The sequence below is a fragment of the Astyanax mexicanus genome, chromosome 20, assembly GCF_023375975.1.
Source record: "Astyanax mexicanus isolate ESR-SI-001 chromosome 20, AstMex3_surface, whole genome shotgun sequence".
In the NCBI taxonomy this organism is placed as follows: domain Eukaryota; kingdom Metazoa; phylum Chordata; class Actinopteri; order Characiformes; family Acestrorhamphidae; genus Astyanax; species Astyanax mexicanus.
This window is the reverse complement of record NC_064427.1, coordinates 17792905-18081262: the sequence shown is the minus strand read 5'-3', so window position 1 is coordinate 18081262 and position 288358 is coordinate 17792905. Positions and strand designations below refer to the sequence as shown.

Genomic DNA, 288358 nt, shown 5'->3' with positions numbered 1-288358 from the left:
GCATCAGAACAGATTTAGAAACATGGGGGGGGGGGGTAATCTTGGACTGGAAGTCTAGAAATAAACCTCTCAGGACAAAATAAGATTTGTACATATATTTTTATATTAAAAACACAGTTATTTTCAGACATTCTCTGATAGCATGTACAAGATATGACTATTATTTAGTTCCAGATCAACCCTTGCAACAAAAAAATAAAGGGTATTAAGTATATTTTTTAAAAGGATACTTAACCTGGAAACCTTAAAATAGGTTTATATCCTTATAAAGGGTTTACATGTGGTTGATTAATAATTAAGTTTATTATTTGGGTTATACATGCTTTATAAATCACTAATAACCAGTTGAAACATTCCTATTATATCAATACCTAATTTCCTAAATTTCTTTTGGGATAAACAAAGTATCTATCTATCTATCTATCTATCTATCTATCTATCTATCTATCTATCTATCTATCTATCTATCTATCTATCTATCTATCTATCTATACCTGATACAATCTTGAATGTCAAGGCAAATAATATATAAAGAATATTGGTTAATTTTGTTATTTAATATGTGAATATATATTACATTATCACCATTGAATAAATTATTAATTAATTAAACAATTAAAACTTATAACAAACATGTTAACATGCATGTTGCAATGCTAACTGATGGAAAAGAGAAAGTGAGGAAAGTATCTATAAAGATATGAGGTTGGATATGAGGTATAAATAAAACAATATATAATAATAATAATAAATGTGAAATCATTATTTGTCAAATGGAAGATTACTGTTGAACTTTCTGTTTTAATGTTTAACTGATTATTAATTGTTTTTAAAGTAGTCATAACCTGTTAATAACAATAAATAAGACTATACACTACTTTTTAAACCTTTTATAATATAATATATCTAGTTTATAAGGATATTCTAGTCATTTTAATTTGAGGGGGGGGCTAAAGAGCATTTAGGGGGGCAGTACCCCCCCTCAAACAGGTCTCAAGACCTCTATGTTCTCTACACTCCCGCCTCCAGAGACGAGGATCCCAATCATGCTGTTCTCTTTCTTTTTCTCCTTTTCTCTTTTCTGCTTTATGTGAGGTTTTTCGTTCTGTACCTCGGAGAAGGTTCTCTCCTGGCAGTCGGTTCTCTTGGCTTGACTCTGTTCCAGACATAATGAAGGAGCCTGCAGCCGACAGCCCGATCATGCCTGTTAGTTTACAGCGTCTACGCCTGCTTTCCCGTCCATAAACCAGCGTCAAAGACTGGAAAATTGAGTTTTCTCATCGTTATTACGGCTCATCGCTAATAGACTCATTTTTTAGCGGTGGAATCGGCCGGAAAGAGAGAAATCAGAGCGGCTTTTTTAGTCCAAAGTCATAAGTTTCGCTGTGGCAAATGAAACTTTAGAGGGAATCCACAAAGGAATAAAGCAGCTCATCTTGAAATATATATTCAGGTAGGAGCTATAGATCAAAGAGTCTCCTAAGTGGCCTGGATCGTTAATCAAGAGACAGAAATAGATGGAAAGCGTGAGTGTATTTCGCACCCTGAGGAGTAAGGAGTGTTTTCCTCAAAACATTGCCCGTTGGAGTCTCCTTATTTTTCCTTGAATCGCTGGAAAAAGACACGCAAGCCTCACAAATGTTGAATGAAGTACCAGGTGAAATGTGCCGGAGGATAGATTCCACACAAATGAAAGAGGAATCTGTTCAGGGATGAGAAAAGGTTGGAACAGTGTGGAAAATAAAAAATATATATGTATTTTTTTACCTTTTTTTGATTGTAGACAATATGAGCCCAAGATATGTCATATGTCGTCTGTTCAGGTTTCATTTCAATTTCACTTGTTGGATGCAGTATGTATCATACTGGAACAAAGACAATTTTGGCTAGTAATGAAGTAAAAACCGACTGAAATGTTGATGTGATATTAAAATAAAATGATGATTTATATCATGATTGGTACAAATATAATATTCACAAAAGACATGCAAAGAGTTATTAAGTTAAGTTAAGCAAATATGAGCAGAGCATCTCCTGTTTGTAACAAATTTGTAAGGTGTGTATTAAAATGTTTCAAAAACAATCTTCCTTCCTCGGTGGAGATCACCGGTTCAAATCCTGGTCATGCAGCTTGCCAACAGCTGCCAGAACCCAGAGAGAGCACAATCGGTCTTGCTCTCTCTGGGTGGGAACAGTAGATGGTGCTAATCTCTTTCCCCTCATCACTCCTAGGGTGATGTGGATGAGCACAAGGCTGCATCTGTGAGCTGATGTATCAGAACCGAGTCGCTGCGCTTTCCTCTGAGCGTTAGCGCTGTGATGCTACCCGGCAATGCTGCATCTGTATTGTACACTTCTCTACAATACAGATTTACTATATTCACTAATACCACAAACAACTTTACTGTACACAACACAAGCCTTATGTTCACCATATCCAGAAGCTCCACCCACTTCTGGATGCATGGATCTTTTTTTAAAAGAAATTGATGCCATAAACCAAAGACCAGCCAGGGACCATTCAGATTGTTATCAGCAACATGGGGATGTAGCAATCCTCTTTCTTAATGCAGCATTAATGCAGAAAAGTCATTACCAATACATGGTTGTGGAAAAAGAAGGAATGAGTACTGGACTGGTCCTCTTTACACTAAATGCTAAGATCCCAACCTTTTTTTTTTGCAATGTTTTGCATGTCTGAAATGCAAGAAAGGATGTATATTAACAAATAAAATGAAGTTTCTTCTCTTCAGACTGTCAGAACTTTTTTTTTGTTATTTTCCAGATTTGTTGGGTTGTAGAAAATGAAAATATCTGTCTCGTCAGCAGTATTGTCCTCTATCTGAGCCTCAAGCAAACCTTTTAAAAGCACGTCTCCTGCTTGGACTTGTTTAGGACTTGTTTGTGGAGAACAAGCTTGGAAATGATTCACAATAGAACCAAACCCTACCATCTAAATACAGTGACAATGTCTTACTTGAGATAAATCATTTAATAATCAATGATAATGCTTAAAGTAAAAAAAAAAACATTCATGTGTGCTGTCCGTCTCATTATTCCACAGTTTCTTATGACTGCCTAACATACTGTTAATGTCTAATCTGATACCTCACATGTCAATATTTTAAAAGATTAAAAACACAAATATTTGGGGAAAATTGCCTCCCAGCAGTAAGTTTGTATCGCAGTTATTACAGATACTATCTGACAATGTTTTGCAGGTCTGAAATGCAAGAATGGAAGTTTCTTCTTCTCAGACTGTCAGAACTTTTTTTATTATTATTTTCCAGACTTGGAGAGGTGTAGAAATTGAAAATATATTGAAAACAAGTTTGGAAATGCAACTTAACTTGTTAAGTTGGATGTAAATAATTCACAAATTCACTAAATACAGTGATAACGACTTATTTGTTTATTTATAGGTTAAAGTTAAAGCTTAATCATAAATGCAAGCTTATTTTCAATGGACATTCATGTGAGCTGTCCGTCTCATTATTCCACAATTCCTAATGATGTATATTAACAAACAAAATGAAATTTCCTTTATTCAGACTGTCAGAACTTTTTTTTATTATTTTCCAGATTTGGATAGGTGTAGAAAATGAAAATATATGTCTAGTCAGCAGGACTGTCCTCTGTCTGAGCCTCGAGGGAACCTTTTGAAAGCACGTCTCACGCTTGGACTTGTTTAGGCCGTTTGTGGAAAACAAGCTTGGAAATGAAACTTAACTTGTTAAGTTGAATGTAAACGATTCACAATAGAACAGACCCTACCATCTAAATACAGTGATAACATCTTATTTGTTCATTTATAGGTTAAAGATAAAACTTAATCATAAATGCAAGCTTGTTTCCTTATGATGTATATTAACAAACAAAATGAAGTTTCTTCTTCTCAGACTGTCAGAACTTTTTTTTATTATTATTTTCCAGATATGGAGAGGTGAGGAAAATAAAAAAAATATATGTCCAGTCAGCAGGACTGTCCTCTATCTGAGCCTCAAGGGAACCTTTTGAAAGCACGTCTCCTGCTCGGACTTGTTTAGGACTTGTTTGTGGAAAACAAGCTTGGAAACGAACATGGCAAGCCTGAGTAGCTTTAACAGGAGATAAATCAATCCCCCGATAGACCATTACAAGATGAGAATCCCAGGCCTGATTGAGCAATTGCAGTGAATAAAAACTTGTTTGGCTGTCACCTGTCAGGCCTGGCACTTCTAATTCGGAATGTGATTAAGTTCAGGAAATTATCTAATCAAGGAAGAGCCAGTGTCGCCCTCCATTCCTCAGAGCCTGTCACTTAGAGCCTCAGAGCTCCAGTGAGTTATTGAAGTGTTCTCAAACATCTTCCAGACAGAGAGAGAGAGGGAGCCAGGAGAGGAGAAAAAGGCAGAGAACAGAGTCAAAGTCTTCATTTGATCCTGTCTTATTATCCCAGTCTCCAGTGGAAGAGCCGAGATGATGAATGATGTTATGCCAAAAACCCGTTCGGCGCGTCATGCTCTCCGACAAACCCGGGCGAGTTCTCCAACAAGCTGGATGTATCAAAGCCTGCGACGCTCCTCAAAGCTCGCATCCCTCTATGTTCCTGTGTTTCCAGCAGTTGATCTCTGAGCCTGAAAACAGACGGACGATTATCTCCCTAAACTTTCCGTGTTCACCGGGTCGGGTCCTGAAGTCTCGTGGGCCTTCAGAAGAGCAGGAGGTTGTTGGTTGGTGTGTCTAGAGGGCGCGATGAAGGTTGCTCTGGTAGTGGTCTTGTTAATTCTGACATTAGGGGGCCTTTTGAAGTAGAGTATAAAAATAGAAGGCACATACTGTGGTATAAAAACGTTTGGGCACCCCTCATAATTTTCAGGATTTTCCTTTATAAATCATTGGTTGCTGGGATCAGAAATTTCAGTTAAATATATCATATATCAGATGAACACAGAGATATCTGAGAAGTGAAATAGTTTTTGGAAAGTTTAGAAAGTTAAAGTACCACTTTAAAATAAGACTCCTTTATAAATGGTTAATGCATAGGTTATAAAGGATAAATAAATGAATGAATGAATGAACTTACATACTTTTAAACATACCTTTCTAGAAACCCAAGGCTACGTTACAATTTAGACATTTTACACGCAACCATTCATACTCATCCCTCATCCACACCCCGGTGAGAAATGGCAGACAATAGCGCACAGCGTACTCTCAACAGGAAACAACCGTCTGCATTGGGCTGCATCAGTCACTGGGAGAAATTTCCTGGGAGGAGTCCCATCAAAACTACCACCCAGATAGGGACTTGAACCCAAGACCCCCGTGGTGGGAGGCGAATGTGCCAACCACTAAGCTCAAAAGGAGATAATTAATGTTATTAATTAGGTTATAAACAATTAATAAGCAGTTACAACACATAAATAAGAAAAACAACAGTGTACCAGGCCTGTCGTGTACCAAATAGTGATTCCACATTAAGGTGGTATCTCAGTAGTCAGTAGTTAAGTTTGCTGTTGAGGTGGTATCTCAATAGTCAGTAGTACTGATGAGGTATTATCTCAATATTCAGTAGTTTGGTTTGCGTTTAAGGTGGTCAGTAGTACTGATAAGGTGGTATCTCAATAATTAGTAGTTGTGTTTGCTGTTAAGGTGGTATATCAATAGTCAGTAGTTAAGTTTGCTGTTAAGGTGGTATCACAATAGTCAGTAGTTAAGTGTACTGTTAAGGTGGTATCACAATGGTCAGTAGTTAAGTTTGCTGTTAAGGTGGTATCACAATAGTCAGTAGTTAAGTTTGCTGTTAAGGTGGTATTACAATAGTCAGTAGTTAAGTTTGCTGTTAATGTGGTGTCAGTCAGTAGTTAAGTTTGCTGTTAAGGTGGCATCTGAATAGTCAGTAGTACTGATGAGGTAGCATCTCAATAGTCAGTAGTTGGGTTTGCTGTTAAGGTGGTCAGTAGTACTGATAAGGTGGTATCTCAAAAATTAGTAGCTGGGTTAGCTGTTAAGGTGGAATCTCAATAGTCAGTAGCTGGGTTTGCTGTTAAGGTGGTATCTGAAATTGTCAGTACTTGGGTTTGCTGTTAAGGTGTATTCTCAATAGTCAGTCGTTGGGTTTGCTGTTAAGGTGTTATGTCAATAGTCAGTAGTCTCAATTGTTGTTAAAGTGGTATCTCAATAGTCAGTAGTTTCAATTGATGTTAGGTAGCATATCAATAATCAGTAGTTAGGTTTTCTGGTGGAATCTTAATAATCAGTAATTAGGAGTCTAGTGAGGTGGTATCTGAATAATTACAAGTTTGGTTTGATGGTACAGTAAAATATCAACATGTAGGTTTGCACTTCTTTGGTTGGGTGGGTAGTTAGAATTGCTATTAAGGTGTTATCTCAATAGTCAATTGTACTGTTAAGGTGTTATCTCAGTAGCAGTTCATAAAGGTGAATCTGAGTGGTAAGCAGGCATCTTGGTAAAAGTGGTGTCTCAATGATTAAATTGTAAAACCCCAGTTAATGGCAGCTTTCACCAGAAAGTCTGACACAGAAAAGCGAGAGCTCGAGTGAAAAACGTCTGAAAGAAAACTTTAAAAAAGTAATTTCCAATTACGACGCCACTCTGCAATTTGGCATCGTGGTTCACAGTGATGGTTATACATCAAGAAAATGTTTGTGGTGTAAAACCGCTGGAGTGGAACACGGCATCCATTCAAACGCCATTAGCGCTGATGTGTAACGGCCCGTCTTGATCGAAGCTGATGGGTGTCTCACGGCTTTCCTCTCCGTTTGAAAAGCAGCCGAGCTTCTGTCTCCCTTTGTCACGAGGAGAAAATGTCACAGGCGGTCTGGTAGTGGCAGGCGGCTAGTAAGAATTTAAATTGAAAGTAGGGAAGTGTTGGGGGCAGCGGAGGAGGGGAGGTTGAGTAAAAGATGAAAGATAGCCTGTGTCCCCTTTCAACGTAGCATCAAAAGACGGCTTTGAGACGGCGTGTCAGAAGACATGCTCCGCTGTTGTTTTTTGAGGTTTTTTAGGTTTCGTGAGTCACAGAAAAGCACTCATTTGCTTTCACAGCATTTGCTCCGGCTCCCCGGGTGCTTTTGCGGGAACTTTGCGGCCTGGGATGTTGCGGCGCTGCGTTCTTTAGCCCTTATTGTTCCATTAATGCGTCCTTTCATTCGAGGGATTGCAGCCCAGTAGGAGCTATCAGATTATCACTGTCTTTTTCCATTAAGTGCCTCTTCTGAACACAGAGCATACATTCGCATACATCTCCATTCATTATGGTCATAGTGCGAGCGAGCTACTCTAAAAGGACAATCTCATTAACGTTCTCTCTCCTTTGATTGAAACATCATTTATTTTCTCAATCCAATCTCGCTCCCCGTAGTCTCGTCTGCCTCGCCACATGAAAGAGCGGTGCGTATAAGGGGCTGCGCTGGAAGACTCGCCAATGCAATCAATCATTCCTACAGGCGAAAGCCAACATGCTATATACATATCAGATCAGAAAGACTGGCTTTTATCTTTCCTTATAAAACTTTATGGAATAAAGCAACTCCACAATCTATAAGAGCGTGGAGATACTGGATTGTAAAGGAGCAGGGCTGAACACATGTGTAACGATGAAATCTAAAAAGTTTTACAGGCCTGAGGGATCCGAGAGACCTCTGAATTGCACAGTTTAGAGGGAAGGGGGGATGAGAAGAAGATGTATGGATGATTGTGCAGACTCAAATCGTCGCTGTCCAATGAAAAACATTTCTCGATTTTTAGTTTACTACATAATTTAAAGACACAAACTGTCCCCTACACTGTGTCAAAATTTCTTTAATGGAATGAAGAGTTCTCTAAAATGACCTGAATTAAACAATTTTACATTGACTTCCACTGAAAGTTAAGAAGGTTTTATCTCTCTCCTGTAAAGTAGCTGCTTTGGAGATACTTGTTTTTCACGGCACAGCAAAAAACTATATTTGGTCTTTCTGAAAGTCATGGTCACTGACCTCTAAAAGTCTAGGTTAAGGTTTTTGCCATGGTCCTTCTGTACTGTTGGAGTTCACAACTAATCAAAAAGGTGAGACGTTTTGAATTAAACCTGTTGATATCAAAAGTTCTATTAGATAGAATAGTAGATATTAGGTAGGTACTGTTCAGGCATTGTGTAATTACACTGATGTTGCACAACAACAGTATAAAGCATTGGAAATACTGTTTATTATATTAAGAATCACCATTTTAGCTTGGCTGTGGAAAAAAATAGCAGTAGAGCTGATTAGTATATTGACATCAGCTTGGCATCAGATTGATTTTCCCTTTAGCAGAAACTGAGATTTGGGGATATTTAACTAAAGGTAAAACCAATGAAAAGTTTCCCTTCAGCTTATGTGTGCTTAACTGAGCAGCAGAACCAATTAAGAATTGGTCAAAGAACCAATCAAAGTCTTAATTTTAACTGAGGGATGTTTAACCATAATATCAGGAACAATTGAAATCTACTGATTGGATTGGGGCTGCTCAAAATCCCAATTTCAACTGGGTGTGGTGGACCTCAAAGACAGGACCAATCAAAATTCCAATTACAACTGTGTGTGGTTAATCTTAAAGACAGGACCATTCAAAATCCCAATTTCATCTGGGTGTGGTGAATTCCAAAGTCAGGACCAATCAAAATCCCAATTTCAACTGGGTGTGGTGAACCTCAAAGACAGGACCAATCAAAATCTCGATTTCAACTCAGTGTGGTGAACCTTGAAGTCAAGAAAAATTAAAATCCCAAATTCAACTGGATTTGGTGAACCCCAAAGAAAGGACCAATCAAAATTCCATTTCAACTGGGTGTGGTAAATCTTAAAGGCAGGACCAATGAAAATCCCAAATTTTACTGGATAAAGGTAGGACCAATGAAAATCCCAATTTAAGCTTTTCAACTGGGTGTGGTCAACCAAAACCTTGGGTTTGATTAACCTCTACAGCACAAGTAATCAAAAGGTTAACGTTAAGCTAGGCATGGTCAACCCCAGCAGTATGACCAAGATATCAGTTTAAAATGGGAGATGTTCATTATTTGACAGGCCCTCAACACTTAATTTAGAACACAAACTTATTAGAAGAACCAGTTAAAATTCCAGTTTTAACTGGGTGTGGTGAACTTCAAAGACAGGACCAATCCGGATCCCGATTTTAACTGGGTGTGGTAAACCTCAAAATCAAAACCAAACAAAATACCAATTTTAACTGGGTGTGGTGAACCTCAAAGAAAGGACCAATCAAAATTCCAATTTCAACTGGGTGTGGTGAACCTCAAAGACAGGACCAATCAAAATCACAATTTCAACTTAGTGTGGTAAACCTTAAAGACAGGACCAATCAAAATCACAATTTCAACTGGGTGTGGTCAACCTCAAAGACAGGACCAATCAAAATCACGATTTCAACTCAGTGTGGTGAACCTTAAAGTCAAGACAAACTAAAATCCCAAATTCAACTGGATTTGGTGAACCCCAAAGAAAGGACCAATCAAAATCCCAATTTCAACTCAGTGTGGTAAACCTTAAAGACAGCACCAATCAAAATCACAATTTCAACTCAGTGTGGTAAACCTTAAAGACAGGACCAATCAAAATTCCAATTTCAACTGGATGTGGTCAACCTCAAAGACAGGACCAATCAAAATCACAATTTCAACTCAGTGTGCTAAACCTTAAAGACAGGACCAATCAAAATCCCAATTTCAACTGGATGTTGTGAACCTCAAAGAAAGGACCAATCAAAATCTCAATTTTAACTGGGTGAGCTGAACCTCAAAGGCAGGACCAATCAAAATCCCAATTTCAACTTGGTGTGGAGAACATAAAAGTCTGGATCAATCAAAACCCCAATTTCAATGGAGTGTGGTGAATCTTAAAAAAAAGGACCAATAAAAATGTAAATTTTAACTGGGTGTGGTGAACCTCAAAGTCAGTACCAATCAAAATCCCAATTTTAACTGGATGTGGTGGAATTCTGATTGGTTCTTAATTGAGGTTGACTGCTGAAATTGATTTTTCCTGATTTATCTCATTGGCTATTTGTCAGGAATTCGAGATGTATTATGTGATTGTTGTTGCTGGGAAGGTGTTGATGTTTGTGCTGTTCAGAATCTCACTGCGTCCAGCCGGATCAGAGCTCGTGCGATTACAGATGAATTACGGCTGATGATGTTGTGATGTGCGCGAGCGGCGCTAACCGTTAGCCGGGCACGGCACTGGTTAAATATATAGGCACACCTGCGTAATTGTTACTGAGGGAACAGATGGTGCGGAGGTCTTCCGCATGGCTGTGCGTTAAACACTGTCCTTAACCAGATGTTTCCTCCATTGTTCCTGCAGTCGGACTCGACCTGCCACCTCAGATTAGTGCCGGGTGGAGGGGCAGGGCTCCTCCTCGTCTTCCTCCCGTCACTGAGCAGATAGAGGGAGAGGGTTTAGCCCATAGTGAGCGCATGAACATCACATCCAGTCTGCCTCAACCACCCACAAACCCCCCCCCCACACACACACACACATATATATATATATATATATATGTGTGTGTGTTATGTGTGTATATATATGTGGATGTGTGTACGTATATATACACATACTTTCCTCCCTTATCCGAGTCGTCCTAGTTTCTCTGTATCCTAGCATTCTCTCTCTTTCTCTTTCTCTCTCTCTCTCTCTCTCTCTCTCTCTCTCTCTCACTATATATATCTAGCATATTATCGCAATCTAGTTCCCCCTGTAGCTTTATTTCTCTCTTTCTATTATCTATCTATCTATCTATCTATCTATCTATCTATCTATCTATCTATTGTGCTTTCGTCTACCATTTTCTTTTTAGCCCCCTCTCTTCTTCTAGGACTCTGCTTTTTAATTAGATCTATCTACCTCTCTCTCTCTCTCTCTCTCTCTTTTACCATTCTTTCTTTATTTCTTCTATCTATCTATCTATCTATCTATCTATCTATCTATCTATCTATCTATCTTGCTCTCTCTCCCTCTCTCTCTCTCTCTCTCTCTCTCTCTCACTCCCGACCCTCCCCACCATATATATTCAACAATTCATTCTAAAAGTCAGATCATTTATCTGCTTTTGTGATGACTCAGACCTGGAGGCATGATGCAAATGCATGGATGTTTCAATAGAAGCCATATACAACTATAAAACTGATTAAGTAACAAACATTATTAAGACTAGAAAACAAACAACAAGATAATAAAAACTAGACAAGATAATAATGACTCAAACAGAAGTAAAGGAAACAGCATGACACATAATACAAAGAAACAAGGAACACTTGGAGAAGATAACAAGGGGGTGGGGTAACAAACTAGACACAGGTGTAAACAGTAATGAGAGGGCGGGACTAGGGTGGAGACAGGATCTTTACAAAACAGAGCCATGTGCTGAAGACCACATGGGAGGGACAACAAACAGGCAAGAACACACGACAGTAACAGAAAAAATTAAAAAAAAAAGAGGAAACATGACTAAAATGAGCTAAGCTGTGACTCTCTGAGTGAACAGTAAGTGAATAATAGTTCATATACAATTACAACTTAAATTTATTGGTTATAAAATGTAATATAAACTGTGTGTAAATATCACGATGCTTCATGCTGTGCAGGTAATTGGATTTTTTAATTGTATTTATTTTCCCAGTAGAATTCTCATTAGCACTTAATAATCACAGTGCAGACTCATATAGTGTCAGTGTGGTGAATCTGTTGCTGCTTCACAGTTTATCAGCCTCTTTTTATATTAAAATCATCACTGAATCATCGATTTCTGGCAATGCGATCTCTCCTAAACAGATACTATCCTTTTTTGTGCTTTTTTGTAGTTTTGATTTTGTAAATAATTTGTCTGATTTTTATATTTCCTATGAATTTCATGATGAACTCAATCCCCTTCTCTTCTAAAGTTTCCATTTTGGAGATACAAGGCTTTTGTCTGACAGTGGCGATATGAGGTTTAGTGGTGTTGCTGGCACTTCTACACACATTAATATCACTGCTGGGTTTAGATGTATTTACACCAGCCAATAAAATCCAGCTGAGAGTGAATCTGTGATCAAACACTGACCTGACCACACCAACAGATGGACCGTGGTCACTTTATTGCTTTATTAGAGAGGAAGGAGGTTTCCAATAAAGTGGTCGGTGGGTCTGTAAGGTCTGTCCAGCTCTGTTTATACTCTTTAAAGCAAAGCATATCATATGTTATACATATTTGAGTTTCTGCAATCTCAGTGTGATAATAATACTACTACTACTACTACTACTACTACTACTACTACTAATAATAATAATAATATTTTAAATAATGATTACATTAAATGTGTATTAAATAATATATTTACAACATTTAGCTTTAGATTTACCTTAGGTTACACAAGGTTATTTCTATTACAGATTTGGGTCAATATAGTGTTAGGAGTCTTACCCAAGGACTTGTATTGGTGTAGAACAGCATTCAGTCACCCAGAGGAAGTGAACCCCAGTCTCCCACATGGTAGCTCACTGGCAGGCGGTTATCCACTGCCCCACACCAACCACCAGTGTGGTAAACGACATCGATATTATATAAGTAAAAAGTATATAAATTAAAAGTAATATACAATTAATTATTTAATTATTTAATTTCTTTTGAGTTTTCTGACAATTTCTTGGTGGTTTGGTCTTAGGTTTTAGGAGTTGAATCTGTTTTCACATAATAATCATAATACCCATGCAGTGCACAAACCCATAGTGTGTGCCTGTTGGCAGCTATATACACTTCACCATCAACGATAAACAGACCAGTTTCCTCTGCTAAGAAGCGCTTGTTGGACACGTCCAGGTAGCTGCACCATTAAAATAGCAATACACCAAAGTCAGAGCTCACCCGGCTCTTAAAGGGAATGAAAAGTGACACACGCACACGCCAAAACACACACATGAGTAATTAAGATAATTATTTCCTGCCTTTTATGTGTACTTTTCCTGTCATTACGATAGCAAAGACACACTGACACACCCTAAAGTAAGCTGCACGGTGTGCGGTTGTGTCAGGAAGGCCCAGGCAGGGTGACGTGGAAAGCGGACACAAGTGCAGGTAGGGTGAAATCAATAAATAATAATTTAATAAATAAATAACAAGTAACAAAGAAACAAGAAACAAGTAAACACTTAAATACGGAACAGGGAGATATATACAAGGAACAAGGGAGTGAACCAAATAAATGAAACTAGATAAACAAATAACCAATAACCAAAACAAACCAGTAAGACTAGAGAACATAAACTAAGCAAAACAAGAAGTACTAATGATAAACAAACAGGGAGTAAATAAACAAAGAAACAAACGAGGTAAGAACACAAAGAAACTAGAAACTACCAAGAATAACCAAGAAGATAAACAAAACTAAACAGGGCAGGGATATATATTTACAAGGGAAAACAAACAAGAAGCTAATACTAGACAGGGAAAAACTAGGCTGGACAATAATAAATAAACTAAGCAGAAAGGAACTAAACACTAAGCAGGGAACTGGGGAAACGAGGAAGAAACAAGAAACTAGAAAACTAAACAAGAAATAAACACGGAGCAAGAACTAGGGCTATGAAACGCAGAGAAACACAGAGAGACAAAACAACAGGGGAAGGTGCAAAGACCGATGGAGACAAAGTGGCAAAGAAAAGAAACAGGAAACGCACTATAATTGGAAACACCTGGGGAAGGGGCGGAGCTACAAATGAGACAAGTGGTGGAAAGGTACTGAGACGGGAGACACAGGGGAGCATAGGTCACGTGGGGAAGACACACAGAGACACGAGACGAGACCAGGATGTGACAGGTTGACTGATCACCTATAAATTGCTAAAATAGGGCTTCTAGGTTTCTTAGTTTGAAATGGATAGAAAGTACAGTTTTAAACATAAGGTCAAATTAACCATCCAGATTAAACCTATTAGAATTTCTTGGTAACACTTTACTTGGATGACTTGTTGATGCTAAACTGAGTGTCTGAATGTCTTAATTGTCTATTAAATGCAACTTAAACCCTAACAATCCAACCCTGCACCTAATGCCAGGATCAGACTACAAGACGGAAAGACTCTAGCATGTTAGAATTTTTTTGTATTTTATTTGATCTAGTTTCACATGCTGCTCCGCGACCTGCTCCCTGACACTGACCAACAGGAAGACAGAGCGTTCTGTGGCACACAGATGTAAACATGGAAAAAGAAAGTGGCACAGTGCTCCTGCAGTTCTCTGGACCAGCGAAACAGAAGAATAATCTAATAATCATCTAATGATCTACTTCATCCATGAGATATTCTGTTTACAGGCACTGAAACCTAAGTAGCTACATCTTTACAATACCTCAAGTTCTCTCTGGAGTACAAAAAGTATGTAATGTCCATTTGGGTCACCCAGGAAACCAGGAACCCACAGTCGCTTTCCCTCTTTTTTTCAGTTTTTTTTTTTTCTGAGCACAAAAGTGCTATAATCACGCAAAGCTCTTCTGTAGCCATGATTGACAGATTCTATGCTCCTCCCCCGCGATGACCTACGAACTCACGCAAGGACGCGGACGATGATTGGTCGGTGACTAACGTATAGTGTTGCCAGTCCCCCAAGTACGACACAAAACGAAGATAACTGCTTAATCTGACATATTGAACATTGTGAGGGACAAAAATGTCGTGTTGTCTGAGCTTGGCATAACTTTAACCTTAACCTAAACTTTAAATCTAACTCTAAACCAAGTCCCAAAATAATTGGGTGTAAACTAAATCGTGAGATCACAATTTCATTCAACCTCATGTAAAACATGTGATGCGAATGACAATAAAATCTCCTTGAATCCTTGTTAAGATTAGGGTTTGGGTTAGAGTTGGATGTTGGGTTACATGTTGGTACATTCAGTAGAGAATCATTTACTCTCCCCAGTTTAGTTCAACTGCTTTTAATAGACATGCAATTAAATGTTAGTTGAATGTCAGTTGAGTGTCAATGAGGCCATCAAATGGACCATCCAAGTAAAGTGATAACAAAAATTTTATAATTATGTATATCCATCTAAAGTGGGCAGATGGGCTGCAGATGGATCACTTTATTGCTTTATTATTAGAGAAAGCGGGGGTTTCTTATAAAGTGGCCAGTGGGTCTCTAGGCTTTGGCCAGCACCTTTTTAATCTCTCGTCACACAAAATCAACAGTCTCCTGTTACCCCCTCTCACCTCTCTCTCTCTATTTCACTCTCTCTCTTGCACCTCTCGCGCTCTCTGCATGTGCGGCGCTTTAATTATGACACTGTGACGTCCCTGCGAGACGTTTGATTAAGTGACAAACTCTAATCACTTCCTGATTACCCTCATCTTTCCCCTTCTTGTTTTTAACGCTGTTTTGCAGTTTCTGTCACAGCTCATTAAAAGCAGTGGCGTATTAACACGCTGACACACAATGGCCACCATTGTTAATAATTACAATTTAATCTATCGCCTTTCATAACTCACTGTCATTTGTTTCCACTCGTCTGCTAATGACTGTGAGTGCACGTCGTACAGTGAACCGGATACGCCAGCAGAGACAGCGGTTAAAATCACAGGAGCGCCGTGATCCCAAACGGATACTTATCTGATCGAATAGTCCAATTTGAGAGATGTTCTAAAATCCGTATTGCGGCAAGAATTACTCAACTAAGTAAAGAAAACAAGGTAACATTTTATAATATATCATTAACTAATGGTTAATAACTGTTATTTGTCACATTTTTTGAAACTAAAACGTTGCTATCACATTTGTAAATACCAATGAACGCATTGGCAACATGAACTGCAATTGATAAACATTTGCCCCAGTTTAAAATTCATATTTACTATAGCGATCTATTAATGTTCAAATTCTGATGAGCTGATGATTTGCTAACATATTTAATATGAATATCCATGCTGATTAATAAGTGTCATGTGTGTGCATTTGTTAATATTCAAATTGTGATGAACCACTGCTTTGTTCACATTTTAAGTTTCATCTATTTTTATGATTAAGTTATGATGAAACCGGCACTCATCAGGACTGACCCCGATATTACAGTGATCATTAAATAAAATAAAAAAAAAAGAATCAGAAATAATTCAAATACATTTTAAAGAATATGAACAAGCTTCATGTGTTAAATTAAAGTACGGAGACATGGTGTATATATTTTTTTTTTTTCATAAAAAGTGGTGAGCACCACATACTAAGTGGTGAGCACCACATACTACTTAAATAAAGTAGTTAACATTAGCTATCCTAGCTAACATTAGCTAAAACGTTCCCCACTGAAATAAAGTAGTTAACATTAGCTAACATAGCTAACTAGCTAGCTCAAAAAGTTATTTCACTGTGGAACATATGTCAGTTTAAACTATAGTTTGCTAGCTACCATTATCTGCTGCTCACCACTTAGTATGTGCTGCTCGCCACTTACTATCCGGTGCTCACCACTTAGTAGGTGGTGCTCACCACTTAGTAAGTGGTGCTCACCACTTTTAAGTTACTACATGATTCCTTATGTGTTCCTTCATAGTCTGGATGACTTCACTATTCATTTAATATGTAGGAAAACAATAAAATATCAAAATAATAAGAATCGATTACCTAGCAACACCTTAGTAACAGACAGACATGCTGTAGCAACACCTTAGCAACCACCTTAAAACACCTGAGAAAAACCTGCATAATATTCAAACAGTGCACAGTGCCAGCAGGGACCGCGGTTAAAAACACAAGCGCGCCGTGATCCAAACCGTACGCTTATCTGATCCACGTGGCTGTTCGGAATAGCAGGAGCCCTGAAGCTGAAGTGTGCGCCGCTCCGTGTTCCTTTTATCACGACAAGAAAGAAAGCAACATTTAGCTTTATATCCTCTGAAACACCATCAAACGTGACACCACTATCACTGCCAGGCGTAAACACGGGGAACAAGTTCAGCGGAGTGAAAAACTGAAGAGATGATACAGATTATTCACAAAGAATTACAAAAAGAAGTAATAAAGAAAACAAGTCAAAAAGAAGTTTTGTAACATACTGAACTACTACTACATCCCATGACTGCAGAATGCGGATGTGATTTCTTCAAGAGCAGTGATGGTGTGATTGAAAGATTACCCCTTTAAAAAGTAATTTAGTTACTTTATTACTTGATTACTTGATACTAAAAGTAACTAAGTAAGTTTTAAGCAGGGCTGGACTGGGACAAAAAATCGGCCCTGGCATTTTTGCTTTAGACTGGCCCCTAGCACAACCAACTTGTAATTTATGTATGTGGGGTTACAGATAAGCATAATGTATTATCAGCATATTAAATATAAGAAGTTTATTGTCTATTATTAACTCCGCAATTTTTGTCTGCTCTGTGTAGTTCAATTGTTTTTTTTTATCTTTTTTTTATTTTATTTCTCTGATACAACAGATTTTTCAGGTTAAAGGTGCTTCCTCCTTTAAACAGCTATAACATGTATTTGTATCAGGCTACAAACAGGGCATTCTGTATAGCCTCACCGTTATCAACTTCATAATAAAAATTAAACTTTATTTTAAGGCCCTGTCCCACTGCGATTGCATCTAAATATCCACTAAAGTACGTCCAAATTTCAGTGGACGCAGTTTAGTGGATATTTAGTGGATATTTAGACGCAATCTGGACGTAGTTTAGTGGATATTTGGACGGCACCGTCCAAGTGGACGTATTTAGATGTTGCCGTCCACTTTAGACGCAAAAGTGGTTTTGGTACCTCCCAAAATTTTCGGAATAGACGGCGACTAATACGGACGTAATTTAGTGGATATTTAGACGCAGTACGGACGTATTTTAGTGGATATTTGGACGGCACGTACAGGTGGACGTCGACGTCCATAAAAATATTTTTCTGGCGTCCATCGCTTTACCATCAGCCGGTCATACAGCTCAAACTCCACCCGGCGTACAATCCAAGGCCTGACCCATACAGTCTTCTCCTGCTGCCGCCTCCTCCTCCTCCCGGTCTGGTCCAGCACATGGAGGAGTATGTTCTGCTGCTGCACCATCACTGCAAGGAATCTGTGGTCCATGGTTGTGTAGAAGAGAATAGATGTGCTCTCTCTTGTAGCTCAAGAAGAAATGATGATTCACTAGAAAAAACAACCATATACAGTTGTGCTCAAAATAATAGCAGTGTCTTTTAAAAAATGAGTAAATGTCAAAATTCTTCTAACAAATTGTACTTTAATGAACATAAATGCATTGGGGACATAGCACATTCTATTCCAAAGCAGGACAATTGGGAAAAGTAATTAAAACTCAAATAATAATAATGATATTTCACAGAAAGTCAGAAATGTAATGTTCAAAAAAATAGCAGCGTTGACATATTTTCTTGGAAACTCAAAAATGTACAGCACAAACTAATAAATTCTTGATAAGTCAACTTGGCTGAGTTTCCTAAACTAATATTTTGTTGCAAAACCACGGTTTCTGATAACTGCTTCACATCTGTGGTGCATGGAGTCAACCAATTTCTGGCAACGGTCAACAGGTATTGCAGCCCAGGCCAATTACTATATTCCACAATTCCCCTGCATTTCTTGGTTTTGCCTCATGCACTGCATTTTTTATGTCAGCCCACAAGTTTTCTATGGGATTAAGGTCCGGGGATTGTGCTGGCCACTCCATCAGTTGAATCATGTTCATCTGGAACCATGCTTTTGCTCGCTTGCTGGTATGTTTTGGGTCATTATCTTGTTGAAAGGTCCACCTCAAAGGCATTTCCTCTTCAGCATATGGCAGCATGACTTCTTCCAATATCCTGATGTACTCAAATTGATCCATGATCCCTGGTATGCGATAAATAGGACCAACACCGTAGTAGGAGAAACATCCCCATATCATGATGCTTCCACCACCATGCTTAACCGTCTTCACTGAGTACTGTGGCTTGTATTCTGTGTTTGCAGGACGTCTGACGTACTGTCTGTGACCCTTGGACCCAAAAAGAAGAACCTTGCTTTCATCAGTCCACAAAATGTTACGCCATTTCTTCTCAGGCCACTCAATGTGTTCTTTAGCAAATTCCAACCGCTTCTGCACATGTCTTTTATTTAACAGTGGGACTTTGCGGGGGCTTCTTGCTGGTAGGTTGATTTCACCAAGACGTCTTCTGATTGTACCAGTACTCACAGTCAACTGCAGGTCTTCCTTGATCCTCTTGGAGCTGATCATTGGCTGAGCCTTTACCAGTTTGGCTATTCTCCTATCCATTCGAGGAGTTGTTTTTCTTTTTCTTCCACGGTTTTTCTGTTTTTTCTTCCCATTTCAAAGCATTGGAGATCATTTTAGCTGAACAGCCAATCACTTTCTGTACTTCTTTATAGGTTTTCCCCTCTTTTATTAGTTTCTTGATTAAAAAACGCTCGTCTTTAGAACAGTGTCTTGAATGACCCATTTTTCTTGTTTTTTCAGTACAAATGCACAGCCAGCATGTTAGTTGCGTTGCTCCTTAAATAAGGATCACCTGTTAACACCCTTTTTTCCCAGAATGCCCTCCCTAATTGACAGCCTCCCTAATTGAACTCACCACTGCTATTTATTTGAACACACCCCTTTCAGTTAATCATTCAATTTCACAGAATCTGCAGTATGCATGGGTGGCCTGTTGGGTTTGTTAGTTTTCTATGCCCTTATTATACCCTCCAAAAAATTACTTGTGTTGTAGAGGTTGAAATTTTAACAAAAACAGTGATTTATCTCGCTGCTCTTGAGGCACTGAAATTATTTTGAGCACTACTGTATAGTTGGAAGTCGACGTCCAAAGAGTGGAAGTCGACGTACAAATTTGGAAGTCGGCGTCCAACTTCAATTTAGACGGAATATGGACGTAATTTGGATATATTTTGGACGCATCGCGTTCACTCAGTGGACGCAGTGTTTTCTGATAAATTTGGACATACTTTAGTGGATATTTAGACGCAGTGGGACAGGGCCTTTAATCATGTTTAGTTTTTTGGGATGGAATGTTGTAACGGGGCTCGAGCTCTTTTATTAAATGCTTGAAACCAGGGTTCTCTCCTACTCTCATCATGAGAGGATATTTTGATCTAGGTAGAACAAACAAACAATGAGCCTGATTGTGGCGCTCTATTAAAAACAAAAACAACAGCATTACTTTATTACTACAAATATTTTTTACTTTTTACTGGATGCATTTTAGTGTTCTTTTTAAGAAATATCAGCTTTAAATTGATAAAATTAAATTATATTAGTGGTGGAGAGAGAGAGAGAGCAAGAGAGAAAGCGAGAAAAAGAGAGAAAGTCAGAGAGAGCGAGCGAGAGACAGAGAAAAAAAGGGAGAGAGAGAAAAAGAGAAAGAGAGCGAGCGAAAAAAACAGAGAGACATTCAGAGAGAGAGAGCGAGCGAGAGACAGAGAAAAAAGGGAGAGAGCGAGAAAAAGAGAAAGAGTGAGCGAAAAAAAGAGAGACAGTCAGAGAGAGAGAGAGCGAGAAAAAGAGAGAGACAGTCAGAGAGAGAGAGCGAGAGACAGAGAAAAAAAGGGAGAGAGCGAGAAAAAGAGAAAGAGATCGAGCGAAAAAAGAGAGACAGTCAGAGAGAGAGAGAGCAAGCGAGAGACTGAGAAAAAATGTAGAGAGCAAGAAAAAGAGAGATAGAGCAAGCAAAAAAAAGAGAGAGACAGTCAGAGAGAGAGAGCGAGCGAGAGACAGAGAAAAAAAGGGAGAGAGCGAAAAAAAGAGAGAGAGAGCAAGCGAAAAAAAGAGAGAGTCAGAGAGAGAGAGCGAGAAAAAGAGAGAGACAGTCAGAGAGAGAGAGAGAGAGAGCAAGAGACAGAGAAAAAAGGGAAAGAGTGAGAAAACGAGAGAGAGAGAGAGAGCGTGCACGATTAGGCGAGTGAGGGAGCGAGAGAGACCCCCTCTAACTTGTGGGCCGGTCTTTAAAAAAAAAAAGAAAGAAAAAAAAAAATCAGCATCGGCCCCTGAGGACTGCTGGCCCACCTGGCATTTGCCCGGTACACCAGATTACCAGCCCAGTCCTGGTTTTAAGTTACTTTGTAGTTTCTGCTGCCTCAACATAAGAGTTTTACCAAAACTCACTTTATTGAAAGCTTCACTCCACCTTTATCTTATTTTATCTTATCTTGTCTTCAAATGCTTCTTCAAATTTCACGTTGGGTTTTTGAAGCTAGTTAGCAGGTTGTTGCAGCACAGACTGAACAATCAGTCTTGATAGTGTGTGTGTGTGTGTGTGTTTGTGTGAGTGTGTGTGTTCAGCCTGAGCACTAGATTTAGCCTGTTAGCTTGTTAGCCCGCTAGTCTGTTATTTTAGCATGGTTGCGTCTGACAGTTCCAGCAATAAAGTGACGTCTGTAAATGCCTTTCTCGTCCATCCTTTCAACGTGTCCAGTTGGACCCTACAATATCTTTTTAATAAGGAAAATGAAAAAAAAAAAAAAAAACTAACACAAAGTGACTTGGATGAATAATTTTATTCCGATTATTGAATTGGAAATAGTAGCATGTTAGATTACTTATTACTGAAAAAAATGCAACTAAGTAACACGTTAGCATGTTGGCATGGACTATTCTAGCCAGATGCTACCAGTCACAATCATTGCGTAACAGTCCCCTGTGGGTGGTAATGCTGCCTTTCTTCTATCACACTCACTCACTCCAACTACCAATCGATAATACATGTCACCTTGCCATGAGCAGTGTGGCCAGTGTTCAGCCTCACTCACAAGATGACACCTCAAAAATTATACAAGAAATAAAGGTCAGTCAATTCGGAAAAAAATCAAGAACTCTGAAAGTATCCTTAAATGCAGTCACTGCAAAGATCATCAAAAAATGTTATAATGATGAAATTGGCACTAATCAGGACCATCCTAGGAAAGGAAGAGCAAGAGTTTCCTCTGTTGTACAGAATAAGTTTATCAGAGTTACCAGCTCCCCAGATAAGAGCACCTAAAAGCTTCTTCACAGAGTATTTTTTTTTTTTTAACTTTTAAGTTACTAAATGATTCCCTATGCGCAACCCCCTTAGTAACTGACAGATTTGCTATGGCAACACCTTAGCAACCACCTTGAAACATCCTCATCACAGCAACACCGCTGAGCTTTACTCAACCATGCATTTTCTGCAGAAACTGATATTTTCTACTCATAACTCAGAGCCAATAAATGATACAGGTTATTATACAGCAATATTTAGCACTGACCTTTACTTACCGTTTGTTTGACAACCAGAGCTGTATGTTTGCATTTGTTGAATTCTTACAGTTTAACATTCAACATTACACAGTGCACACGATTATTTCACTACTATCTACAGTGGCTTGCAAAAGTATTCATACCCCTTTGAAATGTTTCGCATTTGGTCACCTTACGACGCAAACTTAAACTTATTTTATTGAGATTTCATGTGATCGACCAACACAAAATACCACATATATGTGAAGTGGAACGAAAATGCACAGATTTAAAAAAAAATAAAAAAGTTAAACTAATAAAAATATTCAGTAGAATTTTAGAATACATTTTCCATTTTTGGATGATGGATTTTGGAACAGTGCTCATTGTTATGCTCAAAGTTTCATGTCACAATTATGTGCTACTTTGTGTTGATCTGTCACTTAAGCTATCTGTAAAATACATGTAAGTTTTTGGTTGTAAAGTGACATATACAGGGGTTGGGCAATGAAACTGAAACACTTGGTTTTAGAGTACAATAATTTATTCTGGTGACGGAAAGTTCTGGTGGAAACAGGAGAGTTGAGGTGCACATTGGAGCCGTGGTTTTATGTTTTTTGGATACAATCCGGGTTAGCACACGAACATCCCTTTCAGACAGCTTCCTCTTACAGCATCCACAGTTAATCCTTTTGGATGTGGTTCGTCCTTTTTGGTGGTATGCTGACATTACCCTGGATACCGTGGCTCTTGATACATCACAAAGACTTGCTGTCTTGGTCACAGATGCTCCAGCAAGACGTGCACCAACAATTTGTCCTCTTTTGAACTCTGGTATGTCACCCATAATGTTGTGTGCATTGCAATATTTTGAGCAGAACTGTGCTCTTACCCTGCTAATTGAACCGTCACACTCTGCTCTTACTGGTGCAATGTGCAATTAATGAAGATTGGCCACCAGGCTGCTCCAGTTTAGCCATGAAACTTCCTACACTAAAATGACAGGTGTTTCAGTTTCATTGTTCAACCCCTGTACATATAGTGACATGTACATATAGTGTCTCCCATTCTTATATTATATATCTTATTTTTTCTGTACTTTCTGTAATTTTTGGTAAGGAAGGAACGTAATTTCAATGATCTGTATGTCCTGCACATATACCGTACACTGAAAAAAAAAAATAATGCGTAAGATTTACTTTAAAAAATCTGCAACTTTCTGCATTTGCTTTTTTTAAGCAAATTTAATTTCTGATTAATTTAGGTAACTTCAACTCAGTTTCAAGACTTAAATAAATAAAGTAAACTTTACTTAATTTCTACATACAATATTACCTAATTACAATTACTTCATTTATACAATATTACTCATATAATTTATGATACATAATATATTATTATAATTCCTGAAATATTTTTAGTCAAAACACACATATTACACTGTCTCAACACATTGATGGCATGTAATACATTCTATATACTAGTATACATTACTGAAAAAGAATGTATTACATGCCATCCGTGTGTGGAGACAAATAAACCTTTGAGATTATGTAAATATTTAAATGTGTGTTTTAACTAAGAATATTTACATTTCCGGAATTATAATCAAATGCAAAAAGCTGCGACATTTTTTTTAAAGTAAATTTTACTCATCTTGACCTGACAAAATGTGAAAAGTTCAAGGGGTATGAATACTTTTGCAAGCCGCTGTATTTAATTCCAGTGTTTCTGAAAGTGTGCAGCACTGTGCGGCAGGTTTTGCAGCAGGTAAGCCTGATTCTGCAAACAGAAGCTGACTCTGCTGCAGATGCTTCAGAAACATGTGCCTGTGTTCCTCAGCAGGGCCGGGAATCCTTTATTATTTTTCGGTAATAAGGCACAGAATGAACCACCACCGTGAAAACTAGTGTATTTTCAGCCCACAGAAACACACTCATACACACTCGCGCACACTCGCCATGTGTGTGTTTGGTGGAGAAGCTCCAGAGAAGGCCTTACGCAAGAAGATCCGAGATTGCAGAAGCAATTATCCACAGCTGTACACACACACTTCATACCCTGATCCGGCTCAGACAGCTCCAGTGCCCTCTCCTGCTCTCCTGCTCTCCGCACAATCGTTTGTGCAGTAAAGCCAGAAACAGGTTTCTCCTCCGTTCACCTGACTGTGTGCTGCTAAAAAGGCCCGCTGGGGTTGGAGCTCCGCACCCGGCCGGTCTCAGCGCGACAGCTGCTTCCTCACAGGCCCACGGGGGAAAATCAATGGCTCTGGCTGGTGGAGGTAAACTCGGAGAATGAGACAAACACAGGAGACAAACTGCCATTCAATATCAGTGCTCCGGCAGACGCTCGCTAGTTAGGGCAAATCTGTGCTCTGTCAGTAAGTCCTACAGGAGAACACACTCTCAGCCGAACGAGACAAGCGGTGTTTACCCAGTTAAATGACTCAGTGGTTTGGAATCAGACTTTTCTGTAATGCAAAACCAATTCTGATGTCCGTGCAACAGCCCCACCTGTTGCCTCAATGGTTGCGCTCTCTATACATACAGTAGCTTAAAAAAATTACTCATACCCCTTGAACTTTTTCACATTTTCTCACCTTACAAACACAAACTTAAATGTATTTTGTTGAGATTTTAAGTGATGAACCACCAACACAAAGTAGCACATAATTGTAAAAATGAAAACGATACATTTTTCAAATGTTTTATATAAAATAAAATCTGAAAAATGTGCCAATGTGCCAAAGTATTCAGCCCCCTTTACTCTAATCCCCATAAATAAAATCCAGTGCAGTCGATCAGCTGCCTTCAGAAGTCTCAACTTAATAGCTGTGTGTAATTTAGTCTCCGTATAAATACACAGCTGTTCTGTGAAGGCCTCAGTGGTTTGTGAAGGAGAACGAACACTAGTGTACAAACAGCCTCATGAAGACCAAGGAACTCACTAGACAGGTCAGAGATAAAGTTGTGTTAGATTTAAAGCAGGGTTAGGTTATTATAAAGACATATCCCGAGCTTTAAGCATCCCGAAGAGCAGTGTTTAATCGATCTAAAATCTAAAAATGGAAAACGTGTTCTACAACTGCAAACCTACCAAGACAGGGCCATGATCCACCCAAACTGACAGATCGAGCAAAGAGACTGCACTGGTTAGAGAAGCAGCCAAGAGGCCCATGGTCACTCTGGAGGAGCTGAAGAAATCTACAACTCAGCTCCAGTTTCTTTGATTTTACCAAATTAAAAACCTGCTTTAGTTTCCACCATTGGCGGCATCACTGGCCGTGGTAGTGGCTGCCAATTGGCAGTCGTAGCTCTTAAAAGCTCTGCTGGTATGTCTTGGTGCCAGATACAACAGATACCACCTTCAGATATCTACTGGAGTCCACGCCTCAGTTTTGGAGAGATTCAGAGTTCAATTTCTGTAGCATGTGGAGAACCAACAGCATAATGTTTTGGTTATTTTTACTGCATCAGTGTACTGAATGTACTGTATATACTCTCATTCTCAAAGAAATAGATGCAAAAATACCAATCACGCTCAGAAGGAAGATTTTTTTATTTTAACAGCACAAGAAGCCCTTTTGCTGTTAAAATAGCATCAAAGGTTATGAATAAAGCTTCACTGATGGGCGTGGTGGTCTGGAAATGAGGTGTGTTCGGGTACATTTCTGATGTGTTTCTATATATTTTGGTGGTGAAACATACAGGAGCTCCACTGACTGATTAAAACCCTGACAACAGCCAGTCATTAAAGTCCATTCCTATAGGTGCTCCCAGCACTCGTATACCACCGCTCATTAAACCCAACTTTTAACTTACCAATAAACAGAATAAAGAATAAAATATCATTGCTGTTCTCTTAAATGAGCTGCTGGTGCGTCTTTACAGTGGGAACGAGCAGCTCAGTTTCCTCTGCTGAGACGCACAAAACCTCCGCACTGTTAAGATACAAACGTGCCAAAGTCAGAGCTCACCTGCCTTTTAAAGAGAATGGCAACTGGCACTTTGATTGGTTTATTTCATGTTAGGCCCAAAATTAACCACACCCATAATTAATTAAGAGAAATGAAGTCAGACTCCTCCTCTTTTTTTTTTTTACATTGCCGAGTAGCATCACAGTGCTAACGCTCGGAGGAAAGCGCAGTGATACATCAGCTCACAGACGCAGCCTTGTGCTGATCCACATCACCCTAGGAGTGATGAGGGGAAAGAGTGCCATCTACTGTACCCACCCAGAGAGAGCAAGGCCAATTGTGCTCTCTCAGGGCTCCGGCAGCTGATGGCAAGCTGCATGACTGGGATCCGAACCAGTGATATCTTTCCGATCCTAGGGGGAGCACCTTAAGTCTGCTAGCTGTAATATTTTTAAGACAAGCTCTTGGAACAGCAACAACAGTATGTGAACAAACATTGGACTACCCACTAGGCTTCATTCCTATTGGTTGATCGGTAAGCATACACTGGTACCCCATTTTACACAAAACCCACGCTAAATGACTCAACGATGAAATTACACAGAATTCTTTATATAAAAATCAATGGAATTTCCCTTTTTTATAAAGCTTATCCTGAATTCACCTCTCCATAAATAAAAAGCATCTATTGAAAGATGATTAAGGAAAGCGAAAATGTTTTTTTTTTTTTATTTGGCGTCGCTCTAAAGAGCCCCTTTCGGCTGCTTCATTTTTTTAAGACTGTACGATATAAATAATCTATACAAGGTTATAAAATTCCAGAGTCGATTCCAGTACACACGAGTACATGTGAGGTGATCGGTGAGGCTGCAGTTGATCCTGACACTGCTCTGAAAACTGTACACAACTGGCAATAAAAAAAAGACGCTATAATAATGCTAATATCCAGAATGCCTCGTTTGCAAAGCACTGATCAACTCTCCAGGCGGGCGCTTTGATAATAAATTACTATGAATAGATAATAACAGCGTGTTATTTATTATTTAAAAATAATTATGCTGCAAAAAAATACTGAATAAAACATCTGAAATGCATATTTGTGGTGTCTGTTTTATGCTGGATGAGATATTATTGAATAAAATAACAAAAGCTATTAATATAAAGTGATGCTGGGAGTTTTATTTTTTACAGTTGGCTCTGTTTTATGGAATAAAATAAACAGGTGATGAAACTGTTATAAATGTGGATTAAATTAATGAGTTTAGGCTCATTTTGTAATAATAGGTAAATTACAGTGTAGAACTGAAAACTCTGGGGCAGTTTATTGGACATGGTTTAACTTGTACACTGTAACCCGATGCGTTGTTTGAACTCAAATGATTCAAGTCTGTTTTACATAATACTGGATATTTCTAAACAATACTCAACTATTCTGAGTTAGTTGAACATTTGTGGGCACAAATACATTCAACCTGAGATCTTTGAGTTGAACCAACTTATAATAACTGAGTTTAGAGTTTAATTTATGCGAACTCAGGTTTTTGTTCCCCATTACTTAAAAAATTGAGCAAACCGGCTGCCTTAAAAAAGTTAAGTAAACATAATTTTGTCACATCTGGTACTGTTAGCTCCTCTGTCCCTTCCACACCAAGCTCTAACGGAGGTTCTCAGGTCAACAACTACACTACCCAGAATGCACCACCCGCTGACATCACGCACTCACCTGATCACGTGACACCTCACCTGCTTCCTCCAGGAAGTCCCGAATACTGATTACTGGCACTATAAAGGTGCACGCCAGTCAAACACCCACGCCGCGTATTGTAGGTTCTCCTCATTACAAAGCGTTCTATATCTCTTGTCTCAGTTTATCTTGTGTATGACCTTGCCTTTGTTTTCTCAACGCCGATTATTGCCTTTGCCTCTGATACTGGATTGCTTGTGTATTACCTGGACTGTGTTTTCACTACTGCCTCTTGGATTACCTCTGATATTGGATCTCTCGTGTATGAACTCTGGACTGTTTCTCGTTTATGGTATGGTTTCGTCTTCATTGCTCTGTTTACTGGTGATCACCCATTTTTCTGTATCGACTTCTGTTACATCTGTTTATTGTTATAACAAACTTTATATATTTTTATCAGTATCTGCACGTGTCTGCAATTCTGTACAAACCATGACAGAATACGCAGCCGTTCAAGATCAGATAGCAGATACTGAGGCTATTAAATCTGGTTTAGCCAACCAGGGGAGGCTACTCGGTCAGCACCAGCAAACGCTCGCTGGTGTGACCCAAGCTGTTTCGGAGCTAGCCCGCCAGCAAACCACGCAGCAGCAACAACTTACGGAGCTGCTAGCTCACCTCAGAGGCTTAACTCAGCCTAGCCCTAGCCCTTTAGCTAACACCAGTATGCCCAACGCTAAATCCTCTGCCTGTTTTTTCTGTGTGTAAACCGGAGATTTTTGATGGGAATCCAGAAAAATGCAGCGGTTTTCTTTTACAATGCTCCGTGTTTTTCAGTAATTCACCACCTACAACCGATAATGCTAAGATCGGTTTTATTATCTGCCGGCTTTCTGGTAAGGCACTAGAGTGGGCAACAGCTATTTGGGAGGAAGTTTCTGGGGCTAGTTACACTGACTTTTTGGCCACTTTTCGCTCAGTGTTTGATCATTCGCGTTATGGACAATCTAATGGAGAACTTTTGCTGGCTCTCAAGCAAGGTCAGAAGCCGGTGGCTTCCTACGCTTTGGAGTTCCGCACTCTCACAGCTGGTAGTGGTTGGAATAATGCTGCTTTGCTAAGCGTATTCAGATGCGGACTCAACCCAGATATACAGAGGGAGTTAGCCTGCAGAGATGATTTGCTAACTTTGGACCAGCTCATCTCACTATCTATCCGGTTGGATCAACTTCTCTCGCGCCGTCCCAAGACCAGCCCTCGCGCTCAACACACCTCTGTGACTCTGCCCCGCGCCCCCACACCAGAGAAAGCTGTGCTGTCTGCCCCAGAGCCCATGGACATCCAGAAAACCCGGCTAACTCCAGAGGAGCGACAGCGCCGGATCCGGCTTCGTCTATGCCTTTATTGTGGGGAAGCCGGTCATTTCAAGGCTGAGTGTGGTCTCCTGACCCGACCTGTGAAAGCTCCAGCCCTGGGACAGCGCGTGGAGTGATACGTGGTACGTAAGCAAAACACAATTCTTCGTTCTAAATGTTTCTCTTTACCAGTAAATATTGTATTGCCTGATGGTATGCTCTCTGTCTCAGCGCTTGTAGATTCCGGGTCGGAAGGGAACTTCATCAGTCTGGATCTGGTTAAGGAGCATAACATACCCACCCGAGAACTTCTGCATCCCTTATCCATCCATGCTGTGGACGGGAAGACGGTTCGCTCCAAACCAGTTACGCTACAGACACTACCCATCACCCTGCAAGCCAGCGCTCTTCATTTCGAGGAACTGCCACTTTTCGTGCTTCCCTGCACCGAGCATCCTGTTATCCTGGGCATGCCATGGCTGAAAACCCATGATCCCACTGTCTCCTGGCGCGATGGGGATATCACGGTTTGGTCTTCTCACTGTCATGAACATTGTTTAGCCTTGGATAGTCTTATCATTCAGTCCACTTCTGTAGAAAGTCCTGAGGTTTCTGATCCCATTGTTATACCCGCTGAATATTCAGATTTTTTAGAGGTGTTTAGCAAGGATAACGCTACTAAATTACCTCCGCATCGCTCTTATGATTGTGCTATCGACCTAGTGGAGGGTGCCACCCTACCCAAAACTAGAGTCTACCCCCTCACTCTCGATGAGGAAAAGGCTATGAACGATTATGTTACCGAAGTGTTAGCTCAGGGTTTCATTCGGCCATCAAAGTCCCCTGTCGGTTCAGGGTTTTTCTTTGTAAAGAAAAAGGAGGGGGGACTGAGACCCTGTATTGATTATAGAGGTTTGAATGACATGACGAAGAAGTTTGCTTACCCTTTGCCCCTCATTCCTTGTGCTCTCGAGCAACTACGTCAGGCTTCTTACTTTACCAAGCTCGATCTGCGTAGTGCGTATAATTTGATCCGCATTAGAGAGGGGGACGAGTGGAAAACAGCGTTCACTACCACAAATGCCCACTACGAGTATCTGGTTATGAGCTATGGTCTCGCTAACGCCCCCGCAGTATTTCAGTCATTTATAAATGACATATTTAGGGACATGATTGGTAAACACGTCACTCTTTTTATAGATGACATTTTGATTTATTCCCCCGATCTTGAATCACATGTTCAACACGTTCGTTCGGTTCTTCAAAGGCTATTGGAGAACAATCTTTATGCTAAAGCCGAGAAATGCGAGTTCCACCTTCAGAGAGTCGCATTTCTCGGCTATGTCATCAGCTCCCAGGGAGTTCTCATGGATGACTCGAAGGTGGACGCCGTAACTAGTTGGCCAGTTCCCCAATCCATCAAAGACCTCCAACGTTTCTTAGGGTTCACGAATTTTTACATGTGTTATACAAAACTTTAGTAGCATAGCTGCCCCCCTTACAGTGCTCACTAAGAATGCCACCAAAATTCTTAAGTGGTCCCCTGAAGCTGACCAAGCTTTCCAAAAGTTAAAAGCCGCCTTCGTCTCTGCCCCCATTCTCAAACATCCTAATCCTGACCTACCCTTTGTAGTTGAAGTCGATGCTTCTAATACTGGTATAGGAGCAGTTCTCTCCCAACGCAGCGGTTCACCGCTTAAACTACATCCCATAGCCTTTTTCTCAAAGAAAATGTCACCAGCGGAGCGTAATTATGGGATAGGGGATAGAGAGCTGCTGGCTGTTAAACTGGCTCTAGAGGAGTGGCGTCACTGGCTGGAAGGTGCTGCACATCCATTCACCGTTCTAACTGATCACAAGAACCTAGAATATCTCCGCACAGCTAAACGCCTAAACCCCCGTCAAGCCCGTTGGTCATTGTTTTTCTCTCGCTTCAATTTTTCTATCTCGTTTCGTCCAGGCAACCGTAATACTAAGGCTGATGCCTTATCCCGTGTTTTCAGTTCCCCAGACGACACATGCCGCGCTTCCGAGCCTGAACACATTCTGCCACCCACTGTTAGAGTAGCAGCTATTGGATGGGAACTAGATGACCTCATTCAGCAGAGTCTAGCTAACACACAACCTCCGGAGGGTTGTCCTCCTCACAAGATTTATGTACCCGAACAATTTCGTGATCAACTCATTGGCTGGGCACATGCTGCCCTTACTTCTGGTCACCCTGGTGTTACACGTACACTACAACTAATCTCAGCTCGGTATTGGTGGGAAACCATGCGAGCTGACATTCAAGCTTTTGTAGTTTCATGTTCAGTCTGCGCACAATGCAAAACACCCAAAACCCTTCCAGCCGGTAAACTATGTCCTCTGCCTGTTCCTGAATGACCATGGTCACATATTGCTGTAGATTTTGTTACAGATTTACCCGAATCTGAAGGTTACACTACTATCCTTACAGTTGTAGACAGATTTTCTTTTTTTGGTTAAATTTATCCCTTTTCCTGCACTTCCTACTGCTCTTCAGACAGCCCAAGCTATATACACACACATTTTCAGACATTTTGGGGTCCCGGAGGACATTTTGTCAGATAGAGGTCCTCAATTTACTTCCCGGGTATGGAAATCGTTCTTTGAACACTTAGGTGTACACGTGAGTTTCACTTCTGGGTTTCACCCCACTAGCAATGGTCAATGTGAGAGAGTAAACCAGGAGTAAACCGGTACTCACTGCCCGTCGGGTGGACGTCGTCGTGGACGTCCCCGTTCCGGCTCCGTTCCGACTCCCTTGGGGGGAGGTACTGACACATCTGGTACTGTTAGCTCCTCTGTCCCTTCCACACCAAGCTCTAACGGAGGTTCTCAGGTCAACAACTACACTACCCAGAATGCACCACCCGCTGACATCACGCACTCACCTGATCACGTGACTCCTCACCTGCTTCCTCCAGGAAGTCCCGAATACTGATTACTGGCACTATAAAGGTGCACGCCAGTCAAACAACCACGCCGCGTATTGTAGGTTCTCCTCATTACAAAGCGTTCTATATCTCTTGTCTCAGTTTATCTTGTGTATGACCTTGTTTTGTTTTCTCGACGCCGATTATTGCTTTTGCCTCTGATATTGGATTGCTTGTGTATTACCTGGACTGTGTTTTCACTACTGCCTCTTGGATTACCTCTGATACTGGATCTCTCGTGTATGAACTCTGGACTGTTTCTCGTTTATGGTATGGTTTCGTCTTCATTGCTCTGTTTACTGGTGATCACCCATTTTTCTGTATCGACTTCTGTTACATCTGTTTATTGTTATAATAAACTTTATATATTTTTATCAGTATCTGCACGTGTCTGCAATTCTGTACAAACCATGACAAATTTATCCCGTCTTACAGTATAACAAAAATAAAAGTGCTAACTCAAATTTTCATTCCCCATTACTTAACTTTTTTAAGGCAACCGTTTTTTTTTTTCAATTTTGTTAAGTAAATTCAACTTATCAGAGCTTACAGTGATAGTATTTAAGTTTAATTGGAATTCAGCACTAAAAGCCCTCTAGGCATACGGTCAATAGGTCCATGCTTATTATATGTTCCAGATCATTTTATTTTTTTGGAAATACTTAGATTAGCTGGGTGTTTCTATTGAAATCAAGGTCATTAAAATGCATTATACTGCTTTTGTTGTGTTAACTGTCCCTACAGTCCAGGCAAGGCTTTTTTTTACTAGCTTTTGAAGCACAGCTGTGAAAAAGCAGCATGTACCACCAGTGTTGGGAAGGTTACTTTTAAAATGTAATCCCTTACAGATTACTGATTACATCACTCAAAATGTAATTTGTAACGTAATCAGTTACATTACTTCAAGTGAGTAACGTAATCTGATTACTTTGGATTACTTACAATATTGTCATTTTTTTAAGACTGAATGAATGTAGCAACCACATATTGCATATTATTCTTTTATTTTTCTTTCCAGTTAACAAATAGATAAACAAATAAAACAGCCTTTTCAATCACTCTATAAAAATACTTATGAAACCATTTCATCAAACAATTTTATGAAACACTTCTATAAATTGATGATAAAACAATTTAAAACCAAACAATGTAACAACAACTGTAAGCTATCTACTTGCAGGTTTGCCACCAGTGTTAATTTTGACAACAAATTTTGATTTAGTCTTAGTCATAGTCTTGTGACGAAAATAGCATTTAGTTTTAGTCACAATTTAGTAATTTAGTCGACTTAGTTTTAGTCGACTTAATGTCATAAGAATTTAGTCTACTAAAATTACAGTAAATTTAGTCGACTAAAATGTAAAGGGTGTAAATGTAAATGATTTTTCATTAGTTTCCTTGAATTATTAACTATACACTTATACGAAATGAAACGTTTAATAACCACTTGAGTAATATTGTTAATGTTTGAATGTGAAATATATTTATATATGATTTAATGTATATTATTATTATTATTATTATTATAGGTGTGTGATTATATATATTTTACATTAAAAATTTTGCTCTAGAAATCAGGTCATAAAACATCTGAATAGTTAATAATAGTTTGAACAGAGCTGTAGACGCAAAAACAGCTTTTAAATGATCTAGTTTTATCTCCAGCAGTAACCCAGCACACCTACTGGAGCTACAGTCTATAAATGAGATCAAAAACACACCTTCACACACTGTCCTGTAGAGATGCTCTCAGGATGTACTGAGAGACTTCATGAGTTAAAGTGAGAAACTTATGAGAAAGTGCTGTAAGGAACTTTACACAGACTTTTGGGTTCATAGATTCACTTATTTTATTGTTTTATTTTGGATATATTATTGAGTTCCTTTCTGACCTGCTGCTTTAACACTAGCTATATCTTTCCCACTGTGAGACTAAACAGATGATCTGATCTTAATGAGTTAGGGTTCTGTATCAGTTCTGTGTTTTAGTGCACTGCTGAGTTAAACACATCAGCTCATGAAATAACATCAGTATTAAAACGCGGATCTCTGCATGGAGATCTGTGTGACTCTGGTCTGCAGAAGCTGAAAGATTAGTGGTGTTTTTACCGGTAATGGAGTCGCTCCACGCGGTTTACACGTTATCTTGTTTTTCGCGACGTCAAAGGAGAAATATATCGCCTCTCCCCTCTCTCTCTCTCTCTCTCTCTCTCTCTGCTGAACACTGTCGAGTTAACTTCCAGTCGAGCTCCCTATCGACAGGTTAATTCCCGGGTTTGTAACTGAGCGCGCAGCGCTACTGCAGGAAAAACAGGTACTGATTGGATGAGTACCCCGCTTATCCCGCCTCTCCACCTTCGCTAAAGTAGCAGTGATTGGATCTCTTCCTAACTGGTCCCTACCTTTCACAGAACTAAATCAGTTCTGATTGGATTTGGTCCCTGCCAAACATTTTCGTCTCGTTTTTATTCGTTGACCAAAATGTCAGTTAATTTCGTCTCGTTGTGTGTGCGCAGCCGCTGTCTGCCCCTCCTCCCTGTGTGTGTGTGTGTGTGTGTGTGTGTGTGTGTGTGTGTGTGCAGCGAGACGGGAGGAGGGGCAGACAGTTCCCTTTCATATCAGAGCGATTTCACACCAAAATGTTATTTGCGTTTTGTCAGTGTTGGAAGAGCAAAAATAGGAAAGTACCGCAATGTAATCCTTTAATTTTAGCAGAGTAACTGTAATCTGATTACCACTTACTGAAGCAGTAACTGTAACGGATTACAGTTACTCATAATTTGTAATCTGATTACGTAACGCCGTTACATGTAATCCGTTACTTCCCAACACTGTGTACCACCAACCACTACACTGTAAGCCTGGATAAGTTGAATTTACTTTAAAAAATTGAGGAAACCGGTTGCCTTAAAAAGGTTAAATAATGGGTAAAGAAAACTTAAGTTAGCATAACTTAGAACATCAAGTTATTACAACTAAAGGGGAAGTTGATTTGTTTGTAAGGTAGCCCAGGGAGAAACACTACACACTGATGGTGTAGGTTTTTATTTTTATTATATTGTAAGACCGGATAAGTTGAGTTTTTTATTTAACTTTTTTAAAGCAGCCAGTTTGCTCAGTTTTTTTTAACTAGTGGGGAATAGAAACTTGAGTTAGCATAAATTAAAACATCAAGTTATTAAGGGGAAGTTGATTTGTTTGTAAGGTAGTCTGGGGGGATCACTACACACTGATGGTGAGTGTCAGAAACTGTTGGACACACCCAGTATGCAAATAGCTTGTGCCAAAAGCCAATGGAAAAGAAGCTGCCAATGGCAACAGACTAAACTCATTTATTATAAGTTGGTTCAACTCAAAGATCTCTGTTTAAATGTATATGTGTTGGAAAATGTTAAACTAACTCAAAAGAGTTGAGTATTGTTTAGAAATATCCAATTTTATGTAAAACAGACTTAAATCATTTGAGTTCAAACTACTTCTGGGTTTACAGTGTAGTGAAGGGTCTGGAAACTGCAGTGGAAGAGCTGGTGGATCTGGGCCAAAAAACTCCAAGTCCCAGAATCCTCAGCGGTAATCAGTGCAGACCACGCTCAGATGTAAAACACAGCAAAGAAAAACCCCGTCAAACCCCAGTTCTCTGTCGCACCTTTGTAGAGGGGTGACCGGTAACAGTGGGTAAAAGAGAAATAAGAAGAAAAGAGAAAAGAACAAGAGCTTAAAAGAAAGCCACACACAAGAGAAAATAAATATTTCAGTATTTCCTAAGTTTCTTTAAGTTTGTTTGGTTTGATTTCTTTGTTGGAGCCATGCCATGTGGTGCGGTAGTAGTAGCACACTGGTCTGCAATCCCCAAGATTGGGCAGGACTTGAAAGTTCAATCACTCAATTTTCTATGCAATTAACTATCAATAACTACATACACACAGATAAAACAAATAATAACAAATATAATAATAAATAAAGATAACATCAATAAATACAACTTTGCATTTGAGTTCAGCACTGCTGTGAGGATTTGATTGCAATGCAGAAGATATAGTTCCACAGCTTCAAAGCTGAGTGCTAAAAATAATAATAATAATAATAATAATAATAATAATAATAATAATAATAATAATAATAATAAAATGTTATTTATATATGCTTTACATAGGGAGAAAGAGAGTAAGAAATAACAAACAAGCACAACAAACAAGCAAGACATTTAAAAAATAAAATAAAATGAACAATAATAAAATATCATACTCAAAAACAGATGAATGAAAATTACGAAATAATAAAAATACAGTCAAAACAAGACAGATAAAAATAAGGACTAATTAAAAGCTACAAAATAAATATAAAATAATAATAAATAATAAGAAGGGTCTAAATCAATGCAAGAAAATTAAGAATAATGTCTAATTAAAAGCTGGTGTAAAAATATTTTTTTATCTTTTTCTTAAAAATATTAAAAAAGGTAGCTTGACGAATATTTATTGGTAATGTGTTCTAGATGTTTGGCACATAAAACTCTTTTTGATGTATCCCACAAGCCCACACCTGGCACACATTTGGCATGGTGGCAATAGGTTATATATGTATTTTTATCTGCTTCAGAGAGTCCTATACAGTTGGCAATACTTCGCTTCTCTAGGGAGTAGACAAGCTCATCTCTGTGCGCAACGGGTGCAACTTAAAGTAACCTAAAGTGCATTAGTTTCAATGGTGTCCACAAATATTTGTGCACAGAAAGTCAGCAGTTGTGGACGTTGGCGTACTCGTGTTTTTATGAGGTATTTGTAGAAATCTATGCTGCTTGTCGATGCTGAATTCTCTCACTTATTTCTACTAGCTTCTGAAGTACAGCATAGCTGTTAGGATTTGATTGCATTCAGCTGGAAAAAAAGCATGTGTGAGGTCAGGATATCGAATGAGAATTATCAATGCTGGGCGGATTTATATTTGTATATATATATATATATATATACGTATTCCACTAGCCCACGCCTAGCTCCCATTTGGCATGGTGCCAATAGGTTAAATATGTATGTTTATCTGCTCCAGAGATTTCTATTCAGTTGGCAATACTTCGCTTCTCTAGGGACTCTATGTTTTTGTTCTTTTATCTGCTCCAGACACCTCTGCTCTGATTCAGTTGGCAATACTTCGCTTCTCCAGGGACTAAACAAACTAATTTCTCTCAGCAATGGGTGAAACTTACTGTAACTTTAAAATGCATTAGTTTTAAGGGCGGTGTCCACAAATATTAGTGCACAGAAAGTCAGCAGTTGTGGAAGTTGGCGTACTCGTGTTTTTATGAGGTATTTGTAGAAATCTCTGCTGCTTGTTGATGCCGTGTTCTCTCACTTATTTCTAGTTAGCTTTCAGAGATTTGATTGCATTCAGCAGAAAAAATGCATTAATGAGTGAGGTCAAGATATCAAATGATCAATGCTGGGGGGCTTTTTTATTTTATACGTATCCCACATGGTGCCAATATGTCCAATATGTTTGTTTATCTGCCTCAGAGACCTCTGCTCTGATTCAGTTGGCAATACTTCGCATCTCCAGAGACTAGACAAGCTAATTTCTGCTAACAACGGGTGCAACTTACTGTAACGTTAAAATGCATTAGTTTCAAGGGTGTCCACAAATATTTGGGCACTCACCAGACTCGCATTTGGCATGGTGCCAATAGGTTAAATATGTATGTTTATCTGCGCCAGAGATTCCTATTTAGTTTAGGCAATACTTCGCTTCTCTAGGTACTTAAAAATCTAATTTCTGTTAGCAGGGTGTGCAACTTACAGTAACTTAAAATGCATTAATTTTAAGGGTGTCCACAAATATTTGTGCACAGAAAGTCAGCAGTTGTGGAAGTTGGAGTACTTGTGTCTTTATGAGGTATTTGTAGAAATCTCTGCTGCTTGTCGATGCCGTGTTCACTTTTTAAAAGAGGAACAAAATTCCCTTTCAACTGCCTCCCCCACGCCCGCCGACTTGTGGCGTGTGATGGAGGAGTGATGTTTTATTGAGGCTGTTTGCGCCTCTGATTCGCTGGCCTCTCCTCCGTTTCCCATCGAGTTTGTTTTTGACCTCGTTTTCTCCCCCCTCTGATACCTCGCATCCATCTGTCTATCTCAGCGAGAGACGGACCAACATTAAACTCGGTGCGCTGGCACGGTGCCGCCGCCTCCGAGCCGACAAACCACGCTCTCCCTGTGAATATAAGCCTGCCGGACAGCAGAAAATTGGGCTTGAATTGAAGCATTTCAAATGCCTTTGCCCACAAAACACTGATGATACAACACGGGGTCTTGTCCAAACACATCTATTTTCTCCATTTTTTGATGACTAAAGTGCTCTCCAGGACTGTATAAATTGTAGGAAGCATTTTTTTTGGCATCTATTGTCCTGTGATTGGTCAATTACTGAGTTAGGTGTTTTTTACCATCTGTATTCAGAGTTCAGGATGTTCTGCGTCTACAGATAACAAGTACAAGCACATAGCAGTGCTAACTATGATGCCAACAACTAAATGGGCTAATGTTATAGTTAGGGCTGTCAACTTTAACATGTTAATGCACACAATTTACCTGGAAACCAGGAAATTTAATACAAATTAATCATTTTGTTGCCAGTGTGGGCCAAAAATCCTACCATAGTCCCTGTTTTTACAGTGCCTGATGATATACAGCTCTGAACAGTTTCTCTGATTTGGCTATTTATAGGTATATATTTGAGTAAAATGAACATTGTTGTTTTATAAACTACGGACAACGTTTCTCCCAAATTCCAAATAAAAATATTGTCATTTAGAGCATTTATTTGCAGAAAATGAGAAATGTCTGAAATAACAAAAAAGATGCAGAGCGTTCAGACCTCAAATAATGCAAAGAAAACAACAAGCTCATATTCATAAAGTTTTAAGTTCCGAAATCAATATTTGGTAAAATATTAAAAAAAAATATTGCAGCTAAATTCTTTTGTTTTTCTAAGTGGTTGCTATGGTGGTTCTAGGTGAATGCTATGGTGTTGCAAGATTGTTGCTATGGTATCACAAATGGCTGTTGTGGGGTTGTTGTTTTATATTGCTAGAAAGTTTTGACAGGTTTGGCAGTTGGAAAGATATTACAACCGATTGCTTTGGCATTGCTAAGTGGTTGCTATGGTGTCACATATGGTTGTTGTAGAGTTGTTTTATGATTGCTAGAAAGTTTTGCTAGGTGGTTGTTCGCCACTTGGAAAGATATTAAAGCTGATTGCTTTGGAGTTGTGGTTGCTATAGTGCCCCCTATAGTTACTATGGTGTTGCTAGGTGAATGCTATGCTGTTGCAAGACTGTTGCTGTGGTGTTACAAATGGTTGTTGTGGAGTTGATGAGCAAGTGTTAGACTGTTGTAAGGTCATTTCTTGGCATATAAATAAAGTTATTATAAAAGATTAACACATAAAACGTAAAGAAATTAATAAAATTTTAAATGAGGAAAAAATAATAATAGAAAAAGTAAAGAGTGATAAGCAATGGTAAAATGAATAATAATGAAATAAGATCTTAAGAATAAAATAAATAAATAAATACATTAATAAAAAACTCCATATCACTTTTTTTAAGCAACTCAAAATAAGCATAAAAATGTATATTTTTTTAAGATTTTTTTTTTAAATTATACATACTAAAATATACATATTTTCTCTAGTTTCTGCTAATATATTTTTTGCAGTGTATTTTATGATATTGTGATTTTTTTAAATCTGTTTCTTTGCTCAGGTGACTGTGCTGATTTTTTTACAGCAACTAATCAAAGAAATTCAGATTTTTATGAAGGAAATTATGCACAAATGCTAATGCGGATGTAAAACGGGCTGTAGAAAGGTCTGTCCACTAAAGCACTTGGTGAAATGGTTGAAAGGCAGCTCGGGGAGAGGGATAATGCTGCCTGATCAATGCTCTCTTTTTCTCAGAACACTGTTCCCTTCATTTTCCTGCTGATATGCGCTCCCCCGCCGACACTCGGGGGCAGTTCACAAGTTCAGTGTAATATAAGCGCAGGAGTGGAAATCCAGTTAGTGTAATAGAGCTGCATCATACAAATGCCATTCTACACTGTGGCAGGTTGTGGAGTGTGAAAGGTGGTATTGAGTGTAGGAACGCATATGTCATGTAATGCCACAAGGCCCATTTCTCATTAACACCCACTCAGAACTCACAAAGCAATCTAGTACCGCTAACGTTATTCCACTGGGTAAAAACCAGCAGCCAATCAGAGCTCAACTTTAGCCACGTCCATCCCCTGCCTCAACATTAGTACACAATTTAACCATAAAATGCATTTTTTCACTATTATAAAGGAGCTAAATCTGACATTTTACACATTAATGGGAAAATATTAACCCTCCTATTATGTTCATTTGTCAAGAACAGTAATGGTGTTTCAGGGTCATTTTGAACCGGTTCATGTTTAATCATCCAAAAGATGTCTGAAACCAAAAAAAAAGCAGCGTAAATATTTAATTACTAACTCCATTACTAATTATTCTATCAATATTTAGTGCAATGGTGTTCCTCACCTCTAACAGGTAATGCTTCAATTAGGATAATTCACTTGTTTTTTATAAAAAAAATACATGTTTAAACTTTTTTTAATGTTTCACCACTGTATTACTTTTTAAAAGACCAACATATAAAACAATATTTTTACATGATATTGAAACATATCATTGCAATTTAGTTTTAATTTTTGCAGGGATTGTTTGCAAATATGTAAGATGAACCATTTTTATATTATATGTTGATTACAATAATTAAGGCAAGCAGAAGAAGTTTCATACTGAAAAAATAATTTTAACTATTTTTCTTAGATCTTCAAACTTTAAAATGGGTCAAATTGACCCAGATTATAACAGGAGGGTTAAGCAAAACTATTTTTTTGCATGCTTTTGTATTTCGACTTGGGGAAAAAGAAATCAATCAATCCATTTTCTATGAATCTGCTGAAAGAGTCTGTTATTTGTAATCACATGCTTCTATAAGCTACTTGGATGCTCCCTTATGGTAGTGCATTGTCCCCCTACAAAGCCCCAATCACTATAATAGTTGGTACACAGGAAGATTACCCAGCAGATTTCGTCTGAGGGATCTATACATACTTTCCGTGGCAAGTCAGCAGATAAGGGAGATGTAAATACTTTTAAATACTTGTGTAGAGTTTTGTGTTTCTACCACAGTTAAGAATGAACTAGCTCAGTGTAAATGCTCAGTTTAAACATGGGGCATGGCCAGCAACCACTTATTTGCATAAAAGTGACATAAAAGTTAAATGGCTAATTCTGCCATTGAAACTGTTAAGAATAGAGCTGTGAGATCTCTAGGTATTTTTACCATGTGTAGTCAGAGTGAAGGATGTTCTGCATCTACAGATAACAAGTCTCCTGCAGTGCTAACTATGATGCCAACAGCTAAACGGGATAATGTTATCGTTAGAGCTGTCAAAGTTTAGATGTTAATGCGCAAAAAATTAACATTCACATGTAAAAATTCAATTTAATACAAATTAATCATTTTGCCAGTTTGGGCCAAACATCCTACGATAGTCTTTGTTTATACAGAGCCTGTTGATATGTTTGTGATTGCTAGATTGCTAGAGTGTTGCTAGGTGGTTGTTTGGTATCAGTGTAGTATTTCAGCTGGTTGTTATGGGGTTGCTAGGTGGTTGCTATGATGTTCCTATATGGTTCCTGTGGTATCACAAATTATTGTTGTGAAGTTGATTTGTGATTGTTAGAGTTTTGCTAGGTGGTTGTTTGGCAGTCAGAAAGATATTACAACTGATTGCTTTGTGGTTGCTATGGTCTGCCACAGGGTTACTAGCAGGATTAGCCAGCAGACTTCGTCTGAGGAAGGGATCTGTACCTACTTTTCATGATGAATCAGCAGATGAGGGAGATGTAAGTACTTTCAAACACTGAGCTTTTGTTTCAGTGTTTCTATCACAGTTAAGCATCAACTAGCTCAGTGTAAACTCTCAGGTGTAAACATGGGGCGTGGCCAGCAGCAGCTTATTTGCATAACAGTGACAGGGCTCTTAAACGGCTCATTCTGAAAGGGACTGAAACTGTCCAAGATGGTTACCACACTCTAAAAAACAGAGGTACGATATGAGTACGTTTTTGTACTCGAAGGTACACTCTTTATAATTGTACCCTCAAAGGTACAATATTGGTCTTTACGGGGTCAGATTTGTTCCCTCTGAAGTACAAAGTAATTTCTAACAGCAATAAGTACAAATTTGTACCATTTAACCAGCCAAAGGGTACATTCAGTATTCTGCATCACTGTACTAATGAACAATATATATTTACATTGCACATTTTTTATTTGAAAGCCAGACAATTTTGTATCATCAAGTTTTTGAGCCATATTTAGTTGATGATAATGTTTATAATCTTTATGATCTTTACTGCCACAAAAACCATGGGTACAAAAAAGGACTTTCACTGAAAGGTACTTTTTTGTGCCTCAATATAAGGTACAGCCCCAGCGACAAGCTTTGTACTCTTTTAAGTACAAATCTGTACTTATATTTCTTAGAGTGCACGGTGCATGGTATGCTGTTGCAAGACTCTTGGTATGGTATCATAAATGTTGTTGTGGAGTTGTTTTGTGATTTCTAGAAAGTTTTCCTTGGTGGTTGTTTGGCAACTGATTGCTTTGGCATTGATAAGTGGTTACTATGGTATTTATCACGTGGCACGTTTTGTCTGGTAATCACCAGACATTGCTAATCAATAAGATCAGTATCAGTAACTGGTTGCAATTGGGTAGCTTTGTAGCTGTACCACTGGTGATTTATATGATGTCACAAAGTGGTTGCTATGGTGTTTGCTAGGTGGGTTGTAGACTTTTGTCATGTGGTTGCTGTGGTGCTACTGGTGGCTGGCCTGGAAGGCATCCAAACAATATTTGTGCATACAAGTTAGATCATTTCATATTTACCGATGCACTGCCTAGGACAAAATCTTAGCAAGTGAAATTATTACATTTTAAGGCAATTGAAGGCATTTTGTTCTGATCAGAACTGATGCTTGTTTTAAGAACAATGGCCTTAATACAATCAATCAATCAAAAAACATAAAAAAACAAGTCTTTCATGCATTGAGCATGTATACAATACAACCTTCAAAAGGTTATAAACTTTTAAGCAAGATTGTTGTGATTCTACCAGTTTTAAAAAGCGATGAACTTTTAATTCTTAAGAAAATTCAGGTATTTTAATTGGAATGTATACTGTAAGCAAACAAATTTGACACACTAATTCATTCACATTTATGCCTATAATGTATATGCCCATATATTATACAAGAAGTCGTGCAAATTACAATAGCATAGGCCGATACTTGAGCCTCTTCATTGCAAATGTAAAATAACTAGAAATATCTACAGTATGCACTCACATACTTACAATTTTTTCATTCAAGGCAAAATGAAATTAACATCATCTAATGCCTTTAAAATGAGGGAGCACTTAAATGCAATCAACACAAAACAAAAACATATATATAAGCTTATACATAATACAGCTCTCTTTAGAATCGAGGACATCCTTCAAACTATGAAACAAATACAGTGAATTAATCATCTAACCTTTAGATTTCTTTACTTAGGTTTGTTGAGAAAAGTTTATAAAAGTTTTATTAAAAAGCTTTGTCCTTACCTCACAGAAAGGTTACATAAACATATCTCATATTTTCAGTGATATTTTCAGACAAACAATCAAAAATGAAGGCAGCAATAATGCTGGGGTACATTATAAAACAGGAGCCCAGTGTATTAAAACCTTATTCACCAGGTTTTAGTATGGAAATTGTCTATCTGTTCTGTCTGCAATGCCATAAGTATCCATAAATATAGAACATATCAAAGTGTGGCTTCTCTTACATGCATAGTGTCACTATTGGGCAAATCCTTGTATCTCCAAAAAAGTGTGAAAAAGTGTAAAAATTTTGTTAATTTGAGTCATTTTAGAATACTTATATTGTTCCATATATCAATAATCTGGCAACTTAATAGGAGCAGGTGCAAAAAAAACTACTTAACTCTCAGAAGAAAGTCAATGTAAAAAGATTACATTTTCCATTTTAGTTATTTTGGAGCATTTCTATTGTTAACGTCCAATAAAAAATAATGTTAACCCATGTAAACCCTGTATCTAACTGGGGATTTCATTTGTCTATAATGAGCCTCTCTTCGATAGTAAGCAGATTTTTCGGGTCTGTCTAAATTTTGTGTGAAACTGACCAATGAACACTCAGAAAATCACTAAGAAACTCCAGGGTTGGAGCCACCATACTACTAAGGACAGTTGCCAGGATTTGCAAGTTTAGCACTGGTTAGCCACAATGCTAACAGCTAGGTTCAATAGCGGTTGAGCAGGTTAGCTGCAATGCTAACTGGTGCATGATCGGAATCTCAACACTGATTTATAGTCTAGTAACTCAGGAAGGAAGTGAGTTATTTTTTTTAAATATTGCAATAAGATATGCATCAAAGGGCAGATTCTATAGTATAATATATATACATGCTTAAAATGTATGTCTGAGCTAAATATTGCAAAAATATGAATAGAAACATCAAGCTGGCTGGAGAGTTCCTAGATTTCGGAGGTTTAACGAATCCAGATGGCTTCAGATGGGCATGGGTTTGTTCTGAATGGGTTTGTACCTGTGTAGTTACTAGAACCCAATTGGGATTTCCAAACACTCCCACCATTAGACCCCACCTTAATCTTACCTCGGTTCTATCTAGACCCTTCAACCCCTCCTAGTCCCATCACTGATCATGATAAGCACCTATATGTGGGTCCAACATGGAATGGAACCCATGGACAAATCTTTCTGGTTCCCAGTTGTGCTTTGGGGCATTGCGCAAGAGCACCTCAACCTTGGTCGCTGATCATGGGGATGAAACTAGCAACCATCTGGTCTCATGCTTCTCCAAACCTTATTAGGTCTTAGGTGCTTAAAAATTTGACCCTGATGCTTCAATTCAGAATACAGAAGTCCAAAAACCATGTGCCACCATCTAGTACCCACTAGTGTCGCCTTGACCCCACAACCTGTACAGGTTTGGGTAGCCCCAAGCTTTCTCCTGAGGGATACACTTCATAATCAATTTACAAACCGATGCAAACGCAAACCCAAACCCAATTCTTTTGGAAGGCCAGTGCAATCTAATATTATGGGAAGTCATGGGTTATAACGTGTAGTCATTGGTTATAAATGGGTGTATAAAGTCTAACCTTTTATTGTAGAGAGTTATAGGGTAAAACTTTTTGTGGAGTTCATGCTGGCTAAGCAGACATGAGCACAGTTGTGCTGCATCACCCTGTTGGAAACAACTTGTACCAACATCAAAGCCGACATCCGGAACAGGACAGCAAATGTAGGGCAGCATGGAAGTGGATAGCGAGGTCAGGACACTACTGAAAAGACCTGCAGGGGATGGACATCGCAGAGGCAGCAGGAAAGAGACACAGCAGGACAAGATACTACAGATTCCATGGCAGTAGGAATAATATTTAATGGAGGGTCAGGCAGAAACTGGGCAAATATACTGCAAAGCTGATTAAATATTCCACTTCATTTACTACTTCATTTACTTGCATCCAGGCACATTTTGATCAGCACCTGCACTCAGATATTCTGTACATCTGGCCCTGAGTTTCCAGTTTACCGCAGGCATTTAGCTTCCACCTGCACTTATTAGCAAATTTTATCCAAAATACCAGTCATTCGGAGTAGGCGCCCTTTGTAGGTTCAAGGTTACAAGCCGTCAATTTTGTTAGCAATTCAGGTAATCTTCTACATGTTATCCATCAAATATCAAATTCTTCAATAAAGGATCAAGTTTCGATCAATAATTACATCCAAGATACTTGAGACGTCCCTGGAATTAAAATATTTTAGCCCTAAGAATCAAAATTTGACTAATTTGCACCAAAGAGTCTCCAAGCATGATTTGAGACAGGACTCAGAGTTGGTCACTCAAGACTCAAGGCTTGACTCAGACTCTTATATCAAAGATTTAAGACTTGACTGAGACTTGTACCTCAGAAGCTTGAGATCCCAGAGATTTAAGATTAAACTCAGACTGGTCACAAAGACTCAAGGATAGACTTTTCTACTCGAGTCTGAAGACTTGACTAAGACTTACACCACGAGAAGCTTGAGACTCGAATACAAATTGCATTTGACTCGCATTTATAGATTTGACATTTGATTCAGACTTTACTCAAACATGTACCCTAGAGACTGGACTCTCATTTTACCTGAAGCAATTGACAATGAAACTGAAACACCTGTCATTTTAGTGTGGGAGGTTTCATGGCTAAATTGGAGCAGCCTGGTGGCCAATCTTCATTAATTGCACATTGCACCAGTAAGAACAGAGTGTGAAGGTTCAATTAGCAGGGTAGGAGCACAGTTTTGCTCAAAATATTGCAATGCACACACCATTATGGGTGACATACCAGAGTTCAAAAGAGGACAAATTGTTGGTGCACGTCTTGCTGGAGCATCTGTGACGAAGACAGCAAGTCTTTGTGATGCATCAAGAGCCACGGTATCCAGGGTAATGTCAGCATACCACCAAGAAGGACCAACCACATCCAATAGGATTAACTGTGGATGCTGTAAGAGGAAGCTGTCTGAAAGGGATGTTTGGGTGCTAACCCGGATTGTATCCAAAAAACATAAAAACATTTGGCTGACCAAATCATGGCAGAATTCAATGTGCACCTCAACTCTCCTGTTTCCACCAGAACTGTCCGTCACCACAATAAATTATTGTGGTCTAAAACCAGGTGTTTCAGTTTCATTGTCCAACCCCTGTATATTTGACTGCCATCTTAAAGCTCTCATTACATTGCTTTTAAAATCATTTTAAAATGTCTAGTTGTGTCTGTTGTATAAATGTCGTTTTTTTGTGAGAAAAAAACAACAACATTTATACTAGAGTTTCTGTACAACCCTGCTTTAGATCACTGGATTAGTGGTCTCTGAAGAAAGACAGGGTTTGGCTCTTGCTCATGAATATTCATACATGCAAACATATCACCTCTGATTGGCTAACAGCACTGCAGCAGAGAATGTGACCTTCTGCCTCCCCCACAGACAAAATGGTCTCAGAGATACAGCCTTAGTTATAAATATACAGCACTGAGTGCTAGGTAAAGTTAACCCTTCACTTAACACCGCTATCCGTGAAACAGAGGAAATAACACCTCCCCACATCGCATAAACTGACAAATGACAAACACCCTACTAAACTCTTACCTCAGACTTGGTGATTCGGTGCTTGAGAAGTTTCTCTGTTTCCCTGGTGTATATTTAAAGTCTCTGTAAAATGCAGAATCAACCGGAGATCCGATTTAAACCTACAGTTAGTTACACTAGATAGCTAACGTTAACTAGCTCTGTTAACAGAGCTGTAAACAGAGCTGTTAGATCCTCTTTAGCTACAGATCCTAATGCTGTAGCTCTGGTTCAGAACTGCTTGTGGGCAGTCCTGAGCCAAGGTGGGTGAGGCTTTGAAGTCACTGGTTGACGTTGACACCCTAAAGTCTCTCTGATCAACTTGTATTTCTGAGGATTTTCTTTTACTACCTACTGCAGACATAGAAGTCTGAAGATTAATGTTTCAAGTTTCACATGCAGCATCATATACAACTCAGAGAGACCTATGGTATTTCACAAAGAACAAAAAAAAGTGGATTTTGGTGGAATGAGACCTTTAAGTTATATACTCATTAATTTTGTTCATTCAGAGCATCCTATTTGTCTCTAATATGCAATTTCTTGTGGCGGCAGCAGCCAGTTTCCTTCTGAATCAGGGCATAATTGAACAGTGAGGGGAAAGCTAGCCGTGGTAAAAAAAAAAGTGCTGAGTTATTATGCTGAATTAAATCACTCTTTAATCTCTGTTTGCGGGTGACTGGGCGGTTCTCACACTTGGACCTCTTTAAATGAGCTTTTTAATCCTGACAACATCTGTCTTGTTAATCTGGGCTTTCTACAACAGAAGTGTAAAGTGAATTTAAATAGTTAGCGCATCTTTTATGAAGCGCCGCCAAGAGAAAATATCTAAAAAATGAGCAGATGTGGAGCTGCTGCCAGAGGGATCTACAAAAGGACGGAGAGGCGCACACAAATAAAAATCAAAAGAGGAGTACGGGGGGAAATATATATACTAGAACGACTCGAAGGAAACAAAGCCTTTAGGTCACAATAGAGTAAACAGAGCAGAGATATGAGGCGGGCGTGTACTGTGTGTGTGTGTGTGTGTGTGTGTGTGTGTGTGTGTGATGATTTTCCATTCTGTGGCAGGCTAGAAGAAAACAAATCCAATGGGAAATGGTCCTACTGGAACTGACTCATGAACAGTAAGATCACTATAACAGCAACTGCTGCATTTCATCTACTAGCACAATAATAAAACACGGAAAACCATGTCGAACATTTCAGTGTGAAAATAATATTCACTGTAAAAAGAGCAGCACTGCCCTGATAGCAAAGAACATTGAAAACATATTAAGTTTATCTGGCGGCATTACATTTTTTAATGGTGATGATGGAAAAATAAACTTTATTCAGCATTGTCTAATATAGCGACAGTGTGCATAATGAACATTGCTCACATAATGTTTCCAGCTAGAGGAACACTAACATTATGGAAATGTTAAAAAAGTAACATTCTCCCAAAACTAAAAAACTAAAACACTGACATAAGTGAGGTTGCATTAACGTGAACAGAACATTTAAAAATGTTAGGTGCCCATCACCTTTTCACATTCATAACTCAGTAATTGTTTCTATATTAGCCATATAGATAGATAGATAGATAGATAGATAGATAGATAGATAGATAGATAGATAGATAGATAGGCTGCTCAAAAATGTAATCCTTTAAAATGTGAAAGGAAGCAGAATTGTTATATTTTCCTGGAACTGATCATGTTTTGGTCAAATATTTACCAAGCACCTATTTTTTTTTTTTTTTTAATGTATAGACTTTAAATATATTCACAACTAAGATATCTTTGTAAAAATGGTAAGACTAGAGTGTTTATACCTTTCAGCATTTTAATCAGGACACACAAAGAAAACTATATATATATATATATATATATATATATATATATATATATATATATATATATATATATATATATACAAACATTTAAACTTTTTAGTCTAAATAAATAAAAATGTTTAGTGCAAAATAACTACTTAGTAAAAATGTGCAAGTAAAATTATTAAAAACTATATAAAGTAGTGCGCACACCATACCTAGCTTTAGTTTGAGTAAAGCAGTTTCACACTTTTTCATGTACTGATATTATTTGGTTTGAAACATCATATAAATATGTTTGAAGCACTAAAGGTAAATAATATTAGTCGGGGAAGGAGATTTTCTTACATTTTTAGGTGTTTTTCTCAATGGGTTTCTTGTAGATGCTTTACTGCACATGGTTTTTAGAAAGAGTAAGTTCCTCCCTTTCTAATCATATATGGATTATGTTTATGTGTGAAGGGATTCCTGAGTAATTAAGCTGAGAACACAAGATGCAATTTTGGAGGGAAAATCCCTCCGTAGGGTTCTAAGGGTAGGGTTAAAGATGTGAAAATGTAAAATAATGCATCCAAAAAGTAAAGTTTAATCAGTGTTTTGTGTATCATCAGGCTACAGAAATGTGTTACAGTGTGGTTAATTAAATCAGGGTGTTTTATTTCTCTCTCTTTTTGTTGTGCATGTACATGTGTGGGCTATGTGCCTCCCATCCCCCACTGAAACAATCTGACATCCTATTTGTGTGCATCGTTACGGAACCTCCAACTTCCACGCCGCCATAATTGGTGCGATTAAATTCATTAACGTGGATAACTAGACGCCGAATGTCCCTCTAATGAAGAAGCGGCTCCGGCAGCACGTACCGAGCCGTCGAGGCGGCGTGCAATTAAAGGCAAAACTCGCCGGACAAACGTGGCCCAGATTTGTGCAAACAACGCATCTGCTTCCTGCTGTTCCCCGCTCTGCTTCCCTGTTCCGAGGCCCGGAAGCAGGGAGGAAGACATCAAACGGACGATAACCATTTTAGCTCCATGCCTGTGAGGCGATGCACACTGCCAGGTCTATCTGTCAGAGCAGCGCTGCTGAGAGGAAAAGCAAAAGCAAAGCAGTTCCAGAAAAAGCTCCGCAGACGAGAGCGCTGAGAGAACGTTAGCCCGGAAAAACCAAAACCAACACTGCTGTGGGAGCTCGGAGCCGAGAGGCCAAACATCTTACGGCAGGAACTCTGATACTCACACTCTGATATTTTGCCGTGATAATGCTGTCGCAAACAAAAAACTGCATATCCACCAAGAGTGTGTTGCTTGTGGGTTAAAATTAGAAGTATTAGAATCTCGAGTTCGAGTTCTATTTGGATGAGTTTAGTTTACCGAGAGAATGTTTGGATGGGGGGGGGGGGGGGGGGGGGGTTGGATGAGTTGGGGATTGCAGTTGTAGTACCCAAGTTCGAGTTCAAGTCTCGAACTCATTTGTTACAGGCTACACTATAAATCCACAATTTATTTGAACTCAAAATAAGCTTATTTCCATACTGAGTGTTTTTTTCTGACCCTCGCCATCAGTGTGTAGTCACTCCCCCTGGTATACCGAGGTAAACTTGTAGATCATATTCTATATTATTTACAGTGTATCGGCTATCTGGCCTCGATGTTGTAGGCTGTAAGAGCAAGCTCAGCTGTGAAATTCCTTTTGCATTTCATTTTCTATAAGGATTTCACAAAGATATGAAATGAAAAGCAAGAACAAACACAAATCTCACAAATTTCTATTCACCTGACCGCAAAGCGTAGAGTCTGAAAAGTATACTATATACAACAAAAAAAATTAGATTTATCTGATTTTGTTATTTATAGGTTTATGTTTGAGTAAAATTAGCATTACTGTTTAATTCTATAAACTAAAGACAACATTTCTCCCAAATTCCACATAAAAATATTGTCATTTAGAGCATTTATTTGCAGACAATGAGAAAAAGTTTTAAGAGTTCAGAAATCAATATTTGGTGGAATAACCCTGGTTTTTAATCATAGTTTTCATGCATCATGTTCTCCTCCACCAGTCTTGCACAATGCTTTTGAATAACCTTATGCCTTTACTCCTGGTGCAAGAATTCAAGCAGTTCAGCTTGTTGGTTGTTTTATGGCTTGTGATCATCCATCTTCCTCTTAATTTTATTCCAGAGGTTTTTAATTTGGTAAAATCAAATAAACTCATCATTTTTAAGTGCTCTCTTATTTTTTCAAGAGCTGTATATTACCTACCTCGCCTTGACGTTCTAGGCTGTAAGAGTAATCTGAGCTGTTAAGTCAGAATTTGATTTCATTTTCTATGAGTATTTTATGATGATGTGAAATGAAAAAGAAGAACAAACACAAATCTGTTTTATTCACTTGACCATAAAGAAGAGTCTCACCAACACCAGCAGATGACATGTCTCTCCGAACCATCACTGATCACTGATGCGGATTTCATTTTCCAGCAGGATTTGGCACACTGCCCACACTGCCAAAAGCACCAATTTTCTAAGACACTGATTTTTAGTTTTTTTTCATTGGCTGTAAGCCATAATCATCAACAAGAAAAGAAATAAACGCTTAAAGTAGATCACTCTTTGTGTAACACATCTACATAATATTTCTAGTTTCACATTTCTAACTGAATAATATTGAAATAAAGTAACTTTTCAATGATATTCTAATATTTTGAGATGCACTATAACATCTTTCTGAGTAAAGCAGACAGAAGACCACCAAAAGACCGGAGCCGACCCTGTACTCTTCTCCTCCGTGTACTTATCTGTCACTATAGTGTTTTATAGACTGGGTGGGTGGGAGGGGTCCTTCATGATCGCTGACATCTTCGCCAGCATCCTCTTCTTCTTCTCCAACACCAGCATCTCCACTGCGTCCAATTTATAAGCTTACCTTAATATCTATGAGACCGGGGAGAGTAGACGTAAAACACAAGAGCCTGAGAGGAGCTATTAATCAAACTTTGCTACATATTGCTGTCAGGAGGAACCTTGATATCTCCAGAACAACAACCAGCACAGATGAAAAACTAGCTGGCCTTCACACATTTTGGGTCAAGTAATCACAAACACTGCATTTCTTTAGTGTGGAGCTTCATCTCCGAGGGCTACAGAGCGGCCAGACGGTGTAAAAGGGTCAGCCAGTTACCAATAAGCTCTGCTTCTGGACCTGGAGGCCACAGTAATGCACATTTTAGTGTTTTACTGGGAGAGATAGGAGAGATCAACGCTAACAGTTTCATCTTCATGCATGGCAGCGAGTAAGGGTTAAATTTAGCCTGGAATGATCTAAAAAAGAAAGATACAGTATAAATTCTAAACTCCCTAAGACTATTTTCATTACTCCACATGGTGGCGCTATAATCAATTAACAGGGTGAACCATAAAGAGTAGCATAAAGAATATTAGTTAAACTATGAGTTTCTTTGATTTTACCAAAATAAAAACCTCTGGAACCTCTATGAATTTTCAACATTTTTTGCACCAGGAGTAAAGGCATAAAGTTATCCAAAAGTAGTGTGTAAGACTGGTGGAGGAGAACATGATGCCAAGATGCATGAAAAAAACTGTGATTAAAAAAACAGGGTTATTCCACCAAACATTGATTTTTGAACTCTTAAAACTTTATGAATATGAACTTGTTGTTTTCTTTGCATTATTCGATGTCTGAGAGCTCTGCATCTTTTTTGATATTTCAGACATTTCTCATTTTCTACAAAATAAATGCTCTAAATGACAATATTTTTTATGTTGAATTTAGGAGAAATGTTGTCTGTAGTTTATAGAATAAAACAACAATCTTCATTTTACTCAAACGTAAACCTATAAATAGCAAAATCAGAGAAACTGATTCAGAAACTGAAGTGCTCTCTTCATTATATTTATATATATACAGTACTGTGCAAAAGTTGTATGCACCTGTGGGAATTTCAGTAAAGAAAAAGCTTCTTATCTGAGCAGTAAGTGTTTATTAGCTCAGTAAAACACATTACAGCATTACAATAAATACAAACAGCAATTTTACAAAAAGCAGAGCAGCTTTTACAGCCCTGTTAAAACATATCCTAATCTCTCCTCCTAATCTGAGATTAATAGAGATTTTTTTCTAGTTCTCATCATATTAATCAACACCTGGTTTGGTAAATTACTGGTAAATGTGGTAAATCAGGTGAGCTGCTGACGAAACTGAACATAATATACACATGCTGGCTGAGGAGCATCCAGAAGAAATCTGGAAAGAAGTTACACTTCGTTCTTCAGCGTTGATCACAGGATATAACAAATTTTTAACTTCGTTAAAAATGAGAATTCCTTGTGTGTTTGTTTGCATCTGTTCAAATCATATATGTTGCTTTTTTTAGGTAAAAACACTCATATTGCTGAGTTAAATTAATTAGTGTGTATATATATATACATATGTATATGTACAGGGGTTTGGACAATGGAACTGAAATACCTGTCTTTTTAGTGTTGGATTTTAGGTTTCATGGCTAAATTGGAGCAGCCTGGTGGCCAATCTTCATTAATTGCACATTGCACCAGTAAGAGCAGAGTGTGAAGGTTCAATTAGCAGGGTAAGAGCACAGTTTTGCTCTAAATATTGCAATGCACACAACATTATGGGAGACATACCAGAGTTCAAAAGAGGACAAATTGTTGGTGCATGTCTTGCTTGTGCATCTGTGACCAAGACAGCAAGTCTTTGTGATGCATCAAGAGCCACGGTATCCAGGGTAATGTCAGCTTACCACCAAGAAGAACCAACCACATCCAACAGGATTAACTGTGGACGCTGTAAGAGGAAGCTGTCTGAAATGGATGTTCGGGTGCTAACCTGGATTGTATCCAAAAAACATAAAACCACGGCTGCCCAAATCACGCAGAATTCAATGTGCACCTCAACTCTCCTGTTTCCACCAGAACTGTCCGTCACCACAATAAATTATTGTGGTTTAAAACCAGGTTTTTCAGTTTTATTGTAAACCGTATATATTAAATCACCTAACACTTAAGGTAAAGAATGTTAGTTAACAATATATGTAATTGATGGTATTTGCTTATTAAGGCACATTATTTATTGTGACATTATAATCGTTTTCCCTCCTTATCACTTTGAATAAATGTGTCGGAAAGCCAGGAAAGCTCCGGCACATGCAGTTCGGATTCATGTTAAAAATAAAAAGTCGAACCTGTCAAATAAATGGCGGTTTCTCATGACAGTAGCGCTACAAGCTGAGCTCCAGCGCTCCACAGAAAGACCAGAGCGAGCGGAGGGAACAGCTCCAGCACCGTGTGAGGCATCTTATACCATCTTATACATGTGCAAGGAGCCGTTAATCAACCCACGGCAGCCATGAGCTGGAGACGCTTGGGGAAACGCAGCTAAAAATAAGGCTGGAGATCTTCTCGGCGCCCAAGCCCAGGTGTACGGAGGAGATCAACGCTAAAAGTTTCATCTTCATGCATGGCAGCGGGTAAGGGTTAAATTTAGCCTGGAATGATCTGGAAAAGCAAGTGGGAGTGGGTAGCCTGAGGAGAAAACGTAAAAAAAAAACCCTCTATCTGTCTTTTTCCATCTGCCTCCTTTCACTCTTTTCCTCCTTTCCATCTTTTCCAGAGTTTTCTAGCTGATAGTTTGTGAACTGAACCCTCAACCATCACATTCACTACAAAACAGAATGAAAAAATGACAACCAAGTTTCAAAATTTACACAAAGGTCACCAAAAGTACTCAAAATTACCAATTCTCACATCTAATTACCAGAGGTGTAAAGTAACTAGTTACATTTACTCACGTTAATGTAATTGAGTAGATTTTATAAGTAATTTGTCATTTTAAAGTAGTTTTTAAATTAGTAATTTTACTTTTACTGTTCATTTTGACACAAGTAATTCACTTCGCTACATTGAAAACTCCCTGATACTGAAAAAACTAATTGTCTTAATACATTTTTTTTGTTGTTTTGTTCTCCATGGCAGCGCAGCTGAACTGCTCCATACAGATTATTACACTAGCGGGAGAGAGCTTGCGCATGCACCGACCAACATTCTTTTTTGTATGTTTATTTGTTTTTCATGATAATTCCTTACATTTTTATTGGGAACAATAAACAATCTGTTTGGATGTAAAAAAAATGAAAAATAATGAACTATAAAACTATAAAAATACGGTTTATAGACCCCTATATGACCAAAACGTTTTAACTTTTTAAAAGTAAAGAAAAAAAATGGATCATAGAAACCTATGCCACTTGTTCTTGACAATGTTTTATGGGCTGGTCTGAACACATACTGCCTGAAAGGACCAAATTATTTAATTTAATAATTATTTAATTTACGATTTGTACTTTTTTACATCAAATAATTAAAAGTAAATATGTAACTCAAAATATATATTTTTTTACTTTTACTCAAGTAGATTTTTAGATGGGTACTTTTACTTAAGTAGAATTTTAGCAAAGTAAAGGTACTTTTTCAGTATTTTTTCCACCTCTGCTAATTACAATGATTTGTAGCAAACAAAGGATTCAAGGAGACTTTTATTTTCATTCACATCACATGTGGTACATGAGGTGAAACGAAATTGTCTTCTCACGGTCCAGTTTACACCCAAAGAGCATTTTAAAATAGATAAATATAAAGACAAAATAAAAAAAACACAATAATAAAACAGATAAGATAAATACACTGAATAATATATATATATATATATATATATATATATATATATATATATATATATATATATATATATGAGTTACATACTGTAACAGTATTTTTTTTTTTACAATGTAAATGTAATATTAAAGATTAAATTTAATATTAATGTCACGAATGACCCAGGCAGGGAGACGAGGAAAGCGGACACAAGTGCAGGTAAGGACTAAATAAATAATAATTTAATAAATAAATAACAAATAAGCAAAGAAACAAGGAACGAGTAACACTAAACAAAGATACACAAATAACCAATAACCAAAACTGTCACGCCTGGCCCTGTTTCCTGTCTGTCCTGGTGCCTGTGTTGTCCCACGTGACCCATGCCCCTGTGTTCTGCCTGTGATTTTCCATTACCTCATGTCTCATTTGTAGCTCCACCCCTTCCCCAGGTGTTTCCACTCCCAGTGTGTTTCCTGTTTAGTTAAATAGACTTCCTCTGTTACTTGTCCTCTGTCGGTCTTTGCACTGTCTCCTGTCGTTTGTCTTCCCGTATTCTCAGTGTTTCTCTCAGTGTTTCTCTCAGTGTTTCTCTCAGTGTTTCTCTCAGTGTTTCTCTCAGTGTTTCTCTCCGTGTCTATCTTAGTTAAATCCTTGTAATTATCCTTACCCTGTCTAGCTTTAGTTATTAGTTTATTTCTTTGTTTATCTACTCCCGCTTTGTTTGTTAGTTATTATCTATCTAGTTTAGTTCCTTATTGTTTTCCTCGTTTGTTTTTGTCAGCCTCCCTATTTGTTTGTAGTATATATTTATCTTCCTGTTTATTCTGTTATTTTCTAGTTCCCTGTGTTTTCCCTAGTTTATTCCCTTGCCCTGTTTTAGTTTATCCTGCCTAGTTTTATAGTCTCCCCGTTTGTTTATCTTTAGTATCTCTTGTTTGTTTGTTAGTTTTAGCTCGCCTCTGTTTCTTGTTTTTCTTTGTTTCTTGTTTACTTGTTTATTTGTTTATTTATCATTAGTCTCTCTCTCTTGTTTATTCCTAGTTTATTTTCCAGCATTTGTTTAGTTTTATGTTCTCTAGCCTCCCTCGTTTGTTTAGTTATTTAGTTGTTACGTGTTTACTTGTCTCTTTGTTTAATAAATTCTCACCTTACCTTTGATTACGTCCGCCTCCTCGTCTCTCTGCCTGGGGTCAATCCTGACAAAAAGACCGACCGCAATGGATGTAGCAGACTGGCACGCTGCAAGGAAGGCGGACCTGGAGTTTCTCCGTCTCCTGGCCGAGCAAATCCGGGGAGATGACCCGCTCCCAGCGCCTTTCCGCGGGTTGGAGCCCGTCAGCCCAGCTTCAGTGGCGCCCACCGAGACTCACAAGGGGAGCCCGTGCACTGGCTCCAGAATGGCGATCCGCCATGCTCCATTCGGGACCCCGGCGTTGGAATCCCCGAGGCCCCAAGGACGCCGCAGGCCTCGGGGTAGACGTTTTAAGGGGTCCCGCCAGCCGGAGGAGAAGCCCGTTTCCGGGGAGGATTTTCTTGGGGGGGCGCTAGGGCTGTGTGCGGTCAGCCTCGATCCTCGCCCCGACGAGGACGGGGGTGGCATGGATGCAGGCTGTGAGGAGTCCTATTCCTGGGACTACTCCGATCTCCTCACACCTGCATCCAGTGAGGAGGAGCTTGAGGACTGCCCTCCTGCACCAGCCCGCCAGCCGCTACCTCTTTCCGCGGTGGCTGCCGATCCGCGCCCTGTGTTTTTCGCGGTGGCAGCCGAGCCGCGGCCCGGGATTCCCGCGGTGGCGGTGGAGTCGCGCTCCGAGACCCCCTGCGCGGCGAGCCAGCCGCGGTCAAAGACTTTCCCCGCGCTCCTCACGCCGGACTCTGCACGAGAGAGTAGGAATCCAGTCCGGGTTTTTACTTCACCCGCAGCTTCGGGTTCAAGTGCTGCAGCGGATCTCTTCATGCCACGCCCCGTGAAGCACGCGTCTGAGGCGCTGCACCCCATGATACGAGCGGCGGCCGCGCCGCTCTCCGAGATTTCAGCGGCGGCCGCGCCGCTCTTCGAGACTTTAGCGGCGGCCACGCCGCTCTCCCAGACTGCAGCGGCGGCAGCGCCGCCCTCCGAGATTTCAGCGGCGGCCGCGCCGCCCTCCGAGATTTCAGCGGCGGCCGCGCCGCTCTCCGAGACTTTAGCGGCGGCCACGCCGCTCTCCCAGACTGCAGCGGCGGCAGCGCCGCCCTCCGAGATTTCAGCGGCGGCCGCGCCGCTCTCCGAGACTTCAGCGGCGGCCGCGCCGCGCTCACAGACTGCAGCGGCGGCCGCGCCGCTCTCCGAGATTTCAGCGGCGGCCGCGCCGCTCTCTCAAGCACCGGCAGTCCCAGCTGCTCCAACTCAAGCACCAGCAGTCCCAGCTGCTCCAGCTCCGGCCCCAGCAGTCCCAGCTGCTCCAGCTCCGGCCCCAGCAGTCCCAGCTGCTCCAGCTCCGGCCCCAGCAGTCCCAGCTGCTCCAGCTCCGGCCCCAGCAGTCCCAGCTGCTCCAGCTCCGGCCCCAGCAGTCCCAGCTGCTCCAGCTCCGGCCCCAGCAGTCCCAGCTGCTCCAGCTCCGGCCCCAGCAGTCCCAGCTGCTCCAGCTCCGGCCCCAGCAGTCCCAGCTGCTCCAGCTCCGGCACCAGCAGTCCCAGCTGCTCCAGCTCCGGCACCAGCAGCTCCCAGAACTATGTTTGGGCCCAGGCCCCGTATTTCCAGGCCTGCTCCAAGGCCTCCTGACTTTGGCCCCAGTTATGTGCCCAGGCTGTCCCCACAGACTTTTGCCAGTCCTGGGCACCCACCTGTGTTTTTGGTTCCCCTGTCTCTCCCTGTCCTGGTCCCTGTATCTGTGAGTGTTCCAGTTCCTGTCCCCGGTGGTTTCTCTGTTCCTGTCCCTGTTACTGTGTTTGTTTCCGTCCCCGTCAATGTTCTTGTCCCTGTTCCCATGTCCGGTCCCGTCCAGTCTCTGTCTCATGTCCAGTCTCCGTCACCCGTCCAGTTCCCCGTCCAGTCTCCGTCACCCGTCCAGTTCCCCGTCCAGTCTCCGTCACCCGTCCAGTTCCCCGTCCAGTCTCCGTCACCCGTCCAGTTCCCCGTCCAGTCTCCGTCACCCGTCCAGTTCCCCGTCCAGTCTCCGTCACCTGTCCAGTTCCCCGTCCGGTCTCCGTCACCTGTCCAGTCTCCGTTCCCTGTCCGGTCTCTGTCCCCTGTCCTGTCTCCATCTCCTGTCCAGTTCCCTGTCCAGTCTCCCGTTCGGTCTCCTGTTTTCCCCGGCCTCTCCCTGCCGCCAGCCCCCGGGGTTTGTTTTTACGCGCCTCGGGAGCTGCGCGTTTAGGGGGAGGTTTCTGTCACGCCTGGCCCTGTTTCCTGTCTGTCCTCGTGCCTGTGTTGTCCCACGTGACCCATGCCCCTGTGTTCTGCCTGTGATTTTCCATTACCTCATGTCTCATTTGTAGCTCCACCCCTTCCCCAGGTGTTTCCACTCCCAGTGTGTTTCCTGTTTAGTTAAATAGACTTCCTCTGTTACTTGTCCTCTGTCGGTCTTTGCACTGTCTCCTGTCGTTTGTCTTCCCGTATTCTCAGTGTTTCTCTCAGTGTTTCTCTCAGTGTTTCTCTCAGTGTTTCTCTCAGTGTTTCTCTCAGTGTTTCTCTCCGTGTCTATCTTAGTTAAATCCTTGTAATTATCCTTACCCTGTCTAGCTTTAGTTATTAGTTTATTTCTTTGTTTATCTACTCCCGCTTTGTTTGTTAGTTATTATCTATCTAGTTTAGTTCCTTATTGTTTTCCTCGTTTGTTTTTGTCAGCCTCCCTATTTGTTTGTAGTATATATTTATCTTCCTGTTTATTCTGTTATTTTCTAGTTCCCTGTGTTTTCCCTAGTTTATTCCCTTGCCCTGTTTTAGTTTATCCTGCCTAGTTTTATAGTCTCCCCGTTTGTTTATCTTTAGTATCTCTTGTTTGTTTGTTAGTTTTAGCTCGCCTCTGTTTCTTGTTTTTCTTTGTTTCTTGTTTACTTGTTTATTTGTTTATTTATCATTAGTCTCTCTCTCTTGTTTATTCCTAGTTTATTTTCCAGCATTTGTTTAGTTTTATGTTCTCTAGCCTCCCTCGTTTGTTTAGTTATTTAGTTGTTACGTGTTTACTTGTCTCTTTGTTTAATAAATTCTCACCTTACCTTTGATTACGTCCGCCTCCTCGTCTCTCTGCCTGGGGTCAATCCTGACAAAAACAAACGAGCGATAATAATAAACAAACCAAACAGGGCAGGGAAATATAAACAAGGGAATAAACTAATAAACACAAAGCAGGGGTATACACAAGGAACTAGGGAACACGGAAATAAACAAGAAACTAGAAACATTAAACAAGAGATAAACAAAGGACAAGGGCTAAAGCTAAGAAAACGAGGGCTAGGCTAGAAAACACGAGAATGACAAAACAACAGAGGAAGGTGCAAAGACCGACGGAGGACAAGGTGGCAGAGGAGGGCTATTTATAGTAACATAAAACACACTAGAATTGGAAACACCTGGGGAAGGGGCGGAGCTACAAATGAGAAACACATGGTGGAAATCTACTGACAGGAGACACAGAGAGGCACAGGTCACGTGGGGAAGACACACAGAGACATGAGACAGGGCTAAGAGGTGACAATTAAAGCTCTACAGGAACACATTTTGCATTATGCTTTGAACAAAAAAAAAAAGTGTTAAACAAACCACACAACAAAAAAAACTAAAAATTAACAAGTCAAATTACCTTATTTTTCCCTGATAAGAATTTTTGTATTGTAAGATGTTTACTTGTTTTACTTATTCTAGATCTTATTTTAACCTTATTTTAAGCAATTTGACTTAAAATAAGCACAAAAAAGAAAAAGAACACATCTGGCTCTTAAAGGGAATGGCAAGTGACACGCTTATTGGTTTATTCTACGTTATGCCCAAAATTAATCACATCCATGATTACAGTAATTAAGAGAATTAGTACTCACTATAATTGAGAGTTTGCTGGTTCAAATCCCAGTCATGCAGCTTGCCATCAGCTACCAGAGCCCTGAGAGAGCACAGTTGGTCCTTGCTCTCTCTGGGTGGGTACAGTAGATGGTGCTCTTTCTTTCCCCTCATCACTCCTAGGGTGATGTGGATCAGCACAAGGCTGCGTCTGTGAGCTGATGTATCAGAACCGAGTTGCTGCGCTTTCCTCCGAGAGCATCAGCTGCATCAGCAGCAGCTCAAAAAGAGGAGGAGTCTGACTTCACATGTCGGAAGAGGTGAGTTCTAGTCTTCCCCTTCCTGGTGTGGTGGGTGAGACATTTGGCCTAGCTAAATTGGGAAGAAAATAGGAGAAAATTTGTTAATGTGTGCCTTTTGTGAGTTTGAACATCGCAAGGTGTACTTTTCCCACCGTTACGATAGCAAAGACACACTGACACAAACAAACAGATGTAGATCCAGACCTCTGCACTTCATTATATCAGAATACAGTGAAAGAGAGAGCGCGAGTGTGAGGCACGTCCGATATAACCTCAGCCGTATAGTAAAGCAGCATCCTCATCCTGACGTTTATAAATTTGGAGGTGGCTGAAAAAGAGAGGGTAAGAGAGGTTGACACTGGCAGTTAAAATCACTAATTAAAATCCTTTTTAAGGAGAATAAGGTTATTCATGAATAACACGGGTTGACGTAAGCGAGAGCCGGCACAGGAGGAAAGCAGATGAGCTAGAGAGTGCGTGAGAGAGAGAGAGAGAGAGAGAGAGAGAGAGAGAGAGAGAGAGAGAAATACGTGAACACAAGGGTAATTAAGCTTTATGGCTTGGAGATTAAGTTCAATCCAGCATTGAATTTTCTCTTGAGTGGAGAATCTCCATTTAGATACAAGACTTGATCCGTTTTTTTTACAGGAAACCTAAGAATTCCATTTAAAATATGGCATTTTACACAAAATATATGAGTACAATTTCTATTTATTTGTGTGTATTTAACATATTTAAACAAAGAATTTCATATTACACTTGTTTTAAAAGGTTTTAGACTACATCCCATTAGGTGGGACAATATATCCATATATGGAAAACAAAAAAACTCTTAAAAATTATGTTTTTTTTTTATTTATTTTACCAAGTTGAAAATTTCTGGAATTTAATCAAGAGGAAGATGGATGATCACAAACCATCAAACCAAACTGAACTGCTTGAATTTTTGTACCAGGAGTAAAGCAGCATAAAGTTATCCAAAAGCAGTGTGTAAGAATGGTGGAGGAGAACATGATGCCAAGATGCATGAAAAAAAAAAACTGTGATTAAAAACCACCAGAGTTATTCCACCAAATATTTTTATATTTCTAAACTCTGAACTTCTGAACTTTGTGAATATGAACTTGTTTTCTTTGCATTATTTGAGGTCTGAAGGTATCTTTTTTTTTGTTATTTCAGCCATTTCTCATTTATTTTCTGCAAATAAATGCTCTAAATGACAATATTTTTATTTGGAATTTGGGAGAAATGTGGTCTGTAGTTTATAGAATAAAACTCAAAAATAAACCTATAAATAGCAAAATTAGAGAAACTGATTCAGAAACTGAAGTGGTCTCTTATACTTTTCCAGAGCTGTAAATCCATAATTCCTGATATTTGCTTTTTTAAGGCACATTATTTAGTGTGACATAATAATGGTTTGCATCGCAACGTTTGTAACAATGTTTGCTAATCGTAACATTCAAAAAACATTCAATTAACCAAAATTACAGAGAATCTCATAAGATATTTTAAGAAGGTCAGCCTATAACATATGAAATTATGCATAGAACGTGATAATGGTCTGGATCACAACTTTAGAACGTTAGAACGTTTCTCACATTACGTTCCCAGCTTGACAAACACAAACATTGTGCAAACGTTAAAAGTAACATTCGCAGAGATACAAATTATAACATTAATACAACTGACTTTGCAGCAACATTACCAGAATGTTTAAAAACAACATATAAAAACATCCTGAGAACATCCAGAAATGTTCACCGATTGATCGTTCAAAGAACATTTACGTAACGTTGTGAAAATGTTCTACTATCGAACAATTACCTGGTAAGGTATCTTCTGATCTTTTCTCAGGGTAAATTGAGGTCTCAGATCTCCTCTCAGTTCCGGCTGAAGGTTTATAACATGTTATTAAAGTCAATCAGAATATCATTCCTTCCATAAACCTCAGTGAACCACTGCTCTCAACGTACGGCTCCCATTTACATCAGTCCTCACAGCTTTAGAAACGTGACACACACACACACACACACACACATACACACACACACACACACTCCCTGAGCCCCATTGAATCATGCAGGTGAAAGCGGCGGTGGCGTGGGGGGCTGACAGTTCTTTTATCCAGTTAAATCTACTTCAAATTGCTCTGAAAACTGACACAAAGCATTATCTCTCTCTCTCTCTCTCTCTTATTCTCTATTTCTTATTCTCTCTTTCTCTCACTATGTCTCTATCCCTCTTATTCACACTACCTCCCTCTGTCACACTATTTTCTCTCTCGTTTTCTCTCTATCCCTCTAAATCTCTCCATCTGTCTTTCTTTCTCACTTTACATGCTTTCCTTTCTGTTTCATTCTCTCATTCTCTCATTATTTAATTAGCTCATTATTTAATTCTCTCATTCTTCCTTTCTTTTATTATATCATTCCCTCATTATTTCATTCTTTCATTCTCCCTTTCTTTCATTATATCATTCCCTCATTCTTTCATTCTCCCTTTCTTTCATTATATCATTCCCTCATTATTTCATTCTTTCATTCTCCCTTTCTTTCATTATATCATTCCCTCATTATTTCATTCTCTCATTATTTAATTATCTTATTCTCTCATTTTGTCAATATTTAATTATCTTATTCTTTCATTGTTTCACTCTCACATTATCTCATTCTCTCGTTATCTCATTCTTTCATTTTTTATTCTCTCATTCTTTAATTATCTCATTCTCTCTTTTTCATTATCTCATTTCCTAATTATTTTATAATCTCATTATCTTATTCCCTCATTCTCTCATCCTCGTTTTCTTTAATTCTCTATTATCTCATTTTTTCATTTTTTGATTCTCTCATTCGTTCATTATCTCATTCTCTCATTCTTTTATTATCTCATTCTCTCATTATTTCAGTATTTCGTTCTCTCTTTCCTTCATTCTCTCATTCTTGCATTCTTTCATTCTATCTATCTTTTTCTGTCCTTTTTTTTTACTAACAATTTGCTCTGTTTCCATTTGTTTTTTCTTTCTTTTTTGCATTTATGTCTCTCTCACTATTTCTATTTCTTTTTTTTACTTATTTGTCCTTTTAATTGTCACATATTTTTACTTTTCTTCCTCTAATTCTCTATTCTCTGTTCTTCCTCTCCTTATTTTTTTAACCTGTTGATCCCTCCCTTCATCTTTCTCTTCTCTTATCCTCTCTCCCCGCTCTACTGCTCTCCCTGTCTGCTCTTTCTTTCTCGTATCCATATTCTCTTTCTTCTGTTCTCTACCTCTCCCTTTCTCTGTCCATCTCTCTCTTTTTTCCTCATTCTGTCTTATTCTTTTACAATCTATTACTCTCTTACTTTCTTTCTCATTTTCTGTTCTCTGCTTATTTATCCCTCCATCAATTCTTCTTTCTTTCTCTCATTCTCTTACTGTTTCCTTCTTTTCATCTCTCTGTTCCTCCGTTTATGATGGGAGGAGTGTATTAGAGGAGTTTAATTAGATAGTTATACTGGTGTTTTTAAAGTGTGTTCTGGGACAGTAAAGGTGATTTAAAATCTATCTCTCTTTTCTAACTCTATATCTCTCGCTATCTCTCTCTCTTCCACTCTCACTATCTCTCTAACTCTATCTCTCTCTCTCTAACTCTATCTCTCTTGCTATCTCTCTCTCTAACTCTATATCTCTTGCTATCTCTCTATTCTGTTATTTTTATTTCTCTCTCACTTTTTCCAACTCTCTCTCACTCTCTGTCTTTATTTAAATCTGTCTGCCTCTCTCTCTCTCTCTTCTACTCTCTGTATCTCTCTCTCTAACTCTATCTCTCTCTCTATTCTACTCTCTCTATCTCTCTCTTTCTTTAACTCTAGCTCCCTCTCATCCACTCGCTCTGTTTTTCTCTAAATATATCTCTTTCTCACTCTCTTCCACACTCTCTCTTTCTTTCTTTAATGCTATCTCTCTCTCTCTGTCTTTCTTTAACTCTGTCTCCTTCTCTCTCTTTCTCTTTTTCACTCTTTCTATTTTCTCTACCTCTATCTCTGTTTTTTTTCCTCTAAATCTCTCTTTCTCTCTCTCTCTTTCTTTCTCACATACCTCCCTCTTTCTCTAGCTCGGATCCCTATAATAAAATATACTAAAATAATTCAGAATCTATAGTTAGTCAGTCTGTCTTTAATCTGGTTTAATACAGTTTTGGAAAAGCCAGAACAATACAACCACCAAAACACACACACACACACTCCCCAAACACACACACACTGCAATCCTCCCAGATTCATAAAGCAGGGAGGAAGTTTTTGAGGATTGTCAGAGTGTGCAGGTTGCTGGGAGACCGATGATCAGCTATGTGGGTAGTTGCCATGCCAACGTCAGAGAGAGCCGTGATTGGAGGAGAGAATTCCTGTCACCTATGAACATAATTCAAAAATTAAACTCATAGAAGATATAAAATATCTTAAATATCATCAGTTCTGTGTGAGATCTAACTATTTGTTATTCACAAATAATTATTTAGTATTTAGAGTCGTTATTAAGAAATATTAAATACCCACTGTGAATAATTTTGTGTCTGCTGCCATGTATTCAGTAACTAGTATTAACAATATTAATTCAGAGTATCTGTGCTTATATAATATTCAGTAAATCCTAAAAATCTACTGTATTAGTGTAAATAGTCTTATTTACTATAAAATATTCAGTAAATAATATTAATGATGTATTATTTACTACAAAACCAATTCACAAAGTACTGGTCCCTTCCAAATGGACCTGCACTACTGATATACTTGCACTGTCAGTACTCACTTAAATTCCTCAAAAACTGTGAACTTTTAAGAACTTTAGCACTAATTCACTTTACCAGCCTTAAGCTATATAACATATTTGCACTACTGATATATACTATTTATACTGTCATTCCATCTCAATCACCATCAATATTGCACTATTGTCTTACGTCTTACGTATGTATTGAACTATATTGAACATATAGTGTCTCCCACTCTTTTATATTATATATCTATTTTTTTTACTATATTTATATATCTATTTCTCCCCCAAACTACTGCACCTTGTTTTTGTCTCATGTATGTCTATTTGTGTCCCTGCTGTATTGTACCCATAGTGTCTCCCATTCTCTTTTATTATATCTATTATCTGTACTTGCTGTAAAATTGGGAAGGAGAGTAATGTCATTTCAATTCTCTGTATGTCCTGTACATATGCAGTATTGACAATAAAACTACTTGACTTGACTTGACTAAAATGATTTTGTAATTTCCATGCATTATTCAGGAACTACTGTGAAATATTTAGTAACTACTATTCATTTCCATTATCAATGAATTTTCCACTTTCTTTAATAATTATTTAGTACCCACTATGAATTATCAGTAACTACAATTAACTGTTCATCATCTGCTGTAAACTGTTTAATAACTAAATAAATCATTCTTTAATCAATTAATTCTTTATTTTTATTTTTATTAATTATTTGGTATTCACTATGAATTACAAAGTAACTACTATGATTTTAGTTCACTGTCCAGTATTTGTCTTTTTACAAGTTCCTATACATTTATTAAATCTACTATAAATTATTTATCATCCACTATATTTTTTTATAATACCACTATGAGTTATTCTATACTTATTTTAAGACTAATAGCTGTAAATCTGCACTTATAGACTTATATAAATTGTTATTAAATACACTCAGAGAGTTGTTATTTTTTGTATAAAGTAATAATTTGTATAAAGTAAATATTAAAATAAATATTGTGCTCTCTGCTGATAATTTAATTAATACAATAAGATCAGACCTAAACACAAGTTTTCAAAGCAACTATCTGATGATTTGATTAATTTAATTTTTGTTTTTGTTTTTTTTATACATTTTTTTAAACCAAATGTAAACCAAGTGAAATTATAATTTTTTATTCATTTTTTTAAATATATATATATATATTTTTTTTAGTTAATAATCTTTTCAATGGCTAATTTTTGAATTTCTCTCTCTCTCTCTTTCTCTCTCTGTGTTTCCATTTTGGAGAAGCTCTTTAGTTTCAGCAGGTCTTTTGGAGTTTCCATGTCTGTTCTGAGTATCTATGTTTAATTCTTAGGTATTAATCCTAAGGCTTTCTATTTTTATAAATATATCTTTTCATTCAATGCTTTTCTCTTTATCTCTTTATTAAATGTATTTTCTACAATGTAGATTAATATTAAAGACATGAAAACGATTAAGGGACATATATAGAAATAAAATCAAGTGTTTTAGAACTGATTCATTTTTAGAGTTAATATTCTTTTTAATGGCTATTTTTTTATTCTCTCTCTTTTGTCTCTCTCTCTCTCTCTCTCTCTCTCTCTTGATTTCCTCTTACCTCGGATGAACCAGCTTCATTCTTCGCTTTTATAAAATGTTGTTGGCTGTATTTTTTTTTAAAACCGAGTTCTTTTTTAACTCGATTAAAAAGCCTGGCATTCATTTCACGGCGTACAATCTCTGTTTACCCTCACGGGGCTGAAACATCTGCTATTCTGCGCGTGCAGCTCGCAGTGCAATCATCAGGACCCTCTCTAGGATAATATAGTCTTTGGCCGCCTGCATTTCGCAAATCAATAGCCAGTCCTTGAGTGCTAATACTCATTGGTTCAGTGGCCACTACAGCGGTGCTGCTGGGAGCTCACGCCGAGTTGAAGAGTTCACCTCAGGGATAACACTCCATCTCTGACCGGCGTTATTGTGTGAGCACAACCTTGCGCTCTACTTTTAATTTATTTAGATATAAATATCAGCTGCCCTGCAGAAATCTCAGTAACGTACAGCAACAAAAACACAATTAGAAAAGTTCTTTGTTGTTTGTCAGATCTTCTTCTTCTTCTTCTTCTTCTTCTTCTTCTTTATCAAGTTCTTCTTTCGCAGAATAGAAACATCATTAAGAGGGTTTACTGTATGGTCAAGCAGTCTAAAGCTTTGTCACTATGATCGGGAGGAGATCGCTGCTTCGAATCCCGGTCATGCAGCTTGCCATCAGCTGCCCGAGCCTGGAGAAAGCACAATTGTCCTTGCTGTTTCTCTCTGGGTGGGTACAGTAGATGGCACCCTTTCCCCTTCTCATCACTCTTAGGGTGATGTGGATCAGCACAAGGCTGCGTCTGTGAGCCGATGTGTCAAAACCGAGTCACTGCGCTTTCCTATGAGCATTAGCGCTGTGAGGCTAATCTGCAAAGCTGCATGAGTTTCTTTGAAACCTCTGGAATATAATCAAGAGGAAGATGGATGATCACAAGCCATCAAACCAAACTGAACTGCCTGAATTTTTGCACCAGGAGTAAAGCAGCATAAAGTTATCCAAAAGCAGTGTGTAAGACTGGTGGAGGAGAACATGATGCCACGATGCATGAAAACTGTAATTGCAAACAAATGTTCAGAGCTGTATATGTATGTATATCTTCCCAAACTATTTCTAATCAGTAAAAAAACTAATCTGCTGTTTAATTGACTAATAAATGTCTATTCTAATGAATAGAATAGGTCTCAATCTGTGTGAAGTGAAAGTATACACAAGAAAGAAGAAAACACACCATGTCCTTCGCAGTGGATGCAGGGTCTGAGAGGGTTAAAGCAGTAGCAGTTAGCTATGGATGTGATACGGAGGTGATTATACACTCCTTCTGTACCAAATAGATCACAGAGTTCAAGAAGTACAGGAGATCCTCATCAGAATTCAGCTTTGGACCCGAGGGAAGTCCAGAACGGCTCTACATTTGCATCAACCACTCTGTCCTCGAGCTGTGAAATGTGTCGCACTGCTGTAAAGAATTAAGTTTCTAATTCTAATTCGTCCTAACCCGTTCTAATTGTGCCTGAATCTGGCCCAGAAGACTCAACATCTGGCCATGAATCTTTCGCACTGCTGGACAAAGTGGAAAAACGCATATAAAAGGAACAGATTAATCTGCGGGATGAATTGCGTCACACATTTTACGTCTTTTTATTTTTTTATATTCTCAGATATGTTAATAACTCTGCAGAACAACGTGCGCCTGCGTAACGCACACGGCCGCTAATCCCGCACGCTTCTTTGAAAAGATTAATTTGGCTTTTCTGTGGACGAAGGGCGTTCTGTATTCTCTGTAGACCCACTTAAGGCGTCTCGCAGGTAGAAAGTTTGGGTGTGCTGTCAGGGGATATTTATACTGGAATTCCCGACGGAGCTCTGCTTTTTATACGCAATACAAATTCCCTTAACCAAAGAGGTTGACATAGTCTCCTTCAAAGATACGTACATTTATAATGCACTACGCCACATTCAGCAGCAGCAGCACTGTCAGCGAATCAGAGCCGCGGAGGAAAGGACGGTGCATCGCTCAGACGTGCTCTGGTTTGGAGGAGCTTTGTACTACAGAACTACAGAATAAAATCTAGAGAAGTAGAATCAGGATTAGAGACTGGTTGGTTGCTGTGGAACAGCAGATAACAGCACTCACTACACTGAAAATATGATGAGTAAAATTTACTTAAAAAAACTTTTGCAACTAAACAAAAATAAGTAAACTAAACTTCAGTCAATCCTTTTTTAGTAAACTTTACTTAATTTATTTTTGCTGAATCAATCCTTTCTTTTAGTAAACTTTACTTCATTTCTGCATACAATATTACCTAATTACAATTACTTAATTTATACAATATTACTCAAATAATTTATGATACACAATATATTATAATTCCTGAAATTTAAATATTTTTAGTTAAAACACACATATTACACTGTCTCACTGTCTTAACTAAAATTATATATAATAATATTGTATAAATGAAGTCATTGTAATTAGGTAATATTGTATGCAGACATTAAGTAAAGTTTACTAAAAAAAAGGACTGACTGAAGTTCAGTTCACTTATTTACTCTATGTAACATTTAAGTCTTGAAACCTTGAGTTGAAGTTACTTAAATTTATCTGATTAAATAATTAAATTTACTTAAAAAAAGCAAATACAGAAAGTTGCAAATGTTTTTTAATGTAAATTTTACACATCATTTTTTCAGTGTACTTGCCAGAGAGCTACCAGACCATGTGGCCACCGAATACCGCAGTTCAATACCCAACCTGGGTCACTATGCTCTTTTATAATAACAGAACGCTGCAGCCAGGGTTTTAAGGGCAACCCTGCATAAATAACCTATTACACCAGTTCTGACATCATTACATTGACTTCCTGTTTTTTTTATAAATTTTAAAGTACTGCTATTAGTTTTTAAGGCAGTAAATGGATTTGCACCATCATATATTACAGATTACAGATTATTTATCTCCTTATGTTCCTAGTCGTTTCTTAAGATCCGGCACTTCCAGTCTGCCTAAAGTACCTAAAGTTAATAAGAAGAGAAGAGAAGAAGAAGCAGCATTTTGCTTTTTTTTTAATGCTCCAAAGAAATGGAACAGAATACCAGTAGAGATCAGACAAACATCATCAGTAAACAGCTTCATGAAGCAGCTGAAGACTTATTTTTATAAACTTTTATTTACAACTGAATCATTTGTTTTACTATACATGGATATATGTATCGATTTACATTTTTACGTTACTTTTTTCCTTTAATTGATTTATTTCAATATAGCAGTAATCCTTTTGTAATCCTTGCACAATGCTTGTAAAACTATACTGGCCATATATATATATATAAAACAATTATCCTTTATTAACTAAACGCTGTGAATTTACAGTATCATTCAAATGTTTGGACTCACACTCGTTAATATGTGTTCTTTATTTGTATTATTTACTAAATTGTACATTAATATTAAACTGTCCTATTTTAGCAACCTATACCTGAGTGCCTGAGATCATAATGATGAGAAAAGTCTCAACTAATTATTAATTGACAGTATTTAAGACATTGTTAAATCATTTAAACATTTTGTAACTAATACTTTAATTGATTATTATAATTTACAATATTTTTTGGTATTAAAATATAGTAGATCATTGCTGTCCAATAAAAAACACATCAGAAACTTTACAGGAGAGAAAAACTTTGTAAACTTTGTAAACGTTTAATGGAAGAAATTTTGGCACAGTGTAAGGGACAGTTTGTATATTCAAATTATGTAGTAAACTAAAAATCTAAATGTCTTTCTGTCTTTCTATCTATCGATCTGTTTACCTATCTATCTATTTATCTGTCTGTCTGTCTTTCTATCGATCTATTAACCTACACACCTATCTGTCTGTCTGTCTATCTATCTCGCCTCGTTTTCGTCTTGAAAAAAAAGCTTCGTTGACGAAAACTATGACGAAAAATCTGTCTGTCTGACTGTCTGTCTGTCTATCTATTTTGGGTGTAACATGAAAAAAACAATCAAAGTGTCACTTGCTCATCATTCCCTTTAAGAGTCAGGTGAGCTCTGACTTTGGCAGAATGCTATTTTAACAGCGCAGCTACCAACACTTCTCAGAGGAGGAAATCTATTTATCTGTCTGTCTGGATGTCTGTCTTTCTATCGATCTATTAACCTACTCACCTATCTATCTATCTATCTATCTATCTATCTATCTATCTATCTATCTATCTATCTATCTATCTATCTATCTATCTATCTATCTGTCTATCTGTCTGTCTTTCTGTCTATCGATCTATTAACCTACCCACCTATCTGTCTGTCTGTCTATCTATCTATCTATCTATCTGTATGTCTGTCTGTCCATCTATCTATCGATCTGTTGATCTCTTAACCTATCTGTCTGTCTGTCTGTCTATCTATCTATCTGTCTTTCTATCTATCGATCTGTTTACCTATCTATCTATTTATCTGTCTGTCTGTCTTTCTATCGATTAACCTACTCACCTATCTGTCTGTCTGTCTATCTATCTCGCATCGTTTTCGTCTTAAAAAAAAAAGCTTTGTTGACGAAAACTATGACGAAAAGTATTCATCAACGAAATTAACACTGTTGCCAGGCTGCCATTGTAAATAAGAAGTTGTTCTTAATGATTCGTCTGGTAAAATAAAGGTTACAAAAAAAAAAATGTCTCGTGACCTAAAATTGACAAAAAGTTATATTTTAAACAAAAACAATAATATTAATAATACACATATAACATTTACTGTGCAGGGACTACTAGTGCAATCACTACCTGACAGAGAGCTCTTCCACACCATGGTTTAATTCCCAACCTTTGTGACTATGCTGGTATACACCCTCATCAACCATTAAATCAACCTTTCACCCAGTGAGGGCCGTGCATGTGGGCCATTAGTGAATTCCAGCTGTGGTCCAGGTTCAGTCTGAGAGAGAAGAGCTGAGTTAAGATGTTCTGATTCAGTACATCAAACATATTATATTTATCTTTTGTTACAGTGTCATATTGCTGTCTGTGGACATGGTGTACACAGTGTCCTCTTTGATAAAGGGCAGAAGGAGGTTAAAGAACGAGAGAGAGACACAAAGAAAGAGAGAGAGAGAGACAGAGAGAGAAAGAGAGGCTTAACTTCATCCACTTCGAGAGAGGATTCTGACAACAGATAAGGAATCTCAGTCAATACAGCTCTAAGGAAACGAGCCTCAGTGTCCGAACAAAGGAATAGTAAACACTGACATCTCTTAGGAATCCCTATACATTTATTTTTTTATGCATCTTTTTATTAATTTATGCATTTGTCATCAAAATCTTAAGGGCCCTTTTTAGTGATCTATAGATGAGCCGTCAACCGTGCTATTTTATTTTATATTATGTGTCAGTGTGTCTTTGCTATTACCAATTACTAATTAAAAGTACTGATTCTCGAAATTAATTATAGGTGTGTTTTGGGTGTAACATGAAAAAAAAAACAATCAAAGTGTCACTTGCTCATCTTTCCCTTTAAGAGTCAGGTGACTTTGGCGGAATGCTATTTTAACAGCGCAGCTACCTGGAGGTGTCCAATACTTCTAATTGGATAAATCTATTTATCTGTCTTTCTGTATATGTCATTCTTTCTATTGATCTATTCACCTACTCACCTATCTATCTATCTGTTTGTCTTTCTATCGATCTATTAACCTACCCACCTATCTCTCTGTCTGTCTATCTATCTATCTGTCTGTTTGTCTGTCTATCTATCTATCTGTTTGTCTTTCTATCGATCTATTAACCTACCCACCTATCTCTCTGTCTGTCTATCTATCTATCTGTCTGTTTGTCTGTCTATCTATCTATCTGTTTGTCTTTCTATCGATCTATTAACCTACCCACCTATCTCTCTGTCTGTCTATCTATCTATCTGTCTGTTTGTCTTTCTATCGATCTATTAACCTACCCACCTATCTCTCTGTCTGTCTATCTATCTATCTATCTATCTGTCTGTCTGTCTGTCTGTCTGTCTGTCTGTCTGTCTTTCTATCGATCTATTAACCTACCCACCTATCTATCTGTCTGTCCGTCCGTCCGTCCGTCCGTCCGTTTGTCTATTAACCTACCCAATACCTACCTAATACTTTTGTGCCAATATAGTCTACTTTTACACCATATACAATAGATTCTTCACCATATAGAAGCTTTCCAAGTTTGGTTTTGGATATGACAGATAACTCTATTCACAGAGTGAGTGTACTTCAGAGTATTTCCACTGCACACATATTTAATGAATCCTAACCGGACAGACCCATAAAATCAAAGTCCATTAAGGAAATTGACTGCTTATTTACTCATAAAAATCCGTTTTATCGTAATTAGTAAGTTGCCTGGCTGCGCCACCGCACGTGACTCGAATATCAACCAACCGAATTTGCCACCCCTAAAATGCATTTATTCTTTTTTCTTTTTTCTTTTTTTTAGAATCGTGCTACTATTTTAATCCTGCGTGACATGACGGCTTTTTTCATGTTTTGTTTTTCTCCTTTTTTATCTTTTGCCGGGATTGTTGAATGGAACAAGCAAGCCATGGTGAAGTGAAGTAGACAGCGTGGGCAGGCAGCCAAAGCACCCAAAACGTTTCAGATGGATGGTGGGGAGGATGTAGTCACACAAGTGTTGTCTTTCATCAAAAAAAAAGAAAAACCGGAAAGAAAAAAGCTTTACAAATCCTTTTAGAGAGAGAGAACTGCTTTCTGCTATGTGGAAAGGTGCAAAAAGCCTTTTTATGACTGAACTCAATAGAAAATAGATCTGACTTTTGAAGCCGCAGAGCATACAGTACGTGTGTTGCTGAACTGGGCTGAACTATATAACCTGACATATATTGTAAAAGGAAAAAATTATAATAATTTATCCAATTAGAAGACATATTTTTTAACTGTAAATAACAACACACAGGGCTCTATCGTACACCCTGTGCAAGGCGAGTTGTGATGCTCGTTGCTATCTTACACCCCGTCAACAGTCTATCTTCATGCCTTGTTTCACGCCTGTGCTGTTAAAATAGCATCTGAGTTTAGGAATATATCTACACTGATGGGTCTGGTGGTCTGGAAGTGAGGTGTGTTCAGGTAGATTTGTGGTGTGTTTCTATATATTTGGATGGTGGAAAACACAGGAGCTCAACTGACTGATTTAAACCCTGACAACAGTCAACAGTCAATCATCAGAGTCCATTCCTAGGTGCTCTTAACGCTCGTACACCCCCACTCATTAAACACACACACACAGATGCATTGCAGAGCACAAACCTGACTTTTGACTCAACATTGCTGTTCCTCTATCTATCCAAAATACCATCTATCTATCTATCTATCTATCTATCTATCTATCTATCTATCTATCTATCTATCCGATCTTTTCTAAAACCAAAGAAAATGTACAACCAACACGGTACACAATCCTCTCCACTCAGCACTCAACCAACACACACCACAGCAGCCAATCACATTCAGCATACTCTTAACCGAAAACAACCACGGTGACCCATATTGGTCAATTATACTAACTACCAAGCCACTGTTCCACTTTTAATTTACATATCTCCATCTCTCTATGTACCATCTTTATCTCTCCTGTCTTTCCATCTACTGTATCTCACTCTCTTCTCTTTCTTCTCCTCACGCTCTCTCTTTCTCTGCTCTACACCACACACGCTATACTGGTATACCGGTATGTAAATGTGTGTGTGTGTGTGTGTGTGTGTGTTTGAGGTTGTTTGAAATGTTGTGATAAGGATGGTTGGTGTAGCTGTTCAGGAGGATCTGGGGGGGTTTGGGTTTGAGGCTGGTGTTTGTTGTGTGTGTGTGTGACAGCAGTGTATGTGTGTGTGTGTGTGTGTGTGTGTGACAGCAGTGTGTTTGTTGTGTGTGTGTCTCCTGTTAGAGATGGTAGATTACCTCGCTCGTGTTATTCTGTGAGCTGCTTGGCGGGTCTTATCCTGCTGCTTCTGTGGCCTTAATGAGCTGATGGCCGACGCCTGCCAAATTTCTAAATGTGTGTGTGTGTGTTTGTGTGTGTGTGTGATTCAGCGGTAAATACCGTCACTCCGCATCTGATTGGAGGAATATCTCATTCTGCATTCAGCATGAATATTTAGACGTCAGGAAGTGAAGGCTGGGGGAGGCTTTAGATCAGGACTGTGAAGAAAAGGCCGGCGGCGAGGTTTATCAGACCTCCTCTGAGCTCCAACGCTGTATAAAGAGTGTGAGTGAGTAAGTGTGTGTGTGTGTGTGTGTGTTTTTGTCTTTTTACATCCTAATGAATGCAATTATGTCGACAAGGACAGCGTGATCTTACAGCCTGCAGAACTTTCACTGCAGTTTTTAGTTCAAATATTCCTCTTAAAACGGGAAACGGGGAGGGTGCAAATATTGCAAACAATTAATCAACCTAATCTTTACATCTAACTCTAAACCTAATCCTAACTTAAACCTTAAATCTAACCCTAATCCTAAACCTAACCTCAACCATGAATCAACTCCAAAACCTAACCCTAACCTAAACCTTAGATCTAACCTTAAACCTAATCCTAAAATTAACCTAAACCATAAATCAACCCTAAAACCTGACCCTAACCTAACACTAACTTAAACCTTAACCTTACATATAACCCTATACCTAACCTTACTCCTAAGCCTAACCTCAACCATAAATATAAAATTTAACCCTACTCTAACCTTTAAATGTAACCCTAAACCTAACCTTATGCCTAAGGCTAACCTCAACTATGAATCAACCCAAAAACCTAACTCTAACCTAAACCTTAACCTTAAATCCAACCCTAAACCTTACCCTAACCTAAACCTAAAATCTAACCCTAAACCTAATCCTAAACCTAACCTAAACCATGAACCAATCCTAATTTTAAAACTTAAATGTAACCCTAATCCTAAACCTAACCGCATTCATGAATCAACCTTAAAATCTACCCTAAAACCCAACCCTAACTTAAACCTTAACCTTAAATCTAAACCTAATCCTAAGCATGTTCATACACCTGAAAACCTAACCTAAACCTTAAATCTAACCATAAACCATCCATACTCCTAAGCCTAAACTAAACCATGAATCAATCCTAATTTTAAAACTTAAATGCAACCCTAATCCTAAACTTAACCGCATTCATGAATCAACCTTAAAATCTACCCTAAAACCCAACCCTAACTTAAACCTTAACCTTAAATCTAAACCTAAACCTAATCCTAAGCATATTCATACACCTGAAAACCTAACCTAAACCTTAAATCTAACCATAAACCTAACCATACTCCTAAGCCTAACCTTGACCATGAATCAACCCTAAAAATCAACCCCAAACCTAACCCTACTAGGTTAACATTAAATATTTTTTTTTTACTTTTAGTTCAGTTTCATGTAATAGACATTTAATAGAAAGTCAGTTAAATGCTAGATAAGGATCTATGAAAGATCTATAATGGACCAAGCCAATAGTATAACTCTGCGTTAGTTTTTGGGTTTCTGGGTCTGTAGCCAGCTAGTTACACTAATGCTAGCTTAGCCATCCAGCCAAACGAGCCAAGCAGCCCAGTATAGACCTGAATTCAGCTAAATGTTGGGAGGATTAAGTCCGTGAGAGTGCAGTAAATGGAGTGAAGTGGAGTGAATGGTGTTGGAGTGACAGATGAACGTGTTCTCTGATGTGTGTAGCTTTTAGCTTGTTAGCCATCTCACAACCACATTTCTCTTGTATTTCCTGCTCCTGATTCAGTAGTAGAGTTAATGTAAATGGAAAAAGGAAGTGTAATTGGTTTCACGAGACCGCGCCGGAACGGCATGATGCGATTCAGCAATGAGAACCATTAAACTCTACAAAGGGAAAGAGCTTTAAGTGGGCTGAGACGTGCTGGGACAGCTGCAGATGTTCCATTAAGAAGTACCACAATTCAATGGACTTTTTTCACATTGTAGAAAAAGTGCGTAGGGTCATTTGATTTTGACGTGAAAGCAGAGGTTCCATTCAAACCTTTTACAAATGTTTTACACAGTATTAGGGAATTTCAGTAGGAAAAGAATGTGACGCATGGTCTTGCTGGTGTTGCTGGATTTATTGGTCAATAAGCTTGCTAATGCTGGACACACTGGTCAATCAGCTTCGCCAACAAGCTCATCTAATTGGTGGACCAGCTTGGTCTTGGTGGCTTTGCTCGTCATTTAGATTGGTCTTGTTGGTCTTGCAAATCAATGAGTTTGGTCTTGCTGGTTTTGTTGGTTTTACTGGATGATCAGCTTGTTTTTTTTTTATTTACTGGTCATGCTGGTCAAATAGCATGGATGGCATGATGTTGGTGGTCTTGCTGTATGCCCAGCTTGGCCTTCTTGGCCTTGTTGGTTGACTAGCTTGTAATACTCGTCTTTTTGGTCAATCAGTTTGACCTTGCTGTTCATGCTGGCCAACCAGTGTGGCTTGCTGGTCTTGACGGTCAATAAGCTTGGTCTTGCTTAATTTACTGGTCATGCTGGTGAAGGTCTTGCAGTTTGATCTCGCAGGTCAGACAGCTTGATGTTGCTTGTTGAATAGCTTGGTCTTGGTGGTCACATTGGTCAAATTAGCTAGTCTTGCTGGTTTTACTCGTTAAACATCTTGGTCTTGATGATTTTGCTGCTCAACCAGATTGGTCTTGTTGGTCTTGCTAATCAATGAGTTTGTTCCTGCTGCTCTGGCTGGCTTTGTTGACTTAACTGGTTGATCAGCTTGGTCATGCTGGTCTTGACAGTCAACACGCATGATATTACTGGTGGACAAGCTTGGTCTTGCTTGATTTACTGGTCATCTTGTTTAAATAGCATGGTCTTGGTGATTTTGCTGATTGACCAGCTTGGTCTTCTTGGCCTTACTGGTACACCAGCTTGTTATACTCACCTTTTTGGTCAACTAGTTTGATCTTGATGTTCAATAAGCTTGGTCTTGCTTGATTTACTGGTCATGCTGGTGAAGGTCTTGCAGTTTGTTTTTGGAGGTCAAGCAGCTGGACCTTGCTTGTTGAATAGCTTGGTCACATTGGTCAACCTAGTAGGTGGTAATTGCTGGCTTTACCCATTAATCAACTTGGTCTTGATGATCTTGTTGATCTGGCTGGTCATGATGGTCAACCAGCAGCCAAGCTTGGTCACTGGTTTTCTGGCATGGTCGCAGACGTACCTGGTGGTTATCTTACTGGTCAAACAACTTGGTCTTGTTTGTTCTACTGGTCAATCGGTTGGTCAAGCTTGGTAAATCATTAAACTCCAAGATTAAAAAAAAATCTGGTGGTAACTTTGCTAGACCAGCTTGGTCATGCATGGTCTGGTTGATCAACCAAGTTGGTCTTGCTTGTCACCTTCCTGCAACCTTTTCATTGGTTAATTGATAAATGCCCTTATACAGTTCTCTGCTAGCTGGGATTTTGTTTGTAGACCAGCTAAATCGTCAAACTCAAACTAAGACACACCTGGTGGTCAGCCTAATTGGTAAAGCTGTTCAACCAGCATGGTCAAGAGTGCTTATAATGTCAGACCTAAACAAAAAAACGTGCTCTATACTGCATATAATACTATAATGCAAAATGGTCAACCAACTAGCTTGATCCACTTCAGTTGGCCATGCTTGGTAATTCTCTTACCCCTTAAACTAAAGCTGAATTTGTACACTTCACTTTGTCTTTGTGTAAAGAGGTGAAATGACTGAAAAAATGTCCAAATACTTACGTGTAAATACAGTTCGTAAATGCAGGGTACATTCAGCAGTGCTGCCACTGAATTAGGACAACATTTACTGATATAGGAAACAATCAGGGTGAACAACTCTTCAGCCAGACTGTGGAAATGACCATGGGCAAGAAAGCGCCAGGGGGCTGCAGGAGAGTGGTACTTTGCATTAATGACACTGCGTGTCCTTATTTCTCTTTTCCAAACTCTCTCACTCTCTCTCTCTCTTTATCTCTCTCTTATTTTATTTCTCCCCCTCGTTCTCGCTTGCTCTCTTTCTCGTTCTCGCTCTAAAAAAAAAAAAACACTTATGTAAGTCATATGTTTCGGCTGTCGCTCTGCGCAGTGCAATCGCAGCAGGGGGTAAATGTGCTCGCTTATGAAATGCGTATCAGGCGCGGGCGTCGGCGTAGGCCGTCTACCTCCAGGCCATTCGATATAAGCATCGATTCTCCAATCTGCGATCAGACCTGAGCTCTGCTCGCGACCCCCTCGGATCAAAGGGCGAGCGAGGAGTCCGTATGATTGCCCTGCTATCTCTCTCCACCCTCCAGAGGGCTTCCAGAAACACATCGGCTCCACGTTTGCGCTCGCTCTCTCTCCCGGCGGACCTGACCTTTTCATATCGGCGCCTTTGAGGTTTTTCTATTAGCGTGGAGATTACGCTCGACCCACTCTCTCTCTCTCTTTCTCTCTCATCGATATTCCTAACAATGTCTTTGTGTGTGACAGAGAGAAATGGGTGCCATCCTCTCGACCCATTTACTTCGCCAAGCTCTGAGTTCATTTGATATATGGAGGAGAATGTTAATTTAATGCATGAGGAGCACGGGTCATTGTTATATTCTCCTTTACACACCGACTTACAAGTAGTGTCAGTGCAATCGTGCTACTGTCAACACCGCCGCGCTGCCGTGTTCTATTACTGATAACAAAAGCCTTTTAACCCTTTAATCCACTGGATAAGAAAATAGTTTCAATATTTTTTAAAAGGGACATACTGTACTATATTATATTTTTACATTTTAAGATCAAGTTAAAATGTAGATCTAAAGGGTTATAGTGTACAAATCATGCTCATAAAATTCTTTGCACATAATCGCTCTCACATAAAGATAAAGAAATCACACCAAATCTATTATTTCGGTCAGTATCACGCCCTTCTAGAATGAGCCATTTAAGGGCTCTGTCACTTTTTCGCATGTTTTCCCCATTTTAGTGTTAGTTTGTGCTAAATGGCAAAGCACAAACAAGCTAGTTCATGCATAACTGCGATTTTAGCACAAAATTCATTATTTGAAAGTACTTACAAGTACTTAGCCTCCCTTATCTGCTGACATGTCACAGACAGTAGGTACAGATTCCTCCCTCAAATGAAGTCTCGGCCAGCAGACCGAAATGGCATTTCTTTAACTGATCTAGTGGGTGTGGCTCTGGTGGGGTGTTGATGAGTGAGGGGTGGAGCCAAGATGGTTCTATGAAGGTTTTTTTTATTGTGATGTCACAATTGGGGAGGAGCCATACAAACAGCTCATCGAAACAGATTTCGTTCAGCAGATTTACAGAAAACAATGGATTTCTTTTTGTGATTGGAGTTTTTATAGTGTTTATAGGGGCAGTCGAGACCCAAGTGGATCTTTAAAAAGCATACAATGCTAGATCACCTTTGATCTTCATTATAGTCTCAAGAGCTCTAAAATGCTTCAATCACAAATGAGAAACAGTACATTTCTAAATCTTTGAGGTGCAAAATTGGGCAGAGAATCTTCTGTTTGTAACAAATGCATAATAAAATGATTAAATATAATATTATAGAAAGACAGAACAGAGGAAGGGTTTACAAATTTCTCTCTTTACAGCAAAACATCATTTAACCATTCAGGAATTGGGTGAATTTCAGTATGTAAAGAGGAAGAGCACAAGCCTAAGCTTAATACCCGTATCTCCAATCCCTCGGACGAGCTGCATCAAGAACCGTCATTCAACAATAGCTTATTGAAGAACCTCATACTTTTGCAGACTTTAAGACATGTTTACAGAAAAAAATAAGCAAAATAACACTTAAAACACATCACTGCTTGGTATCCTCAAAGCCAGAACATCACTGCATGGCAATAGGCTCACAAACACATAGCAGCCAGCTCAATGCACCTTAGTAACAACTTAACAAGCACAAAGCAACCACCTGAGAAGTGCAAAACCACCTAAAAAAAAGGGCAAAATAATCTTTTAGAATTAATACGGTAATTTTTTTGTAGATTTGTTAGATCAGGGAGTTTGGGTTGTCTTTTCCAAGAGTTGATTTGAACAAAACTGGAATGCATGTGCGCAAAACAGCAGATACTCAACTCATTTTCTGTTTATTACTTTATTACTAAGATGAAACACTTTTTCAGGGTCCTGAAGTTCCTTCAGCCAACTGGAAATACAGCGGTCAGCGCCTGTTTCTCTTCAGCAGCTCTTCACACCTTTACGCTTCACCCACTCAGGCCTCCCTCATCTGTTGGCTTGCCACAGACAGTAGATACAGATCCCTCCTTCAGACAAAGTCTGCTGGCTTATCCTGCTGTGCACTGCCTGAGATTCACAACCAGCAGACCGAATTGAAAATGTTTCTGCAACTGATCTAGTGGGCAGGGCTCTATTGGGGTGTTGGGGTGTTGATGGGTGAGGGGTGGAGCCAAGGTGGTTCTATAAAGGTTTCCTTTTTATTGTGATGTCACAATAAGGAAGGAGCATCAAAGCGGCTCATTGAAACAGAACATAATTCCTGACACCAAACTATTTCAACTGAGAGTTTATAGTGTTTATAGGGGCAGTCGAGACCCAAGTGGAAGTACAAATGCATACAAAAAGTACCTTAAATAGTACAAAAATCATCTTTAATCAACCCATCTGAAAAAAACATGCAATGCCAGATCACCTTTGGTCTTTATTATGGCTTGAAGAGCTTTAAAACGCTTCCCAAAGCTTGCAGTGGTTCTTCATTCTAAATGTTTTAATACTTTTATAAGAAAGGATGCTAACAAAATTTAAATGCATGTGTGCAAAACAGCAGACACTCAATTAATTTAATATTTATTACTTATATCTATTACAAAGATGAAGCCCTTTCAGGGTCCTGAAGTTCCTTCAGCCAACTGGAAATACTGAAGCTCAACAGCGGTCAGCGCCTGTTTCTCTCCAGCAGCTCTTCACACCTTTATGCTTCACCCACTCAGGGTGGTCCTCATTAGCGGCTGAGGGGTTTCGGGTGCCGTTTCCCTTTAACAGGGTTTCGCTTTGTTTATGCTGCAAAGGCTCGGCCCTTCTGTGCGGCAGCGGCGCTTTCGCCAATATGCAAATCTCCAGCATTGACTAAATGTTTATCTTTCCACTTGCCTCAATGGATGCCGAGATTCATCCATATTCATGGCCCCTCGGTGTATTCTGAGTGAGTCACTTTGTTTGCAGTATTGCGGGACATCAGTAATAATGCAATAGACCAGCAGTTTGATTTATGACAATAAGCCCCGCCATACAAATGCACCTGCAACAAGTGGCGGTACGGAAATAACGGCGCGGCACTATTTTTAAACCCTTTATAGCAGTGCTGAGAGAGCCTGTCCTGGGCTCTTAGAAGAGGAGCTGGTGAGGTTTTTGTGATTTACAAAGTGGAGTTATGAAACTGATGGATTTCAGAAGGAGGAAAACAAGGAACACGAGAAAAACAAAGAAAGCAGTGAATACAAGCCCTAAAATCTAGATTTAACCTTAAAAAAAAAGATTGTCTTTCAAGCCATCAAACCAAGCTGAACTGCTTGAATTTCTGCACCAGGAGTAAAGACATAAAGTTATCCAAAAGCAGTGTGTAAGACTGGTGGAGGAAGGAAAACATGATGCCGAGATGCATGAAAACTGAAATATTGATTTTTGAACTCCTAAAACTTTATGCATTATTTGAGGTCTGAAAGCTCTGCATCTTTTTTGGTTACTTCAGACATTTCTCATTTTCTGCAAAAAAAATAAAAATGCTCTAAATGACAATATTTGCATTTGGAATTTGGGAGAAATATTGTCTTCAGTTTAAAGAATAAAACAACAATGTTCATTTTACTCAAACATAAACCTATAAATAGCAAAATCAGAGAAACTGATTTACAAACTGAAGTGTTCTCTTAATTTTATCAAGAGCTGTTAGTTCACATCTTAGCTTCAATATTAATGAAATCGTCACAATAGGGCTTTGAGTGGTCACTGCCACTATGATGTGAGGTTCACCAGTTCGATGCACCAGAATCCTGGTTGCATCAGCAGCCAGAGTCAGAGTGTCATGGTCTTGTCCTGTTTTGTGTCCCGCTGGTCTGTCTCTGTATCTTACCTGCCCTCCTCTGCATGTACCCTGTCTTTATCCCGTGTCTCCGCCCTTGTCTTGAGTGTGCTCAGCTGTTTATGTGTAGCTCCGCCCCCTTGTTACCCGGTCGCAGGTGTTTCCTGTTTCCTGTCCCCTTCTGTATGTATAAATAGTCCTATTGTTCCTGTGTTCCTCGTCCGTGGTTGTACGTCCTACCGTCAGTCAGGTTACGTGTTTTTTTTTTATGTTTTCTGTGTTACCCGTGTTTATTATTGTTGCAGTATTTCAATTAAAAATGTATTTTGTTTGCTGTTTTTCAATTCCTCATCCTTGAGTAGCATCAACTTAAAAACATTAAGTTCAAAAGCTGCATTCGAATTTTAAATTAAAACAAATTGGATTTATTATGTACTTTGACTCTTTGGCAACTTTATTTCTGACTTGGCTTTGAACTCCTCTCTGCAAGATGATTTTATTACATGATACATGCAGTTTCAACTTGGCAATTTCAGTTTAAAATACAGATGCAGACCACCAACTGTAGTTACAGATCCCTCCCTCAGAAAAAGTCTGCAGGCTAATCCTGCTGTAAACTGTCTAAGGTTCCCAACCAGTGTAAAAAAATGAAGTTTCTTCCTTTCTTGATGCTGTGGGTGGGGCTCTGGTGGGGGTTTACAGGTAATGGGCGGAGTCAGGGTGGTTTTGCATAATATAGCACCTTTAAGGAAATTCTTAGTATAAAACAAACAAACAAAACTGTGTTGTAAAGTAATGTTTATACGTCATAAGGCATTGTAACAACTAAGAAACAAGTGAAATAAACCTGAATAAACATTTATAAAGGCTTATTACAGCACGTGTCAGTTGCATGACTCTTTTAAGGTAACTGTAAAACAGCACAGTGTGCAGCACTCTGTAATAATAGCAGGAGGTAATGATAGAAACCTGTATGTCATCAGTTCCCCAGGTACCTCCATCTGCCCTTAAATCAACAGGCTCTGTCAACACTCGGCGTTCTGTAGACATCATGGCTATAGTTATGATTATGGTTATGACTATGGCTATTGTTATGGTTATGATTATGGCCATCTTTTATTGAGCCCTTAAAAAGAAATCAAAAAGGGGGGAAAACGGGATTTTGAAAAGTACAAAAAGGCAAGCTGACATGAAATACAAACTCAGGCACTGTATTTATGTATTTTCATCTGTAATCAAGGGTATTAAAAGAGTTTATCCAGCTTTTGTTGGAGTGTCTCTACTGTCTCTACTGTCCTGGAAAGATAGATTTATACAAAATTTTGACAGGTTCTACATACATCTCCATAATCGATCCTGGAAAAGGGTCTTAACCAAGGTGTGTGGTGTGTTTGTTTATTGTATTCTGTACGTATATAATCCGGATTGTTTCGGTTTCACACTGCATGTTAATGATTGAGCACACTAAAGATCTTTATTGGTGCTATGGTTTGTAATGTTTTATCAGTTTAACAAGTCCTCTTTCCAGATGTTGTGCCGAATTCTACCTCTCTGACAGAATCCGACTTACAGTAGATACAGAATTAACAGCATCGTTATATCTTGTACCCATACTGCAGCTGGATGCTCCTGCACATCGCCAATGGGAGTCAGATTTTAACACAACACCTCTTCTTTTTCTTCTTCTGTTGTGTAATGGGTGATGATAGCCTTTGTTATGACCCCCTTTTTATTTTACAGAAAAAACTCCCAATTAATCAAAATGTCTAGGGTTTATTGAGGCAACAACATTAAAGAAAGACCACACAGACCAGCCATTAAGAGATTTTTCAGTAAATATGTATTAAGATATTGAGGTGGCAGTAACTTAAAAGTAACTTTTAAGTACTTTTAAAATCAAGTATAATCCATAAATTAAGTATTTTAATTTTTTAAAGTGATAATCAGTAATCAGACTTCTTTTTCAAAGTAACTATACCATCACTGCTCTTTTGGTAGGACCAAATTTTGGTCCTTTGCTCTGGACCGTGGTCTGCAGCACTTTAAAGGTCACCTTCCGCGAAAATCCGATTTTTCTTGTTTTTTGTGGAATACAGTAGGTCTCTCCGAGTTGAATGTGAACACCTGCACATTAAACTGTTTTGCAGCCCCCATTGTCTGCAGGAGCTAAGCAAAGAAATCCCCCCTCCCCCCCTCCGAAAAACGGGTGAATTTTGAATTATCTTTCTGCCTACTTTGGCAGAAACTCACAGACCAGCCCACCTTGGCTCGAAAAACTCCCAGAGGCGGAGCTGAAGCGACGCAACATCACTGCTCATCAGTTAGGAGGTGGGAGGCAGTGAGCGGCAGAGCGGTGGAGGGGCGTCGCAGTGCTCCTAGCCAATCAGAGGAGAGATATTTGCATGCCTTTTGCATGTATGAATATTCATGAGCAAAGCTGGAATCCGGTCATTTTGGACACACCCCTAAAACAGTCCATTAAAAAAGAGCTATACAGAGACACCTGAGCACTTTTTTTTTTACAAAAACGGCTCACATGTCATTCATTCATACTAGAGACCACAACTAGACATTTTAAAATGAAAGAAAAAACGACGGAAGGTGAGCTTTAACACTTGCTGTTTTGGTAAAAAGTCCAAATAAGTCCAAAGTCTAATAAAAACAGGTTGAACATCAGATGATAAAGTTTATAAAATCTTGTTTTATTGCTCGGTCTCCAATGCCACAGCTTTACATTAACTGTGCATTCCCTTAAAAAATCACTGATTGTTCGTTGCTCTGATGCCCGCTAGTGTGAACGCAGGGTAAGAATATGCTAGGAGTGTTTGTACTGTATGTCTATGTGTGTGTGTGTGTGTGTTTGTATCCTTATCACAGCACTCTACAGCTGTATAATTGTGTCTTTGGTGAATTCTGAGTGGCAATAGATGCCACTCAACAGAGCTAAAGGAGTGAAAACATTCAGAAATAGAGAATTAAAACAGCTGTTACGCTACAAATAGCGCACTCGCTAACATAACTCACTTATTTATTTATTTACTGCTGTCACAATGAACAAAATAACACTGCAAATGGTTAAGATGTGAAGCCGCTGATTTATTTCATTGTCAGCATTAAAATGCGGCGACAGATTCAACACATTCTGTTGATCACCAGGGTGTGAAGGGATGCTGGGAAGGAGCTGATATTTTGAAGTAGACCTTTTTTTTTAAGTGTGATTTGGAGGAACCAATCAAGTCGCTTTATTTAAGTCGAAGTCGTCAGCTGATTTGAATAAACCAACAAGAACTGCTAAACACACAGAAAGGGAAAAGGCATAGCTAAATAAAACTGGCATGGCATGCAACTTACAGCCTTTTACTCTATAGGAGAATTAAATCAAGTATTGATCAGGACCCTTCAGTACAGGACCCTTCAGGGTCCAGCTAACGCACTGGAAGCTCAGCTCTGTCCTGCCTGGAGAGAAATGAGAACAGCACTTTATCTGAGGAGCTCCTGCTGCTGTTCCTCGTCGTATTGAGTTTTTTTTTTTTTTTTTTTGTTCAAGCAAACTAGAAAAACAGCAGCAAACGGCTGTTTTATTATTCACTCAAAAAAAGAGAAAAAATATAATTGACCAATCGATCCACAGCTCAGAGAAAACTTCCTCTCGTCCCCGAGATGAGCTAACTAAGTTTAGTAAAGACCCTGTGAAACAACATAATTCCTAAAACTTGATGAATTGGGACTAATGGCCTTTAACAGTGTTCAAGGGACGCCACATACACAGTAATTCACATCTGATACTCCTGTTATTTCCCCTCAGCAGGCACACTGCACTGACCTTAAGCAATAAACAATAATTTGTAGATTCCAAAAGAGGGCTAGATTAATAGTATAACAGAAAGCTGACTTTATTTTCTGGTGTTTCTCAGACTCTTAAACTCGTTATTCATATCAGGTGAGAGAATCAGTGTTCCCCCACTCAGAATCTGCCCTAAGAGTAATCATCACTGAACACCAGACTCTTATCCTCTAAAAAGATCAGGTTCAGAGTGACTGAGCACAGAAAAGTCTGTGCAATGCTGTGAAACCCCAATGTAAATATCCGTACCTCTGAAGTTGATGGGAGTGGTGCAGGTTCTGCTCTGAGCCGCCGTGGCCTGGACCGGTTCTGTGGTGTGGTATTCGGTGCGAGAAGCTCTGGAAATAGCGCCCCATTTAGAGATAATGGGTCCCTCTCCAAACGGGATTATGGGGTCCTCCTCCTTCACCCGCCGGTACGGCTCAAAAATGTGCAGCCAGTGCTTTCCTGCTCCCTCCACTTCCTGCAGAACAGGAAGAAGATCAGTGATCTCCCTTTACTCCCTAAAAAGCTAGCTAGCATTAGCCAGTTAACAGAACCAGCTTACACACTGGAAGCTCAGCTCTGTCCTGCCTGGAGATAAATGAGAACAGCACTTTATCTGAGGAGCTCCTGCTGCTGTTTCTCACCGTATTGAGTGTTTTTTTTTTTTTCTCGAGCAAACTAAAAAAACAGCAGCAAACAGCTGTTTTATTATTTCACTCAGAAAAAAAGGAGAAAAACATATAATTGACCAATCGATCCACAGCTCAAAGAAAAAGTTCCTCTCGTCTCCGAGATGAGTTAACTAAGTTTAGTCACAGTTTATACAGACTTTAGGTAAGGTATGGAGTCAAAAAAGGGTCATAAAGATTTTGAGTTTGTAAAACAGAAGTCACAAATGTACTGAAACTTGTAACTGCGTTTAAACAACTGCATGCACAAAAATCCAAATCCACAAATTAACTGGAATGTGCAAACTTGAAACAGAAAGTAATATTAATAATAATTCAAATGTACGAATGCGAAAAAATATTTTAATTATATATAAATATATATTTTTTAATTTGTAAATCCAATCTCTTGAATGTGTGAATCAGTACTGCTCAAATGGCTTAAGCTGGGTCAGACCAAAAATCACATTGAATTTGTGAGGTTGTAAATGTGACAGTGGGTGTTTTTCACTGTGGAGCTAAAAATCCTCTCATTCACCTTCTCTGCTGCGGGTGCGAAGCTCTAGCTGCAGTTGCGAATTTTGACCCTGTTTTGACGCCTGATTGATGAACCAATAGGAAAGCTTTATCCGGACCAATCAGATTACGGGGTTTGTTTAACCAATCAGAACAATGGGTGGGTCTCTGCAGCTCAGAGTACTGGGCGTGTCGAAAGGTGTGGGCGTGTCGAAAGTGTGGCCGCCATTTTGGAGTCAGCCACCATGCGCCCCCGGTGGATTAATTTACACAGAGGAAGGAGTTTAATAAAACAATAATATTCATAACTCTACCAATTTTTTACCTGATTTACACATTACAAATACGTGCTTTCATGCTGAAATACTTTATATTATGTTCTAATTATATGAATTAATTTTATATTTATGTACATAGATGCACACACACACACACACACACACACACACACATATATATATATATATATATTAATAAATTAATTAATTTATGTACTAATTAATATGCTATACCATATGTCTGTCTTTGATAAAGAGCATAATGTAAAGTATTTCAGCATGAAAGCACATATTTGTAATGTGTGACAGCGTCCTGTATCATTACTACATCTCTGCTGTTTGTAACAAACCAAACCGTGTGTAAATTGGTAGAGTTGTGAATATTATCGGTTTATTAAACTCCTTCCTCAGTGTAAATTGATCCACTGGGGGGCGCATGGTGGCGGACTCCAAAATGGCGGCCACGTGGAACGTCAGCTCCAATAGACCAATAGACGACCACCTTTCGACATGCCCAGTACTCTGAGCTGCAGAGACCCACCCATTGTTCTGATTGGTTAAACAAACCCCGTAATCTGATTGGTCCAGATAAAGCTTTCCTATTGGTTCATCAATCAGGCGTCAAAACAGGGTCAAAATTCGCAACTGCAGCTAGAGCTTCGCACCCGCAGCAGAGAAGGTGAATGAGAGGATTTTTAGCTCCACAGTGAAAAACACCCACTGTCACATTTACAACCTCACAAATTCAATGTGATTTTTGGTCTGACCCAGCTTAAGCCATTTGAGCAGTACTGATTCACACATTCAAGAGATTGGATTTACAAATTAAAAAATATATATTTATATATAATTAAAATATTTTTTCGCATTTGTACATTTGAATTATTATTAATATTACTTTCTGTTTCAAGTTTGCACATTCCAGTTAATTTGTGGATTTGGATTTTCGTGCATGCAGTTGTTTAAACGCAGTTACAAGTTTCAGTACATTTGTGACTTCTGTTTTACAAACTCAAAATCTTTATGACCCTTTTTTGACTCCATAGTAAGGAGCAGTAAAGTCACTCTGCTGAAGTACAGAGTTATACAGGAGTTTCAGTGAAGTTTCTCCAGCACCGAGACTGGAGCAGTACTAGCATTAGCCGCTAACCGCACTAAGTGCTAGCTCTTTCACCGTTCAGAGGCGAGTTTTATCTGTCTGAAGCCTTCTGTTAACCTAGGCTAGCACTGCTGGAGCAGCATTAGCATTAGCCACTAACAGCATTAAGCGCATGCTCTTTCAGCGTTCAGAGGTGAGTATATCGGACTGTAGTTTTAAAACAAGCTGCGTGGGACAACTGCTAGCTAATATCGCCCTGGCTTACCGAAATACTCAGGGTTTCTCACTGTAGCACTGTCTGGCCAGCCTTAGTAAAAAAAAACCTGGAAATCAAAGCATACCATGAATAAACGGAAGCGCTTTACTCACCCAAATTAAAACAGTTTTCAGCAGAGAAATCTGTGTAGATTAACATCCAGTGCTCAAGCTCAATTGACTTTAAAATAATTCATTTTTTAAGGAATACAGTTTTGTTTGCTAATTTCAGCTTTATTTAACTTACTTAACTTAACCCACTGCGCTGTTAAAAGGGAATGTTTAAAGGGAATGATGAGCAATTGACACACTGATTGGTTTAGATAGATAGATAGATAGATAGATAGATAGATAGATAGATAGATAGATAGATAGATAGATAGATAGATAGATAGATAGATAGATAGATAGATAGATAGATAGATAGATAGATAGATAGATACTTTATTGATCCCCGAGGGGAAATTCTAGAATTCTATTTCACGTTATACCAAAAATGAACCACAACTATGATTAATTAAGAGAATTAGTACATGTCTTTTGCACTAGCCTATGTTTCGAGCTGCACAAGGTGTACTTTTCCCATCGTTACGATAGCGAAGACTCACTGACATGTCCCCTAAATCAAGCTGATTGATTCACGGTTGACAGCTCGCCTATAGATATGACTAAAATAGGGCTCTTAGTCTTTGTAGGACCCTAAAGGAATTTTGTAGTTTGTGGCACCAGCACTAACATTAAAAGAACATTCTTTAGTAGCTTTTTACAAGAATTGGCATTTCTTGCTCCTTGGCTTCCTGTTTAGACAGGAAATAGAATTGACATTTTTTTATATAGAAGTCACCCTTTTACAAAGAACATGCTATGGCTGATTCTTTTAAATGTGTGCTTCAAAAAGTTTGTATTTGTAATCATTTTATCTGATTAGTTGATTAGTTTAAGCCTTTGATTAAATACATTTTCCCACCTCAGACATGATCAAAATCTGACTAAAATAGTGTAAAATAGTTTTATCTAATAATATTTGATCTAAAATTATACACTAACATTAAGATTTATGCTTTTATATTAATCACCTATTGGTACTATTTTCAGTTTTAGCTTTATTATTATTGTATATTTTATCTAAAATGATGCATTAACATTAAGATTTAGGCTTTTATATTAATCACCTTGTACTATCAAAGACCAGCTTAGATCTCCTGACACCAGATGAATTGTTCACACTTAAGACACTTAAAAAACATTTTAAAAGTTACTTTTATGATATGAAAACTATTAAAAAAAAGTCTTTGGGGTGAATCTGAGTGAATATTTGTACAAATGCAGCCAAAATGATCACTGATGACTGTGCTATGCTGCTCTGGGAATCCTGGGAAAGAGGACAGCCTGAAGCATTTTGTGCATTTTGTACCTAAAAACGTTTAACTACCTAGAAAAGTTCATGTTATATTTAACCCTGATGTTAGTTTTTAGGATGCTTTTCCTTAATATCCACTTTGGAGCCCATTTTTTTATGTTTAGTATTTTATAATCTGTATTTTTTTTTTTTATGTGGTTTGGTCAGTCAGATATGCTTTACCGACCAATTTTTTGTATTTTTTTATTAATTTATTTGTTTTTACAACAGGTGTTTTTGTGTTTTGAGTGGTGGGATTCAAACCTCTGAACCTTCAGGGCAAAAAACCAAGAGCCTGAGGCCAAAGCCACAGTCTGCATCACCACCGAGCCGCCACAGTCAGCGGGCTCATCGCTCACGGGCATGACGGCAGATGCTAACTGTGAGCAATGCTAAAGAGAGCGTGTGCGTGTGTGTGTGTGTGTGTGTGAGTGAATACACTCGTCGTCAAAGAAATAGTTGGAAAATATATATATATATATATATTTTTTAAGTTGCACCCAAAAAAAGGTATTTGCAAGGCAAGGCAAGTTTATTTATATAGCACCTTTCATACACAACAGTCATTTAAAGTGCTTTACAAATTAGAAAATACAAAGAGAAGTCAAATATATATAACAAAAACATCTAAAAATAAAAATGGAAATAAAAGAACAAAAGAAGAATAAAGCATCTATAAAACATGATTCAAACATGATTAAAACAAAGATAAGTCAAATTAAAAACATGTAAAAGAATAATTGTAGTTAAACAGAACAATGTTAAAAGAAAATAAAAAAAGAAAAGTAAATACAAGACACACTAATTAAAATAATGTTCAGGTAATGAAAAATTAAGAACAAAATATTGGATTGCAATGCTATCCTAAAGGAAGATAAAAAAATATATAAAAGTTACCAGGAACAGTAAATTATTATAAATTTAGACTGATATGAGAAACTCCTACAAAAATAGCGTGGAATGCACCCAAAACATCTAGCCAACCTCATTAAAATGTCTTCTAGAACATTAAAAAACACAACAATGGCAATATACTAATAAATGTCTCTTCTTTCTAACTAAATACAAATCCAAATATACAAATATATATACATTTTCTGGTGGCAGGGATGACAGATTTTTTTTTTTTTTGCATTTTTTTTTTGCACATTTTGGGCAGAAAATGTTATATACTGGCATAACAGCAATAATTTAACAGAATTTCCATTCCTTTTTTTTTACTCTGTATGTATTTTCTCACAAAAGTCTTTTCTTAATAAATTTGATGACTGTATTTGTGAATTTCAGAATGGCGTTTAGTCTCTGATTAATGGCTGATTTTGAGACTTTCAGTACTTGAAGCACACATTAGATCTCGCTCCCATGCCTTAATAAGATGTAGCCACGCATTTTTTTTTTAAATGATGTCAACTTAGTAGCTCTTCAATGAAGTGCTGAAATGCTTTGGTTATTTTTTGTATTTCTAATAAATTGGAAATTTCTTTTTAACCCTTTTAACTTTAATAGACAGTTCTGTAATTTTAATTTTAAAACTTTACAAAGTATTTTAGCTACTCAAGTTTTATAGTTCTGTTTTAGTCTGTTGGATTTTCTCTTGAAGTATATATATCAGTGTTAGATATAGAAACAACAACACATACATTCTGTGCCCAGAAATTGAAAAAGTAACAGCGAGAAAATTCACGTTTCATGAGACGGCAATGTGTCCCCAGACTTTTGGCAGGCCGGGTCTGGCTGTTTCCTCTGCTGAGAAGCATTGGACACGTCCAGGTAGCTGCACCGTTAACATAGCAATCCGCCAAAGTCAGAGCACACCTGGCTCTTAAAGGGAATGATGAGGAAGACACACACTGATTGGTTTATTTTACGTTCCGCCCAAACTTAACCACACCTATGATTAATAAAGATAATTAGTACACACCTTTTGTGTGTTTCGAGGCATGCAAGGTGTACTTTTCCCGTCGTTGCGATAGCAAAGACACACTGACACTCCCTAAATCAAGCTGCAAGATGCAAGAAGGCTATGTTTATTCCTCTGTGTGTGTTCTTGAACAAAAGTCTTTCCTTAATAAAATTGATGGCTAATTGTATTTGTGAATTTCAGAGGGACTTTCAGCCTCTGATTATTGGCTGATTATTTGAAGTTCAGTACTTCAGAAGTGTTTTCATTGGTTGTTTTGTGATCATGTACGTTTTTTTTTAAGCTGGGATGTTATTAACTTTTGTATTTTAACCCTGATGAAGTTCTAAAATGCTTTGGGTATTTTTTTGTATTTCTAATAAATTGGAAATTCTTCAGTCAACAGTTTTCTATTTTTAACCTTTCTAACATTTTTGTAGTTCAAATTTAAAAACTTTGCAAAGTATTTTAGCTACTGTCAAGTTTTAAAGTCTGTTTTAGTTCGATTTCGAACAAAAAAAACAAAAAAACAGCCATTCTGGGTCAAGAAATTGAAAAGTAACGGCAAGAAAATTCCCGTTTCACGAGACGGCAATGTGTCCCCGGACTTTTGGAAGGCGGATTCTGAACCCACAACCTGACCATTTGTTAATAGTTGGCGCTGAGAGCGCAGGAGTAATTCAGAAGGATTTAGTGAGCCAGTCACAGTGTGTATGATCCCTCACTCTATATTTCTTTATGTATTCAGCCTGCAGTTCATATTCTGTCAGAATAGCAGTGAGTCCTGAGGAATGGACGCTCGGTAAAGAGTGGCGGTATTTATCACGCCGCAGCAGCCGTACCTCAATGCCGGCAGAACCCAGAGGCTTCGGCTGTAAAAGCAAAGCAAAATGTGTGCGTCCCTTTACAGCGTCCGTGCCCTTGTGAGCGCGACACTCAGTTCCAAATGGCTCCGCCGGGACCGGCGCTGTAATTGCAATCTTTCACTTTAGGCAAAAAGTGTCCGGAAAATTGTACAGTAATAATAATAATTAAAGCTCCCAGTAGTAATGCATTATCCATACATTGGTTATTATGATAAAGTGGCGTACGTAATAAAAAAACTGCGAGACAAAAAAAAAACACTAAAGGAGAAAGACAAAGTCTTCTGTTTGACCCGAAACGACACCCATTCATCACATGGCCTCGTCCTGAACACACACACACACACACACCCAGGGAGAGAGAGATGGGAGGGAAAATCCATGCACTGTATTTAAAAGTTGAATTTTACCAATATATATTAGCCTACACTTTTCTGTAGAGTGCACAATGACTTTACCCAGGGTTAGTTCAACACCTTTAGTGCTATATTAACTAATCACACAGTGTGTGTTAAATAATGTAATACTAATGGTGTGGATTTAACACTTGCAGATTGTGTAACAGTATGGTGATATACAGTAGGAGAAAATCTGATTTTTTTAAAGAAAACCCAAGAAAAACTGATGACTGTTCAGTGCTAAATTATTTAATGAGTGACGAAAGATACACGAATACATAAAACATGGGTGAGTACACACATCATGTATTGACGTTCATTCTGATATACCATATTAATTAACAGTAGTATCACAGGTGGTCTGGTTTGTTTGCAATATAAAAACACAGTGTTTTATACTTAAAACCACCACAAGCGGTTCTGGCCAATTCCCATAGTATACTCAGCAAACAGAGTGTTGTCACAAGTGGTTTGGGCTTATTCCTATATTATACTTGTTAACTGGGGTGTTGGAATAAGTGGCTCAGGCTGATTCCCATAATATACTCAGCAAGCCAAGCGGGGTGTTGGAACAAATGGCTCAGGCCTATTCCCGTATTTTCTTGGCAACCGGGATGTTGATGATTTTTTAGATATTATGCTCTGCAACCAGGGTATTGTTACAAGTGGGCCAATTCTTTTATTATATCTGGCAACCGGGATTTTGTCACAAGTAGCTCAGGCAGATTCCCATATTATACTCAGCAACCGGGGAGTTAATACAAGTGGCTCAGGCCGATTCAATTGTTATACTCAGCAACCGGGGCGTTGGAACAAGCGACTCGAGCCGATTCCTTTATTTTACCTGGCAACCGGGATATAGATACATGTGGCTCAGACTGATTTCTATATTATACTTGGTAACCGGACTGTTGGAACAAACAGCTCAGGACGATTTCCATATTACAGTATAATCGGCAACTGAGGGGTTGGAACAGCGACTCTGGCCAATTCCCATATTATACTCAGCAACCAGGGTGTTGGAACAAGTGGCTCAGGCTGATTCCCATATTACACTCAGCAACCGGGGTGTTGTCACAAGCAGTCAGGCTGAATCCCATATTATGCTCAGTAACCAGTGTTACGTCCCTTTAGTTTTGGAGATCTGTTTCTCTTTCTGTTCTCAGGTCGGCTGCTTTGGTGATTGGCTGCTCTGTTGGCAATTAGCTGTTTGTTGCCCCGCCCATGCTCGCATTCTATTGGCTGGATCTACTGGCGGGAGATTTGAAAAACCTCTTTGTCTGAGAGTCCAGGGAGCTGCACCTTTTTCCTTGTCTGAGCCGACATGTGCTGCTCCAGTGAAGGCCCACCAGCACAGACCAAACCTGTTTGTATTGTTTTGTTTGTTTGCTTATTGTTATGTTAAGTTTTTAGGATTCGTAGGGGTGACCTGCCTTTTTTGTTAATACCTTTTGTCTCTGTTTTTTGAAGAGAGTAGGCAGGGTAGTTTGTTTGTATTTTATTTTCTTTTTTACAGGGTAAGTTAAATGTTTTCATTCTGTTTAGATGATTTTGTTTGTTGTTTTGGCCTGGGGTCACCCTGAAGTTATTGAATCCTGTCTTTTTGTGTCCCTTAAGTTTTGAAGCTGCAAAATGGTCAAATGTGTAATTTAAGAGCAAAATAAAATGTAACTTAATTATTTTGAGTTGTTTTTGCTTGGTCTGATGCTGAGTGGGCACTCACTTGAAACCTTTATTGCGTCCTACCCCTAGGGGACGTAATAAATGGGGGCTCGTCCGTCGCTTTTTCTGGTGTAATGTGGGTCCCTTGCTGGTAAGTGAATTTTGATTCTTTCTGATTGGCGGTTTTTTCTTCTGGTGGGAGGATTTTAAGTATGTTAGTGGTTAGATGTTATGGATTTCGTCAGAATCCTTTTTGGAGGCTTTATGTAGTTGCCGTAGGTCTGATTTATTGTTGATTGCAGATTTTTATGATATTCCTGTGTCCAAATCAGCTACTAAACAGGCAATAATGGAAGTAGTGCAGGAGGGATTGGTTTCTGCTGGGATTTTGCCTTCTGAAGTTGTTGGTTCAGAGCCAGTGTTAGATACAGCCAGTCTTGGTTCATCTAAATTTCCTGGTCAAGCTCCTGTTTTACATACTTTTATTGGCTTAGGTAATGAAGGTTTAAGTTAGCTGTTAGATTGAAAAAGTTTGACCTACAAGTTAAACTCCAGGAGCATAAATCAGCTCCTATGTGTTAGGCAGTATGAAATGGAGAGTGGAGATGCACATGGAGCTGGAGTTGCCTCTCCTGCTCCCTGTGTAGCTTTGTCTCCACCTATACCACCCTCTGTAGTCTTAGCAAATACTACTGTTGCCTCACCTGTGTTACCTTCAGTAGAAACTTCAAGTTTTATATTATTAAGCAGCTTATTTTGGTTCCCACAATCACAGAATCTGAAGTGGATTCGTATTGTGATGCTTTGAGCGCATAGCTAGTGCTTTGAGTGGGCCAAAGGAGGTTTGGCCACTCTTGCTGCAGTGCAGATTGACTGGGAGAGCTCAAGAAGTCTGTTCTGCATTGTCTCTTGAGGATAGTTTGTATAGTGTTTGCATTTAAAAATTGCCAATCAGATCTTTACAGAGTTTGCTCGTGAAAAAGCAAACCCTTTTGATAACTGGATTCAGTCCAGCAAGGTGACAAATTTTGAGCAGCTTGGTGAACTCGTTTTATTGGAGGATTTAAAAAAATGTGTTGCTGAACAAAATTGTGACTTATTTGGATGAACTAAGATTTCCTCTGTAGCATAGGCTGTGGTGTGTAGTGATTAATTCGTTTTTACACATAGGGGAAACTTTGTTTTGCCTCCCAGGTAAAAATTTAGTCCGGAGAAAAGTGTACCCAAATTTAGAACCGCTAATATGTCTCCTCATTCTGAAAGTCGGGAATGTTACTTCAAAAGCAATTGGTTTTGTTCAGGTTACTTGTGATTCTCTGCCAGATAGACAGGCCCTTGATTCAGCGTATGAGTCTTTTAAGCATGTAATTTTGGATTGTGTAAACCAGTTGTCGCTAATAAAATCAGTTCTAATCTTGTAAAATGCATTTTAAAGCACAAGCAGTATTCTAGTCATGTTTATTTTTCCGTATCACTTGCAGACATTTGAAAGAGTACATTTTGTTTTTTTGTTTGTTTAGGTTAGGTTTGTAACTAAGTTGTTTATTTGTAGCCTTGCCAGTACCTAGACTTAGCTGTTCAACCATTATTTTTTTAACTTTGTTGTGTAAAGGAATTTCCTTTTCACAGCAAGGTACTTCATTCGTTTTTGCTGTTTGAGCCAGAGAATAATTGTTAGGGCACTGAACGCCTTCATTGCAGTGGTAATGGGGCGGGAGTTGAGTAGGATCTTGCTTCTGGGGAAGAGGATCTGAGTTTGAGTAGGATCTTGCTTCTGAGGAAGGGGATCTGAGTTTGAGTAGGATCTTGCTTCTGAGGAAGGGGATCTGAGTTCATACAGTCTTTTCACATTTGAGGATGTGGTTTGGCTGTTTGGATTTTTAGTTTGTCAATCTCAACATTGCAGTGGTGATGTGGTAGGATTTTCAGTTAGGTTGTGATATTTGGACTAGTGTTTTTGTTTGTTTTAGATGTACATGTTGAGTTCCTAGTTTGTATATTTGTGTTGTGCTAATTTTCTTTGGAGATTTCTGTTTGATTTCTAAGCTCATTGATTTGAATGTTAATATGCAAGTGATTTAATTTTCATTGTTTTCATTGTTTCATTGTCTGTTTTTAAGATGTTTCTTTGGAAATCATCATAGGTTCTTTCATAAACTTGGACATTTATTATTTGTCTAATTTCTTTGTGCCAAAGCCTCCTTGTGGTTTGTTTCTGCACTGATTATTGAAAACTCAATGCTATTACCAAACCAGATTCTTTTTCTCTGCCTTGTATGGAGGACTGTGTTGCCACAAGATTCATTGTGTGGCTAAAGTTTGTTTTTGTCAGCCCAGACAGTTTTCTGCAGTACACAGTAACGTCCTTTGGGCTTCGAAATGCTCCAGCCACGTTCCAACGTCGAGTCAGGTGCTGATGGGGGTTTCAGATTTTGAGGTATGTCTGGATGATATTGTCCTTCATTCATCAAGCTGGGAGGATCATCTGAAGACACTTCTCATTGTGTTTGATAGACAGCATCAAGCCTCTCTGACCCTAAACCTGGTGCAGGCCATTTGGGATTTTCCTGTGCCATGCACCATGCAAGACCTTGAAAGGGTCTTTGGTGTACTAACATGGCTTTTGCAGAAACTTTTCTGATTTTTTATTCTCTGACAAATGACTTCGATCCTTCTATGAATTTGTGGTCCATGTCCTGTCAAATTGCATTCAACTCTAAAAATGTTTCTGTAATGTTCCTGTGCTTTCTGCTCCAGATTTCTCATGTCCTTTTGAAGTTAAAGTGGATGCCGGTGTGACTGGAGCTGGTGCTGTCCTTCTACATTTGTGCGGTATTGATCATCCAGTCTGCTATTCAAGAAAAATTCTCCGGCATTACGAGATGGACGTTAATGTAGAATCACATAGTATGTTGATTTTGGTGGTGGGGGTGTTACGTCCCTTTAGTTTTGGAGATCTGTTTCTCTTTCTGTTCTCAGGTCGGCTGCTTTGGTGATTGGCTGCTCTGTTGGCAATTAGCTGTTTGTTGCCCCGCCCATGCTCGCATTCTATTGGCTGGATCTACTGGCGGGAGATTTGAAAAACCTCTTTGTCTGAGAGTCCAGGGAGCTGCACCTTTTTCCTTGTCTGAGCCGACATGTGCTGCTCCAGTGAAGGCCCACCAGCACAGACCAAACCTGTTTGTATTGTTTTGTTTGTTTGCTTATTGTTATGTTAAGTTTTTAGGATTCGTAGGGGTGACCTGCCTTTTTTGTTAATACCTTTTGTCTCTGTTTTTTGAAGAGAGTAGGCAGGGTAGTTTGTTTGTATTTTATTTTCTTTTTTACAGGGTAAGTTAAATGTTTTCATTCTGTTTAGATGATTTTGTTTGTTGTTTTGGCCTGGGGTCACCCTGAAGTTATTGAATCCTGTCTTTTTGTGTCCCTTAAGTTTTGAAGCTGCAAAATGGTCAAATGTGTAATTTAAGAGCAAAATAAAATGTAACTTAATTATTTTGAGTTGTTTTTGCTTGGTCTGATGCTGAGTGGGCACTCACTTGAAACCTTTATTGCGTCCTACCCCTAGGGGACGTAATACCAGGGTGTTAGAACAAGCTGCTCGGGCTGATTTCCATATTATACTCAGCATCCGGGGTGTTAGCATATGCATGCATGCTTGAATTGAGCATTTTCCCCCAAAATAAGCCCAAGTTTCAAACTCAGAATTGGATTACTACCCTTGCGCTGTCCAGGCTAATGGCTTCTATGACACATTCTGGATAAAAATGCAATCAAATGCAATCAAATCCTCAGAGCAATGCCCAGAAAGAAAGGAAAAAAATTCTAGTCTTTCCTGGACAGTAGAGACGTTTACTCCAAACAAAAGCAGGATAAACTCTTTTTAATACCCCTGATTTCCCCTCAGAAACACAAAGCACAGAGAATGGGCAGTAAGCCCAGTATTTTAGTCTATATAGTGTAAGCCAGTGTCACTGCGAGGTTCAGAGCGGGTCCACCAGCCAATAACATCCAGCCCAGAGCGGCCGTGTGGACGCAAACTGGCCAGTGATGAAGGGCTACAGGAAGCCTAACACAAGCTGTGCATCAGCAGACCGGCTGCAGGCGGTCTCTTTATTGGAGAAACTGGTGAAGGTGGGGAAGGGGGTGGGCTTTAATAAAGTGACCAGTGGCCGGAACCTTTTTAATCTCCTGTTGCACAATAAACAACAGTTCCTGTTGCCCTCTTTTAACCCCCCCACACTTCTACTTCTACCTGAGACATCACTTCATTGCAGTAACAACACTCTTCTTGAGTACAGCCTTGGGCTACTTTACCCACTTCTGGCGATACACCATTTACCAACTGTGGCTGTAAGACTGAGTAGTGACGGTTTACTCGCAAAAAGCACTTTAACCCTTAGAACCCTACGGACGGATTTTCCGTCCAAAATTGCACCTTGTTTTCTCAGCTTAATTACTCAGGAATCCCTTCACACATAAACATAATCCATATATGGTTAGAACGGGCGGAACTTCCTCTTTCTAAAAATAGTAATGACATTCCAGTGCGGTAAAGCATCTATAAGAAACCCATTAAGAAAACACCTAAAAAGTGAGATCTCCTTCCCCAACCAATATTATTTACCTTTAGTGCTTCAAACATATTTATATGATGTTTCAAACCAAATAATATCAGTAAATGACTCAAAAGTGTCCACAGAAAAACCTGCTTTACTCAAACTAAAGCTAGGTATGGTGTGCGCACTACTTTATATAATTTTTATTTTACTATATTCTATAAACTATGGACAACATTTCTCCCAAATTCCAAATAAAAACATTTATTTGCTAAAACATAACAAATGGCAACAAAACAAACAAAAAAATGATACAGAGATTTCAGACCTCAAATAATGCAAAGAAAACAAGTTCATATTCATAAAGTTTTAAGAGTTCAGAAATCAATATTTGGTGGAATAACCCTGTTTTTTAATCACAGTTTTCATGCATCATGGCATCATGTTCTCCTCCATCAGTCTTACACACTGCTTTTTGATAACTTAATGCCTTTACTCCTGGTGCAAAAATTTAAGCAGTTCAGCTTGGTTTAATGGCTTGTGATCATCCATCTTCCTCTTGATTATATTCCAGAGGTTTTCAATTTGGTAAAATCAGAGATGACAAATATAATATTTAATATATTCCTTTCAATAAACACATGAGCTGCATCTCTATAGCTTACCACCCACTAATGCTACAAATACAGATCTACAGTAACATAAAACTACTACAATTTGTCTGGGTAGTATAAGGAGGTAGTTGTGTGAAAATGTGAAAATAAGTACTCCAGTAAAATATAGATAACCAACATTTCTACTTAAGTAAGATAACAAAGAACTTGTACGTAGTAGTTACTCAACAGCTCTGCTGCTGTATCTAATCCACTTGTAAGACACAGTAAAACACACACTAGACATGAGGATGTGTTCAAAATGTTAGACTTGATGTTTATTTTCAGCAAAGAAAAAAAAGAATGAAATGCATTAAAAATGTCAGATATAGACGTGATAATAAAAAAAACAGATAGATCTGACAGTGAAAAATGCCGCTGCTACTGTAGAGCTTATTTACATAACTGTTTGTTTTATTCTCAGCTTCTGATCTGTCAGGTCGTCTGTGATTGGTTGTTTGGCTCCCTGTCGAGTCCAAAAGCTAAAGGAAGTGGCGCGCATCTCGCTCACAGCAAGTAAAGACAATAGCAACAGCAACGGCGGAGGCGGAGGAGGCGGCAACAGAAAAATAGTTATTTTAATTAAAGCGCCAGCATGTTCCAGTCTGTTGACTTTTCGCCTCATTTTTTAAGCAGCCATATCAATCAACAGATGCACACATTTACATAGTTAAATTCTTCTAAACCAATCAGTGTGTCACTTGCTTATCATTCCCTTTAAGAGGCAGGTGAGCTCTGACTTTGGCGCATTCATATCTTAACAGTGCAGCGCTTTTTTGTGCATCTCAGCAGAGGAAACTGACCTGTGCGTTTCTTGTTTACGCTTCAGCATGTTTATGCATAGCTAAGATAGGATTAGACGGCTGACTGTTGACTGTTGTCAGGGTTTTAATCAGTCAGTGGTGCACCAGGGTTATTTCACCAAATGTTAATTTTTTGAACTCTTAAAACTTAATGAATATCTACTTGTTTTCTTCACATTATTTGAGGTTATTTAGCCATTTCTCATTTTCTGCAAATAAATGGTCTAAATGACAATATTTAGCAACTATGTTCATTTTACTCAAACATATATCTATAAATAGCAAAATCAGAAAAACTGATTCAGAAACTGTAGCTCTTATGTACATAACTCATAACTTGTTTTATTCTCAGCTTCTGATCTGTCAGGTCGTCTGTGATTGGTTGTTTGGCTCCCTGTCGAGTCCAAAATCTAAAGGAAGTGGCGCGCATCTTGCTCACAGCAAGTAAAGACAATAATGACAGCGACGGCGGAGGAGGCGGCAACAGAAAAATAGTTATTTTAATTAAAGCGCCAGCATGTTCCAGTCTGTTGACTTTTCGCCTCATTTTTTAAGCAGCCGTATCATCAATCAACAGGTGTACACATTTACATAATTAGGCTCAAACATTCTGGCAATCTCTCGCTCCCCCCAATCACAGAGCTAATGCCTTCCATTTACAAATAACAGCCCGGATTCAGATTCAGTGCTCGGTACGATTCACCAGCGCGCATATTAATTCCTGGAGGTCTGCTGTACTGCTGTTTGGCAGCGCCGTTCACACACGATTATAAACCGGGTGAAAGTCTTTGATTACTGGAAAATTGTTCTATTGTACCTGTATTGTATCTATTTATCCGAGGAGGGAACCTGGCTCAGGTCCCGCTGGCATTAACTCTTTAATATCCACATTAAATGAAAAACAATTCATTAATTTTTCATTTTTGTCAGGGTTTTAATCAGTCAGTGGCGTTTCTATCGCTAAAACAGAAACATGGCAGAAATTGACCTGAACACATGTCATGTCTGGTGCTGTAGGCACTCCTGTTTCTCCTACAGCCAGCTCTAATGGAGGTTTTCAGTCTAACAACTACATTACCCAGAATGCACCACCCACTGACATCACACACACCCCCCCTCACGTGACATCTCACCTGCTTCCTCCAGGAAGCCCGGAGTACTGATTACATGCTGTATAAAAGGACACTGCACGCACACACCTGTGCCGCGTATTGTTTGGTTTATCCACTTTACAAAGCGTTACTCATTCTATTGTTGTTTTTTCTCGTGTATGACCTTTGCCTGTACCTCTGATTTTGGATTCACCATGTATAATCTGGACTGTCTATTGTTTCTCCCCTTTTGGATTCTCTCAACTGCTGGCTTTCCTCGTGTATGAACTCTGGACGGTCTCCCGTTTATGGTATGGTTTTGTCTGTGTGGCTTCTGTTAACCGGTGCTCTACTATTTTTCCAAACAACTACTCCCTTTCTACATTCTGTTTTAATAAACAACCATTTTAGCCATATCTGCGAGTGTCTGTATTCTGTGCACACCATGACAACACACCTCACTTCCAGACCACGACACCCATCAGTGTAGACTTGTTCCTAAATTCCAACGCTTTTAGTGGCTCTGGTGGAAGGTGTGAAAATAGACTGGTGACAGGGTGTAAGATAGCAATGAGCATCCTGATGCGCCTTGCACAGGGTGTACGATAGGGCTCAATTAGTGCAATCAAAATTCAAAAACTACATTACTCGCTTTAAAATTAAAACTTGGCTCTTGTATTTTTTTTTTAGGGCTAAAAAAAAAAAAGATTAGTGTGATGAAAACCTCTATTAAATGTGTTAAATGAAATAACACATGTGGCTAAAATAAGACCAAATTATGTCACGTATTTGCCACATTCCCTTTCCATCTCTGTGTACAATGTGCTTATTCTGTGTTCATTTGTAGCGCCGCCCCCTCGTTACCTGTCTTCAGGTGTTTCCTGTTTTCTGTCTCCTTCTGTGTGTATAAAGAGTTCCCTTCGTTCCTGTCTCACTCGTCCGTGGTTGTCCCTTTTTTTTTTTTACGCCGGTCAGGTTTCATGTTTCCTTTGTTATGGTTTATGCCTTTCTTTTGTTTCATTGGTTTGTTTGCTTGTTTGTTTACTTTCTGTAATAAATAATAACTCGCATTTGCGTGCGCCTCCATGTCTCCTTCCTGCTGCACCACATTCCTGACACATTAACTATAAATACAAAATAGTAATGATTTTTGCATGCAGGTGGAAAAAATATGCCTTGCTCAGCTCGAAACGCGCAAAAGGCATGAACTAATTCTCTTAATTAATCACGATGGGTGTATTTGGGGAGTAACTAAGGTGAAAATAAGCAGGTGAGCTCTGACTTTGGCGCGTTTGTATCTTAACAGTGTGGCGCTTTTGTGCGTCTCAGCAGAGGAAACTGATCTGCTCGTTCACGCTGTGAAGATACACCAGCAGCTCATTTAAGAGAACAGCAATGCTATTTAATTCTTTATTCTGTTTATTGTTGAGTTAAAAGCTGGGTTTATGTGTAACAAGGGGGGGTCCTGCATGGCTAAGATAGGATTGGATGGCTGACTGGTGACTGTTGTCAGGGTTTTAATCAGTCAGTGGAGCTCCTGTTTTTAACATCACCAAAATATATAGAAACACATCAGAAATTTACCTGAACCCACCTCACTTTCAGACCACCACGCCCATCAGAGTAGATTTATTCCTAAACTCAGACGCTATTTTTAACAGCACTGGCGCAAGGCATGAAATAGACTGTTGATGGGGTGTAATTGTTGCTTTTGACCAAAGGCCCTAATAAAGAAACTGCCACTGCTTCTATGATTTACAGCTCTAGAAACAAATAAGAAACCACTTAAAAATGATGATTTTCTTTGATTTTACCAAATTGAAAACGAAGAAGATGAATGATCACAAGCCATTAAAACCAAGCTGAACTGCTTGAATTTTTGCACTAGGAATAAAGACATAAAGTTATCCAAAAGCAGTGCGTAAGACTGGTGGAGGAGAACAACATGCCAAGATGCATGAAAAAAACTGTGATTAAAAACAAACAGGGTTATTCCATCAAATATTGATTTCTGAACTCTGAACTTAAAACTTTTTTGCATTATTTGAGGTCTGAATGTTCTGCATCTTTTTTGTTATTTCTGCCATTTCTCATTTTCTGCAAATAAATTCTCTAAATGACAATATTTTTATTTGGAATTTGGGAGAAATGTTGTCTGTAGTTTATAGAATAAAACAACAATGTTCATTTTACTCAAACATAAACCTATAAATAGCAAAATCAGAGAAACAGATTCAGAAACTGAAGTGCCTTCTTATTTTTCTGGAGTATACATACATTGTACCCTGTAAGAACTAAAATATATAACGTACAACAGTACATATAATTTCCTGTGGATCTGTTATGACTGAAGGAATCAGTGATCTCGTCATGGTGGGATAACAACAGGTTACGCAGTTGTATTGCACCTTGGGAATACGCCACCTGGGCTTTAATCCCATATCATCACTCTCTGAATGCTCCGAAGCTCAGAGCCGGTGGGTTGATGTATTCGCGCATCAGCATGCGACGGACGGCCGGCGCTAAAAACGCGTACATCGGGCTGCGGTACAGCACCTGGACGCTTTGATGGCTCTGCACAGATGTCGTCTACGTGCAGCAGAACTGTGGGTAAAATCCCCCGGGGGGCTTCTCCAGCGTAATCCCCCGAGAACAGCGCTGGCCTGGGGGAGAGCCGTCCACACAGCAGCCCGAATATTCCCAGCCTCATTCTGCCCTTTCTCTCTTTCTTTCTTTCTCTCTTTCTCCCTCTCTCTCTCACAACACTTTGAGATCAAATTGCATGCTGCTGTTACATGATTTCATCTCACAAGTGTTGTAAAAGTGTATTTCTCTCTCTTTCTCTCTCTAACTCTCCCTCTTTCTCTTTTTCTTCCTGTCTCCCCTCTCTCTCTCTCACAAGTGTTGTAGAAGTATGTTTCTCTTTCTCTCTTTCTTCCCCCTCTCTGTCTCTTTCTCTCGTTTCCTCTCTTTCTCTCAAAAGTGTTGTAAAAATTTATTTCTTTCTCTCTTGCCCCCTTTCCACCTCTCTCTCTTTCTCTCAAAAGTGTTGTAGAAGTGTGTTTTTCTCTCTCTCTTTCTCTCTCTAATTCTCCCTTTCTCTTATTCTTTCTTCCTCTCTTTCAAGTGATGTAAAAGTGTATTTTTCTTTCTAACTCGCCCCCTTCTCTCTTTATTTCTTTCTCTTTCTTTCACAGTGTTCTTCAGTAGTGTTCTCTCTCTCTCTCTCTCTCTCTCTCTCTCTCTCTCTCAAGTGTTGTAGGAGTCTGTTTCTCTTTCTCTCTCTAATTCTTCTCTCTCTCTCTCTCTCTCTCAAGTTTTGTAGAAATGTGTTCTCTCTCTAACTCCCCCTCTTTCTATCTTTCCTTCCTCTCTTACAAATGTTATAAAAATTTATTTCTCTCTCTAATTCTCCCTCTTTCCATCTCTCTCTCACAAGTGTTGTAGAAGTGTGTTTCTCATTCTTTCTCTTCTCTCTTTCTCTCTCCCTCTTTCCATGTCTCTCTCTCACAAGTATTGTAAAAGTGTATTTCTCTCTCTTTCCCTCTTTTTCTTTCTTCCTCTCTCTTTCTTATAAAGGGGAGAGCCGTCAGCACAGCAGCCGGAATATTCCCAGCCTCATTCTGGAGGTGAGGATAGGATGGATATGATGGATTTCTGAGGATTTCTAGCATAAACCCAAAGTCAACACTGTCTATTAGGCATGAAACTCACTTTTCCTCGTCTGCAGGGAGTGATTGAGGTTTCATTTCAATTGAATTCAATTTAATATGGATATCTATAAAGCTCTTTTCCCGACGGGTGTTGTCACAAAGCAGCTTTACAGAGATCTGGGTCTGAGCCTGAGCCTTCTTTGGGCGAGACTCAAAGAGGACTCAGGAGGATGGATTCTCCTTCTGAGTCTTTACGAATATGCATTTGGAAGCAGGAAAAGTCCAGAGTGCTGATACCTGTTCCTCCAGTGTCCAGTTCAGTTCAATCAATGTGGAAGAAGGAGTGGAAGCTATCCGCTCCCTGTGCTGTGTGTACGGTAGCCTGATTGGTTCTGTTTGTAACATGACTGCTACGACTTATCGTTCAACTTCCATCAGTATATCCTAATAATGACACACTGTGGTAGGACTGGAGCAAGGGTACTGTTATAGGACTGTGTTTTGGAACATTTTAATTGGTCTCTTTATCATTAAATCCCTATACAATATAAATAACAACTGATTGATTCCCATTATGTCAAAACCTTGGTGGTAATGCCTTCTGTGTCATATTATCTGGAGAAATGTACTTCATTTTGCCTTCCTATGAGACCACTGGCCAATGTTCGACCTCATTCACAAGATAACACCTCACAGCGCATACTGGTGTGTCCGTTTCCGAGCTTTTCCCTGAGGTAACACTTTGAGATCAATTTACATGCTGCTGTCACATGATTGCTTCTAACAAGCGTTGTAAAAATGTGTTTCTGTTTCTCTCTCTTCCCCTCTTTTTTTCTTCCTTTCTCTTCCTCCTTCTCATTATCTTTATCTTCCTCTCTCTCTCTCTTCTCTCTCTCTCCCTCTCTGTAACTCTCCTTTTTCTTTCTCTCTCTCTCTCTCTCTCTCTCTCTCTCACCTATTTCTCTCTTTCTTCCTCTCTCTCTCAATTCAATTCAATTCAAAGTTGCTTTATTAGTATGACAATTATTCACATTCGTATTGCCAAAGCTGTGATCAACATTATTTCTAACAAAATAGAACATAAAACTGTACAGGTAAATTTAAACACACGTTTAAGTAAACAATTAAATTAATTATTATAAGAAAGAAAAAAAAGTGAATTATCATAAAGAGTAATACAGCTTGTAGTTCTGTACAGCTGTGTATGTCTCTCTCTCTCTCTCTCTCTCTCACCTATTTCTCTCTTCCTTCCTCTCTCTCTCTCTCTCTCTCTCACATAAATGTTGTAAAAGCGTAACTCTCCCTCTTTTTTCTCTTTCTTCATCTTTCTCTCTCTCTCTCTCTCTTTTTCACAAATGTTGTAGAAGTGTGTGTTCTCTCTCTATCTCTCCTTATTTCTCTCTCTTTCTTTCTCTCTCTTTCTCCCTCTCTCTCTCACAAGTGTGTGCTCACACCCCCCCCCCCCTCTCTCTCTCTCTCTCTTTCTCTCTCTCTCCCTGGAGAAGGCTTTGTAATGAGCTGCAGTGAAATGGTGTTAAAGCAGGAGGAAGTGTGTGGAGGTAAAGAGATGAAGGGCAGCGGCTCCTCGGCGGCCGAGTGGCCCCGGGGCCCCGGCCCTCACCCGGAGATCTAATGAAAGGAAATAGTGTGAATGAGTGGTGTGGTTTATTTTGGCTGGGGGGATGCAGGGGGCTGGTGTGGAACATGTGACACGTGTCTGAGAGCTCATGTAGGAGGCTGAGTGTTTCAGGATCAGACTGAAGGTTTGAGCGCTTGCTGTTTCAGATTTAGATACAGTACATAGAGCTCAGCTAATAAAGACTGCGGTGAGTGAAGCCGGAGATCCTGGCTGTGGGCTGGTTTACCATTTAAAGCTGATGTCTGTACGTTTTGGGATTTGCGGGATTTAGGGCCCTCTCTGGTGAGAATGGGTAATTACACCTAGCATTCAGAAGAATCATTTTAAACTGGGCGGGTGTGATGCGGTCTCCTTTCAGAGCGGAGGAATCCTATTTTAGGTTATGGTCAGTCAGAGAGAAAAAGAGAGAGAAAGAGAGAGAGCTCAGTCAGAATCTTTTTACTCCTTCGTTTCTTTGGTTTTACTATGAGTGAATGAGCTGCCGAGCTCTGAGTTTCCCCTTCTGAAGTCTCCATTGCTCCACCAGCCACTCGCGTTCAGTAAAACGGAGCCAGATCCTCTTTTAGAGGCTGTACGTGTGACGCATGACGTGGCCAGAAGATAAACTCACGCAAAAAGTGATCCAACACTCCAGGTTTTAGAATAAATATATATTATGCTTAGCAGGGATGATCATTCCAGCACACTGGTACCATTAAACACTATATTTTATCCATATTGTTCTCCACTCAGAAATGCTTCTGCTTTCAGTTTAGAAACTAAATAATACGGACTGCCAATTTAACAGTTTTAAGAGTTTTGAGTCCTATCTTACACCCTGCGTAAGACGCGATGTTCATTGTTATCTTACACCCCGCCAACAGTCTATTTTCACGCCTTCCATCTGCCTCGTTTAAATAGTAAAGACTATATCTACACCGATGGGCAAGCTGGTCTGGAAATGAGGTGTGTTCAGGTAAACGTACCTGACTGAATAAGCCAGAGCTCTGCTAAAGTCAGAGCACTTAATAATAATTATAAGTGCCTCTAACCCTGCGTTCACACTGGAAAGCGACAAAGCGACAGGCGACCATTCATTTCCTATGGCAGGGCGCGATTTGTCGCCGCAACCCGCGAGAGGCGACAAAGCGACAGAGCGACAAGCGACACGGAGATGAATTTTTCTCAACTCTATGCAAATGAGTTATGAAGCGGTGAAGCGACATTCTAACCCGATTGGCTCCTAGCTTTTCTTTGGACCAATCACAAACAAGGCGGTTCGACGTCCTCTGAATTTCTAGTTTCTTTCCCGGTTCTTTCTGTTGAACGGGGTGGACCCACATCAGTCTGTGGGAACGGCTGCGTTTCCAGCGCAGTTAAATCACAGAAACGCACAAGAGTCCAGCAAGTTTGGGAGTTATAGCTGGAGAATAAAGTGGCCAAGTGATTCCTTTTTTGTGCCTTTTTTCTTGTCGGAGGCTGGACCATGATAAACGCGGGCGTTGAGCTTGACACGCCCACAAGCGACAAACGCTGGGCGACACAAGCGACTCGTCGCATTCCAGTGTGAACGCAGGGTAAGGGCTGTGCAGTTACACATTAGCAACTTTGTGTTTAAAATTCTGTTATTACATAATTAATGTGTAACTACACAGTTATTAGAGACACTTATTATAATGTGGGACCAAATAGTTAAGCAATCATAGAACAACCATAAAAAAAACATAGTGCTATGTAAAATGTGTGTGAAAACTTGTGTAAATGGCTTCAAAAAAGCTAAATCAAATGTTAGCATACTAGCTTGAGGTCTGGACCAGACCTAATTTAACTGATAAAAAAACTCTTGAGCCAAAAAGAGCTTTCAGAGGGTCTACTTCCAGTAAAAAATATTTTAAGAACACAAGAAACACTCTAATAAGGTAAACAAAGGAAGCATGTCTGAAGTTTGTGAAAGAGCAGTCTTGCAAGGTTGCTATGATGTTGCTTAGTGGCTACAGGGTTGTAGCAACGATGTTGCTAGGTGATTGATATTTGAGGGCTATAAATGTGCACATAGTGGTAAGTAGGCTGGGGAAATTACTACACACTGATGATGACTGGTGGGGGGGGGGGAGACATGCCTAATATACAAATAAAAAATGACATTTTTGAGTGTGTTCAGTAGCGTCTTGTTTAGGGGTGTGCCGTATTGTATCGTATGCAATAATATCGCCAACATTTTTGAATATGGTGAACAATATTATATCCTGAAATATCGTTCATCGTATCACCCACCCCTAATTATCACATCAGGCTACAACTTTTTTGCTGTTTTTATCAAAAGAAAAATTCACACTGTTCAAAATTCATACCTTTCCTATTATATTTCTACTAGAGACAGATTATATCTGACCAGCATCATTTATTTTTCTTTAATCCTGGATATATGGAGATATTTGGAGTGCATTTTTATTAGTATTATGACATTCTGGATCATTGACTGATTCTGTTACAAATCTAAAATCTAAAATCTAGTATTTTTAATGTCTCAGTTAGGGGTGTGCCATATCATATTGTATGCAATAATAAAATGTACTTTTCATTTTGTTATAGCAGTGTATTGTTGAAATAATCTCTTTGTACCAAGTCTCAAACCATCAGTAAAAAAAATGAATAAAACATGTATTTCCAGGCATGGCTATGCCATAGTATACCTTATGTGCAGAAGTTTTAATTGAAAAGATTTTGCTCATTTATCTGAAAACAGCATATATTTATGATTAGATGCAAAATGTTTTAGCATATTTTTTATATAAACAACAATCCTGAATTCAAGGTCAAAAGTCAAGAGGTCTCTGCACGTTTTAATGAGCTAGAAGTGAGAAATAATGAACATAAGTCTATTTTTGCAATAACTTTCATTACCACGGGCAATGACTAACGTTTCGCACATGCAAACTAACAAACTAGATCTGTGAAACGGTTATTAGCAAATATAACCCCCAAAAAACCTTGCTAATGCATTCTGAGCCTGTTTGTGTGAGTGTGTGAGAGTGTGTGAGTGTGTGTGTGTGTGTCTGTGTGAAACTGCATAAACACTTAGTTTGCTCTGTATTAATTTGCCCTGCATCTAATGCATAGCTGCTGATGACGCACAGTTTAAATCAAATTGTTAGTCTACTTGAAAAATGAAGCGACGCGCTGAAGCAATTACACCGGCAATACGTTCATATTATGCGTAATAAGATAGTAGCAATGGCTGTCGTGTTATTTCTTCCTAATTAGACACCTGCTGGCTTTCAATCACACAACAGGGCGAGATTAGAGAAGAGCCGTCCCAATTGCTGGTGTGATCATCCACCCCAATTATATAATGGAGGGACGAGCCGGAGACGAAAGTAAAAAACAGAAAGACTTCTGTTCTCCCTCCGTGGTTCTATTACAGGGTTTTCAGTACTGCTTCTTGTTTTTTTTTTTTTACTCTTTATTTACCGTGATCTTCTTCTCATCTGTAGATCTTCCTCTCTATCTTCATTTTTTACCTAGGCCTCATCCAGACCTAGTATTATTATGCTTGTGCATTGCAAACAAATAGAATATCATTGAAAAGTTATGTTTTTTTCAGTAATTCATTTGAAAATGTGAATCTCAAACACCTATTATATAGATGTGATCTATGGTAAGCGTTTATTTATTTTATTGTTGATGATTTTATGGCTTACAGACAATACAAAACAATAATAATCAGTGTCTCAGAACAGTAGACTATTATATAAGAACAATTGGTACTTTTGGTACTTTTTACAGGTACTTTTTGCAGTGTGGGCAGTGTGCCAAATCCTGCTGGAAAATGAAATCCACATCTCAATAAATGTTGTCAGAAGGCAAACCATCACTGATTGTCTCTCTCTCTCTCTCCATCCATCCATCCATCTATCTAATAGTGCATCCCAAAAAAAATGAGATTATCATTAAAAAGTCATTTTAATTTCAGTCAACATATGAATCTCCTATGCCTATTATATAGATGTATCACACAGAGAGTGATCTATTTTAAGAGTTTATTTATTTTATTGTTGATTATGTCTTACAGCCAATAAAAAAAATCAAAAATCAGTGTCTCAGAAAATTTGACTATCATATAAGACCAATTGGTACTTTTGGCAGTGTGGGCAGTGTGCCAAGTCCTGCTGGAAAATGAAATCTGCATCTCTAGCATGAAGTGCTGTAAGATTTTGTGGGAAAGCAAAACTGCACTGACTTTGGACTTATAAAACACAGTGGATCAACACCAGCAGATGACATGTCTCTCCAAACCATCACTGATCAGTAAGTTTTACATTTCATTTGTAAATTAAGGGAGCAGAGTCTGGAGGAAGAGTGGAGAGACACACAGTCCAAACTGCTCGAGGTCAAGTGTGAAGTTTCCACCAATCAGTGATGGTTTGAAGATGCAGATTTCATTTTCCAGCAGGACTTGGCACAATGCTCACACTGCCAAAAGTACCAAAAGTGGTCTTATATAATATTCTAATTTTCTGAGACACTGATTTTTGGGGATTGTATTAGTTGTAAGCCATAATCAGAAACAATGAGAAACAAAACAATTAAAATAGACCTCTCTGTGTGTAATACATCTACATAATATATGAGATTTACATTTTAAACTGAATTACTGAAATAAAGTAACTTTTCAATTATATTATTCTTTTTTGATATGCACTAGTATAGTACTGTATATAGTGGCAAGGAAAAGTATGTGAACCCTTTGGAATTTCATCTTTTCCTGCATACATTTCTCATCAAATGCGATCTGTTCCTTATTCAAGAAAAGGGTATTAATATAACAAATGTAATTTGCTTTATATAACGAAAAATATATACCCCTCCTGTAGCTGTGAATCAGATCTGCACGTCATTCAGGATAATTTTTAGCCATCTTTAACTCAGTCCATAGCATCTGAGATCTGGGATCTAATTTGGCCACTCCAAAAGTCAGATTTTCTCTTTCTTTAGCGTTTCAGTTGTGGACTTGCTTCAGTGTTTTGGGTCATTGTCCTGTTGCATTACCCAACGCCTAAACCTTAATTTCAGTTGGGGTACAGACACTCACACATTACCCTGCAGAACATCTTGATACACTTGGAAATTAATTTTGTTCAGACCCTAATGCAGCAAAGCAGGCCCAAACTGTGATGTTTCCAGTAACATTTTTTACCATTGGAATGATGTTTTCATAGTGCAGCAATAGTTCTAAGTGGCATCTGTCCCCAAAAGATATTGCAAACATTTTCGCAAACTTCAGACATAAAGTAATGTTGCAAATTGAATGCAATGGTGCTATAAAGTGATTGCAAGGTTGTTGCTGCTATGTGGTTGCTATGGTGTTGCTAATTGGCTGGTACATGTGTGCTATAGTGTTACACGGTGGTTAAAGTGGTTGGTGTGGTGGTGCGGAGTTACCACAGTGTTTCTAGGTTTAGTGGTTACTGTGTGTGAGCTACAATGTTACAAGGTGGTTGCTGTAGTATTTTAAGTGGTCGTCGTGGTGTTTCAGAGTTAGCATAGTGTTTCTAGGTTTAGTGGTTGCTGTTTGTGAGCTACAATGTTGCAAGGTGGTTCTTATAGGATTTTAAGTGGTCGGCATGTTGCTGCGGAGTTACCACAGTGTTTCTAGATTTAGTGGTTGCTGCAAGTGAGCTACTATGTTTCATGGTGGTTGCTGTAGTATATTAAGTGGTCAGCATGGTTGTTACGGATTACCACAGTGTTGATAGGTTTAGTGGTTGCTGTTTGCGAGCTACAATGTTACGAGGTGGTTGCTGTAGTATTTTAAGTGGTTGGTGTGGTGTTGTGGAGTTACCACAGTGTTTCTAGGTTTAGTGGTTGCTGCATGTGAGCTACAATGTCACAAGGTGGTTGCTGTAGTATTTTAAGTGGTCGCCGTGGTGTTTCAGAGTTAGCATAGTGTTTCTAGGTTTAGTGGTTGCTGTTTGTGAGCTACAATGTTGCAAGGTGGTTCTTATAGTATTTTAAGTGGTCAGCATGGTGTTGCGGAGTTACCTCAGTGTTTCTAGGTTTAGTGGTTGCTGCATGTGAGCGACAATGTTACAAGGTGGTTGCAGTAGCATTTTAAGTGGTTGGCATGGTGTTGCAGAGTTAGCACAGTGTTTCTAAGTTTAGTGGTTGCTGCTTGTGAGCTACAATGTTGCAAGGTGGTTCTTATAGTATTTTAAGTGGTCGGCATGGTGTTGCGGAGTTACCTCCGTGTTTGTAGGTTTAGCGGTTGCTACAAGTGAGCTACAAAGTTACAAGGTGGTTGCTGCAGTATTTTAAGTGGTTGGCGTGGTGTTGCAGAGTTACCAAAGTGTTTCTAGGTTTAGTGGTTGCTTCATGTGAGCTACATTGTTGCAAGGTGGTTGCTGTGGTGTTGCTAAAGTCGACTAGAAAGGCTACATAATACAGTATTTGTCAGGATCATCAATTTTTAAATTGGATATAATGTGTGCTTAGCAACAGCATAAACTGTATATCTCAATATATGCCTTTTAAAATCCTGTAACATGCACCAGATTCAGGCATTGCATCTACTGCGCCTGAGCTAAAAGCGCTAATGTGTTCCGCAGCAGGACTCCAGGATGGAAACTGTGAAACAGTGGCCTATTTTTTATCAAACGTCGAGTGTAAGAACGATGATCTGGGATTTGGCTCTTTAGATGCTAATGAATGTGATTACATGAAATAGGGCCTGCAGGACAGATCCCAGATCAGCAGTCTTTCTGGGAAAGGCTGGATAAATACGCTATAATACCATCCGTCAGACGACAACTTAAGTGTCAGAAGATGACGCCAGCTCTTTCTCAGCACTGCTAAGAGATGTAATAAGATTAATGACATTTGCGAGGTTTTTCAGCGATTAGCTCTAAAGCTTCCAGTATCCAGCAACTACAGGCGAGGTGCTCTGTTTCTGTTTAACCCCAAACAGCGTCATAAACAGGTCAGTGCTCCAGAGAGGTGATTATCCTATTGTGCGCTTAATGGCCCTTAATGACAACGCTTAATGAGAATTAATGAAGGCCTTTACCAAACACCCCACGCGGAAGCATAGGCGTGCGCGCACGCCCACCCACCTAAATGAGTTTATTGGCATTGCCTTTTGTTGCTTCTGGAGTCTTCTTCTTATATACTGTAAGCATTAAGACTAAGGTCTTTTATATTGATGATAATTAAATTTCTTTATGCATCACCTCTTGCATGTATGTACATACACACACTCACACACATACACATTTGTTTTACATTTTACAATATTACAGAAATTAACAGTATTAGCCATCATTTTACGGTATTGTATTCTGAAATTATTGAATGAATTACTGAATTGAATAAATTACACAGATGTGGTACTGAACTCAGGATATGTTGTTTAAAGATGTACTGCATCCTGCATTAATGCTGCTTCATATAATGAAGTCAAGACTTCGGACTGAATTTGAGACTTGTCAGTATTGGCTTGGGACTTCAATGTCAAGATGTTGGACATGGAATTTGATACAGGACTTTAGTGTCAAGACTTGGGATTTGACTCAAAACATGAGTTTAATTTTTGGGACTTGACTTGAGACTTGAGTTTCAATACTGGGATGTGACTTGAGACTGTGAGTGTTAAGACTTGGGACCTTACTTCTAGAATGTAAGTGTCAAAACTTGGGACGTGATTTAAAACATGAATTTTAATATTGGGACTGTATTGACATGGACTTGGGACTTTACTTAAGACTTGAGTGTCAAGACTTGATTCAGAACTTGAGTGTCAAGACGTGAGACTTGACTTTAGACTTCAGTGTCAATTTTTGGTATTTGTCTCAAGACATGGGTGTAAAGATTAGGACTTGACTCAATACATGAGTGTCAATATTGGGACTTAACTCGAGACTTAAAATTGAGGACTTGTTTCAAGACTTCAGACTTAACTTTAGACTTTAGTGTCAATTCTTGGTATCTGACTTGAGATTAGAGTGTTAAGACTTAAGATTTGACTTGAGAGTGTGAGAGTCAAGTCTTAGGTCTTGATTCAGAACTTGAGTGTCAAGACTTGGGACCTGACTTAAGAATGTGTCAAAACTTGGGATTTGATTCCAGACTTGAGTGTCAAGACTTTGGACATGAATCGAGCCTTGGGTCTTGGGACTTGTTTAGAACATTATGTGTCAAAACCTAGGACTTGACTTGGGACTTGAGTCTCAAAACTTTGGATCTGAGTGTTGACTTGAGATTGTAAGTGTCAAGACTTGGGACTTGACTCAAGACTTGAGTGTAAAAACTTAGTACCTAACTCAGGACTGTGTCAAGACTTGGGACTTTTGATTTGAAATTTGTCTGTATTGGCTTGGGACTTGGGACTTGGGACTCAAGACATGAGTTACATTATTGGGACTTAAATTTAGACTTTAGTGTCAATTTCCAGTATTTGACTTGAGACTTGAGTGTCATAACTTGGGACTTGACTCAAAAAATTTATTTCAATATAAGGACTTGACTCAAGACTTGAGTGTCAAGACTTGAGACTTGATTTAAGTTGTGCCTGCATTGATTTGGGACCCGATTTTAGACTTTCCAGCATTAACTTGGGACTTGAATCTGATCTTGCCTGTATCGACTGGGACTTGTCAAGTGTCACGACTCGGTACTGGCAACTTAGTGACTTGTTCCCACCTCTGATGATTACCCTCTGCATGTATGCATACACACGCACCATCCTCAGAGCTGATACTGCGGTGTAGTCTATATTCCCAGCAATGCGTTCAGCCGTGTTTGTTTCTGTATTACACGCCTTATAATAAACTCTTATCTGAGTTAGTCAGACGGCACGTGACTTGACAAGGGCGTCATTAGATTCAGTAATAATGCTCCACAATGGGAGTAATCTTACACTGCAGAATCATAATCAGATCTGAGGAAAACAGGAGGGAAGAACGACTCAATTACGTTCTCATTTATTAGCCTGCTGCTGGTGACTAAAGCGAAAAAATAAAGAGAGCTCTGAATGTACCCACTTGATTTGAATGTGTACATCATTTCTACATTAATACATAATAAAATACACAGCATCACCACAGCAACCGCCAGAAGCTCTCTGAAAAGCTCGGTTGTGCTTCAATAATAGACTCCACCTGTATAGAAACAAGAAAAACACAGACAAGCCTAGTTTTGCTGGAGCTTCATTGCCTGAATAGAATCACCAATGATGTTTCAACAATAGAGATGCTCTTTATGTTGAAATATGACTAAATCGAGCTATATCAGCAACACATTGTAAATTGCATGAACTAACAATCATCAGGACGATGCAATTCTGCGCAACTTTGCGTAACTCAAGTCATATTCGTGTAAAATCCTGTAATGTAACTCAATTGTCTCAGTCTACATGATTCTTTCAATTTCAGTGGCGGTGATTAATCAGATTGTCCAGAAATGCATGTGTTCAGACTTCCTGTGCAATAGAGGTAACTCTTAACTATCCTTTTCTCGGGGGTGGTCCTGATGAGTGCCAGTTCCATCATTATAATGTTGTTGATGGTCTTTGCAGTGACTGCACTTGAGGATACTTTTAAAGTTCTTGGAATTCTTCTTGTTGGATTGACTGAACTTCATTTTTTCTTAAAGCATGTTTTTTTTCTTTACTTACTTAACCTATTAAAATGCCTTGATCAGTATACAGGCTACAGGTGTAGGTGATACAAAACCCTTTTTTCCCTGCAGTAAAATAAGTTGTTTACACTTAGAAATATCCTACATGACACTGGGAGAGGAGAAGCTGCCTGTTTTGTCTCTACTTCACTTAATATTTCCAGATCAGTAAATCAAAAAAAAAAAATGAAGTGCAGGAAAGAGCCAATTTTATAAATGTATTCATTATATTTTAACAGTTGCAGATTTACTAGACTATGTTTCTATACCTTCTATTATAATTATGCTTTTCAGGAACGTTCCCAATCAAATATGAAACCTTTTTATGTAATGCTTTAATAGATATCCTCAAAATTTAAAGGTATAATGACAAAACAACTGGCCTGCTAAAGAGGAACTCTTGAGTAAAATGGACTTTTGTTGTAGTAAAACATGATAAAAAGTTCTTACCTTTGATGAACAGCCCATCTCCATTCTCCCACAGCGTTCCGAGATCCAGAAATCTTAACGTTTTTTTTCAAAAAACACCCTTCAGACTGGGTGACACGGGGTATAGTTTGCCCTGATAAATCACTTTTTCTACTGTTATCCAGCTCAAAGTAGCTCCACACCTCCTTACTAGAATCCAGAGAGCCTTGACATTTAAAACGAGCGTTAATAACTTAAAAAGTGCACAAGAAGCTCATTAAAAACACTTTATATCCCATAACGGTAGCTTCAGCTCTGTGCGCCGCCATTACTGAACTAATAATGTCAGAGACGTACATATACATAGATTCCGCATAGCGTAGCAGCTGTCGCCAGCTGAATCTGACATTATCAGTTCGGTGATGGCGGCACTCGGAGCTGAAGCTAGCATTATGGGATATAAACAGTGGTTTTAAACAAGTCAGGGCTCTCTTGACACTAGCAAGGAGGTGTGGAGCTACTTTAAGTCATAATAGTGGTGAAAAAAGCGATTTATCGGGGGAAATTATGCCCTGTATCATCCAGTCTAAAGAGTGTTTGAACAAACTGTTAAAATTTCTGGATCTCGGAAAGCTGTGGGAGAACGGAGATGTGCTATTCATCAAAGGTAAGAACTTTTTTACTACAACAAAAGTCCATTTTACACCAGAGAGCTCCTTTAAGGGGTTAATTTCACCTCACTGTATGATATGAAATATATTTATCTGAATACTTGGCAGAATATGGGCGCTTTTAATGATATTCAACCCAGCGTAGCATCATTTAATCAGCGTTCAGCTGGTGTTGACTCTGCTTTGACTCAGGAGGCTCTGAATGACGCATATTCCTACTTGGAGGCCTTTTCCGATTGATCTAACGTCAGACGCCGTGCCAAAATCTAATCAGAAGATTCCCCGGGTTCGATCTTCAACGCAGAGTAAAGAACACACAAACACACACACGAGCGATATGAGAGGGCCAGCCTGTGTTAGCCATCAGGCTAGCCGCGGCCGTGTGTACTTTAATATGCTGCTGGCTGGTGTCCAGTGAGCTGGCTCCGGCTTTGCTCTTTCCTGAGCCTCACACCAGATTTCCCCCCCAGGATGGAAGGAGTAGGTTGGTGGGAGAGCGAGTGAAAGAGCGAGAGAAATAGCGAGAGAGCGAGGGATAAGCTGGAGTGGTCAGGTGGCACCACGGCCAACGTTGCCTGGAGATTTGGCAGACATTAGCATGACTCTTATAGACTAATTAAACAGCCGTCCCTCAAAGATCTTCAACGGAAGGGGTCCTTCCAGGAAAGAGGAGGCCTGCCAGCGCCTGAACCGTCCACCACTGACACTCTGACACCAATTGGTTTGTTTCCAGAACCTCTTCCCCTCCCATTTATCCCTCTACCACTTCTTTTTAGCCTAGCCTTCCTCTCACCTTCCTCTCTTTTGCCTTCCCTCTCTCTCTCTCTCTCTCTCTCTCTATCTCTCTCTCTCTCCACTCACTTTCAGCACTTGACATTTAGGTTCTTTGTTTGGCGCTGTTTTAGTGCAGCGGGGCAAGGCTGCCATCATCTGAGGGAAGAGTGAAAAACTTACTTCTGATGCCACGCCTCCATTTCCTCCATTTCCTCAACCAGACAAACATGCAGCATCCCAGCATGACCAAATTTCCAAACTCCCAGCTTTCCAGAATAGCATTCCCAAATCATAATTTGGTAACACTTTACTTGAATGGTCCTCATTGATGCTCAACTAACATTCAACTGCATGTCTATTAACCCTAGAACACTAACATTAAAACTAGTAACATCATATACCATTGGGTAAAAAAAAAAAAAACTATTTTTTTTATTTAAATCAGGTAACCCTTAACAGGTAATGTCCTAACAAACAAACAAAATAGCGCTGCTGGGATCTTTGGTTCACCCATTCCTGGGACATGTGCCTGATTTAAACACACAAACACTAAAATCAGGTAAATTACACTCATAAAATATGTTACTCTCTATCACTAACATCAGATAAAAATCACCCAATCGCATGCCTCTTGAAAAAAACATAGATGGAAGGAGGGAATCAACCATTACATTACAACTACAACTATAATATTATAACTATTTAATGTAACCCTACATCCAACTCTAACCCAAACTCTAATCTTAACATGTTATGATTGGGTTTAGGGTTAGATTTAAAGTTTAGGTTAAGGTTAGGAGTAGGGTTAGGTGTAGGGTTAGATTTTAGGGTTGATTGATGGTTAAAGTTAATCAGCATTCATTTGAATGTCAGTTGAGCATCAACAAGGCTATAAAACAGACAACCCAAGTAAAGAGCTACCCATCATTCAAAAACATTAAAGGGCCTAAAATAAAATCTACCATATTCTATGAGATGACATTTCCAAAATACTTTGTTACTATTACACTTATATAGCAGCTTTCTGCCACTCAGGGCACTGAGGGATGCTTAAATTTACATTTCACACACGCAGCAGCCAATCGTGCACAGCGTACTCTCAACCGGAAACCACCTGGAGGACTGCATCCAGTTTACCCTCGGCATCTGGGCATATAGCCACACACATTCACACACCAGAGTTTAAATTTTTTGGGCAATTTAGAGTATCCAGTTTCTCCAATATCCAATTTTTGGGCACTTTAGAGTATCCAATTTATCCAATATTCATTTTTTGGGCCATTTAGAGTATCCAATTTATCCAATATAATTTTATTGGGCAATTTAGAGTATCCAATTTATCCAATATTTAAATTTGGATAATTTAAAGTATCTAATTTATCCAATATCCAATTGTTTAGGCAATTTAGAGTATCCAATTGATCCAATATCCAATTTTTGGGGATTTTACCTGATTTCCATGGAACTCAACCCAGATAGGGACATGAACCCAAGACCTCAGCACTGGGAGGTGAACGTGCTAACCATTAAGCCAGAATGTTAGAATGTCCGGTACAGCAGAGGACCAGTGATATAGATTACACCCACAGTAATAATGAACATACAGAATAAGGACCTGTAACCTGTAATATACTCAGCTAGTCAAAGTAGTTAGTCACAGTAAATAAAAAGAGTTTAGAACACAACACAGAAATATCAGGGACTTGAGGGCTTCCATTTACCTAACATCCACCACCTTCTTCAGAATAGGAGATTATAAATTAGCTAGTTAGCTATTTAACAAGTATTTAGAGCTTCTGATTACATCAGTGTTTTATTATATACTGAAGAAATAAGTGAAATGGCTCTAGTCCACATAGCAGAATAAGGTGGATAACATTCACAAATCAGGTCTGCTTTGTAGCTTTTTACTATGACTAATTCAAAAAGCCAATAGTCAGAACGGGTGGAGCTAAAATCCTAATAGGTAGGTTGAACCTACCATATGATAGCATATGCCCTAATGATACAATTCAGATACTTTAAGTCATAAACTAGACAAAATACATGCAAACTGAGACATGCTGTATATCTGCCAGTGGTGTAAGCAACTTTTTCTTGGCACGATTTGTGAATTGCAAAGTCTGAAAACCTTTAACATCCATCACTGTGCGGTAAATACAGTTACTCTAACAAAAGCAGGATGAACTCTTTTAATAGCCTTGATTTCAGCAGATACAATGGATGTACAGGTGTTCTATTACTTTTTGCTTTAAATATGTGAACTGAGAAGTCAAGAAATTATGTTTCTTCTGGAAAAATCCATTTTCACCATTTCCAAAATTCCATTTTCCATAATATGAGCCCTTTGCTCATCATATTGTCTGTGTTTTTTGCTTTTTTGTTGACCCAATGCTTTGTGTTTTGTATCCAGGTATGGACTATGGAGGCAAAAAGGCTGTGAAAGGTTAACTGGGTTTATGAAAAATTCCATTTACTCTAATAGAGGCCTTTTAATCACTACAGGAAAAACCTATCCAACTAATCTCAGCTCACTAAACCACTTCCCTCACTTTGGATATTGCTGAGATAATGGATTGTGAAGCCAGGCCTATCAGTCCAAATGAGCAGCCTGTATGTACCTGCAGCAGCAGCAGCATCAGCATCAGCATCACCAGCAGGGTGATGCAACACTGCCATCTGTTGGCTCAGGGGTCTCGGTCCCGAGCTTCACGCCTCGCTCTGTGATAAAGTGTTCACATTAGGAGCTCCTGAGACTCGTGCTGCCAACCAGTCTGCTGGATAGGAAAGACAACCATCTGCTGCCGTATTCCTGGTTAAGTGTTTACCGGAATACATCATCACCATTATCTTCCCTTTCAAATGTGCTCTGCTTCAGATCATTAGCCCACTCTGTCAAACTGCTCCGCAAAACCTGCTCACCGCGCTCACGCTTTCTCGCCCGCCGCTCTCCGCTCTGAATTATGGGCTAAAAAACTTTCCTGAATATTAAAAACTGAATTAATTCTGCATGCGCATTCACAGCATGCTGGAGAAAGAATTTAAATAATAAGAAATAATAAAGAAAAAAGAAACAACGGTGATCTGTCTTTTCTATAAAACAATGAAGATCTTTTTCCTATGTGAAGATGTGAAGAGTTATCAACCACACATTTAGACAGTTATAGCAGAAAAGTGTATTAATGTTGTAATGTAATACATGTAATACATACAGTACTATATAGTACATATATACTATAGTACATATATGTAATAAGCAAACCCCTGTGAAAAGGAAGTGTACTTAAGTTCATTAAAAGTATGTTCAAATCAGGTAAAGAATACTAAACGTGCATATTCAATTTATTATACGTTTTAAAAATAATACACTAAATATAAATTCTTTAAAAGGTATTTCTAAGCTATATGTACTTTTCCTTATTAAGTATACTTTTACAAAATATACTGAACACACTTTTCTTTTACAAGGGAAAACATGGCCTTTCTTAACAGTATAGTCTGAGGAGAAGGACTAAACATCATGAATATCAATTACAGTAGGCCATAATTAGTCAAAAACATACTTATTTTATTAATAATAAATCATATTATATGTATTATATTTTAAAACAAATTTTGACTTCCCTTAAAAGACGTGTGACTATGTGATTTATCATCTAACATCAAAAATGAAACTCAGTAAACTCAGTAAAGGATAATATCTGGATAAGGACAAACCACATAAAAATACAAATGTAAACACACCTAACACATTTAATCTGATGATTTAAACCACTTCAGAAGATGGTCTGAGAGATTTAAAACAGACACAAATCCGATCACTTTAACTACTTCAGAAGTTCATCAAGCTCACTATGTAGGGCACTATTACGGGGTACAGAATTAGAAAACGATTTAGGACATGCCATTATGTCTGTGGGTATTCTATGTACAATTGTGTGCATCATTTGTACACTGTATGTTACAGTGCACTGAAAACCCAAACTGTTGGATCCCCAAAAGAGTGCACTATAATATAGTAATAGTAGGACAGCAACAATTAGTCAACATTACACACACTTGGTTTGCTTTCTCTCTCTCTCTGTGTGTCTTTAAAGAAGGTGTAAACACACCAGATCAGGGACAAGACAATGACCGTACCCACTGTATTTCAGCTCACTATACATGTTTTTGTGTTTTTGCTGTCTCTGGAGCGATAGAGAAAAGCAGGGAGTGAGTTTACCACAAGTTACTGCTGCTGCACAGAGAGCAGGTAGAGAAGGACAACATTTCTTCTAAATTCCAAATAACAATATTGTCAATTAGAGCATTTATTTGCAGAAAATGAGAAACGGCTGAAATAACAAAACAAAAAAAGATGCAGAGCTTTCAGACCTCAAATAATGCAAAGAAAACAAATTCATATTCATAGTTTTACATTTTAAGAGTTCAGAAATCAATAATTGTTGGAATAACCCTGGTTTGTTTTCAATCACGGTTTTTGCTATGCGTTTTGGCATCATGTTCTCTTCCTCCACCAGTCTTACACCCTGCTTTTGGATAACTTATGTATATTAACTCCTGGTGCAAAAATTCAAGCGGTTCAGCTTGATTTGATGGCTTGTGATCATCCATCTTCCTCTTGATTATATTCCAGAGGTTTTTAATTAAGTAAAATCAAAGAAGCTCATCATTTTTATGTGGTGAGGTTGTGTGTGCTTGGTTTTCTCATTCCGTCCTCTCGCTCCTTCCCCAGCGAGTGTGTATCGCCTCCTTTGTGGCGGAGTGAGGCAGGTTGACGGCGGCTGCCAGTCGCTGCCGCGGTACCTGAAAGCTGGGTCACTTGTTCAGCTTCCACATGCCTACACAATGAGTCAGCCTCTCGGCTGCGCTCTTATCACCACCTCCACTGCTGCTCCCCACAATCCTGTCTGTGTGCCTACAGTCACTCTGGGAGAATTGCGCCATTTTCTAATTCAGCAGCTCGGCTCTGAAATGGGCTCGCTTTAGCAGCTCTCCGCTGCCCACACCAAACTCAATGGCCCGGCTGCCTGAGAATGAGACGGGATGGATTTGCTAATACAGAAAAGGCTGTTGGTTCGTTGTGAGCACATGAGGCCTGTTAACACCGGCGGTCAAAAACAAATTGCTTGCATTGGCGCATGTTGGAAACTGATGTTTAGCAGCTGTTTCTGATTAAACTGATACTGATGGGGTCTCCAATGGGACATTTTAAAGCACCGTAGAGGTTATTTAATACATCCAGACTTGATTTAAACCCCACAGAAAGCATGCAGTATATAGGGCTATGCTCTCAGCAAAAATGGCCCTAAAAACTAGAATAACCGTTCCCATATATTAATAATAGAGATGTATGCCATAAACCCATAGGTTTGAGTTGGGTTGGGTCAGTTTGGTTTGGTTTGGTTTGGTTTGGTTTGGTTTGGTTTGGATTGGGTTGGGTTGGGTTTGGGTTGGGTTGGGTTGGGTTAAGTTAAGTTGGCTTAAGTTTTGTTTGGTTCAGGTTGGGTTGGGTTGGATTTGGTTTGGGTTCAGTTGGGTTAAGTTAAGTTGGCTTAAGTTTTGTTTGGTTCAGGTTGGGTTGGGTTGGGTTTGGTTTGGATTCAGTTGGGTTAAGCTAAGTTGGCTTAAGTTTTGTTAGGTTCAGGTTGGGTTGGGTTCGGTTTGGTTTGGGTTCGGTTGGGTTAAGTTAAGTTGGCTTAAGTTTTGTTTGGTTCAGGTTGGGTTGGATTGGGGTCAGGTTGGTTTGTTTTGTTTTAGTTTGAATTGAGCTTGGCAGGTTTGGTTTGGGCTGAGATGGGTTTGGTTTGGGCTAGTTTTGTTTGGTTTGGTTGGGTTTCCTCTCCTTCAGTTTTGCCCCTCAATCCACTTCTGTTTTATTTTCTCTTCCAATGATTCATCTTAATCCAACATGTCCTCTCCTCCTTTTCATCTTCCTTTTCTCTTTCTTCATACATTTCTTCCACCCACTCAATGTTTTACACTTCACTCTATTCCTCCTCCTCTCCATCCTTCTCTTCTCCTCCTCCACATCTCTTCCATCCACTTTATCTGTATCTTACAATTTCCTCTATTTCTCCTCCTTTTCTCAATCCTCCTCTCTTTTCTTGTCTCCATCATCCTCTTCTCCTCTCTATATACATTTAACCATTCCATATTTATCTCACCCTTTCCTCTATTCTTCCTCTTCCTCTCCATCCTACTATTCTCTCCTCATCTTCTTCATCCTACCCCTATCACATTTTACGCACTTCCTCTTAATCCACTTCTTCTCTTCCCGTCCATCCTACCCATCCCTCTTCTTCCTTTCCTTTCCTCACTTTCCTCTTTACCTTTGTTTCTCCACCTTTTACTCTCATCATAATTCAACCTACAGCTCCTCTCTCCATGCTTCATTCAACTGTATTCCTCCTCCTCTCGCCTTCTCTCCAATCTTCTCCCCATCCTACCCATCCCTCTCCTTCCCTTTCACAACTTCGCTCTTCTTTCCCTTTTAATTCTTTTCAAACTTACTCTTTTCATAATCCTCCTCTTTTCCTTCCTTCCTCTTCTCCATCCTCCCTCACCACTTTCTTTATTTCTCCATGTTTTTCTGTTCTCATTACTTGTTTCTGTTCTCATCTCCACCTCTCCATTCTCCTCCCTTCTCTTCCTCTTTTCCATTATTCCAATTCCCTCTATACCTCCTCCTCCTTCCCTCTCTTCATCCTCCTCCTCTTCTCCTCTCCATCCTACCATTCCCTCTATTCCTCACCCTTCCAAACTTCTCTCTCTCTCTCCATCCTACCCCACCTTTTTCACTTTTTCACTCTTTCCCTTTGTTTCTCCAACCTTTTCTGTTCTCATTTCTTGATCTTTGTCTCCTCCTCACTTCTTCTTCTTCTCCCTCTATCCATCCTCCCTTTTCCTTCATACCTCTCCTTCTTCTTTCCCTCCCTTCCTCCATCCTACCATTTCCTCTATTTTTCACCCTTCCCACCTTCTCTTCCTCCATTCTCCTCCTCCTTTTCATTTTTTTCCTTTATTTCTCCACCTTTTTTATTCTCATTACTTAATTTCCATCTCCCCCTCTCATCCTCCCTTTCCCTCTATACCTCCTCCTCCTTCCCTCTCTCCCTTCATCCTCCTCTTCACTCTTTTCGTCTTCATCTTCTCCTCCCTTCTTCCTTTTCTCCCTCTATCCTTTCATTTCATACCTCATCCTCCCCTCTCTCCCTCCAGCCTTCTCCTTCTCTTTATCCACTTCACTCTTTCCCTTTATTTCTCCACCATTTTCTATTCTAATTACTTAATATCTATCTCCCCTCTCCATCCACCTCTTCTTCTCTTCTCTTCCTCTTCTCCATCCTTCCTTTCAGTCCATACCTCCCTTCCTTCTTCCCTCTCTTCCTCCCTCCCTCTCTCCATCCTCTTCCTCCTCCTCCTCCCCTCACAGAGCGGCGCATATTGACGGCGTGCTTTGGGAGGAGGTTGCGCCATTTTGGCTGTGTAGCAGGAGGAGAGTGGGAGGAGGAGCTGGAGGGAGTGGATGAGCTGTGTTTCCACCGCTGGGCTCTCAGAGGAACCGGAGAGACACTGTAGCTAAAGCCAAAAACAGCGCTGACCACCCAGCCCCGCACCCACCGCGCCCCGGCCACGCACCGCCCGTCGCCCCGCAGCTCTCTCAGCCGGACTGCTCTGCAGGAGCGCGGAGCCAGGAGCTACTGAGACCGGCCTCCCTCTCACCATGGCAGGTAGCGTGCTAACTGTGCTAACAGTGCTAACTGCTAGTTAGCGTGCTAACTGGGGCTTTAACGCTTTTAACTTAGATATCTAGCTGACGTTTTGACATGGGGCTATTTCTAGCTTCATTCGGCAACGTTTAAACATCTGAACCTTCATTAACAGCACGTTCAACTGATGCTTAGGGTGATTGTATGAAAGTATTAGTGATAAAAGACACAGTTTGGTGAATGTTAAGCTAGGTGGGTTAGCCGCTAGCTTAAGAACGATAGCTAATTCAAACGGGCGTTCACGTTTAGCATGTTAGCGTTAGCTAGTTAGCCTAGCTAGTTAGCTTAGCCACACACTGCGGCCGTCCTGCCTGATTTTCTTTTTCCCTCCTTAGACTGTTCGTGATTATTCTCGAATTTCACACAAAACCTATAAAATAATCCACGATTTCATCTCTTTATAGGCTTGGTTTAAATGCTGTCTATCTATCGATAATGATAATTAAACAGTCAGCATTATTTAATGGATAATTTGGCGAGCTAACTCTTAGGTTAGCTTAGCTAGGTTAGCTAGCTTAGCTAACTAGCCTGAATTCCCTCGCTCTTTCCCAGAGCAGGTGGACTGATTCCTTTTTCCAGTCATTTATTTATTGATTAGCTCACTAGCTATTTGGTTAAACTCAATATATTTATAGCTATTTAGTTCAATATATATATATATATATACAATGATATTGTAAACCAGCTATATCATTGTCTATGCTATCTAAAGCTAGCTAGATTGGTTTTAACGAGTGAACTTTAACCAGTCGTGATCAGTTTTTGGTGCTGAAACTGAGAAGCGTGTACTCCATCAGTCTGCCCACCACAACAAGAAACATGGCAAATTTTACACAAACTGTCTCAATTCTGCATTAAATTACTACATATTCCTTTTATTAAAGTTGTAGAACTTTTGTTTTGGCCTAATATTTGCAGTGTAACCGATCTCTAGACCCGTTTTTAAGTATTGGTACGAAATTCAAAATTGAGTCCGATACATTCAGTAAACAGCTCATTCATGATGTTTTATTGTTTTTGGAACATGACTGTGTATATTTTAAGATTAAACCCCGATGTAACATAAATTACAATTTTGTAACTTATGTTTTACCAGTTACTAGGTTCATTAAAGTGTTTAAATTGTTGAAATGGTCAGAACAGAGCTGAAGAAACAGAAAATACACTTTTTAAAAGGAGCTAGTTTTGTTTAATCTCAAGCACTCTCAGCACTACTAGTCACTATCTGAGTTGTATAACTTTGTTTTAGCCTGATATATTAACAGAGAAACTGATCATTTAACTATGAGTGTATAAAAGTAACTTTTGGAGACTTAAAGCTAGGTTGAATCATTTCCTCAATTCAGAGGAAGCAAATCATTAAATGGAAAAAAAAAGTGATTTAATATAGTTTGAATCAGTACTGAGCAGTATGACCACAAATGTATATTACAATATTTTTCAAGATTCTGGCAGTTTCATGGTATATCACTTAATATTTTTTTATGTATTTATTGCATGACTGGACTTAAATATAGGTTTGTGGCTTACTGTACTGTTATGAGTACATATAATATAAAACTATGTGTTTGAACGAAGGCTTTGATTAGTATTGCTTTACTTTGTTCCCCAAAATTACACAGTATATGAAGAAATCATACTTAATTAGCATAAAAACAGCTAATTAATGTGAACAACAGATCTTAAAAAGAGATATGCCAACACATTTAACATGACAATGACATCCTTTACAAAACTATTTTTTTATAGTTACATAAACACTAGAAATGGACATAAAATACTCAGTGTTTAAGTATTCAAAAGATATATTTCTCAAAAGCTATAAACTGCCCAGCACTAGTTTGAATTGAAACTGACCGATATGGAAAAGTTGATATGATATTTCTTGATTTCGGCTGGTACTGTCCGTCCTGCAGGTGGACGGTGGTTTCTGGTTGAGAGTAGGCTGTGCACGATTGGCTGCCGCTTTTCAATGGTCTGTGTGGATGAGTGCTGCTTAGCTTTTAGAGTCTTGGTCCTGAAACTGTACCACATCATTAATCACGATTAATCACACTTTTTGTTTCTTAAGACTAAGTTTTATTAATGGGTATTTAAATTTGAATCCTCCCGCTTATTCATCTTCTACATTTTCATCCTCTTTTTCACTTCCTCTGCATCCTACTATTGTTTATCCTCCTTGTTCTCCACTTCCCTTTTCCCCTTTATTTATGCCTTTTATCAACAATTTACTCTAATTATTTAACCTTCTGCTTCTTTTTTCTGCCTCTTCTCCATCCTGAAACTGTGAAGCGTGTACTCTGTCAGTCTAAACATGGAAAATGTACAACAAATGTACAAACTGCCTCAATTCTGCATTAAATTACTACATTATTCTTTATCAAAGTTGCAGAACTTTTGTTCTAGCTTGATATTTACAGATAAACTGATCCCAAATGTGTTAAAGTAGCAGTATATTTTGCAGCTATTTGGAGGTTAAAACACTTCATCAGTATAAAGGAAATAATCTATACAATTAAGGGAAAAGAGGAAATTATTTAATAGTTTGAAAATTCCTATTTCAGCTTTCACTGTACAACAGAATGCCTTCACAATTGGATTGTGCCATATCATTTCATACACAATAAAATCATAAGTCCTTTTAAAATATTGTGAACAATATTATATAATATATGTGAAATATGGTGCCATATCACCCATCCCTAGTTATCACATCAGGGTACTACGTTTTTGTTGCTGTTTTTAGCTAAATAAATATCCACACTGTTCTCATTTCCCATTATACATCAGATTATATCTGTGCAGTATAATTAATTATAAATTAACTCAATCCTGGATATATGGAGATATTTGGTGTGCATTATAATTAGTATCATGACATTCTGGATCATTGACTTCTGTTACAAATCTGCTAAAATTCTTGGTTCTTAGATTTTTTAAATATCTCAATTTATATCATATGCAATAATACCATTTAACTTTCATTTTGTTGCAGTTGTATTTTTATTTATTCTAAGTTTCTTTTTTTTTTCAATTCAGTGTTTTGTCATGTCGCCAAGAGTATTGTTATCGCAGAAATACCATGAAATATCGTGATGTATTCAATTTTAGGGCCATATCGCCCACACCTATTAGTTACAAGATTCCTGATGTAAGTGGGGAGAAGGCCTGTTAAATTTGGTGTTTTAGGTGGCACCTCGTGGCAAAGAACTCTCTAAGGATGTGGGAAATAGGATTGTTACACTCCACAGCCCGCCTAGTGAACTCACTCAGATGTTCCTTCATGTTCCATATAAGCTTCAGGACCTGTCTTGCAGTAATAATTCTGTTAAAACTAGACAATGAGAAGCTCCATCTCCAATCCAGGTCTGACCAGTTTATTGTGCCAATTAATGCAGAATCGCAGAGGAGTTGCACCAACCTGTTTCCTTTATCCATCCCTCGCTCCAGAGCTAGCGTTAAAGACATGAAGTCATAGGGTGTGATTTGCTTCAAAGGCCGAGCTGAAGCTGTTCTTTCAGGCTTTATTAATTGCGGCTGGGTTTTAAAGTGAGTGGAAGACTCTGCAAGGTCACAGATCTTCTCGCTGTCTGTCTCGCTTCCATCCTGATACGTTTTATGAGACCGCCACGCATCACACATCCTGGTCTTTCAGCACCTTTTCTTACTACCTCTTTTGCAGATTGACTCAGCTTTTCCCCTTTTTTCCTACCAGGCTGCACCATTCAGCGTGAATAAGCTGGATGTGTTTCTTATTCAGACTCACTTCCTGTTCAGAAGCTCTAATTTTGGTGTAATATAGTCTAGGATCATTTGAAAAGTCTTATTTTAAGAGATGGATCGGGTTGATTTCAGGGTACGTTCTGTCCTGATTTGGCAAAGTCAAACTGCTGTGGCTGAAAAAATCTTAAAACTTCAGCTTTTACAGTAGAAGGGGTAAATTATAGAAGGATTTTATTTTATGAGTGATATGGCCCTAAAATAATATCACAATATTTATACTTTTGTGATACCAATAATCTTGGCTTTATGACCAACATTGACTTTAGGGATGCACTGATATGGTCATATGGTAATTCTGGGCTGATGTAAAAATCCAATATTACATATGAACATACAGCTTCTGAATCAGTTTCTCCAATTTTGCTATTTCTAGGTGTATGTTTGTGTAAAATTAACATTGTTTTATTCTATAAACTACGGACAACATTACTCCTAAATTCCAAATATAAATATTGTCATTTAGAGCATTTATTTGCAGAAAATGAAGAAAATGAGAAATGGCTGAAATAACAAAGATGAAGAGCTTTCAGACCTCAAAATTCAAAGAAAACATGTTCATAATCATAAAGTTTTAGGAGTTCAGAAATCAATATTTGGTGGAATAACCCTGGTTTTTAATCACAGTTTTTATGCATCTTGGAATCATGTTCTCCTCCATCAGTCTTACACACTGCTTTTGGATAACTTCATGCCTTCACTCCTGGTGCAAAAATTCAAGCAGTTTAGTTTGATTTGATGGTTTGTGATCATCCATTTTTGAATGTAATTATATTCTATAGGTTTTCAATTTGGTAAAATCAAAGAAACTCATTTTTAAGTGGTGTCTTATTTTTTGTCCAGAGCTGTATATACCTGCCATTTTTTATTAAAGTTTTAAAGTAGCGTCTTCGGTGTGTGTCTACAGCGTCGTTCGGTTCTTCAGTCTGGCATATAATAAGACAGACAGCAAATACCGGTTTAATGTTTCTAAGATAAAAAAAAAGAAAACATTAGTTGATAAATAATACAGATATATTTAACAATGGTGTGTATTATTATGGTCATGTAAAAACTTTGTTTCTCCAAAATGGCAACGTTACAGGAAAAGCAAAAAAAAAAACAGTTTATATTAATGAAAGTTACTTTTAGCGTTTTTAGAGCATTTCCTTAAGCTCTTTAATCATAAAACAACTCTTGGATTTCAAAAAAAAAAAAAAAAGGCAGACAGAGTAGCATTTGGTGATAAGCTGTATTATATAAAATATTTTATTCTTAAATGCTCTGCAGTTGTCTCTAAAATGACCGCGCAAGTGTATGAAGATGATCTTTCTGCAGGAATTTAAACCACTTTTTAAGTCACAAACCAAAGTCTGTGTGCTGTAAAATTATTGGCCTGAGATGCCTGTGATGTTGAACATGGCCTGAGTCTGTGATTTTTGCCTGTATTTGCTGATCACAAATGATTACAGATAAAACAGTAAAGCAGTTACCTGTATTAATTCATATTGGTGCAAGGACACTTAAACACACTTTTGTTTGTTTCGTGTGTGTGAATGCAGGTGCCGGAGGCGGGGGCAACGATGTGCAGTGGTGCTTCTCGCAAGTAAAAGGGGCCATTGATGATGATGTAGCTGAAGGTAGGTGAACTTTTTACTTTTGCATTTTCCCTATACTGTCATCGAGCTGATGACAAAGCCGGAACCCCTGAAATTCCTGTGTTTTAAAAAATATTATTGCATCTAAAATGCAATAGAATATCATTAAAGAGTTTTTCAGTAATTCAGTTCGGAATGTGAAACTCGTATATTATATAGATGTATTACACACAGAGTGATGATTATGAAGCTTACAGCCACTGAAAACCCAAAAATCAGTTTTAAAAAATTGTAATATTATATAGGACCAATTGATACTTTTGGAAGTGTTGTCAGTAGCAGAGGGAAGCATGAAGTGCTGGAAGATTTTGTGGGGAAACAAAACTGCACTGACTTTAGACTTGATAATAAAACACAGTGGATCAACACCAGCAGATGTTGCACATGACTCTCCAAACCATCACTGATTGGTGGAAACTTCACACTAGACCTCAAGCAGTTTAGACTTTGTGTCTCTCCGCTCTTCCTCCAGACTCTGCTCCCTTGATTTACAAATGAAATGTAAAATTTACTGATGATCAGTGATGGTTTGGAGAGACATGTCATCTGCTGGTGTTGATCCACTGTGTTTTATTATCAAGTCTAAAGTCAGTGCAGTTTTGTTTTCCCACAAAATCTTAAAGCACTTCATATCTTACAGCTTCTCTCTGCTGATAACAACTTTTATGGAGATGCAGATTTCATTTTCCAGCAGGACTTGGCACACTGCCCACACTGCCAAAAGTACCAATTGGTCTTATATAATTTTAAAATTATATGAGATGCTGATTTTTGGGTCAGTCTTTTCATAATCATCAATAATAAAAGAAATAAATGCTTTGAAGAGATAAAAAGTTTTTTCAAGGATATTCTACTTTTTACTTTTTTTTATAAGGTGCACTAGTATATATTGGGGAACAATAAAATAATAGTCTTAGTTTTCTATCTGTTCTATATATCATTAAATGCGCCAAATTTATTGGCAGTGGTATGTTTGAAGCAGTGTGAAAAATGCTAGTGTTCCTTTAGGTAGTCTTTCAGGGATAATAAACGAGTCCCAGCATCAGGAATTGTGCAATAACTGTCAGACTGGATTTGACTTATTACTGATTGTTTGCAAATATGTATGAAGAAGTGGGAGCGCAGCAGGTACGTCCTGCCTCGTCATGTTCGCAGCGAGCCGGCTCTGCGCTGCACACCGGAGAAATGAATTCCATTACTGTGGCTGTATGTCAGATCTGCACCATTCCAGAGGAGGAACGTTTTGATCCTGCATGGCTTTGGCTGAGAACATCAACCTCAGCGCCCACATGCTGTGGCTTGTTGTTGGGAAGCCTGGATGACCTAGTGTTGGATGTGTGCTTTTAGAATCCAGCAGATTGTTCTTTTCCAGAAGAAACATATCGTATTGTCCTCAGCAGTAGTGATGTACTGTAGCAGAGCATCGGTATAGATCTGCCACCACGGTTTGGTATGCATTTAAAACACAAATTACCATATTTTTCGCACTAAAATATTGCACCTAATATCTTTAACTTCCCCAAAATTTCTAAAGTGCGCCTTATAATAGTGTGCACCTTATGTATGAATTCTAGTAGCAGTAAAGCCGCTCCACTGAAGTACAGCGCTACACAGGAGTTTCAGTGAAGTTTCTCCAGCACCGAGACTGGAGCTGTATTAGCATTAGCCGCTAACCGCTACCATGTTAAAACAAGCTACTGCCTTACTGGAACACTCAGAATTTACTAGCGCTAAGCACTGCTGCTAACCATGCTGTTGAAAATATTGGTTAATCTAAGCTTACTGTAAATAAATGGAAGCGCTTTACTCACCCAAAATAACAGTTTTTAGGAAAGAAATCTGTGTAGATTAACATCCAGCACTTGTTTGACTAAAAGAAAATGTTTGGAAGGATACTGTGTCCTTTCCTCCCTTAAACAGTGAGAATTAGACATGGTGACACCCCTGTTCCCTACTATTGTCGCTTAAACTGTGCCTTATAATCTGGTGTGTCTTATGTATGAAAAGAAACCAGAAATTAGACTGTAATTGGTGGTGCGCCTTATAGTCCGTAAAAAAACGATACTTGATTATGGGCGTTTTCACACCCGAGATTAAAGGTTCATGTGTCTTTGTATCTTTGTACATTTAATCCGGTTAGTTTTGGTTTCACACTTCTCTTTAGTGACTAAGGATGGTTTCATACTAACTTCAGACCTTTCAGTTTGAGTCTGAACAAAAATTGTGGGTGTGAAACCGGCATGAAACAGTCTGCACTTCAGAACCAGAGTTTGGGCTCAACCAAAAGAGGTGTTTTCAGTGGTCTGGATCTAATGAAACATGGTTTGATTCTTCTGCAGTGTGAAACACTGTGCTAGATGGTTTTAGACTTTTTTTTACCAATTACAGGAAGCTGAGTCAGTCTTTTAACAGGGTTCGTAAGGTCATGAAAAATCTGAAAGTCCAGTACAATTCCCAGGCCTGGATACGTTTTTTTTTTTTTTTTGTTTTGTTTAATAAAAAATCCTAGAAAGTTTGGAAAAAGTAATGGAAAGTTGCAATCTACAAATGTGTGCTTCTCTTTATCGATGGAGAAAATCTATTTTTAGCTAAAAAAAAAAATACATCAGCTCAGATTGAAGATTGTGTCAACATTTTTAATCAAATTAATTTTTAAACCTACTTTAATCTATTTTGACTATAGTTTTAGTTGGTTTTTGGTTTTATTGTCCATGTCTGCATAGACGTTTGAAAGATAGAATGGTCACGGAAATTTAGCTTAAAGGCAATTAAAGGTCATGAAAAAGTCATGGAAATTTATTGTTTTTAAGCAAACCAGAGGATAAAGAATGGGTGTTGGCCACAAATGCTTAGAATGGGAATTCATTTATTTACTCTAACAGTAGATTTACCCTTATTTATAAACTGAACACAAGAGCACGCTGTTCCTTGTTAAATATGCTACATTTTTTGGATGTCAGTACAATTACTCAAATATATTATATTTCTCAATTCCATGGTACTGCCCATGTTCTCCACATTGCATAAAAAAGGATTATTATTCACTTAAAATTCTTTCAGTTCTGTCATGTTTTACAAACTGTCAGTTTTCCAGCAATATATGAGCTGTACAGGACTAGAATAATACCTTTAGCTGAGTGAGCAAACGAGCTAGCTAGCTAACTTAGCCTTAGCATCTGCTTGTTTACAATAAAGAGAGTGACTACATTCTTTTGTATACATTTGTATACATACATTTGAATTGCACTGATGAAGTAAATTTACGACAGAAATAGCACTGCTGAAATTGTAGTTTTGTAACTGCCTTTACGTTTAGCCTTTTCAATGTGGTCAGTGTTTGGGGGGGGAAAATGGCCAAATTAGTGGAAAACATGTAAAACTGTTTTGAGAATTCTGTATTTGGTCCAAATCTTTTCATTTTGCTGAATCTGTAGTAAGATGTTTGTTGGGCTGCCTGCGATATCAGTTCTGCAAATGCCAAGGTACGTATGGTGAGCACAGTGCCAAGGCCTCTGATAAGTGTGTGTGTGTGTGTGTGTGTGTGTGTGTAATACAGTGCAGATGGAGGAGCCGAGTGAGTGTGGGATCTACAGAGTGCAGGAACGGCGTAAAGCTGCGGTGCTGGTATCTGTGCTAGTACCGCTGCGGTGATGCCAGCGTGTACCGTACGGCTCCACTGATCCCTCTGTGTTTTGGAGAATCTCACAGGGATCAGTTCTCTGTTTTGGAGCTGTGATCACATGTGCTACACACAGTCATCAGTCTATATTTAAGCCATATTGAGAGATTGATGTGATATAAATACATACAATTGAAGAAATATAGTTTAAACATGGCAGTGCTTGTGGCTAGTGATGGGCGAATCCACTGTTTTTACATCTGTTTATTTTACTGAAATAGACCACACCCCATTTTTTTGGCGATACACAATAATATCGCCAACATTTTTTAATATTGTGAACGATATTATACCCTGAAATATGGCGCCATATCACCCACCCCTAATTATCACACCAGGGTTCTACTATTTTTGCTGTTTTCAGTAAAAAAAAAATTCACACTGTTCTCATTTCCCATTATATATCTACTAGAGACAGAATATATCTGTCCAGTATCATTTATTTTACTTTAATTCTGAATATACGGAGATATTTGGAGTACGTTATTAGTATCATGATATTCTGGATCGGATCTAGTATTTTTTAAATATCTCAGTTAGGGGTGTGCCATATATTGTATGCAATAATAAAATTAGATTTTTTTGTTAGAGTACTGTATCCTTTGTGATATCGCCAAGAGTATTATTATCGCAAAATATCTTAAAATATTGTGATATTATTTTAGGCAGTAATGCCCACTCCTACATAGAGCACATCCTATTAGAAGAGCAAATTAATATATGGTACACACTATATTGAAATATGTTGAAATATATGATTGACTCTTGACTGTAACCCAACCATAAACCCAACAGCGTCTCTCCTGTATGGTCACACAAGAGTTTCTTCAGACCTGATTGTCTTTAGGCTATTGTCACAATCCCCCCAGTGAGGGTTCTGTATTCAACTGGCAACCCCCTTGAGGGTTCTGAACAGAATAAAGGATGGTTGGATAGTAATATTAGCTGAGCTTACTTCAGCATTTGTATGTTTGCATAACACTTTTGCTTTGGTGTTTTGTGGCTTATATTTGAAAATTTACTTTATTTCAGCAATGTACTTAAAAATTCTTATACAACTCATATATTATGTAGTTGTATTACACTCAGAGGGATCTGTTGTAATTGTTGATTTCTTTTTTTAATTGCTTAAGCTTAGCGTGCTTAGCGAGTAAGGCTGATGCTGCTCCAGCAGTGCTAGCTGGGGTTAGCAGCCAGGTACAGTCCGATATGCTCACCTCTGGACAGCGAAAGAGCTAACTAGCGCTTAGTGTGGTTAGCGGCTAATGCTAATACTGCCCCAGTCTCAAGTCTCTGTGCTGGAGAACTAAACTATAGAACTAACCACCTTTTGGAGTCCTTCTATGAAGAACATAGTTTTTTATAGCACCAAAAAAGTACCTTTTTATGGCTTTTTTTTTTGTTAGGGTCACTGTAAGCAAGTAGACATGCTTTTTTTTTTATGGGCGTCCCCTCTTTTAACAGTGGGTGCATGTTTTTTTTTCCCTCACTCATGGCCCCACCCTTGGATACCCAGCCCCCGTCCAATCACAGTGTATATGCACCATTTTCACTCTTTGTGCCTTTTATTCTTGATTTGAAAAGGGGGCAGTCCTATTCATTTATGAACTTATAGCCTGATGCAGTGCTTTCCCCCCTAGCCTTATACAGTCCATCTCTTTCAGCCTTCCTCCCACTCTTTCAGTCACACACACACACACACACACACACACTTGTGGAGGCCCCGGGGACCTCAGGCCTACACAAAAGCGCTTGGCTGCAGTCTTTCTGCCGTATTGTTCTTCTGCACCACTGGGCAGCGAGGGGTTAAATCTGTGTGAGTCACTCTCCATCTCTCGCCACGCTATGTCCAGCTCTAAATAAAAAAAAAAAAAACGAGCTGCAAGCCTGCTTACATTTCTTAGATGTACAGTACTGTGCAGTCAGTGTTTGTCTATTTACTCAATAAAACACTAAACTTGCAATAAATACAAATAACTTTCATATCGTCGCCGTCCAAAGAAAAACAAGTGTCTCTATTTTGGTCGATTTTTAGTTAACTACATAATTTTAGCACACAAACTGTCCCTTACACTGTGCCAAAAGGTCTTAACAAATAACCTGAAAGAAATACTTTAAAATGACGTGAAATTAACTTTATTTTTACATTGACTTCCAATTCAAGTTTTTAAATTTTTTCTCTCTCCTGTAAAGTTGCTGTTTTTGAGATACTCGTTTTACATTGAACATCAAAAATATACTGTATTTTTCACACCATAAATTTTCATACCCGATCTACACAGATTTCTCTCCTGAAAACTGTTTATTTGGGTGAGCTTCTGTTTATTTACAGCTTAGATTTCCAGATTTCCACTAAGGCTAGTGAGAGAGCTGCACTGAGGAACCCTGAGTCTTCAGGTAACCAAGGGCGATATTAGCTAGCAGTTCTTCCCACATAGCTTGTTTTAACACTGTAAACGGGAAGGCTACAGTCCAATATACTCACATCTGAACAGCAAAAGAGCTAACTAGCGCTTAGCGTGCTTAGCGAGTGAGGCTGATGCTGCTCCAGCAGTGCTAGCTGGGGTTAGCAGCCAGGTACAGTCCGATATGCTCACCTCTGGACAGCGAAAGAGCTAACTAGCGCTTAGTGTGGTTAGCGGCTAATGCTAATACTGCCCCAGTCTCAAGTCTCTGTGCTGGAGAACTAAACTATAGAACTAAACAAGAATTCCGTATTTGAGTAGACTGGCTTTACTGCTCCTTAATACCACACTGGTAAAATTCATAAATAAATTGCTCTTTTGAAAGAATTAGCTACTGCATCTACCTCATCTGTTTTCATTTGATGTATATATATTGCTGCACTAAAAGGTAGTAATTCTCATTTGTGAAAGTTGGGTTTAATGTCACTTTGAAATAAATTTAGAAAAAAGTAAGCAATTATATTATTTTGTCATATTTTTCGAAGAATAACTAAAAACGAACTTAAATGTGGTATAAAATGTTATCTATATATATATATATATATATATATATATATATATATATATATATATATATATATATATATATATATATATATATATATATCGTTATTGTGATATTAAAAATTCCATATAGTGCCCAGCACTACTCTTGCTCTTAATATATGAATTCGGATGATATATTCGTAAGAAATTGCAGTCACTTCCTGGGTAATCTTAGCCGTGAGAGTCTGGTGTGGTTTAGCAGATGCAGTTGGATTAGCAGTGTCTGAACAGTTTTGGTCTGTATAGAGAGATGATTAGCATGGTATAAGGACAGTCATGCTGTAATATATTAATAAAGATCTAAACGTTCACTATGTCTCGTAACTCAGGCTGACGGGAGGCCGTTCCTCCAGCTCCTGTTGCTGGATCTGTTAGACAGAATCCTCTGATTAAAGTGAACACCTCCATCTGTGAGCGTCTCGGCTGGAGTCCAGGCTTTCTTAGAACAGATCAAGCGTCCTCTCTCTGTCTCTCTGCTGAAACTTCTTTCATCCTTTTAAACCCAAGTGTCTCTCTGTGTTTCATCCCCACAGCCGACATCATCTCTACTGTGGAGTTCAACCACTCAGGGGAACTGCTGGCCACAGGAGACAAAGGAGGGCGGGTTGTCATCTTCCAGCAAGACACTGAGGTACGACTGCACAATATACCTGGAAAAATCATGGAATCATGGAAAAAATAAATACCTAGAACGTTTTGTGAAGATCATGGAAAATTTGGTCTAAAAATCTTTGCCTTTCCATTTATTGATGAAAAAAAAATCTATTTTGAGCTAAAAATATCAATTCAGAGGTAATTCAGTAATTTAGCTCTACACAGTAGAGCTCTCAGGATCTGAAACATGTTTTATTATTAAAGATTGCGTGTCAACATTTATTAGATTCATTTTAGGCCTCTTATAAATCGTTTTAGTTGATTTTTGGTGTTATTGTCTGTGTGCACTGATGTTTTACAATTCGTATGGTCATGAAAATTTTCCTTGAAGGCATGAAAGTCAAAAAAAAATTATAGAATGTATTTGTTAAAGTGTCTATGAACCCTGTATGTGTTATGCTACTTTATGCAACTTGTTTTTCTTAGAGTTCCTTAGTCATTATTATCAGAAATCTGGTGAAATTTCTTGTATTTTTATATATTGCAAAATAAATATTTTGTATAACTAAAACTTTTACAATGCCATTTATTTTCCCCAATATTGTACAGCTTTATACTAAGGAATTTGATGAATTTATACTTGTTTTAATCAATTAGGTCAAAACCGAACATATGGGCTCCATAAGTGGTCCAGCGGTCTAAAGTGCTGCCCCTATGATAGGTAGATCGCAGGTTTGAATCCCGGTCATTAAAGCTTAGATTCTTTGCCCGAATCAGACTTAAATACGCTTTGGCATGATAATCACATGTTAAATTATATCAGATTTAGAGGCAAGTCATTCAGACATCATGTTTAGGCCTGTGGATCATTGTTTGCATTTTTCTTAAATAATGTCTTCTTTAGTGTTAGTTAACATCGTTTTGAACTGATTTCGCTCATTCAAACAGCCCGAAAAAGCTCAGTTTTAACACTCAGTTTTTACAAAAAAAATGTCTGGTTTAAATCAGGCTCAGGCTCATAATGACAGTTTATGGGTCAGGCCTGTTCGGGCTGGATATCTTGGGCCCGCTTGCCATCAGCTGCCAGAGCCATGATTTGCTTTCCATGGCTTTTGGGTACAGTACATGACGCTCTTTCTCCTCATTACTCCTACGGTAATGTGGATCAGCACAAGGCTGCGTCTGTGAGGTGATGTATTGGAACAGAGTCGCTGCGCTTTCCTCCAAACTCGCTGTGATGCATTTGCAAATAATACCTCACTCCACTCTTGTTTGCCCCATTGTTCTTCTATTTGGAATTTTGCTGTTTTCGGTCGAATAATTTTAGCTCACAATTATTATGTGCATCCCTGATAACAGTAGTAGTAGTAATAACCACAATAAGCGTATTTTAAGGAGCAAGAAATCATAATTGAAACTCACTTTTAAACACAGTTTTAATTATTGAGTCTATTCTAATGAATTAGTATGAGGGGAATGGTATCTCATTCCTATTCTGATGCCTCTCCATGAGGGGGAGCTTATAGTGTGATTTGTGTTCCTAGCAGATTTATTTAGCAGATGTATTTATTACTGCTTTAATTTATCTTTTGTTTTTTTTTCTTCCCCACAGAACAAGAGTCAGCCGCAGTGCCGCAGCGAGTACAATGTTTACAGCACGTTTCAGAGCCACGAGCCCGAATTCGACTACCTAAAAAGCTTGGAGATCGAAGAGAAGATCAACAAAATCCGCTGGCTGCCACAGAAGAACGCAGCACAGTTTTTGTTGTCTACAAACGGTTAGTGAAGCCACATAAAGTATCACAGCAACCACCACAAAAAAGCACCATACCAGCTACCTGAAATTCCATTGTAGCCTCAATGCAACACTGTAGTCCCCAATCTAGCAAGAACTCCACATCATCATTGCAATCATCTGGGATACCATAGTAGCCACCTAGAAGAATGATTGCCTAGCAACCACTAAACAACACCATACCAGCTACCTGAAATTCTATTGCAGCCACCATGCAATACTGTAGTCCCTGTCTTGGACTTATTAACACCACTCTAAACACTTTTAGGATACCATAGCAGCCCCATAGCAAAATCTCAGCCTTGCTACCACTAAACACCATAGCAACTACCTGAAATTCCACTGCAGTCACCATACAACATTTGTAGTCAATATCTAGTAGGAACTAAGCAACACCATTGCAATCATCTGTGATACCATAGCAGCCATCCAATAAAATTCTAGCCTAGCAACCACTAAACAACACCATACCAGCTACCTGAAATTCCAGTGCAGCCCCCATGCAACATTGTAGTCCCCCTCTAAGCCCCATCATGGTCTTAGCAACACCAGTCGAACCATCTGGGATACCATAGCAGCCACCTAGCCAAATCCCAGTCTAGCAACCACTAAACAGCACTATACCAGCTACATGAAATTCTATTAAGAGTCGCCATGCAACACTGTAGTCCCCATCTAGTGAGGATTTAGAAATACCATAGCAGCCACAGAGCAAAATCCTAGCCTAGCAACCACTAAACAACACCATAGCAACTACCTGAAATTCCATTGCAGCCACAATGCAACATTGTAGTTCCCGTCTAGCGAGAATTTATCAACATTATTGAAACCCTCTAGGATGCCAAAGCAGCCACCTAGCAAAATCAGCATCGATTCTCCATTCATTCTGGTGGTTATTTTTCATTATTTATTAATTATTACTTTTTTATATGTGATATTTGCCCTCCGATGTCCGATATGTCCGCACGGCCCTTATGTAAGAGCGGCTGTAATCAGCCTGTGTTTTTGCTCCTTTAGTGAAGTGAGTATGGCTAATCGGTGGGAGTGAATGAGACAACCCAGTTGCAGCAAATCCTCCAAATCAGAGTGATTTTTGCCTGTGACTCACCAGTGCTGTCTGCTCTCCGTCTAAAAATATGATCCCTGATGTGTTATACAACCTCTGCGTATTTATAAAGGCATTTCGGTGCTCTGGATTGCAGCTCATCCAGCACTAACCCTTTCTCGTTCAGCCTGGAGGCGCTATTTATATACAAGAACCTGCTTCACTGAGGAGGAGAGTGAAGAAAAGGAGTGTGAGATCAAACTGCCTCAAATAAATACCTCACTTGTTGCTTTTTACTTTTTATTTGGGACTCAATCCAGCCATTTGTGTTAGTCAGCGTTGCAGCCTTTTTCCTTTTATATCTGGACTATAATTTGTCTTTATGCTTGATATTCTTAATAGGGCTGCACAATATATCGTTTATGCATCTTCATCGCGATGTGCACATGCACAGTAGTCATGTTGCAGGAAGTGCAATGTCACTTAAGGCAATTAAATCAAACAAGTCATGTTGCAATGGTTTGATTCTTGACACAAGAAGTAGATGCACAGCACTGTCTCTGTCTCTGTGTGAGTGACAGGCTGCTGCTGCCTAAGAAGCGCGAGGGGGAAGGTGAGTGCCTCCATCCACATTGTTGGGCACGTGCTTGTAAATGTGAGCACGTGTGGAAAGCTGTGCACCTCAGTCCAGCAGTTTTGCAGCGCAGATATTTCCAGTTAAAGCTGAATTCACACTTTTAACCCTTTTAAAAAGCCATTTAAACGCCTGATTAAAGGGACGATTACTGTTGTTTTGCTGTTTTCCTCGGGTTTTGAGAGCTTGACACTGACTCAGCTCTTGATTGGTCCGGACACGAGTGCACGGGTGGGTGCGGGGCTGGTGACGTCTTGGGCCCTGCATTTGTTTAATATCGCAATATATATCTCGTTGAAAAAAGAACATTTGCAATGTAAAAAATTTCAATATTGTGCAGACCTATTTAATTCTTAACTGTTTAGCCCCTTTATCACTATTGTTTATTGTATTTAAGCAGATGCTCAAGATGCTCCACCTGTTCTTTTTGATGAATGTAGCTTTTAATAGACTCAAGCAGTAAAAATATTTGCATGTCATTTGACTTTTATATTTTGATTGACAGATAAAACTATAAAATTATGGAAGATAAGTGAACGTGATAAAAGACCAGAGGGCTACAATCTTAAAGAGGAAGATGGACGCTGCAGGGATTCAACCACCATCACGACTCTACGGGTATGTGGTCACACACTCTCTCTCACACACACACACACACACACACACACACATAGAAAGAGAGAGAGATTGTGATTCAATCGAACAGGCCAGGATTTTTGACAATTTTCTGCCTGATATTACACCTTTAAATCTTGAGGATAAAGCATAATTAGAATTGTAATAGAAAATAGGGCTGGCCCGAATAGCGTTTTTTGAGCTCCGGATATTCGGCACTGATTCGAAGCGAATATTCGAATATTCGTTTTTAAAAAAAGAGGTAAAAAAAAAAAATTAAAAAAAGCAAATCACGGCCCCTTTAATCCACTGAAAAATGTTCAATTTGCTCTGACCGACGAGACATATTCACCCCGGATTTTTGGTGTTTTTATCCCCCATATTTTTTCTGTGTTTTTAGCTCAGATTTCTTTGTGTTTTCATCCCGGAATTTCTGCTGCCCCACACGCGGCTTATCCGCTGCGTAAGCAGGCTAGGAGGCTGCTGCTGCACGGTTTCTCCGCAGCGCAAGCCAGCCCAGTAAATTGCTGTTTGTGTTTTCACACTTAGGCTATTTGCTTAAAAAAACAAACAAAAAAAACGTTTGTTCAGGAAGTATTTTATATTCTTAAACATTGTTAATTATATTAGAGGACAGTCATTGTAAACTGTACTTGGTCTATTTCGGTTAAAGGATTGTGCAGGGCATATTACTGATTTTGTATTTTTGCACTTGGGCTATAAGCTCAATATTAAATATTTCGTTTGTTTAGAAATTATTTTATATTTTAAACCATGTTAAATTATATTAGAGTAGAGGAAAGTCATTGTTAATGACGTTATTGTACTTGGTCTATTTCGGTTTAAGCATTGTGCAGGGCATAGCCGTATTACTGATTTTGTATTTTTGCACTTGGGCTATAAGCTCAATATTAAATATTTCGTTTGCTTAGAAATTATTTTATATTTTTAAACCATTTTAAATTATATTAGATAAGAGGAAATTCGTTCAGACATCATTTTTGTAGGCCAGGCTTTTGTAACCGATTTAGCCCCTACTGTTGCCACATTACCCCTTACGTTTTATTATATAAATCAGTTTCGAAGAGCCTGCATTTTTTTAATCATGTATAATAGAGGTCTGCGCGAGACTGATTTTTAAACCCACTCTTCCACGCTCCCGCGTTTCTGTCTCGTTACCGCTCCGCAAAAAAATTGCTTCTTTTAATCCCGCGCCCGCCCGCCACATAGTGCGGTCCCGTTCCTTACCCCAGTCCAAACACCATCGGTGTGTGCGTGTGTGTGTCGGTCCATCCTGCGCGTTGAGAGTTTTCTTTAGGGTTTTTTTTTTTACAATTATTACAGTTTTCTTAACTATTTATTAATTTGCTCCCGCATCGTCTGGATTAAACTCCCGCTCCAGTCAATAACAGTTCAGTTCTGTCCCGCGCGCAAGATATTCTGACGGGACCCGCGAAAACAGAAGTGGTTAGAGTGAGGTGGAACTCTGGAAAGGAGAAAAAAAACGAATATCCGAATACCAAAATTAAAAACCGTATACCTACTCAACGAACGAATATCCGAATACCCGAATATTCGGGTCCAGCCCTAATAGAAAATATAAAAAATATTTAAGTAAATCTGCAACTGTCAAAATACAATGAATAAAATCATACAATCGGCTCTTTCCTGAACTTCATTTTGAAATCTATGTATTTTTTCCTGAATATAAATCAAACAGTTCTTGTCCTCCAAACTTTGTTTCATTATGTTTGTCTAGATTTTACATCTGTTTTCAAACCTGCAGAATTTGAGTTGATTTCTGTTACTGATCTGAAATTATTAAGTGCAGTAGAGAGAAAACAGACAGTTTCTCCAAGTGTCCTGTAGGAGATTTCAAAGATTTAAAATTTTACTGCAGGGAAAAAAGGGTTTTGTATCACCTACGCCTGTAGCCTGTATATGGAACAAGGCATGTAAATAGGTTAAGCATATTGTCAGTATATTGTAAGAGATAACAGTATTTAGTTTAATTTTTGTTTGCAACACATTATTGATATGTTTAATATTATATAATATTCTTACACTGGGTGGTGCTATAATCAGATTTGGTTGTTAAATTCTGTAAAACTGACACCAATACATTTCTAATTCCTGGTATTTTATTATTATTTAGAAATATTTTATCCTCTTCAGTAACACAGATGCTGTGAACTGTCACATTAACTAAAACAATTGCTTAAGGTTACTGTAACTAGGGATGCAAAATGATATTGTATTCTATTGGGATTGGCTAATAATTGCTAATTTGGCAAATTTGATATTTTAAATCAATAATTGCTGACATATATCAAGTGCCAAAAGGGACCAAACGTCACTAACACTACTTTAAACATTTTTTTAACTGATTTAAGCTGTTTTTTTGTTTATTTTTTTATATAATTTTTATAATTTTATGTTTTTTTTTATAAAAGACGGGTTAAAACTGTGGTCAGACTATGTAAATATTAGTTGGGAAAAATAAATGTGAAACAAAGCATGTTAAAACAAATCTCTCATTGTTTGTATACAATTCGTTAAAAGCTAAATATAAGGAATATACATTTTACGTTAGTTTCTAAAGTTATGTCGGGTGTTTAGTTTACCTTTAAGTTTTAAAATAAATGTGTAATATCAGATATCAGCACCATCCCAGAATTCCCACATCGGTGAATCTCTAATTGTATCAGGTCGAGTCACAGTTCTCTCTTTTTTTTTATTTTATTTTTATTTTTTTTATGAATTAGTGCATGTTTTTATGCTTAAGAATCTGCAGCATTAATAGTTGACCCACTTCAGAAAGCCCAGTACGCCCACTGCTGTGACCTCCACAGATCCAACTGGGCGAACAGCAGATATGTGAATCTGCTTTTCACTGTAAAGAGGATGAGCGAGAGAGACTCCTCCACTGAATTACAGCCAGTAATGAATACAGATGCACACACGCGCACACAACTTCATACGTCATACCTGTAGAGAAGCATTGAAATACGAATAGGACTCTGAAAAAGATAAATATCATACTTTTCAAATTATAAGGCGTCCTTAAAATACTTTCATTTTCCCAAATATCGTCAGTGCACCTTATGTATGAATTCTATCAGTCAGGTATTAAAGGAGCAGTAAAGCCACTCCACTGAAGTACAGCATTATACGGGAGTTTCAGTGAAGTTTCTCCAGCACTAATGCTGGGAGCACCAGCTTTAGCATTAGCTGCGAACCGCAGCACAAGTATGTTGGACTGTAGTTTGCTGTGTTGAAACAAGCTACGTGGAACGAACCGCTAGCTGATGCCGCCCTGGGTTACCGGAACACTCAGGGTTTATAAGTCTAGCGCTATCAAAGCATTTATATTCTGCTAGCGCTGCGGTTAGCAGATAATGTGGCCTCAGTTGCTCGATCCTACCGCTTCGAGCTTTATAACATCAGAAAAATTAGACTGTTTCTGAAGCAACAGGCAACCCAGCTCCTGGTACAAGCAGTGGTCATCACACGCCTCGACTACTGCAATGCCCTGCTAACTGGCCCCCCCTGCGTAGTAAAACCACTCCAAATGATCCAGAATGCAGCAGCACGTCTGGTCTTCAACCAGCCAAAATGGGCACGTCACCCCACTGCTCATTGAGCTCCATTAGCTACCAGTTGATGCTCGCATCAAATTCAAAGCTCTTACAATCGCCTACAAGGTGATGACAGAACAGGCTCCTTCCTACCTGCACTGATCACTCCTGAAGGCTTACGCTACCTCCCGGCCGCTGCGCTCCTTCAGTGAACGTCGCCTCGCTTTACCAAACAAACATTCGCACAAAGCAATCCAGACTGTTCTCATACAGAGTTCCACAATGGTGGAACAAACTACCTTCTACTACCAGATCAGGAGCATCTCTCACTGTCTTTCTTTAAGAAACTCCTGAAGACAGAGCTCTTCAAAGAGCACTTAATCTCTTAACACCTCTAACTAACTAACTAACTAACTAACTACTTTCTCTCCTTCACTCCTCTATCCCATTATTTCCATTTGACCTCCTTTAAGCCCTGTCTAAGGATGTTTTTACCTTTAACTTCTATTACTTTTGTACTTCACTATTGTAAGTCGCTTTGGACAGAATCGTCTGCCTAATGTAATGCTAATGCTGCTGCTCCCAGTCTTAGAGCTGGGGAAACTTCACTGAAAAAAAACTCACATTTATACAAAATATTGGAAATCTGAGGTTACTGTAACTAAACTGAAGCACTTTACTCACCCAAGGAAGCAGATCTCCATAGATTAACATCCAGAACTCGCTTGACATTGAAAGAAAACGTGGCGACACACTTGGTGCACCTTATAGTTGGAAAAATTGACCTAATACCAGGTATACGTTTAGAAAGATATGAAGTCCTAATGCTCCTGTAGCTGAATGCAGTCAAGTCCTCACACCAAAGTTATCAGTTTCAGCAGCATCCTGCATCTCAGTCCTCGTCCCCTCAGTCCTGAGTGTTTTGTATCTTCTGTCGGTCCTACAGGTGCCAGTGTTCAGACCCATGGACCTCATGGTGGAGGCCAGCCCTCGCCGAGTTTTTGCCAACGCCCACACTTACCACATCAACTCCATCTCAGTCAACAGCGACAACGAGACGTACCTGTCAGCTGACGACCTGCGCATCAACCTTTGGCACTTGGAAATCACAGACCGCAGCTTCAGTATCCTGCTGATGGGATATTGCATGGGTTGCTCGGGGTATGGAGTGGAGGATTGGGTATTTGTTGCACTGATAGTGTGTGTCTGTAGGAGAGCTGATCTGGGAACAGACTCCACTGTTCTGTCCTAAAAATGTCCAGCCGAGTCTTGGCAGCGTCCATTTTAGAATCCGATTAAAGCCTGAACCTTCATGGTTTCGGATGCAGTTGTCAAGTAAAGTTTTTCTAGGTTTAAACTGATATACTGTTATGAACAAACTGCTCCATGCTTTTTACATACTGAACGCATTCACTGCATGCAGCCGTGCGACCCTGCGCTGCACGTCCCATTGAAAACACTTTTTACTGTTCACATTTTTAAAGCAGCTTTACACTGCAAAGATATACGCGCTGGAACACCAGAGGAGACGATGTGCTCACGTGGTTTAATAGTGCGCATTTTGGTGTATGTAGGTTTATGCCTGTGTGAAATTAACCTAACAGGGAGAAACGCCCTAAAAAAAAAAAACTCATCAACTGGTCCGGATCATAGAAATGAACTACTGGTGTGAAAACGCCTCAAGACTCTGGTTCGTTTGCACTCTTGGTGCAGTTTATTTTTGCAGATGGGGGAAAAAAAAAAATAAATAAAAATGTAACTTGGTTTCTGACCTAAGCATCCGTTCTTAGACTACTCCTGGATAGGTTTGATTGTGGTGAGAACATGATCCTGATGATGATCACATGTTTTCTTGGGGCACATTTTGATACATTTAGGTTTTTGTCTGTGTGAAAACAAACCAAACCGTGGAGGAAAAAATCTTAAGTAACCGAACCCTAATGCCAAGCTCAGACTACACGCCATTTTTGTCCCTCACAATGTTCACTATGTCAGATTAAGCAGTTATTTTTGTTTTGCGTCGTTCTCGGGGGACTGGCAACACTACACGTTAGTCAACGACCAATCATCGTCTGCGTCCTCGTGAGTTCATAGGTCATCGCAGGGGAGAAGCATAGAATCTGACAGTCACGGCTACAGATGTCCTTTGCATGAAGGAAGCGCTTTTGTGCTGAAGAATCTAAAAAAAAAAAAAGGGGGGGAAAAGTGACTGTGGGCTCGTTCCTGGGTTCCTGGGTGACCCAAATGGACATTACATGGTTTTTGTACTCCAGAGAAAACGTAAGGTATGGTAAAGATGTAGCTACTTAGGTTTCAGTGCCTGTAAACAGAATATTTAATGGATGAAGTAGATTATTAGATGATCATTAGATTATTCTTCTGTTTCTCTGGTCCAGCAAATTTCAGGAGCACAGTCCTGCTTTCTTTTTTTGTGTTTACATCTGTGCCCCACAGAACGCTCTGTCTTCCTGTTGGTCAGAGTCAGGGAGCACGTCGCGGAGCATGAAAAACTAGATAAAATACAAATACAAAAAATTCTAACATGCTAGTCTTTCCATCGGACGCTCCGACGGCATTGCACACGTCTAACTACTGATTTTTGACTGTCGCACTACACGGACTTTTGTCGCTTGCGGCGCCGACAAAATCGGGTCAAAATCGGGCTAAAATCGTGTAGTCTTATCCGAGCATTACACTGATTTGCACCAGGAAAACTAATTACAGGTGTAAAAATGCCCTTAAACGCCACTGTTAAGCTATTGTATTTTAGGTAGTTTTTATATTCATTAATTAGCGCAAGTTACATCATTTTACCAAATTTGGCCTACATTTTTTGTTCAACATTAGCAGTTTAATTTACTTATGTAAATGCGGAGTCACAACTGTTGAGTTGAGAAGGTAGATTATGTACACAAGTTTCCATGTTCCTGTCAGCCTTAAAGGAGTAATGGAAAAGTTAAATGGATTCGGGTTGTAGTGAAACGTGTGGAATAGCCCACCTTCATTCTCCCCAGAATTCCTAAATACAGTTGATTAGTTGGTGTAGCCATATCTGCTTTAATTAACTCTCTCCAATCCTGAATTTAGCCAGTTTTAGCAAATCCTCTTGTGAGCAAAACTCTACTAGTGCGTTCAAGCTAAAATCCTGCACTGAAGGATGTGGACCTGAGTCATGTATTTAAGATGCAAATCTTTGAGTCATGCAGAGAAGGTGGTAATTTCTAGGGAAAATCATCACTGCGGGTTTTATAGACTGTTACGTACACCTTATAAGTTTCTAGAACGATTTTAAAGTAATCAAGAAGTTTATTCTCCCTTGGCCTGCACTTGTGTATATGGGTTTAGTTTAATTTCAAAAGAAGGCACTACTGTTCATACACTGAGTTCAGGATGATAATAAAATGTTCTGATTCTGAACTACAGTCTGTAATTATAGAGTGAACGGACACTCAATAATAAATGAAGGTAATCTGGTTGTGAAATGCTTTACAATACACAGTACATGGTGGTGTAAACAGGGTCATGGATTAGGATCTCTAGGAACTTTCTAGGAAGCTGTGTATATATATATATATATATGTGTGTATATATGTGTGTGTATGTGTGTTTGTATATGTGTGTTCCTTAACCCGGTGCCAGACATTGTGGACATTAAACCGGCCAACATGGAGGAGCTGACGGAGGTGATCACAGCCGCTGAGTTCCACCCTCACCAGTGCAACACCTTCGTCTACAGCAGCAGCAAGGGCACTATCCGCATGTGTGACATGCGCGCCTCCGCACTTTGTGACAAGCACTCCAAGTGTGAGTATCACTACTTACAATAGTTACACACATTACTTAAGCAATAATACCCAAGAGGGAGTGCTATAACATGTAATATTGGCATTGCTGGGCTGCTGGCATAGAATATTACATGTTGTTATAGCACAAACACGAGTGTGTTATTGTGAATATACCACAGTTCCATTATCACTGTTTATTGAAAGATTTTAAAGAGTTAAATAGGAGGACAATATAGGATCTGTTTGGGTATAAACACTCTGCCACTTGAAATAGTTCCATTGCTGCTCTGTTTGTAGCTGCGCTGTTTGGCTTGTAAGCGCTGTATCGTTGCTATCGTGGGGTTGTTGTTATTATTAGAATATAGTAAAAGTATTGATGGACTGTAATTCTATATCAAATGTAACTTTCATGTTCAGGGTTTGTACAGTCATTAAATAAAATGGAAAAGTAAGGGAATTTGAAAATAGCAAGTTTTGGAAAAATAAAAAATCCTAAAAAGTTTTGAAAAAAAGTCATGGACATTTGCTCTACAAATCTTTGTTTGTTTATTGATGTAGAAAATCGATTTTACATTACATTGTATTTTTGGCAGACGCTTTTGTCCAAAGCGTCTTACAATAGTCAAGTACAGAATTAATAGAAGTTAAGATAAAACATTTTTTAGATAGGGCTTAAAGAGGTCGAAGGGAAATAATGGGATAGAGGAGTGAAGGAGGGGAAGAAGGAAATGAAGTTAGAAGTAGATAGTTAGAGGTGTTAGGAGAGTAAGTGCTCTATGAAGAGCTCTGTCTTCAGGAGTTTATTAAAGATAGTGAGAGATTCTCCTGATCTGGTAGTAGAAGGTAGTTAGTTAGAGGTGTTAGGAGAGTAAGTGCTCTATGAAGAGCTCTGTCTTCAGGAGTTTATTAAAGATAGTGAGAGATTCTCCTGATCTGGTAGTAGAAGGTAGTTAGTTAGAGGTGTTAGGAGAGTAAGTGCTCTTTGAAGAGCTCTGTCTTCAGGAGTTTATTAAAGATAGTGAGAGATTCTCCTGATCTGGTAGTGGAAGGTAGTTAGTTAGAGGTGTTAGGAGAGTAGGTGCTCTTTGAAGAGCTCTGTCTTCAGGAGTTTATTAAAGATAGTGAGAGATTCTCCTGATCTGGTAGTGGAAGGTAGTTTGTTCCACCATTGGGGAACTCTGTATGAGAAAAGTCTGTCAATATGTCAGCTCAGAGTTAATTTAGTAATTTAGCCTCTACACAATGGAGCTCTCAGGATCTGACAAACATTTTATTATTAATAATTTTATCTGATTAATTTTAGACCTACTATAATTAATTTTAATTATAGCTTTAGTTGATTTTTGGTTGTATTGTCCATGTCTGCTCTGATGTTTAAGTCAAGAAAAAATCATGGAAATTTATTGGTTAAAACGTGTATGAATCCTGCCATTCTTTGCAGGAATTGCATAAATAAAATTGCTTTTTAATACTTTTTGCAGCTACCATATCTAATGTGTCTGTTGGTTTATCTGTGACTTTTTTGATATTGTTAATATCAGTATCTGAATTGTATTATATAAGCTGCTTTATTTGATGTAAATAGATTTTCATACTGGATCTGTTTCCCCCTTTTCTTCTCCAGTATTTGAGGAACCAGAAGACCCCAGCAATCGCTCTTTCTTTTCAGAAATCATCTCTTCCATCTCAGACGTGAAGTTCAGCCACAGCGGTCGTTACATGATGACCCGAGACTACCTGTCCGTCAAGATCTGGGACCTTAACATGGAGAACCGCCCAGTGGAGACGTACCAGGTGAGATGGATGGGTGAGCTTTATGAAGGAGAAGACGTTTTACTAGAAGCTGGTGTTGGATTTGCAGTTGTGGTGGTCCCTATTATTACTATAATCCTGTATGTATTATTAAAACATTGCATAAGAAGAATAAATCTCATTAAAAAGTCACTCTGCTTATTTTTTAAATATGGTGCAGGGTTTGCAAAAAAATTGGCAAAAGAGCATAATTAGTTGTGTAGTTTGAGTTAGAGCAGTAATATACAATGAACAGAACAATGTATAATCAACAGTAAACTTTGTGTACCAGTATGATCTGAGCCACTAGGGGGCAGTACAGTACCACAGTCCGCACAATTGCATATATTGAAAATATATTGGTGTTTTCCTGATGAAAAGTCAGTCCTGATCCAGTTTAAGAATCATCTTATGAGGAGTAGGAAAGCAATAATAATACATACATATAAATTGAATTACTTGAGATGGATTTAAGTGGAATAATTAATTAATTGAAATGGATCTGACAATAGCATGACATTTTCACAATACATATGCAACATCAAAAACTCAGTTAATTCAACACATTTCACTGCATGTGACATTATTTAATTCATTTTATCTTAGTCTGCCTTTAAATATATATATTTTAAATATAGATTAATTCGCTCTTTGCTTTTACAGGTTCATGAATACCTCAGGAGTAAGCTGTGCTCGCTCTATGAAAACGACTGCATTTTTGACAAGTTCGAGTGCTGCTGGAACGGGAATGACAGGTGAGGAGAAGCTCTCTGCTAAATTTTATTATTAAATCTAAAAAAAAAAAAAAAAAGGAAAAATTTGGATCTGCTGGATTAGTGGGTTTAAAACAGTGGCTACTCATTTTCTATCTTTGTTTATAATTATATTTTGATATATTTATGCTCTAAAAACCTACCTAGTATATAAAACTGTTTATGGTTTAGTCATTTAGTCAAATAGCTTGTTATATAGAATATGTTTCTGTTGCTGGATTAAACCAGTAACAGGAATAGTAGATTAGTAAGCAGTATTGATTAGGGGTGGGAATCACAGGGCATGTCAATATATGGTATCACGATACATTTCCCACGATAACGATATTCGATGCATCACATAAATTCTTCTGGATAAAAAACTCTTAAATTAGTAAATCCCAGGAATTATGTATTTATTGTTGTCAGTTTCACTGAAAGCCCATGTTTTTTGCTATAGATCAGTATTTCATTAGAATTCAGTTTGGTCCAGTTAGAGAAAACTTCATCAGGCTAAGGTCCGGACCGTCGCCAATGTTAACTTGTGTTATAATTCAGTGTTTTATTCTGTTTACTGAAGAAGCCTATAGTAGTTCTGTCAGTGTTTTATCAACAACTGAAAGACAAAACTAATTACACATACTAGTATATTTCAACTTTATTTATTGTTTTAAATAGGCCTGTCACAATAATTACATTATCAACCTATCATAAAATAAATAGAAACACCCTCAATAATTTAACAATAATGTGACTATCTATGTTCACTTTGTTTCAAAATGCTATATTTTTTCTTTTTGATTTTATTTATAATAGATTTAGGCCTGCCTGTCATAATAATAATTACATGAATGATAAATCATACAAGATATATAGATAAATGTTTGCTGAACTTGGCCAAAATATCAGCTTTTTTTAAAAACAGCAGTTTTATTTTATTTAATATTATTACTGTATCATACTTTATTATATTGTGGGTAAAACTGATGGGGGAAGTTGCCAATGCTTTTTGTCCCCTGGGGGTTGCCTTAGTTTTGAGGCAGGGTTGTTTTGGGAGCAAAGAGAGCGCATCTGTGAGCGCGGGACTTTTTTCTTGCTGAGGAGTTCTGATCAGGTGGAGTAAAGTGGAATATTTTGGACTCTTGTCTCGGTTGTTTCTCTTTAATTCCTCCAAGTAACACCGCTCGGTTACATTACTGTCAGCATGTTTTATAAATGTAGTATTTTAATTTTTTTTTTTTCTGGTGCGCACCATCTGTATTAGCTTTTCTCGCTTTATTCTCCCACTTCTCACCGCCTGCTTCTGCACAGATCTGATTGGCTGAGGGGAGCGTTTGGTGATCTTACGTGATTGGTCTGTAAGTTTACTGCGCTGTAAAGCACGAAAACCATAAAGACAATAACGTTCCGCCGCCTTAAATGAACACGATCAGAATTAAATCCTTCTCAGTAGTTTATCGGTTTGGGTCCGGATTGGACAATGTCTGGGTCCAGACCTGGACCGCGGTCCGCCTATTAGTGACCCCTGCTATAGATATATACATATTTGACACCACTGCTACAAATTCTGTACGTATAACTGGCAGACCGCTGTATGTTAATCAGCTGAGCTCAGAGAAGCCTGAACCTGGTGTAGCTCTTATCTACAGAAGCTCTACTTATCACTGGTCAACAGGGACTGGGGGGCCGGGTCAGTAGAGCACTGTGCTAGGCTGTGGGTAAGCAGTGTTTTATACTGTTTCCTCTTATTTCAGGACACAATGAGAACTTTAGCACTCTCTTCCTGTGTGAATATGGAAGGCAGGGGTCATATAACCCGGGGCGTTTGTTCTATACAATCTATAAAAACAGCCAACGACTTGTATCAGAACTAAAATAGTTTAATGTGGACTTAACATGGATAATAGACGCATTCAAAATGTTAGTCACAGATATTACAGGATGTTTGTATGTTTTATGAATGAAGGAATGGGTCGCTCTCTGTGCAGCAACTCCAGTCATGACGTTTTCTTACTGATGGGGCTGGATATTGTTTTAAATTCTTTTCTAAATTGTTACCAAAAATACTAAAAGCAATAACTATTCTCACACAACAAATTTATTTAACAGCTGACACAAGTTATCATAATCTTGTTGGAGTAATGAGCATATTGTTTGTGGCTCTTTATTAAGAACAAAAACAGCAGCATTACTCTGAACTCCTTAAACTATCAGTCTTCTCCATAAGCATGCTACTTGATGCATTTCAGTATTTTAGATTCCTGTTTAAGAAATATCAGCATTTCATTAAATTATACTTATAGTAGTAGGGGTATGACGAGATCTCGTGCCGTGAGATTAAAATGTGACTATTTCTCATCAAGCTTAAACCTGTCTCGCGGGGGAAAAGAAACTGTAGGTGAGAAACTGTAGATCAGCTCCGCGGTACAGTTAAAAAGCTCCACGCGACAGTGCTCTTACTGTCCCAAATATTCACAGCTCTAGTAAATGCTGTAAGTAAATGGTACACGTGACTGATTCATAGGCGGTTGTACTAATCCCTTAACTCTGTACTGTATTTAAAAAATGTTTTGTCTCTGTTTGCACTTCAAGCTTAGTCTTAATATGGCTTAATATGGTTATGGTTATGCATAGTTAAATTACAAGAGATTTAGGAGGAAAAAACACAAACCATAGGCTTAATATGACTGGTTGTGGTTTGCACTTATTGTTTGCACTATATAAGTTACAAAGTTACATTTTTATTTTTGATTCTTATTTCTATTTCTTATAGAATCAATGTGTGAGAGAAACCAGTCTGTTAAGTTTGGGTTATATGATTTTGTAAAATAAAACTCTAGTTTGTTAAGCCATTTTTCGTTTTTGACGTTTTCTTTAAAATTATTTTAAATCTCGTCTCGTTCTCGTGAACCCAGTATCGTGTCTCGTCTCGTCTCATGATATTAGTGTCTCGTCACACCACTGTATATTAGTGTTGTCAGTCACTTAAAAATGAATTAAAATCATGATAAATGTTTTTTATATGCTGGTATTTTCCTTTATTATTGAGTGTGGTTTAGGTCAAAGAGAGAGAGAGAGGAGAGAAAGAGGGAGACGAAGAGAGAGAGGGAGAGAGACTAGAGAGAAATTGAGAGGAAGACCATGTGAGTGAGTTACAGAAAGCGAGAGAGAGAGAGAGAAAGAAACAGCGAGAGGAAGACTGAGTGAGAGAGGGAAAGAAGCAGAGAGAAAGTGTGCAAGAGAGAGGGACAGACAACACGAATGAGAGCGAGAGAGAAACAGTGTGAGCACCTGAGAGATTTTAGCACAGCAGCGGAGTGTTGACAATTTCAATGATCTGCATTTCTTTGCTAGTTTTTCTGCTTGTTCGCGGCAGGGCATAATCACAGTTGTTTTTACCTCTCTGTGCACGCTGTCCGTGTTTGGCGCGTTTATGTGTGTTTTGTGCAAAGTATTGAAAACAAGCACACACTTCTAAACTTCATATAGCTTCAGATTACATCAACGACAGTAGAGTGTAGAGAGACTCATGGAATGGAGATTTTCAGGTGGGCAGTTCATACCTTGGAGGCAGTCGAGAAAGGCAAAAAGATGGAATTGGATTTGACTGGATTTATGGAGAATAGACAATATGTAACATTTTTTTGTATCAGTGTGTGTGGCTAGTGACTCCTGCAGATCTGAATAAAACAGTCTAACTAAATGGAGAAAGCCAGAAGGTAACATAGACACGGAGGCACCCTGAAACCCACAGTAAAGAGAACAGCACTAGCATCTTAGTTTACCACTGTTCCACATTTAAAATCTTTCATCTCCGTTATATTAATACTTTCTCTCTCTCTCTCTTTGTCCCCTGACCAGCGTGGTGATGACGGGCTCCTACAACAACTTCTTCCGCATGCTGGACCGCACGCAGCGGCGGGACGTGACCCTGGAGGCGTCTCGGGAGAGCAGCAAACCGCGGCAGGTCCTGAAGCCCCGGCGGGTGTGCGCCGGCGGCAAGCGCAAGAAGGATGAGATCAGCGTGGACAGCCTGGACTTCAACAAGAAGATCCTGCACACCGCCTGGCACCCGCAAGAGAACATCATCGCCGTGGCAACCACCAACAACCTCTACATCTTCCAGGAGAAAGTGAACTAGCGGGCGCTCATCGTCTCTCTCTCTGTCTGTCTCTCTCTCCATCTCTCTCTCTCTCTCTGTCGGCCGGCGTGGTGGAGATGAAGATGGAGATGAAGATGATGATGATGGAGATAGATAAATCTCCGAACCTCTCTGTCTGTCTGTCTCTGTGTGGGGGAGGGCGGGTACGGGGCTGGGGAGGATGAGGAGGAGGATGAATATTATTATTATGATGATGACGACGACGAAGAAGATGACACTGATGATGATGATAACGACGACAATGACAACTTTAAAGATTATTGATGATAAATAATGATGATAAATGAACTAGCGACAAAAAAAAATAAAATAAATAAAATGAATTGTTTCTGTGGCAAACATCACCACCAACATCATCACCATGACAACCAAAACCACCACCACCACTACTACTGTAACCACAGCAACCACCACCACAATCATCACTTACAGACAGGCACCTCCTGCTCCAGGACCGGGTAAAGCGGTGAGAGAGAGAGGCTGGTCTGGAGAATGATGGGTGGCAGGTTGAATACCAGGTTGCCAGGTCTCTTGCCTTCCTCCGGTCATGTGCCATCTGCTGTCTGTACCCACGACCCTCTCCTTCACCCCCTCCACCCCACTTACATCCACCCGTCATTCCCTGCGGCAGTGCGTGAGTGGTGGAGTGGGCAGCCGGTTCAAGTATCTCCATCAATCTGTCAGTCAGACATCAGCCATAGTTTTTTCCGTTGTTTTTCTTTTTTTTTTTTTTTTTTTGTTCTGTTTTTGTATTCTTCTTTCGGTTTTGTTCAAGGTGTCTGTGTATAAAAAAAACAGCAATTTGAACTCGTATGGATGTCCCTGTATTCTTTAAGCCTCAGCTTATTTTGTGCCATTGTACGATATATATTTTTTTCTTTCATTTTTTTTTATTCATTCAGTGAAACTGCCAAGATGATGTTTAGGTTGTTTTAATTCTGTTTAAAGAATGTTTCTTTCGTTTTTTTTTTTGTTTTGTTTTTTTTCCTGTCTTTATTCTGCTCAATAAATTCTCTCCGATACTGTCCTTAAACACACAAACCCGTTCAGCCAGAAAGGTTTCTCTTTTTTCATCCTTTTTTACGTTATTTCCGTTCCGTTCTTTTCTTCCAAAAGTGAATTTAAAGGGCCACTGCAGCAAACAAGGGCCTTTTCGAAAACATATACATACATCCATCCATCCATACATACATGCATACATACATAAGCCCTGTCTGGACGGGAGTAGTTTCCCAGGTGGACGTCCGTGAAAAGTATTTCACACTTCTACTATCACAGTGATAGTGATCCTGCTTCTGGACTGCAATTGAAAAAAACAGGAGGACCAGTGAGTATTTTTCGAAGCTTTTTTCTCGGTCACATGACATCGCCATTCAGTATCTCCTCCATTTCGACTCACTATTGTGTTTTTTTTTTTATATATATATGCGGATCTCGGTGGAAACATGCGCTCAAAGTGTAATTGCGGTGCACGGCAGTGGACAAATGAGCTATTTTATTCAACTCTAGGTGATGTGTGTCCGGACAGGACTAAAATTACCGGAGGACCACAGAGTTCAGCAACAAATAAACATTAGATAATTCAGCCTGTAATTTTCTCAGAGGACATCTGAAAATATCACGGACATGGTCATTTTGGATGGATATAAAATTCCGGAACCCCCTGAGAAACTAATCCCATCCGGATAATAGGGCTATCTATAGTCACACACACAAAAACATGCACTTAAACACACCTAAAATCACACACTCAGTGCCCCAAAGATTATTATTCCTTATTACTTTATTATTGTTATTATTAATAATCTTCTCAGTGCAGAAGACCCGTGCAGTAGAAGACGGCCTGTGGCAGAAGTGTCGTAGTCATGTGTAAAATGTTTGCGCTACAGTCTGTCTACAGTGAGTAGTGTGTTTATGTACACACACCCATACATAGAGAAACACACAACCCAATAAATAGACTGCTAATTGGCCTGAGCGAGAACTGTTGCCCTTACTGTATTATTTTACTTTTGTTCTTTCTCTCTCTCTCTCTCTCTCTCTCTCTCTCTCTCTGTCTCTTTCTCTCGTTCTCTCTCTCTTGTTGCAAGCTGAGAAAGATTATAGAGATTATGATAATGATAAATGGTATTTATAAACTGAACAAACATTAACATTCAGAGTTGCGTCTCTTTATTTCCTCAGACTGAGACTGCTTCACATTACGGAGTAAACGGATTTTAGATTCTTAGATGACCGTTTTACACATCTTGGCTGGATTTTCTCAGTCAGCTTTATGAGGTAGTCACCTAGAATTCATGCTTTCAGTTAACAGCTGTGCTGAACTCGTTAAGAGTTAATTACTTGAATTTCTTGCCTCTTAATGAAGTGTTTAAGAGCATCAGTTGTAAAGTAGTGAAGAGGTAGAGTTACAGGTATACAGTGAATAGCTCTATATGAGTAATGTTCTAATCCATATTAAAACATGGCAAGAACTACTTAACTCAACTTTGAAAGTATCCTCAATTCCAGTCGGAAAGACCGTGGAAAACGTTATGATGAAACTGGCGCTCATCAGGAGCGCCTCATGAAATTATCTGTTGCACAGGATAAGTTCATCAGTGTTACTAGCTTCAGAAACCGGAAGAAAACAGCACCTCGGATGATGTTATTACGTTATGAGGAAACTGGCACTCATCAGGATCACCCCAACCTTCAGAGTATTTTGGTTTGTTTAACTTTTGAGTTTTCCTATATATTACATGTGTTCCTTCGTTGCCTGGATGACTTAAGAATTCATTTACAGTGTAAGAAGAAACTTTAGACTGGAACTGTACTGTACTAGTGCGTCTCATAATAATTATTGAAAAGTTACTTTATTTCAGTAATTCAGTTGAAAATGTGAAACTCATATATTATATAGATGTATTAAACACAGAGTGATCAATTTTAAGTGTGTATCTCTTTTGGAGTTGATGATTATGGCTTACAACCAATGAAATCCCAAAAATCAGTGTCTCAGAAAATTAGAATATTATAAAAGATTAATTGGTACTTTTGGCAGTGTGCAAAAGTCCTGCTGGAAAATGAAATCCTCATCTCCATAAAAGTTGTCAATAAAGGGAAGGCAGTATGAAGTGCTGTAAGATTTTGTGGGAAAGCCCTGTACTGACTTTAGACTTGATAAAACACAGTGGATCAACACCAGCAGATGACATGTCTTTCCAAACCATCACTGATCATCAGTGAATTTTACATTTCATTTGTAAATTAAGGGAGTCTGGAGGAAGCACAGTTCAAGCTGCTTGTCGTCTAGTGTGAAGTTTCCACAATCAGTGATGGCTTTGGAGAGAAATGTCAGCTGCTGGTGTTTATCCACTGTGTTATATCAAGTCCAAAATCTTACAGCACTTCATGCTTCCCTCTGCTGACAACTTTTATGGAGATGCGGATTTAATTTTCCAGCAGGACTTGGCACACTGCCAAAAGTATCAATTGGTCTTATATAAAATTGTATCTTATGCTTCACATTTTAAACTGAATTACTGAAATGAAGTAACTTTTCAATGATATTCTAATTTTTTAAGATGCACCAGAATACCTACTAGTGTATAGTGGAGTTTTTCTATAAATTATGAAGGAAGCCCCGTTTGTTTATCTTTCTGATTCGTCTTGCCTCGTTACGTAATGCGCTTTCTTCGTTATCATTGGCCAGATCCGCTCTTGCGTCATCGCAAACTGCAGAACTTCAAAACAGCCCAGTTCACCCAGAGAGAGACTTTATTATAGGGGGGTTTAATCCCATTGGGTTTGGACGGACTGGGACCAGCCAGGCTCTATTGGCCCTTAGTGCTGCTACGCGCCTCTGAGCACGTCCAGGAGTGTGTGAGGGACTGGACTAACAGAATTACGCAAGCTTCCCATTATAAACACGCACACACACATACACGCATACATACACACCATGTCTGACGGTGCTGCTCCTACAGATAACAACAACGGAGAGCCTGGATTAAACGGTATGTTTATCTCATTTTTCTGCCTTTTAGAACGTTGTCATCTCTATATAACTACAGTTAAACATTTATTACACAATTATGTATCGATTTTGACACTTTTCGTGCTTTGATTTCGCGTAAAATCCGATTTATATACTTCAACACTGCTTATTTCTGAATCTGCACGTAGCTAAACGCTAGGCTCCCTCTTATTTAAATTGACAACGTTGGTAACCAATGAGAACGCGCGACTTGTTAAAAAAGGCGGGTTCACGACGTGGAGCGACGCGCTCTGGGCCAATCAGCGGTCGTGCAGCCGTGGCGAAGGCGGGCTGTTGCAATTGTCAACAAGACGAAGCTAGCTAACCTAGCTAGATAGGAAAAATGGAGCTGGAGGTGTTTGTTTCTAGCCTGGTTTTTAGTTTGTTTTAGAGGTTTTTCGCTTAAAAAGCAGATTTTAAGCAAGGTGGTGGGCTGAAAATGTTTCTGGCAGATTGAGTTTAGCGAAGATTCGCGTATTTTATCGTCTATTTGATATTTTATTTGATGTTTAAACCCTTTGTGTCACAGATAGCTGGTGTTAGCTTGAGAGCTAACTAGGTAAAACGACTCTATTTCTGCACTATTCTGACTTAAAAACACAGTATAAATAGATAAATTAATCAGATATGCAAGATTGAGCTCTTATTGGTGAATGTAATAGTGCTCTCGGTGTATATTTAGCTGTAAGTTATATCTGTATATATGCCGCAACAAAAGATCTCAAAAATGGTCCTTAGCTAACTAACGCTAAATAAACCTGTACTTTCAGTATTTTCAGTGTTCTTTGAAGAAAGTGTTTGGAAATTTAATTTATGGGGAAATGTGTTCCTAATAAAGTGGTCAGTGTGTGAAGTTGCTTCATATAATGTAGCTAGTAAAGGTTTTATGCCAAATAAAGTGTTTAAATGAACCCTTTTCAGCACTTTTCATAAGGTATACGTTTTTTTTAGACGATAGATATTTCTAATAAAGTGGCAAATAAGTGAAAGCACAATGTTCAGTAGGTGTTTCTAATAAAGTGGCCAGTTATTGAATGCACAATTTGCTTTGTTGGTGTTTCTAATAAAGTGGCCAATGAGTGGAAGCACAATGTATATTAGGTGTTTCGGATAATGTGGCCAGTTAGTGAATGAGCGTGCTTGGTATGTTTGTATTTAAAAAAAAAAAAGCCCAATAATTTGAAGCACAATGTACAGGGGGTGTTTCTAATAAAGTGGCCACAGTGATTGGAAGCAGAAGGTGCAGTAGGTGTTTCCAATAAAGTGTCAAGTTACTGGAAGTACAAGGTAGTAGTTGTTTCTAATAAAGTGCCCAGTTAGTGGAAGCACAAGTGAGGTCGGTGATTCTAATAATGTGGCCAGTTAGTGGAAGCACAGGGTAATAGGGTACAGAAGGTGTTTCTAATATAGTGGCCAATAAGTGGAAGCACATTGTCGAGGAGGGGTTTCTAATAATTTGGCCAAGAAGTGGAAGCACAAGTTACAGTAGGTGTTTCTAAAAAGTGGCAAATGTTTGAAAGCACAGTGTACTGTAAGGGTTTCTAATAATTTGACCAGTGAGTGAATGCACAGTGTTTCTATATTGGTGTTTCTTATAAAGTGGCCAATTAGTGAAAGCACAAGGTTGCTATGTTGGTGTTTCTAATAAAGTGGCCAGTGTTTGGAAGCACAACGTACAGTAGGGCTTTCTAATAATTTGCCCATTAAGTGGAAGCATAATGTGCAGAAGGTGTTCCTAATAAAGTTGCCAGTAAGTGGAAGCACAGGGTACATAGAGTACAGTAGGTTTTTCTAATAAAGTGAATGGAAGCACATTGTAGAGTAGGGGTTTCTAATAATTTGTCCAGTTAGTGGAAGCACAAGGTAGATAGCTAGTCATGTATGTGTCATCACGCCTACATTATAAATAGAAAATAAATAGAAAATGTAAACAAGGACTTCATGCTAAAAGGGGTTAAGTTCTGAGGTCCTGCAGAGTTGCTCTCTATTCCTAACACACATAACTCACCCCAGCTAGTACACAAGTGTGAGTTGTGCACGTGTGTTTTCATGGGTGTAGAACATACATCACGCTCTTTACAAGCCTTAAAAGCTTTAGTATCCTCAGTCCTGCATGCCTGGAATCACTGGAAAGCTCTAAACGCTGCTGTTTTACAGCCGGCGTCCATTTGTGTCCAAATATTGAAACAGGCCTGAATGCAGTAAAGTCATAAAAGCGTTTTCTGTCTGGCTGCTCCTGCCTGTCGCACCACGCTGAGAGTAAACAGCCAGTCAGCACTTCGCTGTTGACCGAGCTAAAAGCTGGCAGAAGGCTGGCAGATAGAAAGTGAGAGAGATTGAAAGAGAGAGAGACACTGACTCTCTCTCTCAGCATGAGTCTGAATGGATGCTGGACCTCAGGCTGCTCTATTTCTGTTGGTTGTGGAAATGTGGACGTTTTGGACGTGTGTAAAGAAGGGCTGCAACGATTAGTCGATATAATCGACAATGTTGATTATTTAAATGTTTTGACTACAAATTTCATTGTCGACTAACCGTTAATTCGAAACAAAAGTACTGGGGACAGAAATGCAATGGTAGATGGGTAAATTACTCACTCACACAGTTTACACTCAACTTATTCTGTGTCTCCAAAAGTGCCCAAACACAACAGATTACATATAAACTCACTAAATAAAAGTAATTTCCATGTTTAAATAACATCCAGACATTTGAATACCTTTTAAATCTCATGTTCAGCTGTTTCTATCGTTTTTAGAGATGGAAGACATGGCAGAAATAATCGTTGGCTAATTAAAAAAAATATTATCAGCTTAGTCAACTTCCAAAATAATCATTAGTTGCAGCCCTACTGTAAAGCATAAGAAGTGTGTAGGAAAGGGAAAACTAAAAGTGGGAGATGATTGGGGATGTGCGACTTGATATTTAAGCTGCTGGCCTGTTGCCTGCGTTCTTATGTAGCATGTTGAGCATGCTGTTCTGTATAAAACTGGGCTACTGTGTCATACGGGGTGATGGTTACATCAGAAGAAGTGGAAATTATATTTTTTGGGAATTCAACGAAATTAAACATTGAACAGAATTCAACATTTGACTGAGTACTGAACAGATTAAAAAAAAATGAAAAATAAAAAAATGCATTTTTTGTTACTTTTTTACCATTTCTGGTAGAACCTTGGCAAATTTTGGCACAACACCTGTAAAGTCAAATTAGCTCAACTAACTCAACTTAACCTAGACTCAACCTAGTGAGTTCACTAAACTAAATACAAATCAACAACGTAAGACAATTAAACATTTGGCTGAAGGCCAAATACCAAATACAGAACATGATTAGTTAGTTTTGTCACTTATTTCACCATTGAAAAAAAATAAATAAATAAATGTATATTAGTCCTGCTTTAAAAAAAACATTATAAAACTACAATTTAAAAAAACAAATCATTGATCATCCATTTTGTTTAACCCAGCACACATACAAACAAAGCACAATCAGTCTACCTTAGCAGTGCTTTTCTAATCTGAAATATGAATTTGCCTTAATTGTTCTGTAATTGTCACGAATTTGCATCAGAAGTTCTGTTTTATACATTAATTTACCTCAGCAGTGCTATTCTGATCATGAATCTACCTCAGCAGTGCTATTCTGATCATGAATCTACCTTAGCAGTGCTTTTAATTATGATTTTGCTTAAGGAGTTCTGTTCTAATCATGCATTTACCTTAGTAGAGCTATTCTGATCATGAATCTACCTCAGCAGTGCTGTTCTAACATGCACAGTCTCCAGTCTGTAATCCTGACAAAGAGGTCAGAAAGCTCAGATCAGATCAGAGCTCCACTGCTGTGCTTCTGTTTGTATCTGTGAGCACTGTAAACACTCACATGTCGGAGTGGAGGCTGAACATTCTGGACAGTCGTGGGTAAAGGGGGCATCAGCTGTCGCACTGGTTTTCGTGGAAAAATCACAGGGATGCAGTTCAGCCGCAGCTCAGAGGCTCAGCGTAACTCAGCCCTGAACAAAGAGCATGATGGACATGTGTTAATACCCAACACTCCCAAAACAGACAGCATGCATGTTTACTGTTATGAAATTAGTAAGCTCAGGGCTGGGGGTTGGGGCATCTGTGATGCTGGTTGGGCAATTCTTTACCAGGGCTTTTACACATAAAAAAAAAAAAAAAACTTTACATGTATGATATACAGGAGTTGGACAATGAAGCTAAAACACCTGGTTTTAGAGCACAATAATTTATTGTCCCGACGGACAGTTCTGGTGGAAACAGGAGAGTTGAATTCAGGAGAGACTTTGAATTCTGCTGTGATTTGGGTTCAGCCGTGGTTTTATGTTTTTTTGGATACAATTCGGGTTAGCACCCGAACATCCCTTTCAGACAGCTTCCTCTTACAGCGTCCACAGTTAATCCTGTTGGATGTGGTAGGTCCTTCTTGTGGTATGCTGACATTACCCTGGATACCGTGACTCTTGATACATCACAAAGACTTGCTGTCTTGGTCACAAATGCGCCAGCAAGACGTGCACCAACAATTTGTCCTCTTTTGAACTCTGGTATGTCACCCATAATGGTGTGTGCATTTCAATATTTTGAGCAGAACTGTGCTCTTACCCTGCTAATTGAACCTTCACACTCTGCTCTTACTGGTGCAATGTGCAATTAAGGAAAGATTGGCCACCAGGCTGCTCCAATTTAGCCATGAAACCTCCCACACTAAAATGACCGGTTTTCCAGTTTCATTGTCCAACCCCTGTAATTAATTACAATATTAGAGAAAGAGTTAATTGTGAGAATCTGGATACATTATAAGATGCATTGGTTATGGAGGTTCTACAGGTTCTGTATGGATCCTGCATCATATTTACCTACAGATGTTTTTTGCTCCCTTACAATACCAAAGGCACACTGACACGCCCTAAATCCAGCTGCATGATGCGTCTTTCCCAAATCAAGTAAAATCATATACAAGTTCAATCACACATGTTAAACATTTCGAGGAATTCTCCATGCTGTGAGGAACTGATTGTGTTTTAAGAGTAAAACCAGGCTCTACTCCAGTGTTACTCTATTATTAGTCTTGCTAATACTGCAGAGTCAGCTCAGCTCCTCTCCGATCCGATCACATGACCTGAATGTTTACTCAGTTAGAGGAAGTCATCTGGTGCTCGGCCTGTGCATTCTTCCTTTCTCCTGCTGCTGGGAAACTGTTGAGTATCTGTATCTGAGGGAGCAGGAGCAGATCTTCCTCACGGCTCGGCTGGTCAGCAGCTGGTCAGCCACGTGGGCAAACACTGGCCCAGTGATAAGATAGTGGTGGTTAGTGATGAGACAGCAGAGCGGCTGAAGCCAGACATGAAACACCCCCACCGCCCTCCACCCTGCCCCATTCACCAGCCCAGTCACAGACAATAAAGATATTACTGTGTGTGTGTGTGTGTGTGCCGTTTCTCACGTAGAGCCTTAAGCAGTGAGCTCAGACGTGCCTCGTATATCAGTGGGGGGGCTGAGGGGGCATTTACTGTCCTTTTTTTACTGTCCTTTAGGGGCTTTTCAGGGATCCCTCTGTCTCTGGTTCTGTCTGACCCGCTTTAACCCCGCTATTTTTGTGGGCTGAACTCGTCTCAGTGGTTACAGAGGAATAAAAGCTTTAATACTTTATTGTAATACATTTTATTGCTATATAATATTATTTGGACTTACATATGTGTTTTATATATATATATATATATATATATAAAACACAGTGGACCAACACCAGCAGATGTCTCTCCAAACCATCACTGATCATCAGTAAATTTTACATTTCATTTAAAGGAAATCAAGAGAGCAGAGTCTGAAGGAAAAATGGAGAGACACACAGTCCAAGCTGCTTGAGGTCTAGTGTTAAGTTTCAACCAATCAGTGATGATTTGAAGAGACATGTCTGTCATCTGCTGGTGTTGATCCACTGTGTTCTATTATCAAGAAAAAATCTTACAGCACTTCATATCTTACAGCCTCCCTCTGCTGACAACTTCTTTTATGGAGATATGGCGGATTTCATTTTCCAGCAGGAATTGGCACACTGCCCACACTGCCTCATTACCGCAAATAATGCAAAGAAAAGAAGTTCACTCCTGATGCAAACATTCAAGCAGTTCAGCTTGGTTTGATGGCTTGTAATCCATCTTCCTCTTGATTATATTCCTGAGGTTTTCAATTAGGTCAAATCAAACACTCTTTATTTTTTATGCTGTATGAATAAGTTTCACATTTTGATCCGAATTACTGAAATAAAGTAACTTTTCAATGATATTCTAATATTCAAATATATTCTGATATTTTTGAGATGCACTAGTGCAGGAGTATTTAATTAGAATTCAGTATGGTCCAGTTTCGACAGGCCAAGGTCCGGACCAATTTTTAACTTATGATTCAGTGCTATATCCTGTAAGGTATGAACTATGATGAAACAGATATATAATAGTAATATAATAAATGCCTCTCTGGCCAGATTTAGTTTACATTCATCGCTTGTCTCTCTGTCGCGCTCGGCGTGACTTTAGTTTCCGCCCGTTCTCGTTTTTCCGCTCGTTCTTGGGCTCCCTCTCCTTATAAAGGCGGTTTTTCACGGCCGCGTCCCCAATTCAGTTTTGTGATTGTATTACCCAGGATACACGGTAATGCCTGGTGTGTGGCTGTTATACCCGATAATGAAGGTTTGGTGTTAAGTAGGGCTGCAACTAATTATTATTTTGGTAGTCGATTAATCTGATGATTATTTTTTCGATTAGTCGATTACTCAACGATTATTTTTGTCATGCCCTTCATCTCTAAAAGCGATAGAATAAGCTGAACATGAGATTTAAAAGGCATTTAAATGTCTAGATGTTGTTTAAACGTTGAAAGAACTGATTATTTAGTGAGTAAATGTTTAATCTGATCTGTTTGGGCACATTTGGAAACAGACTACGTTGAGTGAGCCATTTACCCATCTTCCATTGGGCTTCTGTCCTCAGCATTTTGTGTAATGCGGTACTGTTTTAAATGAACGATTAGTCCCCAATTAAATTTGTAGTCGAGAAATTTAAATAACCGACAATGTCAATTATATCGACTAATCGTCGCAGCCCTATAGTTAAGTAGTATATTTGCATTGTTTTTGATATACTGGCAGTTTTAATTAGCAGTAACCTTAGCCACGTTCCTATGGTTAAAAAAGAAGTCTTATAAATAAATAAAAAGCTTAAAAGAAACACATAAAATACATAAATATAAATATATGCCATCTACTGCAGCATTAAAGGTCCAGTGAAGGTTTTCTGCTGTATGTTTAGTGTAAACTGCAGGAAGATCAACGCAGTATGAAGGATCATGTTTGCTGAGTTAGATTGGGTGCTGGTGGTTTTGAGAACTGTGTCGACATCTCAGTCTAAATATATCCTGCAGCCTCTTGGGTGTAGACTGCTGCTGATCTGCAGGAGAAGGAACTCGGGACAGTGAAGAACTCCGAGCTTTCTTTGTGTGAGTGTGTTTTCAGTGAGGAGCTTTATAAAGAACTCAAATAACAATGGAGAAAACAATAGAATTCTTACAAGTGTGGAGTTAGTACTGGTAGAGCTTAGATTTCCCACCATTTTCCCTGGGCTGAGTCGGGCTCAACAAAAAAATAATCTGTGACAGGCGTGTGTATTTTAATAATATATTTTTTTTACTTTTATTTTATATAAAGCCATGGCATGATGATCACAATATAGCAAAGTAACAAATCAAACTGTGTTTAAAAAAAAAAGTTGCACAAGTGCACAGTGCACACTCCACTTGTCTGTATTATTACTTATTAAGCCTTATTACTGTTTTTTTGTGTGTGTGTTTTTGCACATAGGCTATAAGCTCAGTATAAAAAATGTATTTTGGTAGAAATTATTTTCTATTTTTAAAACATGTTAAATTATATTATATTAGATTAGAGGAAAGTCCTTCAGACATAATCTTTGTAGCCTAGTTAACTGAAGTTTAGTCCTGTGGATCATTGCTCGCGTTGTTGGTGTTTTAATCTTTCGGAGATCTGTTCTTAATAATCATTTTTCTTAAATAATAGGTCTATGCTTTTTCAGTGTTGCAGTGTTAATTAACATCACTCTGAATAGATTTCGCTTATTCAAACATCCCAAAAATGTATTTTAAAAGCTCAGTTTTAACGCTGTACTGGTTTAATGTCTGGTTTAAATGGGGCTTGGACAGAATACGCTAGGGGTGAAACGATTAGTCGAGTTGATCGAGTAATTTTCTGTGCCTCGAGTAATCGTTTATTTAATTAAAAAACTCGTGCCTTTAATGTGACAATGTGCTTAGCAGGAAGAAGAGCAGTAAGAAGGAGCAGGCAGCAGAGGTTTTAGTTTAGAAGAGGGTATTTTGAAGCTGCGGGGGGACAGAGCGTCAACTTACGAGGAAAAAGGGTCGAGAGAAGGTTAATATACCTTATAACAAATCAGTGAGATTAACATTAATGTAGCTCAATAGCATAACGACAGCGCTGTGGAGTGCTGACTATTAAAAATACTGTCTAATGTGTGTTTAGTTTATAAAAACAGACAATTGTGGACTTAATACAGGCTTTCTGTAAGTGAACACAGCGCTGAGGAGTTTATAAACGAATACATGTCACCGGCTCGGTGAGAAGAACTGGCAACATCTCTGCTGTTCAGAAGCTAAGATGCACAACATCATGCAAATTTGTATGCCTTTTTTATTTATTAATTTTCCTGTAGTTTTAATACTTACAAGAAATCCTTGTTGAAAATTATTTAACTTAATTTATTAAAGTACTAATTATTAAATTATTATTATTCCTTTATTTATTTCTGTTTGTGTTTGCAATTTGAAAATGTTTGTTTTAAATTTAAGATATAACTTTTCTAAAAAAGGAAATCAATTGGTCATTCATTATTAAGTGAAATGTCTTGTTTTTTTCTTGTGTATTTTTAATTGCTCTTTATTTTAAAAAAAAAAGTTTTATCTGATTACTCAATTAATTGAATTCATTTTTCAGTTAAGTACTCGATTACTGAAATAATCGATAGCTGCAGCCCTAGAATACGCACAGGCTCGGGTTGGGTCGGGCCGGATATTTTGGTCATTTATGTAATTTTGCTAAATGTTTTAAATTAACTTGAAATTGTTTAAATATGGCATATGCTTAATATTGCTGCAAAGTTGTTTGTTTTAGCAGATTTGTGAATGGTAAAAGCTATTTAGGGGCTACTTTTGGGTAGTGTACCTCTTGGTGAGAGATCATTAGATGCTAGACATGTCTCTATGAAGAATTCATAGATATTTTGCCCAGTTGACAGACTTTAATGCTGCATTTATACTGCTCTGCGCAACAAAGCACAGCCACATATCCCATTCATTTTCAATGGGAAGCATCAACTCCAACAGACAGTTGTGCAGTGCATCATGGGTCTGATGCGTCGAGTCTGGGGGATGTGATCCGATGAAAAAAATAGAGCCGAGGTGAACTTGCAAATGAATCTGTCTAACGCAATGCGTCTGTCCAATCAGGGAGCAGGTGTTTGCCTGATACGTGTCCTCGGTGCAAAGTATGAAAACATTCCAGAGAAGCATGGAAGAAAAGCTAAGCACTGCGGTTTTGGGCTTCCCTGTCCTTTATGATTAATCCCTGCTGATTTACAGGGACTCTGATCAGCGTTATACAGTATGGAGAAAGATTAAAGAGATTGTTCTCTAGTGGGTTTTGAACAAATTAATATTAATATGAAGCTCAATCAAACATTTCTATTTATAAATATTACATTACATTACATTACATTACATTTGGCAGACGCTTTTGTCCAAAGCGACTTACAAAAGTCAAGTACAAAAGTAATAGGAATTAAGATAAACCATTTTAGATAGGGCTTAAAGGAGGTCGAAGGGAAATAAAGGTATAGAGAAGTGAAGGAGGGGAAGAAGGAAATGAGGTTAGAAGTAGTTAGTGTGTTAGAGGTGTTAGGAGAGTAAGTGCTCTTTGAAGAGCTCTGTCTTCAGGAGTTTATTAAAGGTAGTGAGAGATTCTCCTGATCTGGTAGTAGAAGGTAGTTAGTTAGAGGTGTTAGGAGAGTAAGTGCTCTATGAAGAGCTCAGTCTTCAGGAGTTTATTAAAGATAGTGAGAGATTCTCCTGATCTGGTAGTAGAAGGTAGTTAGTTAGAGGTGTTAGGAGAGTAAGTGCTCTATGAAGAGCTCTGTCTTCAGGAGTTTATTAAAGATAGTGAGAGATTCTCCTGATCTGGTAGTGGGAGGTAGTTTGTTCCACCATTGGGGAACTCTGTATGAGAACAGTCTGGATTGCTTTGTGTGAATGTTTGTTTGGTAAAGCAAGCTGACATTAATTGGAGGAGCGCAGCGGCCGGGAGGTAGCGTAAGCCTTCAGAAGCGAGTGCAGGTAGGAAGGAGCTGTTCTGTCATCACCTTGTAGGCGATAGAGACCGACCGATATGGGTTTTTCTAAGGCCGATGCCGATACCGATCATTAGTGGTCAGAGTCAGCCGATGGCCGATGTGACCTGCCGATTTTTAGGGCCGATATGCTATCGTATTATATTTATTTGGCATGCTTAAAATCATACTAGTAAGAGGAGGAACAACAGTTGTAAACTTCACACAATTTATTGAAAATAAATTAGCATTTTATAGTGACTTTAATGTTACTATATCACTATATGTTAATAAAAAAAATATTAATTTTATTTAGATTGTATTATCCATAACATTTTATTTTATTCATTATATAACATATGTTCTATATACACTATATATTCATGTTTATAGTAGAAATATTATGTTGGCTATTATATAAAATTTACTGTAGGGGCCTACTAATTAACAAATGTATGACTTGTTGCAGTCTGTTAGTCTATTAATTATTCATTTTAATATGTTTAACAGAGTGCAAGAAGACTTCCATAATGTGACAACTTTAGATAGTTACTCCAAAACGGCAAAGCTCATTTCTTCTTCAACTCCATGCAGTTGAAAACGAATGGACATGGGAGGACAATGTTATAAAATGTTCACATTAGGGCTGCAGCTATTATTTTACAAAAATGGGTGACGTTTAAATTAAGAATAAAATTATAAATAATGCAAAAACAGACAGGTGCTGTAATTTAAATATAGCTTTATCTGTTTTTTTTTTTTTCTTCAAATGAGCTCCTTAGCCAGAGAAACGCGTCTCATCAGCTGTACTGGAGGTTCGGCGTGAGCGGAAAATGAGTTGAGAAAGCTGAAGAGCGCGGACTTTATAGGTTCAGGATAAAATGAGCTTTTATCAGAAAAGTCTGGAGGGGGTTCTAAAGTAGAACCCGACAAAACAGAAAATTCTGCTCATCGTTTCATTTAATATCTAACAGCGCAAACCGCTTTAAACGGGTGAGTTTTACAGCAGAACAGCAGGAGGCGGCATGATTTAATGTCTGTTTGTAGTGAAGGAAAAAGAGATGTTTTATTTTAACTCCATTATTTTAGAAACTATTTGTTTTATTAATTCGTTTACAATAAAGCTTATTTATATATATATAAGGAGAAGTACAGTCCTCTAATAATCCTGACTAACCAGTAATTATTATTTCAGCGCAGCTGATGCTGCGAATATCCTTAAACAGTTTTAGTCCTGCCCTTTTTCATTTCGTCTAAAAATAATTTAAATACTGAAAATATCAAGTGTTAATTTGATTTTATTTACTTAGATTTTCGTTTCTGAAGAAGAGACGTCAGTTATTTTATACTAGAGCTTATAGATAGGGCTTGCCTTGCATAGTCAGGGCGCATTCCAAATGCACTCCTGCCATCAACGCTAAGCATAGTTTCGTTTGGAGAGAAATGCTACAACACCGATGCAGTTGAAATTCTATTCTTTTTCAGTAAATGAAGCAACATCACAGATTACTAATCATGAGAGAAAATATAGACTTTGGGACACTGGATTGTAAAAATGGATGCCTTACCCGTTGAAAGTCTTGCTCACTCTTGAAACCTTGCGCTGCGTTCCAAGTAGCTGCCCGCAGATGTGCCGGATTAAAATCGGCGCGGCCAAATAAGAAAATCGGCCGATGCCGATTGATAAAAAAATAACAAAAATCGGCCGATTAAATCGGCTGGCCGATCGATCGGTCGGCCTCTAGTAGGCGATTGTAAGAGCTTTGAATTTGATGCGAGCATCAACTGGTAGCCAATGGAGCTCAATGAGCAGCGGGGTGACACGTGCCCGTTTTGGCTGGTTGAAGACCAGGCGTGCTGCTGTATTCTGGATCATTTGGAGTGGTTTTACTACGCAGGCCGGGAGGCCAGTTAGCAGGGCATTGAAGTAGTCGAGGCGTGAGATGACGGCCGCTTGTACTAGGAGTTGGGTGGCCTGTTGCGTCAGAAACGGTCTAATTTTTCTGATGTTATAAAGCGCAAAGCAGCAGGATCGAGCAACTGAGGCCACATGGTGCGTGAAGGAGAGCTGGTCATCAACCATAACACCCAGGTTCCTAGCAACCTTTGTCGGTGAGAGAGAGAGAGAGTCGATGCTTATAGAGAAGTTGTGTTGAAAAGATGGTAAATATAAGCTTTATAGGAAATAAAGCTTGTATAAAACCAGTTTCCATTTTTTTTAACAATGTATTTGAACAAGAAACCAGTAAAACTGTTACAAAGTGAAACTGTATTTTCTTTACAGACCAATCAAGGTTTTATTTGGGATCTGATGATGGTCTGGTTTGAGTATGGAGGCCTTATGTTTAGCATTTTAATCCTTATTTAGGTGTGGAGCAACACACTGCTCCAATTTCGTATGTAATGTTATAAGAAGCTTCGCATACGACAATCAGTCACCCCTAGTAGTGTTACAAGGGACAGCTCTAACATTTTAGGAACATGTACAGCATTTCGGACAGGTGTCTGCAATTAATTAAGTGGTGGGCCACAAAAAAAATAAACCTGTTTAGGTAATGGGATGGAGTGCTTCCACACACTAGTAGCTCTCCAGCCCAGAGGGTTGTTGAACCCAATTGCAGAACAGTTGATCTCAAAGCAGGTAAACCCAAGAAGAAAGGAATAAAATAAAATAAATAAATAAACACACCGCCCCTCACACGGGTTCGAACCGTGTTGTCAGGTTGCGCTCCAATACACTACCGCTGCCCCGGCTAGTGAATTGGGACGCCCTTAAAACGCCCTTATACGGAGATAGGGAGGAATGTAAACAAAAGCTCACCAGAGAAGCATTTTATTGTATTTTTTTTTGTTTATTATTGTTCATTATAGTTGAAACAACCTCACCGCCAGATGTGTCATGCTTGCAGACCACATCTGGAGCCCTAATGTAGAGATATTTTCTCATCGATGTTTCTCCTCCTCAGGCTCGTGGGTGGAGTTGGAGATGAACAGAAGCTCAGGTGGCTCTCAGGCCTCGTCCATCAGCCTGGCGACGCCACCGTTAGCCCAGGTGGTCGAGGAGGACGACGGCATTGCAGGCGGACTGGAGCACGTCCCCTCCTCGTCCTCCATCCATAACGGAGACATGGAGAAGATCCTGCTGGACGCTCAGCACGAGTCCAGCCGCAGCAACTCCTCTTGTGACAGGTAGGGGGCACTGTGCACGCCTACATTTCATTAGTTAGCGTTTAATTGGCATTCAGCTAGATGAGTGAGTGTTAGTGAGGCCAGGGTGTTGGATGATCTCTACCCCGGATTTAGTTTTGTGTTGGTTGATTTGTTTTGCAGCCCCCCTCGCCCCCACAGTCCTCAGGATGAAGGACAGATCAGCTTTGACGTGGACAGAGGAGAAACCCAGGTAACCGTTCATCCCAAAAATCATTAATCTCAATAATCATTTATCTAAGTAATCATTCATCTCAGTAATCATTCATCTCAGTAATCATTCATCTCAGTAATCATTCATCTCAGTAATCATTCATCTCAATAATCATTTATCTCAATATTCATTCATCTCAATAATCATTCATCTCAGGAATCATTCATCTCAATAATCATTCATCTCAGTAATCATTCATCTCAGTAATCAATTATCTCAATAATCATTTATCTCAATATTCATTCATCTCAATAATCATTCATCTCAGGAATCATTCATCTCAATAATCATTCATCTCAGTAATCATTCATCTCAGTAATCATTCATCTCAATAATCATTCATCTCAATAATCATTCATCTCAATAATCATTCATCTCAGGAATCATTCATCTCAATAATCATTCATCTCAGTAATCATTCATCTCAGTAATCATTCATCTCAATAATCATTCATCTCAATAATCATTCATCTCAGGAATCATTCATCTCAATAATCATTCATCTCAGGAATCATTCATCTCAATAATCATTCATCTCAATAATCATTCATCTCAATAATCATTCATCTCAATAATCATTCATCTCAGTAATCATTCATCTCAGTAATCATTCATCTCAGGAATCATTCATCTCAATAATCATTCATCTCTGTAATCATTCATCTCTGTAATCATTCATCTCTGTAATCATTCATCTCAGTAATCATTCATCTCAGTAATCATTCATCTCAGTAATCATTCATCTCAGTAATCATTCATCTCAGTAATCATTCATCTTAATAATCATTCATCTCTGTAATCATTCATCTTAATAATCATTCATCTCAATAATCATTCATCTCTGTAATCATTCATCTCAGTAATCATTCATCTCAGTAATCATTCATCTCAATAATCATTCATCTCAGTAATCATTCATCTCAATAATCATTCATCTCAATAATCATTCATCGCAATAATCTGCTCTTTCTGTCTAACTACATTGATCACAGTTTGAGTTCATTTTAATTACTAGTTAGTTCATTCTCTCTCTCTTTCTCTCTCTCTTTCTCTCTTTCTCTCTCTCTCTCTCTCTCTCTCTCTCTCTCTCACACACACACACACACTTTACCTCTGTTATTTCTTTATCTATAAATGTATGTATGTGTGTGTGTGTGTGTGTGTGTGTGTGTCCTCAGGAGGTGCTGGAGAAGATGAGGGATGATGATATTCTAATGAAGGACTCAGACTGGGTTGCCGATTGGTCCAGCAGACCAGAGAACGTCCCGCCCAAGTAAGTACTGTTTTCTGTCCTGTAGCCTCTTCAGCAGGGTCTGGAGGAACTGCAGCTTATATTTTTATATTCTTATATATTCATCTTCAGAGCTAAAAAAAGATGAGTGTGAAATTATAATTATAATCATTCTTATCAGTTCTAGAGCAGACTTGTTCTGTTCCACTCTTTAATCTACTATTTATGTCCTCCCTTCAAACTGCCAAGTGTTTTTGGATCAGTATCAGGTCTCCTGTGATTTCATTCAGCGTATTATTTTACTGTGCAGCTCAGCAGCTTGGGTACCTGGCTTCTGCTCAAGTTTGAAGAAAGGAGGTCAGGTATACTCTCAATTTATACAAGAACCACCTGGTCTTTAGGATACCTGTATGGTATCTTCAGTGATGAGTCTCACTTTTGTCTTGGTGGAAACAACAAATGTATCTGTGAGTGGAGGCAACAAGATCAACAATTCATTGTCACCCCTCCAGAAGGTCCAAAAGATCTTCATTAAAGGCATTTAACAGCCCAACGTTACATTATTGAGGTCCTGCAACCAGTGACCTTATCTTCCCTTATCGCACACTTTCATGTAGGCTGGGTATTGTTTTAAAATTTTAGATACCAATATGATAGTATGAAATTGATATAATGCTCAAATAATACCATTTTTGATACCTTTGTCTAAATTGTAACCAAAAAATACAAAAAACAATAATTATTCTAACATAGTGCATTTATTTAACAGCTGCCATGAGTCACTAGGAGAAACTCAATCTTTCTCTTCATCTCTCCATCTTGTTTGAAGGAAAAAAACAACTTTTGCTTACACTATAAATCTTTTCTCTCAGCAACCTGCTGGATGCATTTTAGATTTCCAGAGTTTTTTCTTTTTTTATGAAATATCAGCATTAGATTTAATTATTTATTTTAGTGGTGTCAATCATTTAAATTATTCAAAATAATGATTTTTTTTTTTTTTTTTGTAAATGAAGGTATTTCCCTGTATTTTTTGGGAGGGAGACAGTAATAATAGTGTAGTGTGGTTAACTTCTAGTTTACTTCTGGCAGATATACTTTATTATATCTCATAATATCTCAGGAAAGAGTGCATATCAGTCTTCATACAATAAAAATGCCAATGATTGATCGATTGTGGCAAAGTCAGGATATGCACAGCTTTCTCTTCATTGCTCTCTTAGAACTGTCTTGTGTGTTTGCACTCTCATATTAGGTGGCTTTTCTATAGAGATGTTTAAACTGTCTGTGTGCTGTAGTTGTTGGTATAAAAGAGGCAGAACTGATGGTGGTTTTGATTAAGATGAAGATGAAGACGATGAGTGGTACGGAAGGTACTGAATGTGGGCGGGGTTTGTGTCTTGCAGAGAATTCCATTTCCGTCACCCCCGGCGATCCGTGACCCTCAGCATGAGGAAAACCGGAGTGATGAAGAAAGGAGGAATCTTCTCAGCCGAGTTTCTGAGAGTGTTCATCCCCTCGCTGCTGCTTTCACACATACTGGCCCTGGGGCTCGGGTGAGTGAGACTGTGTGCACACAAATATATATCAGAGTTATAAAAATGCATTTCAAATTTTAATAGATTAGAAAAATTACATGTCGTTTATTTGTCAATTTTGACAAAGTTGACAGCCCTGCTATTTACACAACATCAACAAAAAAACGGAATGATGCATCGAATTTTTTACGAATTTCAAGATAATTTAAAATCATGAAGTAAAAAGTTCAACGATTATTCTGTGTAATCGACAGCGTCGACTATAATAAATTGTCAACGCAGAATTTAATTGTTCATAATGTGTAATGGAGCGAGAGAGAGAGAAAAAAAGAAACGAGAGGGGAGGACGCAAACACATAGTGAGAGAGTGACAAATCCTGAGCATCCTGATTGGCCACTCTTCATGCTTAATTGGACAATGAGGTTAGCTGCGTAAGTATTACAGAGACTGTACTCTGTCCACTCCATTAAAATGAAGTTGTTATGTTTTAGTAACTACAGTTTTTTTCTCACATTTATAAGTTATAAGTTATAAGGTGCACTGTCAACAAAAGTATTTTCTGGTTTAAATCTGTTGTAATATATAGGGCTCACCGGATTATAAGGCGCATTTTATGCAACACTAGTAAGTAACAGACCTGCAATGCTAAGCTAAGTGAAAAAAAAAAAAATCTTAAAAAATATATATATATATATTTTAAAGTCAAACAAGCGCTGTATGTCAAACTTTAATAGAAAAAAAACTTTATTTTCTTAGACAAAAACATAATTTCAGGGACCTATTTCCTTGAAAAAAGAAGAAAAAACACTAGTATCTTAGTAAAAATAACATCCAGCCTGTGTGAATGTTTCCTATAGTATATTTTGTAATTTTTTTGTTTAATATAGGTGCTTCAAACTATTAAAATATACTTTTAATAGTTTAAATATGATTTGTAGAATTTCGTGTAGACATTTTTATTTCCCTGGTTTGACCAGCAGAGGGCAGACTAGGCTAAGACAAAAGTAGGAAAAAGTAGGAAACCACTTGTGCACACACACACACACACACACACACACACACACACACTTAAGTGTACATTCGATTCACTATATTTTGTCTAGAGGAGTGCTTCTCTATTTGTCTGTGGTGTATGCAATTCATTAATCTCTTTCTCTCTATCTCTGTTACACTCTCTCTCTCTCTCTCTCTCTCTCAATCTTTATCTTTATCTTTCTCTATGTCTATCTCTCCTTCTCTCCACCTATCTATTTATATTTCTATCTATCTATCTCTCTGTCTCTTTATCTCTCTCTCTCTCTGTCTATCAATTTTCCATTTTTTTTTTATTTAAAATTGCTTTATTGGCATGAATTGCACTTAACAAATTTAGCCAAAGCAATGAAACAAGGATTGAATATAAAAAAGGTAAAAAAAAAAAAAAATACATATAAAAAAATATCTATTATATATTTTATTATTATATATCTCTCTCTCTATTTAACAGTCAATTTCAGTTCAATTCAAATAAGCTTTATTGGCATGACCATAGTATATAACAGTATTGCCAAAGCATTAATTGATTAAAAGATTAATTGAAAAAATAAAACATTTGATCAGTTATAACATATACATAAACAATTCACATCTACATAAATAAATAATTAGCTTCATTTAAATTAGACATTGATTATCATTGCAATTGATTGTTTGGATATATATATTTTTTTTTTTTTTTTTTTTTTTTATTATATGATTTATATGATTATCTCTGTTTTAGAGTCTGGTGTTTTTTGGTGTTTATGACTGAACTAACCCACTCTCTCTCTCTCTTTCTCAGGGTCTACATTGGGAAGAGGCTGACCACGCCCCCTGCCAGCTCCTTTTGAGCACCAGAACTGATGCAGTGCCTCAGCCCGTGTGGATTCAGGGGGAACGGTGCAGTTTGTACGCGGAAATGAAATCGTACCCTCCAGCTCGCCCCGCGATCCTCCCTTCTTTTATTTTCTTTTCTTCTTTCCTTTCTTCTTTTATCTTCTCACCCTCCCCCATGTTTAACAGTACAGTACATTGGTGTACCTCCTTGGCTTGGCTTGGCTGTTCCTGAAAGCTGTGTTTAGCCGGAATGTGCCGTATTGTTGATGGCGATTCAGTTTCCCACTTATATTTCCTGTGTTTCCTCTTTCTTCCTCTTTCTTCCTCTTTCTCCTCTTCCTCTCTGATAGTCTTTCTTCTTCTTACTTTCTGATTCTTTAATTGTTGGTTTTCTTGAGCGATAGTTGTTCTGCTTCCTTCGTGGTCCTAAATAGATTAGTCGTTTTAGACATTTGGGGGTGTAATGAGGGGGGAAAGGGGCGGGGCAGAGAACAACCAAATCCATGAGAGACTTTTATTTTTCAGAAGTTGTGGTTTTTAAAGAATGTGACCCAAAAACCCACAATAATGCCCCATATGAAGGGATCAACCCACTCCTAGTGAGAGTAAATACAGCAGCACGCCTGAATAGTAGAGCTTACTTTGATGAGCGGAGAGTTATATGGAAAATGATTTCAACATTTGATAATTTTGTTGATTTATAGGCATTTTAAGTTATACTGTGCTTCGCTAATTGATTGATGTATTGGTTTATTGATTGATTGATTGATTGATTGATTGGTCAAGACTTGTGTTGTGTATGTGTTCAAAGTTTGGACTTGCCATAGATTTCCATACCCAGCCGAAACACAGACCTGGACTTTTAATACATTCTAAAAATAATAAAAAATGTAATAATACTCTTAAAAAAAATGTATTTAGTTTATCAGCGTAAGCGCGAGACCTGTTACATTTAAACTGATATTTAATGTTTTTTATGATGTATTTAATAGGGATGCACTGACTTTAACTTAAAATTACCTACATTTACTGAATTATAGAGATGTTCATATCCAAAATCCCAAAAAATTACATCCAAAGATGTCAGAATTTTATAAAAGCTATAAAGGTTTTGCCGTTTCTGCCTTGTTTTACTGGTTTTGAGCGTTCCATAGAAAGAAAGATAAGAGCTGGCTTCTGCTGGAAACCCTTTCAGAACATATTTAAATTTACATTTACATTTTTATCACTGATAAAATATGATTAAAAAAAGAACTCATATTAAATATTGTTAAATAGCAGAATTTTACTCAATAATTATCTTTTGATAAGTCAGTGGCTGGTCTACTCATTTATAAGGGGGTGGGGTAATAGAATGACTGCTTTAGCTGGTCTTTCTCTTTCTACCATATAAGGAAAATCAGGAACTTATTACAGGCTTCTAATTTCAAAATAAAATCCTGAGCCCAAAAAACAAATAACAGATAACACAATTCAATTCAACAATAGTGTCTGATCTTTGTCAAGCATCGACTAATATATAGATAAAATAAATAGGTGTATTGATATCGAAACTTAAAAAAGGCAGATTGGTGCATCCCTAGTATTTATATAAAACCGAATGTTAAGCAGAACCTGGATACATTTGGTATGGAATGGGGTCTATGGGACCTTTTGTATGTAAGAAAGACTGTTGTTTGTGTGTATTGTTGTGTTTGTCTATGTTTTTGTCTATTGTTCATGTCTGTTTTGTTATTTTGCTCATCCTTATGTGTTGCTTTAACTGCATATCAGGCTTGTGTGAAGCGTTTTTATTTTTTTCTAACAGTTTTTTTCTTTATTTTTCCTTATTCATAACATCTGTAACCCTGTTCACACCTGGTATTAACACCTGATTTTGGGTGATCTGACCATAAGTGTCGAGCACAAAGTGTGAACAAGATACAGTGTATCGTAAGGACCCAATCATTGAAACCGATCATATTCGGAGGTGATCAAAGACGCATACGACTAAATTATTATTATTATTATTATTATTATTATTATTATTATTATAACTACTGTGAAATTAAATCAAAGTGTACCTGACAGTGAAGCCCCGCCCACATTAACTGTGTCACCGACCCTGCAGAAACATATGTAATAACCGCAACAGCGAGAACAGGCCATCCACTGTCCGGAGGGGTTAGCTTAGCACACTACTGCAAATAAAACAAGCTTTTAGATAAAGATAATACCTGCCTTCTCCGGTGGAAATGATCTGATCAGAAATCTCAATTCAAACTTTAAAAAAAAAATCAACCCCCAGGATGTTGTATCATCAGAATTAATAAGATGGTATATATATTACTTGTTTTACTAATAAATCTCTGGAACTATGAGTTTCTTTGATTTTACCAAATTAAAAGGAATATGGATGATCACAAGCCATCAAACCAAACTGAACTGCTTGAATTTTTGCACCAGGAGTAAAGCAGCATAAAGTTATCCAAAAGCAGTGTGTAAGACTGGTGGAGGAGAACATGATGCCAAGATGCACAAACTGTGATTAAAAACCAAAGTTATTCCAGCAAATATTGATTTCTGAACTCTTAAAACTTTGTGAATATGAACTTGTTTTCTTTGCATTACTTGAGGTCTGAAAGATCTGCATCTTTTTTTTTGTTATTTTAGCCATTTCTCATTTTCTACAAATAAATGCTCTAAATTGACAATAGAATAAAAGAAAAAAAAAAACCAACAATGTTAATTTTACTCAAATATAAACCTATAAATAGCAAACTAAAGTGCTCTTTCCAGAGCTGTTTATTAAAGAATGTCACATGTCACATGACTTCAGAATTAACATACTGCTGTCCGATGATTTTTGGCATGTCTGTGTAATTACCCAGAATTTCTTTTGCTGATGCTAAAAACGCTTCATTCACAGCCCCCTGTGCCTGACCACACCTTTTGATAATCCCACTGCTTTGATGTTTCAGACCTTTGATGTCTGTCTCTGTTTTGTCTATCTGTGTTTTGACAGTATTTAATGTACCGCATATCGTTTTATTTGGTTTAATTTGATTCGTGTTTTTTACTCTTTATGGAAACCTGAGACGTGTGATTGGACAGATCTGAGCGAGTGATGATGTAATGACGTAAAGATGTACGACGGGCTTCGTAGAAAAGAACGAAGAGGGGTTTAAGTTTAAGATCTTTAAGTTTTGCGTTATGCTTTTTAGGTGCTTTTTAAGTGGTGGTGCCACAGTATAGGGGAACAGGACAGAGAGCTGCTGTGGAAATGGCGCCACCTAGAGCCTGAAACAACCTCAGACGATGTAAAATAAATAAATGAATAAATACATAAAAAGCATTCATTGTAATAGTTTGTCAATAAAACTTTTTTTTTTTTTTTTTCGTATTTTCCCCTGGACATTTACGATTGTTTTGACATTAAAGTTTAAAGAACAACCTGCAACAGCCTCTTGGTTTATTCTTTTCTTTGTTTCTGTGCATTCTGTTTTTTTTGTGTGTTTATTGTTTTAATAGTGCAATTTTTGCACTTGAGTTGAGCTGCCAGTTTATTGGAAACACCAATGGGATTGGGCCACTGTGTCCATTCACTGCCCACTCTTATTAATCTTATGATTTTATTAATCTTATTGATTGCTGAAAGCTATCAAATCCTCACATCAATGTTGTTTTTCTCAAATTCTACTATAAATCCAGTTTTTCTGTGGACAATCGAGACACCATAACAACATAAGCAGAATAAACCCTTTTTTTAAACAGCCTTGATTTTAGAAGAAACAAATGTGCCATTACTTGTTTTGCTTACTAGAGTATCTCAACAAATTTTATCATTAAAAAAGAAATAGAAGTTTATTTCAGTAATTCAGTTCAAAATGTGAAACTTATGGATTACAGCCAATAAAAACCCCAAAATCAGTGTATCAGAAAATTTTGGTACTTTTGGCAGTGTGGGCAGTGTGCCAAGTCCTGCTGGAAAATAAAAGCAGCATCACCATAAAGTAAGTTTGTGTGGGAAAACAAAACTGCACTGACTTTAGACTTGATAATAAAACACAGTGGATCAACACCAGCAGATGACATGTCTCTCTAAACAAACCATCACTGATCATCAGTACATTTTACATTTCATTTAAAGGAAATAAAGGGAGCAGAGTCTGGAGGAAGAGTGGAGAAACACACAGTCCAAACTGCTTGAGGTCTAGTGGGAAGCTTCCACCAATCAGTGATGGTTGATTTTATTTTTCAGCAGGACTTGGCACACTGCCCACACTGGCAAATGTACCAATCGGTCTAATTTTCTAAAACACTGATTTTTGGGTTTATATTGGCTGTAAGCCATAATCATCAACAATCAACGTCTCTGTGGTTAAATTGAGCACATGTTAACACTCATCACAGCTTATTTATGGATCTGAGATCTCGTACGAGTGTGTGGAGGAACACCGCAGTCCCTGTGAAGCCACGTTCCTCACGTACTGCCCAGCTATGTGCCCCCACATGCCCTTTAACAGCGAGGGCACGGCGCCAGGGTGTGCCACCACTGCAGAATTAGGCTCTGTATTACAGCCATACATCTTATTCCACTTACAGGGGTTGGACAATGAAGCTGAAACACCTGGTTTTAGAGCACAATAATTTATTGTGGTGACGGACAGTTCTGGTGGAAACAGGAGAGTTGAGGTGCACATTGAATTCTGCCGTGATTTGTTCAGCCGTGGTTTTAGGTTTTTTGGACACAATCCGGGTTAGCACCCGAACATCCCTTTCAGACAGCTTCCTCTTACAGCGTCCACAGTTAATCCTGTCCGGGTACTGAAACTGAAACCAGTACCACCAATAATCACCAATTAGACCATCAATAAGGACTGACATTAATCAATATTAATGTGGTAAAACTTGTGATTAATCTGGATTTTTGCAGTTTTTAGCAGTATTTAATGTTGTAAAAACAAGTGTATGGCTTACTATTTACCTATTACGGTAGATTCCTTTTTACCTATACTGATATATATATATGGCTTGTGATCATCCATCTTCCTCTTGATTATATTTCAGAGGTTTGCAATTTGGTAAAATCAAAGAAACGCATAATTTTTAAATGGCCTTTTAATTTTTTAAAAACTTCTGTTGTTTAGCCAATCAAGCAAATAGAAAGAATAATTAATATAATAGAAGACAAATGCATTTTATTAGTAATATTGTGCCTTTTTGGAATGTTCAATATCAAAAGAATGTGTTTAATTATATATTTGTATTAGTTTTCTTTAAAAAAAAAAGCGAGAAAAAACATTTAAGGTTTATTTAATTTGTGAAAATTGTGAAATTATCATGGCAAACTGTGAATATGGGCTTTTCCCCTAAAATAATTTCTTTAGCCAGAATCTGATCACTAGGTACTTTAACTAGGCCATATTTGGTCCAGAACCATCTGTTATTTGTGCAGCTTCTGTGTGCTTTGTGTGTTTTTATATTTGCTTTGGAAAATTCTATTTAAACCAGTGGTTTAGGAGCATGTTTTAAACAGGTTGGTCATCTTTCCTAAGCAGCTGTAAATCTCTTTTTTATCTCATGCTTTTCTTTCTTTTTAATAGTAAACCACTGTCCTCTGGTGGCTGCACTGGGAAATTTTACAGGGTGTGTCCCAGTATCTCTAGCAGGAGTCAGCATGAAGCATCAGCATCAGCATGAAACTACAGCTATATGCACATACTCCCCCTTTAAAAGTAGTGTAACACTGAGGATAATCTTTTTATTTCTGCCGTAGATTGAAAACATTTCAGTGAGAAATAAAACTATAATTTTATTTCCATGGTATTTATATCTGGATCTGATACACAGTTCAGAAGATAGCACCTTTTGCATTCTTCTTTCATAATGCTTTTCCAGCTGCTGTTTGTTTTTGGGAGGTTACTCTTCTCAGTCTTCTTTTTATCAGGTAAAATGCATGCTCTATAAAGTGTATAGAGCGCTATAAGCTTAAAGGTCTCATTCCATCATTTTTTTTTCCATTTAAAATGTCTAATTGTGTCTCTAGTATGAATGAATGGTATGTGAGCTGTTTGCTCTGGTGATCTGGTATAACATTGCTTTAGTCCAGTGGAGGAGTGGGCGGTGAAAAACAATAGGATTTCAGCTCTTGCTCACGAATATTCATACATGCAAACATATCGCCTCTGATTGGCTAACAGCACTGTGGCACTAGCAAGACAGACAAAAATTAATTTTTTTTACACTGAAAACAGTCTTTGAATTGTTCATATGTTACTTTACAACATGTGTAATAATGTCCTGCTGGGTGCAGTTCAGCCACTGACCTAGTCTTAGAGTAAAACGTAAAATCCACCGGAGATCCTATTTAAACCTATAGAAAGTAAAAAATCCTCCCCGGGGTTTGGTTGGCTGAGCCTCAGCAGAGCAGCCCAGGCAGTTGGAACAAAACCCCGGGGTGGATTTTTACCTTTAACTAGTGTAAACATAACTGTTCTAAAAATACACCTACCTATCTCAATTGTACTTTGCTGGTGGTGTTCCATAGACACCACACCATTCTCAGACCCGAATGGTCCACCATCAAATACTTCCTGTACTGGTGCTCCATTGGCAAGCTTCCATGGAGTACTATTACTATATGGAGCTCATACTGTAAATCATACAGCAACAGTTAGACCACATCCACCACAATCCACCTAAAAAAAACTTTTTATCGTTGCTGTTTTTGAGAAAGCGTAATCTGACCACCTCAGTGTAGATCACCCCACTCTATCAAAGCGAGTGAGAGCCAGAACAGGGCTGGATCTGATGAGTCAGCAGGCTGAGCTTCTGTCTGATTTCCCAGCGCTGAGAGTATGACCAGCCTGCAGGATGATTTACAGCAGAAATATCCATCACTTATACGTGAGGAACTTGGCTGGGCACACCCAGGCCAGCTGATGGTGCTGAAAAGTGGATTATTTACTGATATTACACCCCTGATCCTCATGATCCTCTTACTACATGCCACATCTTCAATTTGGATCCATTCATCCACTCATTGATTAAAGAATGTATTAAACATTGCTGCAAAACAGTTACACTATATTGCATAAAGTATTTGCTTATTTGCTTTTACAATTTTTTTATTTTTTTTTACATTCATCATCGTCTTCTAGGAAGGCTTTCCACAAGGTTTCGGAGTGTGTTTATGGGAATTCAGTGAGATCCGACACAGCAACCACATCGCAACTCCTTAGCGATAAACAATGAACTTAGGAACTGCTTAACAAGGTCTTAGCAACCAAGCTGTTGCAACAGGAACTGCACTGTAATACCTTAGCAACAGTCTAGCAACACCTTAGGAGCTGCTAGGTAGTCTTACCAACTAAGCTGTTGCCACAGGAACTGCATAGTAACACCTTAGCAACATTTTATCTATAACCAAGAAACACATTAGGAACTGCTTAGCAATGTCTTGCCAACCAACCTGTTGCCACAGGAACTGCACAGCAACACCTTAGCAACATCTTAGCAGTAGCCTAGCAACACATTAGCAACAGTCTAGCAACACATTAGGAAATGCTTAGAAAGGTCTTAAAAACCAACCTGTTGCCACAGCAACTGCACAGAAACACAATAGCAACGTCTTAACAATAGCCTAGCCAAAGGCAACTATACAGTAACATCTTAGCAACTACATAGAAGCAAATATATAATAATGAACAGTCCAGCAAAATCAACAACTATACCATAGAAACAAACCCCTTAGCAACCAACATACTTAGAACCACCTTAGAAACCAGTGGGAACTTTATGTACTCAATCAATCAACTTTTCGTTATTTATTATTATTATTATTATTATTATTATTATTATTATTATTATTATTAGAGCTGTGTGTAAAGTATCTCTGTAGGTAAACTCGGTGAACCCTCGTGCAACAGACTGCAGTGAGAGCGCGAGCGCGCGCGCGGTGCTGAAGGGACAGCGCCCGCGTGTTTTAGGGCGTGGCCACGAGATCAGTAAATGAGGCGAGTGCATCTCAGCTGGAGGTGCAGGAGCCTGTGTGTGTGTGTGTGTGTGTGTGTGTGTATGTGTGCGCGCGCATGATTGTGCGTTTTGTCAGATAGCAGATAGCAGCAGCATCACTAGGGTGTGTGTGTTGGTGAGGCGCGCGCGCACCCTGAGACCCCGTGCACTCTCCTGCAGGACGCGCAGCGCGAGCGCAGCAGCAGCAGCAGCGTAACGCACCCGCAGATATGGATTAATTGCTATTGTAAGCGTCTCGCGCCGCGTCACTTCCGGCCAAGCCCCGCTGCCCCGCGAGCTCCGTCCAGCCGCCTCGAGCTCCTCCTCATCTTCATCACCCTCCTCATCCTCGCGCCGCGGCTCCCGTGCACGGTAACGCGCTCCTCTCATTCTCTGTCTCTCTGCTCGTGCCAGGCTGCTCTGGGCGCGCGCTGACCGGTACTGGGTGGTGGTCTGTAGTGGGCAGTGGGCACTGGGTGGTATATGCAGATATGAAGCTTCAGTGGAGACCACCAGAGACCACCAGAGACCACCAGCAGCGCCCAGACAGCACAGAACATCCTGCTCATAGACTTTATTACTCATATTAATGTATTTATCAATGTATCTCTGCTTATTGTTATTAGTAGTTGTGTTACTAATAGTAGCACTAGCCCAGCTAGCAAAATATAGTCGGCCCAGCTCTGGCCCGATCCCAACTTGCCGGCAAAAAGTTGTAGGTCCGATTCCGGCAAGTGGACTCGGCCCGAGTCCGTTTTGAATGACTGCCCGGAGCTGGCCCGAGTGAACAGGGCCGATTCCGGCAGGTGATTTCGTGCCTACTCGTCCAGCGTCGGTCCGATTATGGGCCGCGTGTTTGAATGATGCTGGGCCAGTGCTGGCCCGAGTCCAACCTACCGGCAAAACGTCTTCAGTAATCGGTCCGACTCCCTCTCGCCGGCTCGGCTCAACTCCGTTTTGAATGACTGCCCGGATCTGGCCCGAGTGAATAGTGCCGATTGCGGCAGCCCAGTCTGCCTACTGCAGCGTGATTAATTATGAGACCTGTTACCCATTGCTCCTAATTAATGATTATTAATAATAAATTAAACCCAACGCTACTTATTAATGATTACTAATAATCCCACCCAACAACCACTGATCATTATTATTTATTAATAAAAAAACACACCCAACACTTCTTATTAATGATTACTAATAATCACACCCAACACCCATTGATCATTATTATTGATTACTAATAATACATCACACCCAACACTCCTTGTTAATAATTACTAATAATCACACCCAACACCCATTCATCATTATTATATTTTATAATATTGATTGATACCCAACTCTTGATCCTTACTCTTTACTATTAATAAAATACACCCAATACAGTTGCACCATTTACTAATAATAAATCACACCCAACACCCATTACTCCTTATTAATAACTAGTAAAAAAAACACATCTAACACCTTATTTTCTATTACAAATACTGCAGGTAGATCTAAAAATGATCCCAAAATGAAGATGCTTTGTAAACACTGTTGACACATTAATTAATGTTCAGAAATAAATTATATGTTTATTATGTATGTATTAACTTGAAAAGCAGCACAGTCTGTGATCACTTTTATTGGACAAACGAAACAATTAATATTTCCAAAACACAATTCAGCTCACACTTTTCCAAAATTGATTTGAACTGCATCCTAGGTCAAAGAATGAGAAACTGTGTGAGCTATCTTGTGTGTTAATGAAGATGCAGCAATAATTTACTCTCTCTCAAATGATGTGTTGCTCGCAGCAGATTTTGCCCTTTCTTTCCGCCCACCATCTCTGTCTGGAGCAAGCTGTAACCACCTTGCTATATACTGCTCAACTTCTTTGTCAGTTGCATCTCTTGCATGTGGACACTTTCTAACAGCATCTAAAGAATGGAAGTAAATGAACAAAATTAGTTTGCTTGTAGGTTAAACAACTAATCCAAAGCTGTACCAGTGTCCAAGTCTACCTTAAAAGAGAATACTACATGAGAGCAAATACAGATGGTTCACCACAAGGTCCAAATCATTGATAAGAAGTCCAGATTAGACGTTGCCAAAAACATTAAGAAGCCAGCCCAGTTTTGGAACAGCCTTCTTTGGAAGAAAGAAGAAAATATGGAGAAGTCTTGGATAGAGCTGGGCGATTAATCGATTTTAGCGATTAATTCTAATTTACAGTTAAGTATGATGTGCTTTTATGAAAATCGATTTTCTCTGAGCCCCTCTCTCCCGTGCGCAGCCCCGCCCCTCTCCCTCCCTCCCTTACTTTGTAAAAAAAAAAAGCCCCGCCCCACAACACTCACAGTGCAGTCTCTCACGCTCAGAGCAGACACACACCACTCCACCAACACACTGTAAATAAACTGCGCATGCCAAAAGCCACCGCTGACTGACCCCGCCCCGTATTTACAGAGCAGAAATATACATATAAGTGTCTTCAGTGTGACACGAAAAAAAAAAAAAAAAAAAAAAAAACGAAAAAAAAAACACCCCACATAGCCTGTCACTCACCTACTCCACAGTGTCTGCCTCTTTGTAAAAAGCTATTCAACAATTTATCTATAATAGGTTTGAAAATAAAGAAAACTTAAGCTAAAAAAATATACTAAATTAAATTAAAAAAAAAAACCCTGAAAAAAAAAAAAACATAGAATAACAGTTCCAGCTAAGTGCTGCTCTTATAATAACATTTAACAACATGGCAAAAAACTGATTTATGTAATTTACGTAAAAATAAAGTTATTTTGAGACGTGATTGTCTACTTAAAACAACAGAAGTTGTTTATTTGTTGGAGTTCATTCGTATCATTTCTAACATATTTAGGGTGTTTTTAACTCACTTTTTTCTCTCTCACAATGTTAATCCTTTACAGCTTCAAAAACATGTATTATGCAAATTAGGCAATGACGTCATTTAGTGACTTCTAGCGACTTTTTTTTTAGTAGGGGGAAAAAATCTATTTAAATCGAAAATCAGATTCTTTTTTTTTTTAAATCAAAGATTTATTTTTGGGCCATATCGCCCAGCTCTAGTCTTGGAAGAGCTTGACACAAAGCACATCACATCCTCCGTAAAACAGTGATCGCATGGGCATGCAATGGCTTCCATTTGCACTGGGTCACTAGTGTATGGATGTGACTGAAGACAGAAGCAAAAGGATGAATTCTGAAGTGTACAGGGATTTACTTACTGCTCAGATTCAACCAAATGCAGCAAGGTTAATTAGAAGGCACTTCACCCCCCCCCAGAAAAAAAGTAAATAAAATACAAATATGGCAAAAGCTAGCCAGGAGTCCATCACCATGACCTGATCAAGCATGCACCCACAAACCAGGAGCAACTGAAGACAAATGAAGTTATGTCTGTGGGTTCATGCCTATTCATAAATTAACATTAGATTTAATTTGTTCAATTTCTTTTGAGCACCTGAAATGAGGAGGCTTTGCAGAAAAATGGTTGCCATTTCGAAATGTTTCATAGGAGACATTGGTTCATATTTTTTTTCTCTTATGCAATTAAAAACAAACAAAACAACATTCAAACCCTAAAATAAAATAGAAGATTAAAAAACAAGAAATTATGAACTATAAAACACATTACTTACTAAGAACAACTCCTTTGATGGAAAGACTTTTAAAGGCCAGTTTCCGGTTAGCTCCACTCCAGTTGATCTCCTTTGCCAAGGAGTTTGTTAAAAGTGTAGACATGGCCCTCCATACAGTCTCTTTTGTATTGACTCCACCAGTAAACCCGAGATATGTTGTCTGGAAAGGCAAAAGAATGAGAAAAAGTGAAAATGAAAAGCTGCATGTGCAGATGTATCATTCTTGAACAGGACAAATCTACACACCAACTTGTTCTTCTGTTCTGGTCTAACCCTGATTTGCTCATCTAAGTCTTTCAGTTCTTGAATGGATGCCAGAGGAAGACCAAGGTCTGTCACATCAGGAATGTTTGTGGGCCCACCACTTCCAAGCTTAAGCACATGAGCAAGGAGGAATTTCTGCTGCTCCTTTAAAGTTTCCAAAGAAACAAGGATTTCTCGTAATATAGCTGCAGGGACAAAGACAAGCAAAGTCAAAAGCAGGACATTTATTGAGAGACAGCCTTTCTTAGATATACAGTCACTATTGTTTAGGTAAACTGAGTTAAATTTATTTCTTTAAGTTACAAAGCAGTTTACAAATGATTTCATTTATTAAGCAAAAAAATCTATCTGGAAATAAATCTGGAAAAATAAATCAATGGCGAGTCCTTAAAAAAAAAAAAAAATGCTGAACCTTTTTCAGAGAACATGGAGCACACTGTACCAGTTTTCTTCCCACAGGCAGTTCCAGACTAACATGTGTCATCTTCTGAGACTGTAGTGCTAATTAAAATGAGCAGTAGCAATGTGAAGTGCCACTACTGAACTAAACACAAATATTTAGAGCAGACACACACACACTTAAACCTGAAAGGAGGAATCACCAACCAGCTCATTCACATGTATGAGAATGGCCTGACAACATTTGAGACCAGATTTTACCAGTCACTCTACAAGTTTGTCCAAGGTGCTGCCTTTTTATGATCAAGCATAAATTATAACACTATGAATGCAACATTGAAGTTACTTCCATACCTGAGAAATGTTGCTGTTAAATCGATGAGCAGGAGCAGGCTAGGCAGAACAGATTACCTTAGTTGACGTCTTAGCCTAAAAATATGAGAGTGCGAGAGAGAGTACATACAGTTGCTTGAAAAATTAATAATTCCCCTTGAACTTTTACATTTTTACTAGATAACCAATACGCACACATGCACGCATACATACACACACACACACAAGAAAAGCAATGACGTGGATAATAGCTTGACAGCTTATTTGAACGATTAAAAAATATTTTAAAAAAGCTGTGTGAGCATGGGTAAGTTCACAATACTTTGCTATATTAAATAAGTCATTTTTGACTTAATGAGACTGTAAAATGATACGTCTGCACAACTGATTTGTACTAGAGCAATCAAACTTACACAATTGTAGTACACTACTGCTCAATAAACAATTGTATAACAATCTTGACTTTTTGTTTACATGTTTATACACTGTTTTATTCATATGCATTTACTTGCATTTTGTGTGAATCTTTAAAATCAGACTTTATGTTTTTCCTGTCAGGGGCAGATTATCACTTTATAATTTTGATAACATTTTGATATAACAACATACAGATTTTATAGTATAGGAACTTTATGAATTTATGACAATATGAAAAAAAGTAGTACCCCCGAGGATTAATATATACATATACTATATACATACACACACACACACACACACATATATACATACATAAATACATACACAAGGTTAATAATATTAAGAGTCATTTTAACCAATCCTTTGTGCTGAATGTGCACAACGTAAGCTAGCCTTCAGCTGTTTTCTGACTAGGTTCAGCTTACTTATCCAGAAGTAACTTTATTAAAAAAGCACCGCTCTCAAAATTAATACTTCACAATATTAATTTAATTTTGAGACATTTTTCATATGTATGCTGCTGGAATTAGCAATACAACAAAGTAGTTAGTAGTTAAAATCATAAGTCACAAAATCACAAGTAGCGCAAAATAGAGGTTTCCAGAAGCTGCAGCGCGCGCGTCTCGACTAAGCTAAGCTAACTTAGCTAATTAACCAACTTAGCTAACTTAGTTAGTTTTCGGCAGTTGTCTGAAGAGGCTAATTTCTAAAGCATATAAACACTACAAAACACTTTTTATGACACAAACAACCCAATTTCAATACGTTTTAATGTTAACGCACAAAAGTTCTTCTTGAGAGCGGTAAAACATATCATACAAACTGACAAAAACTCACAAACAGAAGTGGCAGCGCGCGCTTCCCGGCAAAACTAGCTAACCTAGGTAGTTTTCAATCGTTTTTTTTTAAAAAAAAAAACACAATTGACACTAACAACTCCAATTTCAGTAATATTGACAGTTTACGCAAGTTATCTTTGCTTCAGAGCTTTAAAACACATTGCTTAAACCTTACCAACCGTGCCAAGAATTTGGGACGACGTCCAAGAGCTAGCCTCTGCCTGAAGCACAGGTCTCTGTAGACCAGAGCACTGGGCGTGTCGAAAGGTGGGCTCTGTCTTGACGTCAACAAATAGCCACCTGAGGTTTTACATCCAAATGCCAGCTTAAAAATAATAAAAACATAATAAAGATTTAATATTACACATTATTCGGACAAATATGTTGTAAAAACTGTTTATACACACACATACACACAACATTAATATAATATGTTTATTATTATTATTATTATTATTGTTGTTGTTGTTGTTGTTGTTATTATTGTTATTATTATTGTTATACTTTTCAATGCATTTTTATTATGTAATATGATTATTACTATATTACTGTGTGTGTAAAATAAGTAAATAAAGAAAATACAAATAAAAACTACAATAATAATAAAATAATAATAAGCATAAACAAGAATAATAATGATTGTTGTTAATAATAACAACAACAATACTAATACTACTACTACTACTACTAATAATAATAATAATAATAATAATAATAATAATAATAATAATAACTAAAATAATAAATAAAATAATAACGTAAACAGCTTGACATTCATTACCTGTAGACATGAGAGCAGCTATCGGGCCAGATGCTGTGCGCCTCTCACGCGCCGACACTCCGGCAGCGGCGTTCAGCCGATGTCGGACCAGATGCGGGACGCCGCGCTGGCGCCGACACTCCGCCAGCGGCGTTCAGCCGATGTCGGGCCAGATGTGTGCGCCGCGCTCGCGCCGACACTCCGCCAGCAGCGTTCAGCCGATGTCGGGCCAGATGCGGGACGCCGCGCTCGCGCCGACACTCCGCCAGCGGCGTTCAGCCGATGTCGGGCCAGATGCGGGACACCGCGCTCGCGCCGACACTCCGCCAGCGGCGTTCAGCCGATGTCGGGCCAGATGCTGTGCGCCGCGCTCGCGCCGACACTCTGCCAGCGACGCTCAGACTATATCGGGCCGGATGCTGTGTGCCGCGCTGGCGCCGACACTCCGCCAGCGACGTTCAGCCGACGTCGGGACGGATGCTGTGCGCCGCGCTGGCGCCGACACTCCGCCAGTGACGTTCAGCCGACGTCGGGCCAGATGCTGTGCGCCGCGCTGCGCCGACACTCCGCCAGTGACGTTCAGCCGACGTCGGGCCAGATGCTGTGCGCCGCGCTCGTGCCGTCACTTCGCCAGCGGCGTTCAGCCGATGTCGGGCCAGATGCGGGACGCCGAGCCCGACAAACAGCCGACACTGCCGGAAGAGAGCCGGAATCGGCCCAGATGTCTTTGCTAGCTGGGAGAGAGCATTAGTTGTATTATCATCATTAGTGTTATAATTTAGGGGCGTAAGAAATTATTGACATATCGAAGCATCGCAATATTTAATTTTGCAATATTTATTGCATATTTTTTTTTAAATCACAGTGTCAATCTTTAAATTGGGATTAGTCGACATGTAAACATTGGTGTCAGAAGTGGTTCATTCTGTGTTGTCTTTAAGCTCCGCCCAATAAATTCCACTGTTCTGATTGGATTAAAAAATTTAAACTTTTCTTTTACTCAAATTTTATAAAATGATGTGTATTTTTATATTATGACAATCGTAATATCTAATCACGATAAGAGGTGGAAAAAAAAATCAATATATCGAAGTATTGCTATATTTCGTTTAGCAATCGTTTTTTTTTTTTATCACAGTGTCAATCTTTAAATTGGGATTAGTCGACATGTAAACATTGGTGTCAGAAGTGGTTCATTCTGTGTTGTCTTTAAGACCCACGCAATAAATTCCACTGTTCTGATTGGATTAAAAATTCTAAACTTTTCTTTTCTATTTTATAAATATTATGTGTGTTTTTATATTATGACAATCATACTATCTAATCATGATTAGAGGTGTAAAAAAATATGAAATTATTGCAATATTTCGCTTAGCAATCGATTTTTTTTATCACAGTCTCAATTTTTAAATTGGAATTCGATGCTATTGGTTAACTGGTGTCAGAAGTGGTTAATTCTGTGTTGTCTTTAAGACCCGCCCACTAAATCCTATTGTCCTGATCGGATAAAAATTGTTTAATATTATTTCACTGTATTGAATCGTAACGCCTGTATCATGAGTAAAGCTGTAGGAAAATATTAATATATCAAAGTATCGCAATATTTCATTTAGCAATAGGACTGTATAGATTTTCAAAACCACAGTATTAGTTTACATATAAAAATTGGTGTCAGAAACAGTTCATTTTATGTAAACTGTAAACTTTTCTTTAACAGAAATAAAAAAATATGATAGTATATTTCTATAAATATGATTCTATGTTTCATATGTCTGAGTATCTATATATATTGAATATTGTGATATTTTGTTTTTCAATACTGTATGGATATCGTGTCAGAAAACTGTGTCATTTTGTGTTGTGTATAAGCCTCGCCCACTAGATAGACTGTTTTGATTGGATAAAAAATAAACCTTTTTTTACTTTACTTTTAAATTCATAATAGTTGTATTTAATAGATATCTTATATACTCTTATACAGTTTTTCAAACATTTCATTTAAACAAAGAGTATTGCATTATACCACGATATATTGAATTGCAATCCCTGTATTATACTGTGGGATGTAATAAAATATCAATATCGTATCATATGGAGATATTTTGTTTTGCAATACTGTATTGATTTTTTAAAACACAGTATCAGTTTTTAATGATTTTTATTACTTATATTCCCTAATTTATTTCATAATTTATTTATTAGTTAGTTAGTTAGTTTATTTATAGATTCTTATTATAACGTTTTAGTAAATCATATCAACAATGAATTACAGTATATTTTGCTCAAAGCCCTAGATATTATACTCATTATTGCTGTTATTACATTATTATTATTATTTTATTAACTCCCAGTAGTGAGTAAGTTCACACTTATTATAATATCTGAAATGTGATCATTTAGTCAAAATACAAAATAATAACTTAGGGACGTTAATAACTTAGGGAAATTATTATTGATATATCGAAGTATTGCAATATTTTATTTTGCAATAGTAGTGTATCGATTTTTTTTTAAATTACATTTTCAATTTTTAAATTGGAATTAGTTGATATTGGTAAACATTGGTGTCAGAAGTAGTTTATTCTGTGTTGTCTTTAAGACCCACCCACTAAATCTCACTGTTCTGATTGGATATTATTATTATTATTACATATGTGTTTGGTCTGTGTTTTGTCCCTCAGTCAGTCTGCTCCAGCCCACTGCAGTAGTCCTATAGTCAGCACCTGTTGGTCTCCAGCATGTCCCTGTCCTCTGGAGCCGTGTCCAGCCCCGGTTCTGGCCGGTTCTGTGGTCTGCTTTGTCCCCTGCAGTCTGAGGGGGAGCAGAACGTGCGGCCCACCGACTCTGGCCGGGTCATCGAGCGGCAGAGAGACGCTCAGGTCCGCAGGGTGGAGATCAGATGGAGCGCCGGCAAAGAGCTGCTGCAGAACATCAACGATACGGTGAGAAAAAGGACAAAAATCCAGAGATCACTTCAGTTTCTCAACTAGTTTCTCTGATTTTGCTATTTATAGGTTTATGTTTGAGTAAAATGAACATTGTTGTTTTATTCTATAAACTACAGACAACATTTCTCCCAAATTAAAAATAAATATAATGTCATTTAGAGCATTTATTTGCAGAAAATGAGAAACGGCTGAAAAAACACAAAAGAGGCAGAGCTTTCAGACCTCAAATAATTCAAAGAAAACACAATTTTATATCAATATTTGGTGCAATAACCCTGTTTTGTAATCACAGTTTTCATGTATCTTGGCATCATGTTCTCCTCCACCAGTCTTACACACTGCTTTTGGATAACTTTATGCTGCTTTGGTTTGATGGCTTGTGATCATCCATCTTCCTCTTGATTTTATTTCAGAGTTTTTTTTTTATTTGGTAAAATCAAAGAAACTCATCATTTTCAAGTGCTATCTTATATCTTATTTTTTCTTCCAGAGCTGTAGATCTATCTATATATATTTATCTATCTGTCTGTCTGTTTTTCTGTCTATCTGTGTATTTGCAATGCTATTCTAAAGGAAGATAAAGAAGTTACCAGGAACAATAAAATATTAAACATGTAGACTAATATGGAAACTCTTGGTTATACAGCATTTATTGAGCTACACATATGTAGTGTGAAGTAGTGTGTAATGCGTGTGCCATGCCAGACTTAGAGGTTCCTAATGAAGCCTATTGTGATAATCCATCAGATCCCTACAGCTCCAGTATTCTCACAGAGCTCCTGCAGAGTGTGTGGTAGAGGTGATTGTATATTGATAGCATGTCCAATAGCATCCCACGCTTTTTCAGTTAAAGGTATACTGTAGGTCCAGTCCTTCTTACAATTTTTAGAAACCTTTCCTTACCTTTAAGAAATGCTTTAGCTGTGGTGGTTTATAGGTGGGCTATTCAACAAAAGATTGTACTCATTCTCATGTTTCACTATATACACCCTACTTCCGTTTCACACTGGATTTGATGGCGTCACATCAATGTCAAAAGTCGTGGGCGCAAAAATAACAGGTGAAAAAAATTAAGTAGTGTGTTTTAACATTTTGTGTGTGTAAATTAACTTCTTGCAAGCACAAATGTGAAACTCACGAGCAAAAAAAAGGGAATCGTGTGACAGAATATCGCTCTCAAGCTTATTTTTTTTCGTCTCGAATTCACAGTTCTCCTCGCATGCCATGTGAATTACTTGTAGCTTTCATTTTTGCTCGAGTGATTTTTTTGCGCTCTAGTTTTGAAAGGGGTGGTTTTGACACTTTGGGGGTGGGGTCTAGGTCGCCTCCCTCAGCGAACGGTATTGGCTGATATCTCCAGGGTTTGTGATGGACCGCCTACCTCCAAGAGCCAGAGGTGGGCGGAGAAAGAAGGACAGCAGGAGAGTTAGCTAACTAGCTATGCTAACATCCAAACAACGCTCCTGGCGCTAACCCGGGGAGACAGAGCCGGCGAGCTGATCACTCCAGACGAGAGACGGACACTCCAGACGAGAGACGGTCGCTTCAGACGGGAGATGGAGACTCCAGACGAGAGACGGTCACTCCAGACGAGAGACGTTCGCTCCAGACAAGACCCGGTCGCTCCAGACAAGAGCCAGTCGCTCCAGACGAGAGACAGTCGCTCCAGATGAGAGACGATCGCTCCAGACGAGACGTGGTCACTCCAGTTGAGAGACAGTCACTCCAGATAAGAGACGGTCGCTCCAGGCACTATACCTGGGCTAACAGTGCTGGAGAGAGTGTTGTTTGGATGTTAGAATAGCCAGTTAGCTAACCCTCCTGCTGTCCTTATTTCTCCACCATCCTCCGGCTCTTGGAGGTAGGCGGTCCGTCACAAACCCTGGAGATATCAGCCAATAGCATTCGCTGACAGAGCTGACCCTGACTGCCCCCAAACTATCAAAACCACCCCTTTCAAAACTCGAACGCAAAAAATCCACTCGAGCATATTCTGTTTAACGCGAACTTGATGACCTTTTTTTTTTCTCTCGAGTTTCACATTTGCGCTCACGAGAAAGTAATTTACACAATGAAAATGTTTTTTTTTTTACCTGTTATTTTTGCGCCCTCGACTTTTGACATTGATGTGACGCCATGGGATTTCTCCTGTAAGTTGGCAGCAGCATGTGGATGAGCATTGTCCTTTTGCTTAAGGAGAGACCTTTTCTTTAGGCAATTATTGAAGGAACGCAATTCACTCATGCAGCCTTGAGTAAAATTTAAATACAGTATATAATCTGGTACAGTAACTGTATGGCCTTTTAATCAACAGCGCCTAAAGAATCCTGATATTCTTATATAGCTGCTAATCTCGCCACTCCCTCCTGAAGCTCCTGGGCTTCTACTGATTTTCTCATTTCCTCCAAAGACCTGTTAATAATGCAGCAAGGCCTCAGTGTCTGGGATGCGGTAACCATAGTTACGTGTCTCGGCGCAGTGGCGGTGACTGATGGCGGGCTGAGTAGACTCATGGTGGTATTGCGGAGGAGTGATTCAGGAGAAACTGCCTTTTACATTAACGTTACATTCAGAATAAGACCAGTACAGAAAAATTGTGTACTGCACTTAGGAGGAATCAGCTGACATGAATGAAACTTGGTGGGTAGATTTGACATCATGTGACGTGCAAATGAATGAAGTTTAATGCTTGGTCGTGCTTGTGATGTAAGGCGGGGCTTATTGATGTACCTCACTGTCATACAGTTGCAAGAAAAAGTATGTCCTTTGGGATTATACTTGGATTTATGCATGAATTGATCATTAATTGTGTTCTGTTCTTAATCTAAGTCACAACAATAGACAAACACAATCTGCTTAAACTAATACCACACAAAAAATTATATGTTTAAATTGTTTTAGTGAACACAACATGTTAACATTCACAGTGAGGGAGGAAAAAGTATGTGAAGCTTTGGATTTAATAAATGGTTGATCCTCCTTTGGCAGCAAAAACCTCAACCAAAGTTTCCTGTAGTTGCAGATCAGACCTGCAGAACGGTCAGGAGGAATTTTGGATCATTCCTCTTCACTAAACTGTTTCAGTTCAGCAATATTCTTGGCATATCTGCTGTTGGTGCCAGCACTATTGGCAGACGGCTACATGACACAGGACTTGTCTGCATGTACGTAGAACATTATTTCGATTCCTCCTTTTTCTTGGTGGAGACAAAAGATGCCACCATCACGACCCTCATGTTAGCAAACATGGTGGTCCAACCCCATACTGAAAGACAATACTTTTTTGTATGTGTAGCTTAAAAAATATTCTCCATATTAGTAATTTTTTTTAATCATTTATTATTCCTGGTAACTTTTACCTTTTCTCCAAATTCCATCCAAATCCTAATATGTAATATGAAAATATGAATATCTAAAAAAAAAAAACTCCACCTCCTCCCACAACCAAACCATCTCAAGTAATGAGCTCCACAAGACCTCTTTAGGTACCTTATGTTATTTGGCATCTAGACATACTTCTATACATGCTGTAAATTGTGAGATGTTACCTCCACAAGCACCGATGAGCCTCCTGTAAGCAACCCTGAACTCCTGAAATATTTACACTTGCATTTGTATGAGGTTTGGCCTAATCCAGGTATATCCTGTAATCCTATAATCCATTAATCAATCAAACAATATTACATGTAAGCAAACATTAGTAGAAGTGCCCCTCCCTCCTGCCAGTACTACTCTCAAACACCCAGCTACAGCATTCAGCATCTAAAAGCTTCTCATTCTGCTTTAATACAATCAGCAGGAGCTTATGGAAAGCTGCATTAGCAGTGATGTCATCATTACTTTGGAGAAAAGGGCAGGAAGGAAGTGGACAGAATGGCAGGAAGTTGTTCTAAGTAAGAAAAGAAGCTGAAATGTGGTTAATCACGCTAACAGATATTTATTAACCTCAACCACAAATCTCTTAAATCGCAATTACATAGATGTTGGACTTTTTTCACTGGACAGGCATTGAATTTTACATTTAAAAAAAAAAACACAGTTTGACATCAAGCTCCAGTGTTAGAAGGACGTTTTGGTGGATTTAGTTGGAAACTATTTCCAAATCTGTCAAAAACAACAACGTTGAGTTGATGTTAAGCTCAACACTGGGTAAAAATCAAGTATCCAGCGCTAGGCAGGCTATAACCAAAGTGGTATGTCAATCAAGAATCAATCCATTGGGTTGACATCCAGCTCCATTAGACATTCGACAAATGTTAAATTTTGGTTGGAAATTAAAAGCATATATTCATCATAAATCATCATTCGGTTGACATCACACTTACATACTTAAACATGAAACATATCTAGGAAATTGGAACACCTGGTTTTAGACCACAATAATTTATTGTGGTGACGGACAGTTCTGGTGGAAACAGGAGAGTTGAGGTGCACATTGAATTCTGCCGTGATTTGTTCAGCTGTGTTTTTATATTTCTTGGATACAATCCGCTTTAGCACCCGAACATCCCTTTCAGACAGCTTCCTCTTACAGTGTCCACAGTTAATCCTGTTGGATGTGGTTGTTTTTTCTTGGTGGTATGCTGACATTACCCTGAATACCGTGGCTCTTGATACATCACAAAGACTTGCTGTCTTGGTCACAGATGCGCCAGCAAGATGTGCACCAACAATTTGTCCTCTTTTGAACTCTGGTATGTCTCCCATAATGTTGTGTGAATTGCAATATTTTGAGCAGAACTGTGCTCTTACTCTGCTAATTGAACCTTCACACTCTGCTCTTACTGGTGCAATGTGCAATTAATGAAGATTGGCCACCAGGCTGGTCAAATTTAGCCATGAAGCCATGTTAAGAAAAAACAAGATTGAGTCAACATTATATCTATTGTTAGGCTAATGTTGTACAAATGTTACTGTACATTTTGACCGGAAACCGAAGTCAGATTTTCATCAAACTGCAACATTGGGTTGACAATAAGCTTCAGAATTGGACAAAGGTTGAAAATTTTGTCTGGAGATCAAAATTTCATATTGGGTTGACATTGGGTTGACGTAAAGCTCAAACGTTTGCCAAAGTTGAAATTTGGTTCCTTAACACCATGACATAAAATCAACATCATGTAAAAATATTACTATTATTACTAGAATTACATTACGTCTTGTAGACATTACAGTTGTGAAGTTTAGTAGATGCTGGGTTTTGGTCTCCATACCTTAAATCTACAGTAATTGCTGGTCTTTTTTTACGTTTTTATAATGTTGGCATGTGAAGTTTGGAATATGTTAGATGTTGGTCATTTAACACCACAACTTAAACGTTGGTATTAGATGTTTTCCTGGCAATTATCATGTATCAAAATTTATGTTTCTTGCTATATTTATTATTCAGACATTTGGTAGATGTTTATATCCAGAGCAACTAAAAAGAAGAAAAGGCTGCATTTGACCCCCCAATCATTGACTGGACCCCCCAAACAGTGGCTCCAGTCAAAGATAAATCCAGAAGAAATCTTCTCGTTTTGTTTTGTTTTTTTATCTCAGGATTTTTATCATACCCTTGACCAACAGGAAGGTTGAGTCAATGTCCAGCATGATGGAGATCTGCTGTATTGCCCCCCCTCCGCCCACCCCACCCACTGATGGCCCTTAATGAGAGGGCAGATCAATACCATGCTGTTGAATGCTGCAGTATATAACCACACAGCAACCCGCTGAACCCAGGAACCAGCCAGCACTTAACAACACCAGTGCAGAACATCAGCAGAACCTCAGCAGAACCTGCAGTTATATATCTGAAAAACTGTGTTGCACACAGGCTGCTGCTGCTGGTTCACAGTTTAATGGGTCACCATAAATGTGTCTAAAATCACATCTAATAAATATTTTATATTACTTTTATGTCACTGAAATATTAACACACTTTAACGCTGGTGCCTCAGCTGCCATTTCTACAGCAGGTTTTTTTAATTTTGGGAAAAATATATATTATTATTGTTTTCTTTATCAACATTAATGGAATAATCAGTGACATAAATACAGATTATGCATTAATTATGATGTAAAAAAGTCAATATGACACATTAGATTAGAATGTTTATAGATTTGTTATTAACGTTTAATTATTGCCTCTTAAACTCAGTGTTGTTTAGATCAGTCCTCCAGTATTATGGGACAGTATGTTGGGTATTATGGGACAGTGTGTTGGGTATTATAGGACAGTATGTTGGGTATTATGGGACAGTATGTTTGGTATAATGGGACAGTTTGTTGGTATTATGGCCAGAAAGTTAGGCACAGTGTGTTTATGGCCAGTTTGTTAGGGACTGTGACTGAGATAGTATAAGACACTATGTTGGGTATTATGTGTCATTGTGTTAGGCACACTGTGTTAGGCACAGTGTGATGGGCATAATGACCAGTGTGATAACCAAAGTTTGTTGGTTATCCTAGCCAGTGTGTTTGCCAAAGTATGTTGGGTACTACAGCCAGTGTGTTAAGCACAGTGTGTTGGGTATTGTGGGACAGTATGTTGGGTATTATAGGACAGTATGCTTGGTATTATGGGACAGTATTGGGTATTATGAGACAGTATGTTGGGTATTATGGGAGAGTATGTTGAGTATTATGGGACAGAGTGTTGGGTATTATGGTACAGAGTGTTGGGTATTATGGGGCAGTACGTTGGGTATAATGGGACAATATGCTGGGTATTATGGGACAGTATGTTGAGTATTATGGGACAGTATGTTGAGTATTATGGGACAGTATGTTGGGTATTATGGGACAGAGTGTTGGGTATATGGGCATTGGCGTAGGAACCGGGGGGATGGGGGGGACATGTCCCACCCAATATTAGAAACAGGTGGATTTGTCCCCCCCAAAAATGATATCATTTCACTCAGATCAGCTGTACTTTTTATGAGGAGACAGACCGGACCAATCACGGAGCCGGTTCAGGTATTAAGTCCCGCCTCTCAGTAGAAACAGCCAATCAGCTTGCTGGTTTTGCGGCGCGCAGATTAGAGGCAGTGTGCTGTTGGGGAAGCCCCCCCCCACTGTGAGATTTAGCAGCGAGATCAGGACACGCAGCCGCTTCAGCTGATCTTAAAACAGATCTGGATATATGGAGATTTTTCTAAAAAAAAAAGGTAACTTGTAGGCTAACCACTTCAACTGTGATGATATGTTTCTGATAGCTGGTAAAAAAAATACACGTCTTTGAATTAGCACACAGATTAAACCCACTGTGATTAATAAACTGCAGCTGTGTTAGTGAGTTATCTTAACTTTGGCATTAGCTAGATTGGGAGTCAAGGTTAAAGAAAAAAACAGCTATATATGTAATGTTCAACTTGACCTGTACCTGATCAGCTAATCACTATTTCACTATTAATTTAGGATTACAGGACTTACTCTAAGCTATAATGAACGAAAATACATTTAGCTAACTAGTTATCTAGAAGCCAGATGTAGTGGATAGCCAGAATGTAGTACAGTACTTAATGTTAGTAGTTTAAAGCAGTTTCTTAACCCTGATCACTGCCCTTAAAATTGTGTGTTTTCCAGCAGATTTAACTGATCAGCTAATAAACATTTCTTTATTGAGTTTACCTGTTCAAATCCCTTAGCTCCCTCTAGACCCCAAATCAATCATTATTTATATCCAGCAGTGTATTATACAAATCATACCACCACTTACATTATTAGGTGCATTTAAAGCAGAGGAAGCTCTAGAATCTGCAGAACAGTGTTAATATGCAGTAGAATATGTAAAAACATGGTTGAGAAACACTGCTGTAACATGACTTCTGTTCATTTGTATTTCACAGTTAGACCACATGTCCTGACGTTTATAAAAATCTCTATGAAACGTAAAGTTACATTCTTTTACATAAAAGGACACCATCTTAAGAAGACCTCTTAGTAGAAAAAATAAATAAAAGCGCAGGAGAAAATGTTAATATAAGACAGAATTATAATGCCAATTCATAATAATAAGAATAAGAATAAGAATAAACAATAATAAACAAATCTATTATCATAAATATTAGGTGATAACTGATCATTTTTGTCATATGTATATAATTCAGACATTGTATGCATAATTGTTTCTAACAACAGTAACTGTAACATGGAGTAACATGTTTAGGTTGTAAAATCACCTTATAATAATAATTTACATTTAATTAGTCATTAATTAGTAATTTCCACAAATGTTGTTCTAGGAAACTATTGGGTGGGCTTGGGTTCATATTGGCAAATGTGTCCCCCCCAATATCAAGCCCGCTCCTACGCCCTTGATTATGGGACAGTATGTTGGATATTATGGGACAGTATGTAGGGTATTATGGGGCAGAATGTTGGGTATTATGGGACAGTATTTTGGGTATTATAGGACAGAATGTTGAGTACTATGGGACAGAATGTTGGGTATTATAGGACAGTGTGTTGGGTATTAAATGACAGAATGTTGGGTATAATGGGACAGTATGTTGAGTACTATGGGACAGAATGTTGGGTATTATAGGACAGTGTGTTGGGTATTATATGACAGAATGATGGGTATTATGGGACAGTGTGTTGGGTATTATGGGATATTATGTTGGGTTTTATGGGACAGTATGTTGGGTATTATGGGACAGAATGTTGGGTATAATAGGACAGTGTGTTGGGTATTATGGGACAGTATGTTGGGTATTATGGGACAGAATGTTGGGTATAATAGGACAGTGTGTTGGGTATTATGGGACAGTATGTTGGGTATTATGGGGCAGAGTGTTGAGTATTATGGTATAGTTGGGTTGGGTTTCATAGTCAGTGTGTAAGGTGCTCTGTTTAAGATATTATAATATATTTGGACTTTTACAATAATAATTACAACACGTAAGACCTAATGTCTTGTATTATTGATTAATATACTGTACGTAACACATTAACCATAAGATTCAACACACAGTGCTTAACACACTGGCCATAATACCCAACACAGTGCTTAACACACTGACCATAATACCCAAAACACTGTACCTAACACACTGATCATAATACCAAACACACTGGCCTTATTACCACACCCAACACTGGTCATAGTACTTAACACACTGATCATAATACCCAACACAGTGTGCTTAACACACTGGCCATAATACAAACCATAGTACCCAAGTGCTTTGATCATATATCACTATAATAATTACTTATTATTAAGTGTATTAGAACCACACCTCCCTCCTTCTTCCCCTCAGTGTGTTTGGTTGGTGTTGGGTAGTGTTAGGGCGGTGGACGCGCGCTCACACTGACCTCCCCACCCAGCCTGAGCGCCGGGAGCAGGGCGGGGCCGCGCGCGTGCGCACTGCGCAGCCTGCTCCGTGTCTGGGTCGGTCTGGGCGACTCCGCGCGCGCGCAGCAGCAGCAGCAGCAGTAGAGGAGATCAGCGCGAGGAGAGGAGAGAGGAGAGAGGAGTCAGCGCGAGCTCGGGTCTTCTTTATTCCTGATTTAAACTCTCATTCTGATTGGGCCGTGCCCGCTGCTCTCGCGCTCTCCGTCCGGACTGCAGCTCGTGCGCCTCTCTCTCTTTGTTGTCCCAGACAAAGCCAGTCAGACCTGCAGGAACCATGTCTGGATACCAGGGCAAGAAGAACATCCCCCGGATCACTGTGAGTGCGCGCGCGTATCGTGACCGGCTGTCTGCACATTTGCTGTCCATGTCTATCTTTTACAGTATAGGATAGAATAGGATAGGATAGGATGGGGGTTTATATGATCTGTGGCTCGTGCAGGTTTTGCTGCAGCAGCAGTGTGGGGTTGCATGGAGTTCATGCATTTTCTGCTGCTGCTGCTGCATCCCAGTGTGGAAACCCAGCTGGGGTTTACAGCCAATCAGATCTTTTTATTCTTGTGCTCTTTTAAAACAGATATATTATACTTTTAACTTTGTTTTGCAATGTGTGCCCATTATATGTGAGATAACTGTGGTTGTATGCATAGTTCAGCATGAATGCATTGGTTTTTAATGGTTTCCAATGGTTTGATATGGTTTGCATTAGTTATAATGGGTGGCATATTGTAGATAAGCCCAGTTTGTTCACTTTTATCATGGTTTTACCTTGCAGTCATTAATCAAGGTGGTCATTTGTACCCATTATCTGATGCAATGGTTTTCAATGGTTTGCTATGTTTTGCACTAAGTATAATGGGTGGTACAGCCTGAATAAACCCAGTTTATTCACTTTTATCATGGTTTTACCTTGCAATCATTAATCAAGGTGGTCATTTGTACCCATTATCTGTTGGATAACTGGTTGATAACTGTTGTAAGCATAGTGCAGCAGAAATTAAATGTTTTTTTCATGGTTTTTGTTGGTAAATGATTAGTTGCAATGAGTGGTATAGCTTGAATAATCCCAGGTTATTCACTTTTATAGTGGTTTTACATTGCAATCATTAATCAAGGTGGTCATTTGTGCCCATTTCTGCAAGAAAACTGTCGTTGTTAGCATTCATGCAATAATTTTCAGTGGTTTTCAATGGTTTGCATTAGTTGTAATAGCATACCCTGGATAAGTCCCGTTTGTACACTTTTATTCAGGTTTGACAATAATTGCAACAGCAAATGTGCCAGTTTAAAACAACATATGTTATATATTGTTATATATTATTATAGTTTTAGCATGCCTTTGGCCATTTTGGTCATTTGTGCCCATTATCTGTCGGAAATGCATTGGGTTCCAATGGTTTGCTATGGTTTGCAAATGGGTGGCATACCCTGGATAAGCCCAGTTTTTCAATAGTTTTAATTACAATAATTAAAAATGATTTCCATCTTTTTTTTTGTTGGTTGCAAGCATAGTGAATCAAATGCAATGATTTTTAATGGTTTGTATCAGTTGTAATGAGAAGTATATCTTGAATTAGCCCAGTGTGTTCACTTTTATTATAGTTTCACTTTGTAATGGTATTCAATGGTTTGTAACTGATTCCAATGCTTTGCATTGGTTTTAATTGGTCACATAGCCTGAAAAAGCCCAGTTTTACTATATATATTTACTATCTATGGGAGAACTTGGGTTATAAATATATATATTTAATAATATGCATAAAACTATTAGTGGTATTTCACTGACTCAGCAAAATGCACTGGGCGATGCTGTTTGAGATGGTAAAAGAAAAGTCATACTGTTACTGTAATTACGATATTTCTACGTCATAATTTACTCAAGCTTGTAACCGGTTGACTTGTTATCCATCCAGAAACCAAACCAGATGATAAGCTGTGTAGCAATGATCTGACAATATGGCCATTTTTAAGTGGTTTGACATTTACAGTATATATAATTTATATAGCCCAGTCTTACTGCAACCACAGTGTAATATAAAGCAATGTATCTCAAAGGTTTTAAATAGTTTTAATGAGTTGTTTGCCTGTCTATCGCTTTTATGATAGTTCTACCATGCATTTGGTAATTTGTGCCCATCTTTTATGGGACAATTGTAATTGCAAGCCTAATGCAGTGAAAAAGACATAGTTTTCAATATCTTTTAATGCTTTGCAATGGGAGAAATTGCCTGTACAAGACTAGTTTGTACATTTTTTCATCATTAAACCTTGCATTTGGTTTAGGTGTTTTTTTTGCTTTTAACAGTCAATGCTTTTAATGGTTAGCAGTGGTTTGTTTGCAGTGACTTTAAATGCTTTTCAATGGTTGTAATGGGTTGCATTGCCTATATAATCCAATTTTGTTCAAGTTTATAATAGTTTTAGCTTAAATTTGGTTAAGATGGTAATTTGTGTTCATCATCTTGGGTAAAACTATGGTTGAGAAGAGTGCAGCCAAACTGCAGTTTTTTTCAATGTGTTATTGTTGGGTTGCATTGCCTGTGTAAGCCTAGTTCGTTCACTTTTATTATAGTTTTGCCTTGCAGTTGGCCTATGTGGTAATTTGTGCACATCTTTGGTGAAAGTGTGTTTGCAAGCATAAAACCTAAAAAAAATACAGTTTTTCAATGCTTTTCAGTGGTTTCCAATAGTTTTTAATGGCTATTAAGGGTTGTATAGCCAGTTTTCTCACTTCTTTTCACTGTTCTACCTTGCATTTGGTATTTTGTACTCATTGTCTATGAGGAAACTGTTTTTGCAAGCATAATACAGCAAAATCTCGACACTTTTGAATGGTTTTCTATGATTGTCAATGGGTGGCACAGCTTGAATAAGCCCAGTTTGTTCACTTTTGCCCTTCTGGGAAACATTAGGAGCAACTTGATGGCGTTCTGGGCTTCCAGTAAAGGGTCTGGAGGATGTACAGTCTGAGATCATGGCAAACTGGGAGAGGTGCAGGGTGGACGTGTGGAAAAAAATATTTCATTGCTTTTTATTTCCTCTGTTCTCATTAACAGTGTTTGAGCTGTGTCCACATTTGAGTTTTAAAACTGAATTGATTGTTAGTTAGTCTGATTCAGATTACACTGTACACTGGATCGGTTTTCTCACAATAATCTTAGTGTACTTATTATATGTCTTTCAATTTGGCTTTATTGGGGAAACAGGACATTTATACCAATTAAATGCTGTTGCCAGTTGGATGGTTCCCAAGAAAACTGAATTATTTGTTAAAAAAAAATATGTACACATTGAATTAATCCAGTTTAACTAAATTGTCATAATATACTTATTAAATGTGTTTTTTTATTTAAAATACAATTTTGGCAGTTGAAAGCACTTTTATTTCCAAGTGATTGGTTCCCTAGAAAACTGAATTATTTGTAGGATTTCTTTAATTTACCTGATATAAATGTGTACACTGGATCCGGTTTCACAAATTAACGTAATATGCTCAATAAAAGTGTACAGGTATGCCAGATCAGTTTGGCTTTATTTGGGGAAAAAATTACAATTATGCCAACTGAATGTTATTGCCAGTTGGTTGATTTCCAAGAAAACTGAATTATTTGTTGAATTTATTTAATTTACCTGATTCAGATGTGTACACTGAATCCAGTTTAAGAATTGATCTAAATATACTTATTAAATGTTTTTCAATTTGCCTTATTTGAAATAATATTACAGTTCTGGCAATTAAAGGCACTTTTTCCCTAGAAAACGGAATTATTCGTTAAATTTCCTATATGTAATAGAATTAAATGTGTACATTGGATCCGGTTTCACAAATTAACATAATATACTCATTATAAGTAAGTGTAATATTATACTTATTAAAAGTTCTGCCTAGTCCACCCAAACCCATGACCCCCATAAATCAATACATAAGATTATGCCGGCACTACAAACAGGTGTGTGTGTGTGTGTATGTGTAATAGACACTGATGCATTATGGGATCCGGATTGAGATTTCTGACTCTAATGGAGCTGTGTGGGCTGAGCCGCCGTGCTGCTGAGTCTTTGTGTCTTTATAAAGGGGGTGGGCTCGGGCAGGCAGCTCCACAGGGGGGGCTTTATACCCCCCTACCCACCCCTCTACTGAATAAGAATTGGCCCGGATTTGTCCCAGAGGCCATGGTGTCACTCAGCCAACCAATCAGAGGCTGCAGTGCATCTGCCCCCCCCCCCCCCACTTTCACCTTACAACATGCATACATGCAAATTAGTCATGTGACCTGGATAGTACAGTATATATATATATACAGTATAAATGGGCTTGATTACATTACTCAGTCCTGAGCTGGCAATTTGTATGATGATGATAATAAGGCATTGTGTAATTATTAGCCTGATGGCCACACCCATTTATATATTTCTGTTATTAATTTATATGCTCCTATCTATTTCATTTATTCACACCTAATTATATACTGTAGTTATTTATTTATGATCTCCTGTATTCTTGTGCCTTTCCCTCTTATTTAGTACTAATTAAACATAACTTATTTATTTAGTCTTATGCAATTTATTTTTACCAATATATACAGTATATGCTATAATGTAGTTTTATGCTATTTATTCACACAGTTATATTGTATAGTCTTATACAAAGTTTTCCACCAATTTATGTATTCTAATATTAGATATGTATGAATAGAGTATACTATATATTCACATCCATTACTATTCACTTTACTATTGTATTCATGTGTATAGATATTGGTTATAGATTATACTGTAAAAAATAAAACACTTATTCTATCTATTCACATCCATTAATATATATTATATAGTGTTATTTATTAATATACCAGTACTCTAATACTACTTGTTCTCATACTTTAATATATTTATCCTATATGTATTTTATTTATATGCTCTCATGTTATGGTTTTAGGATGCTATAAATGTACAACCATGTTTTTTGCTGCTTTTAAAAAACACCCTTTGTCAATTTAATCATGTGAATATTAGATTAGGATTGCTGGATTTTATATTTGCATATCTGTTGCATATTCATGTCTTTTGTCTGCCTTCAGTTTAAATATTGATTTTTTTGCCCCAGGAGTAAAGGCATAAAGTTATCCAAAAGCAGTGTGTAAGACTGGTGGAGGAGAACATGATGCCAAGATGCAAAAAACTGTGATTAAAAACCAGGGTTATTCCACCGAATATTGATTTCTGAACTGAATGAATATGAACATATTTTCTTTGCATTATTTGAGGTCTGAAAGCTCTGTATCAGGGATGAGGGTGGGTGAGTGGGTGAGTGTGCCACACCCCGTACAGCAGTGCCAGCTGCCCGCGTGCCGACAGGCCGCCACCCAAACACACCCACAATATTTACACTGCTGTCGCTGCGCTGCAGCTGCAGGGGGACGAGTTAGTCATCTGTTTGACGTTTCTGTCCTCAGCCTGAGTGAAGAGTTTAAAATGTGGCACTCTCTGATCTGCTGAGGGAAAGAACTCAACCAGAAACAGACAGATTTACTGATTACTAATAACAGGTTTAGCCACGAATCAGAGAAAACCTTTTATATGTATATGTAATGTTTTTTTTTACATTGTAAATTTAATATTAAGGACTTAATTCAAGCTATACATGAACACTGATGCTGAATTATTTAGTAAAGAAAAAGAGTTAAACAAACCAAAAAATGTTTTATACTTTAGATTCATGATCCCAAATCACCATCTCAGTTCTCAATGTGCACGTTTTCACGTCTTTACAATTAACCTACAATGTACAAAATAAATAAAATTAAAAAATCATTGAATTAGAGGAGGTGTGTACAAACTTTTGACTAGTACTGTATATGCATGGATTGAGGGATAGATACAGATACAGACAGATTGGCAATACTGTAATTAACTATGGCCATGCCAATAAAGCTCCTTTGAATCTTTGAATAGATAGATAGATAGATAGATAGATAGATAGATAGATAGATAGATAGATAGATAGATAGATAGATAGATGGAGTAAAATGAAAATTGTTGTTTTATTCTATATTCTATATTCTATAACTACAGACAACATTTCTCCCAAAATCCACATAAAAATATTGTCATTTAAAGCATTTATTTGCAGAAAATGAGAAATGGCTGAAATAACAAAAAAAGATGCAGAGCTTTCAGACCTCAAATAATGTACAGAAAACAAGATAATATTCATAAAGTTTTAAGAGTTCAGAAATCAATATTTGCTGGAATAACCCTGGTTTTTAATCACAGTTTTTTTTTCATGCATCTTGGCATCATGTTCTCCTCCACCAGTCTTACACACTGCTTTTGGATAACTTTATGCTGCTTTACACCTGGTGAAAAAATGCAAGTAGTTCAGCTTGGTTTGATGGCTTGTGATCATCCATCTTTTTTAATTTGGTAAAATCAAAGAAACTCATCTTTTTAAGTGCTCTCTTATTTTTTTTCTATAGCTAAGAGTGTTCAGTAAGGCAGTAAAACACTCTCAGCAGAGTGAGGATCTGAGAGTGGGAGGGATGGCAGGTGGTGAATTAGAAATGTCATTCATTTTTAATGATGGGTTGGAGGAGCGGTCACACTCTGCTGGTGCCTGAACAGCTGACCACTACTGCCCCACCCCATTAACCACCCCCCACCCCCTCCCACAGTGTGTATGTGTGTGTGTGTGTGTGTGTGTGTAGATACACTCCTGTACATTAGTGTAGGCAGGGAAATTAGAGGAAATACAGTGCATGCAAATCTAATCATCCAATAGATCATCCCAAAACCGGCTCCAAATGATATTAAAACGAACAATGGTCGGGGTTATTATGGTCAGTGTGTGTTTGTGTGCACAAGTGTGTGTGGGTGTATGTGTGTGTGTGTGTGTGTGTGTGTGTGTATGTGTTGTGCTGCTTACGTGACTTTTTGCCTCTTTGCTCTTTCTGCTGATTATACACAGTGTGTATGGAGGGGTCAGGGCTGTGTGTGTGTGTGTGTGTGTGTGTTTTGGTGTGTGTTTTCAGCACACTCTGTGCCAGAGCGAGACGGCGATGAGTGATAAAGAAGGACTGGCTGACCGGGGTCACTGCACTCACTCTGGCTCTTACCATCTTAGTTTTACTCTAAAAAATTATGTTTTTAAAACATCATATATTCTTATTAGGTCTGTCACGATAAGATTTTTTTGTGGACAATATATTGTCCCAGAAATTATTGTGATACACGATATTTTTGTAATATAATATAAATAATAAAAAAAATAATAGCATAAAAAGCAACGATACACTTTTTAAAGACAACAATTATTTTATTAATATTTTATTATAGTTAGTTTGAGAATTATTTACTTATTTCTGCCCCTATTTTAGTCCAAACTGTGTGTATGGTGTCACAATAGATAATATCATGATTATCCAAAATAAATCGATATTGCAAAAATTGTGACAGACCTAATTCTTCTTGATAAATGAGTGATGATTAATATTCTGCAATTACATAATTAGAAATAATATACACAGATTTATAATCAGTCATGTGACAGCAGTAGGGATGGGCAAATTATAATATTTTATCGTATTGTGCTCAGTTTTTTTATAGTATCGTCAGTATGTTTTTTTTACAGTATGTTTAAATGTATAATGAGCTGATATATAGTGAGTATGACTGTTGTCTTGTCCCTTATCTAGTGTGTTTATACCTTTTTAGAGACACAGAAAGAGAGAGAGAGAGAGAGAGAGAGAGAGAGCAAACCAGTTTATAAGGCGCATTATCAATAAACGTCTATTTTCTGGTCTATCTTCATACATAAGGTGCACCAGATTATAAAACACATTATGTGACACTAGTAGGGAACAGGGGTGCCACCACATTATCCTTCTAATTCAGCTGCTCTCACCGCTGGGTGGCAAGACCTGTAAAGCTAAACTAAGTTAAGTAAACAAAACTGTAATTCCTTAAAAAAATTCCTTAAAAATAACATTTCAAACGAGTCAGACAAGTCAAACGAGCACTGGCTGTTAATCTACACAAATTCATCTCCTGAAAACTGTTTATTTGGTGAGTAAAGCACTTCCGTTTATTTACAGTAAGCTTAGATTTCCAGATTTCCACTAACCATCTGCTAGCGGTAGTGCTAATGCTGCTCCAGCAGTGCTAGCCGGGGTTAGCAGCAGGCTACCGGCCAATAATACTCACCTCTGAATGGCGAAAGAGCTAGCGCTTAGTGCGGTTAGCGGCTAATGCTTCTACTGCTCCAGCCTTGTATTTTACTGCTCCTCAAAACCTGACTGGTAGAATTTATACATAAGGTGCATCGGATTATAAGATGGACTGATGATTTTTAGGAAAATTATATTTAAAAATATAATTTTAAAGCCTTTTTTATAGTGAGAAAAATACGGTACGCATAAAAGAGGATTAGAAGTTTTATGTTAGATATTTACCATTAGCATCCAGATTTTATGGGACATGGCAAAAGTCATGGGACAGCAACTGTAGTATCTGTAGTATCTAGTATGTCAATGTATATTACAATATATTGAATCTTAAACTCTGTATCCCTTAAATGTTTATATTTTTAGTTGTACTGCTAGTAATTTGGATTATACCAACATTTAATGTGTATTATATCAATATAATTTGTTTAAAATATATAGTATAGTACAGATTTATAATAATCTAAACCTATAAAAGCAATGTGAGGCCTCATATTACTGATATATATTTACTGGTATAGTGTGGCACTGCCCTTCTTTTCCACTGGGATTGTTTTTCCCCAGTCTAACCAGTTAGTTGCCATAGTGACGGGGCAGCTCTGGTGTGCACTGGTGTGTTGTCCCCTGTTCGTTCAGACAGCCACATAAAACCCTGTCTCACACACACACACACACACACGCACACACACACAGACACTTACTGGCGCACTCATACACACCCGTCCTTCAGGAATGTGTGTTCTCACTGGCCACGTTGTGTGTGTATGTGTGTGTGTCAGGATTTCCCCCACTTACAGCACCTACTGGTGTGTGTGTGTGGGGGGGTATTTTTGCTGTGGAGAAAATGTAAGAAAGGGAAGGAGCACGGATGCAGTCAGCAGGAATGTGGGGGTTAGTCTGGCGGATGAGTGCAGATCTGCAGGGCTGGATGTTTAGACTGCTCTCTGCCCCCATTACATTTTCTTTTAATAGGATCAAACACTATCCGCCTTCATATGACATCCAGAATCCTCCTCTAGATTCCTCCTTCAGAAAACACCTACACCATGTGTTTGTGTGAGTCTGGTTGGGTTGGGATTAAAATACTGGAGTTAGGGACTGTACTGTATAAGGCTATACATGTTCTACAGAGCAGGAACTTGGAGAATTAAGTTAAGTTAAGGATGAGATCTGGAAGACCAAGGAAACTGTTCATGTGCTGGTAAGACATGCAAAGCAAAACTTCAAAATAATGCAAAGAAAATGCTGGACATTTAGCTGAGTCATGAGAAAAGTGCTATCATTTCTATAAGCTATTTTTCAATAGCAGACAGTAGCCGGTTTACTGATTGGAGCTTAGAGCCATGATGCTCAATTTAATTACAAAGGGGCTAAGCTTACAAAAGTAGTAGCGTAGGGACAGGCAGGGTCAAAAATGGTATGGCAGCAATATAAACAACATGCCAGAACTTAGTCAGGAAAAATAATGGTCAAACACTGTAAATCCTGCAAAGAGAGGGCAAAGGCCAAAAAGTGGTCAAATATACTGATAAAAAAATCGGCAACAGAAATAAACAATAGAGAGGGCAAGGCAAAAAACGATATTCAGAAACAAAACAAGTATCAAAAGGCAATAAACTAAAAAAATGAATTATAGAAGAGCTAAATAACTAGATTCAATATTAGGCAGAGAACAGAACAGAGAGAACTAAGGGGTATATATACAAGACATGCCAGGTACAATCAATCAGTAACTGGGGGAGCGGGAATGCCGTAGTGTCACGTGAGCACAGTCCGGTGTGAGTGCTGAGAATGCTGGGAATTGGAGTCTTTGAGTAGTTCAGAGTCCAGAGCAGGCAGACCGATAGCGTCAGGACTGACACAAGGGTAGAGTCTAGAGAATTGTAGAGGAGAGACAAAAATCTACAAAAATAAAGTAAATTTTTTTATTGCCACATATGTCATGTAAAGCCTTTTTTAAAAAGGGGAATAAACCCCCTGATTATAGCTAACTACACCCTCACTCTTAAATGTAAAAAAAAAATGCTTAAAAATGGGAGGGGTAGTTTGGGAGGGGCACCTTGGTGATGTATGGGTTTAGAGGCGGAGCAGAAGGGAGAGAGCTGATTGGCTAAGCTGCAGCAGCAGCAGTGTGCCTCTGATTGCAGTAGTGAGACGCAGATGATTGAGCGTCAGCAGGGGGGCGGTTATTATGATTGATTGATTGATTGATTCATTTGCATATTGCGATGTGTCTGCGCACCAAAGTACACAGAAACATCATCCTCGCCTATAGCACAGTTGAACCTGAGAGGGAGCTGCAGAGGAGTGGTATGTTTTATTACTTCAAATTTTAGCTATTTATAAAAAAAATGTGTTTTTGGGTTTAGTGACTCTTCACTCTGAACCCAGACATTGTTTGAACTCAAGTGATTTAAGTCTGTTTGACATAAAATTGGATATTTCTAAACAATACTCAACTATTTTGAGTTAGTTGAACATTTGTGGGCACATAAACTGTACTATTCAAACTGAGATCTTTGAGTTTAATCAACTTATAATAACTGAGTTTAGTCTGTTGTCATTGGCAGCTTCTTTTCTATTGGCTTCTGTCACAATCTATTTGCATACTGGGTGTGTCCAACAGTTTCTGACAGACACTCACCATCAGTGTGTAGTGATTCACCCGGGGCTACCTTAGAATGTAATAACTTGATGTTTTAATTTATGCTAACTCAAGTTTTTATTCCCCATTACTTAAAAAAATTGAGGAAATCAGCTGCTTTAAAAAAGTTAAGTAAACTCAACTTATCTGGTCTTACAGTATAACAAAAAATAAAAAAAAGACAACTTCCCCTTCAGTTGTAATAACTTGATGTCCTGAGTTATGCTTACTTAAGTTTTCATTCCACATTTCTTAACTTTTTAAAAGCAACCGGTTTCCTCAGATTTTTAAAGTAAATTCAACTTATCCAGGCTTACAGTGTTCAACTGCTATTGGTAGATTAGCTAACAGATGTCTGTGATTGGCTAGCATCAGCCTGCAGGCATCCATCCCATTCAGATAGCAGCACCCTGAACAATAACGAGCGATTTATGATCTGTAGGGCTCTCATCCCACAGCATCTGCTTCAAACCCGTGATCTCCTGATAACAGGGCAGAACTTCAGAAGGTTCTGCAGCCGAGGAGCCAAAGACACTGGGGTTTCTGACACAGCGACGTCTGGGAATCGTCATCTGGACATCAATGAAATGGCTGTAATGATGAAATGGCTATAAATACTGTAGAATGTGTGAGTGGCTCAGGGTTTTGTTGGTCAGGAAATTGGAATGGAACAAAAAATGCACTGGAGACTGGGGTGACCCAAGACTGATCTCGGTCCAGAATACTCCCACATGAGTTTTAACAGCAGGATAAGCTGAACAATGACTGCGTCCCAAACCACACACTTCTTTCCTTTAATGGCTACATTAATAAGCACATTTATAATGGTAGTGCACTTAATGGTAGTTTTTAACACACAGTGTTTTGGTTTGGGACACAGCCCATATTTGGACATTTTCGATCAGTGTATTTATAATTTAAATATTTAGTTTTTTCTACACTGTAAATGAATATAGTGAAGTGATTCAGACTATGAAGGAATCATGTAGTAACTTAAAAGTCTTAAACAAACCAAAATATTCTGTGAAGAAATTAGGTGCTCTTATCTCGGGTGCTGTTAACCCCCTATGGCATGCTGTTGCCCTCAGGCAACAAACCAGTTTTTTTTTGTTATTATTACCTAATTTTAATGTTTGTAGTATTCTTTTGTTTGTCTTGTTTATCACAAAATGCATAATTTATTTTTCTAATCAAAACAATGTTTTTTTTTTTGTTGCCTCAGGGCAACACGATGCAGTTAAATATTAATATAATAATGCTAAAAAAATGGTGGTTATTATCTTCCTTCCAAAAAAAATAAAAATATTAACAATCCATGCCATGGAGGGTTAACTTGCGATTACTGAGGCTGGTAACTCTGATGAACTTATCCTGTACAACAGAGGAAACTCTTGCTCTTCTTTTTTTGGTGCGGTCCTAATGAGTGCCAGTTTCATCATAGCGTTTTTGACTGTCTTTGCGGTGACTGCACTTTCTTTCCAACTTAACAGCTGATGCTCTCAAACACTTCATTAGAAGGCAAGAAATGTAAGTAATTAACTTATATATTTTAACGTGATCAGCACAGCTGTTACCTGAAAGCCTGAATTCCAGGTGATAACAAAACTGATTTACTATACTAGGTATTTATTTTCAGCTGCTTTTAGTACAAATCAACAAATATTATAATATAAGAGTTTTTCCACAAAATGATGAGAAAAACGCTTTTATTTAGGACACACAGTAAAACTATACATAAAAATGTACATAAAAACTTTATAGTCTAAACAAATAAAAATGTTTAGTGCAAAATAAGTGCTTAGTTAAATGTGCTACTAAAATGAAAACTATATAAAGTAGTGCGCACATCATACCTAGCTTTAGTTTGAGTAAAGCAGGTCGTATCACAGGTAGTTTTTCTGTGGACACTTTTGAGTCATTTACTGATATTATTTGGTTTGAAACATCATATAAATATGTTTGAAGCACTAAAGGTAAATAATATTGGTTGAGGACAAGCAAATTGCACGTTTTTTTTTTTTTTTTGTGGGGAAAAGTCCCTTTTTTCAACACTTCACCTGAGAGTGAATGTGAATACAGCTGATTATGTGTTTTAGGGAAAAAATAGAGTTATAATGGAAGAATAAAACAAGGAACTTTTTCCCAATGGGTTTCTTGTAGATGTTTTACTGCACTGGGATGTCATCACTATTTTTAGAAAGAGTCATTTCTGCTCTTTCTAATCATATATGGATTATGTTTATGTGTGAAGGGGATCCTGAGTAATTAAACTAAGAACACAAGGTGCGATTTTGGCCGTAAAGTCCGTCTGTAGGTGTTAAAAAAGATGTTTTAACACCTTCAATCTACAATAATTACAGTTTTGTACACGTTGCATCTACTACATACGCGTCCTGAGCTTCCCTAAGCTTCATGCCGATGCATATGTCTTGATTTGCATCGAGCGGCAGTCAAACCGAGCCGAGCTGCAGCAGAGCTGTGAGAACATTCATGCGTCCTCGTCTCCTGGGTGCAGCCGTCCAATATGTTCTCATGTGTGAAGCATCCGTCACTGAGAGCTTCTGCTGGCGCTGATCCAGTGCAAGCAATGCAGAACACTCAGCCCTGCCCTCAGCAACCCACCGCTCCTCCACCGCCATTATATTATTAATCCTGCTGAAGATCCGGCGGATCCTCACCCCGCAGCTCCGGCACTAACGCAGCACTGTGTGTGTATGAGTGAGTTACGATTAGCGTGACTCATATATGTGTGACTTAAATACATGGATATACTGGAGGCCTGGGTTATGTAATGGGTGTGCCGAAGCAGCTGTTCTGGGCCGTTGCCAAATTCAGGGTTACCGTAAATATGTGTAGCTGACTTGACTTTCACACAAAACCTCTGGTTTTATAGTCATTTAGGTCGTGTTCAGGGTTAAGTGCAGCTTGCTGGCCTGTCACAAGTACTAAAATCCTCTTTACCACAGTTATATTTCACAATCGGTAGCTTTTATAATTATATAAACAGTAGGGTGTGTGTTTCCTTGTTGGGTTGAAGCAAATAAATGAAGATGAAGCCATTGATAATAAATTAAAACCTGATAAAACATAATATACATACAGCTCTGGAAAGAAATAAAAATAAAAATGAGTTTCTTTGATTTTACCAAAAAAAAAAAACAGGCTATCAAACCACCAAGCTGAACTGCTTGAATTTTTGCACCAGGAGTAAAGCAGCATAAAGTTTTCCAAAAGCAGTGTGTAAGACTGGTGGAGGAGAACATGATGCCAAGATGCATGAAAAAACTGTGATTAGAAACCAGGGTTATTCAACCAAATATTGATTTCTGAACTCCTAACACTTTATGAATATGAACTTGTTTTCTTTGCATTATTTAAGGTCTGAAAGCTCTGCATCGTTTTTGTTATTTCAGCCATTTCTCATTTTCTGCCAGTAACTGCTCCAAATGACAATATAGATTTTTATTAATTTGGGAGAAATGTTGTCTGTAGTTTATAAAATAAAACAACAATCTTCATTTTACTCAAACATAAACCTAAAATAGCAGAATCTGAGAAACTGATTCAGAAACTGAAGTGTTCTATTTATGTTTTTCAGAGCTGTGTATATATTTCACAATTTAGGGGTTACAATTAAATACATCCATTATTTCTAGACTATAAGAAATTTAATATATTTCAATCTTCCTATCTATCTGGCCGTGTCCAATGCTTCTGTAACAAGTGGGTGTGTATGCGTGTTGAAGACATGACTATGTTGACAAAATTCACTGCCAAAATAGCAATGAACATCTAACTGTTGTCCAGGTTGTATTCAGTCAGTGGAGCTCCTGTGTGTTCTATTGCCAAGATAGCAATACACCAAAAATATACCTGAACACACCTCATTTGCAGACCACCACATTAGAGCTTAGATTGGGCTCAAAATATTCTGACCGACCCCACCCCATAAACTGTCATTATGAGCCCGAGCCTGATTTAAACCCAACATTTTTTAGTAAGTAGAGCATTAAAACTGAGCTTTTAAAAAAAAATGTTGGATGTTTAAATGAGTGAAATTAGTTCAGAATGATGTTAATTAACATTGCAACACTGAAGAAGCATAGACCTATTATTTAAGAACAATGTTTATCAAGAACAGCTACACAAGTGCGTAATGATGGCCTTTGTGACTGCACTGCACTTGAGGATACTTTTAGTTTCTTGAACTTCTTAGTCTTTTTAATTTTTTTGGATTAACTTTGACCTTTGAAGTTTGAAGTTTTGAATGGTACTGTATATAACACTGCAATATTGTTACAAGTATACAGAACAGGCCAAAAGTTTGGACACACCTTCTCTTTTTCAATGCGTTTTCTTTATTTTCATGACTATTTACATTGTAGATTCTCACTGGAGGCATCAAAACTATGAATGAACACATGTGGAGTTTTATGTACTTAACAAAAAAAGGTGAAATAACTGAAAACATGTTTTATATTCTAGTTTCTTCAAAATAGCCACCCTTTGCTCTGATTACTGTTTTGCACACTCTTGGCATCATTCTCTCAATGAGCTTCAAGAGGTGGCCACCTGAAATGAAAAGTTTTCCAACAGTATTTAAGGAAGGAGTTCCCAGAGGTGTTTATTAGCATTTGTTGCCCCTTTGCCTTCTTCACTCTGTGCTCCAGCTCACCCCAAACCATCTGGATTGGGTTCAGGTCCGGTGACTGTGGAGGCCAGCTCATTTTTTGTTAAGTACATAAAACTCCACATGTGTTCATTCATAGTTTTGATGCTTCAGTGAGAATCTACAATGTAAATAGTCATAAAAATAAAGAAAACGCATTGAATAAGAAGGTGTGTCCAAACTGTACTGTATGCTTTTACTTCGCTGAGTAATATCATAATATCACTCTGTAATTTGCTTGTAGTAAAAGTTGCTCAGTTGCTATTGGATGATTTTTTTTTTCCATCACTACTATGTCAGGGTGAGGCTGTAGGGGGGGTTGTGGGGGGGATTGGCAGGCCAGCGCGTTATTGGCCTGAGTTGCCAAACTCCCATCAAGCATGTAAAAGAGCCCTGGGCCGGACAGAGGGGTCTTTGTCTGGGCCGATGCGACGGAGCTTGTGACCAGAATGGATCCTGGCTCTTTCATCCAGAGAACAGCGTTCCTCTGGGGCCTTGCGTTTAAAGAGCCTGGGGGAGGACGGGCGGGTGCTGGGGGAGGAGGGGGTGGTTGCTTCTGGGGCGCTGGGGGTCTCTCCAGCAGTCTTGCGGGATTAATTTAGCCGGAGTTGGAGCTCGGCGCTGGTTTAGCTCAGTAGCGTCTGGCAGTGAATAAAGGCCAGGCTTTACTTTACTAACGTTACTCAGGAAACGAACTCAAAACCTGTAACCCAAAACACCTCACTCTGAATCTGCACTCTGCATCCATCTACTCTCCTTCCTCAGTAATCAATAACAGGAAAAACATCAACCCAGGGCAACTTCTCACAGTTTTAATAGTGATTTTGTGTTTTTTTTAATGGTTGCTCATTGCAAAGTGCAAATGCAACACCTTAGCAACCACCTAGCAACCCCTTAGAAAAACATAGCATGTGTGCATTTGCACATACAGTATGTGTCGGCAATGGTGCAACTTAAAGTAGCTAAATGCACAATATTTCAGTGTTTTTTTCCTATACAAATGTAAAAAAAAAAACTAGCATTTTTATAAACTCTCTAATCAAATTTGCACTCAGCTACTTTAAGTTGCACCATTTTAGCAAAATAAAAATTCACACTGTTCTCATTTCCTGTTATATTTCTACTAGAGACAGATTATATCTTTTCAGTATCATTTATTTTACTTTAATCCTGGATATATGGAGATATTTGGAGTGCATTATTATAAGTATCATGACATTCTGGTTCATTGTCTTCTGTTACAAAGCAATGAAGCATGTGTGCATATAATTTAATGGTGCAACTTAAAGTAACTGAATGCATTTTAATATTTTAGTGTTTTTTTATACAAATGTTTTAAAAAACTAGCATTTATTCTGTTAAGAAGTTTGTGTGCCCTCTCTAACCAATTTTGCATTTAGCTACTTTAAGTTGCACCATTGCTGACACATACTGTATGTGCAAATGCACACATGCTATGTTGTTTCTAAGATGGTTGCTAGGGGGTTGCTAAGGTGTTGCATTGGCACATCACCCATCCCTAATTATCACATCAGGGTACTACTTTTTTACTGTTTTTATTTAGCAAAAAAAACATTCACACTGTTCTCATTTCCCATTATATATCTACTAGAGACAGATTATATCTGTACAGCAGGGGTGTCAAACTCATTTTGGCCGAGGGCCACATTGGCATATTGGCTGTCCTCCGAGGGCCAGATGTAACTTATAAATGTAATAAAATGTAACCAAATGTAATATATGTAAATGAATGTAATTACTCCTTAATGTTAAATAACTCTCAATATATTATTTATTCAATCAAATATTACAGTTGCATGGAAAAAATGTTTGCTTGTTGCTCTATTAACATAAATCCTTTTAATTTGTCATGTCATGAAATCCAAAAACTCCATCAATCAAGAACCAAACTATTCAAGTGAATAGAAATGACATCAAGTTATATTAACTTTGAAATTATTAACTGAAATAAGGCTTAATAAATATAAAATCAAAAATTGTGAGCTGTTAAGAACATAGCATTTCCTCAGATTTAGCAGTTCCTCATCCAACCACTAGTGGGAGCTGCAGCAGCAGCACCACAAGTCCGCAGTCTTTACTGAGTCAGAGCTACAGCCCAGTCACGGGCTACAGGGCTCAGCTCAGCCAGTCTGGAGCGTTTTTACAATTTTTAAGTTCTTCTGTGTATGAAATAAAGATTTTTGTAACCGAATAATACAGCTCTCTACAGTTCATCTTTCAGCCCAATCAGCTAACAGCAGCCGTTTAGAGCATGAGTCACTGCTGGGATTACATTATAAACAGGTCAGTTATCGCGCTGCTAACCTCAGGATGTTTATAACTACGGAGTTTAGTGGACACACCACGGCTGCAAGGTTAGACTGTTGAAGGCTACTGAAGACTATTAAAGGCTATTGGAGGTTATTGAAAGGGTTATTGAGGGCAGAAATCAGTAAAGGCTGGTTAGATAAGTGATTCACGTCCTCGTACTTTGCTGCGGTGAAACTGCGACTAGCGCTGTCACAGTGATGTTTATTAACGTCATTAAAACAGATTTTGTCAGCTATTGTCTTATAAATGTTTACACAGAACTTATATCTCTCCTAAAAAGCGTTTATTTTGGTCAGTAACACTCTTCGTAACACAAAAGGCATACCGGTCTTTCGCCTTGAAGCACAGCCGTCCGTCTGCATCAACTTCTCTTTTTCTGGACATTATGGGATAAACATTTATATGTCTCAATTCCACCCGCGAAGTTACACCTTCCCTCCGGCAGGGTTTCCACATCAATGACTACACTGCCGTGTAGTGGCAGTAAGCCGTAACTTTGCGGGTAATACAATCGACAAGCATTGTGGGAAATGTATTTTTTGGTCAAAGAACGCTTCTGACTTATTTATTATAGACACTAAGATCTTACAAGCTCTCGCGGGCCACATAAAAAGACGTGGCGGGCCACATTTGGCCCGCGGGCCTTGTGTTTGACACATGTGATGTACAGTATCATTTATTTTACTTTAATCTGGCTATATGGAGATATTTGGAGTGCATTATTATTAGCATCGTGACATTCTGGATCGTTGTCTTCTGTTACAAAGCAATGAAAGACCTTAGCAACCACCTAGTGACCACTTAGAAACAACATAGAATGTGTGCATTTGCACATATATATGTCAGTAATGGTGCAACTCAAAGTAACTGAATGCACTTTAATATGTTAGTGTTTTTTATGTACAAATGTTTAAAAACTAGCAGGATTTTTCGTTTGTAAGACTCTCTAATCGATTTTGCATTCAGCTACTTTAAGCTCCACCATTGCTGACACATGTATGTGCAAATACACACATCCTATGTTGTTTCTTAGATGGTTGCTAGGTGGTTGCTAAGGTGTTGCTTTGCCACATCACCCGTCCCTAATTGTCATATCAGGGTACTACTTTTTTACTGTTTTTATTTAGCAAAATAAAAATTCACACTATTCTCATTTCCCATTATATCTGTTCAGTATCATTTATTTTACTTTAATCCTGGATATATGCAGATATTTGGAGTGCATTATTATTAGTATCGTGACATTCTGGATCATCAACTTCTGTTACAAAGCAATGCAACACCTTAGCAACCACCTGTGGATATCTATATATTTACTCTGCATCTTATCCTCATTTGGCACTTTTAGACTGTACTGTGTTGCTACTGTTAAATTTGTCTCATGTCTGCTGTATTTATTGTATTTATTGTAGTTTATTTATTCTAATTTTATGTTGCACAATTTGTTGCATGTAGAACTTTGTATAATTTTTTTTTTTTTTTTAGTAATTGTGTCTCAGCAGTGCAACGCATCCGTGTGTGTGTAACGAGTGGGGTTGTACAAACACACTGGGCGCACCTATAGGAATATATTTAGTCTGTAAGGGTGCAGCAGTTCTGGCCATGCAGTTTTTGTGTAGGTTCAGATGTGTGCAGAGGTGGGTGGTAGCTGTAGTTGGTCAGATTCTGTGGTCAGGGTTTAACAGGCTGTAATTGCAGTGGTACAGAATTCACTGGCACGTCGTATAAAGAGCATAGCGGGTTCTGTGACCAGGCCAAACACAATACTCAGCCTCGTAAGAGTGTTTTAAAATGTTCCCTTTAAATTAGGACCACGCTCCACTGCATAACACTGTCAGTCGTTTTCTTGAACCATTTGCCCCTTACAAATTTATTTTGTTTTTGCTTGCATTTTTCATACCTGAGTAAATACAAAAGCTGAGGTGAATTCATTGTTAGAACAGCACTGCTGAAGTAAATCATGATTAGAATAGCACTGCTGACGTAAATTCATGGACATAATTGCACTGCTGTGGTAAGTTCATGATTAGAATGGTACTGCTGAGGTAAATTCATAGTTAGAATGGCACTGCTGAAGTAATTCATGGTTAGAATAGCACTGCTAATGTAAATTCATAGTTAGAATGGCACGGCTGAAGTACATTCATAGTTAGAATAGTACTGCTAGAGTAAATTCATAGTTAGAATAGCACTGCTAAGGTAAATTCATAGTTAGAATGGCACTGCTGAAGTAATCCATGGTTAGAATAGTACTGCTAAGGTAAGTTCATAGTTATGATAGCACTGCTAATGTAAATTCATAGTTAGAATAGTACTGCTAAGGTGAATTCATAGTTATGATAGTACTGCTGAAGTAAATTCATAGTTATGATAGTACTGCTGAAGTAAATTCATAGTTAGAATAGCACTTTTGAGGTAAATTCAGTTACCATTGCACTGCTAAAGTAAAATTTTCACTTGTTTTCCTAGTTATTCCCTAGTTAATATGATTTTTTTCCTTCTCCAGAGTGATCGACTCCTCATTAAAGGGGCGAAAATTGTGAACGATGACCAGTCCTTCTCTGCAGATATCTACATGGAGGATGGCCTCATCAAGTAAGTCTCTTTTTCTTCACTTCTATCTCATTCTTGTCTTTTTTATCGAAAATACTGGCCTATGAGGTCAGTGTAACGTTTATTAATACAATTTTTTTGACCATTTAAGCTTAAATGGAAAAAAAATATTGAAAATTGGAGTAAAATATAATAAGGTAAAACATATAATTGAATTTTTTATTAATGTAGTGCAGTACACAAGAAATACATTTTCATTCTTTTTTCCAATCTTATTTTTTTTTATCTCTTCCCCTCACAATTGTAATTTCAGGAAAAGTAAAAAAAAATGAATCTTTTGTTTTCTGATTTTTTAATTTTTGGATTATGAAAGTTAAATTATACCATCAGATTTGTGTTAGAAACTGCAAAAATGGGCATATCTGAAAATTGAGAGAACATTTAACTTTATAGTTTATTTTTCCTGAAATTCTGTTTGCAAAAGGCTTAAATAAAAAAGATAAACTAATAAACTAATAAAAATAATTGAAAAATTGGATAAAAACCTATTTCTTTTTCATTTCGAATTTAGCTTAATACAGTCAGAAAATTAAACTGCTAATTTATTTCTTGTACACTGCACTACATAAAAAAATGACATAATGAGTTTTTACATCCAATTGTCTATTTTTGCATTTAACCTCAAACGGTCAGAAAATGAAATTAATAAACATTACACTGACTCTGAGAAAACAGAGACTGTGCTTTTACTTTTATGTTCGCTTCCTTTTTTTTAGTTTTGATTCCACAGGCTTGACAAGAAGATCCTAAAAATAGACATCAAAAAATAGCAGTATTCCAAAAATAAGGCTTTTAAATTCAAATTTGAGCTGAAAATAACTTCCTCTCACTTCATCTCCTCTGCTTTTATCTCCTCTCAGGCAGATCGGAGAGAACCTGATCGTTCCTGGCGGGGTGAAGACCATCGATGCCCACGGGCAGATGGTGATGCCAGGAGGCATCGATGTTCACACTCGCTTCCAGATGCCCGACCGGGGCATGACCGCCGCCGACGACTTCTACCAGGGCACCCGCGCCGCGCTGGCAGGAGGCACCACCATGATCAGTGAGTGGCAGCAGGAGTGCCGGGCTGATATCATTACCCGGCGTACCTGCAGAGAGATAATCCCCTTATTTAATTTATTTAATCAGATCAGGATCAGGGTAATGATGGAGATGGAATTAAATGATGAATACGTTAATTGGACCCAGCAGAATAAAGTGGATTAGAGTGGATGTGAACTGAGGAATGATCAGATTTAGATGTTGGGTGATTATTTCTGAATCATAAATGCCACTTCTGCTAATCCCAGTTTAGTTCCATTACTCTACAGGGTTCCCACAGGTCCTTAAAAAGTTTAAAAATGTCTTCAATTGCCAGTGGGAAAGCACATACTAACATTAATGGTGAGTTACTGGGAAGAGAACTAAGATTAGCATAAAGCTAGCTAACATTAACTGCGAGCTAGCTAACGTTACTGGGGAGAAAACTAAGGTTAGCACAGCGCTAGCTAACATTAGCAGTGAGCTAGGGTAACGTTATTGGAGAGAGAACAAAGGTTAGCATAGAGCTAGCTAACATTAGCGGTGAGCTAGCTAACGTTACTGGGGAGAGAACTAAGGTTAGAACAGAGCTAGCTAACAGTAGCGGTGAGCTAGCTAACATTACCTATGAGAAAACTAAGGTAAGCATAGAGCTAGCTAACATTAGCTGTGAGCTAGCTAACGTAACTGGGTAGAAATCTAAGGTTAGCGTAGAGCTAACTAACATTAGCTTTGAACAAGCTAAAGTTACTGGGGAGAGAACTAAGGTTACCACAGAGCTAGCTAACATTAGCGTTGAGCTAGATAACGTTACTGGGGAGAGAACTAAGGTTACCACAGAGCTAGCTAACATTTGCTGTGAGCTAGCTAACTTTACTGGGGAGAAAACTAAGGTTAGCGTAGAGCTAGCTAACATTAGCGGTGAGCTAGCTAACAATACTGTGGAGAAAACTAAGGTTAGCGTAAAGCTAGCTAACATTAGCATTTAGCTAGCTATTGTTACTGGGGAGAGAACTAGGGTTAGCGTAAAGCTAGCTAACATTTAGCGGTGAGCTAGCTAACGTTACTGGGGAGAGAACTAAGGTTAGCATAGAGCTAGCTAACATTAGCTGCGAGCTAGCTAACGTTACTGGGGAGAGAACTAAGGTTAGAACAGAGCTAGCTAACAGTAGCGGTGAGCTAGCTAACATTACCTATGAGAAAACTAAGGTAAGCATAAAGCTAGCTAACATTAGCTGCGAGCTAGGTAATATTACTGGGGAGAGAACTAAGGTTAGCATAGAGCTAGCTAACATTAGCTGTCAGCTAGCTAACGTAACTGGGTAGAAATCTAAGGTTAGCGTAGAGCTAACTAACATTAGCTTTGAACTAGCTAAAGTTACTGGGGAGAGAACTAAGGTTACCACAGAGCTAGCTAACATTAGCGGTGAGCTAGCTAACGTTACTGGGGAGAGAACTAAGGTTAGCGCAAATCTAGCTAACATTAGCGGTCAGCTAGCTAACGTTACTGGGGAGAGAAATAAGGTTAGCATAGAGCTAGCTAACATTAGCTTTGAGCTAGCTAACGTAACTTGAGAGAAAACTAAGGTTAGCGCAGAGCTAGCTAACATATTGTTTTCAAAACAAGAAATTATTTTCTACTTTCTGCCACATTTTTGGGCCTTAAATCATATTTATGCATTGATTAGCTGCGAGCTAGCTTACGTCACTGGGGAGAAAACTAAGGTTAGCACAGAGCTAGCTAACATTAGTGGTGAGCTAGGGTAGCATTACTGGGGAGAGAACTAAGGTTAGTGCAGAGCTAGCTAACATTAGCAGTGAGCTAGCTAACATTACTTGGGAGAAAACTAAGGTTAGCACAGAGCTAGCTAACATTAGCAGTGAGCTAGCTAACATTACTGGGGAGAGAACTAAGGTTAGTGCAGAGCTAGCTAACATTAGCAGTGAGCTAGCTAAAGTTATTGGGGAGAGAACTAAGGTTAGCATAGAGCTAGCTAACATTAGCGGTGAGCTAGCTAACATTACTGGGGAGAAAACTAAGGTTAGCACAGAGCTACTTAACATTAGCGGTGAGCTAATTGTCGGCATACGTAAATTAGGAAAAAAAGCTGTATAAAAAGTTTTATCTTATTATCTTATGTATTTTTTTGTTTTATTTAACAGTTGACCATGTGGTGGCGGAGCCGGGGGTGGGGCTGATTGCAGCGTTTAACCAATGGCGCGAGTGGGCGGACAGTAAGTCGTGCTGTGATTACTCGCTCCACGTGGACATCACCGAGTGGCATAAAGGGATCCAGGAGGAGATGGAGACGCTCGTCAAAGATCACGGTACACCACATCTGCCTCAATATATCAGCGTTAGCCAATCACTGACCTGGAAATACCCTGTATTGCACACTGTACTGCTTTACTAACCCTAACACTGACTGAGCGCTACTGACTTACTACTGACTAAAGGTGGGTTAGGTAGTATTTGACCTGCATTTGTTGTAATAGAAAAGGCAATATAAGACTATAAATGATACACACACTGCAGATTCATACTGGATTAAAATCTCTCTGCAATTATTACTGATAAGAGAGCACCTAAAAATGATGAGTTTCTTTAATTTTACCAAATTGAAAACCTCTGGAATATAATCAAGAGGAAGATGGATGATCACAAGCCATCAAACCAAACTGAACTGCTTGAATATTTACACCAGGAGTAAAGCAGCATAAAGTTATCCAAAATCAGTGTGTAAGACTGGTGGAGGAGAACATGATGCCAAGATGCATGAAAAAAAAACTGTGATTAAAATCCAGTGTTATTCCACCAAATATTGATTTCTGAACTCTTAAAACTTGAAAAAATGATGCATTATTTGCATCATCCTAAAGCTCTGCATCTTTTTTTCTTATTTCAGCCATTTCTCATTTTCTTCAAATGCTCTAAATGACAATATTTAACTTTTGGAATTTAGGAGAAATGTTGTCTGTAGTTTATAGAATAAAACAACAATGTTCATTATACTCAAACATAAACCTATAAATAGCAAAAACACACAAACTGATTCAGAAACTGAAGTGGTCCAGGGCTGTATACAAACACTGCAGATTCATACTGGATTAAAATCACAACATCATACATTGCTAATTCATCCTGGGTTAAAGAAAGTACTGCAAAAGGACTAAAAAGACTACACAATTCAAAATTCATACTGGATTAAACCAACTATACAGCAATTACTGTCATACTATAAAAAACTTCACCCACTGCAGATTCATACTGGACTAAAATCAGTCCACGGTAACGGGTGTATGACTATAAGAACTACACACCTTGCAGATTCACACTGGACTAAAATCAGTATACAGGTATGTGTATCAGACTGCAAACCTGCACATGATTTATATTCATACTGAATTTATTACTCACACTTATTATTGTCGTATTTCATATTGGATTAAAAGTCATTTTACAGTTATTAGGCAGTGCAATAAAAAAAATAAAAAGCATAGTTAGCATACTAACCATTTAAAAGGTCCAGAAAGTAAAAATCCATCCCATCCCATTACTTTCTGGATCTGAATTACCCACTTTTTACTAAACATAAACTAATCCAGCTTTAAAGCTACTGAGAAATTACTCAGCTGTGCAGTGCTGTGCAGTGCTTCTCCAGACCAGAATATATCCTTTATTTAATAATATTGGAATATAATAAACTCAAAAATATTGATTTGATTGATTTATTTGTGTTGTATTTTTACAGGTGTGAACTCTTTCCTGGTCTACCTGGCCTATAAAGACGTTTTCCAGCTCACCGACTCTCAGGTTTGACCCTCTGATATGCTTATTACACAGTTATTGGCTGAACTGAGCCGGTCAGTCATCATTTACACCCAGAACCATCTGAGACGCAGCGTTTCCTTTAGAGTAAAAGCTTCCAGAAACACTCAGTCAGTTTACATCAGCGTGTGGAGCGAGTGAGGATTAGAGTACGCTGGGAAAAGCTTATTACAGGCCTCTCTCTTTCTCTCTCTCTCTCTCTTTTTCTGACTCATTCATAAACAAAAAGAGCTCAGGCCTCGTTTAACACCTGTGTTTAACATACAGCCTACCAGGATCCCAGCCAAAAAACTCCAAAAGTGTCTTGCACTCTAAAAAATGTGGTTTATTGGCTGTTTTCAATTATGTTTTGCATCTAAACATGAATGCATAGTGTTGCTTTGATTCAAATAAGTGAGTTTTTTATTTGTGGTTGATACAAAGTAATAACACGATCATAACACAAATTGCATGATTAAGTTGCCACTGACAGGTTGGTGCTGGAGAGTTTAAAACTCACACTGTTCTCATTGGCTCCTGGCACAAACAATTTTGGGAAGCACTTTACTTTACAGATAATAAGTTAATAAGTTGGTAATAATATGGTAATATTATGGTAACAAGTTGTATTTATCCACAAATTAAATTAAATAAATTTCCTACTTGTTACTAATTAATACATCAGTAATTGGGGAGGTAGTAGCTCTGTAACAATTGGGTAATAATATAATAATAATATTACGGCAGCAAATGGTATTTACACATCAATTAATTGACCATTTTGTATTTGTTACTAAATAACAAGTCAGTAATTGTAGAGGTAACAGATCAGTTACAAGTTATTAATGATATGTAAATATTATGACAACAAGTTGTATTTATCATTAATTCATTTTCAATTTTCTAGAAAACAAATCAGAAAAAGTATCTAATTAATTTGTAAAATTATAGAAACATTGTACTAACCTACTTATTACTTCTGGTTTCTCATGAATAATAAGTAAAATTTTAATGATAATTTGTAAAATATATTTAAAACCTTTTATTTACATAATAAATGATGTACACATTTTCTACTCTTGGTAACAATGGTAACAAATAGTACTTACCTTAAATGAATGAAAAGTTTCTAGTTCTTAGTGAGTACATTAGTATCTGGTAAAAAAAAAAATAAAATAAATATATATATATATATATATATATATATATATATATATATATATATATATATATATATATATATATATAGGGTAATTACTCAAAAAACAGTGCAGTAATTCTGCATCTAACATCTTTGTAATTAAATGACTTATTAGTGATCAGCCAATTTTGTACCAGTCACCATTAGTGTTTAGTCGTTTCCCCTAGGCTATCGTCCTCCGATTGCTTACTTCTAATCTATATTTGCTCATTTTAGGAGCATTTTATCCTCTTCAGTAACACAGATGCTGTGAAGTATCATAGAGAACTGTGATATATTGTGTGATATAGTGTGATATATATATATATATATATATATATATATATATATATATATTTTTTTTTTTTTACATTTTCTCCCAATTTATCTGGCCAACTGTCCCACCCATTCAAATTCAGCTGCTACTCAGCTGTACATCCCTCTATCACTAGTGATGCCCCAACACCAGGAGGGAAAAGAAGACTAGCACACGCCTCCTCCGATACATGTGTAGTCAGCATTGCAGAGTAGAATCACAGCGCTAACGCTCGGAGGAAAGCGCAGCGACTCGGTTCTGATACATCAGCTCACAGACGCAGGAAAGACGGCATCTACTGTACCGACCCAGAGAGAAACAGCAAGGCCAATTATACTCTCTCGGGGCTCTGGCAGCTAATGGCAAGCTGCATGACCGGGATCCGAACCAGCAATCTCCCAATCATATTGGTAGCATTTTAAACAGTAATTGACAGTGCAATTTTAATTGTAAGAGTGTAAAACCACACTGAGAGTATGTACGTTTGTTCTTCTGCAGATCTACGAGGTGTTCAGCGGGATCCGAGACTTGGGTGCCATTGCGCAAGTCCACGCTGAGAACGGAGACATCATCGCTGAGGTAAGAAAGAGTCCAGCGAACAGTTCAGCATCCCAGAATATCGTCCAACTCTCAGACACCATCAACACCATCAGCAGTAAACTGTTGGAGACTTCTAAGTCAAAACACACTCTGCGTAACGAGCGTTCAGACTTTATACTGGCAGCTCTAACCCAAGCAAAACTCCTTTATGATGTCGGGTAATTAATGAAATCACACTTCTGGCTGTGGATTGTTTAAACTTGTCATAGAGAAAAATGAAAAGGAGAACTGAGATTTATTACAGAAAATAACAATGTAATAATATTGCAATATAATAATGTGAGATTATTTTATTCACTATTGATAAGACAAGCATGTCCTTTTTAGATCTTTATGTCTCTGTTTCTCCTCATCGTCTCTTTGTTTCTCATTTCAGGAGCAGCGCAGGATCCTGGAGCTGGGCATCACTGGACCAGAGGGTCACGTCCTGAGCCGCCCAGAAGAGGTAATAGATCAGGATTAAAATCTTTCCTATCATAACGATCATGCAGTAGAGCTTCAGGGAGCTTCAAGCAAAACCATTTATTTATATATATATATATATATATATATATATATATATATATATATATATATATATATATATATATATATATATATATTGTGTTTTATATCATACACTGTATCTACTGATACATATATGCAAACAGTACAGATATGATATAAATCACCCATTAATTCCTTTCAGAAAACAACAGATAGCATTGGCAATTAGCTGTTAGACATCATGGCTAGTTTTGAAGTCATTGTGGGCTTCATAATAAAAGCCCCAGGGCAAAAAATATAAATTAAAAGGATGTATGCTAAAATAATGGCTGTATTGACTAAAATGTTGAATAACATTCAGTTTCTTTTATTTTAGTTGGTCTATATTATTTTATTTTGACTTTTTAAGTAAACTTTCAATAAAAATATGTTCAAATATCTAAATATAAAAATTGTTTTTATATTTGCGTGTTATTTTTAATCATTTTTGGCTGGGCTGGTAAATTTTTAATACAGAGCAGCACATTTCAGCGATTAATGGGAAAAATATCTTAAATAAAATTAAATTTATTAAGATGAATTATTCACAGAGCATGTAATTAATCATGTCTTTTTTGTCAGACTCAAATACAAAAATCTATTAGTGTATTATAATTTACTGTCATATAGAGCAGCTTTACAGCTCTCGTTAGCTCTGCATGCTGGATATGCCTCCAATGTTTCTGAATTAAACAATTCTGTGTAAAATAAAAATATTTCACACAGGGCTAGATTGGTTTAAATAGATTTTCTTCTTAATACAATAATACAATAACAATTATCATTAAAAAAGTGATTTTTTTAAATATTTACTCAGGTTATATTTGTCTGATAATAAAGTTTGCCTAATAATTGGGAACATATCAGTATGACAAAAAAGCAAAAACAAGAGTAGTAATCATTTTTCACCCCACTGTATCTTCTGTTCAGGTGGAGGCGGAGGCTGTGAACCGTTCTGTGACGGTGGCCAATCAGACCAACTGCCCTCTTTACATCACCAAGGTCATGAGCAAAAGCGCCTCTGATGTCATCGCTCAGGCCAGGAAGAAAGGTGAGAAACTTTACTTTTACTAGTGAAACATTATACCAGGGGAAAATTCTGTTGGGGATGAGTCTACCAAATGATTACTCTAATTTTTAAAACTATAAGGGGCGTCTAAAATCTTTTAATTTCCCAAAAAATCATCAGTGTGTCTTATAATCCAGTGTGCCTTTTGTATGAATTCTACCAGTCAGGTATTAAGGAGCAGTAAAGCCACTCCACTAAAGTACAGTGTTATAAGAGTGAGTTTTCAATGAAGTTTCTCCAGCACTAAGGCTGGGTGTAGCAGCATTAGCATTAGCCGCTAACCGCAGTGCTAACTCTGGATTACTGGAACACTCAGTCTAGCGCTATCGTGCATCAATTACGTCCCACTAGCGCTGCAGTTAGCGGATAATGCTAATGCTGCTGCACCCAGCATTAGTGCTGGAGAAACTTCACTGAAGACTCACCCTTAGACAAAATATTGAAAATCTAAGCTTACTGTAAACAAACAGAAGCACTTTAATCACCCAACTAAACAGTTTTCAGAAAAGAAATCTGTGCAGATCTTGGTCTTCCTTTTCTGGGGTGTTCCTGATGAGAGCCAGTTTCATCATAACATTTTTGATGAACTTTGCGACAACTGCACTTGAGGATACTTTCAAAGTTCTTACAATTTCTCTTAAAGTAAACATTTTTTAAAGTATTTTTTTTCTTTACTTAGTTGAATAGTTCTTGCCAAAATATGGATTAGAATTAATATTATTAATATATCTACAGTGCAGAAAAAATGAATTTATGTACTGTATATATTAAAAACTATTGCTGTTAATAAAGATGCATATACTGCCACTATTACATTGCTATTTTAAGTTGCTTTTCACCTCAAAGTAAAAAGGCACATTATTTGGCCACGCCCACATCTTTGGTTTCTTTTAAGCTGGTCACGTGGTTAACGGGAAAGTTGCGTGATTTTTGCTATATATATATAGTTAAAGCTTATACATTTTTTGGTAACACTTTACAAAAAGGGTCACAAATAACAGTAATTATGACAGTAATAAACATTGTTAAATAGTAATGTCTAAATTAATTATAAATTGGTACAGGATATTAAGAAATTAATAAAAAAAGCTTACAAGCTTAATTTAATGCTTCGTAATGTTATAAATAATAATAAATTAGTTAAATGGTTTTGTAATGGTTAAGAATGTCTTAACCAATGTCAAATAATAATTAGTTATTTGTCATTTGTAGCTCCGCCCCCTAGTTCCAGGTCTTTCCTGTCAGTGTCTGCGTGTATTTATAGTCCATGTGTTTCCGTTCTCCTTGTCAGATCTTGTACATTTTACGTCTGTTAGGTTGTAGGTTTTTCTTTGTTTTCTTAGTGTTTATTTGGATCTTTGTTTTGATTATGGTTTATTGTGTGTTTTGTACATAAAATCACTCGCATTTGCGTGCGCTCTCCTCTCCTTGCTCCTGCTGCCGCTCCTGACAAGTAAATATTGTTAATTAATGTACCCTTATTGTGAAGTTTTACCTATTTTTTTGCTTGTATTTAGCAAAATAAGATAAAATAAGATTGATGTCTAATATTTTTTAGAAATTTTAGCCTAGCATTAACCTACTTTAAACTAAAGAAGCACACACATACATTATTAAAGAAGCATATCTTGGAAGATGGACTATATCTGGGGTCAGAGATCAGTTGTGTTCATTAGATTATTTGGTACCACTTAAAATAAAGCTCTTTTATAAATGGTTTATAAATAGTTCGTAAAGGAGTTTATTAATGGTTAATAATGAAGTTGTAAATACTTTAAAAAACATTAATAAGCACTTAATAAACACATAAATAAAATGAACAACAGTAAAAATAACCATCTACACACATCTAATCATCATATTAAATAATATAGAATGCCAGTTTAGTAAATTAATGTTATTATAGTAAAGTATAGTAAATAAAGTTATTAACAGATATGTAACATAATGCTGACTGATGGAAAAAAAAACAAAGTAAGAATAGTATCTAGTAAGATCTGAGGTTTAACAGTATAAATGAATGTGGAATTACATTATCACAATTTGATACATGACAGCCACTAATTATAACCATTTATAACTATTAATAAACTCCTTTGTAAACAATTTATAAACTCTTTATAAAGAAGCCTTATTTTAAAGTGGTACCGATTCTTCTCTGCACTGTTGCTTTAAGTGGTGCAGTGGTGTGTTGTTGTGAGTTGTTGGTAAGTGAGGCTACATTTATGATCTGAGACTCGCTGAAGTCATTCTAAACATACAGCTCAGCGTGACTCAGCGGCGTTTGGCTGAACTCCATTAAATGACATTATACAGAGCTGCACTGCTGTTACTGTGGCTGATTATACGCTCGGAATAACACCGCGCCATTGGTCACTGCAGGAACCGTGGTCTACGGAGAGCCAATCACGGCCAGCGTCGGCACAGACGGCTCGCACTACTGGAGCAAGAACTGGGGCAAAGCCGCGGCTTACGTGACGTCCCCGCCCCTCAGCCCGGACCCCACCACGCCCGACTACCTCAACTCCCTGCTGTCCTGGTAAGAGCCTCCACAGCCCCAAATAAACCCAACCAGAGACCAGAGAGCCTGAAATAGAGGAGAGGAAACAACAGAAACTGTGGAGGAGGAGAGAGGAGAGGAGAGGAGGAGAGCTGGGTGGATCCTACACCCATCCCTAAATCCTTAAATACTGTTATATAAATATAAACATATAAAACTCACTAAAACTTCTTTACTGATCTGTTTATATAAACACACAGCCTCTTTTCACTTTCCCTCTGTATTTAGCCTCTCTATATCTATATATAATTATTTCTCTCTCTCTCTTTGTCTCTCTATCCATCAATCTTTATATCTATCTATTTATCAATCTATATGTACATTTGTCCTCCTATATCATTGTCTCTCTATTGATTTCTCTCTGTATCATATTCTCTCTTTCTCTCTCTTCTTTCTCTTTTTCTCCTTCTGTATTGTATTTTCTCCATCTCTCTCCCCACATCTCTCTCTTTCTCTCTCTGTCTCTCCACCTCGGTCATATTTTGTCTAACTCTCTTCCTCTCCTTTCATATCATATTTTCTCTATCTCGCAGATCTTTTTCTCTCTCCATCTCTGTCATATTCTCTCTATCTCTCTTTCTCCATCTATATCATATTCCCTCTCTCTTTCCATCTCTATCATATGTCTCTATCTCTCTTCCTCTCCTTCCCTATAATATTCTCCTTCTCTCTCTCCTATTGTATCATATTCTCTCTATTTCTCTTTCTCTTCTTATCCTATTCTCTCTCTCCATATGTATTATATTCTCTCTATCCCTCTCTCCTATTGTATCATATTCTCTCTATCTCTCTCCCCAATTGTATCATATTCGCTCTATCTATCTATCTATCTATCTATATATCTATCTATCTATCTATCTATCTAATCTTTCTATTACTTTCTTTCTACATCTCTATCATATTCTCCCTTTCTCTCTCTCTGTCTCTCCTCTCTCTCGCTCTCTCATTTATCATATTCTCACTATCTTTATTTCCCTCCTTCCCTATCATATTCTCTGTATCACTTATTCTCTTTCTCTCCTTCCCTATCATATTCTCTCTATCTCTCTCCATCTCTCTTATTCTCTGTATCGCTTTTTCTCTTCTTCCCTTTTATATTCTCTCTATTGCTCTTTGTCTTTTTCTCCTTCCTTATCATATTCTCTCTATTGCTCTTTCTCTTTCTCTCCTTCCATATTGTATTCTCTCTCTCTCTTTATCATATTATGTGTTTCTTGCTGTCATTTTTTCTTGATTTTTTTCTTCAGTTTTTATTTTCGTCTCTGTCATCTGTCTCTCTCTTTCTCTTTCTCTATTTTCAATTCATCTAACACTTATAAAACTATATTTTTAAAAGTAAAACTAAAATCTAAATACATAATCTGTTTTTTTATTATTAAAACATAATATTAAAAAATAAAATACATTTAATATTATTATTTTTTTAACAATAATTAAAAGAATAAACATAGAAGGAAGAATAATATATGTATGAATCCCTCTCTCTCTTTATTTGTGCAGTGGTGATCTGCAGGTGGTTGGCAGTGGGCACTGCACGTTTAACACTGCGCAGAGAGCCGTGGGTAAAGACGACTTCACCCTCATCCCTGAGGGAACCAACGGGGCGGAGGAGAGGATGTCCATCATCTGGGATAAATGTGTGGTGAGTGAAAAAGAGAGAGAGACAGAGAGAGAGAGCACTGCAGACACAAGACAGGGGGTGTAAAGATTACTTTTATTATATTTTTCCCTGTACGATTATTAGTAATTAATATTATATCCATAGTATATACTTACTATATACTATATATACTTGTATACACTATATAGTAAATTGTTTTGATCATTGTGTTGCATTTTCCCACTCTGAATACACACACACACACACACACACATGCACATATTATATTAAATTAATTATGTCCTTCCTCTGCTCTTCCCGTAGGTAACTGGTAAAATGGATGAGAACCAGTTTGTGGCCGTCACCAGCACAAACGCAGCTAAGATCTTTAACCTGTACCCCCGTAAGGGCCGAATCGCTGTGGGCTCAGACGCAGACCTGGTGCTGTGGGACCCCGACGTCACCAAAATCATCTCCGCCAAGAGCCACAACTCCGTGAGTGCAGCAAAAACACACAAAAACACCTGGTTTCTATAGAGCATTTGGATCTTATAGAACATCTGGATCCTATAGAACATCAAGATCCTATAGAACATTTGCTTCCTATAGAACGCCTAGATTCTACAGAATGCATAGATTGTAAATGACATCTGGTTTTTATAGAATGCCTTTATCCTATAGAACACTTGGTCCGTACATAATGCCTTTTTCTACGGAATTCCTGGTTCCTACAGAACACCTGGTGGTTCCTATAGTATGCCTGGTTCCTATAGAATATCTGTGTCCTACAGATAGCAAGGTTGTTCCTACAGAACACCTAGTTATTACAGAATCTCTGGTTACTATAGAACGTCTTGTGACTACAGAAAGTCTGGTTCCTACAGAACACCTGTTCTTAGAGAACGTATGGTTCCCACAGGTTGCCTGAATCCTATAGAAAACCTGGTTATTACAGAATTTCTGTTCCTATGGAACGCCTGTTCCTGTAAAACATCTGGTTCCTACAGAACATCTGGTTCCTGAAGAACATCTGGATCCTATAGAACGTCTGGTTTCTACAGGATGCCTGGTTCCTACAGACCACCTGGTTCCTACAGAATGCCTGTTCCTAAAGAACATCTTGATCCTATAGATCATCTGGTTCCTACAGAACATCTGGTTCCTATAGAACGGTTGGTTCCTATAAAACTTCTGGATCCTATAGAATGTCTGGATCCTATAGAACATATGCATCCTATAGAATGTCTAGATCTTATAGAACGTATGGTTCCTACAGGACATCTGGTTCCTACAGAACTTCTGGTGCCTGGTTCCTATAGAACGCCTGGTTGCTAATGAAAGTCTGGATCCTACAGAACTTCTGGTTCCTTTAGAACATCTGGTTCCTACAGAAAGTCTGGTTTCTATATAACACCTGGTTCCTACAGAATGCCTGGTTCCTATATAACACCTGGTTCCTACAGGATGCCTGGTTCCTATAGAAAACCAGGTTCCTACAGGATGCCTGGTTCCTATAGAACACCTGGTTTCTAATGAAAGTCTGGATCCTACAGAACTTCTGGTTTCTATATAACACCTGGTTCCTACAGGATGCCTGGTTCCTATATAACACCTGGTTCCTACAGGATGCCTGGTTCCTATATAACACCTGGTTCCTACAGGATGCCTGGTTCCTATATAACACCTGGTTCCTACAGGATGCCTGGTTCCTATATAACACCTGGTTCCTACAGGATGCCTGGTTCCTGTAGAACACCTGGTTCCTACAGAATGCCTTGTTTTTATAGAACGTCTGGTTCCTATAGAACATCTGGTTCTCCCTCAGCCCCAGAGGAGAACCGTTTCTGCTAACAGGAGGATATTCTATAGAGTTGTGTAGAAACACAGTGTACTGGTATTTAATAACGTCATCAATTTTACACCCTAATAAGGCATCCCTCTGCTGACTGGTGGCCAGAGCCGTCTTTTTATGGAGGGGGTTTTGTTGGTGAACGGAGATGATTGGTCGTGTTGTTCACCAGGGCTTGGGTGTGGGGCTCTGACTCATGGGAGTGATGTCATCGTTCAAGGCTGCCTGAGTGTTGGATCATAACTCTGCTGATTGTTAGCAGCTATAACTGGTTATGTGTGCTGGCTGTGTGTACTGTGTGTGTGTGTGTTTCTATGTATGTGTGTGTGAGAGAGAGAATGTTCGTTTTCATATATTTTTTTAAAACACTTTATAATAAGTGTCTGTAATAACTGTGTAGTTACACATTAACAACCATGTAATAACAGTGTAGCTACTGGTGAAGAACACATTAGTACAGATTAAGTACAGTTATAAAGATTACATAATTAGTTACACATGTGTATAAAGGTCAGTTAGACAAAGCAGAATATATTCTTTCCATCTTCCTGTAATGAAATCTGAATAATGCTTTATTTAGAACTGTTAAAAATATATAATTTTATACACAATTTATAAAACAGGTGTCCCAATACTTTTTTTTACTACTTTTGTCATTTAACCAGAGTTTACTCAAAACCATTAAAATGAGTTTCTTTGATTTTGCCAAATTAAAAAAACCTCCGGAATGTAATCAAGAGGAAGATGGATGATCACAAGCCATCAAACCAATCTAAAATGCTTGAAATTTCACTGCTTAAAGTTATCCAAAAGCAGTGTGTAAGACTGGCGGAGGAGAACATGATGCCAAGATGCATGAAAAAAAAAACTGTGATTAAAAACCAGGGTTATTCCACCTAATATTGATTTCTGAACTCTGAAAATGTTATGAATATGAACTTGTTTTCTTTGCATTATTTAAGGTCTAAAAAAGCTCTGCATCTTTTTTCTTCAAATAAATGCTCTAAATTGTGATATTTTTATTTGGAATTTGGGAGAAATGTTGTCTGTAGTTTATAGAATAAAACCACAATGTTCATTTTACTCAAACATAAACATATTAATAGCAAAATCACCCCTGAATCTTTATATTTTATGAAATGATATTGCGTGGACGCTAGGTTGGACAGGATGAGCTGCTTCCACATAATATCACATCATAAAGTGTTCAGACGGAAAAATAAAGATTACACTCTGAGCCGCGGAGCTCGGTGTAGGATCCCTTCAGGAAGCGGCTTTAGAGAAATTGCTAGTTTCAAATAACCAACAAAACCGCTCACGCCTGTTTAACAGTGAACAAGATGATATGATGATGTCATATTTCCCTTTATACTCTATAAAGCTCCCAAAAGCCCAGCTGTCTGCCCTCTGAGCTCATTTTAGTGAATGTTCTACACGTTTAAACACATTCTCCGGTTTCTTTGATCACATCAAATCAGCCAGTTAACCAAAATCGTTAAAATACAATATATTCTCAATAGACTCTGAAGTGTTGGGACAAGTGAACGCAGTTCACTGCAGTAGCCATGGTGCCATGGAACCTCTGCTCCAGAGGTTCCATGTTTCTATTGGCAAGCCACATATGTATAGGTGTGTGTGTGTGTGTGTACATTTGCACGTCTGTGTCAGCAATGGGTGCAACTTAAAGTGGCTCTGAATGGAGCATTCATTAAGAAGGGGTGTCCAGAAATGTTTGTGTGTATATATATATATATATATATATATATATATATATATATATGTGTGTGTGTGTGTGTGTGTATTGTAAGTTACTCTGGGATATAACCTGTATTTAGTGAATATATAGTAACTGTAGTAACTGATAATTTCTCTTAAAATATACACAAATTAACAGCCATAACATTACAGTTTTTTTTCTAATTGTAAACACACTGAGGGTATAACCTCAAATCTCCGACACTCTTTCTGCACTTTTTTTTTGTTTTTTTTACACATTTTGGAGTTCAAAACAACACTTTTTAATTTATATATATATATTTTTGTTCACATTTTTAAATGCACTGAAAACTGTTCACTGCATAAGAGACAACAATCTAATTGAAAGTTCTAAAGTCACATTATCATATCAAAACACATGTTTGCCATTTAACATGAGCTAATTGTCTAGTATACAGCTCTAGAAAAAAATAAGTAACCACTTGAAAAAATTATGAGTTTCTTTGATTTTATCAAATTAAAAATCCCTGGAATATAATCAAGAGGAAGATGGATGATCACAAACCATCAAACCAATGAAGCTGAACTGCTTGAATTTGTGCACCAGGAGTAAAGGCATTAAGTTATCCAAAAGCAGTGTGTAAGACTGGTGGAGGAGAACATGATTTTAACTGTGATTAAAACCAGGGTTATTCCACCAAATATTGATTTTTGAGTTTATAAAGCTTGAACTTGTTTTCTTTGCATTATTTGAGGTCTAAAAGTTATGCATCTTTTTTTGTTATTTCAGCCATTTCTCAATTTCTGCAAATAAATGCTCTAAATGGCAATATTTTTATTTGGAATTTGTGAGAAATGTTGTCTGTAGTTTATAGAATAAAACAACAATGTTCATTTTACTCAAACATAAACCTAAAAATAGCAAAATCAGAGAAACTGGTTCAGAAACTGAAGTGATCTCTTACCTTTTTCCAGAGCTGTACAGTAGCTTTTCTTTTCCAGTATTGTGTAGGTATTGTCAGTTGCCTGTTAAGCTGACTGCATTAATTAGAAGGTATGTTTTTAATGTAACTGGGCTGCAGTTAATGATGGTGTGTGGTGTGCAGGCGGTGGAGTATAATATCTTTGAGGGGATGGAGGTGCGCGGGGCGCCGCTGGTGGTGATCAGCCAGGGTAAGATCGTGCTGGAGGAGGGAACCCTCCACACCACAGAGGGCTCAGGACGCTACGTACCGCGGAAACCCTTCCCCGACTACGTCTACAAGAGGATAAAGGCCCGCAGCAGGGTAACGACAACATGCACCTTTTAAACGCTTCATTTTAAACTAGTTATACAGTATCAGTCTAAAGTTCTTAATCAATGTTTTTTTTTGCTTTATTTCTTAATTTAATTAATTTTCTAGATAGTAAAATATTATTAAAGACATGAAAACAATTAAGGGACACATATAGAATTTCATAGTAAACGGTAAAAAAGTGCTATTCCTCCACATTAATCCCATGATCTAAACCTGATAATCTGAGATGGTGATTTGAGGTGATATAACTGAGTCTGCAGATCTGTCCTCAAAGACTAAATAAAATAAAATATATAGCTTTAATGTCTTTAGTATCAAACACATTGAATGAGAAACCTTTAAATGGTACTGTATGTAATTTAGTTCAATTTTTATTAAATAATTAATTTTAATTTCTTTAGAAACACTTTTTACATAAACATTTCTAGGATATTAAGGATATTCATTTGTAACAGAATATGATTATATACCTTTCTTCTTTAGAAGCCCTATAAATCTGTAGATGCATAAGTGTTTAACTCATGACATAAAATATCCTTAATGTCACCATTATATTATTCCGGCATGGCTGCACATAACTCTGGACAAATACTTGATTAATAAATAAAGCCAATTGCAAAAGAGAAGTCAAAACAAGCCAGTTTAATACCAGTAAACAGCAATAATTGGGGAGCAAGCATACCATATTTAAGATACAGTTCAGAGGTCATACACAGGCAGGAGATATCAGGCAGAAATTGAGGTGAATGGTTAAAAAAAAAGGTAAACAAGTTATAAATGGGAGGGTAACACAGGCTACATAAACACTGTGTGTGTGTATATATATATATATATATATATATGGTGGAAAACAGGTGTGTTCAATATTCCAGTGATTGACTTCCTGGTGGTGATATATGCAGTGACGTGTGAAAGAGTGAAGTCAGTGTGTGGTGCATTCTGGGTACCGTAGTTTGGGACCAGGGGTGACATATTTATTGTAATAAATATGCAAAAATCTGGGATATAGATACTTTTAAAAAAACAAATGTTTTCACAAGCTGTTTATATTATTTTTTTATCAATCACTTAATATTGGGATCTCTTTGAGAAAAAGAATCAGAAATTACAGCATTTGATTACAGAATCTGAATCTTTTTTAAGTCTATATTTTAGAGATGCATACATTTGCATTGCATTACAGAATTATTGAACTAATGATTTTTTTTTTTTTTGGTCATTTATTTTGATCAGCTTTAGCTTTAGATATGAAAAAGAATGCACTGTATTGTGTTGTCTTCAGTAATCATATGTTTTTATGTATTTCTCTCTGTGTTCTCCAGCTGGCTGAGTTGAGGGGGGTCCCGCGGGGTCTTTATGACGGGCCGGTCTGTGAGGTATCTGTGACCCCTAAGGCTGTAACACCTGCTTCTTCTGCCAAAACATCTCCAGCCAAGCAGGCCTCTCAGCCCGTCCGCAACCTGCACCAGTCTGGCTTCAGCCTGTCCGGTGAGTTCTGGAGTTAAAACTGTTAAAACACTGCATACTAGCCCCACAAGGTGTACTTTTCCCATCGTTACGATAGCAAAGACATACTAACACGCCCTCTAAATCAAGCTGGACGGTGCACGGTTAATAGCTTGCCAATAGATCAGTAAAAAAAAATAGCTTAGTCCATGTAGAAAAGTCTGTATAGTGTCTGTGTGTACATTACTTTTTTGGAGGTTGTATTGTACTTTGCAGCATTTTAAAAATGGTTGTATGCCTGTAAACTAGTTTATCCACTTGTAGACACATATAGACATTAAATGTGGCTCAACCAGTCAGATATATAATTATGTATCAAAAGCCCTATTTGGACGGGATTAGTTTCTTAGGCAGTTCTGGGGTAATTTTCTCTTTTATGGGGGTTTTTATCCTCTGTGATTTTCTTCCCGTCCAGAACATCCATGTATGTGCTTTTCTCAGACCTCATCCTCTGAGAAAATTACAGGCTGAATTATCTACTGTTTTTCTCTGAACTCCTTGGTCCTCCAGTAATTTTAGTCCCGTCCTGATGCACATCTCTGAGTTTCGTCTCCTCGGGTTTAATGAAATTGCTATTTGTCCACCGCCGCACACCTTAATTACGCTTTTCCATGGAGATCCACATTAAAAACACAACAGCGAGTGGAAATGGAGGAGCTACTGAACGCGATAATGTCATGTGACTGAGAAAAAAAGCCTAAAAACTCTCTGGTTTTCATAGACGTCCCCCTGAGAAACTAATCCTTATGATTAATATCCTAATTATAGGGCTTATGGCGTGTAAGCGTTTTTTTACACTGTTTTTTTTTAACTCTCAGGTGCTCAAGTTGACGACAACATCCCGCGCCGCAACACTCAGCGCATCGTGGCGCCCCCTGGTGGCAGAGCTAACATCACCAGCCTGGGCTAGACCTGTGGTCCGTCTGCAGGAGATTCGGGGGCAGCAGGGCGAGGGACGCCCGCGAGTGGAGACGAGTTATTCACACCACGCCTTGAGCCGAACCGTCTCGAGTGCCTCAGACTCTCCACTCCCCAAAACCCTGTCAACCCCGTAACATCTCTCTACCGCCATCCACATCCCCCCCTCTCTCCTCCCCCTATTCCCCTCCACCCAAACCCGCACCCTCCCATAGAGGAGAAATCTAGAGAAAAAAAACGAAGTATTTGCCTCATGTGAAGATAAAAAGGAAAGAAAATTAACACTCCATGTTTGAGCACCTCTGATTGTATGATTTAGTGTTTTTATACTGTACTTTCTACCTACCATGTGTCATTGTGTCATTTTATTATTTTTATATTTAACTTTTTTTTGTTTTTTGTCTTTTGGTTTTTATGTTTGGAGGGGTCCAGTTAGATTAGGCAGAGCTGTTATTGTTTTTCTTAATTTAACACGGTTAACTGGGGTAAAAGGAGAGTCCTAGGTTTGAGCACTTCCAGTGGCCTGAACATTGTCTTGTGTCGTTGTGTGTTTATGAGTGAGTGTTTATGAGTGAGTGTTTATAAATGAGTGTCGAAAAGGAAAAAAAGGAGTCAATCTGAATATTCATAGGGAAATTAGCCAATAGCCCTCACACTGTGGCTTGAGGATCGCAAATTTGAGATAGTTGAACACTGTGTTCTGCTTCGGCATCAGCAGCCAGAGTCAGAGAGAGAGAATGCACAATTAGCTGTCACAGGCGTCTGTTGGTTGTTTGTTGGTTGATATATCAGAGCTAGTAATAATTGAAATGGCTTTCTAAAAATACTGCAGTGATTCTAGTAACAATTGCCTTGGCTTTCTAGTAATACTGCAGTGATTCTAAAAATAATTGAATTGTCTTTCTAGAAATACTGCAGTGATTCTAGTTACAATTGCCTTGGCTTTCTAGTAATACTGCAGTGATTCTAAAAATAATTGCATTGTCTTTCTAGAAATACTGCAGTGATTCTAAAAATAATTGCATTGTCTTTCTAGAAATACTGCAGTGATTCTAGTAATGATTGCATTGCTTTTTAGTAATACTGCAGTAATTCTAGTTATGATTGTGTTGTCTTTCTAGTAATACTGCATTGATTCTAGTAATGATTGCACTGGCTAATTCTAATAATGATTTCATTGTCTTTCTATTAATACTGCAGTGATTCTAGTAATAATTTAATTTGCTTTCTAGTAATACTGCAGTGATTTAATAATTATTTCATTAGCTTTCTAGTAATACTGCAGTGGTTCTAGTAATGATTTCATTGTCTTTCTAGTAATACTGCAGTGATTCTAGTAATAATTGAATTGTATTTCTATTAATACTGCAGTGATTCTAGTAATTTCATTGGCTTTCTAGTAATGCTGCAGTGATTCTAGTAATAATTGCATTGACTTTCTAGTAATACTGCAGAGATTCTAGTAACAATTGCATTGACTTTCTAGTACTACTGCAGTGATTCTAGTAACAATTGCATTGGCTTTCTAGAAATACTGCAGTGATAATAGTAATAATTGCATTGGCTTTCTAGTAATACTGCAGTGATTCTAGTAATAATTGCATTGGCTTTCTAATAATACTGCAGTGATTCTAGTAATAACTGAATTGGCTTTCTAGCAATACTGCAGTGAAGTTGTTGTCCTGTCAAGGTGTGTTATAAAGGCTGTAGTGAGAGAGTTAGACACAGTGGCTGGCGACTCTGCAGCACAGGAAAAGGAAGTTAGGAAGGTGAAGGTGGGAGGAGATACAGAAATGAAGGACGAATGGGCTTTGATGTGTCCCACAGGAAGTAGGGAGGTGAGAAGAGGAAGTGCGTGGCTTCTGCCACTCCTGTAAAATCAGCAGCGATTAGAGTCAGTGTTGGTGTGTTTTGGGCTTTAATGGCTTCAGTACGTTGTAAATCCAGATGTTCAGGTTTTAAACACATTTCTTGTAACATGTTTTAGATGCATCACAGTATAATAAGGATATGTTCAATGATATGTGGCTTATTTTGTCTTGTTTCTGCAAGTAAAAGTTTAATTTCTAATAGAAAAATTGATTTACTTGTGAAATTCTGTTTTTGAATCTATACAAAAAAAGGATTTTTTAAATTTTAAATCTCAAAAAAGTATTACAATCAGTAGAAATTACTAATTAAAACTAATGCATCAACACCTTCATCAGATGGGTAATTCTTATTTTTTGATATTAGGAATGAAATGTGTGCCAAAAAGTACCTTTTACTTGTAAAAAAATGTTTTTTTTTTATATAAGGAATGGACTTTTACTTGTTTTTACTAGCAGAAAATTTTAACTATAATGTGTAAAACAAACTTGAAGTTAAATTGGTAAAATGTCTGATATTAATACAAATAGGATTAAAAGCTAAAACCATTTACAGAAGTGTTACAGACGTTTTTAAAACCTAAATGTTTGCATATACAATGTATAAGTACTGCCTGCCTGTGTCTAATGCAAAGATGACCGCGCTATTGGTGAATATGAATATAAATATGGATAAGGCATGTTTACGCTGAAGAAAACGGGTGAATGAGTGTCTCTCGTCTTTTATGTTTTTACACTAACCCTAGCTTTATGCTTGTGCCTAAATTCACAGAAGTGTACTGATCATTTTTTAGTCCATTTTAATTTTTTGTATTATTGATTTTTTTTTGTTATTATTATTATTGCTGAAAAAAGGCTATAGATGTAAAATAGCCGAAGTAAACCGATGCAAAGGTGCCAGATTCTTCTCCCCGACCCCTTTTCACAGTGCTCTCGCTTGAGATTCTATTGCAGTGCCATTGTCAGCGGGGGTGGGGGGGGTGGGGGGGGGGTGGGGGGTGTAGTGTCGATGTTAGTGATGTAGTGCAATGATGATATGATATGTAATCAATGTGATCGCACTGATTTGAACTGAATAAAATAAGGGACTTATTGAAATGCTTGTTGATTAACTTAAGGAGCTCCTGGGTGAAATACTCACGTGTCGCTGAGCAGTTTTCTGGATTCAGATTTATTGATCTAGATGTATCGTTTTGAGTGGGTGATATACTGAAGGTCTAGAAAGTAAGAATCCACCCCAGGATTTTGTTTCAACCTGAGTGGCAGCAGACCCAACCAGAGCTGCAACAGACCCAAACTGAGTGGCAGCAGAGCCATCTTGAACCATCAGATCTGCCTTGGTAACAGCAGAGCCAAGCTGAAGCACAGTAGATTCACTTGGGTGGCAACAGAACTTGCTGAAGCAAAGCAGCTCAGACAGCAGCAGAGTTGACCTGAGTGGCAGCAGATCTTTTCAGGCAGCAGTAGAGCCAAGCTGAGCTGTAGTAGAGTTACTCAGGTGTCAGCACAACCAACTTGAGCAGCAGCAGAGCTGCCTAGGAGGCAACAGAGCCATCTTGAGCTGCTGTAGAGTCACTCAGGTGGCAGCAAAACCGACTTGAGTGGCAGCAGGGACAAGCTGAGCTGTAGCAAAGATACCTAGGTAGAAGCAGATACAACATAAGCTGCAGCAGAGCTGCTCAGGTAGTAGCAGAGTTAACAGAGTGGCAGCAGAGCTGTCTAGGAGGCAGCTAAGCTGACTTGAGCCGCTCAGGCAGCAGCAGAGTTGAATTAGGCAGCAGCAGAGCCAAGTTGAGCTGCTCAAGAACTGCCCAGACATCAACAAAGTCAAGCTAAGCTGCTCAAATCTTGCCCAGACAACAGCAGAACCAAGTTGAGCTGCTCTAGAACTACCCAGGAAGCAGCAGAGCCAAGCTGAGCTGCTCTAGAACTGCCCAGACATTAACAGAGCCAAGCTGAGCTGCTCTAGAACTGCCCAGACATTAACAGAGCCAAGCTGAGCTGCAGCAGAGCCGCTCAGGCAGAAGCAAAGTTGACCTGATTGCATATCTGCTCAAGCTGAGCTGTAGTAGAGTTACTCAGGTGGAAGCAGAACCAACTTGAGCTGCAGTAGAGCTGCCTAGTCGCTAGTCGGCTTTAGTCGCTTAGGCAGAGTTTACCTGGGTGGCAGCAGAGCCACTTAGGCAGCAGCAGAGCCAAGCTGAGCTGCTCTAGAACTGCCCGTACATCAACAGAACCAAGCTGAGCTGCTCTGGATCTGCCCAAACATAAACACAGCTTAGCTGACCTGCTATAGAACAGCCCAGACATCAACAGAGCCAAGCTGAGCTGCTCTAGAACTGCCCAGGAAGCAGCAGAGCCAAGCTGAGCTGCTCTAGAACTGCCCAGACATCAACAGAACCAAGCTGAGCTGCTCTGGATCTGCCCAAACATAAACACAGCCAAGCTGAGCTGCTATAGAACAGCCCAGACATCAACAGAGCCAAGCTGGGCTGCTCTAGAACTGCACAGGAAGCAGCAGAGCCAAGCTGAGCTGCTCTAGAACTGCCCAGACATCAACAGAACCAAGCTGAGCTGCTCTGGATCTGCCCAAACATAAACACAGCCAAGCTGAGCTGCTCTAGAACTGCCCAGACATCCACAGAACCAAGCTGGGCTGCTCTAGAACTGCACAGGAAGCAGCAGAGCCAAGCTGAGCTGCTCTAGAACTGCCCAGACATAAACAGAACCAAGCTGAGCTGCTCTAGAACTGCCCAGACATAAACAGAACCAAGCTGAGCTGCTCTAGAACTGCCCAGACATAAACAGAACCAAGCTGAGCTTCTATAGAACTGCCCAGACATCAACAGAGCCAGGCTGAGCTGCTCTAGAACTTCTCACAAATCAGCAGAGCCAAGCTGAGCTGCTCTAAGACCTCTCAGGCAACAGCAGAGCCGCTCATGCAGCAGCAGAACCAACATTAGGTGCAGTAGAGCCATCCAGAGCTGCAACAGAGCTGCACAGGCATTTTTATTTTCTGGACCTAAATGACCTATCACTGAAATAAAATGTATTACAACAGCACAGCATCTCCTAACCTGGGCTGATGTAATATATTTTCTTTATATGTGATCTATTACACATTTAAATCACCCGTATTTAACACATTGTGGGGACTGCTTCAGTGTGGAGTTCCTGAAGGGCTGAACTAATTGGTTATGATGAGAGTGGACCGTGTATGATGTATAGTGTAGTTGTAGTGTAGTGAAAATCGTCTCACGCTGGATCAAGTGTGCCTCTCTGTAAGTCTCTGATGGAACCTGAGCGACCCTGGTGGACCAAGGCTCAAATCTGCACTTTTATGTTGTTTTTTTTTTATTATTATTATTTTTCGTGCAGTCTGGTTCTCATTTAATAAACCCATCCTACAGCTAATCTCTCTTTCTCTTTTTTTATTAAAACAGAAATAAGCTATTATACTTGGCTTTTTCTACCTCATGCCCATATTAGCACCTCCAGGCCTAAATCTGTACTTTAATACTATTAATTCAATTCACTTATAATATTACTTATAAGTGCACTATATATGCAGATGTTTCTGGAGACCTTTTCTTATAATAAGAAATATAGGTTTGAGTGCTTTGAGAAATTTCTAACTTAACATTCCCAAAAGATTAACTTGTTGCAAAAAAAAGTTGAAGTGATGGACCTTTCATGGAATATTCTATAAACAAAATGTTGGAATATTTAAGTTACTGTTGTAACTGAAGAAAAAAGGTTCAGGATTGTTAAGTTCAGTTGAATAAATGACATTGCAGTCTTTTTCATTGAGAACCTGAGACACTACACAGCAGGATTAGCCAGCAGACTTCGTCTGAGGGAGGGATCTGTACCTATCCTTGATGTGTCCCAAACCTTATGCTTATAGAGTGTTTTGTAGTTTGATTTATGAATATTTTGCTGTAATGAACCATGGAAAAAATATAATAATGCTGCTAATATATAATATTTAATAATTCCTGCTAGCCTATCTATGGAGTTCTAGGAGTATATTATTGCTAAACTAATAGAAGTGCACTAAAACATTATGGATTATTCTAGTTGGAATGGAAGTTGAAGACAGTAACATATATTTTACCATAAATCTAGCAGTTTGCTTTAGTATAGAGTCCTAAACAAACAAATCAAACAAAGGCAACTATGTATAGTTTTAAATGCCTTCAAAAATGTCATAGATAACATTCCCAAAATATTTAATTTCTGAAAATAAAATGAGGTGAAAGACCATTGTTGAAACATTCAGTAAATGTTAGAAAAATGTTAGATAAAAAATATTTGAGAAATGGTAGAAAAAGTAAATAATTGTAAATGTTTAAAAACATTGTTAAAACTTTTGTTGAAATAAGGTTGATGTGATGGTTCAGAAATCTCTTGTTACTTATGAAAAAAAAAATTAAGAGGATGCTAAGATCAGTTGAAGAAACACCATTTCAGTAATTTTGGTTAAAAAACCTCAGTACACACCAGAATGAACCAGCGGACTTCTTCTGAGGGAAGGATCTGTACCTACTGTCCGTGGTAAGTCTGCAGATGAAGGATATGTAAGTACTTTTGAATAATGTTAAGCATGAATGATCTTGTTGGTGTTTTGGCATTGAGGTCAAACGAACACTAACTAACATGGCCAGCAACATCTTATTTGCATAAAAGTGACAGAGCCCTTAAATGTCTCATTCTAAAAGGACTGTCAAGAAGTTTATAAACATGTTTTAACCTATAGATCATGGACCTATTCTTGTGTAAGAACAGGTATAATCTGTCTCTTTTAAGAAAGTAAGCATTTTCCTGGCACTTTCCTGCTCCCAGAATATATCAGTTATTAGTTATTTTGGTTAACAGCAATGGCGTCCCATGTCATATTGATCCGGTGCATATTTAATCATCCAAAGCAAAAAAAAAAAAATCCTAACAAGCAGTGTAAATATTTAATTACTAATTATTCTATCAATATTTAGTGCAATAGTGTTCCTTACCTCTAACAGCTAAAAGTACATGTTCAATTTCTTTTTAATGTTTAATGATTGACTACTTTATTACTTTTAAAAGACCAACATATATAAAACAACATATAAAATGTTTTACATAGCGTTGAAACATAACATTGCAATTTTGTTTAAGTTTTTGTTTTTGCATTTGGTGGTTGCAAATATGTGAGATGAACCATTTTCATATTCTACATTGATTACACTCATTTTTATGAGAAGTTTTACACTGAAAAAAAAACGTATTTTTCCAAGATCTTCAAACTTTAAAATGGGTCAGTTTCACCCGTAACATAACAGAAGGGGTTAATGTGCCTGTTCTGTTCAGCCATGCTAATAAATCCTATTGTAATATTCTGTATAATGCATGTCTGTAAATGTATCCTGTTTCTATATATCTTTGCACACACACACACACACACACACACACACATACATAAACACTCAGCAAACTCTTGGCTTACTTCCTGCCGCCCCCTCTAACCCCAGCCCTCGTAGCGTAAGACTGAGCTCTGAGCTCAGACAGATTTCTGAAGCTGCTTTTCCTCTCGGAGGAATTTTGTGTAAGATAGTAACAGACGTGCTGTTGAGTTTCCAGAGTGAGGTAACGGAGGGGATTTCCGCACGCCGGCTCTCTGAGTATCAGAGCAGCACAGCGCTGAAACCTCCACAGCACTCGGACCTCAGAACCTTAGAACCAAGCCTCCTGATTCTGTTCTGGAGCAGATTTTAAACAGGACGCAGTGCTGAATAAACTACTAACAATAAAGGAACAATGGAAAATGACAACGGGGTCTCAAAAGAGCATTACATCATCATGTTCCCAAACTTTTTTTCATTTTTCACAGCTTATTGGGTTCAACTACCAGCAGGACTGGATGATCATAAGATGCTGTGTCCTCATATGGGGACATTATGTTTATGCTTCTCTGCATCATTATACTTTTATATTTGTATTGACCCCTTGGCCTCATATGGAAACACTACCTGTACCATCTAGTGGTCACATGAAAACCCTACACTCATTTGATTGAAAACTAGATTGCGGCAATCCCAGTCAGAGGTTTCTACAGCCAGTCCAGACAAAAACACAGGACAGAAAAAATCTCCTCCAATTTCATATTTAAAACTAGTTTATTTACTAGTAAGGTAAAATGTAGTTTTTTTGATTAATTGGGAGGTCCTTCTGATATATATATATATAAAGCCAAAATGTTCAGCAATCTACCAGTTCATTTTTCTGAAAGTAAAAAACGTGTACATTTTTCCTTATTTATTACAGTCAAACTTAATGTTTGTCATTCAATTTTCTCATTCTACTTTCTAGACTTTCACAAACATAATTTTAGGGAAAATGAAAAATTCCTAATCTTTTCTAAATTATTTTTTTTTCCATTGTAACAAAAATTTGATGGTGTAATTCAACTTTTGTTTAAATATGCAAAAAACATTTTTTTTTACATTTTTCTAAAATGCATAAATAAAAACTAGAAAAATATAATAATTAATTAACAAATAATGTGTTTAATACCCTAAAAAAAGTTTGACACCCAATTTTCAGAAACTATAACTTACAAATGTTACACTGACCACCTTTGCATTCATTAAAAGCAATGAGGTCCTGCAACCAGTGGCTCTATCTTTTATGACTGCATACTCCAGTGCACTATTTCAACAGGACAATGCTCGCCCACACACTGCTGCTCTTCCAAGAGCTTTTCTTAAAGACACTACAGACACTATACCATGTCCAGCTGCATCCTAGATCTTTCTCTGATTGAAAATGTGTAGGATGCCTCTACCACAAAATCCTCAGCAGTAACTGTGTGAGATATTAATATTGGATCTTATGAATTATAGCAGGACTCCATTAGGAACCTCTACAACTCTACAATGCTGAGATGTCTTGGATGTTGCAGTGTTATATATGCATTACACACTTAATTTTATTAGATTTGTAACAGAATCAGTCAATGATTGTCAATGTTTTAATACTAATAATGCACTCCAAATATCTCCATATGTCCAGGATTAAAGTAAAAGAAATGATACTGGACAGATATAATTAGTCTCTAGTCAATACATAATGGCAAATGAGAAGAATGTGAATTTTTATTTTGCTAAAAACAGCAAAAACGTAGAACCCTGATGTGATAATTAGGGGTGGGTGATATGGCACAATATTTCAGGGTATAATATCGTTCACCATATTCAAAAATGTTGGAAATATTATTGCATTTATAAGCATTTGTTGTTCCTGGTAATTTTGATCTTCCTTCAGAATAACATTGCAATCCAACCCTCCTTTCTTGGTGCTATAGTTATTTTTATCACAATTTCTTTAATAATAAATGCACTATATCCATGGCATCACATCAAGCAACCATCTATTGTTTTATTATGTGTATTATTAACAGTATAAAGTGAAAGCAGGGGGTTAATAAACTCAGAGCCAGAGCATATTTTCAGCATGAGCTTCTCTCTGAGAGCAGGAATGTGTGTCTCTGAGACGGAGGGTGACGGCAGGTTAATAATGATTTATTCGTCTGATTAATATTTTTCTTTTCTTTTTTTTTTGATATAATGGAGTTTTTATAATGGAGTTGGGGGGTTTGGGGGAGTGTATAACTCTCAGATCTAAGAGTTCTGAGAGTTTTGAGCAGATGTTAAGCAGGTTCTCCTCCTGAGATTATAAACTATTTCTTTGTGTTCCTTTTTAATAAAGATCAGTGAATGAGACTCATTGTTGCTAGAAAATGTATTTTCTGAGATAATGTTCTGGGAGTTTTCTCGCAACTGAAGAAAAACATTCCAACAACCAAACTGTAATGTTAGAGGAACTATATTCTAAAAAAAACATAGTTTTTCATAGTACCAGTCCTAATTTGGACACACCTCAAATTCAGGAGTTTTTTTTTTTTATTAGTTAGTACATATGGAATTATTTAGCAAACAAACCAGAATATGTTTTATATTTTAGTAACTCCTCAATCTTAGATGACAGTTTGCACATCTCTGGTGGAGTTTCTCAGTCAGTTTTATGAGGTAGAGCCACCTGAAATTCAGGCTTTCAGTTAACAGCTGTGCTGAACTCGTCAAGAGTTCAGCACATGAATTTCTTGTCTCTTAATAAAGTGTTTGAGAGCATTACTTGTAAAGTTGTGAAGAGGTAGAGTTACAGGTATACAGTGAAAAGTGAATATTTGAGTAATGTTCATGACAAAAACTACTCAACTTAGTAAAGAAATAAATACTTTAAGAAACAATGAAGGCCAATTCAAGAACTTTAACCCTTTGAACTCTAGGCTGTTTTGGTGCGTTTTATCTCAGTTTTTGTCAGTTCCTCTTTCAGGTCTTATAACACAGTAATTATATCAGACAGACACATGCCCTGATCTCTTTTACTCCAGAAGCCATACGGCTGCTCAAAAATATAATCATTTAAAATGTAAAAGGAAGAAGAATTTACATATATTCTCAAAAATATTTATATTTTTAAAAATGGACTACAGTGTTTTTGAGTTGAAAGCATAAGAATATTGATGATATATAGTTCATTACATGGATTATTTTTACATTGACCAAATACATGGAGAAACAGCATCAGGCGGAGTTATTTATCTTGATAATCACACCTCTTGGATACATGTAGATACTAAAAACCTGACACTCAGAGCAGCCTATGCCTTTCAGTATTTTAATCAGGACACACAAAGAAAACTAGATACAAAAATGTAAACTTTTTAGTCTAAATAAATAAAAATGTTTAGTGCAAAATAACTACTTAACATGTGCAAGTAAGACAAAAACTATATAAAGTAGTGCGCACACCATACCTAGCTTTAGTTTGAGTAAAGCAGGTAGTTTCACACTTTTTCTGTGGACACTTTTGAGTCATTTACTGATATTATTTGGTTTGAAACATCATATAAATATGTTTGAAGCACTAAAGGTAAATAATATTGGTTGGGGAAGGAGATCACTCTTTTTTAGGTGTTTTTCTAAATGGGTTTCTTGTAGATGCTTTACCGCACTGGGATGACACTGGCTATTTTTAGAAAGAGTTCTGCCCTTTCTAATCATACATGGATTATGTTTATGTGTGAAGGGATTTCTGAGTAATTAAGCTGAGAACACAAGGTGCGATTTGGACAGAAAATTCGTCCATAGGTTTCTAAGAGTTAAAATTATTCTCAAATGCAGTCACCACAAAGACCATCAAGAACAATTCAATGATGAAACTGGCACTCACCAGGAGAGCACAACCCAGGAAAGGTTCATTTATTACACAGAATTCATAAGTGACTTAAGTTACCAGCCTCAGAAACAACAAGTTACCAGTTATCTAAATCCCAAAGTTGGACCAACCCAACAGAATAAGAATATCAGTGTGTGGAGGGTTTAGAGGGTGTACAAGTCTTAGATCTGAGTTTAGCAGATGTGCATCAGGTTCTCCTGAGATTATAAACTGTTTCTCTGTGTTATCACTCTTCATAACTCCTTTAAAGCTATTTTTTCCTCTTTTTTTTCCACTTTGTTTCCTGTTTTCCCGCTGTTGCCATGGTGGAAGGACCTCTGGTCATCAGGGGCCGGCTCAGTGTTTGTCATGGTAACTCAGTTGACAGGGCGGAAGTTGCCCATAGCAACCTTTTTGAAGCAGGTACCAAAAGAACAACACCGGCTCATTAGGCCACAGAGCTACACACACACACACACACACACAACAAAAAAAAAAAGAGTGTGAGGTAAAAATATACACTCCAGAGGGAGACTGCTGTAATGTGTGTGTAACACTGTAGATTCAGCAGTCAGAGTAGAGACTTTCAGGTTTTGGGTAAAATCATGTTACGTGATGCTCTTTGCTATCTTACACCCCACCAACAGTCTATTTTTACACCTTGTGCCCACATTGTTAAAATAGCGTTGAAGTTTAGTAATAAATTACACTGATTATTTTGTGTGGTGGTCTAGAAGTGAGGTGTGTTCCGGTAAATTTCTGGCATCTTTCTATTATGGAAGCAGAAAACATAAGTGCGCCACTGACCATTTAAAACCCTGACAACAGTCAACACTTATCCATCCAATCCAATCTTGCTGCAGAGCACAAGCCTGGTTCAAAACCCAAGACTTTTAGCTTAACAATAAACAGAATAAAGAATAAAACAACACTACTGTTCCCTTAAATGAGCTGCTGGTGTATCTTCACAGGTCAGAGTCATCTGCTAAGATGCGCAAAAACGTTGCGCTGTTAAGATACGAAAGCGCCAAAGTCAGAGCTCACCTGCCTCTTAAAGGGAATGATGAGCAAGTGTTACACTAATTGGTTTATTTCATGTTACACCCAAAATTAACCACACCCATGATTAATTAAGAGAATTAGTACATACCTTTTGCACATTTTGAGCTGTTTAAAGCATATTCTTTACGCCTTCACGATACCAAAGACACACCGACACGCCCTAAATCCAGCTGCACCATACATACAGTAAGTCAGCAATAAGCTATAGATCGCTAAAATAGGGACCTTAAACAGTCTAAAAAACATGTGACATACTAACAGCTTACAAACTGGAGACTCTTCATGTTTAGCGCAGCTCTTTTTTGTTCAGTTTTCCGCTTTTAGAGTTTGGAGAGACATAAAAAAGCACTTTATTACTCAAATATCCACTAGAAGAACCAGCAGACTTGATACTTTATTGCTGACCTAATAAAAAAAAGGGTATCAGCCCCACTAGTTTACATGTCCACTAGTTTTCATCCTTCACTATTAGCATTAGCATTAGCATTAGCTGAGTATTTTTCTCAAGTTTTGTCCGAGTGGATTCAAACACATTGGTTGCGTCCCAAATCAATGTTTTTTGGGGGAATGTTCCAACAAAACTTCTGCACAGCCTTCCCTCCCTTCATGCTCACGACCTGGTGGGTCTTGGGCGAGACTGAGGCAGAACCAGAGGCAGAACCAGAATCAGAGACAGTGCCGTGAGACGTGGTATCTTACATACAGTAATTGAGCAATAAGTTATAGATTTCTAAAATGTTCAATAAACAGTTTAAAAACATGTGACATAATAACAATTTACAAACTGGAGACTTTTCATGTTTAGTGCAGTTCTTTTTTATTCAATTATTCTGCTTTTAGAGTTTGGAGTTTGACATAAAAAGCACTTTATTACTCAATTATTCATCAGAAGAATCAGAAGACTTGATACTTGATTGCTGACCTAATCAAAAAAGAGGGTGTCAATTCCTCTAGTGTTCACTAGTTTTCCTACTTACTTATTAGCATTATCATTAGCATTAGCTAGATGTTTTTCTTCAGTTCTGTCCAAAATCAATGTTTTTTTTTTTTGGAAATGTTCCAACAAAACTTCTACACAGCCTTCCCTCCCTTCATGCTAACGACCTGGTGAGTCTTGGGCGAGACTGAGGCAGAACCAGAGGCAGAGGCAGAACCAGAGGCAGTGCCGTGAGACAGCTGTAGACACGTCGCGGTCACTGTCGAGTTCACCCTATAATTCGCATTGAAGCAGCAGACCTTCAGAAGGCTTTTACCATGCGATCCCGTCACCAGGGCTACAGGAGGTCCTCCCCCTCCCCCCGAACCCTCGTTAGGGGCCGACGGGGTAACAGAGCTGGAGTTTGGGGCAGTCTGAGAGCACGGTGGGGTAAGAGAACCCCGAGGCCGAGGGCTCCAGGGTCTGGCGGCTCTGTGAAAGCAGTGACCCCTCAGAAGGTTCTGGAAGGCTTTCTTGAACTCCTGGCTGAAGCAGGGGTAGATGATGGGGTTGAGGCAGCTGTTGAAGTAACCCAGCCAGAAGGTGATTTTGAACACGGTCTCCGGGGGCCGGTGAGACGGGAAGATGGAACCTTCAGGAAAAATAAAAACAGATTGTACAGAGGTTTTGTGTAATCTCTGAATAAAATGATCAAGCTGTGAACTGGCTTAGGCTCTGGCTCTGATTGGACCAGACTGGACTGGAGTAGAGTGTTGGATCTGGGCCTGTAATTGAGCTGGACTGTATTTTTTCCCATTGCTTTACCTTTTATTTGACAGTGATGAAGCTCTACTGACTCTCTGCATGCCGTCACCGTGCTTTGCTTTAGCAGTGTTGGTGTAAAGTATAACAGTAATCTGCCCTTTAATCAAGAATTAAAATGGCTTTTTAAAAGGTAAATAAGAGCGTTTGTTGTTCTGGGATTAAAATTGTGAATTCAGCTGTAACTGGAAATATCTGCGCTGCAAAACTGTGCAAAACCTGGCCAAAAAGAAGGTCACACACTAGTGATAGAGGGAGTCCTAATGAGTGGGTTGGGTATTTGACCTTGTATATTGGGGAGAAAGTGGGATAAAAAAATAGAAATTAAAAATAATAAAAAACTGTAATTAATCTGTAACATTGTGTACTTCACCATTAGTTAGACAATTATTACATGGATTATTAATGTATAACTACAACGTTATAACAAATGTTTCTTCTGGTCATTTGTTGACGCTCCCTAACTGTAAACCAGCTGTTGGGACAAACCCTTAGTGAGATTCTAGAGATTCTGTGAGGATTCGCTTGATTGCATTCAGAGCAATAGTGATGTCAGGATGTTGGATGGTCACCACTCCAGCTCATCCTCAACTTCTCCTAACTAAAAGTATTGGATTGGATGAACCCTGCCCATTCCACGCCCTAACATGTTAAATTCATGAATGTACCATAAATATAAAGCTACACAGCAACTGATACCTTAGCAGAATTAATGGAGATTTATTTTTATTTTTTATATTTGGGTCATTTTGAGAGGTTTAGGGCTGTATGGAGAAGATTTTGGCCATTTGTAGATATTATGTGCCATTTAGATACAGTTTGAGCCATTCAGAGACATTTTTGGCACTCTTCCTTAACTCTTCAATAGAACTAAAAGTATTATAGGTAGCTCAATAAAATATTGGCTGCTTATGGTCGAGTAATTTTTGCATCTGAGAATAATTACACTGCTATCACCATATACTTTAAAGATATGAAGATTTGTGTAGAACAAAAACAGCTGATTTTTTGTTTTGTTTATAGAAAATTATCAACATTTTTGGGGGAGGAACAAGTATCAGCTTAGGTATTTATAAAATAAAATAGCAAAACACTCTACTGTGATAGTTATAATGGGAATACTTTCACATTACTTTCACATTAGCCATTATAACTATCACAGTAGAGTGTTTTGCTATTTTATTTTATAAATACCTAAGCTGAATAGAGGGACCCTCAAACTAAGCATTTTTTTTTATTTCATGGCCACTATAAAAAAGAAGTTAAGAAGATGTCAAAATGTGTCTTGGTTTGTGTAAAATACATGAGAATGTCTGTTTTAGTGCAAAGAAATGTTGATTTATTACACTAGAGGGCACTACAGGCCTGCTTATTCTCCAGCTCCAGTAGATGGAGCACCATCATTCCAGAGAACACAGCTCCACTGATCCACACCTCAATACCCCCATAGATCACACCTAGCTATAATTGGATTTATAACATGTTTATCTGCTCCAAACTGTTCTATTACATTGGAAAATCTATTTAAAAAAAAGATTAGACACACACTGTGCACGCATTTGCACACCAGTGTCAGCAATGGTTTCAGCTGAAAGTACTGGAGCTGAGTGTGTTCATTACACAGACATTTAAATTCAGTGTTTTTTCATTATTTTAAAATGTTCTGCATTGTAGATTAATACTAATGTCATCTAAACTTTTTTTTTTTTTTTTAAAAGGGGGAATTATTTAATAAATAAACAAGTGTTAAACAAACCAGAATATGTCTCATACAGTATATTAGATCAAAGTTCAAAGTAGCACCTCTTGCTTAGATCAGGTATTTCCACATTTCCTCATGGTCATTAGCTCACAACCCACTTTTAGAAAATACAAACAAATTTTTGAAAATAGATTTTTGAAAAATATCCTTTAAAACCCATTTAAACCCAGCATATGCAAGCAAAGTGAATTTAAGAGCAATTCTTTAAAACTGAGGAGAAACATCACTACATACTACATGTATAAAGGCTACTACAATAAAATTAAACATAAAAATTGCACAAAATAAATAAAATTAAAATAAATAATATTTTACTTCTCTGAAAATCTGTGCTTTTAGAGTACATTAGTAAAATTAGTAAAGTCACTTTCTTCCCCCCAATAATATAAAAGATAAGATCAGATGAGCATTAAATATATATATATATATATATATATATATATATATATATATGTATTTTTTTTTTTTTTTTTTATGTATTTATTTTTTACAAGCAAACCACCAGTTGAGAATCACTGGCTTAGATGATCAGTTTTGCACATTTTTGCTGGATTTTCTCAAAGTCAAAGTCAAGTCAAAGTGGTTTTTATTGTCATTTCAGCTATATACAGAGTACACAGTGAAACGAAACAACGTTCCTCCAAGGACCATGGTGCACATAAACACAGTGTAGACAGAACAATAGTGCAACAGTACACAAGTGCAGACAGACAATACAACACAATACAGACAAAGAATAATAAATAACAAGACAGTGTGCAAATTATGCAGTGTGCAAAAAGTGTGCAAAAAAGACCAGTGAGGTAGTAATTACCTCTATTACACAGTGTGCAATAGAGTCCAGTGAGGTAGTAGGGTTTTTAGTGCTTTCCATTTTCTGGGGTAAGTAGGGTAAGAGTGTGTGTGCATGTACAGAAAAAACATCAGTTCAGTCTCTGCAGTTGAGGAGTCTGATGGCTTGGGGGTAGAGGCTGTTGCAGAATCTGGTCGTGCTGGACCGGATGCTGCGGTACCTTCTTCCCGAAGGCAGGAGGGAGAAAAGTTCGTGTGAGGGATGAGTGGGGTCATTCACAATGCTGGTTGCTTTGCGGATGCTGCGGGTGGTGTAAATGTCCGTGATGGAGGGGAGAGAGACGCCAATGATCCTCTCAGCTGTCCTCACAATACGCTGGAGGGTCTTGCGGTCAGAGACGGTGCAGGTCCCAAACCAGGCAGTGATGCAGCTGCTCAGGATGCTCTCAATGGTCCCTCTATAGAAGAGTGTGAGGATGGGTGGAGGGAGACGGGCCTTTCTCAGCTTCCGGAGGAAGGAGAGACGCTGCTGGGCTTTCTTGGCTGTAGAGCTGGTGTTCAGGGTCCAGGTGAGGTTATCTGCTAAGTGGACACCAAGGAACTTGGTGCTCTTAACAATCTCCACAGAGGACCCATCGATGTTGAGTGGAGAGTGGGTGTGTTGTGCTCTCCTGAAGTCAACAACCATTTCCTTTGTCTTGTCCACATTCAAGTGAAGGCTGTTGACTGTACACCAGTCTGTCAGCCGCTGCACCTCCTCTCTGTATGCTGACTCGTCGCCTTTGGTGATGAGACCCAGCACGGTTGTATCATCGGCGAACTTGATAAAGCTGTTAGAACTGTGTTTTGCAGCACAGTCATGAGTCAGCAGGGTGAACAGCAGAGGACTCAGGACACTGCCCTGGGGGGCCCCAGTGTTCAGTGTGATGGTGCTGGAGGTGCTGCCCCCGAACCGGACTGACTGGGGTCTCCCCGTCAGAAAGTCCAGGATCCAGTTGCAGAGGGGGGTGTTGAGGCCGAGCGAGCTTAGCTTCCTGATGAGGTTCTGTGGGATGATGGTGTTGAATGCTGAACTGAAGTCTATAAACAGCATTCTGACATAAGTGTCCTTCTTCTCCAGGTGGGTGAGGGAGAGATGAAGGGTGGTGGTGATGGCATCATCCGTGGAGCGATTGGGACGATACGCAAACTGCAGGGGGTCCAGTGAAGAGGGCAGTCGTGTCTTGATGTTCCTCATGACTAGCCTCTCGAAGCACTTCATGATGATGGGTGTAAGTGCAACGGGACGGTAGTCATTGAGGCAGGACACTGTGGACTTCTTCGGCACGGGAACGATGGTGGTGGACTTGAGGCACGTTGGGACAGTGGCGCTGCACAGGGAGATGTTGAAGATGTCCGTGAGAACATCTGTCAGCTGGTCTGCGCACTCCCTGAGCACTCTGCCGGGGATGTTGTCTGGTCCTGCAGCTTTTCGTGGGTTGACTCTGTGCAGAGTGTTCCTCACATCCACTGCAGTCAGGCATAACACCTGCTCGTCCGGCTTGGGCATGGTCTTTCTCGCCATCGTGTTGTTTTGTGCCTCAAACCGTGCATAAAAGTTGTTCAGGGCATCAGGGAGGGAGGCATCACGTTCACAGGACGGTGGCATTGTCCTGTAGTTGGTGATTGCCTGGATGCCCTGCCACATACGCTGCGCGTCACCCGTGTCCTTGAAGTGGCTGTGGATTCTCTGGGCGTGTGCGCGCTTTGCTTCTCTGATGGCTCTTGACAGGTCGGCTCTCGCTTTCCTCAGGGCCACCTTGTCACCCACTCTGAAGGCGGAGTCGCGGGTCCTCAGCAGCGCACATACCTCAGCAGTCATCCAAGGCTTCTGGTTTGGGCGTGTAGTGATGGTCTTGGAGACAGTGACATCATCAATACACTTGCTGATGTAGCCAGTGACTGATGCTGCATACTCCTCCAAATCAACAGAATCGCCTTCAGTAGCAGCCTCCCTAAACATGTCCCATGCAGTGCACTCAAAACAGTACTGAAGGGCAGAGATGGAGCCTGCCGGCCAGGTTTTCACCTGCTTCTGAACTGGTCTGGAGCGTCTGATGAGTGGTGTGTATGTTGGATTCAGCCAAACACACATGTGGTCCGAGAAAGCGAGGTGGGGGCGGGGCTCCGCCCGGTACGCGCTGGGGATGTTTGTGTAAACAAGATCCAGCGCGCTCGCTCCTCTCGTTGCAAAGTCCACATGTTGATGGAATTTAGGGAGCACTGACTTGAGATTTGCGTGGCTGAAATCTCCGGCGATAATAAACAGTCCGTCTGGGTGTTTGTTCTGCAGATCGCTGATAGACCGATAGAGTTCACACAGAGCCTCTTTAGCATTAGCACCAATGCTAGCGCTGGGTGGGATGTAGACAGCAGCTATTAGCACAACGGAGAACTCCCGTACTAAATAAAAAGGTCTGCACTTGACTATCAGGAACTCCACCAGCGGAGAGCAGTGTTTGGCGACAGTCACAGCGTTGTTACACCATTCCGTGTTGATGTAAACACACACGCCTCCACCGCGGGTCTTCCCGGATAGAGCCGCGCTCCTATCCGCTCTGAACGCGGTTAGCCCGGCTAGCTGAATGGCGCTGTCCGGAATGTTGTCGTTCAGCCACGATTCCACAAAAACCAAAGCACAGCAGTCTCTGAACTCACGCTGGGTTGTTCGCTGGAGTCGGATGTAGTCCAGTTTATTGTCAAGGGAACAGACGTTTGCCAGAAAGAGCGATGGTATAGCCGGCCGGCTAGGACTAGCCTTTAGCCTCGCGCAGATCCTGGCTCTCTTTCCGCGCTTCCGCTTACGCTCGCACCCTCCGGCATAAGGAAACACCGCGGGCTGGTGGCCTGGGTCTCTTAGCAGGCTAAGCTCAAGTAGCGTCTGCAGAACCTCGTCCGGTAGCGTGTTTTCTGGCTGATTTCTCCACTGTAGCAGGGTCTGGCGGTGGTAGAACATGTGCACGGTCAGTCAGCTTTATGAGGTAGAGTCACCTGGAATTTAGGTTTTCAGTTAACAGCTGTGCTGAACTCGTCAAGAGTTAATTACCTGAATTTCTTGCCTCTTCATAAAGTGAATAATGTGTTTGAGAGCATCAGTTGTAAAGTTGTGTAGTGGATTAACCAGAGGATTTCTTCATTGCTTACACACAGACACACACACTACCCCCACTTTACGGCCTATAAGGAAACTTCGAACCCAGAACACTCTAAAAAAACCTTGGAGTAATCTTTTCCAAACAACCTTAAATTTCAAAATGACATTTACTGACTATTTCTTCACTCAGCCTCGCTCAAGACCCCTAAATGCGAGTTTAGGGTAAAATTCTGTTTACATTCCTCCAAGTCATAAACCTCGGAGTTAATGTAAACATTTGGAACATTTGCAACACCATCACTAGGACGGGACTGCGGACTTAAGAGAGTGTCAAAACTTAATTAATGCCTTGGAAATTGTTAATTCACCAAATGTTGTACCAATTTAGGGGTTTGTGCCTAGTTATTTCTGCAATCACTTAGAAATAAGATTAATGAAATTAAGAGAAATGTTCTAAGCTTGGGATTCCATTTTCAACATTGCAGGCTCAAATTCTGTGTGGTGCAGAAAGAACTCCTTCCCCCACCGTCGTAAATTCAGACAGGCAAGGACCAGCCGCTTATCTAAACACAGCAGAGGGGGGAGAAATTTCTCACTAAGAAGATTTTGCTGAAAATACATATAAATTGACTATATAAAAAGGTGTTTTATAGAATGTTTACTAAATAATGGTATATGTGTCTGGTATATGGTATATGTGTCTGGATGTGTCCTGATTTAAATTTTCCTACACATTCAAGTCTGAATCAACAAGGTTTAACTAGCATTTGATAATTTAGCTTTATTTGGTTATCAGTGGTTTAACCATGTATTTTCTTTTAAGTGATTTAATTGGGTTTAAATAATATCATGACTCTTGATCTCTTTCTGACAGAGTACCATCCATCATTGTATTTCTAAGATTATCTTGAGTATTACAAAACTGTTTGTGGGCAATATATATATATTACATTTATTGTGATTCAATTGTAAGATTGTGTTTCCTGAATTTATCATCACAAACTGATATGCTGAAAAATGTATTTTGATCCACTGTTTAGTTGAGTTTTCTTTTGGTTGGGTCTATTAGAAAAATAGACCACTAGCTGATGCATGCTGACCATGTGAGCGAGGGGGGGTTTATGGCCCTTTGTGAATCCCCACCAAAGTTTGAAATTGCTCCTAGACCAATCAAAACACAGACATTTGGGCCACAGGGCCAATCATAGCTCAGGGGCCAAACAGGCCACAGAGACTAATAGTTAAACTGGGCAGACACAGTTCAGTTGCCAGTTTAGAGTTTCCAGTAGAGTTTAGGGAGTTCAGTTCGGAGGAGTTGGAGAAGATGAGTTGAGGAAAACAGTTAGAGGAGAGAGGTTAGGGAGCCCAGAGATGGAGAAAGGATAGACTGTTAGTTTAGTCATCTTAAGTTAGTTTTCTTAGACTAGTGCATTTAATCTTCAAGTATATTAATATTAGCTATCCTAGTTAAAATATCTAAGGTTATTTTACAATCTACGAAGCCAAGCATTATTCCATCTAAGTTTAGCTAAAGTACAGCTGAAAAGGAGATCCGCCAGATCCAACCCAGAAACCTGCAGTCCGGAGGCCACCAGCAAGCCAGCTGAGAGTGGGGATTTACCCTGTGGGTTCTAATGGGGCTCCGTGCTGACACAGGAAGTCAAACACCCTGCAGACAGGCTCACGTGATCCTTTTTCGGGGTGAAGCATCAGACGACCAACCCAGGCGGACGTCACCAAGGCCCACTTCAACAACTCAGAGTAAGGCAGAGCTGGGTTTAATCTTTCGGCAGATGGTGTTCTGTTGGTCATGGTCTGGGTCGGGTCTTTAATAGAGCGTCTTTAGTATAGATGACTCATTTTGAGTGGCTTGGTTGGAAATAAGAATTGGTTTCGTAGACTTAAAATGCCTTAGACCCTTATTTAGAAATACTCACTTAATAGTTATATTAATCTTTATTCCTTTCATATCAGCATTATAACGTGTTTGTTCTTTTATTTCTCATTTATCATTCTACACTATGATTTGATAGCTAATGGCTACATTTATGACTTTTTAATGAATTATTTACTCATATCTGTGTGATTTAATAAATACTTTTATTTTACAAAACCTGTCATTTCAGTGTGTTTTTCTGGATAACTTGGTTATGAAAATTTCTGTCACCTGTAGAAACCACACCCTGAGATGTCTTGTGTTATTAATTAATTTGATTAATTAATTAATTAATTAATTAATCTAATTAAATTAATTTAATAACTGGCGCCCAATTAAAAAAATATTTCAACATCTCAATTAGCACCAGGTATTAAACCACTGAGCCGCTACAGTTGTGTAGAGGTAGAGATGGTATACAATACAAAAAAATTAAATAAAAAACGCAATAATGATGAAACTGGCACTTATCAGGACAGCACCAGAATTAACAACCTTAGAAATTAGTTTTTAGAAATATATATTTTTTTAGTATCAGTATTTTGGTTTGTTTAACACTTTTAAGTTACTACATGATTCCTTATATGTTCCTTCATAGTCTGGATCACTTTACTATTTATTTACTATGTAATGTATATGACCAGTAAAAAAAAGGCTTCTGAACTTTTTCCTTCCAACTACTGAACCTCTGGAGCCATATATTCCCATGAAATTCTCAGACACAAGCAGAAAGTACCAGTTTGATAGGAAATGCTGTGCGCTGGATGAAAGCTGCGCTATTTGGCTTATAAATAAACATTAGCTGATGCAGTGTAACACGAGAGAAAACCCATTCAAACAAACAGAGTGCAGTGTTTACACCTTTTCCCATCATTCATTTCCTCTTTTGTGTCAAGAGTCTCATTTAAATGCGATCTCACGCAGCTTTAGCGCAGCTGTGTGTAAGGTGATTTACACACAATGCTGAAATCTGAAGGGATTGGGGGAACATTCAGACTATATAATCATAACAAAGAAATGCAGACGTGCAAATTTATTATACACAGCCATACCAGCATAGAGAGTTCTGATGGAATAAACTCATTATACGTCCATTACGAAACAATTCAATCATTCAAACATGTTATTGAAGCTGATTTATAGTCAATTGCAGAGTCAAAATCTGTACTAAAAGATAAAATGATGAAAAAAATATAAGTTTAAATACTTAAAGCGGCAGCCTGTATTCTGTAAGTTTTGAGGAATTTGGGGTTTTGGAGACCTCTCTGGCGAGAATGTGTAACTGCACAGCGCGTGTGGAAGAGTGCTGAGTACCCTTTCAGACCCTGCATCCATTACAATGGACATTGTGTATTTTCTTAATTTTTCAAATGTTTTTCTGTGCATAAAACTATTAACTCTATTTGAGAGCTGTCGTCCATCAGAATAGACCATGAACCAGCCAATGAACAAGTTTATAAACTAACGAAACAGTAGGTTTCAACAGGTAGTTTAGTACTAGAGCCATTGAGGCAAAGTAACAGTCAATTTTTACTAATTCAATGTGATTTAAAAGACTTTTCAATCTGTATTTTTCATAATGTTTATGGGTTTGGTTTATTAAATAAAATAGGCCAATTTATTTGAAATATAAAATATTACACACATGCTTCAAATGCAATGGTAATAAAATAAATTGAATATTTTAGTTAATTTTGAGTTTTTTTTCTGTACAGATTTTATAGTAGAATATTAGAATCTTCTTTTATGTGCATTACAGACAGAAATCATCATTCTTACATTTCTCCATCATCAGACTAATTTAGGTCTGAAAGGGTTAATGCAAGTTACTTTTAATAAACGTCTGTGTGAGTACTATTTTTTGAGTTAAGTAAAGCTAAGCTAAGCTTAAGTAAACAAAACTGTAGTTCTTTAAAAAAATATGTTAAAGTCAATTGGGCACTGAATGTTAGTCTGCACCGATTTCTCTGCTGAAAACTGTTTATTTGAGTGGAGTGAGTAAAGCACTTCTGTTTATTTACAGTAAGCTTAGATTTCCAGATTTGCAATAAGGCTGGGTGCAGTAGCATTAGTATTAGTGGCTAACTGTGGTTAGAGCTAGTAAATGCCGCCAGACAGTGAGGAACCCTGCACTGAAAAAAATGATGACTTTCAACTTTCTGCATTTGCTTTTTTTAAGAACATTTAATTTTAGATAAAATTGAGATAAAACTTTAACTCGGTTTGAAGACTTAAATGTTACACAGAGTAAATAAGTGAACTGAACTTCAGTCAATCCTTTTCTTTTGTAAACTTTACTTAATTTCTGCATAAAATATTACATAGTTACAATGACTTCATTTATACAATATTACTGAAATTGAAATAGTTTTAGTTAAAACACACATTTAAATATTTACATAATCTCAAACATTTATTTTGTAAACAAAAGCATAAGTCTTACTGTCTCAACACATGTATGGCATGTTAGAATACTAAAAAGAATGTATTACATGCCATCCATGTGTTGAGACAGTAGAATATGTGTGTTTTAACTAAAGATATTTACATTTCAGGAATTATAATATATTATGTATTATAAATTAAAAAATAAACATTTAAGTCTTGAAACTGAGTTGAAATTACTTAAATTTATCTGAAAATAAATTTACTTAAAAAAAGCAAGTGCAGAAAGTTGCGAAGTCAATTTTACTCTTAATTTTTAAGTGTGAGTATTCCGGTAACTCAGGGCAATATCAGGTTGTGAAGGTATATAAAACAGAAATAACCTTAATTCTATAGAAATTATAAGGGCTAGTATCAGTTATACTGTATACTTACTAATGGGCAACACAAGAAAGAACGGGAGCCAGCAGAGGATGAAGCATCCCACGACCACGCCCAGGGTCTTCGCTGCTTTCTTCTCACGGGAGAACTTCAGCAGCCTCAGCAGAGAAAAGTGGGAGCGACATTTACCCACAACTGTATTGTGTCCATCCCTGCAGTAATAGAAGTATGTGGTAAGTGTTCTTGGCACTTTGCGATGGTCATTGCTATCTTACACTCCGCCAACAGTCTGCGTCGTTTAAATAGCAGCAGTGCTTCTGAATATATCTACACTGATGGGCGTGGTGGTGGTCTGGAAATGAGGTGTGTTCAGAAAAAATACTGGAGTTTTGCTTGTTTATCTTGGTAACAGAAAAAACACAGGAGCTTCACTGACTGAATACAACCTAGACACATGACAGTCAACAGTAAGATGTTCATTGCTATTTTGGCAGTGAATTGACAAAAACCACAGCAATTAATCAAACTTTTACATTAATATTAAACAGAATAAACAAGGTCAGTTTCCTCTGGTGAGAAGCGTTTGTTGGACATGTCCAGGTAGCTGCACCGTTAAAACAGCAATCTGCCAAAGTCAGAGCTCACCTGACTCTTAAAGGGAATGACGAGCAAGTCACATGCTGATTGGTTTATTTCACGTAACTCCCAAAATTAAACACTCCCATGATTAATTAAGAGTACATGCCTTTTACATGTTTCGAGTTGCGCAAGGTGTACTTTTCCCGGCATTATGATAGCAAAGACACATTGACACACCCTAAATCGAATTTCCATTGCAGACAGTATGATCCCAATGTATGTAATTTATTGTTTTATCTGCTCAACTTTCCCCTCTACCAAACTTTACGTTTGACACAATGCAATCACAGAAGTGATTGGAACACCAGGCATTGGAATTCAAAGATTTGACTTGGTGAGTGAAAATTGGGCATTACCTACATCCCCACTGAACAGTTACCAATTTAAGAGAGTAGGTGCATACACTTTGTGCATTTCAAGCTGCACAAGGTGTACTTTTCCCATCGTTACAATAGCAAAGACACACTGACACACCCTAAATCAAACTATACAGTGTGAAAGGTTGATTGCTCGCCTATAGATCGCTAAAATAGGGTCCACTTTTTCTTTTACATTTACTTATTTAACTCTGATTGCAGACAGTATGAACTCAAGATATTTCATTTATTGTTTTATCTGCTTAACTTTCTGCATTGGGACGTTATAATGATCCCCCCTCTACCAAACTTTAGATTTGGCACAATGCAATCATACCAGGGAAAACCAATACAAAAGATTTTAATTGGTGAGTGAAAAGTGGGCATTAGCTACGTCCCTCTTGGAAAAGTAACCAATTAAACTGAATGCTCCAAAATAATTTGAAATAAATTTCCTTCTATCAGACCTTGTACTGTATACTCACCTATGGTCTGAGCATCGCTGGGTATTCCCACAGTGGATTCTTAGAGATCCTCCATCCAGCTGCCTCCCTTCCCGAAGACTCCGGCTCTTCCTCCGAGCCACAACATACACCCTACAGTACATGACCAGGATTACAGTCAAGGGGACGTAAAAGGAGCATGCAGCCGAGAAGATGGCGTATCCCGGGTCTTCATTAACCCTACAAACCGACTCGTCCTCCGGCATCGGCTCCCTCCAGCCGAACAAAGGTCCAACTGAGATAGCAGCCGATAAACCCCAAACTGCCGCGACTGCACCCAACCCTCGCCCACTGGTGGCCAGAGAGGGGTATCGTAGCGGGTAGCTGACCGCTACGCAGCGGTCTATGGAGATAACCGAGAGGCTGAGGATGGACGCCGTGCAGCAGAGGACGTCCAGCGCCGTCCAGGCGCAACACAGCGTCCGGCCGAACACCCAGCGGCCCAGCAGCTCGGAGGAGGCGGAGAACGGCAGCACCGTCGAGCTCAGCAGGAGGTCGGCCATGGCCAGGTTTGCAATAAAGTAATGGGTGACCGAACGCAGGTGACGATGGCACGCCACGGACAAGATAACCAGGATGTTGCCCATCACACCGAAAATGACGAAGAGCGTGAACACCAGACCCATGGCTACAGCCTTCGGAAGGTTTATAGGGTACAACGATGGAAGGCTGCAGTTCAAACAGCCGTCCAAAATTGGCACACCAGTGATGTTGTCCTCAGCTGGCACCATTTTGTTAGTTTAACTTGGTTGTTGGGTTCTCATATTAAAGTTTGACGTGGTCTTCTTCCATTGATTTGCTTTAGATGTGGCCAGTGGCGTTAGGAGCCATCAGAACCTATAAACAATTGGACAAATATACAGTATTAGAACATTCTTTCATTCTTAAAGTAAAGATACATATACATATATAGGTCCAAAATATCAACTAACACCGAAAGAGTTTGTCCAATATTGAACAAATTACATCATGACAAGGTTCCAGAACAAGCGATTCCTTGGTTAAATCACCAGTCAATCACCAGCTGGAACCAGTCTAAAGGAGGTCTCAAAATACATTATACTGGGATTAGAACCAATGATGTTCAGCTCTGGAAAAAATTAAGAGACCACTTTGATTTTACCAAATTGAAAACCTCTGGAATATAATCCAGAGGAATGGATAATCACAAGCCACCAAACCAAGCTGAACTGCTTGATTTGTTGCATCAGGAGTAAAGCAGCATAAAGTTATCCAAAAGCAGTGTGTAAAACTGGTGGAGGAGGACATGATGCCAAGATGCATGAAAAATGTGATTAAAATCCAGGGTTATTCCAGCAAATATTGATTTTTGAACTCTTAAAACTTTATGAAGATGAACTTGTTAAGATGAAGTCAACACTTAAAGTAAAGTGTTACCAAAAATGGTAAAGCTGAACTGTGTATTCAACTCTCACATACCTTAAATAAATACTTCAGGTGGTAAAAAAAGAAAAGAGAACAGAAAAATGTAGAGTATTGGATCTTGAAATGAAGATCGGTCTTTCTACCAGCCTGGTAATCAGCCATTGTGTTCCCTCAGGTTTTCAGTGATGTATTGCTCTTCCAGGAATATCCTGCAATCAGAAGGAGGGAAATCACAGTCAGGTAATATGAGATATGCTATTTTCTTGCATTCGGTTTGATTTATCACTCTTTCAGCCCGGCAGGGTCTCTGGAGCAGCATGTTAAATACAGCGACTTTCCCGAAGGCATCATCACGCAAAGACTGTTATGAAAGATGTTGGTGAATGAAAACCACAATGTAGCTGAAGATCTAAACATGGATATTTCACCAAGAACTGTTGACAACAGGGATTGGTTAAGATGTTTACTGTTGGCATAGAAATATGGGAGATGATTGTTACAGATTATGAGTAAGCAGTTTGTTCCAAAAACATTATTACAGTAAGCTCTATAAACCCAAAACAGCCTACAAGCCTTCATCACTGTAGCTTTAATAGCCAGAGAGAGAAAAATATATACCCTCATTTCCGAGCTATTGAGGACGCACGAATGTAAACTAATTGTAAAATTGTAAAAATTTGTCCTTATATAGGCCGCACCTGACTATAAGCTGCACCTGACTATAAAAAGTCATAATATTTAAAGAGAAAAGTAGATTAATTACTTCGGCTGCCAGTTATCTACATTTATAACCTGCTGTTATTAATGCTCTAGTGTTATAGTTAGATAATACAGTGTCCAGATTTTGCTGTGGAGGCGAGACAATTTAAAAGACAGGACAGTGCAGTACCGATACGGTATAATATTGTGTACAGTGAGGATAAGGTGCAAAGATGTGTAACATACTGTAACATATAGAACATATATAATCACAGCAGTTACTGAGGTAGAGAGTTTATAGTTTTGAGAGTAGCAGCAAATATTGCTGATAGGAATAAAGACATTTTAGTCTCTGTGTGCTGAGTGGGTTTGTGTGTGTGTGTGTGTGTGTGGGTGAAGTACAGTCTTTGTGTGAGAAAGGGGGTGGTGGGGGGGGTCAGTTCAGTTTAGTGGTGGGTGGGTGGTGGGTGGGGAGGGGGGGTTCAGCTCTGTCTCTGTGTGTTGAGGAGTCTGACTGCCTGGTGGAAGAAGCTGTTGCAGAGTCTGGTAGTGGAGGCTCGGATGCTCATGTATTTTCTGCTGGATGGCATCAGAGCGAAGAGTCTGTGTGAGGGAATGGGTGAGTTTGTCCACAATGCTGGTGGCTTTGCAGATGCAGCGTGTGGTGTAGATCTCGGTGATGGAGGGAAGAGATTTATTAGAGGGTAGAGAGAGTTATTGTGATCAAAGGAAAGTAAACACAAAGAATTCCAGTCATGAATACAGGAAATAAACATTTTACTGATGCAGGATGATATGAATCATATAGTTATGATACAATGTGGAATTGTTTGTTGATTCAGTTCTGACTTTACACTGTAAAAATATATATAAAAATGTATGTAATGGAATTTGGGACAGTTATATGAATGGCTCATATGAGACCTGCTTTAAATCTGTAACACTATATAAAATTAAAATACCTGGTCTCAAATAATAATAGTAATACAATGTTTTATCATTTTGATCAATCTGATCATTTATTGCAATATGTTCCCAAAAGTAATTTTAATTGTAACATAAACTGTTATCCTTTTAATAAATTAATTATATTTTAATTATATAAGCCGCAGTGTTCAAAGCATGTAAAAAAAGTAGTGGCTTATAGTCCAGAAATTAAAGGAAAATAATTTAAAAAATAAAGGTTTATTAACCAGAATGCCCCAAGGATGCAGTATAAAGTACAGTATTTACAGTTGAAAACAAAATACAGTGTTTTACAAAGGAGCATCGTAATCCATAATCATCCATAATCACTCAAACCACATTTAGAGGTGTTTCTTCACCAAAGATTTACCCTATTTATTTAATTAGCATTTGATTTGTTAATGAAGCCATACATTTGTAAGGCAAAGGCATTTTGGGCTGTGAGTCTTGCAGAGTTTAAAGCACCTAAACTTATGTTCCAATACAAATATCCATATTTGACGCCATATATCGATACAATATATTGATATATCATTGATATATTGCACCAGTCCTATTAGCTATAAGCTGGATTTTGATTTTATTTCCTTCCTGTTAAATTATCCCGTTTAAAACCAATCAGAGACTGAAGGAGGTCTCAAAACATTTTATACTTGAATTAGAACCAATGACTGTATATAACAGTAATCTCAAATTGTCCGCCATATTGTTAAATTTGCAAGATTTACCTACTTTTTTTTGGTAGAACCACCTCATTCCCAGACCAAGTGTCTCAGACTGCCTTCGTTGAGTTTCATACAGGTTTTACAAGGCTGTCAATCAAAATTCATGTTCAATTCATGCTAAATTCTCTAGATCTTACACAAAGTACAGAAACCATCCTTTACATCATGCAGAAATAAGGTGAACAGCGTTGACTTAATAAAGATGCATAAGTAAATTTTCACGAGTGAAAAAAAAGGCTACTAGGTAAATGGGTTGTGATTAGCTGGTGGCTCCCTGCCCAGCACAGGGAGCAGAGAGTGCACAAAAATGTGCATGGCGGGGTACAACCAGAACAAATTCAATTCAACTTAGTGGAAACTTATTTACTATATAGAGCTTTTCACAACAAATGTTTTTCACGAAGCAGCTTTTACAGAGATCCAGCTCCAAGCCTTTATGGACCAAGCCAAATGCGACAATGGCAAGAAATGATTTGCATATTGCATATAAAAAAAAAAACCTTAAAAGACAGAACCCCATCTCTTTACCCGTGGCAGCGATCCAGCTGCCGCCTGAGTGCAGATGGGTTTAGTCCACAGTATGTCAGACAGAGTGTTCAGAGTCATTAGCATTTAATCAAATCACCGCTGTAAGAGCCGTGGAACCGCAGCCAGTGCCGGCGCTCCGGGGGAGACGATGAATGAGCTTCGGGCTCTACAGACTTCCTTCCCACCGGCGTCGGAAATGTAAAACTCTGGAGAAGCCTCTGCTGTGTTTAATGATGTAATTAAAGCAAAAGGACAGCTGTAAATCACTGCAGGTGCACCAACAACAACTTTTATACTGGAGTTTTCCACTGTTTGGGCCTGACGAACATAAAACACAGCAAAACAACCAAATAATGCAAAAATGAATAATCAAAGTATCAGATTGCAATGCTACTAAAATGAACATTCATTTAATGTTGCATAACATTGCACAGCAAAGTCACCCAAAGTTATGCTATGCAATGTTACTCTACATTACACAATGTTACACAATGCTACACAATGTAGTGCAGTGTTACACTATGATACGCAACATTACACAAAGTTACATAATGTTATGCAACAATATGTAGTATTACACAAACATTACTTGCTACGCAATGTTACTCTACATTACACAATGTTCCGCAATTCCACACAAAGTAGTGCAATATTACACTATGATACGCAACAATAAACAATGTTGTACAACATTACACAAAGTTACACAAAGTTGCACAAAGTTTTACAAATGTTACGCAACTGTATGCGATATTACACAAACATTACATTATGTTAAGCAATGCTACTCTACATTACACAATCTCATTACACAAGCAATGCTACGCAATGTAGTGCAATGTTATGTAACATTGTGCAACGTTACACAAAGTTATGCAATGTTATGCAACAAAATGCAATATTACACAACATTACATGCAAAGCAATAATACTCTACATTATACAATGTTACGCAGTGTAATACATTGTTACACTACAATATGGAACAATACACGACATTACAGAATGCTACTCAATGCTACACAAAGTAGTGCAATGTTTCACTATGATACACAACATTACACAAAGTTACACAATATTATGCAACAATATACAATATTACACAAACAATATTTGCCATGCAATGTTACTCTACATTACACAATGTTACTCTACATTACACAATGTTACACAATGCTACACAATGTAGTGCAATGTTACACTACTATTACACAAAGTTACACAAAGTTATACAAAGTTATACGACAATATATAACATTACATGTTATTCTACATTACACAGTAATGCAATTCTAATGTAATGCAATGTTACGTCACATTGTGCAACCTTACACAGTTATGCAATGTTATGCAACATTGCATGCAACGCAATGGTACTCTACATTACACAATGCTACACAATGTTAAGTAATGTTCCACTACGAAATGCAACAATACAAAAAGTTACACAAAGTTTCGCAAAGTTGTGTAATGTTATGCAACAATATGTAATATTACACAAACATCACATGTTACGCAATGTTACTCTACATCACACAATGTCATGCAATCCTACACAATGCTCAGCAATGTAATGCAATGTTACGTAACATTGTGCTACGATACACAAACTTATGCAATGTTAGGCAACAATATGCAATATTATACAATGTTACGCTATGCTGTGCAATTTAGTGCAATGTAATTCAACATTACACTATGATACGCAACAATACACAACATTACACAATGTCACAAAAAGTTTTTTTTATGTTACACACTGTTACAGAAAAATCACCAGAAATGCCACCATTCTCCCCCCTATTACAATCCGTAAGTCATCAGCATAATACTGAAACTGCCAATTTAATTCAATGCTGCATAGTGTTGCTTTAATGCTACTAATAAGATCAATAAAATAAAAGCAAAATCTTAAAATATAAATTGTATGAATCAGAGTTACAGCAGCAGGAAGTGCTCTGCTGTGTACAGTATGAACCCACTGCATGGTCAAACATTCACATGTGAGTCTGGTTGTGAAGTTGAGTGATTAACTTCAGTTTTCCTCTCCAGCTCTCAGATTCAGTACTTCAGTTCTGTACGGATGTACGAGTTAATACTTCTCTATGCCAGCCGCACACAGAAGCATTGCATACGAGAACGACTTACGTTATGAGATCTGCTGGAATATCCTTCTTCTGTATCTCTGACCTCCGCTGCTGATCCCTCGTTCCCTCCATTCGTGTCTCCCATGGGTGATCTCCTGGCTCTGAGCCAGGCTGCACTTTGCTCCAACAGACTGAGGACTGATTCTGCACTGATGAAGCGAGGGAGCACGTGCCAGGAGTTTTAATTAAGAACGTCATGCGTGTTCAGTACTCGGCAATGGCGCCAATCGGCAACACTATATGTTGTAATAAATTCTGCATTCAGCTACTTTAAAGGTGTCCTTCTGCTAAAATCCACTTTTTCTTTTTGTTTGTAAAATAAAGTAGCTCTCTTTCTCAACTCTTTCTCAACCTCCATTGTCTGCAGCAGCTAGTAAAAGAAAATATTCATAAAAACGAGTCGATCAAGAAAAGCACTGTGTCTACGTCAACCCGTGAATTAGTATTCATGGCCTCGCCCACCTTGGCTTGGGTCCGCCCACAGACAGAGCTGAAGCTGGACTGCAGAAGAGCCGACACTGTCTCGTCAGCTAAAGAGCTTACAGCTCTGTTTACAGCAGTTAGTTAACGTTAGCTATCTAGTATAAGTAACTATAAGTTTAAATTGGATCTCCGATGGATTGTAAGTTTTAACGAGACCTTAAATATACACTGTGGCTGCTCAGTAAGGCTGTTGCTGGTCAGTAATGACTGACTAGCTTGAGCCTATGCGGGTATGTTATTTGGGAATGCGGATGCTGACTAACTCTTTAGCTTGTGTCTCCTGCCACCCGCCACTCGCCACCTGTCACTGCTGCCTATGGCTTTTCTGTCTCTAATCCCATTCAGATATTTATGCTAAGCATTAAATTACATCGTTCTGTAGTGAGAGAGCTGCCAAAGCATAATGTCACTGGCCATTTCCTGATTACACAGCATTTTCTATCAGCAAAGAAACTATTAAATATGCTGAACAGTGGAATTCCAGGATACAGAATGCTGCAGTAATAGAATTCAGCCTGTAGGGCTAATATGAATTAAAGGGGAGATATTTCAGCTCTTTTTACAAAAACTATGTAGAACTGGAATTGGTCTTTACACACAAAATCAACCTCACATAAAGATAAAGATCTTACCATCTCTATTCTTACCAGTTTCAGTCCTTTTCAGAATAAGCTATTTAAGGGCTCTGTCACTTTAATGCAAATAAGCTGTTGCTGGACACGCACTATGTGCACGCTGAGTGTTTATTACACGTTAGTGTTAGTTGTGCTCAATGGCAAAACACAAACAAACTAGTTCATGCTTAACATTATTCGAAAGTACCTACATCTCTCTCATCTGCTGACTTGCCATGGACAGCAGGTACAGATCCCTCCCTCAGAAGAAGTCTGCTTGATAATGTTATGAGTCACACTTATATACTTTTTTATGTGTATATTTGTTAAAATTGGTAATTTTATTTTTTTTTAAATTTCAGTTTAACATTTGAATACCAGTAAGCTCTTACCTGTGGTCAGTAAAGCTGTGGCTGGTCGGTGAGGCTGTGACTGGTCGGAGAGGCTGAGGCAGGTCAGTGAGGCTGTTGCTGGTTGGTGAGGTTGTGGCTGGTCAGTGAAGCTGAGGCTGGTCAGTGAGGTTGTGGCTGGTCGGTGATGCTGTTGCTGGTCTTTAGGCAATGGCAGGTCAGTGAATCTATGGCTGGTCAATGAGGTTGTGGCTGGTCAGTAAGGCTGTTGCTGGTCAGTAAAGATGTGGCAGTTCGGTGAAGCTGTGGCTGGTCAGTAAAGCGGTGGCAGTTCAGTGAAATTGTGGCTGGTCTTTGAAGGGGTGGCGGGTCAGTGAAGCTGTGGCTGCTCAGTAAGGCTGTTGCTGGTCAGTAAGGCTGTTGCTGGTCAGTGAAGCGGTGGCTGGTCAGTGAGGCTGTGGCAGGTCAGTGAGGCTGTTGGTCAGCGAGGCTGTTGCTGGTCAGTGAAGATGTGGCTGGTTAGAAAAGCTGTAGCTGGTCTGTGAAGCTGTGCCTGATCACTGATATGTGGCTGGTCAGCGATGCTGTGGCCGGTCGGTGAACCTGTGGCAGGTGGCTGGCCTGTGAAGCTGTGGCTGGTTCGTGAGGCTGGTTACTGAGGCTGTGGCAGGTTGAGGAGGCTGTGGGCTGGTAAGTGAAGCTGTGGCTGGTCAGTGAAGCAGTGGCAGGTCAGTAAAGCTGTGACTGGTCAGTAAAGCTGGGGCTGGCCAGTGAGGCTGTTGCTGGTCTGTGAAGCAGTGGCAGGTCTGTGAAGCTTGGGCAGGTCAGTAAGGAGGTGGCAGGTCGGTGAAGCTGTGGCAGGTCCGGTGCAGCAGCAGTCAGTCAGTAAGTTGAGGAGCGGCAGCAGCAGCATGCCTACACACTTCCCCCTGAACCACTGTGATCCTCACACACCCCCACCTCCCTTTACCCTACACTGAGGAGTGGGTGTGTCACCCCCCTCCCCCGCTCTCTCTCTCTGTCTCTTTTCTCTCTCTCTCTCTCTCTCTCTCTCTCTCTGTCTCTCTCTCTTTCTTTCTATCTCTCTCTCTCTCTTTCTTTCTCTCTCTCTCTGTCTTCAACATCCACCAATCATATTTATTATTATTTTATCCATCCATCCATCCATCCATACATCCATTATTATTTTTATTTTATCTATATTATTCATTCATCCATCATTATTTCATTTATCCCTCCATTCACTATAGTATTAATTTATTACCAATTTCATTCATACTTTCAATCACCTTTCTGTGTATTCGCCATCCTGTCTGTCTGTCTGTCCGTCTATCTCCCTCACTATATGTCTCTGTGCTGTAATTTATCAGTGTTGTCTCTGGTTGTTGAAACTCTCTGGGTTCTGTGGCAGCTGGTTGTGTAGGGCAGGGCTGGGAGTGGCAGGTTAATTTCTCAGTGTTTTCTCTGGCTGATGAGACTCTCTGGGTTCAGTGGCAGCTGGTTGTGTAGGGCAGGACTGGGAGTGGCAGGTTCATTTCTTAGTGTTGTCTCTGGTTGTTGAGACTCTCTGGGTTCTGTGGCAGCTGGTTGTGTAGGGCAGGGCTGGGAGTGGCAGGTTAATTTCTCAGTGTTTTCTCTGGCTGATGAGACTCTCTGGGCTCTGTGGCAGCTGGTTGTGTAGGGCAGGACTGGGAGTGGCAGGTTCATTTCTTAGTGTTGTCTCTGGTTGTTGAGACTCTCTGGGTTCTGTGGCAGCTGGTTGTGTAGGGCAGGGCTGTGAGTGGCAGGTTCATTTCTCAGTGTTGTATCTGCTTGTTGAGACTCTCTGGGTTCGGTGGCAGCTGGTTGTGTAGGGCAGGGCTGGGAGTGGCAGGTTAATTTCTCAGTGTTGTCTCTGGTTGTTAAAACTCTCTGGGTTCTGTGGCAGCTGGTTGTGTAGGGCAGGGCTGGGAATGGCAGGTTAATTTCTTAGTGTTTTCTATGGTTGTTGGGACTCACTGGGTTCTGTGGCAGCTGGTTGTGTAGGGCAGGGCTGGGAGTGGCAGGTTAATTTCTCAGTGTTTCTCTGGCTGATGAGACTCTCTGGGTTCTGTGGCAGCTGGTTGTGTAGGGCAGGACTGGGAGTGGCAGGTTCATTTCTTAGTGTTGTCTCTGGTTGTTGAGACTCTCTGGGTTCTGTGACAGCTGGTTGTGTAGGGCAGGGCTGTGAGTGGCAGGTTAATTTCTCAGTGTTATCTCTGCTTGTTGAGACTCTCTGGGTTCTGTGGCAGCTGGTTGTGTAGGGCAGGGCTGGGAGTGGCAGGTTAATTTCTCAGTGTTTTCTCTGGCTGATGAGACTCTCTGGGTTCTGTGGCAGCTGGTTGTGTAGGGCAGGACTGGGAGTGGCAGGTTCATTTCTTAGTGTTGTCTCTGGTTGTTGAGACTCTCTGGGTTCTGTGGCAGCTGGTTGTGTAGGGCAGGGCTGGGAGTGGCAGGTTAATTTCTCAGTGTTTTCTCTGGCTGATGAGACTCTCTGGGTTCTGTGGCAGCTGGTTGTGTAGGGCAGGACTGGGAGTGGCAGGTTCATTTCTTAGTGTTGGCTCTGGTTGTTGAGACTCTCTGGGTTCTGTGGCAGCTGGTTGTGTAGGGCAGGGCTGTGAGTGGCAGGTTAATTTCTCAGTGTTGTCTCTGCTTGTTGAGACTCTTTGGGTTCTGTGGCAGCTGGTTGTGTAGGGCAGGGCTGGGAGTGGCAGGTTAATTTCTCAGTATTTTCTATGTTTATTGGGACTCTCTAGGTTCTGTGGCAGCTGGTTGTGTAGGGCAGGGCTGGGAGTGGCAGGTTAATTTCTCAGTGTTGTCTCTGGTTGTTAAAACTCTCTGGGTTCTGTGGCAGCTGGTTGTGTAGGGCAGGGCTGGGAATGGCAGGTTAATTTCTTAGTGTTTTCTATGGTTGTTGGGACTCTCTGGGTTCTGTGGCAGCTGGTTGTGTAGGGCAGGGCTGGGAGTGGCAGGTTCATTTCTTAGTGTTGTCTCTGGTTGTTGAGACTCTCTGGGTTCTGTGGCAGCTGGTTGTGTAGGGCAGGGCTGGGAGTGGCAGGTTCATTTCTTAGTGTTGTCTCTGGTTGTTGAGACTCTCTGGGTTCTGTGGCAGCTGGTTGTGTAGGGCAGGGCTGGGAGTGGCAGGTTAATTTCTCAGTTTTTTCTCTGGCTGATGAGACTTTCTGGGTTCTGTGGCAGCTGGTTGTGTAGGGCAGGACTGGGAGTGGCAGGTTCATTTCTTAGTGTTGTCTCTGGTTGTTGAGACTCTCTGGGTTCTGTGGCAGCTGGTTGTGTAGGGCAGGGCTGTGAGTGGCAGGTTAATTTCTCAGTGTTGTCTCTGCTTGTTGAGACTCTCTGGGTTCTGTGGCAGCTGGTTGTGTAGGGCAGGGCTGGGAGTGGCAGGTTAATTTCTCAGTATTTTCTATGTTTATTGGGACTCTCTGGGTTCTGTGGCAGCTGGTTGTGTAGGGCAGGGCTGGGAATGGCAGGTTAATTTCTTAGTGTTGTCTCTGCTTGTTGAGACTCTCTGGGTTCTGTGGCAGCTGGTTGTGTAGGGCAGGGCTGTGAGTGGCAGGTTAATTTCTCAGTGTTGTCTCTGCTTGTTGAGACTCTCTGGGTTCTGTGGCAGCTGGTTGTGTAGTGCAGGGCTGGGAATGGCAGGTTCATTTCTTAGTGTTTTCTATGGTTGTTGGGACTTTCTGGGTTCTGTGGCAGCTGGTTGTGTAGGGCAGGGCTGGGAGTGGCAGGTTAATTTCTCAGTGTTTTCTATGGTTGTTGAGACTCTCTGGGTTCGGTGGCAGCTGGTTGTGTAGGGCAGGGCTGGGAGTGGCAGGTTAAAAGCTCTGCACTGTTAAAACTGATGAACAGCAGCAGCTTATCCTTCATCACTAAACACTGTCTTCATCTCCATCAGCTCTTCCCTGAACTCCAGCACTGTGTGTGTGTGTGTGTGTGGTCGGGTGGTCTTTGTTCTGGGGGTAGTTGGGAGGCAGGGAGCATGCTCAGAATTTAAACACTTTCACTCAGAGATCGCTGTGGAAGAGGCTTTGGGTGGAGGCCAACACGTTCTCTCGCAAACATTGTAGAGAAAGAGTTTTCCAGGCGAGAGAGCTCTCTCACACAAAGAGCTGCCGCACAATGAGAGGAGGACTCGTCTGCCAGAACTGTGACGGGTATAAAAGCTGCAATTATAAATATCGTTTAGATCTGTCATAAAGTCGATCACGCTCTGAGTGTGTATTGATCGATGCGTTTTTTGTGTAAAAGCTGCTCAGTCTTCCTTTAAATAAAGAAAACAGTCATCAGCATAGGCACAAATAAAACCAACAGTGTGTAAACCGTCCAAAAGTATACAGACACTCTTATTTTTACTAGTGAAAATGGTAAATTTTCTTATCTAAAATCCACCTATCCAGTTTTAGTTGCATGCACACACACTGTAAAACCCAATAAGTTCAATAAACTCGAAACATTTGTTGGAACCGATTACCTAAGAAAATTTTAAGTCCATGTAATAAAATAAGCACAGTGAACTTAACAAATATATATCAATTGCTTTGCATAATAATTATTCTTTGCATGTGATGGTCAGGTAAGTAAACCTTTGTAGATTTGTATTTAGTCTTGTCTTTTATTTCAAATATTTTTAATACTCATATAACAGTAAGTAAGAAAGAAAATGCTATAGAGTAAACAGATACAGCAAACAGCCAACATAACATAACATTACTGCAGCTCAGAAAATGATACTAGTTCTTATAGCCTACAACATAAAGGCCAAGCATTTAATCATTATAATATATGATCTACAAGGTAGGATATAAGGTAGCCCAGGAGGAATGACTACACACTGATAGTGAGTGTCAGAAAATGGGGGGGACACCCATTATGCAAATAGGTTGTGCCAGAAGCCAATGAAAAAGAAGCTGCCAATGGCAGCAGACTAAACTCAGTTATTGAGTATTAAGTTGATTCAACTCAAGGATCTCTGTTTGAATGTATATGTGGCCAGAAATGTTCACTTAACTCAAAATAGTTGAGTAATGTTTAGAAATATATATATTTTTTAACGTAAAAGAGGTTTTATTAATTTCAGATAAATTGTGGGTTAACAGTGCAGTTTCCAATCTCTAGATTGCATGGAAAAGTATTGCCAATAGAATAGGACTCAACAACTGGCATCATACTGAATGGAATGTATGTGTTTTCTCTGGATTGATGGAGCTTCATCCAATACTTTTATTTGAGATAAATTGGGAACTTTGGGATTAAGATGATGTGGGGTGGTGATCATCTGACATCCTGATCTCACTAACAATGCTCAGTTTGGTCCCTGAATGCAATCAAATCCTCACAGCAATGCTCCAAATTCGAGTACAAAGTTTTTTCTAGACACTAGAGGCAGTTGCTCCATCAAAAAACGTAAAACACATTTTTGAATACCAATAACTGTTGGTTTATACATTATATATTTCTTATACAAAGATGAATTCCAGGGTATTGGCAGGTGTTAGAAAGCTGATATCATTATGTGGGAGACTCCTGGATCTTCCAGGAGAGGTGGCAAGCATTGACTGTGAGGAAATTGAGCTGCATTACATTGAGTGACCTTGATTTGAAATGCCAGAATTTATTATTAAAAATAGTCTTTGACCTCCCTATTGCACCTGTGGCTGAATGCAATCAAATTCTCACAGCAGTGCTCCAAGATCTAGTAGTCTTTTCTGGACATTAGAGATAGTTACTCC

General features: G+C 38.6%; 4 protein-coding genes across 7 annotated transcripts; 3 read left to right on the top strand and 1 right to left on the bottom strand.

The window, feature by feature from the left end:
• Positions 1–127833: 127833 nt before the first annotated feature.
• On the top strand, positions 127834–161156 carry ppp2r2ab (protein phosphatase 2, regulatory subunit B, alpha b). The gene is made up of 10 exons (XM_007236240.3): positions 127834–128106; positions 133467–133544; positions 140786–140883; positions 142459–142624; positions 144826–144938; positions 149460–149637; positions 152153–152317; positions 153923–154092; positions 154753–154844; positions 158703–161156. Exons 1-10 carry the CDS (start codon positions 128100–128102, stop codon positions 158980–158982), a joined length of 1347 nt encoding a protein of 448 aa, XP_007236302.1. The 5' UTR covers positions 127834–128099; the 3' UTR covers positions 158983–161156.
• A 1575-nt stretch (positions 161157–162731) lies between these two features.
• bnip3lb (BCL2 interacting protein 3 like b) lies at positions 162732–184938 on the top strand. The gene is made up of 6 exons (XM_007236239.4): positions 162732–163001; positions 176421–176643; positions 176785–176854; positions 178054–178148; positions 179513–179662; positions 181465–184938. Exons 1-6 carry the CDS (start codon positions 162947–162949, stop codon positions 181511–181513), a joined length of 642 nt encoding a protein of 213 aa, XP_007236301.1. The 5' UTR covers positions 162732–162946; the 3' UTR covers positions 181514–184938.
• A 4679-nt stretch (positions 184939–189617) lies between these two features.
• Positions 189618–254164, top strand: dpysl2b (dihydropyrimidinase like 2b). Of its 3 annotated transcripts, XR_007427427.1 has the most exons (16): positions 189618–189866; positions 198835–199095; positions 228808–228896; positions 229775–229959; positions 232101–232265; positions 233690–233751; positions 235740–235820; positions 236218–236286; positions 237297–237417; positions 239818–239974; positions 241496–241637; positions 241920–242090; positions 246267–246446; positions 247781–247946; positions 248783–250169; positions 250339–254164. XR_007427427.1 is itself a non-coding variant. In XM_022685303.2 (15 exons), exons 2-15 carry the CDS (start codon positions 198892–198894, stop codon positions 248872–248874), a joined length of 1884 nt encoding a protein of 627 aa, XP_022541024.1. In that variant the 5' UTR covers positions 189618–189866; positions 198835–198891; the 3' UTR covers positions 248875–254164. The 3 variants fall into 3 exon arrangements, 2 of the variants coding, with proteins under 2 accessions (XP_022541024.1, XP_022541025.1); XM_022685303.2 differs by having other exon boundaries at positions 248783–254164; XM_022685304.2 differs by lacking the exons at positions 189618–189866; positions 198835–199095 and adding an exon at positions 208476–208757 and having other exon boundaries at positions 248783–254164.
• Positions 254165–261650: 7486 nt separating this feature from the next.
• Positions 261651–283201, bottom strand: adra1ab (adrenoceptor alpha 1Ab). Of its 2 annotated transcripts, none has more exons than XM_015602142.3 (5): positions 282636–283201; positions 276136–276290; positions 274678–275532; positions 273252–273409; positions 261651–262638 (listed from the first exon to the last, which is right to left on the bottom strand). In XM_015602142.3, exons 3-5 carry the CDS (start codon positions 275424–275426, stop codon positions 262142–262144), a joined length of 1404 nt encoding a protein of 467 aa, XP_015457628.3. In that variant the 5' UTR covers positions 275427–275532; positions 276136–276290; positions 282636–283201; the 3' UTR covers positions 261651–262141. The 2 variants fall into 2 exon arrangements, with proteins under 2 accessions (XP_015457628.3, XP_022541034.2); XM_022685313.2 differs by lacking the exon at positions 282636–283201 and adding an exon at positions 281148–281385.
• Between the last annotated feature and the right edge of the window lie 5157 nt (positions 283202–288358).

Bases quoted from the DNA above. Each gene is read 5' to 3' on its own strand.
- ppp2r2ab (XM_007236240.3), top strand. The intron at 144,939-149,459 runs GTATGTGGTCAC...TCGGTCCTACAG, and splicing joins CCACCATCACGACTCTACGG to GTGCCAGTGTTCAGACCCAT. The intron at 154,093-154,752 runs GTGAGATGGATG...TTGCTTTTACAG, and splicing joins GCCCAGTGGAGACGTACCAG to GTTCATGAATACCTCAGGAG.
- bnip3lb (XM_007236239.4), top strand. From the start codon at position 162,947: ATGTCTGACGGTGCTGCTCCTACAGATAACAACAACGGAGAGCCTGGA. The intron at 176,855-178,053 runs GTAACCGTTCAT...GTGTGTCCTCAG, and splicing joins TGGACAGAGGAGAAACCCAG to GAGGTGCTGGAGAAGATGAG. The intron at 179,663-181,464 runs GTGAGTGAGACT...TCTCTTTCTCAG, and splicing joins ATACTGGCCCTGGGGCTCGG to GGTCTACATTGGGAAGAGGC.
- dpysl2b (XM_022685303.2), top strand. From the start codon at position 198,892: ATGTCCCTGTCCTCTGGAGCCGTGTCCAGCCCCGGTTCTGGCCGGTTC. The intron at 242,091-246,266 runs GTGAGTGCAGCA...TGTGGTGTGCAG, and splicing joins CCGCCAAGAGCCACAACTCC to GCGGTGGAGTATAATATCTT. The intron at 247,947-248,782 runs GTGAGTTCTGGA...TTTAACTCTCAG, and splicing joins GTCTGGCTTCAGCCTGTCCG to GTGCTCAAGTTGACGACAAC.
- adra1ab (XM_015602142.3), bottom strand. From the start codon at position 275,426: ATGGTGCCAGCTGAGGACAACATCACTGGTGTGCCAATTTTGGACGGC. The intron at 273,410-274,677 runs GTGAGTATACAG...CTATTACTGCAG, and splicing joins CAGCGATGCTCAGACCATAG to GGATGGACACAATACAGTTG. The intron at 262,639-273,251 runs GTAAGTATACAG...TTTTTCCTGAAG, and splicing joins CTTTCTTGTGTTGCCCATTA to GTTCCATCTTCCCGTCTCAC.